The sequence below is a fragment of the Lissotriton helveticus genome, chromosome 4_1 (genome assembly GCF_964261635.1).
Source record: "Lissotriton helveticus chromosome 4_1, aLisHel1.1, whole genome shotgun sequence".
NCBI classification, from domain to species: domain Eukaryota; kingdom Metazoa; phylum Chordata; class Amphibia; order Caudata; family Salamandridae; genus Lissotriton; species Lissotriton helveticus.
The window spans coordinates 1,805,259,393-1,805,547,750 of NC_136063.1; positions in this window are offsets into that span (position 1 = coordinate 1,805,259,393).

The window sequence follows — 288,358 nt, forward strand, 5'->3', positions numbered from 1 at the left end:
TATGAATGCCCTAAATGAAAGCAATAATATACCTCTAAGGTTAGTAGTTAGCTGGAACTTCCTGAGTGGAAAAATCCTTGATTGGATTCTTAAATAGTTTAAAAAGAAACCACCATGTTGATGCAGGGCTCACCCGTATGTCAATTTGTTTTTTCGAGATAACTGTTAAGTAAATACCCAGTTTGGAGTCTGTTGACACAGCACAATACAGCTAGAAAACCAAAGAAAATTGTGCACCGAGCACGTGAATCTATCTCTAGGTAAGACAACTAAATGTATAGAATCCACTCATGTTCTAGATACTTGTGTGCACTCTGAGTGTAGCAAATATTTTTAGGTACTGCACCATTGTCAGGATATCAGCTGAGATTTAACGAACAGGAAAGGCAGAAATGCATGAATTGCTTTGATTCTCTCTTATCTTTTTCTTTCTATCTTTCTATCCTTTTAAAATCTAAGTTTATTGGGGCTCATTCTTGAGCCAAAAAGCCATGCGTAAAGGAAGACAATTAAGTTGATTATATGTAATGTATGAAATGGAGAACAAACACTTAGCTAAATCAGTGAGCTAAAATCATTATATTCAAAAGCAGGGGGAATTTTCCGCTTTTTTACTGACGTTTTAAGAAACAGAAATATATTCAAGAATAATGTCAGCCAATTATGTAATGCATAAAATTCATTTATCATATATTGTATTTCGTTGTTGGCATGTATTGACTATCAACAGACATATGCATAGGTGTATGACATATATATAAGGAGCGGTATATCATATTTTATACCAAACATGTGTAAAACCAATAGAAACTTGTAACAAATCTATAACTACTAGAGTATTATCATCTCACGATAGGATGATAAATTATTAAAAATCTGTTATAATCTTTTTTACAGAAATTGGATGGTAAATGTCCTGATGAAGACATAATTTTATGTTGAAACGCGTTGACCGGATACCATCTAACCTCCTTTGATTTTTATACTTTTATATTAAAACTAATTGTTTTGTGAATCCATATGTATTAGTCTAGGATTTTTTTATTAAATTTAATCATTGCACCGATTGTTATTAACTGTCTTTTTAATTGAATTAAAAATGTATATTTTTTGAAACCCTAGTAGTTTGTTTGTTCACTCTATTGTGTTACCGTTGTAGTTTATGCCTGGGAGTGTTAATTTACATACATTGTTTACCCTGTCCCAGGATACGTATCTGTACCAGGGGGTCCTTGTTGTTAACATACTACATTTGGGCTCTAACATATATATAGCCCAATGTAGCCCAATATATATTTTTTCAAAGTTAATTTTTGTAAAAACCACTGGAGCATATATCTTGAGACATAGCAAAGGCACATCGGGGTACCAGTCCCTACAATTTTGCCAAGTTTGGTGAAAATCCATTCAGCCGTTCGAGCTAAAAGTGCGACAGACCGCCCTATGGAAATTAACATGGGGAAAACACGTTTTGGGACCCCCCCTTTATCTCGCCCCCGCTTGATGAATCCCCCCCACACTTTCAGGGAAGGACCGCAGCGCCGCGAGGCAAAGTTGCTGAAAAATTCAGGCAGATTCCTCAACCGGCGCCAAAGTTATTCCCAATAGAATGTTGCGATTTCCCTATGGAAATCAATCCTAACTATATATACCTACTGGCGACCGCCAGTAGGTAATATGTATATATATATTTAAAAACCTTGCAAATTCACTGAAAAAACCATAGGTTTTAGCCACTTTATAGTTAGGAATTAGCATTTACAAAACCTTAGAAATTCACTGAAAATAACATAGGTTTCACACATGTTAAAGTTAGCTGGGCATTTCACTCATACAAAACCATTGAAATTCCCCTGTTATAGTTAGTTCAGCTAACTGGCGCGCCCGCAATCCACTGCTGATGACGTCACATATTACATTACTCATGACATGTTGAGTGACATCAATTATGACATCACTCATGACATCTCAAATGACAGGCTTGATCACGGAATACACAGCAATAGAAAACAGACTACATTTATACTATTCTGCACACAGTTACTTTCTGTTTTGTTGTGGTGCATTGTGGTTATTGTGGTTTTAAACTTTTACAAAGATTTACATGATTGTAAATTCTCCATTTAAAAAAAAAAGGGTTCTAGTGCTCTGTGCTCATAGTGTTTCAAGTGAACTTGTATTTACAATTTTACGTTTTGTATAGCCATTTAACGCGCAGCAGTCTTTTTTGAAGACTAACAGTCTCTTAATAGCTCACTAGTGAGAAATGTCATTTTCTGTTTTTTCAATCCGTACTGATTTTTTCTTTCTCGATTTGCCTCTCTAAACAATTTTCCGTTGACTTTTGCATTTTCCAATCAGTCTCATTTTCAGCTCTCTAGTGAGCAATTAAACTTCCAATCTTTATTCAATATAATGATTTTAGGGTTGTTGGGTTTCTGAATTTTTCAATTTTTTTCTTTTTCCGCTTTTATGTTTGCTCTCTGGTGAGCAATGATTCTTCTGTTCTTTAGAGATGGACATACAATTCTTCATTTTGGTTCAACCCTCTCGGGTCTAGGGTCCTGAAGGTCACGATGTGTTTAGACTCCCTTTGGCGGAGGATCTTTCTGCGATACCCTCCTCTGTCTGTAGCTGGAATTTGCTCAACTGCACAATATTTCAAAATTTCCCAATTGCTATCATGATAGATCTCCATATGTTTGGCGATGGCGTTTGTTCCATCTTTGTGAGTTGTAGCGCGGATATGTTCCAGAATCCTCTTTTTAACTTCGAAGATGGTGCTTCCGATATATCTTTTATGGCAAGGGCATTCTATCATGTAGACAACATATGAACTCTTGCAGGTTAGGTGTTGTTTTATTTTCCCTTGTGTGCCCTTTTTGATTTGAATTTCTTTTGTGGGAGATGCAATTTTACATACTTTACAATGTCTGCATGGCCAGAAGCCCTCCCTCTGTAGCCAGGTTGAATTCAGGGTAATATATATATTACCTACTGGCGGTCGCCAGTAGGTAGTTATAGTTAGGACCTAGTTTCCATAAGAAATCCACAACATTCTATTTGGAATAACTTTGGCGTTGGCGGACAAATCTTCGTGAATTTTTTTCAAGAAAATGGCCTGCTCTGTTACGCTCCTTCCCTGAAAGTTTGGGGGTGATTCAACAAGTGGGGGCCGAAAAAAAGGGGGGTCCAAAACGTGTTTTCCCCATGCAATTTTCCATAGGGACCTTTAGCCAGGGCTACAGCCCGAACGGCTGAACGGAATTACAACAAATTTGGCAGAGAGGTAGAGTTCGGTTCGCTGATTGTGCTTTTTGTGAAATGGTGTAAATCCGTTCAGTAGTTCCTTAGAAAATTACAAGTAAAAACATAGCGATATCTAGAGACGGAGTGCGGCACGCGTATGGAAATCCATACAATTTCGAGCACGAGCTGCAAGCTGATTGGTTGTCAACTGTTTGTCAACATTCCAAACCAGAAAGTGTTGGCAGCCATCTTGTTCGTCGCTAGAACCGAGTGATAAGAAAACAGTAAAACAAAGTTGAGAAATAAGGAAAGGGGGCAGGGTAGAAACATCCTGACCCTCTAGGCTTGCTCAGGGGGTCGTTGATGAATTTTTAGGCTACATATATTTTTTTTTCAATAGAAAAATCACGGGGTACGCATACAGAAATCCGTAGAATTACGAGCACGAGCTGCATGCTGATTGGCTGTCAACTGTCTGTCAACACTGCAAACCAGGAAGTGTTGGCAGCCATGTTGTTGGTCGCAAGAACAGGGTCATAAGGAAATAGGAAAACAAAGTTGAGAAATAAGGAAAGGGGGCAGGGTAGAAACATCCTGAACCTCTAGGGTTGCTCAGGGGGTCGTTCATGGATTTTTAGTATATTTATTCTAAGTTTTTTTTAAAATAGAAATCACGGCGTACGCCTACGGAAATCCGTACAATTACGAGTTTCATGCTGATTGGCTGTCAACGCTCCAAACTTGGAAGTGTTGGCTGCCATCTTTTAATGAGGTATGCGGGGAGAGGGGTCATGGCCCTCGTACATGCCCCGGGGACTGCCACCTTCCCTGGGCAGTAATATTTAAAAAAGGGGGGTCCGTGACAGCACAGACCTCTCAGCCCCGGGGATTACCACTTTTCGGAGCTTTTTAATGTTGGGAGCGGGTTGTGTGGTCTCCGTCCTGGAGCTCTTGATGGCTCTGGGGACCACCATCTCTCAGGGCCGGCTCCTGCAATGTCCCGGGGTGTCTATCCCCGGGACACTGCTGTTTGGTATGGTTGGGCAGGAGCGTCGCGGCTCCCACTTTAGCACAGGAAACCGGTTTGCTATTTGAAAGAGAGAGCAAGTTAAGCTGCTGTGTCTTTCAAGTAGGAAAGCAGATTGCTTTTCGTTAGAGAGAGCGGCATATAAACTGCTCTCTCTGACAAAGCAATGCCGGCTGCCGAAGAACGCGGGGAACCGCCTGGGTCCGTGGGGGCATTGGTGTTCCCCACACGGTCTCTAATGATATTTTTTGAGTCTCGGGGAATGGGTTCCTTTGCAACTCCTTAAACATTCGTACATTTAATTTCTGTAAAATCTTTTTTTTTATGTTGGGGAACAGAGTATTCCTCTAATGACTTTGTCATCCATGTATGTTTTTTACTTTTTCTTTATTTGAATTCCATTTTCTTTACAGTATGTTTCTACCTTTGTTAAGAATGAGTTCCACAGCGTAGCATCCGTGTTTATGTTTTTGTACAAGGACCTACAACATAAGAAATTCAGTATGGAAAATCAACAAAACAATTTAAAAGACAGTTTCGAAATTAGTAACAGTGTCATAGAAGAGCTGAACATACTTTTTACAAGTAGCGAGAATGAAGAGGAAGATATAATGCTGCAGATATTAGCTGTGATTTCCTAGACTAAACCTTAGATGTTGATTTTCTGGAAGGATTAGATGACATCGAGTATGATCATATGAGTTTTGAAATTGATAATCAAGAATATGAAATACAGGGGGGGAGCCAAGATGGCGATCGGAACGGTCGCATAACCGCCTCGCTCCGTGATCTCTTCCTCCCCGCCACCTATCCTGTATTTTATCCTGCTCGGGGTGTTCCGAATTTGGTCACTGAGGAAGAGCCGTCACTTACCATCCTTTTCCGGGGCTCTGGCGTGCAGTGATTCCGGCGTTCTGCCCTGGTCACATTGTTGGCCTTCCCGGCCCTGACGCCGGGGCCTCGAGTGCTGTGCCTGCCCACAGATGATCGGAGTGCCGGCGGTCCGGAACCGGTGGAGAGACCCGATGGTGGGAGCCTGAGAGCCGCGGGCCGGGACCCCCGGGGCAGACCCGCCACCGCTGGTGGGCCACCCCGCATGTCCGTTCGCCTACCGGCCCGAAGAAGAGAAGCCGCGCTGTCCGGCACCCCTCGAGTGAGAAACCCACTCCTGTTGTTGGTCCCGCCCAGGATCCGGTGCTGGGCTCCCCCCGAGTGCTGTGGGGAGCACGCCCGTTCTTCTGGTGACTCTCCTTTCTCCGCCGAGCGCCATCCGCCGCGGTTTGGCGGTGAGCCCTGGGGCCGCCGGTGCTCCTGATGGACTTGGAAGAACCTGCGGCGATGGCGGAGGGTGCTGTACTTAAGATGGCGGATGGCCCCTCGGGGTGTCTTTCTCCTGGAGACAGGGAGGTTGCCGCATTTGCTTTCTCCAGCCCTCGTTTGGTTTGGGCGGCCCCTACTCGGAGTGCTATCTGGTTTGCCCTGTCTGCTCTGCGGATCGACCTGTCCTTGAAATGTCGAGCCTTGGAGTTGCGGATAGCTGCCATGGTGGCTCCGCCATTTTGTGACGAAGTGTCGTCTCCCCGAATTGTACTGCCTGAAACTTCGCCGGCGGCTGTGCTGGGATCTCCGGCTGGGTGCTCGATTCTATGGGATCTAGCGGATCCGGTGCCGATGCTGCAGTGCTTTCTACATCCTGTTTTCTTTGCTTCGTGCTGGACGGCCCAGATACTGTGCTTGACCACGTGGATCTTTGAGGAACTTTTGCATTCTGACTGTTGCCGAGTTCTCCTGGTTGCTTCTAGTTTGCCGGGACGTTGTTTTGCGGAGATCCCACCGGCTTTTCCTGATTGGTATGGACCCACTGTGTTCTGCTGTTTTTTGGCTGTGGCGGGGTTGGGAAGCTCGACTCTTCATAAAAGTGGACAGGGGTGATCGTGCCCGGATGACTGTGGGACCCTTTTTACATGGCATCTCCGGGCCTCGTTATTCTGGATGGTTCCTGTTTACATCCTGGTGTAGGCTTTTCTTGACTCTCCTTTTCGACCTCGATTAGTGAATTATTGTTGCGGGGGGGTAGTGTTTTATGTCTCGATCGCTGGCTCCTCTCCTCTCTCTTTCTTCCCTTTTCCTCTCCTTCTTTTTCTTATTCCCCTCTCTTTCTTTGTTATAATTCCCTTTCTCTTTTTCTATATTTCGGGTGACTCTGGGCGACAGGCACGCTGTTTAGTGGGGTAGGCCGTAGCCATTACAGTGATGTAGGGGGGGGTGTTTGTTATTTTAGTTTGTTTTATTCTATGGTCCCTTTTTTGCCTTTTCCAGGGGGTGGGCTATGTCCCTTGGTGTTTACTCCTCTGTTTCGCTAGCGTCTGCACTTTCTTCTTTTTCGGGGCGGGTGGGCTGTACGTGTGGCGTCTACTTTATTTGTTTGCTGGTATTCTTCCTCTATTCTGCACCTGGTATGGGCGTGTGAGGTCTTTGGGCTTTGCCCTACTGTGGTCGTCTGCTTGCGTGGGGGGCTATTTCCCTCCCGCCCCCCCCCCCTTCTTTTCTGTATATGTTGCATGATGCGCGGGTAGATATGGTTGCTGCCTCCTTTATATAATGTAAAATGAAACCTCTTTTATCCTGGCGCTGGCGATGTAACGACTTTATTTGCATCCATCCTGTATTTACCCTATCGTATACATTGCTTTGTTATTTTGATTCTCCTGACTTTGCGGCCGGCCCCTGTGGTTGTAGGCCAGCGCTTGTACTTCTACGTGTCTTTCAATAAAGGTTTTAAAAAAAAAAAAAAAAAAAAAGAATATGAAATACATGATGAAATTATTTCAGAAGCTCTATTAAGTTATGAGATGTTATAAGAATACATTTCTTAAAATGGTTTGAGACATTCTTGTTGCAGAATTGTAATCATTCAGCTAGTACTGAAGTACTCATGTTGCAAAGTGGGCCTTAGGGCATGGACTGCTTTAAACCCCTATAGACTATGTATGCAGTTTTTCATGCACCGGCAAATTTGCCTTTTATACCTTTATTTGCCCAGTCTGTTTCCTTACACTTCTAGGAAACACTAATAGACTTCTAGAAAGGCAGTAAGTGTGCAAATTTCTTACTGCCTTCGGCTGGGTTAGTTGTTACAACAAAAAGGCTCACTAAAGGGCCTGCAGTTTGAATACGAATATGTAATAGAATATTTGATAACCATAGGCAAGAAAGGCAGGAAGAAGGTGTGTGTGTGTGTGTACGTGTAGATGGTGTGTTGATTGAGTGGAAGATGAATAATGCAAAAAATAAGAAAATCTGCAAATGTGCAAATTACCCACTGCCATTCACGGGTAGTAGTTACCAAGAACAGAAGATTTGATAACCATAGACTATACTGGCTTTTTTATAATATTGGTAGACTTTTATTAAGCTTTTTATTATACATGAACGGTAAGAAGTGTGCAAATTACCCACTGCCATTCACAAGTAATAGTTACCAAAAAGGCTCAATAAAGGGCCTGTACTTTCAATTTGTATTACAAGAAGAATAATTGATAACCCCAGCCAAGAAACGCATCAAGTGTGCTAATTTCTCAGTGCCTTCGGCCGGGGTAGTAGCTACAACAAAAGGCTTGATAAAGGGTCTGCACTTTGAATAGGCATATGAAATTTAACAATAATTGATAACCCCTGTCAAAAAGGCAGTAAGTAGGTGTGTGTATGTGTGGATGATGAGTTGATTGAGTGGAAGATGAATAAGGTGAAAAATAACAAAGTCAGCAGACCCGCACAATACCTACTGCCGTGTCAGGGAAGTGGATGTTTGGATTTCCAGCCCATTACCTAGAGTGGGAGTTGCATTCTGCAGTGAGAGTCTTGAGAAACTGCTTCCACATGTAAGTAAACAAAGAAGTGCATAAAGTACACACACTCGACACTGGGTGGTAGTGTTGAAAAATAACAATATTGGCCCCTTTCTGGGGTTATAAAAAGGTGAAAAATAAGAAAGGCTGCATATGCGCAAAGTACCCACTGTCTTGTCAGGAAAGTGGATGTTTGGATTTCAAGTCCATTACACAGACGTTGGATTCCGCAGTGGGAGGCTGACAAATGGGTACCATATCTAAGCAAGCAATGGAAGTGCACAAAGTACACACACTGTGTGGTAGAAAGCATGCAAGAAAGGACGCAAGTGTTCAAATTACCCACTGCCATTCATGAGTAATAGTTACCATGGAGGCTCAATAAAGGGCCTGTACTTTGAATTTGTATTACAAGAAAAATAATTGATAACCGCAGCTAACAAAGGCAGCAAGTGTGCAAATTTCCCACTGCCTTCGGTTGGGGTAGTAGCTATAACAAAAAGGCTTGATAAAGGGTCATGAGTTTGAATCAGAATATGAAATTCAAGAATAATTGATAACTCCAGCCAAGAAAGGCAGTAAGTGTGTGTACATGTGGATGATGTGTTCATTGATTGGAAGATGAATAAGGTAAGAGATTAGAAATGTTGAAGAGGCGCAAAGTAAGCATTGTGTTATCATGAAAGTAGATATTTGGATACCAAGCTCATTACACACTGTGCGTCGGAAGAAAGGATGGAAGTGTGGAAATTACGCACTGCAATTTACGGGAAGTAGTTAACAAGAAGGTTGAATAAAGGGTGTGTACTTTGAATTTGTATTAGAAGAATAATAATTTATAACCCCATTCAAGAAAGGCAGCAAGTGTGCATATTTCCAACTGCTTTTGGTGGGAGTAGTTACAACAAAAAAGGTTGATAAATGTCTAATGAGTAATGTTGAGGACAGATATGTTTCTGTTTTTTATTAAGTTGATAGACTGTTTCACATAACAGAAAAGTTCATCGCAATAAATGTATAGAAATGTAAGTTTACTTAAATCAAGATTAATATGTGAGTATGGACTGCTTGCCGAAGATGCTGTTGCAGCAGTTTATGTGCTTGGTGCAGCAGCAGGTGAGTTGCCCTGCAATTTTTGTGTTGCAGCTCAAGCAAAGTTGTTGTGGTGCAAGTTCTTCATGTGTCACACAATATTTACTGTGTGAAAGAAGTCTTTTTTGGATGGATTACCCTTTGAAAGAGTTGTTTGGTAAATTTTCCAGATTACTTTTGGAGCATTAACCTTCGCCTGGACTATTAGCTATGACAAAAAGGTTCAATAAAGGGCTTTGACGTTCAATCAGAATATGAAATTGAAGAATAATTGATAATCCCAGTCAAGAAAGGCAGAAAGTGTGCAAATTAATCACTGCTTTCGGCTGGGGTAGTTGGTACCAATTACAAGATGATGTAAAAAAAATTAATGTTGAGCATAGCGATGCTCCTGCTCCCTGCATTTTATTAGATCGATAGACTGTTCCCTGTAAGACAAAAGTTCATCACAATAAATGCATAGAATGGTAATTTCACCGAAATGAGGATCAATTTGTGGGTGTGGATTGCTTGCTGAATATGCTGCTGCAACAATCGATGTGCTTGGTGCAGCAGAACGTGGGTTTTCCTGTAACGTCCATGTTGGAGGTCAAGCAAAGTTATTGGGGTGCAAGTTCTTGATATGTCGCATCATAGTTGGTGTGCCAAAGGAGTATTTTTTGGATGGATGACTCCTTTAAAGAGTTGTTTGTCAAAATTTAGAGGTTACTATATACTTAAACCTCGTAGAGTCAGGGATATTGTAGAGTGTCCTAAGTGTTTCAAAGCTCAAAAGCCATTGTGCGCCGTACAGATCCCCAAGACTTTTTATTCCATGCGCCAACCAAATATTAGTTAATCCATCACTAAATATTCCCGGTAGGCCAGGATTTCCCCACAGAATCAATTTAGGATGAAAAAAGGTCACCTTGCAGTAGGCCTGAATGTTACGCCAAATTTTGACTAAATCTCTAGCTGTCTTAAAACGCACCCTTTTGTAGTAAGTGGAATCATTGATCCTCCACAAAAACATTTTCACTTCCAAATTAAACATAAATGTAAGAAAAAAAGGTTGATTATCTGCTCCCTCAGAGTTAATTAAATGTCGTAAGCGTCCTACAAATGTTGCCCAAAAGTATAGCTTAAAGTCCGGGATGTTCAGCCCTCCTGCATCAAAAGCCCCTTTTAAAAGAGTCATAGATCTACGAAATTTGCGATACCCCCAAATAAAACTACTGAAGACCCCATCCAATTTTTTAAAAAAAGAATTACATAATGCCAAAGGGATAGAACAAAAAAGATAGAGAAATTTGGGTAAAATTATCATACGAATCAAATTAATTCTACCAATGATATTTAAGGGAAGTTTATTCCATTTTTTTAACAGAATTATAGTGTTTTTACTAAATCATTGTAATTTAATTTGATTAAATCCTTAATATTTGCAGATAACTTAACTCCTAGATATGTTGTCGTCTGACACAATCCAGTAGTTAGGCCCCCTGGTTTATGATTAACAATAATTTGCATTTTATTTAAATTTAATTTGTATCCAGAGACGTCCCCGAATCTACTGTCTTCTACTGTAATGCCCTGCAACGCATTTACGATATCAGTTGAAAAAATGGCGATGTCATCAGCATAAGCTGTGAACTTCAGTGAATGAGGGCCAAACTTAAAAGGAGTAATGACAGATTGTAATTGTAATGCATGAAGAAATGGTTCTATTGATAATGCAAATAAAAGAGGTGACAGGGGACACCCCTGGCGGGTTCCCCGGGCAATAATGAAGGAGGCCGAGGATAAACAAGCGTAACTAATTTTGTCCATGGGGTTATCATATAGTGACTGTATCCAATTCAGGAATTTACACCTGAAGCCAAGGCCAGTCATGACTAGCCACAAGTAATCCCACCCCACTCGGTCAAAAGCCTTTTCTGGATCAAGCATAGTCATACCGAGTGGGGTGGATTCCTTTTCAGCTATGTCAAAGGCTGTCACAGCCATGTTAATGTGTGCTGTGGTATCCCCACCCATTACAAACCCATGTTGATTTGGGCTAACTATTTTCGGTATAATAGGTGCTAAACTGATGGCTATAACTTTTTATGCAAATCATTTAGCATCCGCAATAATTAGCAAAATGGGGCGGTAAGAACCGCACTCATCTGGTGGTTTCCCCTTTTTTAAAAAGAAAACCAATTTTACCTTATTCCAAGACCTCGGGGCTTCCTTGCTTTGCCCAATGAAGTTAATGACTTGATGAAGAAGAGGTATAAGCTCCTCAACACATAACTTGTATATTTCTAATGGAATCGTATCTTCTCCCGATGCTTTCCCAGATGGCAAGAGAGAAATCGCATTTTTTATTTCAAGTACACTAATAGGGTTGGATAGTTGTTCCAGCTCAAGAGAGTCAGGCTTTTCTAAAAAGTGATCCAGATAGTTCTGGATAGCCGCTAGAGTCGGATAACTTTCTGGAGTATATAGTTTTTTATAAAATGTGACAAAATGTTCTAAAATTTGGGTTGGTTGGTCAATTATAGTATAATAGGGCCCCTTAGATTTTTAATCAAAGTATTAGCTCGCTCATCAGCTATCTTGTAAGCTAATAACTTTCCAACTATGTCTCCACGCTCATAATGTGTGACTTGAAATTTGTGTAATTTTATGCTACTCTTGTCCCAGAAGATAGTTTTTAGGGCAGACTTCAGCCGTCCTAGGTGTAATTCCAATTCTGTTATATTTGTGGCATGTCCGTAAAGAACCTCCGCTAGTAGCAATTCAATAGAGAGTATATCATTAACCAAAGCTTTATCCTTTTTACGGGGCTCGAAGTTTTGGTGATAAAGAAACTGCTGGGTAAAACCCCGGATACTTGCTTTGCAGGAGTCCTATACCATAAGGCATGTCGTAGAGTTGAGATTAAGCCTAATAAAGTCTATAATATGTAACTTAAGTTGTGAAATAAATAAGGTATTGATAAATAAATGCCTGGGAAAAGAAAATGTACGAGGTATTGTGTGGTTCTTTTCGGTGTCGAAAGTTAATAATATAGGATTATGATCAGAGTTAATTCTAGGGCAGAGTTCGATAGTACTAATGCTCGTTACTCTGTCCGATGCCCAAACCATATCAATACGAGAACAAAGCCTGTGAGGTGCAGAGTAATATGTATAACCAGGCGTGGTAGGGAAAACGCATCGCCAGACATCTTTAATGTTGTGAATACGCCCTAACTCTAAAATGGCTGTCCGGGTTCTCCGCATTCGATGAATGGCATTGCCCCTGGTAGTGTCAATCTTGTAATCCATTATGCAGTTGAAATCACCAATTATAATTTATTCGCCTACCCACTGCAGCAGTTCTACATTCAACTGATCAAAAATATAGGCTTCATCCAAATTTGACCCATAAACTATACAGAAGACATATTTAACTTTTTCAATCAATAATTGGACAAAGGCCCACCTCCCTTTCTTATCACAAGTGCTCTTTCCAACTTCTACCTTAAAACGTTTATCTTTTAGGATAGCAACCCCCCTTATTGATGCATTAAATGTCGAGCAGGTTATCACCTCATACCCCAGATGTCCCAAAATTTTCCTATCTGCATAAGCAACATGTGTCTTAGATAAAACAACAAAATTAGGTTTATACAGAGCTATTTCTTCCCGAACCAACCGTCTTTTCCTTTTACTATTCAGGCCAGCAACGTTCCAGGCCTGAAATTTTATTCGAAGCATTTTAAAAAAAGAGAAAATTACATGCATCCTGTCAATCCTATCAATCTGTAACATTATAATACATAGTACACTTCTCTCAAGCTACTCTGAATTTTCATTTTCCTGTGATACTTTTTTCCAACAAACCCCCCTCCACCTATCCCCCTCCCCAGTTACCCCCATCCCTCCTGCCCCCTCCCTCCTCCAACGAGAGGGCACCCTCCAAGTACAGCTTTCTGCCGCTGTAGTTGCAGCTACCCCAAGAAGCAGCCTGTGGCTACACCCACTCCCTGCTCAACCGGAAATAAACAAATATTTTACTTCAAATAGTATCTCACTCAATTATGAGAATGAGGCTAATACATCCTCGGCTTCCCTTGCGTCTGTAAAATAATAAGTGTGCCCTCCCTTAATGACTTTTAGCCTGGCCGGTTCCTGAAGGAATGCTTGTCCCCCTCGAGCCTTGAATGGGTCAATTAGCTTGCGTAATTGCCACCGTCTGTCTATTGTGGCCTTACTAAGGTCCGATTTGACAAAAAACGACATTTCACCTACCGTAACTGGTAGATTGGGCCTTGCTTTTAAAGAAACGGCCTGCCGTAACAAGTAATTCCCGAAGTGAATTAGAAATGGGCGAGGGAATTTATTTTGTTTATTTCTCTGGGTTATTGGTTAACCTATGGACTCTCTGTAACTGAGAGTCCCAATCCCAATCTGAGAGCTCTGTAAAAGCCTTCTGTAGTAACCCTATCATAAATGCCCTCGGATCCGCCCCCTCGACCCCCTCCGGGATACCAAAAAGCCTAAGATTAGAGTGCTTTTGGCGGTTTTCAAGGTCCTAGACTTTTAACTGCAATGCTAAAAGCTTATCATCATGTTGGTTAACCACAGTACTCATTCCTGCTGGCCCTTCCTCTATCTTAACCACTCGTTGCTGTAGATCCCCATCCCGCCCATCTTTACATCAATATCCTGTAGTGAGTTCTGCAGTTTAAAGTTATCCTCTCTCAAATGTAAGAAATGTTCTTGGGCCTCCTTCCTGTTATTAGTCAGAGTCTGTAGGATGGTATCAAATGGTGAGTTCGTATTTCCCGTCTCTTCTTCCACTATTCTACCATTGCTAGTATTGTCTGCTCTTTCAAATAGATCATCAGTTAATAGAGCAGGTAAAGTTGGCGGCCTTGAACTAGCAGAAGGAGTAATATCGACCACATCCTCCAACACCGTTGGACTATTAGGGGGAAAATTCTTAGTAGATGAATCCATCTGAATGTCAGCATTTTCAGGGTCTTCAGAAGCTTGCGGGTTATTATCCAGGTGATTGGGCACTGCATGGCTTTGCAGTACTATGGTATTCGTATCAAGTATGGGCGCCTTAAGAGTATCCTTTACAGATGGGGTGTCTTCTATAGGCGTAACAGAAACTTGGGTAATATCTTGTTCAGGCGAGCTTACCCCAGAGAGCCGTAGTGTCATGCTTTTTACTAGGCCCATGGCTTGAATCCACTTCCTAAGGGGACTTTTCTCAACAAGAAGCGGTTTCTTTACTGCTGGCACGAAAATCGGTACAGATGTGCTCGATAAACCCAGTATTTCCCCTTTTTTTTTGTCTACGTTTTATTCTTAGGTTTGGATTTAGTCTAATCTCTTCTACCGGCAAGGTATTCAGTATTATCTGATAAAGAGACAGTTTCAGCCATCTCCTCATATTCCTCATTCGAGACTTCGCCCTCTATATCTCCATTCTCTTCCACAAGTAAGTTTTCCTTGGGGGGGTTGATTTCACATATACCAGAATCTGGAAGATCTACAACAGTCTCAACAGCGGCAGATGGATGCTTCCGTTAGGCAGATAGAAGGAGCCTTCACCGGGCAATTGACTTCTTCCCCGATTCTTTCTCCATCCACATTTCCCACTGGGGCTGCCCCCCCCTGGACATGCGAGGTCATAGCTATAACCCCATTAACCCTGTTAACACAGTTCGTGGGACATATGTTATTAGAGCTCTCGGCTACTTCGTCAGTAAGTACGTTCCCAGACCCAAGAATCGGTATAACCAAAACGGGGGGTCGAAGTACTTGTTTACTCAGAGCTGGTGGAGCTGTTGTAATGTTAACCACTTCTGTACTTGCTGCAGGAGCAGTGGAGGTTGTTTTAAGAGCTTTAGGCATTGGTGTCACTGTACTCAATTTCAAAGTATTCGAGGTTGAAGTCAGAGCCATATCAGTAACTCCTAATGCCTCAGATTCCTCCATGACATTATTTTTATTAGCTCTAGTGTCCCTCCGATAGATCTTAGGGGCCATCTGTGGGCACTTACTTAGTGTCGGGTCCGTGTTCGCCTGGGCGTTGTTAGACCGCGCCTCTGGCCAGCGTCCCAGATCCTGACCGGACCAGCTGTCTGTTATTCCTCCAACAAGCCGCGGGATGAGACGCCGCGTGAGCAGAAGGTATGTCTGGAGCAGCCGCTGCATATATCCGAAAGTGTCTCTGTCTCTACTTCTTTAAAAAATCCCAGAAAAAAATCACCAGACAAGCGGGGTATAGATCCGTGGCAATCGCTGCCTGAGCCCGCGTGAATCTCCGACTTCGGCTCAGCTTTCGTTCCGTGCTTTGTTAAAGTTAACAGTATCTGAGGACACAGTATAATTGTGTCTGCATTAAGGAAAGCAAGTCTGAATACAATGCTGTCCTTAATGTGGAAGGGAAGCTGAATTCAAGTTGTGAACCTCGCTGTCCGCAGTGTAGATTGAAGGCAGTTGTTGACACAAAGATCGATGAATGCTATTTAGTCACAGATAACAGAATTTGAGGACACAGTATAATTGTCTCTGCCTTAAGGAAAGCAAGGCTGAATACAGTGCTGTCCTTAATGTAGAAAAAAGCTGAATTCAAGTTCTGAACGCAGCTGTGCGCAGTGTATATTGAAGGTAGTTGTTGGCACATAAATTGATGAATGCAATTTTGTCACAGTTAACAGAATTTGAGGACACAGTATAATTGTCTTAAAGAAAGCAAGGCTGAATACAATGCTGTCCTTAATATAGAAGGAAAGCTGAATTGAAGTTGTGAACTGAGCTGTCCGCAGTGTAGATTGAAAGCTCTAGTCAGCAGTTATAGATGAATGCTATTTGTGACATTCTTTTACAAAATCGGAAAACATAAAAGCCATTAGTCTCTACCTTAAATAAAGCAAGGCTGAATTCAATGTTTTCTGTAGTAGTGGAGCTCTTGCTATGAAGTTTTGATATTTACTGACCGCAGAATATATTGAAGGCTGTTGTCACAACAGATATTGAAGATAATTTTAGTTCCAAAGCTGAATTCAAGTTGTGAACCCTTCTTTCCGCAGTGTAGATTAAAGGCAGTTGTTGAGACAAAGATCGAAGAATGCTATTTAGTCACAGATAACAGAATCTGAGGACACAGCATAATTGTCTCTGCCTTAAGGAAAGCAAGGCTGAATAAAATGCTGTCCTTAATGTAGAAGGAAAGCTGAATTCGAGTTGTGAACGCAGCTGTCCATGGTGTAAATTGAAGGCAGTTGTTGACACAAAGATCGATGAATGCTATTTAGTCACAGATAACAGAATCTTAGGAGACAGTATAATTGTCTCTACCTTAAGGAAAGCAAGGCTGAATACAATGCTGTCCTTAATGTAGAAGGAAAGCTGAATTCAAGTTGTGAACGCAGCTGTCCACAGTGTAGATTGAAGGCAGTTGTTGACACAAAGATTGATGAATGCTATTTTGTCAAAGTTAATAGTATCTGCTGACACAGTATAATTGTCTCTGCCTTAAGGAAAGCAAGGTTGAATACAATGCTGTCCTTAATGTAGAAAAAAAGCGGAATTCAAGTTGTGAACGCAGCTGTGCGCAGTGTAGATTGAAGGTAGTTGTTGACACAAAGATTGATGAATGCTATTTTGTCACAGTTAACAGAATTTGAGGACACAGTATAATTGTCTCTGCCTTAAGGAAAGCAAGGCTGAATATAATGCTGTCCTTAATATAGAAGGAAAGCTGAATTGAAGTTGTGAACCAAGCTGTCCGCAGTGTGGATTGAAAGCTCTAGTGAGCAGTTATAGATGAATGCTATTTGTGACAATCTTTTACAAAATCGGAAAACATAAAATCCATTAGTCTCTACCTTAAATAAAGCAAGGCTGAATTCAATATTTTCTGCAGTAGTGGAGCTCTTGCTATGAAGTTTTGATTTTTACTGACCGCAAAGTATATTGAAGGGTGTTGTCACGACAGATATTGAAGATCATTTTAGTTCCAAAGCTGAATTCAAATTGTGAACCCTTCTGTCCGCAGTGTAGATTGAAGGCAGTTGTTGACACAAAGATCAATCAATGCTATTTTGTCACAGTTAACAGAATCTGAGGACACAGTACAATTGTCTCTGCCTTAAGGAAAGCAAGGCTGAATACAATGCTGTCCTTAATGTAGAAGGAACGCTGAATTCAAGTTGTGAAGCCAGCTGTCCGCTGTGTAGATTGAAGGCAGTTGTTGACACAAAGATCGAAGAAAGCTATTTAGTCACTGATAACAGAATCTGAGGTCATAGTAGAATTGTGTCTGCCTTAAGGAAAGCAAGGCTGAATACAATGCTGTCCTTAATGTAGAAGGAAAGATGAATTCAAGTTGTGAACGCAGCTGTCCGCAGTGTAGATTGAAGGCAGTTGTTGAAACAAAGATCGATGAATGCTATTTAGTCACAGATAACAGAATCTGAGGACACAGTTGAATTGTCTCTGCCATAAGGAAAGCAAGGCTGAATAGAATGCTGTCCTTAACGTAGAAGGAAAGCTGAATTTAAGTTGTGAAGGCAGCTGTCTGCAGTGTAGATTGCAGGCAGTTTTTGACACAAAGATCGATGAATGATATTTTGTTACAGATAACAGAATCTGAGGAGACAGTATAATTGTCTCTACCTTAAGGAAAGCAAGGCTGAATACAATGCTGTCCTTAATGTAGAAGGAAAGCTGAATTCAAGTTGTGAACGCAGCTGTCCACAGTGTAGATTGAAGGCAGTTGTTGACACAAAGATTGATGAATGCTATTTTGTCAAAGTTAATAGTATCTGCTGACGCAGTATAATTGTCTCTGCTTTAAGGAAAGCAAGGCTGAATACAATGCTGTCCTTAATGTAGAAAAAAAGCGGAATTCAAGTTGTGAACGCAGCTGTACGCAGTGTAGATTGAAGGTAGTTGTTGACACAAAGATTGATGAATTCTTTTTGTCACAGTTAACAGAATTTGAGGACACAGTATAATTGTCTCTGCCATAAGGAAAGCAAGGCTGAATACAATGCTGTCCGTAATGTAGAAGGAAAGCTGAATTGAAGTTGTGAACCGAGCTGTCCACAGTGTAGATTGAAAGCTCTAGTGAGCAGTTTCTAGATGAATGCTATTTGTGACATTCTATTACAAAATCGGAAGATATAAAATCCATTAGTCTCTACCTTAAATAAAGTAAGGCTGAATTCAATGTTTTCTGTAGTAGTGGAGCTCTTGCTATGAAGTTTAGATTTTTACTGACTGCAGAATATATTCAAGGTTGTTGTCAGGACAGATATTGAAGATAATTTTAATTCCAAAGCTGAATTCAAGTTGTGAACCCTTCTGTCTGCAGTGTAGATTGAAGGCAGTTGTTGACACAAAGATCGCTGAATGATATTTTGTCACAGTTAACAGAATCTGAGGACACACTACAATTGTCTCTGCCTTACGCAAAGCAAGGCTGAATACAATGCTGTTCTTAATGTAGGAGGAAAGCTGAATTCAACTTGTGAATGCAGCTGTGCATAGTGTAGATTGAAGGCTCTAGTGAGCACAGTTATAGATGATTGCTATTTGTGACATTCTTTTACAAAATTGATGCTCCTGTTTTTTGTTTTTGATGAGGTTGATAGACTGTTTCCTGTAACACAAAAGTTCAGCGTCATAAATGCATAGAAATGTAAGTTTACCAAAATCAAGATTAATATGTGAGTATGGACTGCTTGCCGAAGATGCTGTTGCAGCAGTTGATGTGCTTGGTGCAGCAGCAAGTGGGCTTCCCTTCAAACTTTGTGTTGCAGCTCAAACAAAGTTGTTCGGGTGCAAATTGTTCATGTGTCGCACTATATTTGCTGTGGTAAAGAAGTATTTTTTTTGTGGATCAGCCTTTGAAAGAGTTGTTTGGCAAATTTTACAGATTACTTTTGGAGTATTAACCTTCGGCTGGGGTAGTAGCTATGACAAAAAGGTTCGATAAAGGGCCTTGACGTTCAATCAGTATATGACATTGAAGAATAATTGATAATCCCAGGCAAAAAAGGCAGGAAGTGTGCATCTAAAGCAACAAAGTTCTGTGGAGTTTGCGATGAGGAGTGGTCCAAGCAGGACGCATTGGTAGCAAAGTCTTTATAATCAAGTTTTCTAATAAATATTGGTTGTCCATTCACAAAAGTAAGTTGAAGTATATCTCCAAAAAGTATGATATATTTTTTTCTAAATAAGTCATCTCATTCATTACGGTCACGTGGTGATGATTTCTGGTACACTGAGTTAGTAATCTTTGGCGCTGAGCTTGAACGTACCCAGTGATGATGTGTAGTCAGGGGGAGTACAGTAATTGAAGTAATGTCTTTTGTCAATTGAATTCTGAATCAATTCCATTTAAAAGGGACAGTATGTCTCACCTTGACATAAAATTGTTCAGTCTTCTTTGTGATGATTTATGGTGCACTGAGTAAGTGGTATCATTGGTGCTGAGCTGTACGTTCCCTTTGCAGTGTAGATTGAAGGCAGTTGTTAAAAGACATAGACAAATGGTTTTTGTCACTTATTTAAACAAAATCTGAAGACATACAGTAGAAACATTTCTAAACTAAAGAAATGAAGGCTGAATTTCCTACTGTTCAAACTGTAAGAAAATCTGAGGACATTGTGAAATTGTCTCTGTTTTAAATAAATCAAGTTTGTATTGAATGTTTTCTGTAGTGTTGGCACTGTTGGTATCTAGTTGTCAACTCGACTGAGCGCCGAATTGGTAACCTCAGCCAGGAAATGCAGCAAGTGTGCACATTTTTCACTGCCTTTGGCCGGGGTAGTGGCTACAACAAAAAGGCTTGTTAAAGGGCCTTAACTTTGAATCAGATTATGAAATTGAAGAACAATTGATAACCCCAGGCAGAAAAAGCAGAAAGTAGGTGTGTGTATATGTGTAGATGATGTGTTGATTGAGTGGAAGATAAAAAAGGTAAAAAATAAGAAAGGCTGCAGACGTGCAAAGTACCCACTGCCTTGTAAGGGAAGTGGGTGTTTGGTTTTCCTGTTCATTATACAGACAGGGCGTCGGATTCCGCTGTGGGAGCCTGAGAAAGGGGTATCCCATCTAAGGAGTTAAGGTAGTGCACAAAGTGCACACAATGTGTGGTAGAAAGGACGCAAGGAAGGACACAGGTGTGGAAATTATCCACTGCCATTTAATGGGTAGTAGTTACCAAGAAGTTTCAAAAAAGGGCTTGGACTTTGAAGTTGAATTGCTTGAAGAATAATTGATAACCGCAGCTAAACAAGGCTGCAAGTGTTCAAATTTCCCACTGCCTTCGTCCGGGGTAGTTGATGGAACAAAAAGGGCTTGATAAAGGGCCTGCATTTTGAATAGGAATATGAAATTGAACAATATTTCATAACCCATGTGAAGAAATGTAGCAAGTGCGCAAATTTCCCACTGCCTTCTGCCAGTGCAGTATCTACATGAAAAAGGCTCCATAAAGGGACATGAGTTTCAATTAGAATATGAAATTCAAGAGTAATTGATAACCACAGCGAAGAAAGGCAGGAAGTGTCGAAATCTCCCATTGCCTTCGGCCGGGGTAATAGCTACAACAAAAAGGTTCGATAAATGGTCTTGAGTTTGAATCAGGATATGAAATAGGTGTTATACTTAGTTTAGTTTCCATTGAGTAAGTGGTACATGAAAGAACAAGGTTTGTGGAGCTTGCGAAGATGTGTGGTCCGACCAGGACGTATTGATAGTCATTTTTCTTGATCTTGTGCATTCTGGCTTAATAAGGGCAATTGGCGATTTTGTGTAGGTTTGATGGAGATTACTTTATTTGGTACTGTACTTTATACGTAATGAATGAAGAATCAGTTAAATTGTGGCTGAATACGGACATGTGGTGATGGTAGGAGGTAGCGGTTACCAAGAGTTCATGACTATGTGGCATTGATTATAGCTGCACAATATTGGTAATTTAGTGTGTGTGAATGCAGTGATGATAAGTGGTGGAATGAGTTAGTGGCACCTGAAGGAACAACGTTCTGTGGAATCTGCGATTATGCGTGGTCCAAGCATGAGGAATTGGTAGCAAAGTCTTTAAAATCAATGTTGGTTGTTCATTCACAGAAATAAGTTGAACTATATCTCCAAAAAGTAGGATTTTTGTTGTTGTAAATAAGTCATGTTATTTAATACGGTCTTGTGTTGATGACTTCTGGTGCACTGAGTTAGTAATACCTTTGGCGCTGAGGTTGAACGTACCATCTGATGATACATGATTGGGGGGGATGAACAGTAATTGAAGTAATGTCTTTTGTCGATTGAATTCTGCATCAATTTCATTTAAAAGAAATAGTATGTTTCACTATAACATAAAAGTGTTCACTCTTGGTGATTATTTATGGTGGAGTGAGTAAGTAGTATCTTTGGCGCTCAGCTTGTACGTTCCTTGCTCAATGTAGATTGAAGCCAGTTGCTGACACAGAGATAGACAAATGCTTTTAGTCAGTTATTTAAAGAAAATGTGAAGACATACAGTAGAAACATCTCTAAATTAAAGAAATGAAGGTTGAATTTCCTACTTTTCAAACTTTAAGAAAATCTGAGGACATAGTGCACTTGTCTCTGTTTGAAATAAATCAAGACTGTATTGAATGTTTTCTGTAGTGCTGGCGGTCTTGGTATCTAGTTGTTAACTGTACTCAGTGCTGAAATGATTGAAAGCCGTTGTCAGCACAGATACTGAATAGATATTTACATCCAAAACTGATTTGAAGTTGTTAACCCTGCTGTCTGCAATGTATATTGAAGGTACTACTCGACACAAACATCGATGAATGCTATTTTGTACCGTTAAAAGAATCTGAGGACATAGTACAATTGTTTCTGCTTTAAATAAATCGAGAATAATATGTCATACTCTGTTTTAGGAACTTGTTGCATTCTTAAATGCATAAAGACAAGCATTAAGTTTGATACAATACTTAGGTCATGAATAATGAGAAGTTTCATTTTCTTCAAGTGTCTTCACAACAAACTTCTCCAGATAGCTTGTGGTATTCAAATTTGTTCCACAGGTAGTAGAAGTTAACGATGTAATGTAGCATTGCAAATGTTAACATTTGGTCATATTTTGAATATATGGAACTTATTACAAATGTGCAACAAGGAAATGATGTTGAATATGGAACTATTCTACAAGAAATACAATTTGGAGAAATGACTGAACATGGCAAAGAAGTTTTACAGAGATGATTACTTTGAAATTTGTTTCCATAAGAAAATATTTTATCTAAGCTGGTAGCTACTTTTAAAATAATTGAGAACAACAGTAAAGAAAAGCAGCAAGTGTGAAAATATCCTTCTGCCTTGGCCATGGTATTAGGTACAACAAAAAGGCTTGATAAAGGGCCTTGACTTTGAATCAGAAAATGAAAGTGAACAATAATTGGTAACCCCATCCAAGAAAGGCAGTTAGTGTGCACATTTCCCACTGCCTTCGGCTGGGGTAGTAGCTACAACAAAAAGGTTCAATAAAGGGCCATGAGTTTGAATCAGAATATGAAATTCAAGAATAATTGATAACCTCAGACAAAAACGGTAGCAAGTTGATGTGTGTTATGTGTAGATGATGTGTTAATTGAGTGGAAGATAAAAAAGGTGAAAGATTAGAAAGGCTGCAGACGTGCAAACTATCCACTGACTTATCAGGGAAGTAGATCTTTGGATTTCCACCTCAATATATGGATAGGGCGTCAAATTTTGCGGTGGGATGCTAAGAAATGGCTACCACATAGAAGGAAGCAATGTGAGTGCATTAAGTTACCACTGTGGGTGGTAGGGCTGAAAAATTACAACACCAGGCCCATTTTAGGGAGTGTAGTTTGAATTAGAATAATACTTGGCAAAGGCTGCAAGAAAGTTAGCAGCTAGGTGTGTTTGAGGTAGTGGATGCTGAATAAGGTGAAAAGGAAGAAAGGTAGCAGATGCGGAAATAACCCACTGTCTTGTAAAGGAAATGGGTGTTTGGTTTTCTAGTGCATTACAGACTGTGAGTCGGATTCCACAGTGGGAGCCTGAGAAGCGGGTATCTCATCTAAGAATTTAAGCAAGTGCACAAAGTGCATATACTGTGCAGTGGAAAAGACGCAATTGTTTAAATTACCCACTGCCATTCACGGGTAGTAGTTACCAAGAAGGTTTAATAAAGGGCCTGAACTTTGAATTACTTGAAGAATAATGAATAATTTCAGCCAAGAAAAGTAGCAAGTGTGAGAATTTGCTACTGCCTTCGGGCGGGGTATTAGCTACAACAAAAAGGCTCGATAAAGGTCCTTGATTTTTAATCAAAATATGAAATTCAAGAGTAATTGATAACCCCAGCCAAGAAAAGCAGCAAGTGTGTAAATTTGTTACTTCCTTTGGACGGGGTAGTTGTTGCAACAAAATAGCTCGATAAAGGGCCTTGATTTTTAATCAGAATATGAAATTCAAGAATAATTGATAACCCCAGCCAAGAAAGGCTGCAAGTGTGCAAATTTTCCATTTGCTTCTGCTGGGGTAGTATCTACATGAAAAAGGATTGATAAAGGGCCTTGACTTTGAATCAGAATATCAAATTGAACAATAATTGACAACTCCAGCCAAGAAAGGCACCAAGTGTGCAAATTTCCCAGTACCTTCGGACAGGGTAGTTCTTACAACAAAAAAGCTTGATAAATGTCTAATGACTAATTTTGAGGACAGTGATGCTCCTGTTTGCTTTTGATGAGGTTGATAGACAGTTTCACGTAACAGAAAAGTTCATTGCAATAAATGCATAGAAATTTAAGTTGAACAAAATCAAGATTTATATGTGAGTATGGACTGCTTGCTGAAGATGCTGTAGCCGCAGTTGATGTGCTTGGTGCAGCAGGAAGTGGGTTGCCCTTCAATCTTTTTGTTGCAGCGGAAGCAACGTTGTTGAGGTGCGAGTTGTTCAGATGTCGCACTATATTTGCTGTGCCAAAGAAGTAATTTTTGGATGGATCACCCTTTGAAAGAGTTGTTTGGCAAATTTTAAAGATTACTTTTGCAGTATTAACATTCGGCTGGGGTAGTAGGTACAACAAAAAGGCTCGATAAAGGGTTATGACTTTGAATCAGAATATCAAATTTAATAATAATTGATAACCCTAGACAAGAAAGGTAGCAAGTGTTCAAATGTCCCACTGCCTTCGGCCGGGGTAGTAGCTACAACAAAAATGTTCGATAAATGACTTGCAATTTTATTAGGAATATGAAATTGAACAATAGTTCATAACCTCTGCGAAGAAAGGCTGCAAATGTACAAATTTCACACTGCCTGCGGTCGGGCTAGTTGATACAACAACAAGGTTTGATAAAGGATCTGCACTTTGAATAGGAATATGAAATTGAACAATAGTTGATAATCCTTGCAAAGAAAGGCAGCAAGTATGTAAATTTCCTACTGCCTTCCGACAGGTTAGTACCTACAACAAAACGGTTGATACAGGACTTGCAGTTTGAATACAGATATGAAATAGAAGAATAGTTGATAACCATAGCCAAGAAAGGCAGTAAGTAGGTGTGTGTACTTGTAGATGATGTGTTGATTGAGTGGTAGACGAAAAATGTCAAAAATAAGAAAGGCTGCAAATGTCAAAATTATCCACTGCCATTCACGGGTAGTAGTAATCAAGAAGGCTCAATAAAGAGCCTGTACTTTGAATTAGAATAACATACAGAAGATTAGATAACTATAGAGTATACTGGCTCTTTTTTATTATTGGTAGAGTTTTGTTAAGCATTTTTTTTACAGATGAACGGCAGGAAGTGCGCCAATTACCCATTGCTATTCACGAGTAATAGTTGCCAAGAAGGCTCAATAAAAGGCCTGCACTTTGAATTTGTATTACAGGAAGGATAATTGATAACCCCAGCCAAGAAAGGCAGCAAGTGTGCAAATTTCCCACTGCCTTCGGCTGGGGTAGTAGCTACAACACTAAGGCTCGATAAAGGGCCTTGACTTTTAATCAGAATATGAAATTGAACAATAATTGATAACCCCAGCCAAGAAAGGCAGTAAATGTCCTAATTTACCACTGCCTTCGACCGGGGTAGTAGCTACTGCAAAAAGGCTCAATAAAGGGCCACAAGTTTGAATCGGAATAATGAAAATAAAAAATTATTGATAACCCCAGCCAAAAACAGTAGCAAGTTGAGGTGTGTTATGTTTAGATGATGTGTTGATTGAGTGGAAGATAAAATAGGTGAAAAATTAGAAAGGCTGCAGATGTGCAAACTATCCACTGATGTGTCAGGGAAGTGGATCTTTGGATTTCCACCTCATTATATGGATAGGGCGTTGAATTTTGCGGTGGGATGCTAAGAAATGGCTACCACATAGAAGGAAGCAATGTGAGTGCATTAAGTTACCACTGTGGGTGGTAGGGCTGAAAAATTGGGAAGATAGTGAAAAGTAAATTGTTATTAAGATTGCATTGTTTAAAGGTCAATAGCTTTTTTGAATGAAAACTTTATATGTATTTACATGGTAAACATAGATTTTTTGTTCTGGGCGTTCTTTGGTCTTGAATATTATCGTTACACTCGTGGGTGGGTACGTAAACACCATCTTTTGAGCACCTCCAACCAATAGGATTATACACTGGATATATAAACTTAGACCATACAGAAAAGCCACAACGTGTGTCATATTATTGTTTAAAGTCAAACGTGATGACTGCATTAGGTTCATTGCAATTGTCAGTCCATAATTCTTAAGAAATATTATATTAGTAAAAATCTGGGCTACTCGATGCTGAGTTGGGTAGTATTCTGCAAACTGAAAAAATAATAACAAATGTATATGTTGAGCAAAAGTCGAACCTGAATGTCATACCAATCATAGGTTTCAGAGTAGAGAATTTCAGTACACACATTGCTGGGAAATTGTTACTTAAAGATAAGTAACTGTAATAGGAATGAAAATATACATATATTTGGTGTTGAGAGACATGTTTGAGAGGAAGGTATCGATTAGTTGTAAAAATATATGAAAGCACACAAGCTTCTAAAGAGGAACTAATATGTACATCATATGCTATTAGGAATAGTATACACAATTTACATGTAGCAGAACGTGGTGTACCTGGTGCAGGTTATGAAGATTGATCACGTTGTGAAGATTCATCACGTTGTGGAGAATGATAATGTGCTGGTGAATTATCACTGGTTATGCTTCCTGCAAATTAATTTTGAAAAAGTAACATATGTTAAAGAAGAAATTAGTTTAACAACCGAACAGAAAAGTTTCTTAAACACAGTTGATCCAAAATAACTTTTGTTATATTAATGTAGTTTGAAAAATATTTTGTGTGTAGAAAGTTTAAGCGAGGGATATAGAGTACAGTCTGTACAAATACAGAGGTAAGGCCTGTCAAATGGATGCACTATCAAAACATGACAGTTTAACAGAGGGCGCTCAGGCCCTGCAGTGATAGGCTTGATTTTAATATTTAGAGTTTCTTGTGTGAGTGGCACAGTTACTGTTGTAGGCCCAGAAGTAGCATGTAGATGAGCAGTCTTGGCATGCGTAACTATCAAGAGTAACATTGTAATCATGGACAAACAATTACCATTACACTTTCAAAAAAGGCAGCAATTGCATTGAAAGACTGATCATGAAGTGGTGAAGTGTCAAAAACATGTATTTTGGCGCAAACATGTTATAAAAAGTTGTAAGAGAGAGGGAAAAATGGTTAGGTAACCTAAGCCAAATAAAGGGCCAGTACAACACTGTAGTGTCAAAGTTATAAATCCACCAATTATTGTGAATTAAATCTATGGTAAGCTGAGGAGACAAAACTTTCTAGGTCAACTAGAGCACAGAAAAAAAACCAAGTATAGGTCACGTGAGAAAGCATGTGAGAAAGCAAGAAATGTTAAGTCAGTGGAGGATTAAAAGGGAGCAAATATGATGATTACGAGAGAGTACGTATGTTGAAACACAAAGCACGTGGCGTAGCACAAAAATGTAAGAAAACAGGCCTGGGAATGCCATGTGAGGCAGTAATAAATATTAAAATTCATCGGAGAAAAAAAGAAGGAAAATAGAGGTCAGAGGGACACGTGACGTAGTAAAAAAATAATACTAATATGAATGAACAAATTGGACCAATACAGGCTAAAGCACGGGGCACAGTTTAAAAACACGACACAGACATTCATGGACGCACAATTTATTTAGAAAAGGCCTAGTATTGCCCCATGACGCAAAAGGTAATATTACGATCAACTATATACGATCAGTAAGAATAGAGGCCTGGGAAGGCCAGGTGAGGTACCAATAAACATTAAAAATCACGGGAGGATTAGGAGGGAGCAAATACGATGAAGCACAGAGCATGTGCCGCAGAAAAGTAAAGCAAAACGGCTGGGAGGGGCACGTGACGCAGTAAAAAAAATAATACTAATATGAATGCACAAATTGGACCAATACAGGCTAAAGCACGGGGCACAGTTAAAAAATAGTACACAGAAATCCTTGGACGCACAATTTATTTAGAAAAGGCCTAATAAGGCCCCGTGACGCAGAAGGAAATATTACGATCAACTATATGGATCAATAACAATAGTGGCCCGGGAAGACCACGTGAGGTGGCAATAAATATTAAAAGTTACAGGACGATTAGGAGGGAAGAAATAGGATGAAGTACAAAGCACATGGAGCAAAAAAATAAAGCAAAACAGAGCTAGGAAGGCCACATGACGCAGTAAAAAAATAATACTATTATGAACGCACAGTTTATAAGAATACAGACTAAAGCATGTGACACTTCAAAAACACGACACAGAAATTCATGCATGTACAATTTATTTAGAAAATGCTAAGGAGGGCTCCTTGACGCAGAAGGAAATATTATGATCAATTATATATGATGAATAATAATTGAGGCCTGAGAAGGCCACGTGAGGTACCAATAAACTTTAAAAGACACAGGAGGATTAGGAGGGAGCAAATACGATGAATCACAGAGCATGTGCCGCAGAAAAGTAAAGCAAAATGGCTGGGAGGGGCATGTGACGCACGAAAAACAATAATATTAATATGAATGCACAAATTGGACCGATACAGGCTAAAGCACGGGGCTCAGTTAAAAAATAGTACACAGAAATTCATGGACGCACAATTTATTTAGAAAAGGCCTAATAAGGCCCCGTGACGCAGAAGGAAATATTACGATCAACTATATACGATCAATAACAATAGAGGCCCGGGAAGGCCACATGAAGTGGCAATAATTATTAAAAGTTACAGGATGATTAGGAGGGAAGAAATACAATGAAGTACAAAGCACATGGGGCAAAGAAATAAGGCAAAACAGAGCTGGGAGGGACATATGACGCAGTCAAAAAATAAGACTATTATGAACGCACAATTCATAAGAATACAGGTTAAAGCACGTGACACTTCAAAAATATGACACAGAAATTCATGCACGTACAATTTATTTAGAAAAGGCTAAGGAGGGCTCCATGACGCAGAAGGAAATATTATGATCAATTATATATGATAAATAGTAATAGAGGCCTGGGAAGGCCACGTGAGGTTGGAATAAATATTAAGGAGGATTAGGAGGGAGCAAATACAATGAAGTACAAAGTATGTGTCACACAAAAATAAAGCAAACCAGAGCTTCGAGGGCCACGTGACAATAAAAAAATAAAAAATAAACAATACTATCATGCAGGTACGATTTACAGCGGCTTCTCCTACCTTTGCTTTTGTCATCTCTTGTCTTGTCTTCAAAGGCTGGGGCTTTGGCTGGGCCTGGGTGGGTGGGCGCGGGCGACACCGGCTCTGTGGCTATGATGGCCTGCCTGGAAGGCAGCAGCAGTGACACCACGTAGAGTGGCACGAGTCCTCCTCTGTTCAAGCAAACAGTTCGTAGTACAATCGAGGACGATGTGAGTCTGTCTGTCACCGCAGCGGAGGCAAAAGAGAGCGTTGTTAGGTCACTATCCGTTTTATGTGGGAACTGCGGGGGACGACCAAAGTAAATCCAGGGTCGTTATTTGTAGCGTTTTCACAATCTAGAAGAATGACGGACCTGGAGAACCTCCCTTTGGCTAATGTATTGGGTTCCAGGCTTAGTAATAGCAAGAAAGGCATGTGGTGATGTGTGGGAAAGTGTGGGCGGGGTGCACTGCGCAAGTGTGAGTGTGTGCACCAATAATTGACAACAGAGAGAGACGGGGGTGGGGTTTTCATGTGCGCAGAGGCAGACCCAGAATCCGATCTCCAATGAGTGACCATTTGTAACTATTTTCGTAGCGCGCCCTGTCCTCTGATTTGACATGCGAGAGTGATTGCACCATAGTTTGTATTGCTAATCATTCTCAGCTCGTACTCGCGCATGCGCTACGAATACGCTTTGACGTTACGCGTCGCATCAAAGCTTCCGTGTAATGTCATGTGCGGCGCCCCGTATGCGAAAGGCGCGAATGTTTTTAATTGTTTAAAAACATTTATTTATGTATTTAATGAACATACTAACAGAATACATTATGTAGAATAGTTATGAAAATAGTTTTTTTAAACTTTAAACAATCGTATATCACGTTTAAAAGCAATTACACAAATCGTGGTGGAACGTTATGTGTACCCAGATCGTAAGATGTAAGATGACAGTGATGTCATGAGTGATGTCACTGACCATGTCATGAGTGATGTAATATGTGATGTCATCAGCAGTGCATTGCGGGCGCGCAAGTTATAGTTAGCTGAACTAACTATAACGGGGGAATTTCAATGGTTTTGTATGAGTGAAATGTCCAGCTAAATATAACATGTGTGAAACCTATGTTTTTTTTAATGAATTTGCAAGGTTTTTTAAATGCTAATTCCTAACCATAACAAGTGTGAAACCTATGGTTTTTTCCGTGAAAAAAAAAAAAAAAATATATATATATATATATATATATATATATATATATATATATATATATATATATATATATATATATACTACCTACTGACGGTCGCCAGTAGGTAGTTATAGTTAGGACCTATTTTCCATGTGAAATCCGCAACATTCTATTTGGAATAACTTTGGCGCCGGTTGACGAATCTTCGTGGATTTTTCAGAACTGGTGGGGCGCTCCCGTCTGCTCCTATCTTGAAAGTCCTGGGGTGATTCGTGAAATGGGGGCTGAGAAAAAAGGGGCTCCCATACATGTTCTCGCCATGCAATTTTCCATAGGAAGCGTTCATCACGGCTACAGCCCGAACTACTCAACGGATTTACACCAAATTTGGCAAAGTGGTAGTCTTTGGTTCAGACTCATGCCTTTTTCTTAAATGGTGTAAATCCGTTCAGTAGTTCCTGAGATAATTACAATTAAAAGTACATATATATCTATGGCCTCGGTGGATCCGCGCATCCTGTGTGCACTCTAAGCGCACCGTCCCGATCACGTGCTGAATGCTAATTGGCTGTCAAGTGGTTGTCAACATTCAAAACCAGAAAGTGTTGGCAGCCATTTTGTGCCTCGGTAGAAGCGAGGTTGAAGAAGTCAGTGGAACAAGTGTGCAAAATGTATAAAGGGGGCAGCGCAAAGTTCGCTGATCTTGCCATAAACAAGCAAATAAAGCAAAGCGCTGGCTTTAATAATTAGCTACCGGGGGCCAAAGCCCGGGGGCAAAAGTTTTACATTTTATGGGGTCCCAGAGGGGCATCCTAGCCCTGGGGATCGCCACCATCTGGGGCTAAAACATTAATGGGTGGCGGGGGTGGCTCCACCGCCACGCCACAAGCAAAATAGATGAGTGGGAGGGGTCAAAGGTCCGCTAACCCCTGGGGCTGTTTCAAAAATGGTTGAGGGGGCCCAAAGGCCCCTCTAGTCCCCGGGAACACCACTGATGTTTGCTATGGCTCCCTGTGCACGCGGTGGGTGCATGACTCTAACGCATCAGGTGTGCGACTCCAAGGGAAAAAAAGTAATATTTTTCAGATATACATTAAGCCTATGTGTTTAGATTTTGGGTGGCTCTAAAAAGAGCCCTTGTGTTTATTGAGAGATTTTGGTACTTACAAGTAAGTACCTATGCAAAGTCTAAAGTTGATGAAGAAGACTCTGTTACCCTCATCTGTAAAATGTACACCATCTGTCCTCATACATGCCATCCATATTGAAATGCAGATTGTTGTGGTAAATTGACCCCATCCTATAATCTCGGAGAAAAGCAGAAGCAAATTTATTGACATGTTTCCTAGCTTTCTCAATCTGTGGACAACATGTATTGGACCACTTCCATTTTTGCCTTTGGCATATGTTAGAATTTACAAAGGCAGTTTTGGGGAAAAGTGACATCTATTCTCCAAAGGTGTCCTTCATAAGCATTTCCAGACCTACCCCAGTCAATGTGCTTAGGTGTTTGCCCCCACAGTGCACAATTATGAGGTCAGGGTGTTGGAGATGTAAAAAAGGATTGAACCAATGGCATCAATTGGGGCCACTTTAACACTCTCTGTCCAATCCATTTATTGTCTACATTTGGCAAATCTAGGTCTTTGTCAATGACTCTATTTTCTGCGTACTTTTGGTTCCTGAAAATATAGCTGTGTCCCACAATCCACACTCTAAGCATCTTGAAAGGAGGTCTGGATGCACTTAGATGATCTCTGTAAATTAAATGGCAGTTTGAAAAGTAAGATTTTTCTAAAATGGTGGATAAGGTGCAGTTTTGAAAAAAGAATATAAATGATTGGCTGGTTTGAAAAGTCAAACACACTTGCTGTTTGGATTAGCAACATTGTGTGCTGAACTTGTGACCTGTTTGGTGAGTTGAGTGTTCCATGAACTGTTACTATGGTAACAGACATTAAGCAGAGTGGGGGTAGGGTTCAAACTTATGTCACTTGGAAAAGGCTGAAATGTGTAACCAATAGAAATGTGTGTTAGATTTTGAATTAATGTGGGAAGCAATATGATTTGATATTTACATGTATATGTGCGCAGAATGAGAGGGAAACTTTGTCATTTTTTTGGGGTTTTGCTGAGTAGTACAGTACAGAGATTCTGTATAAGAAAATCTGGTGTGTTACTGACATTCTTCTTAATCAACAAATCAATTTGAAAGGTAAATTAGTAATTTGTGAAGAGTTTTATGTGGGGTTTTTGTTTTTAATATAATTAATGTGTTTTTCCTGGTAAAATCCAGGTAGTAGTGTTGCTTGTCTAGAATTACATTGTGAGATTTACAAGCCCCTTGCGAAGCCAGTGTATCACTTTTCGTGATGCACCGGTGGTACAGCCTGCTAAGGGATATTTACAAGCACAGGTAAAGTGACCCTTCAAGACTTAACCTGTGCTTGTAAATATCACCCTTGTGCACACAACATTTTGCGTGTCAAGAGCGTGACATGGGTGTTGCTGTGGGTGTTCCCACGCAACACCCATTTTTACTGATGCATTTCCAGATTTATGAGAAATCGTAAAACTGGAACTGCGTCAGTGTAGGGGTGGCGTAGGCAAGAGAAACGAGAAGAAATGTTTTCTTTTGTCCTCGTTTTTTCCTCTTTCAAAGTGTGCTATATTCTACAGCATGCTTTGAAAGTGGAAAATGTGTGCAGTGATTGCTTTTGTGTAGGAAGTGGACCTTTCATTTAGAAAAGCAATCTCCCCATGGCACAGGCATCCTTGCACCATGGTGCAAGGGTGCCTGCGCCGACACATGGCAGCTGTTTCTGCGCTAGCGCAGGGGAGAGCACAGGAATGTGAAATATCATTGTGCATATGTTGCATTGTTGTGCTCTGAAAATGCAGTAGCCTGGCGCAGCTAAAGGGTTTGCAGTGCCGCGCTGCTGCACTTTCTAGTATATCTGCTCCGTGGGATGTGTACAGTCATCTCACTTGTTGCAGACTAGTAAATGGTTTTTGGTAAATTGAAAAGATGCTGTTATTTGTCTAGAATCACACTGTGAGTCAGTGTGTATTTGGGAAAATTGTGAGAGAAGCATTTGAGTACGTCATGTGTTTGCAGGCATATAAGTGCTTAAAAGTTTTTATTGTTGTTAAGTTATCAAGTATCAATCCACTTACCATATTTAACATGCTTAAGTCTACTTCAGAGCACATGTTAGGATACTGCAACAACTGCAATTAGCGAGAGTTTTGGTATCGCTCCTCAAGTGCAGGGTTACCTTGTAAATACACCGCTATTGTCGTACTCCCCTCTTCTATGTTCTAATGTCATAGGAAAACCTAACTTGCCTCTGGGAATGCCTACATTGCAACTCATTGGAGATGCTAGGCTAGTGGTTACCAAACGGCTGCTAACATGTATTAATGCATCTTATCGTCATCTACTAAATAGGGCGATATAATTTTCACCTTTTTTTTTTCTAAATGCGGCGAAATGGCACTTGTTAATATGACGTCAAGTTTGCTATGACAGACCTGGAACTTTGACTCCTACCCTGCTATAGCAAACAGCAGTGTCTCTGGTGTAGGCATCCCGAGAAACAGTAGAAGCCGGTCCTGGGGAGTGGTGTTCCCCAAGGCCCTCGACTGCTCCAGAAAGGGGGCCACGCGGCCTCTCTCCTACAATATAAAAAGCCCAGGAGGGTGGGGATCACCGGGGCTTAGAGGGACCTTTGAGCCATCTGACACATTGTTTTTCAAAGCCTTGAAGAGTAGCCATTCCCGGAGCTGGAAAGGCCCTTTAAGCCCCTCCCAACCAAGTATTTTATTGGAGAGTACCTTTAAGTCCACCCACCCATTTATTTTGAAACACCGAGGAATCGCGGTCCTCCGGCTACAGGGCCCCTCTGAACCCCAATCAAATGTTATATTTCAGACCCCGGAATCTGGCCCTCCCCAGGTAGCTAATTTTTAAACAAGCACAGGAGCCTGTACTTCGTTTTTATTTTTTTTACGGCGGTTCCATGCACCCTGCGCACATTTCTCCATTTGTTTTTATAAAAAAAATATGCTTTAGGATATGGACTGTTTTAAACTCCTATGCACTATGCATGTACTGGTCTAATCATCTTTACAGTTGTGTTTCAGGCCTACAATTCTCTTGTCAGTATACCTACACTGCAGCAAACACCCTGTCACTGCTCTTAGAATGCCATAGTGAATCTTTCAGTACTATGTTTTAATCCATTCAGTAAAGTAAAACTCAACCAGTTACACATTCACCCAGTGTCTTTTCTTGTACTACTCCAATTATTCAGTTAGTATGCATGTACTCATACAGTGAGCCAGGCTTTAGGGCATGGAGTGCTTCAAACTCCTATGCACTATGCATGTTGTGTAGAGTAACCACTTTCACACTTGTATTTAAGGTATACAATTCCTCTGTCAGTATCTATATAGAATGTGTTTGCATAATAATAGAAAAGTATAATTTATAAGATTAGTAATATACATTTATTTATGTTTATTTTTTACAGGTATTGTTTATCATCATTAAAATAAAGTTATCATGCCTGAAAAATGTAGAAAGATAAAAAGAGAGCTAAAGGAGAGTTACTTGAAGAATTGGATGAGCAACATAATGTGGTCAAAAAGAGAACATCTTCTGGTAAAACTACTAAGAAGTGTATTACAAATGTTTCTAGACTGAAAAAGAATGTACAGAATGTTGAAACCAGTGACAACACTTCAACCACAAAAATCGAAATAATAAGAAAGAAAAAAGGAAAAGGAAAAAAAGCAAATGTAGAATCAAAAAATTCGACATATGGTAAAAGAAGAGAAAATCAATATGAAGAGATACACATTTTCTTTTAATAATAGAGTAGTACATAATTTGCTGAAAGATTTCAACAAATATAAAAAGAGATCACTATTTTATAAAAAGAAGAAGCATATTGAATCCATTGTTGAAAAGGCTTTTGAAGTAAAAAGAAAACTATTTATTTTAGTTTTAAACAGAATTTGATCACTAGATAAACCAATCCATTCAATGAAGGCCAATAGTAAGAGGAAAAGAGTAATTCATTGAACTAATTTTTGTGATTTTTTTTGTTTTGGGTGAATGGAAACACAGTTCAAGTTCAGAGCCTTTCTTTAATGAAGATTGTTATTTTCACACCAATGATTTCTTGCATTCAGTTGACACCAGTCGTCAAGCTTATGAGGTTAAAAAATGGTTGTCCAATTGACAAAGAAAAATGGTTCCCAGAAATGCAGAAGAAGTGATAGCTGATGAAGTTCTAGGCAGACATGCTAAAGCCTCAGTGTACATTTGGGATTGCAGTAGTATTTGTAGTGTATGACAAGAATCTATTGATCTTTTATGTAATTTCTTATGAGAATATAGTAAAAAAGTGTTAAACAAAAGATTAAGATGTTGCAAGGACTAGACCCTTGCAGAGTTAAAAAAAAAACTGGTTTGCAAGGTCATTCTCTGGCTTGTCTTTCTAGAAACGTATGTCAAAGTGTTTTTCATCATTTCAGGATGTTAGCAGTACATCATACTCAATTGCGGAAGTTAGTCAGAATATTGTATTATGCAAAAAGTCCAGTACTAAAATTAAATGAGTTAAACAGTGCTCTTTAGCGTGGGTCCCTTTCAGATGTGAAGAAGATTTGTGATGACATTGAGTTTTTTACTTTCGTCCTGAACAAGAGAATGCAGAAACTGAGACATTAATTGAAGAAAATGTTGAAGAGAATGTTAAACATAGTTGTAGACAATTTTTTGAAGGTGAAATTACAAAGTTTAAGGTGATTTCAGGTGAAAGGTCAAATTATTCTTGTATTTGTTGCCGGTGAACTCACTATAAAAATCAGACTAGGAGTGTTGCTTTGTATTTAAAAAGTGAAAGAGAAAATAATGGTATGTGGAAGGAATTTGTAACTTATATGTTGGTAGAGAACTGTTTTGATTTGGGTTCGGATCAGTGTATTTGTAAATATTGTTATTAAGCGTAGGCGTAAAATCCGTTTCGTTTGCGGAATTTGCGAATTTTTGTCAAATTCACGGTCCGCGAATTGTGCGAATTTTCCCCAAAAATCTGCAAATTCGCAAGCTGGTGGATTTTTTTGCTGGTCGCACGTGAAAAATACAATATCTAGCGCGCGGCGTTGACTTACCGTGATTCTGTGTTCGCCGAGTTATTTTTCTCCCGGTTTGCGTGTGCTGCGTCATTTTGGATCTTGCTGCGTGATCGCGCGAGAGTTTTTTGACCCCGATTACGTCATCGCGGCCCGCCATCCTGCACAGCAAGAGTTTGACAACCTGAGTACGTCATAAGGGCCCGCAATCACGCATCGCGGAAGTAAACAATGCCGAACACGTAGATGCGACGTGCAGCTGACTTCCGGAGGGAGATTTGAACAGCTCGCTTTCACGAAATTGCAAAAATTGCAATTCTGCACAAGAAATCCACCGCAGGCAGCATAAACCTTCTGAAAATGATGATTTTTATCAGAATAACTCCTCAGATTGAGATTTTGCTGCACTTTTTTGTGCAAGGAGTCTATTTTTGGGGGGGGAGGAAAGAAGTGCCCCAGAGTTTTCAACTTCCTGTTCCTGTCCAGCAGGCTCCTCCCAATGATTTGTCCATCTCCTGGTCACTTTTCATTTGGGTCTGGAGCTGGAAGGATTACTTTTTGTGGATGCTGCTGGATATTTGTATTTGGGGACTTTTTGGACTTTGGAGTTTTTGGATCACTTTTGGATTTGAGATTTTACAAGTAAGTTGGTGTTGTTTGTTTGGGGCATTGCAGTTGCTGCAACTACAATTTTAAAACTTTTTCACAACGTTTACAAAAATATATTGTGGGTAGCCACAGTATCCATTAGGCCCAGGGTTAGTCATGGGTGCATGATACAACTGTTTCTGTGAGTTTTGTTGAACTTAAATCTCATTTATGTCATTGAATTTTAACTCACTATATGTGATTTTCTTTTAAATTTTGGGGAGTCTGTAAACCCACACTAGCCAGAAGGCCCAGGGGTAGTGAGTGGTGCATGTTCCAAGTCTTTCTGTGGGGTGTCTTGAATTTAAACATCATTAAGGGCATGGATGGCATTGGATTGTGGTGATTCCTGTGTGTTTCTTGACTTTTTGGGGTGTTTTGGGGGCCTGGTCATGTGGGTGGGGGCCATTTTGAGGCCTGGTACAGGCAGGGCCTGGCCATGTGGTGGGGGTCAAGGAGCCATTTTGAAGCCAGGCAGTGTGCTCAGACCTGCACCCAATTTGCCTTGCTTTCAACCATTATGCCCAGGGGTACTCAGTGGTGCATGGACCTAGTCTTTCTGTGGGGTGTCTTGAATTTAAACATCATAGATGACATGGATGGCTTTGGATTGTGGTGATTTTTGTGTGTTTTTTTACTTTTTGGGTGCTGTTGGGGCCTGGCCATGTGGGTCGGCTCCATTTTGAGGCCTTGTCCAGGCAGGGCCTGGCCATGTGGTGGGGGTCAAGGGGCCATTTTGAAGCCAGGCAGTGTGCTCAGGCCTGCACCCAGCCTGCCCTGCTTTCACCCATTATGTCCAGGGGTAGTGAGTGGTGCATGGACCAATGCTTTGTGTGGGGCCTCTTGAATTTAAATATCATGGAGGGCATGGATGGCATTGGATTGTAGTGATTTGTGTGTGTTTTTTCGACATTTTGGATGCTGTTGGGGCCTGGCCATGTGGGTGGGGGCCATTTTGATGCCTGGTACAGGCAGGGCCTGGCCATGTGGTGGGGGTCAAGGGGCCATTTTGAAGCCAGGCAGTGTGCTCAGGCCTGCACCCAGTTTGCCTTGCTTTCAACCGTTATGCCCAGGGGTAGTCAGTGGTGCATGGACCTAGACTTTCTATGGTGTGTCTTGAATTTAAACATCATTAAGGGCATGGATGGCATTGGATTGTGGTGATTTCTGTGTGTTTTTCAACTTTTTGGGGTGTTTAACTGATGTTCCTCTGGCTTCCTTTGCTTTTAGGTGCACAAGAGAACCACCAGTGCCAGGACGAAGTCATGTAGCGGTGTGTGCAGCACAACGTCACGTGTGGCCACAGACAAGACAACTCTGCAACTCGTGCAACTGGGGCCTACTGTTCTGACATCTGAAGAAGATGGGCACAAAGTAAGGTGGCTGTAGCGCCTCAGCGAAAAAAGTTGCCAGTGCCACTGCCAGTAAGAAGGAGCAGAAGAAGCAAGTGGCACCGTCTACCAAGGAGACTGGTCGGCCCACCGACACCTTTTTTGGGAAAAAAAACCTATGCCTGCAGCAGCAGCAGCGGTGTCCGCCGGGGACCAAGCTGGAAGCAGCACCTCCGCTTCATTGGGCTCAGTGCTGCCACCCCAAGTTAGGTCCAAGACCATGAGTGCTGCTGAGGCAGCCACTTTAGTTTCTCAATCACCATCGACCAGTGATGTTGGCTCATCACAAGAAAGTACCATCCAATCAACGCCGGGTGTAACTCAGCTGACAACCACAGCCGCAACGACAACCACAGGTGCAACTAGTACAAGAGTACGTACATGGGCAAGGAGAGGTGCAAGGTGAGGCTCAAGTACATATGCAAGGAGAGGCACAAGGAGAGGCACATGGAGAGGCGCAAGGAGAGGCGCAAGGAGAGGCACATGGAGAGGTGCATGGAGAGGTGCAACTAGAGGTTCATGGAGCGGCACAACTGCCTACAATGCTTGTTCCTCCAGAAGTAGTGGCACATCAGAAAATTGATATTCAAGCGGAGGTATCATCCGAGGAAGCCACTCCTCCTGATGATGATCCATTGTCTTCCAGATCCCCATCAAGAAAAAGGTCAGGGAGGGCTACTACTACTACTACAAGTTCTTCTTCAAGCCCCCTTCATTCTGATGACCTTGATCTTGATTGGAACCCACCAATGCAGTCTGAGAGTGAGGCACGCCATGAGCCGACAAAGGTAGCTAAGCCTAAAAGGAAGGTTCCCTTAAGGCTTCGACTTATGGGTGATGACGACGAACAAGAAGTGGTGTCTTCTGCTGCTGATGAACAGTCTGACGACGACCCAGTCATCACAGTTGTCACTCCAGCCCCAGCGGGCATGCGGCAGACAGACATTTTCACCCTATCCTGAATGTCTGCTGAACGGGATGTGGGCGGCGTGGCACTGGTACCACCACCAACGCAGTTAACTACAGCACCAACACGACCTACAGCTTCCATATATTTTAGTCAGAAGGGCCGACAGGGACCTCCATCCAGCTCGACCTCCATTACCTCACGTAGTGGTGCTGTAAGTGAACAACAGAAACGAATTCAGCCACGCCCATCCTCCACTTCATCTGGCATTGAAACTCAAATTAGCACCTCCACCACCAGCAGACATCTCCAGGCCCCAGTTTGGAGCTTCAAAATGCGGAAAACATGGTCGTTTGTTCGATTTGTAAAATATTAGTTAGTCGGGGTAAGCTTGGTACCAACTATGGTACCGGAGGCCAGAGAGGCCATCTAAAAAAAACACCACACTATCCAGTGGGAGGCGCACCTAAGGAACATCCGGGAAGCCAAAGGTATAACTGATCCAAATGTATCCATTCACATTGCATCTGATGCTGACGAGGGTCTGATTGTGCAGGGGGGAAGTCAAGAACCAACCAACAGTTTTTCTGGTACACCCAGTACCCCCGACAGCAGCACTGAAGTGGTAGCACCCACACCCTCTACCCCTGCAACATGTATGAGGCACACTAAGAGTCTGGGAGAGACACCAATGCAAAAAAGTACATCAGTGAGCCTAACTGGTTTGAAGAAGTCTGCATCATCATCATCACGTAAAACGGTCCAGCCCACCATTAGAAGCATGTTTGGGTTGGATGAGCCATTTGAATGCAACCACCCAACGGCATGTCTGTATAATGCAAAGATGGCTAAAATGCTAGCGCTGGACCTTCTCCCTTTTTCTTTCGTGGAAGGGGTGGGTTTTCTAGAATTTGTGGCAACAGTCTGCCCTAAATGGAAGGTTCCTAGCCGGTCCTATTTTGCCAGGGTTGCTGTTCCAACACTACATCAAGATGTGCTGGAGGTGATTAGCGCAGCTATTCTGAAGAGTGATGTTCACACTATCCACCTGACAACATTTGGACCAGTTGCCAAGCCCTTGATTACATGTGCATCACTGCACACTGGGTCTCTTTTGCAGGGGTTAAAGACCAGTTAAAAGCAGGTGTTGACACGGACACAGTTATTCAAGCTACTCGGAAACATGCAACAGTAGCCATGTTTGCCATGGAGAAAACTCATATTGCACCTACCCTTTTGGACGAGTATGAAAGGAAGGTCTATGAATGGCTGAATCCAAGAAATCGCATAGTTGGTTATGTTTCCACGGATAATGGCAGTAATATAGTTAATGCCATGTAGGATGGTGAGTACTTCAGAGTGCCTTGTTTGCGGCACAGTATTAACATCGTGGTGCAAGATTTCTTGAAAAAAGAAAACACAGTCAGCAAGTTACTGACCACCTGCCGAAGAATGTACACACATTTCAGCCATTCTTTTAAGGCCCGGAAACAGCTGAGGAGAATTCAACATGAACGTAGACTGGCAGTCAAATGACTCACTATCAATAACAATGGGGGGGGAGAGAGAGATTAGGTCGAAAATGGATTTGTTCTCCCTTGGCTAATGTTTTTAAACAAAAAGAATCCACTTGTGCGGTGGCAGGTGTATCCTCCAGTAGTGGGGGACACCCTAGTTGTTTGGATACCCCTCACACACCAACAGGCCCCTTGGTGTCATGCTTCATCATCAGGGTCATCGCACCCCTCTACGGGGAGCGGCGTGCTACAACCTACGACTACGTGGGAGCACTTACAATGACTATGTGTGGTGTGAGTGAGGATTTTTATGTGAGTGTGTGGTGGGGTTAGTTAGTGATGTTAAAAAGTACCTGGCTCGTGGGGCTACAAAAAACTTTATTGGGCCCCCAGGCTGGTGCTATTAAAATTAAGTGTTGGATGTATGGCATGCAGAACAATGTGTATCTCATCCTTTTGTGTGTGTCAACATGTTTCGGTTTGATAAACCTTCTTCAGGACTGGGGTACACAAATCCCCCCTTACTCACGTTTCTCTACTTTTTGACGATTATTAAAAGCTACAAAAAGTGAAATATATAGAGCAGGTAAATCAATGTACCTAACAGTACGCCGTTCAGTAGCTGACCTGTAAAGAGAAGAGGATAAACATTTTTTTGTGGTAGTCCGCTTCTTCAAAAGACTGCAGGTTGTGTGACCAGTGGGTACAGGTAGCAAAGGTGTGGCTACAAAATGTAGAGAAAAATTTGTCATACTATAGGGGAAAATTTGTGCCTATAGTGATTTAAAAGGAAAAAGAACAGACCAGACTCACAAACTTTGAACATAAAACACACACATTAGGTAAGGCAAGTTCATATAGTGTCACTTTATGTGGTCATAGCACTAATCAACGGTTGTTTAAAATAAAGTGAGAGCAGAATATTTAGTAGCCCTCTATTCATGTAACATACTGTTTTTTGGGGATCCAATTATCCCATGAGTCAAAATCCGGTCGTAAGGGTCCCTCGTGCTAGTCTGCTACCTGGAGAAAAAGTAAGATTCAGAGTGTTTCCATTACTTACATTCTAGTCTGGATAGTAGCGCTGCTCAGGACGCCCTTACTTATTAGAACCGACAAAAACCCATATATGGCTGTACAGGATACATCAATTATCCAACTAATCCTGAACCGAAGGGGTATACATAGCCCTACCAACACCATCCTGACACTGCAGCGGAGCCGCGTAAGGGTCGGACAGAAGGAATTAACTTGCAGCACTCGTAAGTAAGGGCGTCCTGAGCAGCGCTACTATCCAGACTAGAATGTAAGTAATGGCAACACTCTGAATCTTACTTTTCCTCCAGGTAGCAGACTAGCACGAGGGACCCTTACGACCCGATTTTGGCTCATGGGGTAATTGGAGCCCCAAGAAACAGTATGTTACATGAATAGTGGGCTACTAAATATTCTGCTCTCACTTTATTTTAAACAACGGTTGATTAGTGCTATGACCACATAAAGTGACACTATATGAACTCGCCTTACCTAGTGTGTGTGTTTTATGTTCAATGTTTGTGAGTCTGGTCTGTTCTATTTCCTTTTAAATCACTATAGGCACACATTTTCACCTATAGTATGACAAATTTTTGTCTAGATTTTGTAGCCACACCTTTGCTACCTGTACACACTGGTCACAAAAGCTGCGGTCTTTTGAAGAAGCGGACTATCACAAAAAATGTTTTATCCTCTTCTCTTTACAGGTCAGCTACTGAACGGCGTACTGTTAGGTACATAGATTTACCTGCACTATATATTTCACTTTTTGTAGCTTTTAATAATCGTCAAAAAGTAGAGAAACGTGAGTAAGGTGGGGATTTGTGTACCCCAGTCCTGAAGAAGGTTTTTTCAAACCGAAACATGTTGACACACACAAAAAGGATGTGATGCACATTGTTCTGCATGCCATACATCCCACACCTAATTTTAACAGCACCAGCCCGGGGGCCAAATAAAGTTTTTGTAGCTCCACGAGCCAGGTACTTTTTAACATCACTAACTAACCCCACCACGCACTCACAAAAAAATCCTCACTCACACCACACATAGTCATTGTAAGTGCTCCCACATAGTCGTAGGTTGTAGCACGCCGCACCCTGTAGAGGGGTGCGATACCCCAATGATGAAGCATGACACCAAGGGGCCTGTTGGTGTGTGAGGGGTATCCGAACAACTAGGGTGTCCCCCACCACAGGAGGATACACCTGCCACCGCACGAGTGGATTCTTTTTGTTTAAAAACAAAGTCAAAGGACTCATCCAGGAGGTGGCAACACGTTGGAACTCAACCTTTTACATGCTTGAGCGTCTGTCTGAGCAGTGGGGGGTAATACATGGTTATGTCTATAAACTGGGTTCTACTATGAAAGACATGAGACTTGAGCTGGAGGAATGGAAGCTATTTGCAAGCCTGACAGACCTGCTTCATCCTTTTGAAGTCTTCACGTGTGAAGTCAGCAGGGAGGACTGTTCTTTGGGCAAAGCTATCCCATTTTTGGTCATGCTAGGCCAGCAAAGCATTCATTCCTTTTGATGAAGCAGATGTTTCAAAGTACAAACTTTGCCTAGCTTTGTTAGCCACTCGGTTCGAAAAAGAGCGGCAGAAAATTCAAGGAGCCGGCAGAAGTACAACTGAATCAGCAGGCCATCCGGCGTCAAGTTCCACTTCTGAATCTGTGGTTCGAAGGGAGTCACTTTCCGTCACAGCCGTTAACGACACCAGCAACCGTATCATCATCCTCACCTGCACCAGGCCCAGCCATAATATTGTCGGAAGCCGATTGGCTAACTCATCAAGGGTTTGCTCCTTCCAGTGCTGCAAAGGCCACAGATGGTACGCAAAGTGGAGCAACCCTGGAGATCCTTGAGTCGATGGTGCAGGCCTATCTGGATGACCCAACAGAGGTCTTTGTTAATCAGAACCCATTGCTGTATTGGTATAGGAAAAGGCCTCTATGGCCACTGATCACCAACCTGGCTCTAAATTATTTGTCTTGCCCACTCGCAAGAGTGTCTTCTGAACGTGTTTTCAGTGCTACTGGTGCCATTGTAACTTCAAAAACGACCCTCCTCTCGCCCAAAAATGTGGGGAGGTTAACACTGATCAAGATGAATCAGCACTTCATACCACCAGATTACAAAATACGTGAATGCACGAAGGAAGAAGAGGACACCGACTTAGGTGACGGAAGTTCTTCTCTGTTAGCTGACCTACTCCTGTCTCAATTTATAGAGTTTGAGGACGAGCTCTACTTCCCTGACACTGAGGCCTGAAAATGACTTCCTTTTTTTTTGTCCTTATTCACTTTTATTCCTGTGTGTCTTTCTCTTTTTTGCAACTTTTACCACAACAAAGCTCTAATCACCTAATCACAACAAGTCCATCAGCAGCACTGTCTTCATCTTATTTTCCTTATTGATTTGAAGGTGCCGCAGTCTGCATTCCTGAGGTTTACAAGTTCACAACTCAATCATGCTCCTCTATCCTCCTCCTCCTCCAGACTCCCCCTATCCATTACCCTCAAGGCAGATGGATGGATTACGAAGAAGAAAGAATCTTTGTCTTCGTAGACGAGTCCCCTCAAGTGGGACTGAAATTACTGACTGACTACATGCTGGCTGATTACTTCTGAAATTAACAGGAGAGGCTGCCCTGTGGGCCCTCACTTTCCGAAGAAGATGCGGACAAAAAGTAGAACAGGTAATGAATAATGAGAATATGGCATGCAGTGGACAGCAATGGCTGTCTGGCTCTGATGAAACCAATTGCTGTTTGTTTTTTGTGCATGAAATGAAATATATGTCTGTCTTAGTTATTATTTAATCTTTTACACAGTAATTGTAACTCATGTCTACTACTCTGTTTTTTTTACCTTGTTTAATTCAAATTGTACTTCAACTTCAGGGGCCACTATGTTGCATTTTCCGATATGCAAAATGTCCTTGGAGTGGACTCACTTGCCAATATAACATGATGATTGATTAAATAATATATATTTTTTCTTTACACTCACTCACTGGGATGGATGGATCCGCAGCGTCGGTTTACGGAAGAACTATGGCCAATTCGTGAGTGGCAAACAGGTAAACCAGTCTACAACAACTACTACAGCAAAACTACATGTCTGTCTATTCGTGGTATGTATTGGTCGAGGGCGAGGCAGTGTACTGTTGTTTTTATGCCAGTCAGAGTCCACTCCACTCCAGACAGCAGTTCATATAAAATTGGGGCTATGTGGCTTGCTGCATACAATTAGATATGCTTTGTCTGTCTGACAAAGAGCCTCGGTATGCTACATCAGGTTGCTTCACTCAGTGGTGCCTGCCTTGACCGTCTGCATGGCCCTGCCTCAAGCTTGGGTCAAACATCCGTTATGTTTGCGAAATTTGCTGTTTTTCGGTTTTTCGCGAATCTTGCGAAATTACTGAAAATTTGCAAATTCTTGAGCGGAACGGATTTTTGGCCCATGCTTGCGGCAGGGCCATGCAGACGGTCAAGGCAGGCACCACTGAGTGAAGCATCCTGATGTAGCATACCTAGGCTCTTTGACACAGACAGACAATGCATATCTAGGGTTAAGGCTTCAGAGCGATTTACTAGGGTTTTTGGGTTTAAGTTGGTAGGGTTCCCGCTGAGTCTAGGGCTCAGGGCCCAATGCAGGCTCATTCATAATGATGTTGGCAAGGTTTTAGGGGGGCTTGGCATTCTGTGCTTCAGAATTGGCAGAATTTTGGCCTTTTTTGGTGTTTTGCGGGAGCGTGTGTTTGGGTGACAAGTGAAAACTAGTCGTAGACCTTCTTCTTCTTCTTCTTCTTCAAAGAGGGCAGTGGTTCGATTTTGTTCTGCCTTGCTGAGATTCTTGTGAATTGCTGGAACAAGTGTCCAGGTAAGTTTCAAGAGGATCGAAATAGTTGAAGTGCTGAAAACATCAATTTTTTGTGAACAGCGCAATTTGCCATGTTTTGGATATACAGTATTGCATGTTTTAGGGGGTTGTTTGGGGGTGATCTAGATTTGTGGGGGTGGGTCGGTGGGTCTTGGAGCACTGCTGGGAAGGTCTAATTTTGATTACAAGTGGTTTCCAGAAAATGTATGGTGGAAAAGGGGGGTTTGGGCCTACTTGCAGACAGCATTTTGGCACTATTTAAGCTGAGGCCTAGCAGTATTGCATGTTTTTGGGGGGCTGTTTGGGGGGGGTTCTAGGTTTTTGGGGGTGTGTCGGGTTGGTCTGGGAGCACTTCTGGGAAAGTCTAATTTTGATTGCAAGTGGTTTGAAGAAAATCCATGGTGGAAAAGGGGAGTTAGGGCGTAGCTGCAGACCGTGTTTGGAGTGATTTTGAGGTAGGCCTCAAATTTTGTAAGTGTGACATTTTCCATTCTGGCTTTTGACCTGTTTGGGGGTGTTCTTCTTTTTTGCGGGTAGGTTGAGGGGTCTGGGGGCATTGCTGGGAAGGTCTAATATCGGATGCAAGTGGTTTGGACAAAATCAATGGTGAAAAAGTTTTTCCTTTTTAGCTCACTCGCGTGTTTTTGGGGGGCTGTTTGGGGGGTTCTAGGTTTTTGGGGGTGGGTTGGAGGGTCTGGGAGCACTGCTGGGAAGGTCTAATTTTGATTGCAAGTGGTTTGAAGAAAATCCATGGTTGAAAAGGGGTGTTAGGGCCTAGCTGCAGAGCGTGTTTGGATTGATTTTGACTAGGTAGGCCTCAAATTTTCTAAGTGTGACATTTTCCATTTTTGCTTTTGGCCTGTTTGGGGGTGTTCTACTTTTTTGCGGGTAGGTTGAGGGGTCTGGGGGCATTGCTGGGAAGGTCTAATATCGGATGCAAGTGGTTTGGACAAAATCACTGGTGAAAAAGTTTTTCCTTTTTAGCTCACTTGCGTGTTTTTGGGGGGCTGTTTGGGGGGGTTCTAGGTTTTTGGGGGGTGGGTTGAGGGGTCTGGGGGCACTGCTGGGAAGGTCTAATTTTGATTGCGATTGCAAGTGGTTTGAAGAAAATCCATGGTGGAAAAGGGGTGTTAGGGCCTAGCTGCAGAGCGCGTTTGGAGTGATTTTGACTAGGTAGGCCTCAAACTTTCCAAGTGTGACATTTTCCATTTTTGCTTTTGGCCTGTTTGGGGGTGTTATACTTTTTTGCGGGTGGGTTGAGGGGCCTGGGGGCAATGCTGGGAAGGTCTAATATCGGATGCAAGTGGTTTGGAGAAAATCCATGATGAAAAAGTTTTTCCTTTTTAGCTCACTTGCGTGTTTTTAGGGGGCTGTTTGGGGGGGTTCTAGGTTTTTGGGGGGTGGGTTGAGGGGTCTGGGGGCACTGCTGGGAAGGTCTAATTTTGATTGCGATTGCAAGAGGTTTGGAGAAAATCCATGGTGAAAAAGTTTTTCCTTTTTAGCTCACTTGCGTGTTTTTGGGGGGCTGCTTGGGGGGGTACTAGGTTTTTGGGGGGTTGGTTGAGGGGTCTGGGGGCACTGCTGGGAAGGTCTAATTTTGATTGTGATTGCAAGTCGTTTGAAGAAAATCCATGGTGGAAAAGGGGGGTTTGGTCCTAGTTGCAGACATCGTTTTGGCACAATTTAAACTGAGGCCTATCAGTATTGCATGTTTTTAGGGGGCTGTTTGGGGGGGTTCTAGGTTTTTGGGGGTGGGTCGTGGGGTCTGAGAGCACTGCTGGGAAGGTCTAATTTGATTGCAAGTGGTTTTAAGAAAATCCATGGGGGGAAAAGCGGGGTTAGGGCCTACCTGCAGAGCGCGTTTGGAGTGATTTTGACTAGGTAGGCCTCAAATTTTCTAAGTGTGACATTTAACATTTTAGCTTTTGGCCTGTTTGGGGGAGTTCTACTTTTTTGCGGGTGGGTTGAGGGGTCTTGGGGTATTGCTGGGAAGGTCTAATATCGGATGCAAGTGTTTTGGAGAAAATCCATGGTGAAAAAGTTTTTCCTTTTTAGCTCACTTGCGTGTTTTTGGGGGGCTGTTTGGGGGGGTTCTAGGTTTTTGGGGGTGGATCGGGGGGTCTGGCAGCACTGCTGGGAAGGTCTAATTTTGATTGCAAGGGGTTTGAAGAAAATCCATGGTGGAAAAGGGGTGTTAGGGCCTCGCTGCAGAGCGCGTTTGGAATGATTTTGACTAGGTAGGCCTCAAATTTTCTGAGTGTGACATTTTCCATTTTTGCTTATGGCCTGTTTGGGGGTGTTTTACTTTTTTGCGGGGGGTTGAGGGGTCTGGGGGCATTGCTGGGAAGGTCTAATATCGGATGCAAGTGGTTTGGAGAAAATCCATGGTGAAAAAGTTTTTCCTTTTTAGCTCACTTGCGTGTTTTTGGGGGGCTGTTTGGGGGGGTTCTAGGTTTTTGGGGGGTGGGTTGAGGGGTCTGGGGGCACTGCTGGGAAGGTCTAATATCGGATGCAAGTGGTTTGGACAAAATCACTGGTGAAAAAGTTTTTCCTTTTTAGCTCACTTGCGTGTTTTTGGGGGGCTGTTTGGGGGGGTTCTAGGTTTTTGGGGGGTGGGTTGAGGGGTCTGGGGGCACTGCTGGGAAGGTCTAATTTTGATTGCGATTGCAAGTGGTTTGAAGAAAATCCATGGTGGAAAAGGGGTGTTAGGGCCTAGCTGCAGAGCGCGTTTGGAGTGATTTTGACTAGGTAGGCCTCAAACTTTCCAAGTGTGACATTTTCCATTTTTGCTTTTGGCCTGTTTGGGGGTGTTATACTTTTTTGCGGGTGGGTTGAGGGGCCTGGGGGCAATGCTGGGAAGGTCTAATATCGGATGCAAGTGGTTTGGAGAAAATCCATGGTGAAAAAGTTTTTCCTTTTTAGCTCACTTGCGTGTTTTTAGGGGGCTGTTTGGGGGGGTTCTAGGTTTTTGGGGGGTGGGTTGAGGGGTCTGGGGGCACTGCTGGGAAGGTCTAATTTTGATTGCGATTGCAAGAGGTTTGGAGAAAATCCATGGTGAAAAAGTTTTTCCTTTTTAGCTCACTTGCGTGTTTTTGGGGGGCTGCTTGGGGGGGTACTAGGTTTTTGGGGGGTTGGTTGAGGGGTCTGGGGGCACTGCTGGGAAGGTCTAATTTTGATTGTGATTGCAAGTCGTTTGAAGAAAATCCATGGTGGAAAAGGGGGGTTTGGTCCTAGTTGCAGACATCGTTTTGGCACAATTTAAACTGAGGCCTATCAGTATTGCATGTTTTTAGGGGGCTGTTTGGGGGGGTTCTAGGTTTTTGGGGGTGGGTCGTGGGGTCTGAGAGCACTGCTGGGAAGGTCTAATTTGATTGCAAGTGGTTTTAAGAAAATCCATGGGGGGAAAAGCGGGGTTAGGGCCTACCTGCAGAGCGCGTTTGGAGTGATTTTGACTAGGTAGGCCTCAAATTTTCTAAGTGTGACATTTAACATTTTAGCTTTTGGCCTGTTTGGGGGAGTTCTACTTTTTTGCGGGTGGGTTGAGGGGTCTTGGGGTATTGCTGGGAAGGTCTAATATCGGATGCAAGTGTTTTGGAGAAAATCCATGGTGAAAAAGTTTTTCCTTTTTAGCTCACTTGCGTGTTTTTGGGGGGCTGTTTGGGGGGGTTCTAGGTTTTTGGGGGTGGATCGGGGGGTCTGGCAGCACTGCTGGGAAGGTCTAATTTTGATTGCAAGGGGTTTGAAGAAAATCCATGGTGGAAAAGGGGTGTTAGGGCCTCGCTGCAGAGCGCGTTTGGAATGATTTTGACTAGGTAGGCCTCAAATTTTCTGAGTGTGACATTTTCCATTTTTGCTTATGGCCTGTTTGGGGGTGTTTTACTTTTTTGCGGGGGGTTGAGGGGTCTGGGGGCATTGCTGGGAAGGTCTAATATCGGATGCAAGTGGTTTGGAGAAAATCCATGGTGAAAAAGTTTTTCCTTTTTAGCTCACTTGCGTGTTTTGGGGGGCTGTTTGGGGGGTTCTAGGTTTTTGGGGGTGGGTTGGGGGGTCTGGGAGCACTGCTGGGAAGGTCTAATTTTGATTGCAAGTGGTTTGAAGAAAATCCATGGTTGAAAAGGGGTGTTAGGGCCTAGCTGCAGAGCGTGTTTGGATTGATTTTGACTAGGTAGGCCTCAAATTTTCTAAGTGTGACATTTTCCATTTTTGCTTTTGGCCTGTTTGGGGGTGTTCTACTTTTTTGCGGGTAGGTTGAGGGGTCTGGGGGCATTGCTGGGAAGGTCTAATATCGGATGCAAGTGGTTTGGACAAAATCACTGGTGAAAAAGTTTTTCCTTTTTAGCTCACTTGCGTGTTTTTGGGGGGCTGTTTGGGGGGGTTCTAGGTTTTTGGGGGGTGGGTTGAGGGGTCTGGGGGCACTGCTGGGAAGGTCTAATTTTGATTGCGATTGCAAGTGGTTTGAAGAAAATCCATGGTGGAAAAGGGGTGTTAGGGCCTAGCTGCAGAGCGCGTTTGGAGTGATTTTGACTAGGTAGGCCTCAAACTTTCCAAGTGTGACATTTTCCATTTTTGCTTTTGGCCTGTTTGGGGGTGTTATACTTTTTTGCGGGTGGGTTGAGGGGCCTGAGGGCAATGCTGGGAAGGTCTAATATCGGATGCAAGTGGTTTGGAGAAAATCCATGGTGAAAAAGTTTTTCCTTTTTAGCTCACTTGCGTGTTTTTAGGGGGCTGTTTGGGGGGGTTCTAGGTTTTTGGGGGGTGGGTTGAGGGGTCTGGGGGCACTGCTGGGAAGGTCTAATATCGGATGCAAGTGTTTTGGAGAAAATCCATGGTGAAAAAGTTTTTCCTTTTTAGCTCACTTGCGTGTACCTGGGTGTGTGGTTTTCATTGAGGTGTGAGTAAATTACAATAATAATTCCACACACTTGCTGGGGAGGATACGGTGCAAGCAACCTCCTCAAATCAATTTTAAGGCAGCTAGATGAATCCTAGGATATTGTAATTCTGGTTAAAAAAACAGCAATGAGTATTTTAAAATAAATTCTGAGTTTCAGGCCCACCATCGATTGGATCCATCGTCAACATCATCCTCCTACATGTCAAGAAGAATTGTTGTGTTATGCTGCTGTTTCACTGTTCTTGTTGTAGCCATAATCATCCATGCAAATCTTTTTTCCCCATACTTATCTTCAGCATACTGTTCCTTCTAATACTCCTCTCAAGCCACTCAATGTCTAATTTTTTTACTTTGTTTTTCATATGCTGCTACTGCTAGTGTGGTACCACTCCTACTAACACCACAACAACGGAATTTTGGTCCGGGATGGCGAAATCGCCATTTGCCATGCAGCCAGCGCTGTGCCTAGCTCTATTCTCAAACACGAATCACAGGTAAGATAAGCATTTTGGGGAGGTAGAATAATGGGCTTGGACTCGGAGGAGAGACTGACAGTAGTGCTAGTAAACTAAGTACTAGTAGGCCAATTGAATTCACTAACTCTGTTAGTGGCACTTTTGAACATTTTTGGACATTTTAGATAATTCATGCTGGTAAGTTTGAGGAAACCAAAAGTTCTGTAACCCCCGCCCACCACCCCACAAAATAAGATCAACGCGTACAGTATGTTGAAGTATGTAAAATGAATAATGATATATTTCCCCTAACAAAAATAAACTAGTCCCACCCCTCCCTAACCCAAACAATTGTCCATGTCAAATAGTCCACTAGTCCCAAATAATCCCCAACTCCCGATTCCCACCCCCAAGAGTCTTTAAAAAAGGGGCAAGGGTCACAGTCACTTCCGGCGGTGTCTGGACAGGCGGTCCTGCCGCTCCTTGCGGAGGTACCGCAGCTGTTTTTCAAGGTCATCCACCTTCCGCTCCAGGTAGTCCACTCTTAGGCTTAGGCGGCGCATGCGTGCCTTCCGGGCTCTGGGGGGGCCCGCTGCTGGTGTTCTTGCAGCTGAGCGGCGACAGAGGGCTGTCCGAGCACGGCGCCGTGCTGGAGGCTGCTGGCTGGTGGACACGAGGGAAGTGCTGGAGGAGGTTGTTGACGCCCCCTCTTCCTGTTCCCGAGCCCACAGCCGGCAATATTCCACCCTAATGGCCTCCAGCTTCCGGGCCCTGGCCCGGAAAGCCATCTGCTTTCTGGTGAGCTTTTTGGGAGCATCGATATGAAGAAAGAAAGAAAAATAATGTAACCAATAATCTTTAACAATAACACAAAATAATTCAACAGAAAGTTGTCTCACAGTAACACTAGCAATTTGCAAGCACAGTATAACATTTTGGCATGTATCTTTCCGCCGTCTTTGTAGGCCTGTACCATTGGGAGTTTCAGGAATTCTACTACCAGGCAGCACTATGGACTCAATACATAGTCAGAGAGTCAGAGAGTACACCAGTATTCTTCTTTTTTTCTCCAGTTTTGCGAAATAAATTACTTGTATGTGAACTTGTGGTAGCCGGCATAATGCCAGCTCAGTCAGCTTGCACCCAAGAAAAAGAGACACAAGCCATGATGACGCAGACTTACCTGCATTACTTTAAACAGTACATGCAGGTGGGGATAGGGAAGCTCTTACTTTTGTATAGGGGTGGCACTGGCCATACTCGGTTACATCAAGGGCTACTGCTCAATGTAATTTATATTTTGCACTGCCCCCCCCTGGGCCTTCAGTACTACAAAAGGAAAATGAAGATTATTCATTTCTGATCATGTATCCAGCCGATCACATGATCTCTTTGCTTATATGATGGATGACTTTAGGTGCTTTGTTGTGATAGATTGTGTGAACAACAGCGATAGTCCACCCATGATTAACACAGCAGAAAGAAAATTATGAACATAGGGAGTGAGTATGGTAACCATAATTGCCGGAGGAAGAGACTTGACTTGATATCATTGTCAACTATACAATACATACCCAATATATGCTGTGCTTGCAAAGTAAACTACTGTACTGTTACTTTAGGCAAGGGAGAGTTTCTGAACAATCACAACTTGTAGTATTTGGATTTCCTCTGCTTTGCTACTCTGGCACGGACATGCTGTTCGAACAAAGTAACACTCTTCAGGCACTGAGCGTCTGCTCTACATACACCTCTGCTATGTATGAAGAAGAAGATACCATCCAGGCTTCCAAAGTAAATGTCTATCATTCTTCTTAATGTCTCAACTGTAACAACTTTACTTTTTCTCAACAACCAAATAACACCCTTTTCATTTTATTTGGTAAACCACCGTCTTGACTTGCATTTGAGTTTCACCAAAATGATATATTGCAATGCACACCACACATGAATTTTCTGATTGACCCACACAGGCAGTCATTTTTTCTTTCTCCTCCAACCATCCTTGCTTCAAGCAGATATGCATCTGATTCCTTCCTATCAGCCACATCTGCCTGCATTCAAAAACACGTATCATTCTTTAGTCATAAATGTTACGACTCGCTCGTCCTTCCATAGACCCTATGGGGTATATCATCAAGGACCAGTGTTAAAATTATTGCCGATAAGACGGCGATAATGGGCTTTATAATACGCCCTTGTTAATTCCTATAGAAGCCCATGTTCTTGTGTTAACATGGGCTTCTATTGGAATTAACAAGGGCATATTACCAAGCCCATTATCGCCGTTTTATCAGCAGTTTCCTGCTGATAAAACGGCGATAATCTTAACACCGGTCCTTGATAATATGCCCCTAAATTCTTTCCCTTTTCGTTCATCACATCCCTCAATTTCATCTGATATGACTTGGCTTCATGATAAAAGTTTCCCAGCTGATTTGAAGTCAAATAGAGGGGGCCATTGCTTACTCCAGAACTACCGCCGCTAATGCTATTGCTAAGTCAAGGGTGACTGTCGTCTCTGTGATTGGCTAAAAAAATGTAGTTCTAAATCAGTAACTGTTCTTAACAGTACTGTGTACTTGTAGTAGTGCACTGTCTACTGTACAGTACATCATACACTCCTTTGCGAACCTACTCTAAAATGTCAATAAGTAAGGAGTATAATAATAACTTACCACCGTCCGCCGCTGCTGAGCCATCCCCCGCAGCTCCTCCTGGTGGCGCCGCCGCATCTGCCGCTTAAGTGGACCCATCCGCGCTGCTGGCCCCGGCACTGGTGGTGGCAAGTGCTGCATCCGATGTTGTGACGCCTAGAAAAAGCATGTCATATTTTTAGATGCAATACACCACCCCCTACTTCGTCTCGTAATGGAAGAGAAAATGTTAAACAATTTTTAATTATTGGGACTGAAAAGAAGTCACGATTTTGGGAGGGTGTTAACTTATATGCTTATCCATAGCATGCAACTCTTTTTGGAACAACTAATGAATGCTTGCTCTTTAACGTGCAATATTTTTATAATTACAGACAGAACCAACTACTCCTCATCACCACCAGGAGGACTTGAAGTTCCAACAAGGTGAGGGCTTCCGAGTCCCGCACAGTTACTTCTGACTGAGGTATGTGGAAAGTCGAACTGCACTTATCATCAACAATGTCCTATTTCTCTTGTCCATACTTCTGTATGTGCAGAATAGTCCCTGAAACACTAGTGGTATGGTATGTGCTATTATCAAATCAAAAAGCCAACTACTAGCTTATTCTTGGTGGACATTGACATTTTGGTGTTGGAAATTGTCAAAGCACTAACATTAAGAAGACTGGAATAGACAGCAAGGGCAACCCAGAGGACTGCACTGAGTGCCTCTAGAGCTATTGCTGGATCAGAGTTTTGTTTTACACCGTTTGCCGAATGGGCAAGCTTAGCTACCTACACAGACCGGCTCATAAATAATAGTAAATAGTAGTAGCACAGAGAGTGATGGTAGAGAGGCAGGATAAGAAAGTAGAAACAGTCCACAAGAAGATCAAAGACTATTTTGTAAAAAATAGAATTAGGAAACAGTTTGGAATGAATAGGAGCTGTAAAAGTTAGGGAAGTATAATTTTATTAACAACAGAACAACTTAATGGGGCCAGCGGAAGAGCCTGCAGAGGACCGTTCCTGCCCGCTTTGTTCCGCCGGAGTCTGGGATGTTGCTGCCTTGCCCCTGGGAGGTGCTGATGATCATGAAATAAACACAAACATGGGTGATTGTTTTTTGGAAATATTTGATTTCTTTGACCACAATCTAAAATTATCTCGGGGAAACAAATTACCAACAATTGCACTACATGTATTGACCTATCTGATCTGGTCAACTAGGAGGATACTAGTACAGTATTGCTGAATTCACAGACCATCTACTTGGAAAGTTATGTAAATCACTAACTAAACCAACAACAAAAAGGTTCTACTATGACTGCCAGCACTCAGCAGCACGCGACGTGACAGACACAGTCCGTCATCATGATTACAGAGCACTAAAAAATGTCCTAATACTAATAACAAGTAATAATATACTCAACCTATCAATTCATCACTATCTCTTCTTCTTAGTGGCAGTAGGAGTACAAAGGAATTACTAGACTTGAGTCTCTAGTCTCTCTAGCATTACGAAGTTCTGTAAAGTACTACACTCATACATATTCAGGCCAAATGAGCACAAAGTTGCAAACAAGTAAGCATAGTAGCAACGCCACTGAGGAGGCGAGCACCTGCAATCACAGAAGCTATTTAAACACTATTTTACCTGCAATGTAATCGAATAGACAGCATTCTTGCTCTTCGGGAAACATATATTAGCAATATAACACAGAGCAGAAGAATAAAAAGTAGTTATTAAATAGCTACTCACCAAGGCCAGGGATCTCCACACCTAGCAGGTGGAGCAGGTCCTGCTCCCGGTCGAGGACATCGGCCCACCGGTGCGCCGCTTGGTCATAGGTGCGCTGGACCCCCGACTCCCTCCGCATGGCCCGGCACACCTTATCCCACTGCTGGTGATGCTCCCGGAGGCCATACCCTTGACCGGGCCTGCCCCCTGCTGCCACGGTCTTAGGGAGGTGGCGCAGAACAAAAAATATCAGAGCGGCCACCTCCACCACGGTAAAAACCTCCCTGGCCACTACATCCTCCCCCCTCAATCGCCCGCATGGGAGCCGGGTACGGGGTGCGGGACCCTTCCCCTTGCTTTTCCCGGATCCCTTTGCCATGGTGCTGGGCGAAAGAAGAAAAGAATAGGGGGGGAAAAGAAATAAAATAAAAGAGAGAGCTAAACAAAAAAAGTAGTTATAAAGTAACAAAAACACAAAATTTAGATCTAGACAAATAGAGAGATAGATAATGAGCAAAAAGAGCAAAAAAAAGTTCAAAGAAACAAAGGATTGCAAAGATTGAAAGAGGATAGAAAAACCATGCCCAGAACCATAGCAATGAATGAAAAACAAGATGGCCGCGCCCATTGAGGACCGCTTGGGTAAGTTTGCGCGATGTTTCCCCCACGAGCACGCAAAAACGCACGCGAACTCGTAATAGCAGGCCGCACACAACGCGAGCTTGCCAATAGTGCCCGGAAACAGAAATACGCAACGCGTACAAGATAGCTGCGCCCATGTACGACTGCATGAGTAACTTCACGTTTGGTGCGCTGCAAGCGGCCCGCGAATACGCAAAAAACCCAGCGAACACGCAAAAAAAAATCTGCAAAGTCGCATGAATTCGCGGATTATGCGTATCGCGAATTCGATTTCGCGCGAATTCGTGGACCGCAAATTCGCATATTTCGCCCATACTTAATTGTTATAACAAATTAGATGAGAATAAAATGCCTGCTAGTGCTGTGCATAATAAGATAGAGTTGGTTGCTATTCCTCCAGAACTGACAGATTTAAATAGCTATGAGTCTATTTTCATTCAATGTGTGCACCCGTTTCAGGCTATTGTTCGTATGGAGCCTAAAACAGGTAAATTGCCTCCTTCAGATTTACAGAGAGGATTAAAAGGAAGAGTTGTATATTTACCATTATATTTAAAGAAAAATGTTGAAACTATTTGTGTAGAGTGTGTAGAAAATGAACCACTAGTCATTCTAGTTAATGGCATTCCTACTAAGAGTAAGAAAATCTGGTTGGAGTTGTGGATGTTAGGAAAGTGTAGAAGGCGACGTATTTAATAAAAAATAATGAGTACTATAAAAATGTGTATATCGGAGAAGAAAAATACTTTTAGCAGAAGTTTTTTTAAATGCTAATTCCTAACTATAACGTGCCTGAAACCTATGGTTTTTTCAGTGAATATATATATATATATATATATATATATATATATATATATATATATATATATATATATATATATATATATATATATATATATATATATATATATATATATATACATATTTTTTTTTTATCCAATAAACGCTGAAGCTTCTCAAGATGCACTTGACAATGCATCTGCCTTTCGGCATCACAGTTCACCACGCCCCAGCCATCCAAGTTTGTTGTACTGCCTGACGCGTTTCTGTGGCCAACGTGCCACTTCTTATTATCCAACATAGGTATTCTACCATGTATTATGTAAATATATATGCACCCATGTGTGTGCTGCTATTTTTAATGTATTGAAGTGTTTAGAGCTCCTTCTCTCAATTTGTGGGAAGGGCAATGTTTCACAAAATTACAAAAAAACCCTCACACACTGAAAACTGGTGCAGTGTTGTGCTTCATCATTGGGGTCTTCCCTCCCCTCTACAGGACGGGGCATGCTACAAATTACGTAGACGCAGGAGCACTATATTCAGTGATTGGAGAGTAAGTATATTGCGTGGGATCATAAAAAGAAAATGTGAAATGGTTAAAAATTCTCTGGCAAGTGGAACAAAATACTTTATTGTCTTCCCTGGCTGAGAATAGTAAAAATGGGGCGGTGTAGATGGTGTTCTGTAATGAGTCACCTCCTACAAGGTCGACATGTTTCAGAAACCATCCCCTTGGCTTTCTACCGCAGGACCAAACAAAACAATCCCTGTATCACCTCAATGGGTGATAGAATACATGTTCATAAACACTGTCCTTTGTTCCCTGTTTTTGGAGTAGAAAACCACTTGTATATCTTAAGAACCTGAAAAGAAAATATTTTGGATAAATCATGGCTTTCATCATTTATCACTTTATCAATTAACATCACCATCATGTGGAAAGTTTTAAGATTTTTTGTGATATATTTCTTTTGAGCAACCCTGTTGTAGGTAATGGTACCATTTGGTAAGTATCCTCTACTCATAAATCATCTTAAAGAACACTCCTTGGGATTTCTAGTGCCCAGTATCACATTTATTCAACACTCTTTCATACATATGTATCTCCTAGCAAGATACATCTTTTGTTACAATACTTTCATCCATTAAGGAAGTATTTGTACACTCCTATTGAACCCCAAGGAGGTTACAGTTTGATGTTCACAGCAACTGAACACTCACATTTATACTCCCATGATGATCCTTTGATAAATTGGGAGATGTTTGGCAAAAGTCTGTGCACTCGTAATTTTTAAACTGTGATCTCATGGTGTGTCTTTTTATTAAAAAAAATGGTATTCATGCTCTCAAAAGGACCTGCCATAATAATATATACTTTTGAATTTAATCGTTATCGCTCCATGAGCTTACACGAGCGGTGTAAGCCTCCTTCAAATAGACACTGTAGGTATTTAAAAAAAGATTTTAATGCCGGAGTCATTTCTAAACAAACAAGCATGGTCTCTTTAGCTTTTTTTAAGGACATGCCATTGTCCTACTTACATGCTGGAAGCAGCAAGATCATCAAAGGAAGTAACTTCTCGTGGCTCGTCGGAATGTAACTGAGGTTTGCCAGAGCCCGGTGTTTTAAAGTGCAAGGAGGCATGCTTGATAGGAAACAGGTGTGGCTGGAAACACTAGACCTTAAAATTTTAAAGATGGCTGCCGGTAAATGGACCCAAAACAGGGTTCATTTTTATCCACTTCCTGTTGGAACGATCAACACTGAATCGGTTATAAAAACGCTAGACCATGACATTTTAAAGATGGCCGCCGGCAAATAGACCCAAAACAGGGTTCATTTTGATCCACTTCCTGTCAGAAAGATTAACACTGATCGGTTAAAAAAGCAAGCATTTATTGGTATGAGGCTTTTTTGGGAGGAGTTTCAAAAGGGGCCAAATTGAGGTTTAATTCAAAGGAATTATTAAACAAAAAAGAAAAACAATTTTTTGCACTACAGATGCACGGATGGAGTCATTGCAGAGGTGCATTTATGTTTGTAGGCTTTTTGAAAAAACACAGGGGCCAAAATATGAAAAATGGAAAACCTAATGGTAAAAAGGGTAAATAATAAATCCCAGCAGTAAAACACTAGAGGCTGGAAAAATATTAACTGGAACAATGTTGACTGGAAAATTTTTCCTGTCAGAGGATGAGGATGGAAAAGCAAAAACCATGTGTATTTAAAAATTGAGTGTGTGTACACTCAGATTTCAAAACATATAGTTTCTCTAACTAGAAGAAGAAAATGGAAGAAAAATAGTTTCCAAGGGTCTAAACCTCCTCTTTGTTCAGTATTAGTTAAGGGGGTGATTCAATCAATCAATCAATCAAGACACTTATAAAGCTCACTACATACCTGTTAGGGTCTCAAGGCGCTGGGGGGGGAGGGGTGCTGCTACTGATCGAAGAGCCAGGTCTTGAGGAGTCTTCTGAAGGCCAGTAGGTCTTGGGTCTGCCGTAGTTTTGTGGGGAGGGTGTTCCAGGTCTTGGCGGTGAGGTGGGAGAAGGATCTGCTGCCGGCGGTCGTTCTTTGGATGCAAGGGACCGTGGCTAGGGTGAGGCCTGCGGAGCAGAACTGGCAGGTGGGGGTATAGAAGCTGAGTCGTCTGCTGAGGTATGCTGGGCCGGTGTTGTGGAGAGCTTTGTGCGCGTGAAAGGAGGAGGAGCTTGAAAATGACCCTCTTGTTGACGGGGAGCCAGTGCAGGTCTCTCAGGTTGGGGGTGATGTGGCTGTGGTGGGGATGTTGAGGATCAGGTGTGCTGAGGTGTTTTGGATGCGTTGCAGCCGTATTAGGAGCTTGGCCGACGTTCCTGCGTAGAGGGTGTTTCCGTAGTCCAGCCTGCTGGTGACGAGGGCCTGGGTGACTGTTTTTCTCATTTCGGTGGGGATCCACTTGAAGATCCTGTGGAGCATTTGGAGGGTGTTCAAGCAGGATGAGGAGACAGCGTTGACCTGCTTAGTCATGGAGAGGGTGGCGTCGAGGATGACCCCTAGGTTGCGTGCGTGGTCGGTGGGTGTTGGTGCAGTTCCCAGTGTTGTCGGCCACCAGGAGTCTTTCCAGGCTGAGGGGGTGGGGCCGAGGATGAGGACCTCCATCTTGTCTGAGTTCAGCTTCAGTCGGCTGTTATTCATCCATTCAGCGACGTCCTTCATTCCTTCGTGGAGGTTGGTTTTGGCGGTGTTAGCGTCTTTAGTGAGGGAGATGATCACCTGGGTGTTGTCGGCGTAGGAGAGGATGTTGAGGTCGTGTTGTCGGGGAACGTGGACGAGGGTTGCCATGTAGGTGTTGAACAGCAACGGGCTGATGAAGAGTCCTGGGGTACGACGCAGATGATCTTGGTGGCTTTGGAGCGGAAGGGGGGGAGGTGGATGCTCTGAGTTCTGCCGGAGAGGAACAATGTGGTCCAGTCCAGGGCCTTTTCTTGGGTTCCGGCATTGTGTAAGCGTGTTCGTAGTGTGTTGTGGCAGACCGTGTGGAAGGCGTCTGACAGGTCCAGGAAGATGAGGGCTGCTGTTTCTCCATTATCTAGCATGGTCCTGATGTCATCGGTGGAGGCGATGAGGGCAGTATCGGTGCTGTGGTTGCTGCGGAAACCGGACTGGGATGAGTCCAAGATGTTGTTCTCCTCAAGGCAGCGGGTCTGTTGTTTGTTGATGATTTTCTCGGTGACCTTCGCCGGGAATGGAAGCAGGGAGATGGGTCGGAAGTTCTTAAGGTCCTTGGGGTCCGCCTTGGGTTTCTTGAGTAAGGCGTTTATCTCGGCGTCCTTCCAGCTCTCCCGGAAGGTTGCTGTCTCAAAGGAGATGTTGATTATTCTCCGGAGATGGGGTGCAATGGCTGTGCTGGCTTTGTTGAATATGTGGTGAGGGCATGGGTCTAATGGTGATCCGGAGTGAATGGTGTTCATGATTTTACTGGTGTCCTCGTCATTGACGCTGGTCCAGGATAGCAGACGGTTGGTGCGGGTGGTGGTCGTGGGGGTGGTGGTTGTCAGGGTGGTCGTGGCACTGAAGCTGTTGTAAATGTCTGCGATCTTGCGGTGGAAGAAGGTGGCCAGTGAGTTGCACAGGTCTTGCGAAGGCGGGATGTCATTGATGTTGGAGCTGGGGTTGGAGAGTTCCTTCATGATGTTGAAGAGCTCTTCGCTGTTGTGTGCATTGTTATCTAGGCGGTCCTTGAAGGAGACCCTCTTGGCGGCTCTGACGAGTTGATGGCGTCTGCGGGTGGCATTCTTATGGGCTGTGTAGCTGTCCGGTGATCGTTCGCGGAGCCAGTTCTTCCCCAATTTTTGGCATGTTTGTTTGGGGACCTGGAGGTCTTCGGTGAACCAAGTGGCTTCGCCGGGTGACCTTTGCCGGGAATGGAAGCAGGGAGATGGGTCGGAAGTTCTTAAGGTCCTTGGGGTCCACCTTCGGTTTCTTGAGTAAGGCGTTTATCTCTGCTTCCTTCCAGCTGTCCAGGAAAGTTGGTGTCTCGAAGGAGATGTTGATTATTCTCCGGAGATGGGTTGCGATGGCTGTGCTGGCTTTGTTGAATATGTGGTGAGTGAATGGTGTTCATGATGGTGTCCTCGTCATTGACGCTGGTCCAGGATAGCAGGCGGTTGGTGTGGGTGGTGGTTGTGGGGGTGGTGATTGTCAGGGTGGTTGTGGCACTGAAGCTGTCATAAATGTCAGTGATCTTGCGGTGGAAGAAGGTGGCCAGTGAGTCGCACAGGTCTTGCGTTGGCGGGATGTCATTGATGTTGGAGCTGGGGTTGGAGAGTTCCTTCATGGTGTTGAAGAGCTCTTTGCTGTTGCGTGCGTTGTTATCTAGGCGGTCCGTGAAGGAGACCCTCTTGGCGGCTCTGACGAGCTGATGGTGTCTGCGGTAACCCTGGGCAAAGCACTACGCTACACTCGCTTAGTTTGCGAAGTTTGCGCAACTTTGCATTACGCGAGCTGCACGTAGCACAGTGCGAACACGTGTAGCGCACCATAGCGAAGTGCAGCAGTCATTTTTTGCTTGTTCGCTGTCCTCAACGTGATGTTCGCGACCGCGAGCAAGCAAAATGACATCCCAGCGAGACTCTCAACGCGGGGAGGTCAGGTTTCCCATTGCGAGTGGTCGTGCATGCTCGCGACCACTCTCGATGAGAAACTACCAGTTCGCGTTGAGAAAGCTTCAGCTCGAGTAAAAATCTACTCGAGCGGCAGAAAACTACAGCTCGCACTGTGCAAGATGCCGTTTTCAATGATTGCACAGTGCCGGATGCTTGTTCGCACTGTGCAATCATTGAAAATGCATCTTGCACAGTGCGAACATGCTACTACGCAGCTCGCGTAGTGCTACGTGAAGTTCGCGTAGTGCGAAGTGCACTTTGCGTAGCTTCGCGTAGCGCTACTTCGCGTCCTACGCCCACCCTTAGTCTGCGGGTGGCGTTCTTGTGGGCTGTGTAGCTGTCCAGTGATCGTTCGCGGAGCCAGTTCTTCTCCAATTTTGGGCATGTTTGTTTGGGGTCAATGATCAAAAGAAGAGTGTCTAAGGAGGTTAAACCATCCTTGGGAGCACAAAAAACAGCCACACTGGGATGTTGAAGAAAGCTTTTCTTATTGAGCGCATTCCTGGCTCTTTTAAGAATTTTATTTTCCTTTCTGTCTCAAGCAAATATCTAGGGTCTACCATGGCAAACTTAGGACTAACATATTCTGAGTCAGAAATAGCTAACATCTTGTCTGACTCTGATCTGTTCGCTGATCCAGCTATTTCACAGGTATTAGCACATACTTCAGAGTGGGACAAACTCACTGAAATCAAACGAGACAGAATACGCACTATCCTCCATGGTACAATGTTAAAACAATATCTTCTTAAAAACATAGCACCACGAGGATTACTCGTTACAAATGCTCCTCGAATCTTTCTAAATGACGCTACGTTCAGAAAGGAATGGGCCATGATTGCGTGGCATTGTACCCGCGACTGGCTTGTCCTGATCATAAAGACAGCCTTAAGACTCTCCGATGCCTTACTAATTGAAATACAGGAAACTGAGTCTAAATTCAAAACTACAATTACTGGTTACAAGAAAAAACTGGACGAGTTAAATAAGGAGGTAAATGAGTATAAGGACAATTTGACACAAGCTAAAGTTAATAAATTTCAGAAGGATCTGAAAAAATTTGAATATGAGAAAGTATATCCATGTTCTAGTGCAACATATACTCCACCCTCTCAGAATCCTAATAATGATGACCAGTCAGATTGTAACACATCCAACAGCAGTGGCTCTAGTACAGGGTCATTCAAACAAGGAAGAAGACGAGGGAATAGGGGCAATTGAAACAACCGTGGCCAACAGAACTTCCACAATCAGCCCCAGAGATGGCCAGTACCACCTCAGATGCCAGCACTGAGCCACCAATTTCCATTTCACCAACCTCCATACCCGATGATGGGCTGGAACCCAGGATTCTTCCCACCTCCCAACTACCAACCTCAATACCGCCAGCCTTTTTTAGACCAGGGCAGGAGAGGAAGGGTAAAGAGAAGAGGCTTGGGTCAGCCTACGAACCATGTGTCTTGGGAGACAGACGATGCAGTGAGCAATCACACCCGCAACAGGGAGCAACAGCCAGGAACGAGCGGAATATGAGCCTTATTAACAATCTGTCTGATAAAGTCCTGTCCCCAACAGAAACTGTAGTCTTAGAGAGAGGTCTCGGCTTCGTACCAACTGCCCGCCCTGACAAATTTAAGCTGCACTGCGAGCTTGCAGCGTTCTTCCGTAAACTGAAACTCAAAGCTTTTTTTGAGGGTAAGGAAGACCCAAATGAAGCACTTCGAAAGGGTGACACAGGTTTAAGACTGAGCGCTACTTTTAACCCTCCGATTCAGACAGTGCCAGCCGCCATTACTGCTTTTGAGCAGGCAGTATTCCTGGATTTAGATACCTACCAGGACACTCCATCCTTCAGCAACTTCAGTACAGAAGAATACCAGGCATTAAGATCACTACAAAGTGACCCAAAGATCACAATAAAACCAGCCGACAAGGGCGGTGGATTAGTAATCCAAAATACAACTGATTATGAGATGGCATGTGAAGTACTCCTACAAGACAAGAAAAATTACACCCCCCTAACACAAGACCCCACCGACGACCTGAGAGCCCGGATCACCAATCTGGTCAAAAGAGCGGAGGAGAATGGTGAACTCTCTAAAAATGAGGCAGATTTTCTGTACACAAGCGAAAGCATAATACCATACTTCTACACTCTGCCTAAGACACACAAAAACCGGCTACCACCACCAGGGAGCCCAATCGTGTCCGGTATTGGCTCTCTGTTGGAGCCACTCTCACGGTTTTGTGATCATTATCTCAAACCCCTGGTGCAAAATACCCCAACTTATTTAAAGGACACTAAAAGTCTACTTCAACTGCTCCAAAACCTTGATTTCAGTGGAGACACAGTCACACTGGTGACATTGGACATTGAGAGTCTATACACCAGCATCCCCCAGGACGATACCATCAAGGTCCTGGGGACGGCCCTCGATTCTATAAACTGGGATTTTCAGGCATCCAAAACCTTCATACTAGACTGCACCACTATAGCACTGAAGGAGAATTTCTTAGCCTATAAAAACAACCTTTACTTGCAAACTACGGGGACATCTATGGGCAGTACTTTTGCCCCCAGTGTGGCAGGCCTGTACGTCGCGGATTTTGAGGCGAAACATATCACACAACCCAATGGCCCCTTTACGTCCTCCATCAAAATATGGAGACGTTACATTGACGATGTCCTACTAATTTGGACAGGCAATGATGAACAATTACAGGACTTTCTACGTTGGATCAATACACTGGACACCAACTTGAAATTCACCTCTGAACTGAGCAAAACAGAGGTCACGTTTTTGGATGTTAGGATCCAGATCTCTGGGACCAAACTTACAACAAAAACCTACCAAAAACCCACTGCTCGTAATAACTTACTTGAATTTACAAGTTTCCATCCAAGACCCCTCAAAGAAAACCTACCATACGGACAATATCTGCGGTTAAGACGTAACTGCTCTGATCTCCAAGACTTTAAGAGCCAGTCTGCTGACCTAACCGAAAAACTCAAATCTCGGGGCTACCCTACCCAGATATTGAATAAAGGCTACAAGAGGGCCCGTAATCAGCCACGAGAATCTCTCCTTGAAGATAGAGTTACCGACAACCAGACCATACCGCTGACCTGTGTAACCACATACAGCACAATGTCGAACTATATGAAAAAATCAATTAACAAAAATTGGCGCATTGTGTCCAGCATAAAAACAGATTGGGAGAAACCTCTTTTTTCCTTTAAGAAAGGACGCAGTCTGAGGGATTCCCTCGTGCATACCCGACCCAGGATTGGGACATCTACCTTGGAAAGATCGATTACAGAAATCTGGGGTCTCCCGAAAATCAGTGGACATTTCCCATGCACTAACTGCAGTGTGTGTCATCTCACGACACACACTAAAACCCTTGAGCTTGAGCCAGGTAAAATATGGACACAAAAAAGTCATACAAACTGTAACACTCAGAATGTTGTTTATTTGATCACCTGTCCCTGCGACCTCCGTTACGTAGGAATGACGACCCGCAAAGTCAAACAGAGGATAGGTGAACACCGCTCCAACATCAGGTGCAAGAAATTGACCACCAAACTTAGCCGCCATTATTTGGAACATAACCACACCCCTAATGACATGCGATGGACTGTCATTGAGCAAGTGATTGGTGGCACCAACATCTCTAACCTTCTATTTGAAAAAGAACAAAGGTGGGTATACAGGTTGTCTACCCACCTCCTAGGACTTAACGATGATATTCCTTGGAATGCTGTGATGAAGTGAACCAGAATAGAGTCCTAACTATAATTCTGAATCTATAGGCGCTATACAATGTAAACCACAAACTGGTGACATCTGGGTGTACAACCATGGCTACCTACTTTTCACCATCACAGCCTGGTGACAACCTCTCTAATTTTTGTCTCATCTGGTTACCATCTACTAATAGATACCTACTACAAGCACCACAGGTTGTGAATCCATTGTCTTCTAGTTTAGAAACCCAGATGTAGATTCAATAACTGAAACGCGGATCTCACTGCCATTAATACTAATGAGTTGCCTATGTTTCCAACAACTGAGATGTATTACTAATATCTACCTAATGGAGTACCTCACATCTTCCGTGATGCTCCAAATCTGTGTCGCGCCTCTACCATACGTAACTTAACATTTCCCCGTGTACAACGCGGTATGTTTACCCTGGTAACCTAGCAACCACCTTCCCACGTGAGAGACCATCAGCGCCTCACGAGCGCGTCGATTGGTAACGCGAGTCAGACCACTAACACTTCCGCGTGCAGCGCGCAGAATGTTTTCCCATGTTACCTAGCAACCAACATCCTACGTGACTCCCCGTCATTGCCTCAGATCACTCCGATTGGTAGCGCGAGTCTGACGGTCACGAGCCCACGCCCACCCGGAAGTGCTCACCGCCTCGCTACTCTGGTTTTAAACAGTGAACCGAGCCCGTTTCATTATCGTCGGGGTCCGGTTCGAGGGTGACGTAGGTAGACTGCGGGTGCTGAGCGTCGAGGGCGTAAGTTGGAACCGGCTTGCAGCACAAAGCTAAGTACCGATCGCACTCATACCTAGTGGTTTTGCATTGTCCTGATGTCTTTCTTCCTTTGATTTGCCATTTAACAGGGTGTGCCGAATACGCTCCCACCCCCCTCCTGTGACCCATGGTGTTTATTCCTAACACCTACAAAGTGAGACATTTTAACTTGACTGCGATCGTTTTCATTATTCTTTGCATTGATCGCTGGTTTGACGATCTTCTGCTGAAGATTTTCACCATTTTAATTCCTTAGTCACTACTAGCCTACACCACGAATAGGACACCGCACCTCTCATAGCTCTTCTGTACCCAGGGCTAATAGGTGGTGTTAACCATAGCGCTATTCTACCACAGATAGTATGTTATTCACTCTTGGAGCACGATATTTACAATAACAACTAAGAACAACCAGGAGTAATTCTGAGTGTTTATGTTTGTCCTACCTGTATGTCTCTGTCCTTTTATTTTTCAGGTGCAGAAACGATAAGTAGAAGCCTCCTAAACCAGGAGTAATTAGGAATAGTCCAATCATTCCTAATTTTTTTGCACTTTTCACTTTTTATTTAATTTTCACACTCACGCCCCTAGGTAAGGGTGGGCCTTAGATTGCCCATACCGCCAGGGTTTATCACACACAGTCCTGATGAATTGCCAGGTAAATTAACACCGTTTCGATGGCAAGAAACATGTCGACCACTCTCTAGGAACCTACCACTCAATTATAGTGGACTGTTTCCTCACATATTTTAACATTTCGTGTCTTTAGTGATCATTTAATAAAATTATTATCTCAGATACACTACAGACCATTTTAATTCACCCATCACTCACTAAGTTTCATTTTGCAATCAACACGCCCTATACTCACCATCCCGCTCCGCAGTAAATCTGGCGTTGCAGCACACCAAAGAGACACTCGGTCTCTTTGGTGGGGCCCGATGATGAAGCATGTCATCACTAGGTGGTGAGTGAGGGCCTTCTTCAACATCCCAGTGTGGCTGTTTTTTGTGCTCCCAAGGATGGTTTAACCTCCTTAGACACTCTTCTTTTGATCATTGACTATTGACCGGGGAACAAGAGTGTCAGTATACTCTCCCTATCTCTCTCCTTGTTACTTATGTTTGTTTGGGGGCCTGGAGGTCTTCGGTGAACCAGGTGGCTTTCTTGCTGGTGTGGCTGTTGGAGGGTGTCTTGAGCGGGCCGAGGGTGTTGGCGCAGTCGTCAATCAATTGTCTGAAGTTGCGGGCGACGGTGTTGGGATTGGTGGAGTCGGCGGGCAGGTTCTGGGTGAGGGTAGCGGTTAGCTGGTCTTCAGTGACTTTACTCCAGCAGCGTCGAGGCCTCTGTTGAGTGCATTGGTGTGTGGTGGGTTTCCTGAAGGTGAAGTGGATGCAGTGGTGGTCTGTCCAGTGGGGTTCGTTGGTGTGGTTGAAGGAGACTTGGGGGCTTGCGGTGAAGATGGGGTCGAGCGTGTGGCCGGCGACGTAGGTGGGTGTTGTCACGAGCTGTCTGAGTCCTAGGTTGGTGAGGTTGTCAATCAGGGTGGGGGAGTTGGCATTGTTGTTGTTCTCGAGGTGGAAGTTCAGGTCTCCTAGGAGGATTTAGTCAGTGGAGGCGAGGGCGTGCGTGCTGATGAAGTCGGCGATGGAGTCGATGAACTGTGGTCGGGGTCCGGGGGGGTCTGTAGACAAGGGTTCCTCTGAGGGTGGTGTTGGGGTCGGTGTGGAACTGGAAGTGCTGAGGGTGACGGTGTTGGTTGAGACGCTGAGGGGCAGATGTATCAAGATACCATTTTGCGTTTCTCAAATAGCGATTCATAAGGAATCACTATTTGAGAAGTGCAAAATGGTATGTATGTAGAAATTCGCTATTTTTTATCGATTTCTTAACATTCCTTAATTGCGATTAGCAAATTGCTAATCGCAATTAAAGAATCATTTCCCATTCATTTCTATGGGCCAAGAGGCCCATAGGAATGAATGTGAAATTATTCTCAATTTGCGATTAGCAATTTGCTAATCGCAAATTGAGAATAATTTCAAGGGTGTCTTAAGGACACCCTGCTGCACCCCTGAATTTGACATGTGTGCGCATATGGCGCACATGAGCGTCATATGGCACCTTTAGAATTTTAAAAAAGTGCATTTTGAAAAGAATTCGCCAATTACCACCAACTACAAGTTGGTGGTAATTTGCGAATTCTTAGTCAAAAATCGCCACACTCAAATGCTTAATACATTTCAAATAAGAAATCGCAATTTGCCATTTCTTAAAAGCCTCGCAATATTCAGGAATCGCAAAATTTGTGATTCCTTAATATTGCGAGGCTTTTTGCATGATACATTTCAAATCCCGTTTTTTTGTCGCAAACGCTGCTATTTTGCGAATTGCAGCGTTTGCGACAAAAAAATTGGATGATACATCTGCCCCTGAGAGTGTTCCTGTGGACAATGGCGGTGATCTTGTAGCCTTCTGGGATGGCTATGGTGATGTAGAGTGCTGAGGTCTCTGTCAGGAACAGCGACGTCGGGGGTGGTGGAGTCGAGAAGGTCCCAAAGTTCTACGGCGTGTTTGCAGTCGATGCGGGTGTTGAGGAGGATGCAATTGAGGTAATTGGGTATCTTGGTTGGCCAGATTCTGGTGAAGCTGCAGCTTTGGCAGGTGAAGGGTCCTTGGGTGCGCTTCGGGGTGGCCCAGTAGCAGGTGTGTACTCGGCCTGTGTTGAGTGCGTGGAGCGTGCTGGCATCGTAGCTTAGTCGGGTGTTGTTGCATCCGTGTGGGCCAGTGGTTCTGGCCCTGGTCGCAGTCCAGGCGCGGACAGGCGCACCGTCAGCGCGGCCGTGCGGTATCTGCCATAGATGGGGGGGTGGGAGGGAGGTGCAGCTGGGAGGCGGGAGCGAGGAGGCCAATGGGGGATGAGGGGGACTGGGCCGCAGGGGATGCTGTTGTGGGAACCGGTAGGGGAGAACAGAGGGCGAGAGAAGGGGGGTACAGCACACACGGGGTATAGAAGGCAAAATGGTCACAGAAATGGGGGCACAGAAGGCAAAAATGGGCATAGAATCAGGGGCACATGAGGGGAGCAGAAGGCACAAAGGTCACAGAGTCATGGTCACACAAGGGGTACAGAAGGCAAAAAAGGGCAAGAAGCAAAGGGAGACGGACAAAGACCGGGGGCAGCGAGGCGGACAGCTGGCAAGGGCACAGAGACAGCAAGCAGAGGTGTGAACTTACCAGCAGCAGCTGCGGGCAGGAGAACACAGGCGGGGGTGTGTGGTGGGGGAGCGACCTACCTGGCGGGGTCAAGGGCCCCTGATTGTAGTACTGTATACTCCTTATGAGTCTGGCAACTTTTTGGTTGATCATTAATTGCTAGAGGATTCCTGTGTTAGATTTTGTATACATCAGAGAGGAATCTCATTGTTCAAGCCTTTTTCATGAGTCTTCAAATGGAACACCCACCATTCTTCTTTTTCGAACAAATACTTTTCATTTTGGATTTGTTTGATTACTGTCCACAAGAGATCTTCTCACTTATGGGCTTTTTCCAAAAAATGGGCTGCCATTTTGGTGGTACTCTTTTTGCATTTAATGTTACTTTTATGTTCCCCTATTTTTACCTTCACAGGGTGTGTGGTCATTCCTACGTATTACAAAAGACACGGGCACGTGTCAGATAAACCACATTTTTTTAATTGCATGTTGTGAAACTTTTTTGGTCCGATTTGGTTCCATCATGGTACAAGATTTCTTTGCTTTCCCTACTTAGTTTGCACACGTTGCACGTTCCGCAGGGATGATGCCGAGAGATTGGGGCATTGAAATGGTTTGCATTGTTTGTTCTTCTCTTCTTTCTTTTGGTCTGGTGTGCACCACCAAATCATGGATACTCTTACCTCTTCTATGAGAGAAGATAGATTTTGGTAGATTGATGCTTCCACTGTTGAGAATTCACCAGTGTTTGTTTACTATTTTTGTGATTCCATTGGAGTTTGTGTTGAAAGTTGTTATACATAATGGGCAGTTCTTGTCCTCCTTATGGATTTTGGGTTCCAAAAGGCCGTCTCTACAATTGTTGCACTTCCTTCAGTATGTATTATCAATCACCTTTTTAGGATATTGGCGTTTTTCCAGTTTCTTTTTCAGATCGTTTGAGTGTTTTTTAAATCTTCGATTTCCGTGCAGTTCCTTCATAGGTGTAGGAATTGCCCATGAGGGAGGTTATCGCGTAGATGTCGAGGGTGGAAGCTGTTGTACAATAGTAGGCAGTTTTTGGAGGTTTCTTTGAAACGAGTAGTAATTGGTAGTTTTCCCTCTTTTGCATATATGTTTAGATCAAGGAAGACAAGTTTTTCATTTGAGATTGTGCTTGTGAATCTCAAAAATTGGTATTGGCTGTTCAACCATCTTAGGAAATGTCTGCCTTTGGTTTCAGCTCCTTCCCGGTAATCAATATGTCATCTATATACCGTTCCCATATATGTATATAGGTGTTCAATGAAAGCTTGATGTGACTACACATCCCAACATGCTGTATGAAGAAATTAAATACGCAGTTGAACCCATGAGGGGTTTTTCAATCAATCAACATGCAGTATATTAAGAGCGCCCCAATGCGTGCAGGAGAAATGCCCCTGATAAAGTTGTACATTGGCCAAAGAAACATGTCAGGCAATACAACAAACTTGGATGGCTATGATGGGCTGAACCGTGATGCCGAGTGGCAGACGCACTGTCGAGTGCATCTTGAGAAGCTTCGGCGTTTGTTGGATAAAATTATGACACAGGTGCCGTCCCGTGCAAGATGAAACATCTCGAAGGAATGAGAGGCTGAGGGAGAGGAACCTTCCTGCTCCGCTTTCCCGCACAGTGTGTCTTGATGAAAAGTGCCTGTTCCCATCACATCCAGATCCTACCAAGGATTCTAACTGACTCTCTGAAATCTGTACGTATTGGAACCTACTATAGGTGTTCAATGAAAGCTCGATGTGACTACACGACCCAGCATGCTGTATGAAGAAATTAAATATGCAGTTGAACCCATGAGGGGTTTTTCAACCAATCAGCATGCAGTATAATAGGAGCTCTCCAACGCGTACAGAAGAAATGCCTCTGATGAAGTGGACGTTGGCCACAGAAACACCTCAGGCAATACAACGAACTTGGGTGGCTGGGGCGGGCTGAACCGTGATGCCAAATGGCAGACGCACTGTTGAGTGCATCTTGAGAAGCTTTGGTGTTTGTTGGATTAAATTATGACACGAGTTCAGTCCCGTGCAAGATGCACCATCTCAAAGGAATGAGAGGCTGAGGGAGAGGAACCTTCCTGCTCCGGATTCCAGCACAGTGTGTCTTGATGAAAAGTGCCTGTTCCCATCACATCCAGATCCTACCAAGGATTCTAACTGACTGTAACCTGGGCTTGGGGTTCTGGGGTTTCCACTATACCAGGCTGCGGGACAGGAACTAGAGGAACACCGGGTCGTGTGGGTAAAGAAGGCTTTATTGGTATTAGACGTCTCTGGGGTAAAATCAAAGTCTTCCTGGTTCTGAGCGTGAGTCTCTCTTTGGCAAACTGGCTGGGATCCGTCGTGGCGTTCGGGTGTTGAACGGGTCAGGTATGATGTTTCCGGTGACGGCGTCCCCTGGTCCGGTCGGGCTGACGAGTCTCTGAGCTCCGGGGACCCATGCAAGGAAAACCAACAGAGAGGGAGCCGTTAGTGTTATCGCCTACTGGGGTATGCCCTTGGGACCATGTGCAGTGGCTGGAGGGGGTCACCGGTGTATCTCTGTACAGATATGCAGGGTGAAGGGTGACGGGTCCGGACAGACAGTGAGGGATATACGCGGGTATAAGGAAACGAGAGGATGGGAAGACGAGGGGGTCAAACACGGGGCTTTATACACTATTCACACTCGCTTGCCCACCCAAGCTGCCATACGCTCCCGTACCTGGGTTAGCCACGCTCCTCCCCCGGGAGAGTGGCACGGCGGCTCACGGGGTCGTTGGCCTCCTGGCTCTCCGTGGTCGCTTCTCCTTCCTCTCGCTGCACTTCTTCGTGGCTCGGTGGTTCCCTCCTCCGCTCTCCGACAACGCTCCTCGCCTTCTCCTCCTGGGTGATGTCACACGCCAGGTACATCACTTCCTCCTGTTTATCCAATCCGGCGTCCCTGACGTACCTCGAAGGCGGGGCTTCCTCCTCCTTGAATTCCCAGTTAAAGGCGCCGTGTTCTTCATCTGTGAGGTCGTCCTGTTCGGTGTCCCAGGTGTCTGTCTGGAATGAAGGAGGTAGGACGGGGTCATTGCCGGGGGTCCACCACCCCTCGCTGTCGCTTCGCCTCGCCCCGTTACATTCCTCCCCCCCTGGATTCTCCCGATCGGGGAGAAGGGGCATGCGAGAAAGGAAATCAGCGTTCCCATTGTCCCTCCCCTTGCGGTGCACCACCGTAAACGAAAAGGGTTGAAGAAACAAAAACCATCGCAGGACGCGGGCATTCTGGGTCCTGTTCCTGTGCATCCACTGTAAAGGGGCGTGATCTGAGTAGAGAGTGAACGCCCTCCCCTCCAGGTAATATCTCAATTTGTCAATTGCCCACCGAATAGCGAGGCATTCCTTCTCCACGGTGGGATACTTCTGCTCCCTCGGATGTAGTTTCCGGCTTATGTACAATATGGGGTGCTCGGCGTTGTCATCCCCCACCTGGGAAAGTACTGCACCGATACCTGACTCGGAAGCGTCTGTCGCAAGGGAAAAGGGTTTTCCGAAGTCAGGGGGCATAAGCACTGGGCTGGTGGTTATGTCTTTCTTCAGTTGAAGGAAGGCCTTCCTGGCGTCATCGGAGGGAGGACGCGGTAGGACGTTTCTCACGTTTTTCTGTAGGAGATTGGTCAGGGGGTTTGCTATCTCGGCGAAGTCTTTAATAAACCGACGATAGTAGCCCATGAGGCCTAGGAATGCTCTGAGCTCCCTTTTATTGGAAGGAAAAGGTGTCTCAGTGATCGCTTTGATTTTCTCCTCCTGGGGTGCAATCACCCCGTCTCCCAACATGAACCCGAGGTATTTCACCTTGGGGTAAGCCGCTCTTGATTTCTTGGCATTGACATGCAACCTGGCCTCACCCAAAGACGCCAGTACGTTCGTTATGTGGTCTAGGTGCTCTTTCCAGGAGTGACTGAAGATGACGATGTTGTCTAGGTATACCGAACTGTACCTCCTATGGGGTGCCAACACTTTATTCATGAGTCTTTGGAACGTGGCAGGTGCCCCGTGGAGGCCGAACGGAAGGACATTGAATTCAAAAAGCCCGTCCTCTGTGGCAAAGGCGGTTTTGTGGCGGTCCTCCTCCCTCAGGGGTACCTGCCAATAACCTTTCGTCAGGTCCAGAGTCGTTATGTATTTGGCCTCCCCTATTCGTTCTATCAATTCGTCCACCCGGGGGATGGGAAATGCATCGAACGTGGAAATGGCGTTCAGTGCCCTGAAGTCCATACAAAACCGGGTGGACCCATCCGGTTTGGGGACCATAACAATGGGGGATGACCAGCTGCTCTTTGATGGTCGGATGACCCCAAGTTCCAACATGCTTGCTACTTCATGACGTACATCCGCCCTTTTTGCGGCAGGAATGCGATATGCTCTTTGTTTTACCATTCGCCCTTTGTCTGTTTGTATCTCATGTTCTGCTAGGTGGGTGCACCCGGGTGTATCTGAAAACAGATGTGAATACCGGCGGAGTATGTCAAGCAACTCTTGTTTTTCCGAGTCGATGAGCTCTGGGTTGATGGGCAAGGAACCCAGGGTTGACTCGGTGCTACTTTCTGGTAGCACCAGATTAGTCGATCTGAGAGCTGGTCCCAACCACTTTTTCAGTAGGTTTATATGGAAGGTCTGCTTACGACTGGGTGACATACGCAACCTATAAGTGGTGTTGCCGAACTTCTCAAGCACTTGGTACGGACCCTTCCACTCACTCCTGAATTTTTGCGTAGAAGACGGGAGCAGCACTAAAGCCCAGTCCCCTCTGTTCAGCGTTCTCCATCGTTTCCCTTTATCGTAGTTGCTCTTTTGGTGGTGTTGGGCCGACTGTAGGTTCGAATAGGCCAGATCACGCAACTTGCCTAAACGAGACCGTAACTGCTGTGTGTACTCCAGCAGAGACCGTTGCTCAGTAGCCTCCTCTCTTTCCCATGTCTCTCGGGTGATCTCTAGAAGGGACCGCGGTTGCCGGCCATACATGAGCTCGAAGGGCGAATAACCGAGGCTGCTCTGGACCTGTGCCCTTACCACATAAAGAGCTATCGGGAGCATTTTGTCCCAATCCTTGTTTTCGGCACTCAACAGTTTTTTTAGGGTGTTCTTGAGGGTCCTGTTATATCTTTCCACCAGCCCGTCTGTCTGGGGGTGATAAGCTGAGGTGCAGATGTGATGGAGATCCAGAGTCTTACATACCTCCCTCATCATCTGCGACACGAAGGGTGTCCCTTGATCTGTTAGGATTTCCCGGGGAAACCCTACTCGTGAAAATAATTCAACCAGCTTCTCAGCTATGTTCTTGGTGGTTGGGGTGCTTAACGGAAACGCCTCGGGAAATCTGGTGGAATAGTCCACCACCACAAGGGCATAGGTATGTCCTCGGGAGGTGCGTGGTAAGGGCCCTATGAGGTCCATACCCACGCGTTCCCATGGATTGCCGATAATGGGCAGGGGCTGTAACGGTACTGATGGGGGTTTAGTCAGGTTTTTCCGCTGACACATCTCACAGTGTTGACAATACGCCTCCGTCTCTTTATATATGCCAGGCCAGAAAAACAACCGTAAGATGTTTTGGGTGGTCTTTTCGGCCCTGCTGTGCCCTGCTGTCAGGTGGGTGTGGGCATAGAACAATATTTGCTCTCTAAAGTCTTTTGGCACCACCAGTTGACTCTGGTCTCCCTCCTTGCCTTCGCGGTATAGCAGATCATTCACTATGCTAAACCTGGGGTACTTTAGCCTGTCGTCTGTTGTTTGTGCCAGATGGGCAGCCTCCCACGCATTCAAGAGGGTAGGGTCGTTCGCTTGTGCAAATCGGAATCCCTTGTCTAGAACCCATGGTTCGGCAGACAAGTATGCCCCGGCTGGATGATTATCTAGCTCTCGTTTAAACAGGGCCAGGAACTGCGGATTGTCAACCCCCAGAATCAGTTCTTCGGGCAGGGACCCTAGTACCCCTACTTTCACGGTGCATGGTTCCCTCCCTATGGGGTGAATAGTGATCCGTGCAACGGGATAGGTCTTGACGTCCCCGTGAACACACCGTATATGTACTTCCCCTTCTTTCCCTATCTGAGAGGGTTCTAGAAGTCTTTCCCTGATGACTGATTGTCTACACCCTGAGTCAAGGAGGGCTTTCACCATGACGTGGTTCACCCGCACCCTTACGTAATAAGATGGTCCCATTTCGGCGGAGTACATCACTGCTTTTGGTATATATCCGACGTCCATGGGCTCCTCACTGGGTTTCTTTCGGGGGCATAACCGTGCTATATGGCCCCACTCCCCGCATTCGAAACACTGGGGTCCTTTCAACGGGGTCACATCCGGGCGGAAAGGCCTTGGCTTCAGGGGTTCATAGACGGTCTTCTTTTTTTCTGTCTTGACGAGAGGGGTTGGGGTTTTTTGTGGGTTTCTCTGTGTCCCACGGGTAGGATCTCGGGGCTGCCCTCGTATAGTTGGACGCCATCTCTATTGCCTGAGAAGCCGTCAGTCCAGGATGTTGTCTCAACCATCGTTGAGTACCATATGGGAGCGCCTCCATGAATTGTTCAAGGACTATGCTTGTCATCACGTCTTCTTTATTCCTAATGTCTGGCCTTAGCCACTTTTCAGCTGCCATTTTGAGACGCAAATACAGGGTTTTCGGGTTTTCCCCCGGGACTCCTTTCTCCTTCCGAAACCTGAGGCGGTATGCCTCGGCATCCATTCCCAGGTGGTCCAGGATCACCCCCTTTATCTCGTTGTACGTGGATGTGCCCGCATGGTTCGCAACCTGGTACGCTGTCTGGGCCTCGCCCATCAACAAGGGCGCTAGGAAGAAAGGCCATTTCTCCTCCGGCCAACCTCAGGCGCGGGCGGCTCTTTCAAAATTGACAAGGAAGGCGTCTGGATCTTCTCCTACGACGTACTTTTGTAGGGCCACACCAGATGGATGGGGTCCTGTGGGCCTTCTGTCTAGCGCCACGGGGGCCCCTGGTGACTGCACCACTTTGTGGAGATTGTCCATTTGCTGCGTCATGGTGCTGCGGAAGAGCGCTCTGTCTGCGTCCGCGGTGCTTATTTGCTGGTTGACGGCCCATTCCAATTTCTGTTGACCTTCTATCAATGTCTGTATGACTTGTTCCATGTTTGGGTCGAGTTCTGAGGGAGTAGATCCCACTTCTGACACCACTGTAACCTGGGCTTGGGGTTCTGGGGTTTCCACTATACCAGGCTGCGGGACAGGAACTAGAGGAACACCGGGTCGTGTGGGTAAAGAAGGCTTTTTTGGTATTAGACGTCTCTGGGGTAACATCAAAGTCTTCCTGGTTCTGAGCGTGAGTCTCTCTTTGGCAAACTGGCTGGGATCCGTCGTGGCGTTCGGGTGTTGAAGGGCTCAGGTATGATGTTTCCGGTGACGGCGTCCCCTGGTCTGGTCGGGCTGACGAGTCTCTGAGCTCCGGGGACCCATGCAAGGAAAACCAACAGAGAGGGAGCCGTTAGTGTTATCGCCTACTGGGGTATGCCCTTGGGACCATGTGCAGTGGCTGGAGGGGGTCACCGGTGTATCTCTGTACAGATATGCAGGGTGAAGGGTGACGGGTCCGGACAGACAGTGAGGGATATACGCGGGTATAAGGAAACGAGAGGATGGGAAGACGAGGGGGTCAAACACGGGGCTTTATACACTATTCACACTCGCTTGCCCACCCAAGCTGCCATACGCTCCCGTACCTGGGTTAGCCACGCTCCTCCCCCGGGAGAGTGGCACGGCGGCTCACGGGGTCGTTGGGTTCCTGGCTCTCCGTGGGTCGCTTCTCCTTCCTCTCGCTGCACTTCTTCGTGGCTCAGTGGTTCCCTCCTCCGCTCTCCGACAACGCTCCTCGCCTTCTCCTCCTGGGTGATGTCACACGCCAGGTACATCACTTCCTCCTGTTTATCCAATCCGGCGTCCCTGACGTACCTCGAAGGCGGGGCTTCCTCCTCCTTGAATTCCCAGTTAAAGGCGCCGTGTTCTTCATCTGTGAGGTCGTCCTGTTCGGTGTCCCAGGTGTCTGTCTGGAATGAAGGAGGTAGGACGGGGTCATTGCCGGGGGTCCACCACCCCTCGCTGTCGCTTCGCCTCGCCCCGTTACACTGACTCTCTGCAATCTGTACGCTTTGGAACCTACTATAGGTATTCAATGAAAGCTCGAAGTGACTACACATCCCAGCATGCTGTATGAAGAAATTAAATACGCAGTTGTACCCATGAGGGGTTTTTCAACCAATCAGCATGCAATAGAATAAGAGCGCTTCATTGCGTTCAGGAGAAATTCCGCTGATGAAGTGTTACATTGGCCACAGAAATGCGTCAGGCAATACAATGAACTTGGATGGCTGGGGCGGGTTGAACCTTGATGCTGAATGGCAGATGCACTGTCAAGTGCATCTTGAGAAGCTTCAGCGTTTGTTGAATAAAAAAAAAAAAAAAAAAAAAAAAAATATATATATATATATATTATATAAAGGTTCACAGTTGCCCACTTGCAGGATGCACTCACTGTAAGCATACTCAAGTTGGGGGAAGACACCCATGCTCCCAGCATCAGCAGAGCCTGACGCGTTTCAGGATCACTCCCTTCCTCAAAGGCTTTTCTGCAGAATGAAAGACTGCCCGCAACAGAACCATCAGCATTTGTCCCTCCTTTATTTCTATATCGTTAATCATACTCAGGTGAGTTTCAACATCACAATGCATTCTGGGGCTGATAGTTCATCAAATAAAACCCAAGTGGGCTGTAGGCAGACCTTTCAAACAAAAAATTGTAAAACATCCCAGGGGCGTAGGCGGAAGTTCTTCCCCGTTCAAATTTTGTGCTCATCAGTCCAAGAGCCGCTGAACAAGGCGCCAGCAGCGGGGACCGCTAGCTTCTGCGGCGGTGCTTCCCTCGACCGGGTCGGCCGATATACATAAAGGTTCACAGTTGCCCACTTGCAGGATGCACTCACTGTAAGCATACTCAAGTTGGGGGAAGACACCCATGCTCCCAGCATCAGCAGTAGGTAGTTATAGTTAGGATTGTTTTCTATAGGAAATCTGCAACATTCTATTGGGAATAACTTTGGCGCCGAATGAAGGATCTGCCTGTAATTTTCCGTAACTTTGCCTCTCTGCGCTACGCTCCTTCCCTGAAAGTTTCGGGGGGATCCGTCAAGCGGGGGCCGAGATAAAAGGGGGGTCCTAAAACGTGTTTTCCCCATGTTAATTTCCATAGGGCGGTTGGACTCACTTTTAGCCCGAACGGCTGAATGGATTTCCACCAAACTTGGCAAAATTGTAGGGACTGGTACCCCGATGTGCCTTTGCTATGTCTCAAGATATATGCTCCAGTGATTTTTACGAAAATTTACTTTGAAAAAATATATATTGGGCTACATTGGGCTATAAATATGTTAGAGCCCAAATGTAGCCCAATGTAGCCCAATGTAGCCCAAAGATTGCCACCAGAGACAAAAAAAAACAAATGTAGCCCAAATATCAGCCAGATGTAGCCCAACTATAGCTCAAAGACAGAATATCCTAGAGTGTTCTAAAGAACAACTAGAGCGCTAACAGTCTTACTTATGACAAAAGTATGGCACACCTGAAGTCATCTTGATTGGAATAAAGTGTTAACACTTAAAACATTTAATTTGCAAAGGAACAAAATGAGGGGTTTCATTTTGCCATAGAAATTTGATATATATATATTCACTGAAAAAACCATAGGTTACACACAAGTTATAGTTAGGAATTAGCATTTAAAAAACCTTTGAAATTCATTGAAAACACCATAGGTTTCATACCAGTTATAGTTAGCTGGAAATTTTACTCGCATAAAACCATTGAAATTCCCACGTTATAGTTAGTTGGACTCACTATAACTTGCACGTCTGCAATGCACTGCTGATGACTTCACATATTACATCACTCATGCATATATTTAAATATTTAAACATTACTCGCTAATACATGTATTCACTAAGATACACTTAATAAGCCAGTTAACCAATCAATTTAAAAAAAAAAAAACACTGTCATGAGTGATGTAATATTTGACGTCATCAGCAGTGCATTGCAGACGTGCAAGTTATAGTGAGTCCAACTAACTATAACGTGGGAATATATATATATATATATATATATATATATATTTCTTTTTTTTTCTTTTTCTTTTTTTTGGTACAAAGGACGTCGCACACAGCAACTTCAGTTGCTGAATGGATTCCCACGAAACTTGGCAAAATTGTAGGAACTGGTAGCCCGATGTGCCTTTGCTATGTCTCAAGATATGTGCTTCAGAGGATTTTGAGTAATTTAGGTTCAAAAAAATATATATATCTATAAGCACACCCCGGTACACGCACCGGGGCGCGTACCAGCGCGCTACGCGAGTTCACGTGCGGAAAGCTGATTGGCTCTCGGGTGTCTGTCAACATTCCAAACTGTCCGGAGCGGCCGCCATCTTGTGTCTCGGTAGGATCAAGACACAAGAGGTGGCAAAAACAAAGGGGGAAATGACCAAAAGGGGGCAGGGTAGACCCCCCCTGACCCCATAGGTTTGATGTGGGGGCCATAAAAGGGCTTCGCGGGGCAAAAAAAAAAATCTTTTTTTTTCGATTTTCGCTGGGGGAAAGCCCGGTACGCGCACCGGGGAGCGTACCATGGGGAAAAAAGAATGACAGATTTAAAAAAAAATTTAGCCTTTTTTTTATAAATTGGAGGTAGTTCTAAAAAGAACTGTTTTTTTTTTCTTTTTGTTGTTTTATATTTTTTGGAACATTTTGTACTTTTTTTGGCTTTCATGAAATATTTTATATTTTTTTGGTTATTTTTATGGTGAGGAACAAAAAACAGGGAATTGTAAACGGCAATTGTGGTTGTCACCAGCACGTTTGATGAGCTTTATGCTCTGCTCACGATAGGTGATGGTCTTACCACAAAAAATACAAGTGATCTTGAATTCACCAAACTGTGGTTGTATGTTTGGGACCATCTCCCTTGTCTCTGGTCCCGATGGAGTGGGTTGCTTTCTTTTGGAGGTGCTGGGTGAAGATTGTGGAGGGTTACTGGCCAGTTCTCTTACCTCTGCCGCAGCATAGTTGTTGTGCTGCTTTGGCCAATATGGGGTATTGTCTTCTGGCAGGAATGTCCTACTCCCCTCCTCCTCCTCCTCCTCCTCTTCTTCTTCTTGACCACCAATGTGATGTTGTGGTGGTCCTCTTGGTGGTGGTGGTGGTGGTGCAGATGCTCCAGCTGCTGCTGCTACTGTAGCCATTTTAAAGTACGAAATATTAGTCACAGATCTCCAAACAGGTCTTCCTCAGTCAAAGGACAAAGTCCGAATAAGGAAAAAAGGTGGGGGCTTTCATCATTTGGAAAAAAAAATGTCCTGGACCAATGAAAAGTGTTATTTTCAGGTCACATGACCCGGGCTTTGATCATTTGGAAACCAAAACTGTTCTGCACCAATAAAAAGTGTTATTTTCAGGTCACATGACCCGACACGCTTACGCTACGCGCCCCCGGGGCGCATTGCGTAAGCGCATCGGATGCTTACGTTGCGCGATCATATGCGCTCGAGTGCTTCCGGGTGCGCTTACGCCGTGCGTATCACGCGGATGCGGCTACGCGATACGTCACGATGATGTTTGGGCGCGCCCCCGTAGCGCGTTCGTATGCGCGTGGGTGCTTCCGGGCGCGCTTACGCCGTACGTATCACGCGGACGTGGCTACGCGATACGTCACGAGGATGTTTTTGTTCGCAGCAATAGCGGTAACGGGACGCTCCCCGGTACGCGCCCCGGGGGGTGCCGCAAAATTGCACTGACCAGGGCGCTCCCCTGTACTCGCCTCGGGAGCGCTCCACGGCAAAAAAAATTTTTTTTTAATTTTTATAAAAAAATAGTATTATATAAATATACAATATAGGATTCATTATAAAAAATATTACATTTCATAGGTTTGAGGCCCTATATATAGTTAGGAATTAGCATTTACAAAACCTTTGAAATTCACTGAAAAAAACATAGGTTTCACACCAGTTATAGTTAGGAATTAGCATTTAAAAAACCTATGAAATTCACTGAAAAAAACATAGGTTTCACACCAGTTATAGTTAGGAATTAGCATTTAAAAAACCTATTAAATTCACTGAAAAAACTATAGGTTTCACACCAGTTATAGTCAGCTGGAAATTTTACTCGCATAAAACCATTGAAATTCCCACGTTATAGTTAGTTGGACTCACTATAACTTGCGCGTGCAATGTACTGCTGATGATGTCACATATTACATCACTCATGACATGGTCAGGGACATCACTCATGATATATATATATATGATATATATATATATATATATATATATATATATATATATATATATATATATATATATATATATATATATATATATATATATGCTTCATTTTCATTGTGCCCAATATTCACTAAGTAATGCACTCATGGGAAGTGAGTTCGTGAATAATTAATTTGAACTCCACAGCAAAAAGACACGTTTCGGTAGTCGCCTTTGTCAGTATCAGGCATGCCAGAAACGGTCACCCTTATATCCTCTTTACAAAAACACAAAAGGGCTAATTAAAATTGATTCACAAGTACCATCTTAATGTGGTAAATCTTGACATGATTCTGGTACATGAAATAACAATCGATATCACACTGTCAAATTCATTGTAAATACATTTTGTAATTGTCGTAATATCAGAGATAAAACAATTATGCTCTGGATGGGCTTGTCATCCTCATAAACATAATACAAAAAAATACTTTCATTCTCCAAAAGCAACGCCGTATTTGCGTAATGTTATTATTCCCTGCAGAAAGTATTAACATAGCAGGAAATTAATTAACGTTCATTATTGAACCCTGAGTGGAATAATCAGCCGCTTTTGTCAGATATGTATCATTATCTCCTTACTTATGTTCCCAGCATGCACAACATTGTCAATTGCCACATGGATTATCCAATATGTAGAGCCCCTTCTGTTTCCGACTACAGGTGTATCCGGTCAACAGTGTCATCTATAGAATTCTGAAAGAAATAATTCAAACGGGAAAGCAAAAGGAAAAATGTAGGGGGAGAGGAAGAAAGAAAGAATGAAGAAAGGTACATTGTACAGTTACTCAATCTAATGATTATCCAGCAAAACCAGATATATCAAGAGATTAATGCCATTACTCTAGCTGCCTTCTCCTAAGTCGACCGACAACTCCTCATTGCTGTTCAACACTAGTGGAGTCTTGGTCTGTATGTCTATGATGTAACATGACTCCAGCCTCCTGAGCCTCAGAATTTGACCCCCTTCTCTGGGAATAATGGCTACATGATCTAGGCAGAAATATGCCAAAAGATCCCTTTTGCTATCATAATGTAAACTTCAATGTCATGTCATAGGTTGCGTCTTTCTTGGCAATAGCCTTCATATGCTCCAATATGCAGATATTTGTTGGATGAATGGTTCACTCAATGTATTTTAACTGACATGGGCAGACCAGACAGTAGACTGTATATGGCGTACTTCACGTTAGGAATTTGCCAATCCTTTTAGGTTTGTCCAACCCTGGTACTGTGTAGGTAGTGCTTTTGTTTACTGTTTTGACAGGCTTTGCACTTTCCGCATGGGCAAAAGCCATGTTGGTCTTTCTGAATTGCACCTGCCTTTCCCTTAATATAGTGGCTACTCACAGGCTGTCTTTTAGAAACTGTGCCTTTCTGAAAGTTATCATGGGTCTTGATGGCATATTCTGTCATATGATTGTATCAGTTTTTAACGTATGGCATTTCTTCTGCATTATCTTTCTTAACTGCTCAGAATTATCTGAGACAGTTGTCATTAGGCTAAATTTGCCTATTTCTTTGATGACTTTTGGTTTGTCTTTTAATATCTCACACCTAGGTACCATATTGACCTTTCTGTGAGCTTTTTCCAACATCTGTCTGCCATAGCCTTGATAGCCAAATCTCGTTATGCTGGCCTGTGCTGCCCTCTGCAAGTCACAGTCTGTTGTGTTGTTTCTTTTAATCCTTCGGAGCAATCCATAAGGAATACTGCTAATGAGACTGCACAGGTGACCACTGGTGGCGTGGAGTATAGAATTTCCCACCGTGGGCTTTCTGTAGAGTATTGTGCACAGAGTTCCATCTGATACATAAACCACCAGGTCTAGGAAGTTCACTGAGGTTGAACTAATTTCTCCCATTAATTTGAGATTGACCTGGTTGGTATTCAGGACCTTAATATATGTCTTTGCTGACTCTACAGAGCCTATCCAAATTAAAAAGTGGTCATCAATATACCTATACCATGTAAATATCCTTGCTGCCTCTGCACTATTGGTTTCCGACCAGGCCACCTGCTTCTCCGACCAGCCCATGAATAAATTTACGTAGCTGGGGGCCAGGCCCCCATCGCTGTACCAGAGGATTGTCTATAGTGCTGATCAAGGTAGAGAAATATATTGGTATTAAGACAGAAGTCTATCATTTCAAGCAACATGGTATTATGTTCAGTATATCTCGGAGGACAACATTTTAAAAACAATTGTATTGCTGCCAGACCTTCATGAAGATAAGATTGGCCACCCTGGCAGATGTTGATGATCTTCATGAATTTTGGGTAGATGGTAAAAGGTTGCACTTATGGGATTCAGACAGCGGAGATACAGACACTCATCCATTTCTTATAGACTTCTCTTGTGCCATTTCTTTATTAGTTGATGGTAGTCAGTGATGCTTTGATGGTATTCCTTTCAAGATTATTTTCTTAAAACTTGGCATCAGAGAGTTGGTGCAATGCTTCCTGATTGTAATCTTTACTGGTTTGTAACACAATGTTACCCCCTTTATCCGAGCGTTTGTACACAACAGATTTATTGCTCTGGAGACTATCAATGCTTGCCATTGGTCTTTGGTAAAATTATTCTTTTCCCTAACTTTGCAGGTAAGGTTCTTATTTTTACATCCCAATAACAGCAGTTCCTTATTGACAGCTTCTACAAACACATCACTGGCATCTAGTGGCATTTGAGGTACGAATGTCGATAATGGGTTGAAGTGAGTGTTGCCAGCACTTTGCTCTATTCCTGCTATCTCCATATGTCCTGATGTCAGGGGAACACATCCCTCTGATTGTTGACCCTCTGCTCTCGAATCCTCTAAGATGCACATGGTATCAAGATCCTCCCCTGTTAGGATATCTGTTGCCAATGGTTGTCTCCCAGATTTCTTGGGTCTACCCATTGTAGGTTTCAGTTTAAAGTATTTGTGAAGTTTCAGATTGTGCGTAAATTTAAATAGATCAATCCATGTCTGTGTGTACTCCAATTTTTGTGGGGATAAAAGGATAGACTTATTTTCAAGACAGATTCCTCACTTTTCGATAAGATTTTGGGAATTGGATTCATGGTAGTCAGATTCTCTTCTGAATCTCTTGCTCCTGGTCACATGCAGTAATCTGTTGTAATCTCTTCTGCCACTCGCCACCTCTTCTTGTCTGTCTGTACTTTTAGACCCAGTGGTTTGCCCTTGTTGCTCCTGTGCCAGGACTGCCAGATCAAACAAGACTTCTCATAAAAAGGGGGCTTTTGTTCCAAAGCGCCAAGTGATTTCCCACTTTTTTTGCCTGACTGTTTGTTGTCTATCACATCAGAATTTGAGGTCTCCACTTGAAGAAGTTTGTTTCTTTTGAAATTCCCTTCTTGGTGCATTGAATTTTCTGGCAAAAGTCAGAAATCGGCCTTGCACGTAACCTCTCTCATCTCTCTCAAACTTCTCTTGTTTTCACTGTTTAATTTTCTGTTCGTAATTCCTCAACAGTTTTTTCATCAATTCCTTCAGTTCTTCCAGTTTGGTTTTATCCTCATCATTCAAGATCTCATCCTCGAGGGCCTGAATATATTTAAGTGCTTTCTCTCTGTCACTCCAGGCAAACTTAACTAAAATACTGAGCATTCCTTGCCATGGATTTGCTGTGTGTTCTGCCCAGTCTTCTAACCGTAATGGGTCAGGGTTTACATAGGCAGGGACTGTATATATCCTAAGTCCCCTTGGGAACCGATTGGCATAGATGTAACTTTGCAAAGAATTAGCCTCCCACCACTTGCATATCTCATGCTCATTTGTCCTTTCAAGAGCTGTACATTTTGAAGAAATGACCTGTGTTGTTTTACTGTTGCTCACTGCACTTGTTGCAGGATGTTTTTTAAATATATCTAGTGCCGCTTCTCGATGCTCTGATTCACTGAACATTATCCTCTATTTCACCAAAGCATTACAATCAGCTTATAAGTACCGCTGCATTCCCCCCTCTTCCTACTGCTTTGCGAGGAATAAATATGCTAGTCACAGTTCTTTGATTGCTTACCGAAGCAACGTAAGCTGATCTCCGTTCAGTTGTCCATATCGGATCCGAGCTCAAAACTCATCATATCCGTCATGACCACACACATGTAGTTTCAATTGCAGGGAAATCCTCTTGCGGCAGTGCATGGAAGCAAAGACCAAAGCTCCTGTGTGTACACCTCCGTCCTTGCACTCGCGGACGGGTGCATTATTGCACAGGGTGTGTCTGTAATATTACGCTTTGTTTTCATCATGCCCAATACGCACAAAGTAATGCGTTGATGAAGAATTTCTTCGAACTCCGCAGCAAATAGACGCGTTTCGGCAGTCGTCTTCTTCAGTATCAGGCGCACCCGAAGCTGTCACCCTTATAACCTCTTTAAAAATCTATGCAAAAGGGCTCATTAAAAATGATTCACAAACACCATCTTAACGTGGTAAATCTTGACATGATGCTGATGCATGAAATAACAATCCAATCGATATTAAAGTGTCAAATTTATTATAAATAAATACATTTTGTAATTATGATAATATCTAATATATAGAACACACATGCATAGATGTGTATATATATATTCACAAAAAAACAAAGGTAAAAGCAATATTACAGTTAGATGTATTTGTCCATGTCAGCATTAACGCTAAAGTTTTGAACAAGAAACAAAACAGAAATTCAACATTTATAGTTATGAGCACTAACTATAACTTGTGCCTCTGTCATGCAGTGCTTATGACTTGTTCTGATTCAGATGAACAGCTAGGGACTTTTGCACCACCTCAGCCCCCCACTGAGAATCCTCAATAAAACAAGTCTTTGAAATAAGGGGCGGTGCCAAGAAGGTATCTGTGAAGTACATGACCTATAAACTTTGCAGCGAAGAGGTAAGCCTGGGCAGCAGAAATAAACAGTGTAGTATGAGTATCACAGTGATGTGGACACAATTAAGTTGTATGCATCCACAAACACTTGCATGGGCAGAGTTCGCTCATGCTTTGGATGTAGGCAACGCTATTGGGTCTTTAACATTTTTTACACCAGGAGAAATAGTGTGACTCCACAGGTTCTTACCACAGAGATAGACAATACCCCACAGATGGATAATACCCCTGCTTCTTTAAATAAAGTGCTATTTTGCTACTGATGCAAGCAGATAATTTTTCATCTGAGACAAGCAGTTCTGGCCAGGACAAACTTACCCAAGAGCACACGTGTCTCCCTAGGCAGTAGTTTTTTGATCATTTTATTTTTACCTTTTTCTCCTTTTTGTTTTTTTAGGAGATGCTATTTAACACCTTCATTTTTATGTTTTTGTCCGATCCTTTAAAAAAAATACAAAAAAATGTTAAAAATGTTTGAAAACTCATTCAATGATTCTAGTTGTTCAAAACAGTTAACAAAATGGCTCTTTTCAGAGCTACCCTTAATTGTTATTTCCCTTTTTTCTCTTCTCCAAAGCTCTTGAGAAACTCTTGTGAGATCCAGGCAGGCAATCCATTGTGAGCAGTCTGAGTGGGCAGTGCATCCTGTTTTGCTTTTCAGGACTCTCACGAGAATGTAGTTTTTATAATTGACATTGTACCAACACTGAATGTGCCCTGATGTAGTATGTATAATTTATATATACCTGAACAGTAACATTGTGTGTGTTTAAAAAATGCAGTCTATTATATAATTGAGAAGAAAAAATAAATCACTTATATTTATGAAAAAACCTGACATGTTTAACTGCATGAGATGAACATTGGTACTTAGTGAACCTTGAGACTCATTTATTTACTATCAATCAATTTATTATTATTAGTAAAAGTTCAATCACTACTTTTTCTTACGATCCTTCAAGAGTCTTGTGAGATTGTAAACTTTCTTTTAGAGGAAGAATGTATACTTTTCTTAATTAAAGTACTTCTGCCTTATAATCCTCATTCCTAAGGTGTGGGAAGAAAGTAGACTCTCAAATGAGACCTTTTCACAGTATAACAGCATTGCACAGTAGGGTGTAAGGAGACACTGCTATACCAATCACATCTCTCCACAGCTTAACAACTGTGTATACTAGCCTCTCCAGTGAGAACGTGCGTGAAGGTCTGTAGTGTGTAGAGTAGGATGTAAAGATACACTTTCTCGCCACTCACACGTTTCCACAACCTCAATAGAATGAAAAGCAGGGCGGGGATGGTACTCACCTCACATGTAAGACCTCACTATTCGATACTGAGGATAACAAGTACTAGCCTCCCCACTGAAACGTCTGCCCAGGGTAATAACTGTATATATGAGGGTGTGGTATTAGATTTGCCTGCCCGCTAACAGCTCTTCCCAACATAACAGATATATAGAGCAGAGTACAGGATAACATTGCCTTCTGCACTAAAACTTATCTTCAGGACAACTTGCACCATCAGATCTCTCCCCATGGGGACAATGAGCATTATAGAATGTGGACGAGGACAGACTTCTCAGCGGAAACTTCTCTCCAGAGTCACAAACATATATAGTCACATGTGAAAAAGAACTGCCCTCTCCACTATCACATCTCCACCAGCTGATAGCACTGCACAATAGAATATGAGAGTGTGCTGGCCTTTGTGCCAAAACCCCTCTGTTGTATGAGATGTCTGTATACTACAGTGAGAACAAGGACTGATCTCTCTAGTGAGATGTCACCATACTTAGGTATTCAAATGATTGATTTCTTCATTAACAATTCTCTGTAGCAGAAACTATATTCATAGTACTACATATATATATATATCCATTCAACAAAGAGGAGCCCTTGTGAGGAAAGCCAACAGGTTCGTAGATTACGTGATTCTTTTATTCAAACAGCTGCGGAGAAACCAGGAACACAAACTCCCATCTGCATACAAAGTCAAAGCCAGACGCGTTTCTGGAACGGATGTTCCCTTCATCAGTGGCGTAACTTGCTGCTATCAGCGGTATCAAAGTTCTGCACTCATTTATGCCGAGCACCTGCCCCAGTGGGCGTGGCTAGCACTCTGGCCTTCTGGTACTCGTAGTGTCAGTAGTGCATATTACTCCAGTGAGTTGATCCGCTGTGCAGCTAATGATTATAACTCTTACCCCAGTGGGTTGACGGACAGCTGATTTCCAAGTTCGCCGCTTTTAACGGTTGTTTGATCACAGCAAACCTCCCGTGACATAGATGGAGCCTTCTGGCCACATCTCGGGCCCGCTGTCATGCGGTGGGTTTCCCTCGCGACCGAGCAGCAGCCGCAAATATCCATTCAACAAAGAGGAGCCCTTGTGAGGAAAGCCAACAGGTTCGTAGATTACGTGATTCTTTTATTCAAACAGCTGCGGAGAAACCAGGAATACAAACTCCCATCTGCATACAAAGTCAAAGCCAGACGCGTTTCTGGAACGGATGTTCCCTTCATCAGTGGCGTAACTTGCTGCTATCAGCGGTATCAAAGTTCTGCACTCATTTATGCCGAGCACCTGCCCCAGTGGGCGTGGCTAGCACTCTGGCCTTCTGGTACTCGTAGTGTCAGTAGTGCATATTACTCCAGTGAGTTGATCCGCTGTGCAGCTAATGATTATAACTCTTACCCCAGTGGGTTGACGGACAGCTGATTCCCAAGTTCGCCGCTTTTAAAGGTTGCGTGGCCACTGATGAAGGGAACATCCGTTCCAGAATCACGTAATCTACGAACCTGTTGGCTTTCCTCACAAGGGCTCCTCTTTGTTGAATGGATATTTGCGGCTGCTGCCCACTGGGGCAGGTGCTCGGCATAAAATGAGTGCAGAACTTTGATACCGCTGTTAGCAGCAAGTTACGCCACTGATGAAGGGAACATCCGTTCCAGAAACGCGTCTGGCTTTGACTTTGTATGCAGATGGGAGTTTGTATTCCTGGTTTCTCCGCAGCTGTTTGAATAAAAGAATCACGTAATCTACGAACCTGTTGGCTTTCCTCACAAGGGCTCCTCTTTGTTGAATGGATATATATATATATATATATATATTCACTGAAAAAACCATATGTTTCAGATAAGTTATAGTTAAGAATTAGTATTTAAAAAACCTTAGAAATTCACTGAAAAACATAGGTTTTAGGAGTGTTATATTTAGCTACACATTTCACTCGTATAAAACCATTGAAATTCCCCTATTATAGTTAGTTGTACTAACTATAACTCGCGAGCCCACAATCCGCTGCTAATGATGTCACATATTACATCATTCATGACATGGTCAGTGACATCACGGATGACATCACTGATGACATCCCAACGTTTCCCACACGGTTGCTATGCGCCTTGTGCGTTACGCCTTGCACATATGCAAGATGTACGTATAATGCGATGTGACGGATGCGTGGTAGTGCGTGACGTCATATACACATCAGACGCGGTGGGTGCGCGACTTCCACGATTTTTTCAATGTTGAAAAACTTATTTATATATATTTAATATAAATATTAAGACAAGATATTATCTGAGGTTATTATTTTAATAATTTTCTTTAACTTTCTTAAAAAGTACATCAATTTTATTCTATGGGTAGAAATTTACTTAGCAGGTAAATAGTGTTATCGTTACCTTTTCTTACTCTGTGGTGGATCCTGGATACAGCACTGCTGCATCTCCTCTAACAGTTGAAAGAATGCAAATTACCAAAGATGCGCGGAAGCCCGCGTCTCTTTTTTTAAATATTGCTAGAGTGCGCAGATCATACGCACACCCCGTGATTTTCCCCCCAAAAAATAAATAAATAGGGGCCCTTGGAGATCTTGTGGGGCCCCCTGAGGATCAGGATGTGTCCACCGTCTCCCTTTTCATGTTTTTCACACACATTTCACACGCTTCTTCTGCCTCCCTTGTACCGAGTCATAAAATGGCTACCAACAGTTTCTAGTTTCGAATGTTGACAACCACTTGACAGCCAATTAGCCTTCAGCGCGTGATCGGAAGGGTGGGCTTATGGTACGATGACAAGAAGCGGAGTATACGTATTCAATTTTTTTATGGGAAGTGGGCCACTTGGCCCCCCTCCCGTGTCCAATTTCGGGCACTGGGGTCCCCAGCCCCCGGGGCATGGCTAATTATATATTATTATTTCATGGAGGAGGGCTGCAAGCCCCCCTCCTGAAGCCACTTCAAGACCATGGGGACATCCGAACTCCATCTATGTATGTACCCCATAGGAGTTGTCTTCACTTTGCGCATGCATGTTTGCAGTAGCGCATCCGTGTTAATGTTACGCATGCGCACAATATGTCCCACCATCTGGCTATGTACCCCTAACATATTTCATTTTATTTGTGCATGCTAAATTACAACATGCCCAATCACAGCTCTCACACTCAGTGCTCAACAAATCATCCTTCTGCAAAGCATTTATAAGCTGCCAACCTTCTTGAACTTTTCCTATTCCGCAGTCACAGCCATTGAGAGTGTTCGTATCCACTTCTTGTAGGTGAGCACTTTTTTAAGAGTAATTAAATTAATTAATCTGAACAATCTTTAAATACCGCGTAAATGCAAATTTATGAAAGATTTGGCAATGCTGTTTTTAAGCACGCTTTCCTGCTTTTTTATACCGTTAAAGTTGACTTTGTAACTTGTGTTTCTGTGCAAATCACTTAATCCCGGTGCATTTGTTTAATTTGCCAAGCGCCACGTTGCCGCTCCTACAGCAGTATGCTACATGCTGTTCAAGGGAATGCAATGTAGTTTTTCCCGTGTAAGTAGTGCGTCACGTGCTCCATGTATTTCAAAAGTAAAGTTTTCGGCAAAGGTGCATTTTAGCACAGTTTCCACCTCTTATAACTTAAATATTTTGCCTTGGTAGGCGATGTTTCTGGGCAAATCACTTAATCCTGCTGAATATAATTTTTTAAGTAGTGCGCCACGTGCTGCTTCCTCCCCATTCACTGCACATGTAATTGATTGGTCAATGTTGCATTTTAGCACACTCTCCATGTTTTTTAATAACCTTAAATTTAATTTGCCCCTTGTTCTATCTCATTATAAAGATATCTCAACCATGAGACGTACTGGTCGCCACAAGCTGTCCTGCCCATACACTATACCACGTGGTGGTGAACAACTCGACACACCAGATTCACTGACTGCTCTCCATATGTTATCAGCCTAAAATTGCAATGGACCTAATGGAGTTATCAGGTTTGTCTTCAACCTTTCATGATCAAAAACTAATTTGAGATAAGTATTTGTGTATTTCATGTGTTTGCAGACGGATAACTGTGTTATTGTCATGTTTTCCTAGCATTCGTAGGCATTCTGGAACCAACCAAACGTAAAAAAAGCATGTCCTCCGGATTTTAATGCCCAAATGCGTGATTTAAAATTGAACAATGTATGAGTTATAATTTTCTTGCTTCTATAAATATTTTTATAAAATATAAATCTGCATTGTGATAGTCTTATAGACGTTTCTTTCTGAAACCCATTTCTCATATAAATGCTCGTTAAACGTTTTCAGCCTGTAGTTCAGATACAAAGTAAAAATGTAGTTTTTAATTTTTTTTTTAATTTCTAGATCATGGAAGTCCAAAAAGAGTTCTATCAGATCAAGGCCAGGAGTTTGTGAATGAAGTGATTGACCAATCTCGGCCTAACATTTGTATAATGCAATACTATTTCCTATTTTCCTGTCCAAATATAACCTCTGATGATTACTTTTCATCCCCAATCCTATTGAGAACAATTGTTTTTATGAACATTAAAATTAAGCTTGGGCATATGTATTACATATACTTTTTTAACTCTATTTCCTATTTTCAGAATTCAACCATACGTAAGAAAAGCATGTCCTCCCGATTTTATTGCCCAACTATGTAATTTAAAAATGAGCAATGTATGAGTTATAATTTTTATTGCTTCTATAAATATTTTTATAAAATATAAATCTGAATTGTGATAGTCTTATAGACGTTTCTTTTTTAAACCAATTTCTCATTTAAATGCTCGTTACACGTTTTCAGCCTGTACTTCGAATACAAAGTAACACTTTTTTCTTTTCTTTTTAAATCTTCTTTTAAATTTCGTTGCTATTTATTTCTGAGTTTCTTGATCCTGGAAGTCCAAAAAGGGTTCTATCAGATCAAGCCCAGGAGTTTGTGAATGAAGTGAGTGACCAATCTCGGCCTAACCTTTGTATAATGCAAAACTATTTCCTATTTTCCTGTCCAGATATAACCTCTGATGATTACTTTTCATCCCCAATCCTATTGAGAAAAATTGTTTTTATGAACATTAAAATTAAGCTTGGGCATATGTATTACATATACATTTTTAACTCTTTTCAGTTACCACAATCTTACATAAGTCAGCAGCAAGTTACCAAACTTGAAGAAAGTATATCCTCCTGTTCAAGTTCATTTCACCCATGTCTCAAATATGGCATGAACTATGAAGCCAGAGAGATTCACACATTTTTAACGGACAATATTAAGGTAAATATTCACAATACGACTACTTGACGAAGTTAAAAAGTAACGGATATAAGTGCTTGAGGGCTTTTCGGTGGCAGATAATCTCAAATTCACACTTGTACGGATAGGTCTGATACAGGGTAGATCTCTGTATTACTATATTACTAAAGGATGATTAGGTATTAGGATGGCATACAGAGCTCCCAACCTTCTTACTTTTTTTCTTAAAGGTTTCTTAATTAGGGACAAATATTAGGCTGTGCAGTAGAGGTGTTTCTCCACTGGTACTTGGGCCTCCTCATGAAGCAGGAGAAGCCTCTCTCGATCTCCTTAACTCTTCCCTTGCAAAGTTGACCGGATTCTTAGTCTGCAAGTGCTTCCGCATATTTTACAGTTCCACACCAGTCCTCTTTTTTGGGGTCTCCTCTTGAAAGCAGTCTTGCATATGCGGTAAGTAACTTTTCTTGCATTCACCTTTTTAAGACTTGTGAAAATTAATTTCAGAACATTCAATACATAAATACGGTGTCACTATGCATTGTGTCAAATGCATTATTAAAAATATGCAGAAAATGTTCCCTTTAATTGTTGTTAAGGTCTCTACAAGAGAATTTGAAAGGAGAAAGTAGGAGATGAATAACAGAGGTAGGACGTTATATCTCAAACTGCAAAAATTTATAAAAAAGGGTGGAGCAAAGTCTGCATGTACAATGCCAGTGGAAGCGTTTCAGGCACCCTGCAAACATTTAAAAAAATATAAAAATCGTCAAGTGTTACTTTGACTTGTAATGTTTGACCTCATTTCGTCACATCAATCTAATTTTAAACCCTAATTTTCTTTTTTGTTTTGCAGATTAACTACATTACTTCTTTTGGAGTCCATATTATAAGTTGTTTATTATATTTTTTTGTTAATTCTAGTTCTAGATATATATTGTATTGTTATCTTTTAGTTATAATTCCAGTTATTGTTTTAATAAAAGTTAATAAAAAAAAGTACTTATGTCTGTTTTTTTGTGGGGGTAGCAGACATCAATAGAAATTATATTTATAATTTGAAGTATAATTCTGAGGCTAACTCATTAGCAACATAGTGTGGTGAACTTTTAACCTCTGTGCTCACGTAAGTGTTCCATGAACTGTTACTATGGTAACAGGCAGAAAGCCGTTTGGGGGTAGGGTTAAAAGTTAATGGCTGTACAAAAACCGTTATATTTACCCAGGATCTTCTACATCACAGAAAGGAAAGCAAAGTAAAACAAAAGACTGTGTACCAGATTTACAGCCTCCTTGCACCACTTTCGCGTCCAACCCCCCACAACATTACAAGTATGTGGGCTTCAATGACCCCCTCAAGCCCTGGGAACCACCACCCCCTGAAATTTGTGTAAATTTGTGTATTACGGGAGGCAAACTGTGTGGCCTATGTTTATATTTACTCACATGCCACCTTGCGTGATGCACCACTAGGATGCAGGAGGCATACAGCCCCAGGAATCGCAGCGTCAACCTAACTGAGACCCGGGATAAAAGCTGAAAGATCAGAATCAGAGCCTAAATATCCCGAACCCGCTTTGAAAATCTCAAAACTGCACCGAGTCCAGAACCGCTCCGATAAAGTGGAGCTTCTGAGAGGGGCATAGGTGCGACTCCGGCACGTTGATGGACAACCCCAGCAGGTGCAAGAGTTCAACCGTAGTCTGGAGGTGGGAGACGACTGTCTGGGGCAAGCCCGCCTTCAACAACCAGTCATCGAGACAGGGGAAGACTGGAACAACTGATCTGCGCAGATAAGTGAATAAACATGTGAATAAATCTTTCTACTTTTCCACGAGACTATAGAATATTGTCCATATACCACAACAATCGGCGTTTCAATACGCATGGCATCTATTAAAGAGATAGTGTACATTTTACAGATGAAGGAAATCGAGTCTTCCTCATGAACTTTAGACTCTGCATCAGTACTTACTGTCAGGTCCGGACAAATTAGGCCCCAGTGTAGCTCTCAGTTTCTCTCTTCAAGGGCTAAGATCATTCCAAGACTTATCATTTGTTACGGATGGCTGAAGGAGACGAATGGAAGACCGCCTTTCAAACCAGGGTGGGTCTTTTTGAATATCAAGTAATGCCATTCTGTCTCTGCAATGCTCCTGCTGCATTTCAGCATTTTGTTAATGATGTACTGCGAGAGTGTCTGGATCATTTTAAGGTTGTCTACATTGATGATATACTCATATTTTCTGAAACGGTAAAGGAGCATATTCAACATGTTCGAACAATTCTGAAGAAGCTTCTGGATCATCAATTATATGTCAAGTTGGAGAAGTGTGTTTTTAATTCGGAACATGTGGAATTCTTGGGATTTGTTCTCTCCCCAGAGGGAGTTTCCATGGATGACTCCAAGGTGAAGACGATAAGGGAATGGCCTTCTCTTAAAAGTGCGAAACAAGTGCAAAGTTGTATTGGTTTTGCCAATTTTTATTGACGCTTCAACTAAAACTTTTCTGAGAACGTGGCTCCTTTTACTCGATTACTAAAGAAGGGAGTAAAATTTGAGTGGTCAGAGAACACAGAAAAAGTCTTTTGTGAATTGAAGGAAGCTTTTTCCACAGCTCCAGTGTTGATGCATCCGGATCCAGAGGAACCCTTCTTTGTTGAAGTTGCTGCTTCCAATCTGGCTATTGGGGGAATCTCATCTCAGAGAGATAAGACAAACGGTCAGCTTCATCCAGTTGCTTATCGTTCCGGAAGTTAACTCCAGCTGAAGTAAATTATTCCATAGCTGATAAGGAGTTATTGGCTGTCAAGGACGCCTTTCGAGAATGGAGACATTACTTGTTGGGTGCTCGACATAAAGTGACAGTGTTTACAGATCATAGAAATCTCCAATTCTTAAAGTCCGCTCGAACACTGACCCCCAGACAGTTGTGTTGGTCCTTATTTTTTGCAGACTAAAACTTTAAGTTGACTTATAAACCTGGTTCTGCCAACGGTAAGGCAGATGCTTTATCACGGTTGGCAACAAATGAAGAATCTCCAGTATTGAAAGAAGAGTTGATAATTCCCAAAGAAAGAATCATTGGTGTAATTTCATTTCCAGATCTGGAAAGATGATTGGATCAGGAATTGGCTTCATTTAATCTCGAAGAATGGGTCACACAAGGTGAAGACTGGAAAGTAAGGAATGGTCGACCGTATTTTCAAGGAAAACTTTTTATTCCCAATAAAGAGATTCAAACCATGATCATACAGCATTCTCATGATGACCTGTTGGCAGGACATAAAGGTGTGAAGAAGACCTTGGAGTTAGTGCAACGAGATTTTTGGTGGCCGTCCATGGAAGCTCAGGTGGGACAATATGTGGCCTCTTATGAGCAGTGTTTCAAAAGAAAGTCAGTTAGAATGGCCCTACAAGGTTTACTTCACCCTTTATCTCCAGCTCCGTATCCCTGGCACACTGTGTCCATGGATTTTATCGTGGAGTTACCTTCCAGCCAGGGGTTTTCTGTCATTTGGGTGGTAGTGGATCATTTTACTAAGATGAGTCACTTTGTCCCGTTAAAGTCCATTCCAAATTCTACTCAATTGGCTTCTTTGTTTACTCAGCATGTGGTAAAAATGCATGGAATTCCAAAAGTTGTAATTTCTGATCGGGGTCCCAAATTTGTCTCTCGTTTTTGGAGGTCATTTTTAAAAAGATTGGATATTGACTCTCGTTTGTCCTCCAGTTTTCAACCCGAGACTGATGGCCAAACTGAAAGAGTGAATCAAGAATTGGAGCAGTTCCTGCGATTATTCTTGATGGATCATGAAGGAGAGTGGCCAGATATAATTTGGGCAGCTGAATTTGCCTATAATAACGCTAAACATTCTAGTACTGGATACACCCCCTTTTATTTGAACTCAGGTAGACATCCAAATACATATGTAGGAAGGCAGGAGAGTGATGTACCAGCAGTTGAGGTAATTGTACAGAATCTAAAGAAGGTTTATAAACAGGCAACTGAGAATGTGATCAAGGCTAAGGCTTCCTATAAGAAACAAGCAGATAAGAAAAGTCGTCCAAGTCCAATTTATGAGTCTGGAGAAAAGGTTTGGCTTTCCACACGAAATTTACGTATTAAGGGAAGCCATACATTTCTGCCTAGGTTCATTGGCCCCTATTTGGTGGAAAAGATGATAAACCCAGTTAGTGTGCAGCTCCAGCTTCCTAGGAAATTTAAGGTGCATTCAGTGTTTCATGTATCTTTAGTCAGGAGGATTCCGCCAAATTTGAGGAAGAAAGAGTCTCCCAAGCCCGTCCTAATTCAGTCTGAAGAGGAGTTTGAAGTTCAGAGAATAATTGATTCCGAATTTACGAAATGGAAGCTTTACTATCTAATTGATTGGAAGGGTTTCGGTCCAGAGTAAAGAACTTGGGAACCTAAGGCCAATGTTACAGCTCGTAGACTAATTAAGGAATTTCACAAGAGACACCCAGACAAGCCAAGTGAGATGCTAGGAGGAGTTTTGGTGGGGGTAACTGTCAGGTCCGGACAAATTAGGCCCCAGTGTGGCTCTCAGTTTCTCTCTTCAAGGGCTAAGATCATTCCAAGACGTTATTTGGGTCCAAAAAGACTTTGTGCAGATGGACGTTCAGCCTGGTTTAGGAAAAGACTGCAGTCAATGTGTAGGCCGAATTCCAAGATGGCCACCGTAATTCTTCATTGAGTTGTGGGTCAAGTTGTTTTGCCGCGGCACTCTCCTCAGCTGAACTCGCGGTTCCAATTCCGTGGAACTGCACACTTCAATGAAGATTTTGCTGAAAACGGTCGCGTCTTTTCGCCCGTTTCAATTCCAGTGCGCAGCGGCTTTCCCAAACTTAAATTTCTGGTCTGTGAGTATATTTGGACTTCCTCCACCGTCATTCTACCGTGGCTGCGGTAAGTGTTTCAGTTTAGTTTGCTATTTCTGGAGAAAGCTCGAGTTCCAGTTTCCTGAGTGAAGGTTAAGAAAAAGCATTAAAATGAAGGCTAAAAAATTATTTCCCTACATGTTCAAGGGAATTGAGTTGGAGCAGTATTGAGTCCATTACTTAAGGACAATTTTGTGCTATATAAGAGACTGTGAGAATTTGATATGAAGTTAATATCGTTCCCAGTACAAGAGTATAGAGTATATCAGTAAGAAGAAAAGAAGAGCATTGCTAATTACAGGAGCAGACAAGATATTAAGACAGATGAAATTCAACATGTATGTGTGATTTTATATATATAATAATACTTACCACTTCTAGGGAAGTCATCTCTTCGTCTCCAGCATCTAAATACCAACTTGCCTAATAAAGAAAAGAAAGAAATTATAAGAGATAAAAGAGGTGTTAGAAGGTAATTAGAATTCTAAGAGTTAAGCAGTAATAGGTATTAGAGCGTAGGGTAATTGTGTTTTGTATTTCATAGATAGTTCTACAAGAGGCTAGCATCCTCTGCTAATGCAACAGAAATAGAGAACAGCTAGCCACTCTGCAAGAACAGGTACCTATATAGGAGTAAGGTTAATGGTACAGTGAGAGCATAAGAAAAGGTGTTTAGTGCAATTGTTTTTTTCAGAAACAAAGACTAAGGAAAGAGGCAGACAAGAGAAGAACGGACCAGAGCAACAGAAGCAGACGTGGTGTGTTTCTCTCTTATTCCCAATCCCCTTTCCCCCCACTTGGATGCCGAAGTCCAGGTGACCTTGGTATCCAGGTTTGCGGTAAGAGGAACAAGCAGCGGTTCCAGCAGAAACTCAGATTCTGGATTTCAGGTACTTGACACTTACTTGTAATTACTAAAATCTCTCAATAACCACAAGGGCTCTTTGTAGAACCACCCAACATCTATACACATAAGCTTGATATATATCTAAAAAATGCATGCTTCATTTTTTCAGCAACCAAATGCGCGAATCCTACACGCATCTCGCGACTTTTTTTGTAAAAAACTGTTCTTACTTTTTTTGCCCTACGGATCCCTATTTCACCCCCTGAGCAGGCCTAGGGGGTCAGGGTATGTCTAACCTGCCCCTGTTCACATTTTGCCAACATAATTCACAGACTTCTTCACCCTCGCTTCTACCGAAGCACAAAATGGCTACCAACAGTTCATGGTTTCGAATGTTTACAACTGCTTGACAGCCAGTTAGAATTCAGCGCGTGATCGGAATGGTGCGCTTATCCTACGAGGCCAATCCTCGCACAATGCGCAGAACCTCCGCGCCCATAGATATATAAATGACTTTAACCATAATTTTTAAAAAACTACTGAACAAATTGACACCATATATGCTAAAGGCACAAGTCAGAACTGAGGACTATCTCTCTGCCAAATTTGGTGTAATTCTGTTCAGCCGTTCGAGCGGTAGCTGTGGCTAAAGGTCCTATGAGAAATTGCATGGGGAAAACAGGATTTTGGACCCCCCTTTTTTCTCGGCCCCCACTTCACCAATCACCCCCAAACCTTCAGGGAAGTAGCGGAACTGAGCTGGCCAAATGTTTGGACAATTTCAAGAAGATTCATCAATCAACGCCAAAGTTATTGGCAATAGAATGTTGAGGTTTTCCTATGGATAATTCGTCCTAACTATAACTACCTACTGGGAACTGCCAGTAGGTAATATATATACGTGCAGCAGCACTTCTGCACTCCCTGAAGACGGATCTGCCAATATAAGTCAACATTACAATATGGTAATAATATTTAAATTTAATACTACTATTATGCAAATCAGCAGTGTAGGAAAGTAAGATCTAGTTTTATGGTTACCCCCACTTTTTGCCTGCTGCTATGCTGTTTCTGACTAGTCTAACTGGGATCCTCCTAGTCAGGACCACCATCTCTATGCTTTCTCCCCTAAATTGGTATGATAAGTACTTAGGTGTACCCCAGATTGGATACTGGGGAACCCTTATACGTCCCTAGTATACGGTACTAAGGTACCCAGGGCATAGGTACCCCAGAGGTCCCCCATAGGCAGAAGCATGTATTATGCCACCTATAGGGAATCATTCAAACTGTCACTACAGGCCTGCCATTGCCGCCTGTGTCAGATGGTGCTAGCACCACTTATGAAAGATATAGGTTTCCATATATCTAGGGTCACTGCACTTAAAAACTATAAGTCACCCCTACAGAAGGCCTTTAAATCCTGAAGGCTGGGTACTAAGTTCTAAGTGTGAGGGTGCCGCTGTATGAGCAGGACACCCTTACAGTATTCGGAGTCCAATCTCCCGGGTTGTAAGTAAGACAGCCATATAACATATAGAGAGGCCCTGCGTCATTAGGCGATGACCATCTCAAAACTGGCTGTAAACCCTATTGTGTGCAAACATGTTGGAATCATACACCAAGCATTATTCCAAGCACTTTAAAGGCCTCCTGTTAGGTCCTCAGTGCTCCAGTACCAGTCTTCTAAACCCAGAAAGTACAACATGGTTGCTGTCAACCAGAGACATGATTCTGCCCTCCTGTTGCTGAGCCATGCTTGAGCAGGAGAAGGCAGAACAACAAGTATCCTGTCACAGGGAGGTGTGACCACCTCTCAGACAAGGTTTAGTGTATTGGGGCTGGGTATTAGCGCTTGCCAGCGCCACTCAGTCTGCTTGAAAGGCACATTTTGTACCCTCCTTGCATAGTCTAGTTCAAACCAGCTCAGGGAGACATTGGTTCCCGCTCTGGTACGAAACTGGACAAAGGAGATGGGAGTATCCTCTCTAGTGTCAAACCCCTCTCCTGGGAGGGAACCATGAATCACCCTAACCCCTTTCTTAGGGTACTTAAGGGTTTATCTGAGGGTGGGTTCTATAGATTCATCATAGGACAAGATTCCATTCAGACACCACTTCAACTTCGACCGTCTGAAATTCACTGGACTTTGCTCTGGGCATCAAGGCTGCAACCGGGTAGACTCCTGCTGCACCTGATCTCTTTGCCCTGCTCATCTGCTGCAACGTCTGTACCTGTGCCCATACAGGAAACATTCCAGGGCCCATGGGCATCCAAGACACCTGACGGAATTACCCTTGAAGTGAAGGAGTCACTTCCCTGCATCTGCTGGCACCGCAACAAAGCTGACTGGTTTACTAATCCTGGGCTCCCGTGGACTACAAAAGTCTCAGCAACACAGGTGGTGCATTCTCCACTTTCAACAAGGCTTACCCTGTCCTCTCACTAAGTTTGAGTCCAGAATCCCTTGTTAGAGCCACAGAAACCGAACCCCTGTGCACCGCGTTGACTTGCCATTGCAAAGGCTTGTTGACCTCATTCCATAAAGATCTTTGGGCTCCAAGCAGCCCCAACCTCAAGCATCTCCCGTGACCAGAATGTTTGACCACTCCATATTGCTTGCACCGTGGGCCTGCTTCTTTGGTAAGCTGCTTGAGGTCCACTTACGACTCCAGTGCCTCCGGTCTGTGGGTCTTGTTTGAATTCTCATGACTCCCCTGATTGCTCAGGACCTGCCCTGAATCCCCTTCTTGCGGTGAGTCTCCTGGGCCTTGCTGGTCTTGACATTGCACCTTTTTCAAGTTTCAGGTTGGTTGCATTTGCCAAGGCTTGTTGGTGTTACTGTCGGCCACCGGCCACTCAACTCTCGACATTTGTTGTGGGACAGCTCAGGTGCAGCTCTTGGTCATACAGAGAATTGCCTAGTCCACACAGCTGCCGTTCCAAGGTCACATCAGCTATCCTGAAAAACACGACATTGGTGGGCATTCCTCTTCTTTGCCTCCAGATGACTCCCAAGTGGAATAGACTCTGTCCCCTCTGCTTGCATGTTCTTTACATCTTGAATCCACCTTTGGGTTTCACCATATACTTTCAGCATCTCCAGCAGCAGCATCTTACTGAAGTCTCCCATTGAGTTTGACAGCGGTTTCCGATGCCAGTTCACACCTATGCACCCGGCTTCCCTGGAGCAGGAAACCGGGTGCCAAGGTATCCACCGGTGGGGTGGCTATCCAACCTCTTGTCTTCCACAGGGTTTCTTCAGGGTCCCCTGAGAAGGGTCCTCTTTCTTTACAATTGCAACCACAACTTACACGTGGATTTGTACAGAGAACGTGGTTGTGTTCCTACACTGCACACTTCCTCCGTGGGACTTCTAGATACTCAAATTAACAAAAAGAGGAGTACCACCTGAAAAAATGCTCACAGAGCGATTTCGGCGGGATGGTTTATTTACAGAAAGAAGAGAGTCCTTCTTTGTCTTTTAATAACCCCTCACTCACCGACCTGGTAGGTGACATGCTTCATCATCGGGGCCACCTCGATGGCCGAATGCCACCAAGGTGTGCTACAACACCTGAAGTACAGCGGAGCTGGTATGTGAGTGATGAATGTAAGAAAAAAGGAAGTAGGTGTGTTAAAAATTGTCCTGGTATGGCTTATTTTAGAAACATTTTTATTCTTAAGACTACTGGACAATATTAAAATATGTGTGTAGATACAATAATAGGTATGATTATGACCAAGTGTATCTGGAAGATATGTGGAGGGTCTACATGTTTCAAACCGTAATTGGAATTACCGGTTTTTCTTCAGGACCAAAGCAAAGAAATGGGTGGTCAGGGTACGCTAACACCCTGCCATACCGTCATTCCTTTGTGCCTAAGTAACAAAATTTGCGTTACCCGGCAAAACAATGAACAAAAAATAACCCGGTGGTGGTTATCCTAGAATAAAAAGACCTGTGGAGACAAAAGATATCAATCACAAGAAAAATCGTTACGTGCCTGCAACGTAGTGAAGTGACGAAATCTCATGTCTTTATGCTTCATGATTCATCCCACACTGAATTAATGCGGACTAGTACAGTGCATTAAATCTAGGGTGCAAAGTGCTGCTCAGATATATAAGAATTGAATATTGGCGTAAATCAGCCGGATTGGCTTCCTAGAACACCTATCAATGGTAGTGTGCTTGGTGAAAAAGATCATTTAATTACTCACACGCATCCCAAGGCTCTCGGTGCGTGACTATGCAGCAGTCATATCATTCTAGGTGAAAGGCATAACAAAGTGTTTTTATTCCCTCATGATTCAACACAGGACAATACACAGACAAACACAAGAGTGAGCACACAGTAGAAAGGCTTACTCCTAATGAGGGGTCATTGGGCAGCACGGGATTTAGAGGGAAGGGAGGCCTGTGTTCGAAGACATATTCTGCAAGGCAAAATGAAAAAAGGGGCAAGGCTGAGTACCTGGGTGGGTGCTCGAAAAGTTCGAGTAAAGAAACGGAGCACTTCGCGTTTCCTCGTAGAGCGGGCAGTATTTACTTGCAGTTTCGCAGGTCAGGTAAAGCATTGTACCTATCGAGCCCCTCCATGCGCCCGTAATGATAGCGAGCGCTATGCCGGCAATAAGACGGCCGCCATCGCAGTTGTGGTGGGCGTGGTGGATTATGCGTGATGACGTCACACAGAGGGTACAATACGGAAGCCTCACGGGGACAGTCCGTGAAGTTGCCATGGTAACGCCGCTGTCAGTAGAACAACAGAAAGGCGGCGTCACTAGTATCTTTAGTATTGAGCAATCAAATAAATCACATTATTGCTGTTGCAGAATCACAAAACACAAAAACACTGGACCTTGAACCAGGAAAAGTATGGAGGCAAATTGCTCACACACACTGCAACAGCAATAATGTGATTTATTTGATTGAATATATTTGCAAAAAACAATACATAGGAATGACTACCCGTAAGATCAAGCAACGTATCTGCGAACACCGCAGGAACCTCCTGAGGCTTGAGCCGGGAGTAGAGCGGAATCGCTATTTTAAACTGTATATTGTTTGTGTGTTTTTTAAAAATAGCTTGCTGCACTCACCATCAGAGCACTCAGCATTGCCACGAACCCCCAGAGGTCAGCTGAATAAAACGCTGCCACCAGTGAGTGTTTGTTTACCCTCCCACCGCCATTACTAGGACACAGGCTATGCCCACCGGATAGGCCATGCCCCCCTCCCTCGCCACTCGGTACAAAGCGCGCTGAATACTAGCGCTGCCCATTGTAATTGAGGAACCTCCTGAGGCTTGAGCCGGGAGTAGAGCGGAATCGCTATTTTAAACTGTATATTGTTTGTGTGTTTTTTAAAATAACTTGCTGCACTCACCATCAGAGCACTCAACATTGCCACGAACCCCCGGAGGTCAGCTGAATAAAACGCTGCCACCGGTGAGTGTTTGTTTACCCTCCTGCCGCCATTACTAGGACACAGGCTACGCCCACCGGATAGGCCACGCCCCCCTCCCTCGCCACTCGGTACAAAGCGCGCTGAATACTAGCGCTGCCCATTGTAATTGAGGAACCTCCTGAGGCTTGAGCCGGGAGTAGAGCGGAATCACTATTTTAAACTGTATATTGTTTGTGTGTTTTTTAAAATAACTTGCTGCACTCACCATCAGAGCACTCAGCATTGCCACGAACCCCGGAGGTCAGCTGAATAAAACGCTGCCACCGGTGAGTGTTTGTTTACCCTCCCGCCGCCATTACTAGGACACAGGCTACGCCCACCGGATAGGCCACGCCCCCCTCCCTCAATCTGCCTCCTATAAGTATGTGTTTTTTCAGGAAGCGCAGCGGACGAGCGCAGCGGGCGTGACGATTGCGCGCCGAAGGAGACGGGCCTAGGGCCACCCCCCCTTCATCACCTCCTCATAGGCCCATTCAAAGCACAGCGCCACTAGCGTACACCTCTGCCCAACTCCTAAGCATCAGACCCAGATCAGAGGCAGCTCACACCCCACCTCACTTTACCTATGCCAATCCTTGTATAGGACCACTCAACTGTCCCACTTGTATTCAGAATATACCTGCTCCTCCCACAACTTCTTCCCCTCAGGTATTAGCGGCACTCATAAATGTACTGTCTCTACCGAAACACAAATTTGAAATCGCTGATTTCATAGACCCACAGAAAATAGACATATTGTTTGTCACTGAGACATGGGGGGACGAATCATCCGGTCCTGATTTCAGAGATGCTACGCCCAGCAACTACTGTGTCTGCAAGTTAGACAGACCAAAAAGGAAAGGGGGTGGAATAGCAATTATATATAAAGACCACTTCAAAATAACTACAACAGAGTTAAATTACATTGAGTGCGAGGCACTCCTCTTTACTATAGGCCTCTCAGGTAGAACATCATTCAAAGGCATATTAATCTACCGCCCACCAGGATCCAGATCCAAATTCCTCTCGTTTCTAGATAACATCATTGAGGCTTCAGCAGGATCACCCCACTTCACCATCTTGGGTGACTTTAATTTCCACCTTGAAGCCTCAGACGATCCTGATACGGTAACTCTAATTAATGACCTTGAGGCAGCTGGTCTTCTACAAATTGTCAAACAGCCCACACATAGAGCGGGACACACACTGGACAGACTTTTTACTAGCAACTCAAAGATTGCCATCCCAAAGGTTGTCCCTCTAGTTTGGACAGATCACGCGGCCTTATGTTTTTCTATTCCAACCAACTCTAACAATCCCCCGTCTACACCTTTACATCTACGAAATTTAGAGATTGGAAAAACATTAATCTGGACCTTCTCACACAGATAATGCGAGACAGCCCATTGCCAAATGAACAAGATCCCATAGTAGCCTCCGCTAATTACCTGAACAAACTAAAAACAGCCTGTAACAAGCTAGCACCTAGCAAAATTTCTCACAGAACTAGAAAACTCCCTTCCGCTCCTTGGTTCACCGAATCTCTCCGACTACAGAGACAATACTGCAGGAATCTAGAAAGGCAGTGGCGTCGCCATTTCAATCCCTGCGAAAAGACTACATACAAAAATGCTCTATCAAACTACAAAAAATGTATAACAGTAGAGAAATCCACTTACTACACCAACCAAATCAATCAGGCCAAAAACAATACAGGTAAACTGTTTCAGGTGGTCAGCTACCTATCCAACCCCCTTGCACCTTGCCCAGAAGGAACACAGGCTCTCTCAGATGCCTTGGCCAATTTCTTCGAAGATAAAGTTAGAGCTATCTTCAACACTTTCTCCCCGGACTCATCACTCACTTCCACTCCGCAATCTACCGCCGAAATTAACCCAGCTTTTTCAATTTTTGAAGCCACCACGCAAGAACTCATCCAACCCTTAATAACCCGAACCAAATCGGGTTCACCTTTTGATCCTTGCCCCCCGGGCATTTGTAATCTTATCTCTGAAGCTATTGCCCCGTCATTATCTACCATCTGTAATGCAATGTTCAAAATGGGCATCTCCCCTTCTGTCGGGAAGGAAGCTACTATTAAACCTCTTTTAAAAAAACCTACCCTAGATCCCCTCCTCCCCGCTAGCTACAGGCCCATCGCATGTCTCCCGTTCCCTGCCAAGATTTTTGAAAAAATCATGAACATCCAGTTGTCAACTTACATACATAACAACAATCTGCTGGACGACACCCAGTTTGGGTTTCGACAGGGCCACGGAACAGAGACTTCGCTCCTAAAAGCAGCGGATGAGATAAGGTCCACTATGGACAACGGAGGCTCAGAGATTCTGATACTCCTAGATCTCTCCGCAGCATTCGACACGGTCGATCATGTCACCTTGATCGACCATCTTCTTGCTTCATTTCTGTCTAACCGCCCACAAACAGTGAAGATAGGCAACTACATCTCTCAGACTTTTTCCTTACCTTGTGGAGTACCGCAGGGATCCTCACTAAGCCCGACACTCTTCAACATATATGTGACGGACTTGGCGAGGGTCATAAAATCCCACGGAATCTCACTCACTACATATGCTGACGACACCCAACTGGTGTTGTCTGTATACAATGACGGCACTTCTGTAGCAGCCAATTTCCAAAACGGAATGAAGGCAATAAGCTCCTGGATGTCATCCAATTGTCTAAAATTGAATTCTGATAAAACAGAAGTGATGACATTCGGGAGGCTGCAACCTACTTGGTCCCCGCAATGGTGGCCATCTCAGATGGGACAACCTCCCGAACCAGTGATCAAGGTACGAAACCTGGGTGTCATCTTCGATAACAAGATGTCCTTCCAGCAACATGCTAATTCGGTGGTCTCCTCTTCTTTCTACACCCTAAAAAAGATTAAAAAACAAATCCCTTATCTCCCTCCATCAGCAGGCAAAACCTTAGTCAGCACACTAGTCTTTTCTAAAACAGACTATTGCAACGCCCTCCTACTAAACGCACAACAAAAAGTCCTCAACAAGCTGCAGACAGTGCAAAACGCGGCAGCCAGGACACTGCTATCCATTCCCAGGTTTGCATCTATCTCCCCTTACATCAAACAGCTTCACTGGTTGCCGGTGAGAAGCCGGATCAAATTCAAGGCTCTATGCATAGCATACAAAGCTATCCACAACCATGGCCCTCTATTCTTAAGACAAGCCTTCCGGCCACTCGAACACCTTAGAACCTTACGCTCATCCACAGCCCACTTACTAAGAGTCCCTCGAACACGAAGAGCTAACTGGGGAGACAAACGTTTCTCTGTCGCTACAGCCAAGTTGTGGAACACGCTCCCCCTCCACATTAAAACTGCGCCGACACTGCTCAATTTCAGGAAAAAATTAAAAACTTGGTTGTTCCCAGCCTGAATACTCCCCGATTCACAGGAAGTTCTGCAACTATAGCGCCGAGACACCCTTGGGTATTTGCGCGCTCTAAAAATTGCTTAAATAAATAAATAAATAAATAAATACCATCCGCTGCAAAAAAAAGTGCGACCAGACTGACGGACCACTTTATAGAGAAGAACCATACACCTAATGACATGATATGGACTATCATTGAACAACTACCTCCTGGGCCAAACCTACAGAAACGTCTTTATGAGAAAGAACAAAGATGGGTCTATAGACTATCTACCCATATCAATGGTCTGAATGATACTATACAGTGGGCAAACGTTATGTGATGTTCCTGCTCTCAATATTACCTCTGCACCTAGGCTTATCATACACCGTGGGTACATAGGTCACAAGTCTGCTGCCCAACTATTTCCCTTTAGGACTGTGTCATAATCTCTGATATGTTTATCAGTCTACTGTCCAATTATTTCCCTCTGGGATTCTGTTATGTTTAATATCACATACCACCAGTCCCCCTTCTAATGTTATTAACCCAGCGCTATGCGCAATGCTTTTTGTACCAGCCCCCAAGTGAAGGGCTCCTCTGTAATACCATTTCCCCTTTTTCGTGGTTATCACCCATACGGAGTACTTGCCCTCTGTCTCTTTTTACCGATAACAGCTACGCACTAGATTGCCCCTTAGTGTTCAATACTAAAGATACTAGTGACGCCGCCTTTCTGTTGTTCTACTGACGGCGGCGTTACCATGGCAACTTCACGGACTGTCCCTGTGAGGCTTCCGTATTGTACCCTCTGTGTGACGTCATCACGCATAATCCACCACGCCCACCACAACTGCGATGGCGGCCGTCTTATTGCCGGCTTAGCACTCGCTCTCATTACGGGCGCATGGAGGGGCTCGATAGGTACAATGCTTTACCTGACCTGCGAAACTGTAAGTAAATACTGCCTGCTCTACGAGGAAACGCGAAGTGCTCCGTTTCTTTACTCGAACTTTTCGAGCACCCACCCAGGTACTCAGCCTTGCCCCTTTTTTCATTTTGCCTTGCAGAATATGTCTTCGAACACAGGCCTCCCTTCCCTCTAAATCTCGTGCTGCCCAATGACCCCTCATTAGGAGTAAGCCTTTCTACTGTGTGTTCACTGTTGTGTTTGTCTGTGTATTGTCCTGTGTTGAATCATGAGGGAATAAAAACACTTTGTTATGCCTTTCACCTAGAATGATGTGACTGCTGCATAGTCACGCACCGAGAGCCTTGGGATGCGTGTGATTAATTAAATTATCTTTTTCACCAAGCACACTACCATTGATAGGTGTGCTAGGAAGCCAATCTGGCTGAATTACGCCAATATTCGATTCTTATATATCCGAGCAGCACTTTGCACCCTAGATTTAATGCACTGTACTAGTCTGCATTAATTCAGTGTGGGATGAATCATGAAGCATAAAGACATGATATTTCGTCACTTCACTACGTTGCAGGCACGTAACGATTTTTCTTGTGATTGATATCTTTTGTCTCCACAGGTCTTTTTATTCTAGGATAACCACCACCGGGTTATTTTTTGTTCATTGTTTTGCCGGGTAACGCAAATTTTGTTACTTAGGCACAAAGGAATGACGGTATGGCAGGGTGTTAGCGTACCCTGACCACCCATTTCTTTGCTTTGGTCCTGAAGAAAAACCGGTAATTCCAATTACGGTTTGAAACATGTAGACCCTCCACATATCTTCCAGATACACTTGGTCATAATCATACCTATTATTGTATCTACACACATATTTTAATATTGTCCAGTAGTCTTAAGAATAATTTTTTTTCTAAAATAAGCCATACCAGGACAATTTTGAACACACCTACTTCCTTTTTTCTTACATTCATCACTCACATACCAGCTCCACTGTACTTCAGGTGTTGTAGCACACCTTGGTGGCATTCGGCCATCGAGGTGGCCCCGATGATGAAGCATGTCACCGACCAGGTCGGTGAGTGAGGGGTTATTAAAAGACAAAGAAGGACTCTCTTCTTTCTGTAAATAAACCATCCCGCCGAAATCGCTCTGTGAGCATTTTTTCAGGTGGTACTCCTCTTTTTGTTAATTTAAGATACCTAACCCAGGGTAACAGGAGTATTTTCCCGTCCACTCCGGTGGATCAAATCCCTTTACTCTCTCATTTTGTTTATACCACTTCTAGATACTCGCCTTGAGTCCCCAGCACTTCTACGTCCTCTGACTATTGTCTTGACTCGATTAGTGGTTTGCATACCACTATTCTAGTATATGGGTTGGCCTCCCCATGAAGACCACTGTGTATTCTGTGCTACTTACCTGTTTCTATTGCAAAGTACTGTGTGCATTGTGTATTTCTCCAGCTGGGAGATATCTGTATGAGTTAGTAAGTGTCTTATAATAATGCATATTTTTATAAATACACTGTGTGGTTCTTTTTCACTTGATCTATACTTATAAGATTATGTTCCGGTAAAACAAGCTGCTTTACACTCCTTCTGGACTAAGCCTGAAGGCTTCTCTCCACAGCTCCCACTTAGAGAGGTTTCTACGGTTGTCTAAGACCACTAAAATCATCATAAGGGTAACTGTTACATCATAATGTGTTGTCCATTATAGAAGAAAGACCATTTTTAATATACATGTCCATATTAGGCATTCCCTCGGGGGGAGCCAATTGATTCCTCTCCACATCGGTACGGTCACAGAAACAACACATTCTACGAAAGGTGCTTAAAACAGGCATGCCCAAGAATATAGTAATATATACAATACTATATAGCAGTGGCACTTAACACAAAATGTGCTGTTACATATAATTTACAAATTAGAGAAACGCCTCCTCATTACCTGCCTATATAATATGCAATTTATATATACATAGTCCCATCACATTCCCATATATTGCCCAATTTCAATTTCCATATCACATTCAACTCTCTCTTCGCAGCCGGTGCACTTCTCTCACTTTCTCACAAACGACCTTACCAAGTATAGGTCTCCAGATACCAACTGCCAAGTTCTGAATTGACCAAACACCTGAAAAGATCTGTCGAGGACCAGCACAGCCTGGAGGGTCAGATCAGAAAGAGAGAAAAAACGCTGTGGTTGCCAAGATGTGGGTCTCCTTGGGTGCAATCGTCCGCAGCGAGATTCCGATCCTCCGTTTTGACACTCCTTTGGGCATCCGAGTCGCCGATGAGCCCCACTGGTTGGAAGCCAATCTGTAGAGGTGGGTCTCAGCCAGGCCTACCAGTGCTAAGGGTTCGCCCTTCTCCGCACGCAAGTCCCCAGACCAGGAAATAGAAGTTGGCACGGAAACTGAAATATAAAAAGAGATATTTATTAAACCTCATGAGTTGGAACTACATTCACACAACACCGTCCAGTAGTACATGAAGTAGCACAAGGAGTAGAAGAACCATTGGTCTTTTATACCCACACAGGAGCTCAAAAAATGCTGGTACAAGCACACATAGGAGAGTTACATACATATATGGTCATACAGAAATGCACAGTCAACAGTAAGGGAGGAGCTAGCAGTTGCTGATTTTGGTAAAAAAAACTGACAGGTACAGACTAAAACAGATGCATGGGCAGCTACAAGCTCAACTAAGCATGTGCAGAGTAACAGAGGCTAAGTATAGCCAGTCCTTTCAGCAGAGCACAAGGGCAAACGACAGTTAAGAAGGAAACAGCACGTGGTGAGCACATGGCAGACAAAATGGCTGCCGGAAACAAGATGGCTTCAGCTAAATGTTAACATTGATCGCTGCCAATTTTCCACATTCTCAGCATTTTTTCAACCATGTAGTAACAATGGTAACTTTTGGAAGAGCCATGGCCCTTTTTTATTTCTCCCCATAAGATCTCACAAGACTCTCATAAGATGCAACATTATACCTGATACAAAATAATATTTATTTTGAGAATATTAGTGTTGATGAAGAAACAAAATACATTCAAGATGGAACAGTAGTTTCAACTGGCCAAAATTAAAAAGTGGACAAATCCAGAGGTAAAGAGATTCATAAACATTATACCAAACATTCTCTTCCTTCAAAAGAAAACATTGGAAACACTAATGAATTATTTTAAATGAAAGAAGCAAAAGGAGCTCCAATGAGTATATGGGAAAAAAGTTTAGAAGCTCAGTTTTTTTCATACATGGTACCTGGTGAAGATTGTGGATGATTTGATGATCGGCCTGTACGGATTCCAGCATCTGAATATCTGTCATGAAGATTATACTGTGAATATCCAAGATTTCGGCAAAGCATTGCCTAACTATTTCATCCTCTCTTTGAGAGTGATTTGTCTGGATTTTCATATGCAGGGGATGCCCTTGCCGAAGTGAAGACTCAATGTCAGGGCCAAGACTATCCTGCTTGGACCCATAGTGGTAATAGCCTCTTGCCAGCAGCCCTTTACAACAGCCGTGAGGGGAACGGCTTCATGGCATTAACTCTGGGCGCGCACTACACTTCCCAGCAGGCTTTGGTGGAGGCGCCTGCTGGGGATGTTACGCCGAGTGCCAGGAGCCGCAAGGCTCAGCGATAAGACGCCCACAGGTACACACCAACACGGGAGGCGCCCGGACCAAGGGCGAGCCCATCTGCACCCGTCAGAGCCAGGAGGAGGCAAGGCTGGGCCACCCCCTTAACAACCTGTCATGGGTAAGCGAAAATATATGGAGAGTCAAGATCAGAGTGGGTTAAAAGCTAAAATGTCAAGGAAGACACCATTCATTATCTCTCATTTGACTTCGGCTGTGGGTGCTTTAAATGTAGAGATAGCAAATGCTGAACAACAGCTGGGACTGGCAACTAGCCAAAATTCAACTCATAGGAGTGCAAATGCGATCAATGCTCAACAGGTTAAATTCCCACTACCATTGGACCCGCTTGTCCTGATTAATACTCCTAAAACAAGTAGTGAAGCTCAGAACTCTGTGAATAAGGTTGCTTCTCCTACAGCCTCTTCTGTGGGTGTGAAGAGCTCTTTGAGGGCAGCTAAGGGGGCGCCTGCAGAGGGAAAAGGTGGTGCTAGAAAATCCAGTATGCGGCAGAAAGCTGTAAAAAGAAATTCTTCCAAGGTGACGGCTAAGGTGGATGAAGCCACACAATTGTTATTGCGGAACTTGATAGAGGATGTTTTCAGTGCAAAGTTCGAATCTATGTTAACTGGTATAGCCAAAGATATTATAGAGACTTTGAACCTATGGGTGGCGGACATGAAGAAAAAATGTGAGAAGCTGAACTCTTTTATAAGTAATTCAATTGTTTTGTCACATGTCTCTCCTAGTTTTAAGCCAGTCACCCTCCCTACCTCGTGCCCAATAAGCTGTCAGGGTATCTGATGAAACACAACTGCTATGTCTTTTAAGGGAACAGGTAAATCCTAATACTGCTGGGAGCAGGGGGATTAGTTCCGGGAGTTGCAGAGGGGGAGAATCGTTCCCATACTACCTCTAGCATAGCTAATGTTCCACTCTTGGATCAGTCCCTGTCGAAAACCAGGAGGGGGGCTTTCCATGACAATAATCTAATTCATAATGCCTGTAGGATAAGTCTTCCACCAGAAGCTACCCCTTTGGTGGCAATCCTTGTAGGGGTCCCACCCCTTAGCAATTCAGATAGCTAATCAACGGCGGCCCTGCTATGTAAGACAAAACATTGGTGTGACATTTATTGTGGTGGCCAATCCGAGTTGTCTTCCCATATTATAATGAACTAAGAAATTACTGTCCATCCCCAAAAGTGTACCTATCAAGTAATTGCTCAGCAAAACGTTCTAGGGGGAAAGTATCTTTGGTTCAGAAAACGTATGTGTCTCGGGCTGTTGTGGAAACCCTACCCCTCTCAAATAGATTCTCATCATTGACACACTTGGATGGCAACTATTGTCTTGAGGAGAAGATTGAGTGTACGTCGGAACTGCCCCCTTATAGTTCTGGGACTGAGGCTACAGGAGTAGAAATTTTGACTACATGCCTTATTTTAAGTTGGAATATTGCTGGTCTTAGGTAAAAAAAATGAACCAATTTGGCTAGATTTTATTAGATATAATAGCGCTTCAGGAGACGTGGGACACTGGGGAAAATTTTTGGATGGACAGCTTTAGCTCCCATTTTCAATCTGCTCGTCCAGCATCTGCTGGTAGAGCAATTGGTGGCCTGGTCCTCTTACTTTTTGTTAAATTAAAGGGCTTCTTAAAAAGGATTGAGGTAGACTTCCCAAACTGTCTGGCAGTTGAAGTTTGTTCCCCTTATCACTCAGAGCTATTTCTCGTAAATTTTTATAATTCTGGGGAATCTGACTTTAGGAATCAACATTTTTGTTTTTTTAATTCTATTTTAGATGATTATAAACTAAATCAATCCACTTCTTATTATGTGGTATTCATGGGTGATTTTAATATACATCTGTGTGGCCTGAATTGTTTTATTGAGGATGAGTTAGGGCATTATCACTCGGTGACCCCTCACTTTGAACACTCCTCTCAGAGGGAGGCTTTGGAAACTCTTTTGGCAGAAGCCAATCTCTTTGAACCAGTTTTTTTTAACTCCCTAGAACGTTGTCCAACATTTAAGTCAAGGAGTAGTGATACCATCATTGAATATATATGTTTGTCCCCTCAGTTATTAGATAAAGTAGAGTTTTATAATGCCAGGGTGTCTTCCTTCAGTGACCATAACCCTGTTGTACTGGTATTGGATAGCAGCTGTGGTTTTATGGATAAGGTAGGGGGAAATCTGGATAGAAATGTATTGTTATCTCGGGATCAAGGGAGGAGGTTAAAATGGGATCAAGCCACTCCAGACTCCTTTTTTAAAGTCTTGTGTTCTAAGGTGCAAAGGGAGCCTGCAATATGTGCTGACTCCTCAAACTCAAATTGTGAGGTTCTTACTGCTTTTGGGACCAAAAGGAACACATATGAAAAGGTGATTTGATGAAAGTGCTCCCGCTCACATCGCTCGCTTATTTTAACCTTGAAAAGTGTACCTCGTGATAAGGCCCGGATAGCGAGCCTACGGAAGCAGTATAAATTAGCTGTCCAAACACGAAAGACTGAGATTAAGACAGAGGCATGGAATGCTCTTTTATCTGTGGAGGTTTTGAAGGACAGTTTCAGATTTTGGGAAATAGTTAATAACCCGTTCTTCTCAGAATTGGAAAACTACAAACAGGATAATAATATTACTGAAGAACAGTGGTTGGCTCATTTCCAAGGAATCCATGGCTCCGTTGAGACATCATATTCCCCCCCAAGGCTTCTTCCTCATTTGGAAGTAGCGCCATTTGTGTTTTCTGTGGTGGATATTGAGAGAGCTATACAGGAGACCTCTAGTAATAAAGTCACGGGCTCTGATGGAGTTCCAGCAGACTTATATAAATATGATCCCAAATTTTGCGTGGAAATACTGGCAAATGTTTTTAAAGCCTCTGGGTCGCAAGGGTTTCCTGTTTCCTGGTGCCATTCAACTAATATTTCTGTTTTTCAAAAAGGCCAGAGAGGGGATCCACGGTGCTATAGACCCATATCACTGATTGATTCACCGGTAAAGATCTTAAGTAAGGTGGTCTTAGCGAAAAGTTCTGACTGGGCTGATAACAACAAGACCCTATCCAACTAACAATATGGATTCAGGAAATGTAGAAGCACCATGGATCAATGTCTTAACTTGTATTTATTAATTAATATATATACAATAGCTAAAGAACGATCTCTCCAGATGGCATTTATTGGCTTATCCTCAGTGTTCGACCTGGTTAACAGGTCGAGGCTGTGGAGTATCTTGTTAGAAATGGGGATTGAGCCGTGTTTAATTTATTTTTTGGCTGATTTCCATCGGGACATTTTAGCGTCTGTTAGGATCTGGCAGGATGGTAAACGCACTAGGCCTTTTAAATCAGAGAGGGGCATCCGACAAGGGTGCATATTGGCGTCCTTGCTTTTCACCCTATACATTAATGCTTTGGACAAATCCCTTGCAGAGGTGAGCCCGGATATTCCACGCGTAGGAGAATGTATGGTTCCGGTTCTCCTATACACGGACTCTTAGCACGAACCGTGATGGGCCTACAGAGGCTATTGGACGCATTTGTTGCTTATATGAGGTCACTGGACTTGATTATTGATACCGGGAAATCCCATATTATGAATACCTGTAAAAACTACAGGAAAACTAAGGCCTTTTATTGTAACGGGGTGGAAGTGACTAGGGTGTCTTCTTTTACATACCTTGGAGTTTTATGTGAGAAATGTTAAAAAAAATGCAGCTTCTCGATCTACATCATCCCTGTTAGGGTTTGCCCAGCCCCTGGGGGCCAGGCCAGTGGAAGCTATCCTTAAGGTATATTCCTCTAAGTGCCTTGCCATTGCTTCCTATGGTTCTTCAATATGAGGTTTTAAACAGCAGGAGGGATTGCAGCAAGTTGAAAATACATTTTTGCGTAGTCTTTTGTCTGTACCCCAGTCAACCACAATTGTCTCCATACATCAAGAATTGGGGCAAGGTTATGTTTCGGACATTATGAGAACCGTCCTGCTATTGTGTTGGCTTAAAACTTCGCTTAATCCAGAATTGACCCTGAATCATCAAATCCTTCGGGATTGTGTCAAACTGGAGAAAGCTAGCAAAAGTAAGTGGTTGTCTTATGTTAAGCACATGCTACTTAAATTGGGGTGACCGGAACTATTTGAAACACCAGTTAGAATTTATAAGGAAGATGTAAAGTGGGTCAAGATGAATTTTATGAAGTTACTGTGGACGGAACGGGAAAAACAGGAAATCAAGAAGCCCTTAGTTAGGGCTCATGTTTTTTTACCAAATCTACCCTGCTTATTGAACCCTATCTGAAATTGGTGAATAGGGCCTTTCATCGCTGGTTATTGACTAGGTTCTGTTTTAATTTGATCCACTTCACTCTGGGTGAGTTCCCTGTGTGGTCTAAACCTGAGGATGCAGCTCCCTGCCAATGTGTATAATACACTATGCATTTTATGATGTTTTGTAACCTTTTTAATGAAATTCGTAGGAAGTTTTTAAACCCTATTTTGATTGGCAAGGTTTTTTTGCAGGTCAGACCTCCTTTGCTTCAACGTCAAATCTTAAGTAACCCCATGGATATGTTTGCCATTGCTAGTTTTCTTGTAGCCGCTGTACGTATCAAACAAAAAAGAGGTGTCAGATTATCAACTGTATAACTATTCGGCCTATCACAGCATGATTTTAATTGTTTTACCTATTTAGGCTATTTTATGGATAGGGAATAATGCACAATTAATTTATGAAAATCTTTTTAAATGTGGACTAGCCTAATTTTGGTTGAATTAATAATGTACTTTTATGATTTTAATTAATCGAATAAAGTGGATTGACTGACTGACTGACTGATATATGCAGTGAACCACAAATTAAAAACAGGAATTAATCTACAAAATATTTCTGCAAGACAACTAATGGATAAAGTTGAACAAAGGGATTAACATTTGATTTGTCACCTACTAAATTTAATGGCGTGCCAAGGTGGAACCAACTAATATTGGTATCTTCGCCATGGTGAACTAAAATGCATGTTGAGAAACCTAGGTCCCCCTACTTGATTTGTAATACTTAGTTATGCTGTATAAGCATGCAAGGATTTACTTGAGTTCTTATGAGAAGCAAATTCAAATACAAAAAACATTGAAGTGAAGACAGCTGGAGATCTTTGTTCTTTGGATCCAGCAAATGTCTGCAGATATTTTAACCATAGGTTAAGCTATTATGTAATTTATCTGCAATAAAAGCATTCCACCTCTTGAAAATGTAAATGATTTCTTTTGGTGAAAAGAGTACCAAGCCTCAGATACTCCTCATGTTCACATACTAATATTGATTAAGGATGCACAAAACATTTTGAAACAGATATTGATGAGGCTGTATTGTCTTTCATTGAACAGTGTGTTACATATGCCAACCCAAGAGGAGGAGGAGAAAACAGATTGAGACACTAAGTGTTATGCTTTCAAAGTAATAAATGTGGTAAAAAAGTGCTTAGAGAAATAAAAATATAAAGGGACATTCCATACAAAATGTAATTTTGGATTCCAACAACCAGTGATTTCTAAAGGCCAAGTAAACAGCCTTTTGACAGTGGTACGACATAAAATAAATCTCCCAAGAATACATACAACTTAAGAAGAATAGAAGCTTCAACTATAACCCAGTCATTTTGAAAATGTGGAATGCAAACATGGATATTCAGTTTTTTGCAGATAACTCAATTGCTATTGCTCATTACGCCACATTGTATATTACAAAATTTGAGAAGTCAGAGATTAAAGAAATGTGGGAAGAAATCTCTAGAGAAAAGAGTCTCAGCAAGAAATTGTACTGCTTTAGCTCGTAGATGCTTTCCAATAGAAAGATAGGATCTTATGAGTGTTTGGATCACCTGAGCTCAGCCAGTTCGTGTTTAAGGTCAAGAGGAATCATTTCAGTAAGCCTAGCCTAAGCTTCCACATGGAACAGAGGATTAGAATCCTTTTCAGAAATGCAATACTTAGCAAAGTATGAGCCAGCAAGCACTGATATTTTCAAAACTAAAACGTTGGATACATACTATCATTAAGGAGTCCGCTTCTTGATAACTTATTTCTGTATGAAATACTTCAAGACTGCAGATTTAAAAGAAATGTTAAAGGAAATAAAGAAGAAGAGTATGCAGCAAATGGATGTGAAGAATGTCTAGTGGAACATGCCAAATGAAATCTTATGAACCACAGAAAACTCAGTTGTAAAACCCCGGAAAAGAGAAAATGTTTCTATTTAGCACTTCTGCAACCGATTAAGCACTGGCATAATGAAACAGAATTCCTTGGAGATTTTGAATGCTATGAGGATTCTTTCAATGCAATAAAATATGCAATTCAGTTTACAGTATTTCCAAATTATTTAAAAAAAAAACGATTAATGATGAGATTGAACAGGAAGGAATTATTGCGGTTGAAATAGCTAAAGAAAGTTCACAAAGCATTCAAAATTTCGGTCCATTGACTCAAGATCCACTTGGACAACCAATTCTTGAAAATGAAGCAGCAATAGCCATGCATGAGGTTCCGCCCACCATCCTAATCGGCCTCTAAGATCAAGGAGCAATATAGCTGCTGAACTCCCTTGATTCAAAGCCATTTTTAGTTCTTCCACTGCAACCAGCAAGGCCGATTCCGTGCTGTGTTGATCATGAAAGCCCATCTGAGTGGGGTGGAAACAGTGATTAGTTTCAAGGAATTCTGTTAAAGCTCCGTTAACTTGTTTCTCTGTTATTTTGCCCATTAGTGGGAGGAGTGAGATTGGTTAGTAGTTTCCTAATTGCGACAGGTCCAGGTTGTCTTCGTTTAAAAGTGTTCCAATTACTGCATGTTTCCAGGCTTTTGGGAATAAACCTTCCTTTAATGAGAGATAGTTAATTTTGACCAAAGAGGGAAGCATGGTCTCCATGACCGTCCACAGCACATGTGGTGGGGATGGATCCAGTGGAGAGCCTGATTTAATGCTCTCCATCAGCTATAACCCCCATCTATGTAGGTAGATGAGAGGCAGGTGAGAACCGACTGGGTGGGGCTCCATCCCGGATTGCCTTCTTGGCAGATAGTATTTTCATTCTCAAACTGACGTGAGCTCGTACTGTTCCCAGTATGAAAGGAACTTTAGATGTCAATAACTTTTTGGGCAAAAAAAGAGGCTAAGTCCTTCCATTTTCCTTCAGAGGCCTGCGGAGAATGAATGTTCCATTATGGAGGTTAGAGATTTGACAAACTTGAAGAGTTCCTTAGATGAGTTCTGTGCTTGACTGATCTATAGCTCAAAAGATTTCGCTTGGGCATCTTTAAGGTTATTTTGGTAGATCCGGATGGCTGTCTTATAGGAAAATTTGAGTAAGGGGTCGTAATTGTGCCTCCATTCTCTATCCAGTTTTTTCCAGTTTTTCTTTAATAATGCCAGTTGTGCATTGAACCAAGGGGTCGCATTAACTGACATTTTAGGTTTGAGGGTTGTTTTTGAGGCCAACCTGTCCAATGAACGATTAACCCATTTTCTTAACCGGAATAAGCTTCTTCGACATTTCCTTGGTTCCCGGGGGCAGAGGCAGTTCAGCATTCCTTCCATGCCTCTCGATTAAGCTTCACCCAGTTCCTCCCCTGAGACACCTTTGCGGGTTGGGCATTTATCTTTCCATCTTCCCTCAAGTTGAGAGAGAAAGTAATGAAGAAGTGCTCTGACCACGGCTTGGGTATAGGCGGGGCTGCCATCCTCAAGATGAAAATGTAGGTCTCCTAGGATCGTTATGTGTGTTTTCTTCACCAGCAGGCTGGACAGGTTGTCTGTTAAATTATCTAAGAACTACTCATAGAGACCTGGTGGACAGTAAATTGAAACCCTTGAGAAATTCTGTGTAGATGAGAGGGTGATTGAGAATAGGATTCTTTCACAATCCAGTATGGACAAGGGGGTGATGGTACATTTATATTCTTTTCTTAGTAGGAAGGCTAGCCTTGTCTGTACTTGTACATGTAGTCTGAGCTGTGTTGTGAAGATGATGATCCTAACTTGTAAGCACTCATGCAATCACAAAGGCACCACTCATGCACTGATGTCATCACAGAAGCACTATCGATGCAATCATCTAATCATCAAGGTAGTTCTCTTCCACTCATTTAATTACCCATGCACTACTCACACACTCATCTATTTACCAAGACACTACTCATGTATTTATACAATCAGCTATTTCCTACTCATGCAATTGCATAGCACTACTTAAACACTAATCCAGTCACTGAGACAGCACTCATTCACTCATCCAACCACACAGTCACTGCTAACATACTCATCTAATCTATCAGACACTACTCACACACTCATCCAGTGGATCAGGCAGGACTCATGCACGCATTCATTCACCTAGGTACTACTCATATAGTCACCTTCATCATTAAAGCTGACCATGACTCAGAAAAGATAGAAACTCGGAAAATTGAATGACAGAGTTGGGATATTGCTAGCCCAAAATGGCAACTGTGGAACAGAAAAGGGAAGATACCTCAAGAGCTACATGCAGATAAAAAGAGATACCTCACTAAAGATCCACCTCACCATAGAAATTTCACACAGCAGCTGGAGTACTCACCACTGACTATGCCATACATAGAGCTTAGAGTAGCACGTCTGTATTCTTCTGCGTGTAACCATGAACTCAACATTCTTAACCTGAATTCACTTCATTATTCTCTAATGCTTACGTCATAGTTCTATGGAGTCCATCCGGAGTCACAAGGGTTCCATCATTGCAAACTCACACAACACTACAACTTCCCCTCTGGAAGTAAAGATTTTTTTTTTACAAATATATACATAATCTCTTCAATGAGTTTTGTAGTGCTTTGATCCCACCTGTGTCTTTGGAAAGTAGGGACAAGCAGTAGTAATCTCCATGACAGGTGTTGGTGATGTAGAAACAGCAGCAGTCAGGGGGTCTTCAAGTGTTCTTTCAGATCCAGTGTCTACATTGGCATCAGTGCCTGAGCAGCGATGAGCCACATGTCAGAAATTAGAGGAATCTTGCGTAATGGATTTCCCAGGAGATAAGGCAGTCAACATGTGTCCTTTGCTGGTTACAAAATGAAATGGTTCAGCATCAAACAGAGCACCAGACTTTCATTTTCTATACTGACAATCAAGCACTTGATCTCCTCTAGTGAACGTAACGTATTTTGCATGTCACCACTTATCTTCATAGGCCTTGATTTTCCTTTCATGTTGGTTTCTTCCTCAGTATTTCTACAGTGGTAACTTGTTCAACATGGCTCTCCCGAACATCATAGTTGCAGGGCTTTCACCTGTGGTACAGTGGAAGATCAAAAGGTAAACTGGAAGAGTCAAATTTAAGACTGATATTAGGTCAAGCTTTTCTAGATCAGCACACGGGACAGCTTTCTTAAGAGTACTTCTGAAAATGTTTGACAATGCCATTGGCCAGGGGCCAAAGAAGTGTGCTCTTCTGATGCTTCACATTAAGATAAATGAGTAAGCCTCTAAATCCTTGACTGTTGAAAGTTGGGCAGTTGTCAGATTTTAAGAGGACAGGAACACCCATATTGCAAAGATGCTGTGTAATCTCTCAATGACTCTCTCTTGAGTCATAAATGAGAGATTTATTTTTTCAATGAAAAATGGGAGTATTCATCAACGATCGCCATCATGTGATGTTCTTTGTCAAGAGGACCAAATAAGTCAATGCAATTCTTTCCCATGCATGCATTGGCAACCCTGACATGTTTAGGGGGGTTGAGTGGTTTTTGATCACAGGAAGTTCCATAGATTACAAGCCTTCAATTCTCTTTCACCTTTTCAGATGTGGCCAATGGCAGGACATTTACCTATGTGTGGATATGAAAATCCACACCTGAAGGACAACTTCTTTTTCTGTGGTGAAATCAATCTGCGTCCCTCTGCTGTGTGCTCTGGCTTATTTTCCACATTCATAACTGACTCACACTGGGCACATCCAGCCTCCATGGCAGCAGATTGTCTATCTGCATGCTCTTCAGCTCTGGTACCCATGAAAACTTGAATCAGAATAAGCGTTTCTATCAGCATTCATCATCTGAACGAGTCTGACAAACATTTGTCAATCACTCTGAGGCATGTAGCTTCCTCATCAATAATTTCTTTGAACATGCATTGTTTTTTGGGCCTAACTAGTCTCTTAACAAATTAGTTGATGATCTCACCAGATTTCTGTCGTCCTTGACAGAAGATGTGCCTTTAATAATCTGTGTTCGGCATTGATATAAAATTGAGATTCAAGGCTGCTTTGATTTGACTGTAAGTAGTTTCATCAGCTCACATCATTTTCTTCATGGCTTCTTTTACACTTTCAAGCTAAATCACAAATGGGGTAACCCAGTATCCCTATGAACCTGGGCAGTCATATAATTATTATAAACAATTGGTTCATTCTGTGACACGCAGTTGGTAATAATGTTAAGAAAAATCACAAGGTATATACATTTACTCTGGGGACCGTACATCATTTTATAGTACGTTTTAACAGTGTACAGCGTGTTACAGATGATTTATAACATCTCATGTCTATTTTGTATGAACGATCAACTTTCCACAGTAATCTGTTATGTATGATTTCATAATCTATGAATGTTTTCTTCAGATGATAATGCCCATTCATTGTACATGTAATAGCGCTACTTTACCAAGCAGGAATTAACTTATTACACTTCCAGTAATGTTAATGCCATGTCACATCTATGCCTACAGGTAGCCACTTTATTATTTATGTGTGGCTTCTCAATTCAGAACTGCCCGTCCGATTTACACACAACCGGGCTTGCGCATGACTGAATTAGTGCATCACCGGTGGGGTGATTGCCATGTTACACCCTGAATATGGCTTGCGATATCCAAACGACATTGCCTCCTCCTTTTTCACTGCTGTTACGTCACATTTGAGGAATGGCATATCAGTCACCTAGCAACTAGTGACGCTACTGTGTACAGTGCGGTGGCACCGACTGCAGCGTCAGATGAAGACTCTTAGCATGGTCGCCTAGCAACTACAGACGCGCCCGCGCCGATAACGTCCTCGCTGACGTTCCTTACTGGATATATCCAGTCTTCACGGAACACTTACAGCACAATTTGGAAAGCGAAACCGGGCAAGAGCTCTTCGCTTCCGGTTCCCGCACTTCTGTCTCGTTGTTGGATTTCATCAGCATAAATAGGAGGTGAGAATTCCTCCCGCTAGAGCCGGCATTCTACTTTATAGCACGATGGTCAACAAATAACGCGCTGGTTCTAATGAATTTACTCGTGATGCTTCGAATTACGCCCCCACATCACGTATTCTGTTTTCCCCTTTAAGAAAGTCATCATTTACTTTAAAACACGATGGTCAACAAATAACGCGCTGGCTCGAATGAATTTACTCGTGATTCTCTGAATTACGCCCCCACATCACGCATTCTGTTTTCCCCTTTAATTTTAGCTGGGAAATCAATTTAAAACCACAGACCTCCAAAAAGTTTGAAGGGCTTTATGAACTCTCGTGGGCAAATTTATACAATACCACTGAGAGGAAAGAACCTTGGATATACTACCAGGTGGAGCTAACATAACCATGATGTATGCACCCAACCCGCAGTAGCACTAATTAGGCCTTTTGCTATCCTGCAATAGAAATCACCATTGCTGCACGATCTCCTCAAGGTTAGCCCGGCTGGGCTTACTAGGAGGTGAGTGATCTAATTTGTTAGGCTCTTTCCAAGGCCTATTTTAATGAGAATCCATACCTGACAAGTTGTTCTTTTAATCTGTATGCTGCTTCCCTCCCCCACCCTACCCCGCACAGTCCTGAAGAAGACCCGCTTAGACGCCCCAAGTGCGCTACACAAGGGTTGAAATGTCGACAATATCACAGTGGCCCATTCTTTCTTAGGATTCTGTACCTAATACTGACGCCTGGAGTGTACAGACCATATTAACCATTCTCAACATTGGTCACATCCCTCCCTTCCCCTCCTTTTCTTCACAATTGTTTGAATATCATTGTATATATTGTAAATTGTATTGGCATCAATTACACTGAGCACCAATTGTCACGAATATCACTTCCTGCCCACTAATGTACAGCACTTTCAGCCTTTGGACTTTATGTACGCTTATAAATGAATGAATTTATAGATGATTATAATTTATAAAATATCGTTATAACTCGATAATTGCTTGGATTCTCATTCTCATTTCTTTCTCTCTAATAATCCTATTCTGAATCTTTCAGTTGATAATGAATGAATAATAGTGTGTGCCAACATGAGATAAGTAAATACCTATTTTACCCGAATGAACCAATTGTTTATAATAATTCTTTTACACTTTCACCATCAAGATTCTTAAGGTACCTGATAATCTTATTATCTGCTTCTTCTATCACATCAAAGAAATCATCAAACATCTCTATCCAGGCATTCCATCTGTTGCCAAGTTTCAGATTTTTGGTGGTATCAAATGGTGGTGTTGGTTTCAAGAAGGCGGCTGCACTGTAAACATTTCCAAGATTGGCTGACACTGAGTGGTCTATTATGATGTTGGGCTGACCCGACCTTCTGATGAGGATGCGACGGAACAGTGTTTGGTAGCATTCCGACATTTCCCTATGGAATCATGTATTACAGCCATAAAGCAGCCATAGTACATGCTCCCTTAGGGAAATGGTAGGTTGTGTCAATTCCTGCACCCCGTGCCAGGCAGCTTGAGCACCACAGGGTGCTGGGATTGACAGGGGGACACCATAGGTGCCCCCTCAGCCACCAACCAGACGTTGAGCTCACAAGGGCGCCCTGCAAAGATCCCAACACATGCTTTCCAACAGGGTTTCAATGTCAGAAAGGCTGGCATGGAAACCCTGCCGGAAACCACGCATCATAATCACAATGGTGGAAAGACCGCCCTTTGGGATTACAGGTCGGCAGGCAACTGGCCGACGGGCTCCTTGAGCCCATCAAAGCCAGCCAGAATGACCGGTCAAAATGCTGGCATTGGGAAAGTAAACCAAGATCCTTCCCGGAAAGGCTCCGACCTTCGGATGGAGCATTTCCGGGTCGAGCTGTAATCATCCCCTGAGGGTGGAGTTCTTTCCACCACCATCTTCTGTTCACTAGGACCTGCTACCTCCAAACCATCTCTAAGGCCCTGTACCGTGCTGGCCTCTGGGTCATCTTGAATACAGAAGACAACATTGATTTAACAGTCACACATCCCTATCCTTTAAAAATTGAAATATAGAAAAATAGCAGTGCTCTAAACACAATTAACACATCTGCTGCCACAATGTGTACGAGCCAGACCAACAAACAAAAATTGTTCCTAGCCCAAACAACAGGTCAACAATGAAATAGCAGAGCACTCCTAATGTATTTACATCCTATACTCTACTTCAGCCCTTTCCAGCATGTGTGCTATACATTCTACAGCTCCCACAAGTTTTAATGAGAAACATCACTACCGGGGGCTGGAGAAAGAAGGTTTCTAAGACAAAGAAGATAAAAATCATAATCACTGCAGCACCACTTGACCTGTCCCATCATAGCTAATCCACAACTATAGGGCAGACTGTGGTCTTATTCAATGCAATGTCATGGCACCCTGGCTAAAGGATAGCATAGAAACACAGAGGGTAAAAATAAGTAAAACAGAAGAATAAAGAAAGAGAAATTAAATGTTCACCTCAGAACACAAAACATAAAAGGGTCTCCTCAGAGTACAGGATCACCATCTTCAGGTGAGGGTTTGTGGTCATTAGTGGATGACCAAAGTTATAGATAGCTGGTTAATATCATAGTTAACATAGTTGATCAATCAATTGACATGTAATTAATTGATATATGGCTAATTCCACTAGATGGAGAAGGATAAACAACCGTCTTTCCATATATAATGTAAAGCGTTATCTGCCTCCGGGTAAGAACGCACCTCACAAAAAAGTAGGGACAAGGAAGACAAACGTAGGAGTAATGTGCAGTTTACCTGAAAAACTTTGAAAAATTATGTGGACTAAGCTTTGCTTTTGTTACTCATTCTACTAAAATTCTATATCTTCCTTTCTTCCACTCCTTCCTTCCTTTTGTTTAGTGTTTCCCCATTTTCATGCTGGTTTTGAATATTTTTCTGCAAATAGTTGCTGTCAATCTAGACCTTCTCATGCCGGATTTGCATCTTTTTTCTACCATAGCAGCCTTATTAACCTAGAATCAAACAACCTGTTTTGGCCTTGAAGATCTTATTCAATGCAATGTCATGGCACCCTGGCTAAAGGATAGCATAGAAACGTAGAGGGAAAAAATAAGTAAAACAGAAGACTAAATAAAGAGAAATTAAATGTTCACCTCAGAACACACAACATAAAAGGGTCTGGTCTCCTCAGAGTACAGGATCACTATCTTCAGGTGACGTTTTGTGGGCATTACCAGATGACCAAAGTTATAGATAACTGGTTAATATCATAGTTAACATAGTTGATCAATCAATTGACATGTAATTAATTGATATATGGCTAATTCCACTAGATGGAGAAGGGTAAACAACCGTCTTTCCATGTATAATGTGAAGAGTTATCTGCCTCAGGGTAAAAACGCACCTTGCAAAAAGTAGGGACAAGGAAGACAAACGTAGGAGTAATGTGCAGTTGACCGGAAAAACTTTGAAAAATTATGTGGACTAAGCTATGCTTTTGTTACTCATTCCACTAAAATTCTATATCTTCCTTTCTTCCACTCCTTCCTTCCTTTTGTGTAGTGTTTCCCCATTTTCATGCTGGTTCTGAATATTTTTCTGCAAATAGTTGCTGTCAATCTAGAACTTCTCATGCCGGATTGGCATCTTTTTCCTACCATAGCAGCCTTATTAACCTAGAATCAGACAACCTGTTTTGGCATTGAAGTTCCTCGGCTAAACTAGACCTCATGATTCAATCTCTAAAGAATCGCACTTAAGATATGTCTTCATAAATGTGACTTATAATGCCTAAGAAGAATTTCAGAATTGCTCTAAAAAATACCGAACATTTTTACCCAACATTTTTTTAATACATTCTTTTGGCCAGCAGAATCAGTACTGTTTTGCATTTCAACAATAAAGTAGTACATCCTTATTTTTTCAGGTTCCACTAGATTTTATGTCTAAAAAACAACGAATCAGTGCAGCAATTTCTTCAGTATAAAACGATGAATGGACAATCATTTAATTTTCAAGATAGGAAATATTTAAAATCCATCAACAAGGGCTTTTGGTTTCCCATCGAATATTATGCCACCTTTCAGAGGTAGGTATCCCCACACCTAGGGGCCTATTATGATTGCGGTGAATCCGCATCCTCGGGGCCAGCGGAAGCCACCGCCGGCCCCGAGGATGCGGATTCACCACAGCGGTGATTCACAGGACCCCCCGCCAGATTAGGATGGCAGGGGGGTCGGGAAGTCCGTACGCAGCTTTTCCGCCGCGGTCCCGCGGCGGAAACGCTCTAATATGGTGGCGGTGTCTCTCAGACACCGTCCACCATATTAGGAAATGCTTAAAAACATGCTTTTCCACGGCGGATTTTCCGCCGTGGAGAAGCATGTGGAACTTCACTGCGGGGGCCCGTTGCGGGCCCCCTAGGTGAAGGGGGGGTGGGGGGTGCACATGGACCCCCATGCATTTGTATGCAGAGATCGGCAGGCACTGCGCGGTGCCTGCCGCTTTCTGCATACAAATGCAAAGTATGCATTTTTAACATTGCGGCGGGTGCAGCTTGAAGCTGCACCCGCAGCAATGTTAAGTATTGAGGATGTGACCGCCACCCTGGCGGTCACATCCTAATCTTCACGGGGGGAACGCCGCTGCCCATGCGGACGTTCCCCCCTACTCTATGGTGGCGGACGGACTCAGGTCCGTCCGCCATCATAATCGGCCCCTTAGTGTCCATGTATGACGACGCATTAAAGCGAAGCCAACTCCCCAGCTCACTCAGGGAATCTACCCTGGTGACCTTACTTAAACTGAATAGGGATTGCAAGATTATAGGGAAAATACTAGCGGATAGATATATTCAGGTTCTCCAACAACTGATCCACCCAAACCAAAATGGCTTCCTCCCCAGGCGAAACGTGTCGCAGAATATAGGTTGGCTATTTCACATACAAAACAGAGCGCGGGACCACTTCCCTTGCACAGCTTGCCTAATTCTAGACCTTGAAAAGGCCTTTGATACCCTCTTATGGTCATATCTATTCGCAACCCTCCATAGGTACACGTTGGGCCGACCCTAATGGCATATACGCAACTTCTTTGCAAAGGCCTCACCACCAGGGTAAGAGTAGGAAAGTACATCTCAAATTCACATCAAGTGGAGTGGGGATAAGACAGAGAAGCCCCTTGACCCCCCTGTTTTTCGCATTGGCAGTGGAACCTCTGGCCATCCAATTAAGACAGGAGGGAGACGACTGGGGTATTCCGACATCGGGCACGGTCCAGTGCGTATCATTGTACGCTGACGATCTTCTGATCTATGTGCGGGACATTACAAGAGATCTCACACCAATATGGATAATACTACAGAACTTTGCAGAGCTCTCCGGACTCAAAGTCAATTGGGTTTCCTCTCAGCCCTCACCTGTACCCCTTGGAGATCCGCATTGGACCTCAGACGCTTGTTTGGAGTGCTGTGGCACCTCTCTATCTGGGAGTGAGACTGTATCACTCCCCTGAAAATCTCTAGGAGGGGAACCATCGCAAAATATTGGCAGGGCTTTGAGCAGCAGTTACCTTCTGGAAGACTCTACCCTTGGCCCCCATAGGGCATGTAGCCCTAGCCAAAATGATAATGGTACCCAGACTACTCTACTCCCGGTGATACCCCCTCGCTCCTTTTTCCAGGAACTTGACACACTACTCACGACATTGATATGGGGACAAGGTAGACACAGAGTAGCCCTACGGACCCTCTACTTACCCACAGCACAGGGGGGATTGGGGGCCCCCTCCTTCGAAGCGTATTTCCTAGCAGCGCAGATCCAGTGGCTGTCCCATTGGACAGCGGAACGCCACATGGAGGAGACATTCACTAATGATGGTCAGGTGCCCCTCCCAGCTATTCAGCGGCTACTGATGCCGGGTGCCAGGCTGAAGAGTACATACCCTCTACAGGTAGTGATCGCCCGCAAATGCATGATGTGCATCCACCGTATGTCAAAGGGCCAGACTTTTTACTCCCCACTACTCCCGCTAGTGGGATTCCCATAGAAGGAGAATCATTTCACATCCGGAACCCTCTGGATATGGACAGAAAGCGAGGTGACAGAGGTGGAGGCACTGTTGGAGGAAGGACAGTTGAAGACATATGACCAAATGCAAAATTAATATGGTCTCCCCCCAGGACAATTCCTAGTGCACAGACGGTTGGTAGACAGTGTACGACAATCCTGGGATCTCACCGACGGAGAACCGCCGACGCACCCAGTGCTCCACACAATCCTACCTACAGGCAGGGGCAGATATCTAGTCACTTGGCATTATAAAGCGATAAGGGAACTGATTTCTACCCCGTTATTAACCCTCGGCCAATGATGGGAAGATGAGATAGGATGCGTGCATAATGATCTGGAATGAGAAAAGGCCTTAGAGTACCCAAGGAAGGTGTCACAGAACGCGCGGTTCAAAAACATCCAATTCAACATATTGCACTGTGCATATTTAACACCTCACAAACTCCACCGCTTCTACCCGACACAGTTTTTATGTGCCCCAGGTGCCAAATGCCCACAGCAAACTTCAAACACATGTTTTGGGACTGTCCCGTAATCCAAATATACTGGGGTGAGGTACATCGGGTTCTGGAGGCGACAGTCCACCTCCAACACATTGCCACTTGGAAGGCGAGCGCCTTGGGGATCTTCCGCAGGTGGAAGACAGAAAAGGTGCAGTGCAGGTTTGCATCCTTAGCCCTACTCCTAGCAAAACGGGGAATAGCCTTGTATTGGAGAGCACCAGCGGGACCCTCAGAGACAGCCTGGACAGGTGCAGTTAAAAAATGGGGGGCAGCGAAGGAGGCAACACCAGGGCCGGACTGGCTACCGGGCAGTTAGGAATGCTGCTGAGCTGGGGGCTGATTTTGTTAATGGGGACCTGCGTGAGCTAAACGAAATTCGTTTTGCTTTCCGTATTTCGAAGCTCACGCAGGTCTCCCATGGACGAAATCAGCCCCCACTGCAGTAAAATCAGGCAGCAGCTCGGCAGCATTCCTAACTGCCCGGTAGCCAGTCCGGCCCTGGGCAACATTGAGGGAGGAGGAGGTGAAGGGGACACAAAAACATCCCATCTTAATGGAATGGGCACAGCTACTGTTCCAATTCACATGGGAGACAACGCATGACCTCTCACCTGGGACCACCCCATCCCAGTCTCAGACTCCACCCATGTCTTCATCAACGCAAGCAAATACTACAATGCAATAACTGTGTCAAATGGAAGACCATGCATATACTAGCCTTCAACCAGACTGGAGCCCCGGCAGCTGGCGAGGGACGCTGACCCCCTCTTAAGCCCCCCTCCCCGACTCAGAAACCACAAATTTCTCACAGATGAACTGGTAATCACCATACTATACTTACTTTTAGCTGACCCCCGGGGCCCCACCCCCCAACAAACCCCCCTCTCTCCCTCCCCTGTAGTTCATAGGTAAACCTTGTCCCAGACCTGAGGCGGAAAGCCGGGTTCTGGAGGTACTCCACTGCTCTTTTAAAAATTGTTCTTAACACTGCACTCGTGCTCTTGTGTGGTGTCACTGTTGTTATTGTTTGTTTTTAATTCACCAAGCACTTTTCAGTGCTCGCTCTCACTCAGCGCACAGCTGATAGTAATAGCTGTTCGCGCTCTCCTGCTTCCTGCTTGCAGCCGCCATCGCCAGCGGCGTGCGCGCTGGCTCCGCCCCCTTTTTAGGCCACGCCCCCTGATCATCCTACTTAAACCCGCTGATTCCTAGCGGTAGTGTAAACCTTGTCCCAGACCTGAGGCGGAAAGCCGGGTTCTGGAGGTACTCCACTGCTCTTTTAAAAATTGTTCTTAACACTGCACTCGTGCTCTTGTGTGGTGTCACTGTTGTTATTGTTTGTTTTTAATTCACCAAGCACTTTTCAGTGCTCGCTCTCACTCAGCGCACAGCTGATAGTAATAGCTGTTCGCGCTCTCCTGCTTCCTGCTTGCAGCCGCCATCGCCAGCGGCGTGCGCGCTGGCTCCGCCCCCTTTTTAGGCCACGCCCCCTGATCATCCTACTTAATCCCGCTGATTCCTAGCGGTAGTGTAAACCTTGTCCCAGACCTGAGGCGGAAAGCCGGGTTCTGGAGGTACTCCACTGCTCTTTTAAAAATTGTTCTTAACACTGCACTCGTGCTCTTGTGTGGTGTCACTGTTGTTATTGTTTGTTTTTAATTCACCAAGCACTTTTCAGTGCTCGCTCTCACTCAGCGCACAGCTGATAGTAATAGCTGTTCGCGCTCTCCTGCTTCCTGCTTGCAGCCGCCATCGCCAGCGGCGTGCGCGCTGGCTCCGCCCCCTTTTTAGGCCACGCCCCCTGATCATCCTACTTAAACCCGCTGATTCCTAGCGGTAGTGTAAACCTTGTCCCAGACCTGAGGCGGAAAGCCGGGTTCTGGAGGTACTCCACTGCTCTTTTAAAAATTGTTCTTAACACTGCACTCGTGCTCTTGTGTGGTGTCACTGTTGTTATTGTTTGTTTTTAATTCACCAAGCACTTTTCAGTGCTCGCTCTCACTCAGCGCACAGCTGATAGTAATAGCTGTTCGCGCTCTCCTGCTTCCTGCTTGCAGCCGCCATCGCCAGCGGCGTGCGCGCTGGCTCCGCCCCCTTTTTAGGCCACGCCCCCTGATCATCCTACTTAATCCCGCTGATTCCTAGCGGTAGTGTAAACCTTGTCCCAGACCTGAGGCGGAAAGCCGGGTTCTGGAGGTACTCCACTGCTCTTTTAAAAATTGTTCTTAACACTGCACTCGTGCTCTTGTGTGGTGTCACTGTTGTTATTGTTTGTTTTTAATTCACCAAGCACTTTTCAGTGCTCGCTCTCACTCAGCGCACAGCTGATAGTAATAGCTGTTCGCGCTCTCCTGCTTCCTGCTTGCAGCCGCCATCGCCAGCGGCGTGCGCGCTGGCTCCGCCCCCTTTTTAGGCCACGCCCCCTGATCATCCTACTTAAACCCGCTGATTCCTAGCGGTAGTGTAAACCTTGTCCCAGACCTGAGGCGGAAAGCCGGGTTCTGGAGGTACTCCACTGCTCTTTTAAAAATTGTTCTTAACACTGCACTCGTGCTCTTGTGTGGTGTCACTGTTGTTATTGTTTGTTTTTAATTCACCAAGCACTTTTCAGTGCTCGCTCTCACTCAGCGCACAGCTGATAGTAATAGCTGTTCGCGCTCTCCTGCTTCCTGCTTGCAGCCGCCATCGCCAGCGGCGTGCGCGCTGGCTCCGCCCCCTTTTTAGGCCACGCCCCCTGATCATCCTACTTAATCCCGCTGATTCCTAGCGGTAGTGTAAACCTTGTCCCAGACCTGAGGCGGAAAGCCGGGTTCTGGAGGTACTCCACTGCTCTTTTAAAAATTGTTCTTAACACTGCACTCGTGCTCTTGTGTGGTGTCACTGTTGTTATTGTTTGTTTTTAATTCACCAAGCACTTTTCAGTGCTCGCTCTCACTCAGCGCACAGCTGATAGTAATAGCTGTTCGCGCTCTCCTGCTTCCTGCTTGCAGCCGCCATCGCCAGCGGCGTGCGCGCTGGCTCCGCCCCCTTTTTAGGACACGCCCCCTTCCTTGCCCCTACAAATGTGCTTTCAGAGGTCGCGCAGCGGACGAGCGCAGCGGGAGCGCCGTTTGCGCGCCGAAGGCGCGCCTAAGGGAAGCCCGTCTGCGCCCGTCCGCGCCAAGACCGCGCCAGGCGCAGGAACCCCTGCCCAACACCCTCTTGGCATCAGGTATGCACCCAATGTCCTTCGCAAACTTCAAGGCAGATCGGACTGCCCCTGCAAACTCGACCTCTCAACTACATTTGGTCCCACTAGTTGTAATAATTGTCGTTGGACTCTCAACTTCGCCACGAATCAGCCAACCCCTCCTACGCAACCCTGTTTCACCGGAGGTCTAATTAACGCCAGGTCCATGTGTAAACACAGTCAGGACATCCACGACCTTATTATTGACCACAACTTGGACTGCCTTATGATCACCGAGACCTGGCTTACTGAAGACAGTAACCCTGACATTGCCATCGCCCTCCCTTCAGGGTACTCTTTCCACAGACAGGATAGACTGAAAGGGAGAGGTGGAGGTGTCGCGGTCATTTTAAGAAATTCCTTCAGTTGCCACACATTCTGCCTCGACCCCCTCACCGATGCCGAGGGACTAGGTTTTTCCATCAAGCTTAGCCACACCCTCTCTTTTTCAGGTGGGCTGATCTATCGCCCGCCGGGAAATGCGACGAAATTCCTCGGTTCCCTCAACGACGCACTCGGTCATTTCCTTCTCCGCTACCCTCACTTCACCCTCCTGGGCGATTTTAATCTTCACCTGGAAATACCGATCGACCCCTCCACCAGTAACCTGCTGCAGACATTGGACATCTTCGACCTTCAACAAAGTGTCAAGCTGCCCACACACTCCCTTGGTCATACCCTGGACGGTGTCTGCTCTAATTTCCCAGCCATCTCCACCTCACCCCCCATTCCCCAAATCTGGTCGGATCACAGCCTGATCCCTTTCCACATTCTCAATGTCCTCCCTTCTAACTGCAAAAAACCAATCCGCCAACACACTCACTCCATTAATTGGAAAACTGTGCAGGCAAGTCTTATCTCTCACCCCCTCTCCCCTTCTAACGCCCCCCCTTCCTCTGGAAACATCGATAAAGATGCTGTTTCTTTCAACAAATGGCTTTCGCAAGAAATCTCCGAACGATGTCCACCTAATAAAAAGGTCAACACCCTAAAAACAACGAAAAACAAAGCACCCTGGTATACTCCTGACCTTACCGCCGCCCACCTCCTCTGCAGGAAAGCAGAACGCAAGTGGCGTAGATCATACGACAACGACGACCGTAGCAACTACATACTCCTGAGAAAAAATTATCTCTCAACTATAAAATCAGCTAAAAAAACCTACTATGTAAACGCCATCAATGCCGCCAATCAGAAACAACAAACCCTCTTCTCCATAGTAAAGTGTTTTACCAAACCAAAAGCCCTCCAACCGGAGATCCCCCCGTCACAAGAGCTGTGCGATAAGTTCTCCGACTACTTCGAGGAAAAAATAAGCTCCATTCACATCAACTTTCCCCCTTCCCCCCCGGTGTTCTCTTTCTCAGAGCTTGACAAATCTCGCCCAACCACAAATTGCCTCACTCATTTCTCTCCGGTAACTCTAACTCAAACCAGAGAAGTGATTCTCTCATGCAAATCAGGCTCTCCCTCTGACCCTTGTCCCCCCAAGATCCTTCATATCATCATTGATGAAATAAACCCCATCATCAACGAAATAATCAACCTCTCCCTCAAATCGGGCTCTGTCCCACTTACCTGGAAAAAAGGTACGGTTAAACCTCTGATGAAAAAGGCGAACAAACCCCCCTCTGATCTAACTAACCTTCGTCCCATCACCCTGCTACCCGCACTGGGCAAAATCACGGAACAATTAGTCCATAAAGAGCTTAAGGCCTTCCTCGATGCCCACAACCTACTTCACCCCCAGCAATCCGGTTTTCGGTCTAGACATTCCACCGAGACCGCCCTGATCGAGCTGACCGACACCATTAAAAACCTTCAAGATCAGAGGAAGAAGGCCATCCTGATCCTTCTTGACCTCACGGCGGCCTTCGACACTATTTCCCACTCCATACTGCTAAACAGACTTATGGGTATCGGCATTACCCACTCAGCCTTAGCCTGGATCAGGTCTTTCCTCAGTGACAGGTCTCAGACCATCTCACTGGGCCCCTTCCAATCCAAAGAAAAAAAAATCTCGTGTGGAGTACCCCAGGGCTCCATTTTAAGTCCCCTTCTATTCAACATATACCTCATCCCCCTGCTTTCACTCATAGAATCGTTCGGCATAATCGTCACGTCTTATGCCGACGATACTCAGCTTGTCATCCCTCTCGAAGACAACTCCAACCTGGCCGAACTCAACCTTAAATGCTGCCTCACAGCGGTCTTTCAATGGATGGATAACAACCACCTTCGCTGTAACTCCAGCAAAACCGAAATCCTGCCCATTGGGAAGAACGCATCCTTTTGTCCCGCTCTGTGGTGGCCTGATAACTCTGCTGCCCCACCCCAGACAGTTTCATCGGCCAGAAACCTCGGAGTCATCTTCGATTCCGATCTGTCCTTTGATTCCCATGCCACTACCGTGGCGGGTAAATGCTTTGGCATTATAAAATCCATGAGAAAGTTCTGCGACTTTCTCCCGCTCGACTCCAGAAAGACCATTGCAGTAGCCCTCATTCTCTCTCGGGTGGACTACTGCAACGGCCTCTTGGCAGGGACCAAGAAATCCACCCAACTAAAACTGCAAAGTGTCCTGCACACTGCCGCGCGTCTGGTCTTAAAACTCCCACGTAAATCCTCTATTTCCACTGCCCTCAGATCCCTCCACTGGCTCCCCCTGCACAAGAGAATCCTATTCAAAATTCTCGTTGTAGCCTTCCGAGCCTTCCACAAATCTGGCCCAGTTTACCTTGCGAAACGTTTCCCTCATTACATTCCGGGTCGCATTCTTAGATCCTCTCAAGAAAATCTCATGACCCTCCCCAAATTCAACCTAAAAACCAAAGGCGGAAAAACTCTCAGCACCCTAGCTATCAGAGCCTGGAATAGTATGCCAAAGCATCTTAGATCCCAGACGCAAGAGAAACCCTTTAGGAAACACCTTAAAACATGGATTTTTAATCTCTCTGACGACTGGACTAAAGCAGCCATCTAAACCCCCCACTGCCCTCCCTCTGATCTGGTCCCAGGTTTTCATAGCGCCAAGATGCTCCCTTCGGAGCGAACGTCTGCGCTTTACAAATACCCCTCCAATATCCAATATCCAATATCCAAAGGTTCATAGTTACCCCCGAATACCAGAGAGTAGGCTCTTGTATCCTAGGAGCACCCACAATGACATTAAACACTGAGGTGCCTCAGAGTAGAGTGGGGGGCATCACGTCCACCAGCACCCCTACGGAAACCCACATATAGGTGCACCTGGCATTGGTCAGTCTCTCACACCTTACGCCAGTTCATTAGAGGGGTAATACCCACACACAAGATGTTGTTCTTACCTGAACTAGAGAATGTATACTGTGTCGGAAGCTCCGCAATGTGTTTAAGTTGTTCGAAACCTTGTGCAAACGTGAAAGTAAGTCTAAAAGGCGAATATGCAATGATGTACCATGTAACGAAAACAAAACGATAAAACTCTCAATAAAGACATTTTAAACAAAAAAGCAAGGGCTTTTGATGTTGATGAATAAATAAAGGGTTTTCATAATACCATCTGGTATGGAGAGAAGAAGATTGGATGGAATCTTTTTTCTTTTCTATTTTTGACTCACATTGCATTAGAGAGGAAATGTTATCTCTGGATGTTTGATTTTTAATATTCCATTCTTTGCTTCCAGAAAATGAGAAGCTTTTCAAACCCCCTTTGACTTCTCATTAAGGAGATGGGCTTAATAGAGAAATTGATTCTAATTACCTCCTTACAGTTGAAGTGACTTAATTTAATGAAAAAGAAAACTTTTGCTGAAGTAATGCAGTTGCATATCTCTTCAGATTCTCAACAAAATAATTATGCATGTATTATTAAATGCTTGCTTTACAACTTAGCTAACAGTTGACATTTCCAGTTTAGCCAGCATTTCATTGCCAGTAAAAGACCTAAGCCTTCTTCCAGTGCTCAATTGCTAAAAGAAATTTCTATTATAATAAGTTCTTGACATAGTTACATTTTCAAAGGAATAACAGCGATTGTCTTGTGCGATTTACATGCAACCTGATGGATGTATAAATATTCTTACTTAGCCTGCATTTTTTTTTCAAATACTTATTCATTACTTAAAAAAATACAACTTTTTAGCAAGTTGAGGCATACTTAAATAAATGTTCGCTGAGATTGAACTTGTGAAACAAGGATTGGCAAAACCAGTAGGGCTGTCTTTAACTTGCTAACGAATGCAAATGAAATCATCCACAAATGCATTTTGGACTTCAGGAAGAAGGGAGAACAGAACGACATTGGATGAAAAAGCTATATAAAAACATCCAAGAACTTAAATGTAGCATTGCCACTGTGAGTCCCTCTCTAGAACCTGGAGAACCGCTGCCCCGCGCCTGCCTGGGTGCTGATTAGAAGCTAAGGGAAGAATTTTCCAAGACCCCACGGGCATATGTAAATTCACCGGCCTGGAGGACCAGAACTGGGTGAATTTAAAATTATGCTGATGTAATTCACTAATTTGGGGAATTTCAAAGTGCACGTACATATGTTAATTGTTATGTTAAAATGCGTATATGGCGCAAACAGCTACCCACTCGGTATTTCCCAGCGCTTTTACAAATGAAAAAAATTCTTGTAGCTCAGGTGATTCACTTATTATGTCGTTATGTTACTTCTTGTAATTACAATACAAAGTAGGGAACTTCAAGTGGACTATATTTAACGGGGTCCAGTGTATATGTCCAGTCAACCACACACTACAGAATACAAAGTTCCCCGGGAAAGAGAATAGCAGACGGTGTGTGGATGGAAGAAGAGCAAAGACAGGGGACGCGTGTTCCCTTATTGGAACTAGGAAACCTCACGCATCCAGTTGGTTTAGATGTCATGCTTCATCATTGGTCTCCTGCTCCTCGTCAGACTGGCGCTGCAATGTCTGATGGGCGCCAAAAAGGCGCTCTTTTGTGGAAATCTTTTGTTCCAGCCAATGGTTGAGTGCATGTGAGGGGTCTGGTGGAGGTGTAGTCGTGAAAGTGAAGTGGTTTTAAAATAGGTGTGACAGTCCACTAAAACTTTTATTCGCGTGGCTGGCTCCCTAAGTTAAAAGGGGTGGGAGGGGAGATAGGGGCTGCGCTAGACACAGTGGGCTACCTCAACCCTCTAAGTTGGTCGACATTTTTCTTGCCTAATTGGCAATTCCTCAGGACCTAAAAGTGCTCAGTACTACACAGTGAAAAGAAAGAATAAGAAATACAACCTCTCTGGGTCGGTGGGGTGGCAGGCCGATTGGTCCTGCTCAATTGGGGTAACCTAGAAAGGGTATATTATAGAAATCAGCTCTATGAAATAGTGGCAGTGTTTCTATAAATCAAGGTCACCACAGCTCTTCAATATCTACACACCACGTTGATTAAAACACAGTAAAGTAAAGGCATCAATGTAATTCATGCACGAAGTCATATCAAACTGGTTTCGTAAAAACTATTCATGGAAAAACTATTCATGGAACAAAAGTAAAATGGTGATGATGGATACATCAAGGCATGCAGGTCTCTCCTTCTCAATATTTACATGCATAAATATGTAGGCAAGTACAAGGTTGTGCTGGGTAATGCTTACCCTAGGAGAATCCCTAATGGGCCCCGAAAACTGTTCCCGTGGGGCTGCCTGGTGAGGAAGAGTGCCTGAAAGAAAGGTAGTTGCACAGGGGTGTGTATAAGTGTCAGAAAGATGGGTCTGACACGACGCACTGGCATGACCATTCAAACAATAATCATCTCCACAACTGCTAGTGGAGTATTATTATTATTATTATTATTATTCTGAGTTTTGTATAGCGCCTGGTTACCAAATAGGCATCCCAGCGCTCGCCAGATAATAACACTACCAAAGAATAATGCAGGGTTTAAGCAGAAAACAGAAACGTCTTTAAAAGTTTGCGGAACCGGAGAAGACTAGCTTCCGAACGAAGTTGTAGGGGCAGTGAATTCCACAAAGTGGCCACATTTATCAAAAACCTTCTGCCACCAGTTCTAGCCCTCTTCACCCTCCCGACCTGAAGAAGATGTTGATGGTCGGAGCGAAGAGAGCGAGGAGCCTTGTAAGGCTGGACCATCTCCCCCAGAATAGGTGGGCCTACCCCATGCAGAACTTTATGGGCTATACAGAGTGATTTGAATTTCACCCTGTCCCTAACAGGGAGCCAATGCAGAGCCCTCAGCGCCGGGCGAGCAGACTGACGCCTGGGGAGACCCGTCAAGAGCCTGGCGGCAGCATTCTGCACTTGCTGCAGTTTGTTCAGGGTAGATTCAGGTGCACCCAGGAATAACGCGTTGCTGAAATCCAGCCGCGAGATGATCAATCCCTGGATGAGAAGCCTCCTAGTGGACGCTGGGAGCAAAGGTAAGATCTTCCGGGCTGAGCGGAGCAGGCCAAAACACACGCCAGCAGTCTTTTTAGCATGCGTTTAAAACGAAAGGCCCCGCTCCAGCCACACCCCCAAGCTCTTGATCTCCTGCTTGGGGGTGGGTACCGGTCCCAGACAGTCAGGCCAGCTGCTGGGGGACAAAGATGGAGAGGAGTTCCCCAGCAGCATGAGTTCCGTCTTGGAGCCGTTCAACTTTAGCGCTGAGCTGCACATCCACGTGTAGATCTTCTCCAGACACGGGTGCAGCCGGTCGGGATGATGCGCCGACTGGGAAAGGCCAACCACCAGCTGAGTATCATCAGCGAATCTGATGATTTTAATACCCAGCGGCAGTACCACACTCTCCAGGGGGGCCATGTAAATGTTGAATAAGGTAGGGCTCAATGAAGAGCCCTGTGGCACCCCACACTGGAGAGGGATTGTAGATGATTTTTCATGGCCTTCCCACACCTCAAATGTCCGACCTTCCAAGAAGGAAGCAAACCATTTGAGAGCCACACCGGTGACCCCCACCCCCGACAGCCGTTGGAGAAGCACCTGATGGTCCACGGTGTCAAAAGCAGCACTGAGGTCCAGGAGGATCACTGCCACTGATCCCCCCGAATGCAAAATGCTCCTTGCATTCTCCACGACCGCCAACAGGGCGGTGTCAGTCCCCTGACCGGGACGAAAACCCGTTTGGGAATCGCCCAGGAGGGAGTTAGCTTCCAGGAAGTCCGACAGGCGACTGTTTACCAACTTCTCAGCCACCTTACTAATACCCGGCAGCAAGGAGATCGGCCTAAAGTTGGCGAGGTCGGCGGGATCCAGGTTAGGCTTTTTCAAAAGAGCCTTAACCACCGCCCCTTTCCAACTGGGGGGGACTATCCCTTGAGTGAGGGACAAGTTTATAAGGTCCGTCACTGGGCCGCCGATGGTAGAAGCCACCTGTTTAAGATATTTAATAGGTGCTGGGTCTTTCGGGGAACCACTCTTCATGGTCCTCAAAACCGAGAGAGCTTCCTCCGTAGTGACCGGACCGAGAGAGGCCAGCTCCACTGATCGCATCCTAAGTTGGGAACTGAAGTTATCATCCAAGGAAGAAGCCTCCCCCTGGCGGGGAAGGGAAGCCAGTATGTTGTCGATTTTGGATTTAAAAAAGGAGGCCAATTCTATGCATTTTTTGCGTGGGTCCTCGTGGATGACCTGAGGTTCGGGGATATTCAGTAGTTCCTTTATGACCCTGAATGACTCTTTGGAAGAGTTGGCCGCAGAGCCTATTCTCTCTTCAAAGAATCCCGATTTTGCCACCCGAATAGCAGATTTATAACTGCTCAGAGCCGCACGATATTGTTTCCGGCTCGTTTCACTCCAGTCTCTTCTCCAGGACCGCTCTAGCCTCTTGCATCCCTTCCTCAGGGTCCTCAATTCAGACGAATACCAAGGCGCCGAACCCACTCTCTTCCCCCTCGTAAGTTGTTTCTTTTTTGGAAGGAGGGTGTCCAACGAGTCCGAGAGCCAGATGTAAAAATTGGCATCAGCACTGATCGGGTTGACTCCCCGAGGGGGTAGCGTAGCCTCCAGGTGTGCCGCCCAGGAATCAACTATGAGCCTCGACCAGGCTCTTTCCAAGATTTGAACCCTTGGGGCCACCGCTACTGGACTATCAAATTGCCACTTTGCGGACACCAAAAAATGGTCTGTCCAAGGCAGGGCAAGAGCCGGAGATGAATTGAGATAGTCCAGATTTGAAAGTATGGGATCTAGCAAGTGGCCCTTCTCATGGGTCGCGCCCGAGTTGGCCAAATTGATTCCAAAAGATTTGAGGTCCTCGAGAAGATCTACACCCACGACATTGGTGGGGTCATCAAGATGGATATTGAGGTCCCCGAGAAGGACAAAATTGGCAGATGAGGAAGCAAGAAGTGCGGTAGTTTCTAGGAGAGAGTTAGGGAAATTTCCCAAGGGTCCAGGAGGAGAAGGCAGCTGAGGAGGCCTGTTGCGCCCCCCAAGGAGACCCAGGTGGTATTGCGAGCCCCGGCGGTCTCCCACAGTCAACCGACCTGCAAAACGTTTTCGGCGGGATTGGTGGGTGGGTCAGCAGGAACAGCATCGAAAGGTCTGAAGCGTGCTTACTCACCAACCATGGTACAAATCTACCAGGAATGCACCATTCTCACATGAACAATGACACTCAAGTGATGATTGTTTGCGGTGCTTTTTTAATTTTTTAATAAAATTTGTACTTTCATAATTCTGTGAATTTTGAATCCTCCTAGGCAGGACACTACAGGACACTACACTACCAAACCTGATCTAGCCACATACATGAATAGTATCTGACCCAGAATGTTACTAGTCACTGTCAATTGTTCTGAATACAGTTGTATTCGATGTAACTGCACCTGCGTTTACTGTCACACAGATTGTACTTTGGTGACGAGGCATGTCCACACTTATCTCTGCAAGGCAGATGACTCTCTTGGTGTGCGGTGCCTCCCCCTTTGTGATGTCATCCACAGAAGATAAGACCATCCTGTAGGCATAATATTATAAACACGTTTTTGCTTGGGAGATTGGTTGTAGGCCATCTATGTGAAAAACTATCCCTGAATGACTGCTGAAGTTGTTGAGGTGACGTTTGTTCACTTGATATGGGTAAGTCACGGGGTCTGGGTCCAAGATGAATGCACGGGCAAAAAATGCGTTGAAACATTTATCAGTCTCATTGGGGGTACAAAGGAAGTTGTTAACTTATACTAACATATTCCACAGTTACATGAAACTCTCTCTTCTGCTTATTGTATTGTATTTGATTGTTGCATTTTGCTGTTTTGTTTTTTCACTACTTCCGCCGTTTGTACCCGCTCCGCGTCCTCCTGCCAGCCCCTCCCACCTCCAAAGGCTACTTATGGATGTCTCAGCAGTGTTCCTGGGAGGCGCTCCTTGACCTTCCAGTCAGCGTGCCGCTCCCCTACTGCTGCTGATCGCTCATTATTAACTTAGACTGCCATAGTCCATATTTGCCTGTAACTTTCTGTTCTGTTTATTGTTATTGTATTTTATTGTTGTATTTTGTTCTGTTTGTTTTTGCCATTCCTGCCATTTTTTTCCAGTTTTGTGCCCTCCCACCACCTGCTAGCTCCTCGCACCCCCCAGGACTACTTGTGGAGGCTGCAGTGTGTCTCCTGGTGAAGCTCCTTGAGCTCTCAGACCCTATCTATCCCAAGAACTACCACCTCATCTCTGCTTCTCTTTCCCACTAAAGTCCTTGAGAATGCAATCAGCCACCAACTTACAGAACACCTGGAGAATAATAATCTTCTAGGCACTTCCCGATTCTGCACCAACCACAGCACAAAAACTGCCCTGATTGCAGCCGCAGATGACATAAAATTCCTCATTGCTCAAGGAAAAAAAGTGGGCCTGACCCTTCTTGACTATCTCCTGCAGCGGCGCTTCCTTGGTTGAGGGGTCCGGCGAGGCCTCATTGTTGAACTGAATGCCCCCTCCTAGGACTGCCACAGGAATTGCCTGACTTTAAAATGGAGGCATAACCGCTCTCCCTGCTTCACATATCCGGCCACCCTCACCACTGGGACATATGGCCAGGACCGGGACCCCTGCTCCGTCAACAGACTATACACTCCCCGGGGGTCTCCCCCCCCCTCAGGACATACTGCTTCGGAGGACCTGGGTGCTGCGGCGAACATACACTCAGGGCATACTGCCTCGGAGGACCTGGGTGCTGCGGCGAACATACACTGAGCAGTGCACTGACGACCCAAGCCGCAAGATAGACTGGTGTGCACCGGTCAACCCCTCACTCCTTTTCCCCTGGGCAGGACACCCGCTGAGCAACACACTCTTCACTGCCTCGGACGCTGCGCAGTGTCCCGGGTTATTGCAGCAACTGTTGTAAAGCCCCAGCTCGCACTACTGAGAAGGGGCCGCCTGACCCCAAAATGGCCACCAATAAAGACTCAAACTTAGAAACAAAGGACTCGCTTATGCCAGCTTTTTCACCCATCGGAGATGAACAGAGTCTCTCTGCCCGCATTCTCCAACAAAACAATACAGCCCCCTGGCAGGAGATACATACCTGTTTCTGTTCAAACCTTATGCACCTTATGCAACCTTCCCCCCTCTCCGCTCCGACTCTTTCCAGCTTCTGTCCTCTGCCCTCACATACCCTTGCCCTTTGTCCCCACCCTGTTTTTCTGTGAACCTTAGACAGACTTCCTTTCGTCTCTATGGTTGTCTCTTCCCTTATCCACACTCCCTCTCCTCCCCTACCCCCACTACTTTCCCTCGCCTTTCACTCCTCCCCTAATTGTATTGCTGATTGTTTGATTTAATGTTTACTTGCTGATCTTCTTCTAGTATATTGTTGAACCACATTGTTGCACTTCCTGTCGTCTCTCCTATCGTCTCCTACCGCATCCTCACTCTATTTATGTCTCTCCCTCCCTCCTCTCTCAATGTTTTGAGACTGAACTATTTTGTCTGATGCCCGATGGAGCTACTTGGTTTAGCTATAGGGGAGATGGGCCTTGGATTGTGTGGATGGAAGAAGAGCAAAGACAGGGGACGGGTGTTCCCTTATTGGAACTAGGAAACCTCACACATCCAGTTGGTTTAGATGTCATGCTTCATCATTGGTCTCCTGCTCCTCGTCAGACTGGCGCTGCAATGTCTGATGGGCGCCAAAAAGGCGCTCTTTTGTGGAAATCTTTTGTTCCAGCCAATGGTTGAGTGCATGTGAGGGGACTGGTGGAGGTGTAGTCGTGAAAGTGAAGTGGTTTTAAAATAGGTGTAACAGTCCACTAAAACTTTTATTCGCGTGGCTGGCTCCCTAAGTTAAAAGGGGTGGGAGGGGAGGTAGGGGCTGCGCTAGACACAGTGGGCTACCTCAACCCTCTAAGTTGGTCGACATGTTTCTTGCCTAATTGGCAATTCCTCAGGACCTAAAAGTGCTCAGTACTACACAGTGAAAAGAAAGAATAAGAAATACAACCTCTCTGGGTCGGTGGGGTGGCAGGCCGATTGGTCCTGCTCAATTGGGGTAACCTAGAAAGGGTATATTATAGAAATCAGCTCTATGAAATAGTGGCAGTATTTCTATAAATCAAGGTCATCACAGCTCTTCAATATCTACACACCACGTTGATTAAAACACAGTAAAGTAAAGGCATCAATGTAATTCATGCACGAAGTCATATCAAACTGGTTTCGTAAAAACTATTCATGGAAAAACTATTCATGGAACAATAGTAAAATGGTGATGATGGATACATCAAGGCATGCAGGTCGCTCCTTCTCAATATTTACATGCATAAATATGTGGCAAGTACAAGGTTGTGCTGAGTAATGCTTACCCTAGGAGAATCCCTAATGGGCCCCGCAGACTGTTCCCGTGGGGCTGCCTGGTGAGGAAGAGTTCCTGAAAGAAAGGTAGTTGCACAGGGGTGTGTATAAGTGTCAGAAAGATGGGTCTGACACAACGCACTGGCATGACCATTCAAACAATAATCATCTCCACAACTGCTAGTGGAGTAGGAAGGAGAAGGCAGCTGAGGAGGCCTGTTGCGCCCCCCAAGGAGACCCAGGTGGTATTGCGAGCCCCGGCGGTCTCCCACAGTCAACCGACCTGCAAAACGTTTTCGGCGGGATTGGTGGGCGGTTCAGCAGGAACAGCATCGAAAGGTCTGAAGCGTGCTTACTCACCAACCATGGTACAAATCTACCAGGAATGCACCATTCTCACATGAACAATGACACTCAAGTGATGATTGTTTGCGGTGCTTTTTTAATTTTTTAATAAAATGTGGTCTTCACCTACCCAGTCGGTCTTTAGGCAGACTTCTTTTCGTCTCTCCTTATTTGTCTCTTCCCTAGCCCCTATCCTCTCTCCCCTGAATCTCTCCCCTTGCCTGCTACTCTGCCTACCCCTTGTCCTTTGTGTCCTTTGACTAAGCACTCCTTCTCCCCTTGTTGGGGAAAGATCCAATATTTATACTCTGGAGTCTCAGCGAAACCGCTGAGTGAGTCCACTGTGTAAAGGGAGCCACTCACACTTGAGGTATGGTATGGCACCCCTTGCCAAAGCACTCCCTCTCCCCTTGTTGGGGAAGGATCCAGTTTGTAGGCCTTGGAGTCTCAGAGACCTCTCTGAGAGAGTCCACTGCGTAAAGGGAGCCTCTCGCAATAGAGATAGGGAAGGGATACCACTTCCCTTGGGATCACAGCTTACTGGACTTTGGACGTTGCCTTGACTCGTCTACCGGTTTGTGTCCCCGTCACCCTTCCCCTCTTCTCCCCAGGCTGTGTCTCTCACCCTCCTCCCCTCCCCTCCTCTTTCCCACCTTCTTTATCTGTCTACTTCCCCTACTCCAACCCCCCTCGAAACTCTCACCTTGCCTTCTTTTCCTCTTACGTATTTTGTGCTTATTGTTTTTCTCGACCTTACAAGTAACTATTTTGCCATGCTCTTAGAACTGTGTAACCTTTGTAACGATGTAACCTGTAACTATGATCTGATGCTCATGTAAAGCGCTCTGATACCTCCGGGTCTAGCCAGCGCCATATAAAACTTTTAAAATAAATAAATAAATTCTCAGCAGCATTCAAAACAGTATCACAAGGCACCCTGCACAAAAGGTTCACAACATTGGAATCTAAGGACACACCCTCAAGTGGTTCAACTCCTTCCTCACAGGTAGAACACATAGTATCTGCCTTCCACCCTTCACTTTGGAACTCAAGAACACCATCTGTGGCATCCCTCAAGGTCCGTTCAACAGTCCTACCTTGCTCAACACCTATGTCACTCCTATTGCCAATATTGTCAGATTTTATGGACTGAGCATCATATCCTTCACCGATGAAACACAGTTTATCCTTTCACTATTAGAAGACCCCTCCACCATGCTGACCAACTTCCACAGGTGCATGATTAACATCATTGAATGGATGAGAGACAACTACCTACAACTCAAAACCAACAAGACAGAAGTGCTGATCTTTGAAAACAACACCTCCCCATGGAATGACACCTCGAGGCCCCCAAACTGGGACATTCACCCACTCTGACAGACCATGCCCAAAAACTTGGTATCATAAGCTGAGCATTGAAAAACAGATCTAAGCAGTCTCATCCGTCTACCTCCTCATCCTTCGCATGCTGCGCATGATTTTCAAGTGGCTCCCCATCAACACCAGATTCACTGTCATGCAAGCCCTGGTCACCAGCCAACAGAACTACAGAAATGCACGCTATGTAGGAATTGCCTCACACCCCCTCAAGAGACTGCAAACAATACTTGACCTTCCAAAATGAACCCACTCATCCCCCCACCTCAGTAAGCTCCAATGGCTCCCCATTTAGAAGAGATGCTAGTTCAAGATGCTGATCCACACCTAAAAAGCTTACATCAACCACCGACTGAACTTCCACCTTCCCTCCAGACACCTGCACTCTCCCTTCCTCTACCTCAGCCACACACCCGGATCTGCTGCAGCAACATTGGGGGGCGCTCATTCTCCTACCTCACTACGAAATCCTGGAACATCCTTCTTCTTTATCCACAGACCTCATGCTCTCTGCTGGGATTCAGAAAAGGACTCAAGACCTGGATGTTCGACTGAGGTCTCAGCAGCAGTATTCTCTTTTTGAATATTTCTTCATTGGCATTTTTAAGTATAGAGCAACATCAAGTAAAACAAAAATACACTTATCATTACAGCACCTCGATAGTTGCATCAAACAAGGCCAGTACAATCTACAACACAATGCCATCTGTAAAGAAAAACAAGATATAGTAAATAACAACTATAACTAAAACTGTGATTCGATAATCTAGAACCTCGGGGCAGCATTGGAGGCATGGTGGTGGTTGCATTGTGGGAGCAGGAGAAAAAGGAGAAATGAGGATGGGAGGAGCAACTGTTTATATGAGGTTGAGGATGAGGAATCTTCTGGCCTGTCGTTCAAGAAGAGACTCCAGGTCATGCGTGGGTGGCTGGGCTGAGCCTGCAGGGTCTACCCGGTAATCACCACAGGAAAGCCACCATGCAGCGGTACTCTCAATGCCTGGATACCCTCACGAGTGATTACCTGTGTTTACAAACCCAAATTGATTGATTGATGGAAGTGTACGCATAACATTGACTTTACACTTCCTTCAGATAACCACTGATACTTAGGAAGGGATGAAAGGGTGTCTGAAATGTTTTCTGCCAGAAAAAACATTATCTATCAGTGTGACATTACACTCAATGGCACAGAAACATTTTACTGTGCTTGGCACCAGAATGAATGCACTTATCAAGAACTGAATTGAAAAAATACAGAACTTTAAAGTCATTGAAGTCACAGATTATCGACAGACAGTTGCAGAATACCAGACAGCATGAATGCATTTTTGGAATGGCATGCAGGGTTCACTTAGTACATGTAATTAATTAATGATGCCCAGTGAACAACTGGACGGGCCACCTTTTCTACATCAAGGACAATTGCATTTTGGCACAAAAAGGGATTATGACTGTGCCTGATGTAGCTACTGTCTTACTCATGTAAGTGGATGGCCAGCTCTTCAAGTGAAATGCAATGCAAGAGGCAGAAGGGAACATTTTCAAGTCTGCCAATGTAGACTTGTTCAATAATCTAGTTCTAGTTAAGCTCTTTTGCCTGGTCAGAAGTTTCTCCACCTTAAGTAGAAGAACATCAAAGAGCTAATGTCAAATGTTGACATTAATAACAGTAAATCTTCCTTTCTGGACGAAACAGGAGTCACCAAGATTATAAATAATGGGCCTCATTTATGAGGCCTTGCGTCAGTTTTGCGCTTCCGATGCGTCACTTTTTTTGATGCATCGGCGGCGTTAAACATGCCTCCTGTTGCGCACTATTTACAAAGTGACGCATCTAAGCAGATGCGTCACTTTGTAAACCCGTGCGCTACATTATACCTGCGTCAGGTATAATGTATGCAGGGGGGGCGTTCCCCCGCAAAAAGCTTAGTATAAGTGATGTAGTGAAATCTATGAGATTTCACTGTGTCACTTCTAGGACGCCTTTGCGTCACAATTTTGCGCCTGCCTCACAGTAGGCGTAAGACTGACGCAGGCCCTTTCACATGGCGCTTGCCCCATGTGAAAGGACGCATTGCTGGAGTTCCGTCACTTTTGTGACACACTCCAGCAATGCGTCACTTTTGCAATTACAGATACGTCAGAAATACGGACGTGTCTGTTACTCCTTGCGACATGATGCGTCATACTTTAAATATGATGCATCAGGTATGTCGCAAGGAGTGTGCACTGAGAAGTGACGCATCGCTGCTTTCACGCAGCAATGCGCCACTTCTCATAAATTAGGCCCAATGAGTTTTAGAAGTTGACCTGATGGTTCTCTCTGCAATCCTGCAATCCTAGGCATTAAGGGCTTGATTCATGAAAGTAAACTTACACTTTTGTGCGTTTACTACTTTTTGGTATTCCAAACTACTTGTGGAATTTTATGACTCCACGTTCCTTATACTTATGTGTGCAGAGTTCTTTACCTGGACTACAGAGTCTTTGTCTTTGTTAGCACAGCAAGAGAAAAGTAGTACAAGTTAAAAATAGGTTAGTATAGTTTTATGTCCTGTATAGAGAAAGCTGTTTAATTTTGACTTACCAAGCTCTAGGGCTGATGAGTAAATGTTTAGCCCTTGCACCAACTTGGAACTGGCTGAGATCTCTTGGCTAGCAATGATGGGCAAAGGCGATTCAGCAGGAGATACAAACACACACATGGAGAACCCAGCAGGACTATAGCTTGGAACTAAGAGAACTAAAAGGAGAGGACAACAACAAAGTGAAGAAATTGTTATTTGGGTGATGAATTAAACAGTGAGTGGGAAAGCTATAAACAATCTTTGCCCGGCAGCTTTCATTCTAAGTTGAGGGGTTTAAATACTAGTGCTGCCAACCCAAAGTGAATAGGCAGCCCAGAAGTGAGCTGGTTAGTGGTCCAACCATTTCACTTTCTTCTCATCTCTGTTGCCCAGTCTTGTTTCAAAAAGCTTTTCTTTGCTAAACATGCGTGTGCGTGCATGCATGCATGTGTGTGTATGTGAGAGACAGAGAGGTGGTAAGGAGAGTGTAAAATAGTCTGCTTATTGTTTTGAACCCTGGTACAATCCCCTTTCCAAATCACCCAAATTTAAGAAGCTGATAGAAATTATTTGCTTATTTTAGTACTGCACTTATAAAACCATGGCTAATCTGGGAACATGAACAAAAGGCGCAGATTCACAAGAATACTCTGACACATCATGCTCCCTCCATGCAATCACTTTCTGTATATGTCCATGATGGATTCTGTGGTCTAGGATAGCTTTTACCGGTAGAGAGACAAAATATCGAAATTAAAATATCGATATACAATAATATCGATGTTTTAATTTCGATGGTCTAGAATATCGATGTGCAAAATATCGACAGACAGAATATCGTTTTTAAGGTATGTATGTTACTAACATACCTGCTTGCTAGCGTGTAATAGACCCCTGAGGCGTGAGCCGGGGGCTGTTTCTTTTATTTTACCTGTGTGCATTTGAATATTGTTCAAAAACCTTCGTTACCTTCATTAATGGTTTTAACTTCACCAGACCGGTGACTTCTCCCGCTCTCGATCCCGCCCCCAGCGCAGCAGAGTCAGCGCTGATGCTGTACGAGGCAGGGCTCTAGGAGGCCATATTGGGGGGAATCAGGGTTGGCGCTCAAGCTGTTGGACGCCTCCCGCCCGCCAGGTATAAAATTGACGCAAGTGCGCATGCGCGCTGATTGCTAGCGTGCAATAGACCCCTGAGGCGTGAGCCGGGGGCTGTTTCTTTTATTTTAACTGTGTGCATTTGAATATTGTTTAAAAACCTTCGTTACCTTCATTAATGGTTTTAACTTCCCCAGACCGGTGACTTCTCCCGCTCTCGATCCCGCCCCCAGCGCAGCTGAGTCAGCGCTGACGCTGTACGAGGCAGGGCTCTAGGAGGCCATCATATTGGGGGAATCAGGGTTGGCGCTCGAGCTGTTGGACGCCTCCTACCCACCTCTAACCTGAATAAAGGGATGTTGTCATCTCGTCCGCGCAGCTGGCGGGCGCAGCGGGCGCGCCAAAGGCAATCCCGTCTGCGCCCGTCCGCAACCGGACGGGGCCAGGGGCCACGACCCCTTCCCATTCTCACGGCCCTTTTAGAAGATATGACTTCAGCGAGCTGCTCAGCCTGAGACCTCCTGTAAAAGAAACATGTGACCATTTGTACTGCCCCTTGAATTTGCCTTTCCATTGTCATTACTGCCATTCTGATCTTAAAGACATTATGACTATCGAACCCCTGCACTCTTTCAGGATGTTTCTTGTAAATTGTAGATCTTTACCCAAGCACCAAACAGAGGTATCTCTATTGCTTGATGAACATAATCCGGATGTAGTATTTTTTACGGAGACGTGGCTAACCTCGTCTTCTGAGCCTGATCTCATTCAAGCATTGCCACAGGGCTATCAAATACCTAGGGCAGACCATACATCTGGGAAAGGTGGCGGTCTAGCAATAGTGTTTAAAGATAGCTATACCTGCCGATGCGCCCCCACCTCTGCCCTGGACTGTAAAAGCATGTCGTTTAGTGTGGAATTGTCACCAAATATAAACTTCTCTGGAGCATTGGTCTACTGCCCTCCTGGCTCGGCCAGACAGTTTATAGACTCTGCGCCCTCAGCAGTTGCAGAACTTGCTGCTTCCTCTGCTAACTTCACGCTGCTGGGTGATTTAAATTTGCATTTTGAGGACACTGGTGACCACACTGCTCAGGAACTAATCGCTGGTCTGTCCGGATTACAGCTAACCCAACGTGTCCTCTCACCTACACATGTGAAAGGGCATTTGCTGGACCCTGTGTTTAGCAACTGCCCGGATCTGGTAATAGAGCCCCCTATTGCGCTTCCGTGGACTGATCATCGATTAGTCCCGTTAATCTGGCACATTTACAAACCTCCTGCCCTTACGACCGGATTACGGGACGCCCGAAATTGGTCTAAACTGTCAGTAGATTTGTGGACTGAGGAACTACAAGCTACAATACCTCCTACCATCACAGATCCTACGCTAGCCAATGATAACTTTAATAATTGGATAATTCGATCGTTAAACACCATTCTCCCAGTAAAGACAACTCGGGCTAAAAGATCTAGGATCTCTGCCCCTTGGTATACTGAGGAGGTTAGGAAAACTAAGCGTAAATGCAAAAGGTTAGAGAGGAAATGGCGTCTGGGCTATATAGATTCAGATAAAACGCTATATAGTAATTCCATCAGGGCCTACAAACTTGAGATTAAGGAAGCTCAATCTCGGTACTACACACAAAAGATCACTGAAGCTAGATCTAATTCTAAGGAAATTTACCGCATTGTTAAGAGTCTCACTGTGTTTAACGCGGCGAAATCATGACGCCCATAGGTGGTTCACCGAGGAACTTAAGGCACTGAAACTTAGTCTTCGTCAGGCCGAAAGACGCTGGCGCCGAGACTACTCTTCGCAGACTAAAGCTGTCTTCTCCTCCCAGCTGAGAGAATACAAGTCTGTCATAGCCAGGGCTAAATCCTGTTATTTCTCCAATAAGATCTTGAATTCCATCAACAAGTCCAAAGACATCTTTTCTATTGTTGAGGAATTATCTAATCCGGCGAGAGTCACTATCGCTCCTCTCCCTTCCCAGTTACTGTGTGATTCTCTGAATCAATTTTTTGTGGACAAAATTGTCAAAATTAAAACCAGCATCTCTGTCCACGTCCCATCTGCTTCCCCTCCTCCCATTCCTTCCCCTCCCCATCACACTTTCACCCTCACCCAGCTCCCGCTCATCTCTAAAGACAAATTCCTTTCCCTCTTGTTTAAAGTTTCCTCCGGATCTCCCAGCGATTGCTGCCCCCCGTCGGCCCTACGAGAAGCCTTCACTTCATGCCCGGACCCCCCTTTAGCTCTTCTAAATAACTCCCTGACTATGGGGGTGGTCCCAGGATCTTTCAAACGGGCAGAAGTGGTCGCTATCTTGAAAAAACCCACGGCTGACCAGTCCAACATGAGCAATTATCGCCCAATTTCCCTCCTCCCCTTCCTCAGCAAGGTCTTGGAGTCTCACGTTACCCAAACCCTTACCTCTTTTGTGGAGGACTCTTGTGTTCTGGACCCCCAGCAGGCTGGATTTAGACCAGCACATTCCACAGAAGCAGTCATCCTCTCTGTGATGGACGAACTACGCAGGGGCGCCGACACCAACATCTGTCAGGCCCTGGTCCTTTTGGATCTGTCAGCCGCCTTTGACACGGTCGACCATGATATTCTGGTCGACCGTGTCAGAGAGGCTGTCATCCAGGGCATTGCCCTGGACTGGGTGCGCTCTTTCCTGACCCACCGCCATCAGGCCGTCAGGCTGTCTCAGTTCACCGCCTCTCAAGTCGAGCTGACCTGTGGTGTCCCTCAGGGCTCTTCCCTTTCCCCTCTTCTTTTTAATTTATATTTGGCCCCTTTAATCCGTTCCCTTCACCGTTTTAATGTCTCCGCATTCAACTATGCGGACGACATTCAATTGGTCTTCACCATTGACTCCGGGACCGAATCCATCTCTACTTTTCAAAATGCCCTCTGTTTCATCAGCGATTGGATGGGTGCAAACCATCTGAAACTTAACCCCGACAAGACCGAGCTGGTGCTTGTCGGGGGACCCTCCAATCCATGGCATTCCTCCTTCTGGCCGGCCAGCCTGGGCACCCCGCCTTGCCCTGTCAACTCAGCAAAAAGTCTGGGTGTTGTCATCAGCAACGATCTATCGATGACACCCCAGATTAGTGCCGTAGTCTCCTCCAGTCATTTCCAGCTCAGGAAGATTCGCAAGATCTCTCGCCTACTTACCACCGATGCCCTCATTTTGGCCTTACTTGCGTTAGTCATGTCTAGGCTTGACTACGCGAATGTATTATATGTAGGCATCCCTGTTTACCAACTTAGGAGACTCCAGCTGATTCAAAATCAGGCTGCCCGTCTGATATATCATCAGCCCAGAGATCAACATGTTCAACCGCTCTTAAAGGATCTCCACTGGCTTCCGGTCTCTGCTCGTTGCAAATTCAAGCTGGGTTGTATCATCTTCATATCCCTCTCTGGTCATGGCCCTGCCTTCATTTCTTCTCTGCTTCATCACTATGTTCCCTCCCGTACCCTCCGGTCCTCCCATATGGCCCTCTTATCTGTCCCCAGATTCAAGCGGAAGAAACACGGTGGCCTTAGGTTCTCCTTCCTGGCCCCGTCCTTTTGGAATTCTTTACCTCTCCCGCTTAGGCTATCCTCCCCCTATTCCAGTTTCAGATCCTCCCTCAAAACTCACCTTTTCATTGAAGCATACAATTAGCTCTTATTTACTGTTATGTTAGTTCTGTCTCTCTCTGCTCTCTCCGAACAGCGCCAAGGAACCTAATGGTGTTAGTGCGCTCAACAAATTAATTTAACATAACATAACATACTGTTCTCCCCCAGCCTCCTATAAACAGTGATAATTTACAAATTCATTGTAATGAGATGGCGGATTTCTTTTACAATAAAATAGACCTTATCTACTCTTCTTTTCCAACAACTCATCTAGCCACTCCTGTGTACTCCAAACACGTCACAATAGATAACGTGTCACCTGTGTTGGAGAATTTTCCTCTGCTCCATCTGGATTTATTGGCTACCTTGATGGTTCAGGTCAAATCCGGCTCTCCCAGCGATCCCGCCCCTCCGAGCTTCTTAAAGACTGTTAGTCACACCATCCTTCCAGTTATACTGAAGGTACTTAATGCCTCAATCTCCACCAACACAGTTCCATCCGTGTGGAAAGAGGCTAGAGTGAGAGCACTTGTTAAGAATCCCAATATGGACATTAACAATTTTAGTAATTATCGCCCAATTTCTCTGCTTCCTTGGGCCAGTAAGTTACTGGAAAAATACATTAATAGCCTCCTGACCAATTTTCTAGAGGAAAACAATTTGCTTGATCCCTCGCAAACCGGCTTCCGCCCCAAGCATGGGACGGAATCCGCCTTATTGGAGGTCCTGGAAGAAACAAGAGGCATCTTGGATCGGGGAGGATCGGTGGCAGTCATCCTCCTCGATCTAAGTGCCGCTTTTGACACTGTGAACCATAAAATCTTATTAAAGCGTCTCCAGGACATTGGGATTCAAGGTGATGCGTTGGAGTGGATCAGCTTATTTTTAACCGATAGAAATTTTCAGGTTTTTGAGGGAACAACTTTCTCTACCAGCAGGCCCCTGGATTGTGGAGTCCCGCAGGGTTCTTCACTCAGCCCGACGCTGTTTAATGTATACATGATGCCGCTAGCTGGGATCGTCCGTCCATATGGTATTAAAATCGTAACCTATGCGGACGATACCCAGCTGGTGGTCTCTTTGACGCGGGCTGAAGACCCTGCGGGTACGTTGGATCTGGTGGGTTGCCTGAGTGAAGTCAGCAGCTGGATGACCCTGTCTTGTCTCAAACTTAATGGGGACAAGACAGAGGTAATGCTGTTGGGCCATTCGGCACCATCGGCGGTCAACCAGATCTGGCCAGCCTGTTTGGGCCCTCCTCCAGTCCCTAAGGATGCTATTAAGAGCTTGGGTATTTGGTTGGATAAGTCCCTTACGCTTGACCATCAAGCTGTTGTACTATCTGCCACCTGTTTTGGCCTCATCAGAATGCTGGGAAAGATCCTCCCTTTGCTACCTTTTGAGGCCAAACAAATCATTGTTCAGGGACTGATTCTCTCCAGATTAGAGTTTGGGAATGCACTCTATCTTGGAGCCCCAGACTTCACATTGAAGAAGCTGCAAGTGATCCAAAACTGTGCGGCCCGGACCCTGCTTCAAATTCCCCGCAGGATCTCTGTTAAACCTGGGTTAAAAAAACTGCACTGGCTCCCTGTAAGGGATAGGATTAGTTTTAAATCCTATGTGTTGCTCATCAGTCTTTTTGGGAAACTGGCCCAGTGATTAGTCACCCTTTAATCACCCCCTACATTCCTAGCAGACAGCTACGGTCCACCAATGCTTTTCTTGCTGTCCTGCCTAAGGTCAAACGAACAAGATCTGGTGGTCGTTCCTTTTCTCTGAACGCGGCTAGGCTATGGAACAGTATGCCCCTGTATTTAAGGTCCAACTCAGATCTTACTTCTTTTAGGAAGCACCTGAAAACATTTTTGTTTAATAAATAAATTTGTCTTTCTGCTCACGTGCTCAGTTGTCCAGACACTACTACCCATAGCGCTTGGACGCCTCTGGGCAACTATTTTGCGCTCTACAAAACACATTTACATTTCATTTCATTTCATTTCATATCAAAATTTACTAATATCGAAATTTTGTTTAGTGTTATGTATTTTATTATGTTGTTTATATGTTTGTTAAATATGTTTTTTAATGTATGTTTGAAAATTTGTAATTTTGTTTACATTTTGCGTTTTAGTATCAGAGCGGGTCGTGGGTTTATAGGGGAATAGGGTGGGAAGTAATTTAATAATAATTAATTAATTAATACATTTTTCAAATATTATTAATTACTAATTAATTGGTAATTAATTAATATTAATTAGTTAATTAAATTAATTAGAGTTAATGTGCTAATATATTTGATTTTTTGTTATTGTTAATTAATAATTAATAAGTAATTAATTAATATAAATTAGTTATTTAAATTAGAGTTAATGTGCTAATATATTTAATTTGTTTTTATTATTAATTAATAATTAATTGGTAATTAATTAATATTAATTAGTTAATTAAATTAATAGAGTTAATGTGCTAATATATTTAATTTTTTGTTATTGTTAATTATTAATTAATTGGTAATTAAATAATATTAATTAGTTAATTAAATTAATTATGGTTAATGTGCTAATTTATTAAATTTTTTGTTATTATTAATTAATAATTAATTGGTAATTAAATAATATTAATTAGTTAATTAAATTAATTTGAGTTAATGTGCTAATATATTAAATTTTTTGGTATTGTTAATTAATTAATTGGTAATTAATAATTATTAAGTGATTAAATGATGTGATTTATTTATGTGTAGTGGGTTGTGTGTTTATAGGGGAATAGGGTGTGATATAATTAAATGTAATTAATTAAAGAAATTGTATTTATTTATTGTATTTATTGTTAATTAATTGGTAATTAATATGTGTTAATTAGTTCATTTATAATTACATCAATTTAATAATATTAATTGTTATTAATTGATTAATTGATATTTATATTAATTGTGTTTTTTTTGTATGTGTAGTGTGTTGTGTGTTACAGGGGGAGTAGTGTGGGAAGTACTTTTTACCCCCATGCTATCCAATGCTTTCCCTACTGTTGCACCCTATGGAGTGGGAATAGTAATTTAAACCCCTACGCTATCCAACGCTTTCCCTACTGTTGCACCCTCTGGAGTGGCAATAGTAATTTTTACTCCTACGCTATCCAACGCTTTCCCTACTGTTGCACCCGCTGGAGTGGGAATAGTAATTTTTACCCCTACGCTATCCAACGCTTTCCCTACTGTTGCACCCTTTTGAGTGGGAATAGTCATTTTTACCCCTACGCTATCCAACGCTTTCCCTACTGTTGCACTCTCTGGAGTGGAAATAGTAATGTTTACCCCTACGCTATCCAACGCTTTCCCTACTGTTGCACCCTCTGGAGTGAGAATAGTAATTTTTACCCCTACGCAATCCAACGCTTTCCCTACTGTTGCACCCTCTGGAGTGGGAATAGTAATTTAAACCCCTGCGCTATTCAACGCTTTCCCTACTGTTGCACTCTCTGGAGTGGGAATAGTAATTTTTACCCCTACGCTATCCAACCCTTTCCCTACTTTTGCACCCTCTGAAGTGGAAATAGTAATTTTTACCCCTACGCTATCCAACGCTTTCCCTACTGTTGCACCCTCTGGAGTGGGAATAGTAATTTTTACCCCTACGCTATCCAACACTTTCCCTACTGTTGCACCCTCTGGAGTGGGAATAGTAATTTTTACCCCTACTCTATCCAACGCTTTCCCTACTGTTGCACCCTCTGGAGTGGGAATAGTAATTTAAACCCCTACGCTATCCAACGCTTTCCCTACTGGTGCACCCTCTGGAGTGGGAATAGTAATTTTTACCCCTACGCTATCCAACGCTTTCCCTACTGTTGCACCCTCTGGAGTGGGAATAGTAATTTTTACCCCTACGCTATCCAACGCTTTCCCTACTGTTGCACCCTCTGGAGTGGGAATAATAATTGTTACCACTACGCTATCTAACGCTTTCCCTACTGTTGCATTCTCTGGAGTGGGAACAGTAATTTTTACCCCTATGCTATCCAACGCTTTCCCTACTGTTGCACTCTCTGGAGTGGGAATATTAATTTTTACCCCTACGCTATCCAACGCTTTCCCTACAGTTGCACCCTCTGGAGTGGAAATAGTAATTTTTACCCCTACGCTATCCAACGCTTTCCCTACTGTTGCACCCTCTGTAGTGGGAATAGTAATTTTTACCCCTACGCTGTCCAACATTTTCCCTACTGTTTCACCCTCTGGAGTGGGAATAGTAATTTTTACCCCTACTCTATCCAACGCTTTCCCTACTGTTGCACCCTCTGGAGTGGGAATAGTAATTTTTACCCCTACGCTATCCAACGCTTTCCCTACTGTTGCACCCTCTGGAGTGGGAATAGTAATTTAAACCCCTACGCTATCCAACACTTTCCCTACTGTTGCACCCTCTGGAGTGGGAATAGTAATTTTTACCCCTACGCTATCCAACGCTTTCCCTACTGTTGCACCCTCTGGAATGGGAATAGTAATTTTTACCCCTACCCTATCCATCGCTTTCCCTACTGTTGCACCCTCTGGAGTGGAAATAGTAATTTTTACCCCTACGCTATCCAACGCTTTCCCTACTGTTGCACCCTCTGGAGTGGGAATAGTAATTTTTACCCCAATGCTATCCAACGCTTTCCCTACTGTTGCACCTTCTGGAGTGGGAATAGTAATTTTTACCCCTACGCTATCCAACGCTTTCCCTACTGTTGCACCCTCTGGAGTGGGAATAGTAATTTTTACCCCTACGCTATCCAACGCTTTTCCTACTGTTGCAATATGTGGAGTAAGTATATATATTAATTTATATGTAGAGTTTTTAATTTATTTTAAATGTATATGTATTAGTTATAATTATTTAAATATGTTTTAATGTTTTTATTTAATATTTGTAAAATTATATGTATTTTGAAATTATTTTTACATTATTATTAATACATTAAAAAAACAATATTTTTTATTTCGATATTTTTGTACTACGATATTATTTTTTCGATATTTTTGTACTTACCTTTATGAAGATATAACTCCGATATTTTTGATGTCGATATTTTTGTGTCAATATTTTTGTATGTAGATATTCTGTCTGTCGATATTATGTCATAGATCCCTTTTACCTGGGGGAACATCAACCAAAGTGGGTGGAGAATGATTTCCGCGCATCACCCCAGTAGGTGTAATATCTGAGCAGTGTACTGCTGGGTAGATTCTCCAATTATTAGGTAACTGTAGCCAAACTGCTGCTTCTACTAAGAATCATAAGATCTAGAATGAACCCACGAATGTGGAAGAAAACATAGAAAGAAACCCCCCCCTGTGGAAAGATGCCACATGGAAAGCAATTTGCTTGTGTTTTGTAATGGAGTGTAGTCTGATGATGACATCAGATGATCTCTTATATTGGGTCTTGGCCTTCAGTATTGAGCATTTGAGCACGTTATAGTTGTGATAAAATGTTAATGTTTGAAGCCTGATGGTAAATCATAAGAGGCAATACTAGAGGACGACATAAAATGGTGGAATACAAAGGTGCAGTAGAGTGTGGAAGTAGCCATGTAACTCATTAGAGGTCAAGAATTGTTATGAGCAAATTCTGACATACATAGCCATTCACTTCACTGTGCAGGGCGAGTCATGAGAAAGCGTCCTTGATATTGTTCTAGAAGCTGATTCAATTGCTCAGTTCATTGATCTTCTGAGTAATTGGACTATGGAAACCATAGAAATCCTAACCATGGCTGTTGTGGAGTGTGAAGTATTTGAATCAATTCTGTTAATCGAGAACAAGATCTTAGCTTGAGCAAAAGTAGCATACGGATTAATATAGTTTTTAACAGATTGAGTGAACATTTGCCATCAGAATAGTAAGTCCTTTATCTTTCTATTGTTGAATCCATTCGAGGCATAGCAAGGGCCAAAAAAGCTAGGATGATTAGGCATCATGTTTACTGAGCTGATAAGCAAAATGGGGAGATAATATTAACTAGTGAGTATGCCTTACATTCATGAACTGGAGATATGCATTTTGTTCTTGATCCATACAAACTATAGTCTTTTGAGTGACCTCCTCCATGTTATGTGTTCAATGTATAAAGGTGTTTTAAGGCTAGAGATTCCCAGCCATAGATACTATAGTTTCATTTGGTTAAGATTATTGAATAGAAGAGGGCGTGGCTTCCGCTCCATTGAGTGACAACGGCTCTCCCGTGAGCTCCGCCGAGCTACAGGCGTCTACTCTGCTTATACACCTCTTCCCCACCGATGGCCACCTGAATTTACGAGTTGTCCATGGCGGAATATGCGCTGCATCGTTTCAACGCGATTTCGGCGATTTTTATGCCGTTTTTCATTCGCAGCGTACTTTGGCAGTTTTCTTCATCCACGGGACGTGGGCGGCCGCCATTTTGAGCCGCCGAGCCCGCGTCCTCTCACCAGCTTGTCAGCCTCACTTGGATGTCGACGCAGCCTGCTTCAAAATGCCAGTAGTGTGCTGACTTTCTCTTTATTCTTCCTCATAAGGTATGGCACAGAAATTATTCTACAGACAGAGATTTCAGTGACTTTTCCCCTCAGTGTATTCCTATTTGGGGTTATGGCCACCATTTTAAGTGCTGAGAGGGAAAGCCACTATTATCAGCGTACTTTGTAAAAATGATTGGCTTACTCACCAGAATGCTTTCCACCTTGTTGTCTTTTCTATTATTTTGACCTATCTCCATGGCAAATCCGCTGATTTAGAGCTTTTGTCCTTCAGGAGATGGTATATTCCAGCCTAATGTGGATTCTGGGCATTTGACCAAGGTGTGTGCTGCAGTTGTCATTTCTCTATTCTTCATATGCTGTGTGACCTTCAACTCTGTGCTTTTGAGAATCTCTCTTCATGTCATTTGAGATTTTCACGTCATTCTCTTCAGTAGTCACTCGATTCTGTCATCCTGCCGCGTCATCCAGTAGCTGCAATGTCTCATGACACAAGTACTGTCAAATCAACCCTCACTGGCACAAAACCAAAGAGACCCAAAATGACCCCCCCTCTCCTATTCACACCTATCCAAACCCCGTTCTGGATTCCATACTAGAGGAGGTGAGGGGTCTACAGCCTTTTATGTCTGCCACTAATGAGAAGCTCATGCAGATTGAGGAGAGATGGGTCATTATGGAAGGTAAAGTCCTAAACCTAGAACAACGAGTCAGTGATATACAGGATGCTTCTTCTGAAATTCCCCAACTGGAAAAAGAGATTCACATGCTCAAGCTCCTTGAAAATCGTACTAGACGCAACAACCTACGCTTATATGGTGTTCCGCAGAATATTGAGGGGTCTTATATGTTGTTATTTGTTCGAAAGTTCCTACATGAGCTTCTGGACCTCCAGCCTGCGTCCCATCCTCTGAATATCCAACAAGCTCACCGCCTAGGGCGCCTCACTCCAAATGCTTCTAAGCCTCGTGGCATTATTGTATTATTTCTTGAATTTACTGAACTAATGACTGTGCTTAAAGCTGCCAAACTTAAGCGTCGTCTTGTATGGTCGGGTCATAATATTTTTGTTTCACAAGATCTCTCCAACGCAACTAATGCCCAACGGAAAGAATTTTTGAATCTTCGTCCTCAAATGCGACAGCTAAATATTAAGTATGGTATTCTGCATCCCTGCTTATGTAAGATCACGCACAATGGACATACCCGTTCCTTCGATGATCCTGAGAAACTCCATGCTTATCTACAAACTGTTTCCTCATCTGAGATGGATACTAATGTTTGATTTTCTCTTGCAGACTTGATTCTATTGTGATTATTGTTTGCTTTAGTTCTGTCGTGATTCAGTTCATGTATCCTCCTCTTTCTTGTTTGATTTATCTTTTGTAGGCCTGATTTTGTTGTGGCTACCTGGTTGCTCTGTCGCCGCCTTGGCTCTTTGCATGTCTCACCCTCTCCCTTGAGGTTTTGTGGTTTCTTCCTTTTTATGTCCGTTCTCGCTCTTCTGTTGCTCATTGGGACCCATGTCCTCTTTGGTGTTCTCCTTGTCCCCGATGTCTTGGCTATTCCTTTCCTCTCAGACCTGGCTTTTCTGCCTTGATCTGTCTTCTTGTCTTTTTCCTGTTGTTCTTTTCTTTCTTCTTTCCTTCCTTTCTTTCTGTCTCATTTCCTATGATCTCCCTTCGTTCTGGGCTCTCCCCTACTTCTTTCTCCTTGGACAGTCTCTGTTTTTTGCCCTATGGCTTCTTTGGTTCTTATTGTCTCGCACAGTGATTTTGGTCATATTGTATTTTCATACATTACATCTATAGGGTATTTTATCCTGGTGTAACCTGTTTTTTTGCTTTGTCCTCTCTTGTAGATGTTTTTCCTGCAGTGTGTCCACCCCACGTGTACTGCCCCTTCCTTACCTTACATCATGTGTAATTTTGTGACGTGGAATGTTCGAGGTCTTGGTCATTCTGTCAAGCGTCAGAAGGTATTGTCTCATTTGTCTAAAATTAATTCTCAAGTAGTTTTTCTCCAAGAGACTCATTGTACAGATGTTGAATCTTCTAAGTTAAAACGTCATTGGGTGGGTCAAGTGGTATTTTCTCCTGCGGTTAACAAGAAAGGGGGTGTCGCAATTTTGTTCCATAAAGGGTTGTCGGTCCAAATTTTATCATCTCAAAATGATGACGAAGGACGCTGGGTAATGGCACAGGTTGTGATCCAAAATAAGACTTTGATTCTATTAAACATTTATGGTCCAGTTCGGCCAGATCCCAAATTTTGGAATGATATCAGAATCCTTATATCTACTATGGACTGTCCAAATATTGTAATTGCTGGTGACTTTAATCAATGGTTAGACCCATTTGCAGACAGGCTTTCATCCCAAAAATTTCAACCTGATAAGACTCATAAATGTTTCCAATCTGCCATTGCCTCGCGTCCCCTTTATGATGTATGGAAAACATGTAATCCTGACACCCTTGAATATACCTTTTTTTTCAATGTTCATCATACCCGTTCTAGGATAGACTATAATATGGTTAGTAAGTCACTCCTTCCCTCACTCCAAAAGTCTGATATTGGATCTATTTTTCTATCTGACCATGCGTCCATTGATATTACCTTAACTTCCTCCAAATTCAGTCGATGGAAATTCAATACATTTCTATTGTCTGATGCTACTTTTGTTAAGGAAGCTACGGTCTATATTAATGAGTTTTTTCTCCTTAATGACCCTTCTGACACCTCTATTCCTAATAATTGGAACGCTTTCAAAGCTGCTTTCCGAGCATTTACTATTTCATATGTTACAAAAAAGAAGAAAATTAATAGACTCAAATATGAAGACCAACTCAAGACTATTAAATCTCTTGAACACTCGTATTTTTCCTCCAAATCCAAGGATGCTCTTCAGAATCTAATCAAAGCTAAGTCTGAGTTAAATAAGATTGCTATGGTCGAAGCTTGTAACACCCTCTTGAAAATGAAATCCAAATACCATGGGGGCCAAACCAAAGCGGGTAAAATGCTGGCAAACTATCTCAAAATCAAATCTGAACGTAAAACGATTGGTCCTATTATTAATGATCAAACTAATAAGTTAGTTTCCTCAGATGAGGATATTGCAGAAGTTTTTCATAATTATTATCACAATCTTTATACTGATGATACTCACCCCTCGGATTCTAACCTAACGTATTTTTTTGAGGGTCTCCCATCTCCACCTTCACTCCCAGATGATTTTGCCCAATTAAAGAAAGAGATTTCTCTCCAAGAAATTCTCCAGGTCATCTCTTACCCTTAAAAAATCTAAAGCCCCGGGTCCTGATGGATTACCTATTGAATTTTATTCTGCATTTCATAACATATTTGTGCCCCAATTACATCAACTTTTTAATTCATTTATTTCATCTGCCAAAGACTCTGGCTCCTTCCTGGAAGCCCTCATTATCATAATTCCCAAACCAGACAAAGATCACTCCCAATGTAAAAATTTTCGCCCAATTTCCCTGATTAATTGTAAAATATTTGCTAAAATTCTTGCTTCTCGCCTAGATGTCCTCATCCCTCTTTTGATTAAAACTGATCAGGTTGGCTTTGTAAAGGGTAGGTTGGCCTCTGATAATGCTTGTATGTTCGCTAATATTATTTCCCACAGTAAATCATTTAAATCTCCCCTTGCAGCTCTTTCCTTGGATGCAGAGAAAGCCTTTGATCGGATCAACTGGCAATTTATGTTTCGGTCTTTGCAATGGTTTGGTTTTGGTCCCTTTTTTATTTCCTTAGTTAAACTCCTTTACTCCTCCCCTCGTGCTAGTATTTTTGTCAACAACCAGTTTTCTAGGTTTTTCTCTTTGAATAGAGGCACGAGACAGGGTTGTCCTCTTTCCCCATTATTGTTTATCCTCTGTCTCAAACCTTTTTTGAAACGTATCCGAACTAACCCCAATATCCATGGTTTCAAATTAGCATCTATTGAAACAAAAATATCTGCATATGCAGATGATATCCTTGTTTATATGGCTGACCCAGTCTCATCTTTACCACATTTCATGGATGAAGTTTGTTTATATTCTTCCATCTCTGGTTACAAACTTAATCTCTCTAAAACAGAAGTCCTACCTCTAAATTCCATTTGTTACCGATACATGTTTTAATCCACAGACTTTGCCTGGCGCCCTTCCAAAATAAAATACCTTGGCATTTGGTTTTCCTCCTCTCTCGCTGACACCCTTAAGTTCACTTTGATTCCCTTGTCAATAAACTCCAGTCCATTCTCCAAAGTTGGTCTCCCTTATTTTTGTCCTGGTGGGGTAGACTGGATACTATTAAAATGATGATTACGCCGCATATTCTTTATACTGTATCTATGCTTCCCATAAAAATCCCTTGCTCATATTTTGCTCGTTTGAATTATATATGTTCCAAATTTTTGTGGAATGATAAACACCCCCGCATTGCTTTGCAAACACTCATCCGTCCTAAAAATGAAGGTGGTGTCCTTTTCCCCAACTTTAAATTATATCACTCTGCTTTTATTATAAAACAATCCTTCACTTTAGCATATGATTTTTTGACTTCACCTGTACCCAGATGGGTGGTGTTTGAATGCTCCTTGTTGAAAGACTTTTCGTTTCAACATGCTGTCTTCATGTCCAATTGTTCCTTTTTGTCCAAACACCCAGTTCTGAAATACTCTAAGTCACTGCTGCTTGACACTTTTTCCAAAGACTTATCTCCCCCTCAATGTTTCTTATCGTCCACTGTGTGGTATAATAAGTTCCTCAAATATAAGGGCAAGTCTACTATTACAAATACTGGAAAGAAAAGGGGATTTCTTATGTACATCAATTCCTTTTCAATAATTCTATTCTCTCTTTCCAAGAGTTGCAAAATCTGTATCAACTACCTAATTCGTGTTTACAGGAGTATACCATCATAACTGATGCTATTCGCTCTCACTTACTGTCTCTTTCGGTAAACAGACATAATATCGATTCCAAAATATCGACTGGACATAATATCGAGATAAAAATATAGACTAGACAAAATATCGACCAGACATAATATAGACTACAAAAATATCGAGTAATATCGATATTAATAGGCAAAATATCGAATCAAAAATATAGACTAGACATAATATCGACTAGATAGAATATAGACAACAAAAAAATCGAAAATAAGGTACGTTTTTAATAATTTGTAATAATTGTGTAATATAAATCTGTAGCGCGTTGTGGGTTTATAGGGGAATAGGTGGGAAGTAATTTAATTATAATTAATTAAATCTGTAATATAATTGTAGTTGTTAATTAAATATTAATTGTTAATTAATTAAAATGTAATTGGTAATTAATAATAATTGAATAATTGATCAAGAAATAATTTTTAGTACATTATTTTCTGTTGCGGGTTGTGGGTTTATAGGGAATAGGGTGGGAAGTAATTTAAATATAATTAAATAATTATGTAAAATAATTATAATTGTTAATTAATTATTAATTGGTAAATAATTAAAAAAATTGGTAAATAATTATAATTGAATAATTGATAAATCATTATTTTCTAGTAAATTATTTTCTGTAGCGGGTTGTGGGTTTATAGGGGGATAGGGTGGGAAGTAATTGAATAATAATTAATTAATTATGTACATTATTAAAATTGTAAATTAATAAATAATTGTCCATTAAATAAAATTTAATTGGTAAATAAAAGTAATTGGTATTGGAAATTAAATTTACTTGGTAATAATATTTCTATTAATTATATTTATTTATTAAGTTTTTACTTTTTCTACTGTTGCACTCACTGGAGTGGGAATAGTAATTTTTACCCCTATGCTATCCAACGCTTTCCCTACTGTTGCACCCACTGGAGTGGGAATAGTAATTTTAACCCCTACGTTATCCAACGCTTTCCCTACTGTTGCACCCACTGGAGTGAGAATAGTAATCTGTACCCCTACGCTATCCAGTGCTTTCCCTACTGTTGCACCCACGGGAGTGGGAATAGTAATTTTAACCCCTACGCTATCCAGCGCTTTCCCTACTGTTGCACCCACTGGAGTGGGGATAGTAATTTTAACCCCTACGCTATCCAACGCTTTCCCTACTGTTGCACTCTAAGGAGTGGGAATAGTAATTTTTACCTCTACGCTATCCAACGCTTTCCCTACTGTTGCACCCACTGGAGTGGGAATAGTAATTTTAACCCCTACAGTATCCAACGGTTTCCCTACTGTTGCACCCACTGGAGTGGGAATAGTAATCTTTACCCCTACGCTATCCAGCGCTTTCCCTACTGTTGCACCCACTGGAGTGGGAATAGTAATTTTTACTAACCCTGGGCGAAGCACTACGCTACGCTCGCGGAGTTTGCGAAGTTTGCGCAACTTCGCACTACGCGAGCTTCACGTAGCACAGTGCGAACAAGCGTAGTGCAGCGTAGCGTAGTGCAGCGCTCATTTTTTTCTTGTTCGCGGTCCTGAACGTCATGTTCACGACCGCGAGCAAGCAAAATGACATCCCGGCGAGATTTTCAACGCGGGGAGGTAAGGTTTCTCATTGTGAGTGGTTGCGCATGCTCGCGACCGCTCTCAATGAGAAACTACCAGTTTGCGTTGAGAAAGCTGCCGCTTGAGTAATAATCTACTCAAGCAGCAGAAAACTACAGCTCGCACTGTGCAAGATGCTGTTTTCAATGATTGCACAGTGGCAGATGCTTGTCCGCACTGTGCAATCATTGAAAACTCATCTTGCACAGTGCGAACATGCTACTACGCAGCTCGCGTAGTGCTACGTGAAGTTCGCGTAGTGCGAAGTGCACTTCGCGTAGCTTCGCGTACCGCTACTTAGCGAACGACGCCCACCCTTAATTTTTACCCCTACGCTATCCAATGCTTTCACTACTGTTGCTCCCACTAGAGTTGGAATAGTAATTGTTACCACTACGCTTTCCAACGCTTTCCCTACTGTTGCACTCTTTGGAGTTGTAATAGTAATTTTGACCCCTACGCTATCCAACGCTTTCCCTACTGTTGCACCCACTGGAGTGGGAATAGTAAATTTTACCCCTACGCTATCCAATGCTTTTGCTACTGTTGAACTCACTAGAGTTGTTACAATACATTTTAAGCATTTTGCTATGCTACGGTAAAAATATTATATACGTTTATTTAATAATATGTTTTTATATATATATATATATGTATTATTTTTGTTATATATATTTTTTTAATTTACATTAATTATTTATTAATATTACATTTATTTAATAATTTTAACTAAGTTTATATTAAATATATGTATTATTATATTAGTTTTTACTTAATTTAAAGAAATTTAAAAAAAACGATATTTTGACAGTCTATATTTTTGTAACTCGATATTTTTGAGTCGATATTTTAGTACTTACCTGTTTGAAGATAGCCAGTCGATATTTTGTCCCTCGATATTTTATCCTCGATATTATTGTATGTCGATATTTTTGTGGTCGATATAATTTCAGTGATCCGTCCCTTTCTCCGCCCGATGTTTTACCCTCCTTTTCCCCCACGTCCCCACTCTACCCTTTGTTCTCCTTAGAACAACCAAAAGCTGCACATGTATATAGATTACTGGTTTCTAATGTTTCAGATCGTCCTAAGCTCTTTGTTGAGACTGCCTGGGAAGCTGATTTGAATATTTTGATACCAGTTGATGATTGGGATCGCTTATGGTCCAAATTATTTAAGGTTTCTATTGCTGCACGCATTACTCAATCCCTTTTTTTCATTTATCATAGAGTTGTTTTTACGCCTGTAAGTATTTCCAAGTCTTCACCTGCTTCACCCTCTGTATGCTGGTCTTGTTCCTCCGAACCAGGTACACTTAAGCATCAACTGTTTGACTGCCCTTCTGTCTTCTCATTTTGGAACTCTATCTTGGATATATGCATGCGTATGTTTAAATGTTCTACACCATTCTCGTTAGCAAATGTATTTTTAGGTTCTTTATCAGATGATATAGATATGATCTCATCTAATGCTCGATTACTTGATTTTTTTTATTGTTATTGCATTTAAAGTGATTCTATCTTGCTGGAAAGATAATTCCAAAATTTCTGTTATAACTTGGTGGCATTTCATATGTGATGAACATAGGATTTCTGTTGCTTCTTCTTCTTCTGTCCCTCTAAAAATCAAATCCGATCTTCTATGGCTCCCCTTTGTTTCTTACCTCTCTTCTACCCATTCCATGTGAGTTCATATCCTGTTCTTCTTCTCGCATATTCCCAACTTTCACCTAGCTTCTTTCTTTCCCCCTCCTCCTTCCTTCTCTGTCTTTTCCCTTTTTCCTCCCCTCTCTCTTCTTCTTTTCTTTACTTTTATTTCTTCTCCTCATTGGTGTTTCTGAAATTTTTTATTAACTCCAGTGCCTCCTGTTTTGTTTTGTTTTGGCTTATTGCATTTTATTCTCATAATTTCATCATTTTCGCATGTAAGATTTATTCTTTTTGTATTGTATTTGTCTATTTCTTCTGTTTACAAAATAATTCAATAAAATCATTTTGAACTAATAATTACTTACATTATTGTATGGCTTTGTTTGTGTTTTTGCTAAAACTCAATAAAAATTTCTTAAACTGAAAAAAAAAAGATTATTGAATAGAAGGTGCCAATCCAAAATACCCTAATTTATAGATTGTTTTGGGCAGAACTGCTTCTAATGCATAGGATAAGGCATCAGTCTCTGCAATAAATTGAGGTTGTAAATAAGGATATAGCAAAATAGATGCAGGGCTACAAGCAGCCTTTAATGTACTGAAGGACAAATCTTGCTCCTATCCCTAAGTGAATAGCTACCCCTTCTTAATGAGTCAAATTATGTGTGCAATACTGTTAATAAATCCTGTGGAAAATGTTTGATAAAATGAGAAAGTATTCCAAACATCCTGATCTCTTTGGTATTACAATGACAAGGTCAGTCATGAACTTGTTTCACTGTAACATAATTTGAATTCTGGAAGCCTTGGATGAGGTTTGAGCAAATCTGAGCACACAATCTTCGGATTTGGCATATAGGGAATATTTCCTGAGTTGTTTCAGTACTTCCTTTACTTGGACTTAGCATTGTTGGAGAGTGTCACAGGAGATCAAAATGTCATGTAGCTGCATCTTGATACAGATGTTCAACTGATCCTTGTATTTCCGCACAATAAGCTGAAAAGAGCAGGTCAACTGCAAAGCACAAATAGCATCATCAAATATTCACAATGTTCCTAATTTAAGTGGAAGGTTGTTTTCCGCTCATTCCCCTCCTGGATCTGGACCACTTTTTCAAAATATGTTTGCTGTTTTGATCTTGCCTAATAAAATAGAAATACAGAGAAAGGGAGACCTAGCTCAGTTAGCATTCTTAGTCAATTGCTGGTAATGAATACATGGTCTAAATTCTTCGGTTGATTTGGGATAAAGAATATTTGAGCTCTTGCTGGGAAGGTAGAACTCCAATTAAAACCTTTTCCTTATTTTCCTGAAGGAACTAACATAATATTTTGTCTTTCTTGAGAGTTAATAGATAACTCTGACTATGGTGGAATTGTTGGACTGGGAACTAAGTCAAAGTGTAATGACAAGCTTGATGGGGGGGTACCTCATTTACCCATTTTTTGCTGTAATCTTCAAGGAAACCCTCTGTGAACAGCTAGAATGTTACTAATTTCAACTGTTCTTTCCTTTTCTGTTGTGGATACTGTAAACTGATACGTGTTCTTTAATGCACTGGATTGTCCCCGGAATGTTTAATCATAGGCAGTGGATCCCAAGCACAATGGGAAAAGTTGGAGCATCCATAATGTTGAATGATACCTTTTCTACACATGGTACTGTTTCCAATTTAGCCAAACTGGAGGTCAAAATGTTCCCAAAAATGCTTTGTTTTCTACAGTGGAATCTGTTTTTTTCATTTGGAATTTAAAATCTATAAACCATTCTGTGGCCCTGGAATCCACCATAAACCTTATGATCAAAGGCCAAAGTGCAATTATATGAAAATTGACCTTGCTTGAGGCTGATGCCCATCCTAGGTCTCTCTCCTAGACTCAAGAGGCTCCATTTCCCTGCTTCTGGGGTCAGCGATGGACAAAATAGCCAACACATCAACAGTACAGACAATATCCTATGTGACAGGGTCTTTCTTTCTGTCAGTGTCTCCCCAATCTCCTCTTTACTCAGTGGTCTAACAGTCTCTGTGGATAATATACCCCCTGGCCCTGCGAATGCCTTTCTTCAATCTTGGGGCGAGGCAGTGACCGCACGTGCTCTGCGCTTTTCCCACTGTATGATATTGTTCGATCTTTATATACATCTTTATCAGTTGAACTCTACTGATTCATTAGAGTTCTTTAATACTCTTCAACTCGCCCACTTTTCTCATTGGGTCACTCGGCTGACCCATCAAGGGGGCCACATTCTGCACCCTATCTGTTCGAATATTTCCATCACTGCTGACGACCCCCCCTCCCCCAGTTTCTTGGTCTGATCATTATTTGACCTTTTTCTCCTGGGAGGTGGACTCAGCTAGTCTGCCTGGCCCTGCTTCCCACAAATCAGCATTTAAAAGAATTGAGCCTTCTAATTTTGCATCAGCTTTGACTGTTTGTAGGCCTGTTTTTCCACAGGATTTGGAAGGAAGTCTTCTGGCATTTACCAACTGGGTTACTATGTCGTCCATCGCTATTCCTACTTCAGCGAGGTGCACCAGGGAAACTCCTTCTAAACCGTGGTACACAGCTGAGTTGACTCTTTTGAACCAAGACTGTCAAAAATTGGAATGCTCGAGGCATCTCAGTGATTATTGCCCGATGGCAAAGGGTATGCTTAGATATAGACAGAAAATCTATTATGCTGCTATCTCTCAAGCTAAACAGGACTATTATGCTGTTCATATTGATCAAGCTCAAAATAATTTAAAGGAAATCTTTGCGATTGTTCAGAGCTTTATGTCACCTATAGCACAATCATGCCCTCTGCCAGCTTGGTGTGATATGTTGGCTAATGTTTTTATGGACAAAATCTGAGTGATTCAAGCAAGCTTTATACCACGTCCACCTAATTCTTTGTCATATTCCTCTGCTCCCATCTCCCCTAGGCACTCTCTGGGTAATTTTTCCCCGGTTTTTCTGCTAGTACACAGAAAATCTTTTAGCGACTAAAATCTGGCTCACCAGCAGACCCCTGTCCTGCCAGATTGATGGCAGCTGTAGCGGAGGTTGTTAATCCTGAGGTTAATAGCATTATAAACTACTCTCTTGTTTAACATCTATTTCACTCCTCTAGTCATATTGGCTGAGGCGCTGGCGCCAAAGGTGATCACCTATGCTGATGATACCCAGTTACTTTTCACCTGGAAAAAGGATGAGGAATCCCTGTTGAATTTTGCTTGTCCTTGGTGTTTAAGTGTCTTGCGGGCACCCAATTAAAATGCAATGAGGACAAGTCAGAGATACTCTTGTACAGCAACTTTCCCCCTGGCTTTAGAGATCTGATCTGGCCATCTGAGTATCTGCCACCATCTTCCAGCAGCAGTATTGCTAAGAACTTGGGAGTTTGGTTTGAGGATAACTTATCTTTTGCCACCCAATTAAAGATACTTTCTGGGTGCATCTTTGGCTTTCTCAAAATCTTGAGAAGATTTCTTCCACTTCCCCCACAGGCTGCGAAAGAGACAGTAGTCCGCACGCTCATTCTCTCCCGCCTTGATTATGCCAATGCGCTTTATGTGGGGATTCCATAATACTCTCTTAACAAACTTCAAGTGGTGCAAAATGTGGTGGCACAGCTTCTGGGAGAGATTTCTCTAAGAAGTAGCGTGCAAGGCTATCTCTGTTCCCTTCATTGGCTCCCTACGGTGGCCCGTGTGAAATTTATATTGATTACTATTGCCCATCGTGCCCTGCATGGCCTTGTGCCAACCTATTTGCAGAAAGGGTTTTCCTTTTATGTTCTCCGCTAGGCAAAGGTTTTCCGCTATCATCGGAATAGGCTGGGTGGCTGTTTTCTTGCTGTCTTGGCGGCCCAGGCCTGGAACGCTTTGCCACTTGCGCTTCATAATATTAAAGATCCTGTGGCTTTCAAAAAATTGCTTAGAACTCATCTCTTTGTTTAGTTTGGTATTGTCTTTTCAGTCCCCTTTGCTCGCTCTGGGACACTCCTTGGAGTAGCTGCGCGCGTTAGAAAATTAATTACCATAACATAACATAGGGTGCAATGCTCTATTAAATTTACCCAATCTTTCTGACCAGTGTGCTTTCTGTTGTGCATACATTTGTACTGTTAAATCTATGAAGGCTGTCATAGTAATGGGTCTTGTCACCACTAATGATAGAACATCCTTTAATTCCTATCACAGTCTCCAATGGAAAGCTAGACATGTCTCCTTTTTGGTCCTGGCAGCTTCTGATAGTAGTTTCTCAAAGTGACTGATATATGTACAAAAACAATTTGGCCTTTTTGTATGGTAAGGAGCCCTACATATGCACCTGCTGGGTTTGTCTTTTTTAAAATGTTGCCTGAGATGGATCAGAAAGAGATTATAATCTGATAGCCAGGGGATTCGATTTATAATTCTGAATGTGTCCCACTTCAGAGTGTCTGCTGAATGTTCCAAAAATTAAAATATCCCATTGGAGAGGGCGTTCCTCCTTGTTTTTGGCACAAAACATTGGAAAGCCCTACCCCTGGATCTGCACTCAACGGAGTGGGAACTTCCTTTCTATAAAACTATGAAGACCTGGCTCTAAGGTGACTGAACCATCCGGTCTTACTATCATTAAATTGTCTGTAACATCACTGGGAGGCCTTCAGGTAGCCATGGATATACAAAAACATTGGACTAGACTTTATGAAAAAAGATAAAACAAAATCCATGGAAAAATGTAGGAGCCATGCAAGAAAGGGTAAATGAATTGAGGGAGAAAGAGTTGAAACATTATAGAATGCCTGCATATTTCTCAAGAGGTGCTAGAGCGACATGTGAGTACATAGGAGGACAACTCATGAAAACAGATGAAGCACCACTGCCTATCGGGCATTATCATGCTAGTAACAGTCATCGCCCAAAATAATCCAGACCATGAAACAAACATCACTGTAGCAGAAAAGGCCACTTTATTCATAAGATCAGGCAATTTCTCTAATATCATAAATACTAACACTTGTTTTTATACTTTCTTCGAAACCGTACAATTTTGAACTTTATACCAAAACCTTATATTTCATTTCAAACTTTATTTCGTTGTAACTGTTTTGACCAAAACCATCCATAATCTTCATTTCATGAATTCACCCCATATTTCAACTTTTTCCTTCTTTTTCCTTTCCTTTTCCTCATCCTGATCCTCCCCCACCCTCTCTCATGAAGGACGATCAAGTCCGCTCTAGACATTGACCTCCCCCCTATTCCACACTGAAGACTATAGATTAGAGAAAGTCGCCTGTCCTATAGTGGCATCCTGTCTTTAACAAACAAAGAGAAATGTATTTATTTATTTATTTATTTTTCGGGTGGGTGGGTGGGCCTCGCACAAAAACCACTCCTAACATCCTCAAAACCGAATCGCCAATATGGCGCTCCCGCCTTCCCCGCTGCTCCCCACCTATTACCCAATTAGCGCCCTTGGCCTGTCCCATTCGGGCGAAAATCCCCGGGGGGAGACAGCTTGCGCTCCGCTCCCCCTGAGGACCCCATCGCCCAAAATAATCCAGACCATGAAACAAACATCACTGTAGCAGAAAAGGTCACTTTATTGATAAGATCAGGCAATTTCTCAAATATCATAAATACTAACACTTGTTTTTATACTTTCTTCGAAACTGTACAATTTTGAACTTTATACCAAAACCTTATATATCATTTCAAACTTAATTTCGTTGTAACTGTTTTGACCAAAACCATCCATAATCTTCATTTCATGAATTCACCACATATTTCCAACATATTTCAACTTTTTCCTTCTTTTTTCCTTTTCTTTTCCCCATCCTGATCCTCCCCCACCCTCTCTTATGAAGGACGATCAAGTCCACTCTAGACATTGACCTCCCCCCTATTCTGTCACTCAGGAAAAAGCCCAAGATTTTTCCTGACCCCACCCAAAAATAGTTGGTGTCATAATCTCATTTTTTTTTAATTCATCCCCCACTCCTGAAGATACCCACAAACCAACATCCAACTCTTTAGACAACATGTCTCTTATCTCAAGAAGATAGTAGGCCATTCCCAATTGAGTTAGATGCACTCCATCTTCTCTAAATAAATGGCCTTCCCTACCACTGATGTTATCATGCGCTATGGTTTGAATGCCCATACCCACACAAATAATTTTCATAGCTCTGTTCCGTTTCTTCCTTGCTTTCTCCATTGCTGTTTGGTTCTGTGCATTCCTCCAATTTTTCCTGAAAACAAATTCTGTCCATACCAACCTGGTACCTAACCAGTTATTTTTTATCACCGCTAAGTCTACCTGCATATTCTTTATTAAACCTAATGCAGACAATGCTACTAAATCATTCTCTCCTAAATGGAGTATCAATATCTCTGGGCCGCCTCTATCGTACCTGATTTTTGCAAGCAATGGAAATAAGCGTTCCCATCTCACCCCCCCTTTACCGCACCAGTAAAGTTCATGTCCATCGCTGGGGATGCCAAGATTTCGTCCATAGATCTGGTGTTCAGCAAAAATCGCAGCCCACTTGACGAAAGAATAACCTATGATCCATATTTGCTTTTTGATAGGACACAAACACCAAATATCACCTAGATGAGAGAAAAAACTTTATTAAACCACCAACGTAACCATTTTAAAAAAAAATTTTATTTTTATTTCCGTACTTATTGCGCGCAGCAAGCTGATCGCCATCTACCTATCCTTTTGATCACTCCCCAACCCAGCCCCAATCTTGCTGCCTCTGATGCAGCCCCGATCCTAAAGGAATGTGTTGTAAATGTTGTTGGATCCTTTCCCAGTAATAATAACGCCCTCCTCAGGACCGCCAGCAGCTGATGGCTCGTGAGTTTTTTCCCAGAATTGTGGACAAAAATCGGCCCATCTGAAAAATCCTTTCCACACCTAAATTCTCTCCACTCACCTACAGGACAACACTCTTTTACTTGACTAGCGCTTAGATGTATCCAAACTCCCTGTCACATCTGATTAGTTTTAGACTTTCTTAACCAGATTTTTAGTCTATCCTCTTCCAAAAATACCTCCGTGCTATCTAAACCCGTTTCATGCCTTAAACCTAATAATTCAGAGACTCTAAGTGCCCCAAAAAACAACCATATCATGCATAACCTAAAAATTCTAACTTCAATAAAATCATAACAGGATCCTGGTAATTTCAACAGCAATTGCTGCAATAACTCGAATGATATAGGGGCTCTTACATTACACAGTTGGGGTTTCTCTCTCTGCAAACCTTTTAACATTTTTTTTGCGAGGACATTGTCAATTGGGTCAAAACCCCAGTACAACTGCGCATAAAAAGAAACCCCCGCTAATTTCCCAGCGATCGTTGTATGAGAAAGCCCTTTGGTGATTAAGGCTAGAACAAAATCTAAAACAAAAAGAACGGACATCTCATCGCTTTGTACATTGCTGTAAGTCTTGCCATAACTTATAAACTCTCACCATGCAAGCATGTAACTCCGTCAAGTAGCCGGCGCTATAGACTGTTCCACAAGTTGCACGATCCTCAATCCCCTAGGGCCCAGATGCTGTGAGGAATAGGTGTTTTGGTGACTGCTGCTCCAGGGGCCAGCAACCGAAATCTTTCCCACTGGGAACGAGAAAGCGCATCAGCGATTGTGTTATTTACACCCGGGATGTGCTTAGCTTTGAAAACTATATTCAGTCTGAGGCTCAATAAACTTAAAACTCTCAGGTCTTTCGCTTTCTGTCTATTTACTAGGTTAACCACTGCTATATTATATACATGGAATAGTATCGTCCTATTGCTGAGTTCATTTCCCCACACCATCAGTGCTACTAATAATGGGAAAAGATCGAGGAACGCAATACTACGTCCTTGTGTCCTCCATAGTTCTTGCCACTCCTCCGCACACCAACGTCCATCCCAGAAAATCCCAAATCCATTTGCACCTGATGCGTATGAATAAAGCTGTACCTGCCAAACCATACCCTCCTCAATGAAATATAACGAAACTCCATTAAAATTTTCGAGGAACAACAGCCATATTCTCAAATCCTCTTTCATGCTTTTTGTGAGTCTAATCCTGTGATGAGGCATGGTTACACCTGACATGGCCATACCTAGTTGTATGCAGAAGGTCCTGCCTACCCTGACTACTCTGCACGCAAAGTTTAAATAACCCAATAAGTGCTGCACCTGCCTTAACTGCAATTTATTAATCGTTAACACATCTGTGACACATGCTCTAATCTCTGCTAACTTGTTCTTGCCATCATCGCTACTGTATCAATTTCTATGCCCAAAAATGTAATCCTTGTATCTGGGCCTTCTGTTTTATCTGGCGCCAAAGGTACCCCAAATTCTCTGGCCATGTTCTGAAAAGTTTCCAAGGCTAGTTCACAATGCCTGGACTGTGCTATCCCCATGAACTACATACTTGTTGTGTAGTGTAGCTCCTATTTTCCCAATAGGCTCTGCGCATTGGAATAATACCTTCAGCAGTAAAGGCCTAGACCAGACGTTAACTAGGTCTACTACTGTCGATACTAGACTTAATTTTTGGGTTTGCCAGCGTAGCTCAGAGTTCGCTAGAAACTTTCTCGAATGTTCAAGGAGGAATTAACTTCCCTGATTAGACAAGAAGGGATTTAGTTTCTGACAACCATAGAACATGACAACTTTGCTCTCCCCTAATCAAGAGTCAATCTCGAGAGTCGTGTGAGCACAAGGCAATTATTTTACTCAGTCAGTACGTGCATTCTTAGTCTCATCAGATTGTAGAGAAAAGGAAGAGACGGGCGTGTTCAATAAAAAGGTGTTATTTATTGATCAGTCTCTTTTCTCGTACATGAGAAATGGATCGATATTATTGCAATACTTATAGTTAAGTAAGGTGCATACATTAAAAGCAATAGTATAAAATAATACTGTAAAAACATTGATATGGTTTCTGAGCCATATGATGTTTAAAATGATTAAAATATATTTACATACACATATACATTTGACTAAACGTACTCAACTGGTGTTTCTAAATACGCCTACCCCGTGTACCTGACCTAAGTCTAATGCGTGGGCGGGAATAGAAAGTTACAGTTTAAGTTAAGTTTGTTTTTGCCAAGTGAATAACTAAAGAATTCTCTGTGAGGGGTTATTCAGTTCTGTACCTGGAAGTTAGGATGAATGAGGAATGGTATCTCTTTCTCTGCTCTCGATATTCCAGGCTGCCTGCGAGGGCTGCCCAGAAACGCCGGTGCTGGGTCTCTCGGCTTGAGATAGCAGCGCGTCTCTCAGCGCGTCAGGAAGGCGGGGGTGCTGCCAGCGGGGTCTGCTTCTGCTCTCGGCTTCGGCAAGTATGGCTGCTCCGTCTTGTCACCACGCGTGTGTTTGCATAGGGCAAGATCGGCAATATTTATACCTTAAAGGTGCCGAGATTGACGTAAGGATGGACATAGATACGTCAATAAAGATGTCATACGACTTGCTCGTTAGCACATTCTTTACTAAAGTTCTCTGTGAAATCAAAACAATGGCCGCACGGATTTTCCAGGTTGTCATAGGTTTGATTTGTTATGAGAACGTCGTATGCCTTATCAGGGGCTGGAGGAATGTCGCTTGTCTAATTAGATCTCAAGCGTTATGACCTAATCAGATAACACGTTCCTGTGCCGTAGTGTGACTGCGTCAGATAACGGTATCTGCATCATGGGGGCTGTTCTTGCCTCATGGGCTGACTGTTAGTTAACTTGATAGTTAGTTTAACCAGAATAGGGTCAGGAATAGGGGGATTGATTCAGAACCTATAGGAATACATGACACCCACTCCACGCTAACTATGGTCATATTTACTAATCTATGCATAGTATAACATAGTACAACATACTATAGAGTATAGTGTATACCTTACCACCCCAAAATACATAAATGCATTTTGAAATTTTCAAATATACTGAAAAATTGCAGTCATATATATTGTATGCACTTAAGCTATGAATTAAATGCAAAAGTAAACACGCATTTGTATGCATTATTGCTAATTTGGTATTTGAGAAATACACATGAAATGGCTCTTAATATAGCTATACAGAAAGGAAGTTCGAGACCATCTCATCACATAATAAAATATTTGTGAACATCCCAGCGGGCAACTAAAGTTTATAAAGTATCTAAAAATAGAAATCTTAGTTCTCTAGGAATAGTTTCTTACTTTAAGCAGAAGATAAGTGTCCCGAAAAATTTGTGAAAAATAATTTGGGGCTGCTAAAAAATTGTTGTCCGTGAACTGGTGGGAAGAATTGTTCATGTGACTTTATTTTTAAAGTTGTAGGCCGAATTCAGGGAACGCCGTGTGCGAGCTTGCTCAAAAGTCTCTATTTCTGTTCTGGAGAGAACATCATATCATTCAGGCTTTCGAAAAAACTGTCAACAGCTTCATGGGAAAGTTCCACTAAGTCGGAAATAGGGGTAACCATGCATTCGTGCGCATGATTGTCTGCATTGACATTCTGATTCGCATTGCTGACAGAAGGTCGTACCTTATTCGATGCTGCTTTCATTTTGAACTTCACTACTCTTCAATCGCAGTGGTGAAGATTCCAGGAATGCCGTCATCAGGATTGGCAGCCTTTGAGGGCAGCACAAAGCGTGAACCTTGGTAGGAACCAACAGTGTATCTGCATCCACTGGCGCATCCGATTGTAGCGTCAGACAGGTGTCTAACACGCATTCTTCTCCGCATAGCAGACACCTTAGTACAGGTAAAACACACCTTTGCCACATTGGTCGAAATGATAGAAACCAAGTCATGTTTAGGTCTCTAAGCCGGGAGAGTCCCAGGATTTTTGATATCCGGTCCCGGTATCCAATGGCTAGGATCGTATCTTCCATTGTCGCGAGAGTTTGATCTGTGACATGGGTTGCCATAACGAAAAATAAGGACTAAGAATAGGATTCCTGCAATTAGTCCCAGGATCAGGGGAAGTCCGCCAAAAAATCGAATGGACGAAATCTGGAAAAATACCCAGTATGGCTTTGAATGGTGTTAATGCCATCGAAAATACTGTCTTAAATACCCCTGAGATCCCATTGTATCAGAAATATTTAAGATTTCGCTCAGGATTTCCGCGAAATGTACGGGGGAATTAGTTGATAATAATGTATGTATCTCTGCAGTCGTCCTTGCGACTTGTAGATCATACGTTTCTTTTGATGACGTGAGCCTTGTAGGCGTCTGAAGAAGCACTGTTTTCATTCTGCTTAAAGTATCTATTCGAATAGAAGTAATTTTCAAACTGGGCCATGCCCTTGCCTCCCTGTCTGGAAAGGAGCTGGGGAATAAAGAACGTCCACAGCACTTGACCTTCGCCGTCGTAGTGACTAGATAAGGAGTCCCGGGCATAAGACTACAACATCTGCGGTCTACAATAAGAATGTAACTCCCATTATAGAGTCTTTGAAAGAATGGTTCTATTTCAGTTGCAGGTGCGCCTTGCTGGTGACATGAAAGGTTGTATGAATTCCCTTCACAGGCTCCGTGCAAACTAATACCGTTACACAGAAGCGTGCCGCTTAGTGACATAGCACAATTGTTGCCACTAAGAAACACTTTCTGTCCTTTATTACTGACACATGCATGTGAATAGGGCAGGTTCCAAGTTGTTTTAAGGTACCCCTTTCCCAATGTCTCGTACATGCCAGCCTGTATATATTTTTGGCAGTATTGAAACCTGAAGGTTGAGATTGGAATATTTATGATTCCGTGGATTATCCATTCACTGACAGGTCGTTCTGACATTGTCATTGGTAATCTTTCTAGTTTTTCAATGCTCAAGATTGTATAATCAGCACCCTTTTGCGCCATACCGATTTGTCTATCAGTAAGGTTAAAGATTTGGAATAGTGACGTTGTGTTGATTAAACGCCAAGGCACATAGCCTGAACGCAGATTTTGTAACGTCCAGCCAAGCTGTACAATGGAACGCAATTGTGACTGACCATGTTGTAATAACAGTAAGTCTTGCGATAATATATCGATTGCTGAAGACACAATGCTGTCCAATGAAAAAATTCTGGAGGACAGAGTCATTAACCCATTGTCCACTACAGATAGTGATTTTTCCAAATTAATACGGTCAATTTCCCGTATTCTTTCTGCTGTCTCAATTTGAGTAACCTTCCAGGCCTCATTGTATGCTGCATATACAGAGGCTGCTATGAAACGCTTTTGACGCTGTTTGCGTGGTCCCATTATGAAATCACGCAAGTCAGCACCATCAGTAAGTAAAGTTAGGTGTTGCTTAATTTCAGGCAGTGTGGAAGTTTGTAGCCATTGAAGGCATAATTTGCCCACACTGTAGGTTGTTATTATCCCTGGGTGATGTCTTTGGGGATATCTAGGGTCTGGCCTGGTCATTTTGAAACCCTGTGTTTTATTCAGGAATCTATCTTGACAGTTATTTGTATCTGTGGGCCAGATCAACCATTGTTTCCAATCAGGATGTGTTCTGTTTTGGTTTAATATATGGTTTACGTCTATTTCTTCATCTGTATCAGAGCTATTGCTAAACATTGTTGGCTTTGGAATAGACGGTTTAATTAAATCTTTGATTTTGGCTAAGCCAAGACAGGTGGTTTGTTGAACAGTGTCATTTAAAAATATCATTTGTTCTGGGATCATGCAGGCTCTAAACAAAGCTTCTATACCCTGTACTTGCCATTCTTTTGTACCCCAAACACTTTTCAAATCAACATTTTTGTCCCAATAATCAAATCCAAATGTATTCATTTTTTCAAAGAATGAATCTGAATATATCAATTTTGTGTTGGTTATCATGGTTTTCATCCCTGTCTTGTTTGACAATTTAAAATAAAATGTTTCAGCATTACTTATGTTAAAACCTGAAAAATATGAATATTTGTCATATACGGTTCTAGAGCTTCCTTTTGGAGGTGTAGCACAATGTTCCCATTGATTATAACTTAAAACATTTCTAGGTTGTGCAGATTTATGTAAAAAATGGTTACCATAATGGTTATAGCAATACATACTATCATAATTTGTAGAACCTTGCAAATAATCATGTTTTGTAAATTTAGCAGACATTACTAAGTCAGACATCATGTTGTTAATACTTTCGAAGTCCCAATCATCAGCAAATGAGTTTGGTTTTGCAAAGTCACTCAAGGAGATCTTGATTTGGTGTGGATATTTCAGGATCTCGACCGGACCATAAATTTCATAGTCAGTGTTGTCCCAGGCTACCCCACCAGGTATAGGATTGGCTGTGAAGTTGGCTGAAGAAAGTTCTCTTTTCTCGACGTGTGAAGATGTGTGTGGTTTGAGGACCAAGTTGATGTTCTGACTTGCTGTGTCCATTTTAGCATATTTTCCCTCAATGAAGCGTCCCAAAGTAAATACCATGATGAGCCAAAGTATGAGGATAAATGCACCAAAACCCACCCAAAATTCAATCCATGGAGAAACCAGATATGTTTCTTTCAGATGTTTCAAAAGTTCCTTAGCTTTGTCTTTAAAGGATTTTGATGATGGCTGTGTCTTTGATTCACTGAAGCCGTCAGAGGAATCATCGAAGTTGATGAAGTAACCGGATGCAGTTCTGTCAATTGTTCCAATTGCTTCAGGATTTTTGTTTTCTGCATTTTCACTTGGTACTTCAGTATAGATTGGTGTGTCTCTGCTAAATGTCTTTATTTGGGTTTTCAGAGGTCTGAGTTCTATTGCATTGTTGCATAGTCCTTCTTGTTCTTCTTTAGGCGTTTCGAATGTGATGAGCCTTTTTGATAGGACCTCTGTGCTGGTAGCAAACCTTGGTGTTCTGCTACTTATTGGGAGTCCACTTGGCCTACTGTTTGTTATCGGCCACATGTTGTGGTTTTACCAGGTCGATGGATACAACTCGGTTCTCCTTTTTACCAGCAAGTGGCGGTAGTACAACTGATCTTGTCCCGTTGACAGACAAGACAGGAACTGCTTTTCTGTAGGAAGGCCCAAATTCCTTCTTTACCGCGATCTTTTCCCTGACTAGATCCCCGACTTTTGGAATCCAGACAGGTCTTGCTGGGACAGGTGGTGATTCTTCAGTGGTTGTTGGCTGTTGTTTCAACTGTATGTTGCTCAGGTCTTTTCTTGTTTTGTTTAAGTCCTGCAAAATAGCCAAACGGTCTTTGACATCAAAGCTTTTTTCTTTAACCACTGAAGTCTGACTATCAAGGTCAGAGATCAACATCCTAGTTCCAAATAATAATTTGTACGGACTGAATCCCTTCAGAGAATTTCTTGGCAAGTTATTTAGACTACGTTGGACACTTATTAGATGTTTGACCCACCCAGCTCCCGAACCTAATACCTTTGCCGTTATAGATTGCTTTATGTCACGGTTTTTTCTTTCAACAATTCTGTTCCCCTCAGGGTGAAATGGACAAGAGTACCGCAATTGCACGCCCATGCTGACCATGGCCTCCTTATAAGCCCGAGAGCTAAAAGCAGGACCATTGTCCGAATGCAGCATGCCAATTGCGTATGTGCCGATAAAGACTCGCAAATCTTTTATAACAGTTCTGGCGTCAGCCGTTCGCTGGGGCCACATCCATATGAATCTCGTGCATGAGTCCACTGCGACCAAGATATATTTATAGTTACCATCCCTTTGTAAGGGACCGCAGTGGTCTAGATAAACACAGGCTAATGGTTTATCCGAGATTAGAAGGGACGTCTGCGCTGGACCTCTCACCGTTGATACTTTCATTTTTTGACATATTTCACATGCTAGAACATAGTTCCTCGTTTGTCTTCTCATTTGTGGCCACCAGTATCTCTGTTTTAATAATGATACTGTGGCTGAGACGCCAGCATGGATAGAAGCAAGCCCTTCGTGTGCCGCTATTATTAGTCCTAACCTATGTTCCATGTTTGGAATTGCCCTATCCCCCACTCCAGGGATTTGAGCAAAAGGACATTGTTTGCATCAGTTATGTATGAGTATTTTACTGGAAAGCCTTTAGGGAGTGGTTCTATCGAATCCTTTTCTGAAGCGCTGACAGCTTGTAATATTTCGCTGTCTATTTTTGTTTTTGACCTGGTGACGGCAGCTACGGAAGCCGTTTGCACAGCTGCCTTCGCGGCCTCATCAGCCAATGAATTCCCTGCAACGTGAACGCCATCACGTTGATGACTCAGTGTATGTATCACGTGAGTCTTTGGTAGTTCTTTTTGTAAAAGAGCTACTTGTTCCCAGAGCATTTTATGCTTGATTGTGCCACCTTTCGCATCCTTGAAACCGTTCTGAAGCCAGATCTGCAAGTATTCATTGTAAGACTGAACGCAATAATACGAATCACACACTATGAGTGTGGGGAATTCTCGATCGGTATTTTCAAGCGCCATCTTGAATGCTAGTAGTTCAGCTCGCTGAGCTGTACAATCTCCTAGGGATTGTGTTTTAGTGAGGGTTGGTTTAAATTTCCCTTCGTGCCAACGACCTTTAACAATCGCGCACGCAGCACTGTAAGCTTGTTTACCCCCTACTGCGGGTTGTGCTGATCCGTCTGTATATATTATACAGCCGTAGTGATCTAGAGGCAGAATTTCGGTTGGCGGAGGACATTCAAATTCATATTGGAGAAATTCTTGTGTTTTTAAATAAGGATCAAATTCGTACACCACGTCTGTTGCAGCAAGAGAGTTAGCCCATTGTATCCATCTTGGATGGAGTGCTTTAGCATTTGGAATGCTTGCCTTTGTTACCGCCTCTAAGGCTGGTATTGGTGTCACGATTATTATTGGTTTACCTTGTGCCAGGGCTCGTTCTTTTGCTATAGCTGTCTGTGCTGCTGTAAGAATTTTTTCCGTTGGGCTAAATTTCATTTCAGCCTTAGTGTACAAGTGTGATTTGAATGCAATTGGTACCTTTTCTCCTTCATTAGAAGTCAGGTATGTGAATCCGCATCTCCCTGGGATGACTCGAATCACAAGATTGCGTGTGTTATCACGTGTTTCTAATTTTGTTTTAATTAGCATGTCTGTTTGTAAGGATCTCAAAATTTCTGTGTGTGTTTGAGTCCAATTGGATCTTTTAAAGTCTGTTTTAATTAGATCATAAAGGGGTTTGACCCTTTCTGTGTAATTTGCAATGTATGTTCTTCCGAAATTTAGGAAACCTAGAATTGACTGTAGGTTTTTTAGTGTTTTAGGAGCTTGGATTACGGCACATTTCTCTAGGAAATTGTCAGCCAAGCTTTTGCCTTCACTTGATAACTCATATCCTAAGAATAGGACCGTCAGATGGGCAATTCTGGACTTTTTAAAGTTGAATTTGTAACCCTCTGCAGCGAACCCAAGTATTATGGTGTTCACCCTTTTCAAGGGAGTCTCCAAGTCATCATCTGTTAAGTAAATGTCATCGACATAAGATAATGCTTCATCATCATATAGTTGTAGTAATTCTGTTACTCTCGCTGAGAATACCCCCGGGCTGTTCTTGTACCCCTGGGCTAACCGACAGAATTGCTTTTGAGTGCCATTTACTGAGAATGCAGTTAAAGATCTGCTCTCTGGTGCTATGTTTTGACAAAAGAATCCATTGGAGATGTCCAAGGTTGTTTTGTATTTTTTGCGCACTATGTTATTCATTAGTGCAGCACTGTGTGAGTTTTGCACTGCAAAGGTTTTGCAACATGTGTTAAGGTGTCGGTAATCCAAAACTAGACGATATGAATTGTCTGGTTTGGAGACCGGAAACAAAGGATTGTTCATTTGTGAGGTGCAAGTTTCAATCACCCCCTGGTATTCTAGCTGATCTAGTATTTCATTTACCTGTTTTTTAGCTTCTTGCTTAATTGGGTACTGCCTTTGTGCAGTAGGTTGTGATTTTAACTGGATTTTGTGAGGAGGGGAGTCCTCATCCCATCCTACATGATTTTTATATAAAGCAGGTGCTAAGGCCACTGCCCACTTTCTAGCAAGTGTGTATTTTTTATGAATCGGGATTTGATTCGAGAAGGCAGGCATAATTACTTCTTCGCCATGAGGGCACTCCCTGACAAACTCTGGTGGCCAGTCTTTTTCAGCTAGAAGGATATCATAACCCTTGGAAAGGTTATCCCAAAATAGTCCCCTTATTTTCCTAGTCTTATCTCCCTCTGTACGTAATGTTATCTCGTATATCTTGTGGGGCTTGCTAACTCTGGTGTCTGCAGTTTCCACTTGAAGGTATTCATTCGTGTCCACTGTCTCCAGATGATTCATAAGGACTTTGCGAGCTATGCTCACCTCTGCTACGCTGTCTAGCATTGTCTGAGCCCATTCTCCGTTTTTCAGTTGTGTCCTCAGTATTCTCGGCATTTTTAACTACCTTGATACTGGCTACCTTCTTTTTTGGAAATTGTAATTTCTTTTTTAGCTGAGCAGGTTCCTTGTCTTTGGACTTGGCGTGCTCTTCTGATCGTCCTCTTCTTTCCGATTTCTGCGAGGAAGTCTGAAAAGATTGAGAGGGACGTGTATCAATGTCTTGATATCTATCAGGTTTTTTAATATTATCCCTATTTCTAAGGTTATATCTATTCCCAGAGGGGTCACTCTGCGGTGACCTCTGTCTTTGGTTTGGAGATTTCTCTCTTCGCCTAGGAGACCTTCCTCGGGACTGGAATTTCTTTTCTTTAGGATTGGATTGTTTGTTTCCATCCCAGTTCTTTTTTGGTGAATTGTTATTAAAACATATTTTTTCTGGACTTGTAGTCAGTTGCGGTTTTACTGGTATTCCACCTAGACTATCTCTGCCTAGTTCTTCATAGGATTTTTCTATGATTCTGGCAATTTCAGCTGGTTGGTCTGCTATATCTGTCTCTTTTAACCTCTGGCGGATCGCCACGTTTGCTGCTTCACCTTTTATGTTGGCTAATAATATAGCCGAGACCTGCTTGAAGTCTTTTAGTAATTTCATACCAAGAGTTAAAGCAGGTTCTGGACCGTATTCATCTTGAATTTGTTTTAGCACATCTGGTATCACCGAAATGGATGGAACACCGTGCGTTTTTGTGTAGATGGAAGCAAAGACTGTACCCCAAGTGTCACAGTCCTCAATGTGTGGTGCGATTCCCATTGGGAGACATATAGTCAGAATCCTGTGTTTTTCTAATGGGGTGGTGTCAGGAAACACCGCCTCTATTTGGGTAATTTTCTGTGCCAACCAGAGTGGTATCTGTTCCCGTTTAGCTGGAACTTTACCTAGGCAGGATTGGATGTTCTGTGGTGTAATTTTATTTGTGTTCCCCTGGTGAGGGGTCAGCTGTGGAAGTTTAATCGCTGGCTGAATTGTTGAAGTCCGCATTACATACTGAACTAATTGTCTATGAATTTTTAGTAGTTGTTTTAGCTGTATTAACAGCTCTGCTGCAGGCATTCTTTCGATGTCTGGATGTGGTGTGTATCCGGCTAAGACCGGCCACGTTGCTCCTGGTCTTCCTAAAGGACCGAGCCTTGTAATGTGATTGTTATGTTTTAGGGCGCCATCAAATAAGAGCAAATGCTCTTGGAATTTGAGTGGTACTTCCACCTCCTCGAAAGGAGTGTACGTTTCAGGAGGTTCCTCTACTTTGTAATAGTGGAAGTACTTTGTTACAGCATTTGCTGCTGGAAAATGTATCCATGAATAGTATACCTCTGTCTGCCGATATTCGTGTGCCTCGATTACGAATATGACTGTGCCACCTCTAGGTGTCAGTCCATTTTCTATAAGTTTTAAGGTTATAGATCTCCTTTTAATGACCGGAATGAGTGTTATATTCGGGTCTGCTGCTTGCATTGTAGCATCAGCATCTGCGAGTTCAGTTGCTAATCTAACTGCCTCTCTTTCATCATCACTCTCTGCCATTTTACAGACAGGATGGTATTATGTTTGTTTGCAGATCAGGTTTCTTTATGGAAACAGAGATTAGATGCACAATATTTTGGGAATGTTTTTATCCTTCAACGTTGACTATACCAAGAACCATATATAGGAGTTCCCTCCTGCGAGGTTTTGGAGGATATTTCCTTTCACCCACTCCAGACGTCTTTGGAGTATAATGGAAAAAGGGGTCTGAGTGAGAAAGCACGACTGAGTTACTCTAAATGTCTTACGTTAGTTTTATCGCCCTTTCCAAACGCGTTGGGCGCCATGTAGTGTAGCTCCTATTTTCCCAATAGGCTCTGCGCATTGGAATAATACCTTCAGCAGTAAAGGCCTAGACCAGACGTTAACTAGGTCTACTACTGTCGATACTAGACTTAATTTTTGGGTTTGCCAGCGTAGCTCAGAGTTCGCTAGAAACTTTCTCGAATGTTCAAGGAGGAATTAACTTCCCTGATTAGACAAGAAGGGATTTAGTTTCTGACAACCATAGAACATGACAACTTTGCTCTCCCCTAATCAAGAGTCAATCTCGAGAGTCGTGTGAGCACAAGGCAATTATTTTACTCAGTCAGTACGTGCATTCTTAGTCTCATCAGATTGTAGAGAAAAGGAAGAGACGGGCGTGTTCAATAAAAAGGTGTTATTTATTGATCAGTCTCTTTTCTCGTACATGAGAAATGGATCGATATTATTGCAATACTTATAGTTAAGTAAAGTGCATACATTAAAAGCAATAGTATAAAATAATACTGTAAAAACATTGATATGGTTTCTGAGCCATATGATGTTTAAAATGATTAAAATATATTTACATACACATATACATTTGACTAAACGTACTCAACTGCTGTTTCTAAATACGCCTACCCCGTGTACCTGACCTAAGTCTAATGCGTGGGCGGGAATAGAAAGTTACAGTTTAAGTTAAGTTTGTTTTTGCCAAGTGAATAACTAAAGAATTCTCTGTGAGGGGTTATTCAGTTCTGTACCTGGAAGTTAGGATGAATGAGGAATGGTATCTCTTTCTCTGCTCTCGATATTCCAGGCTGCCTGCGAGGGCTGCCCAGAAACGCCCGTGCTGGGTCTCTCGGCTTGAGATAGCAGCGCGTCTCTCAGCGCGTCAGGAAGGCGGGGCTGCTGCCAGCGGGGTCTGCTTCTGCTCTCGGCTTCGGCAAGTATGGCTGCTCCGTCTTGTCACCACGCGTGTGTTTGCATAGGGCAAGATCGGCAATATTTATACCTTAAAGGTGCCGAGATTGACGTAAGGATGGACATAGATACGTCAATAAAGATGTCATACGACTTGCTCGTTAGCACATTCTTTACTAAAGTTCTCTGTGAAATCAAAACAATGGCCGCACGGATTTTCCAGGTTGTCATAGGTTTGATTTGTTATGAGAACGTCGTATGCCTTATCAGGGGCTGGAGGAATGTCGCTTGTCTAATTAGATCTCAAGCGTTATGACCTAATCAGATAACACGTTCCTGTGCCGTAGTGTGACTGCGTCAGATAACGGTATCTGCATCATGGGGGCTGTTCTTGCCTCATGGGCTGACTGTTAGTTAACTTGATAGTTAGTTTAACCAGAATAGGGTCAGGAATAGGGGGATTGATTCAGAACCTATAGGAATACATGACAGTTGGAAAACCCACTGCAAGAATGAGCTAAACAATTCAAAGAGAGCACAGGAGACTCATGGGAGCACTTTGTCAAAAAAGAAATATCCATCAAATTGCATTCCCATTAACTCAAAGTCTGCAGGATGTATCGGAATCAGCCAGAATGCCGATTGAACATCACATTTTGCGAGCTCCGCATTCTCTCCCAGCCCTCTGACCATTTTCATTGCCTCATCCACTGTGGTATATGACACTGAAGTATCTTCTTCTGCAATGAAATCATTAATGGACATGCCCTCTGGCCATGATAGATGCTGTATCATTCTGTATTCCCCCGGTCTTTTCTTGGGGATGACCCCTAAAGGTGACACTATCAAATTAGCAAAAGGAGTCTGGCTAAATGGGCCTGCCACCCTGCCCAACCTTACCTCTTCCCCCAATTTTTCTCCCACCACTTCTGGAAGTTCTTTTGCAGACCGCAGATTGTCTGCCCATCGTTTGACTCTAGGGCCTTGGTAGCTTATTCGGAAACCGTCCTTAAACCCACTGTACAATTTAGCCGCCGCCGTCCTGTCTGGGTAATTATCCAGCCAAGGGATAAACAATTCCCACTTAATTGGGGTAAAAGCTTTTTGGTAACGCATGGAGTGATGCCCCTCTCCCCCTTGTTGATTGTCCTTGTTCCTGAAACTTTTGCCCCAGCGCGCCTGGCGCAGCTGGAAAACATTGAGAGAGGGTGTGCCTACCTCCATATTGTGAACATTCATGCATAAAACGGCAGTATGGCCTGTTGCAGTAACCCCTGTTGTAATTCCAGCATGATCCTGTTCCACTTGTTTGCCCTCTAGCCATTGTACCTGCCCCTCCCTGGGTGGCGCACCCCAGAAAGGGCCTGTACGTCACTGGCAATCCACTAGCTGTGTGTGTAGTTGCCGGAGGGTGAGAAGATGACATCCACTGAAGCCACAGCTCAGCGTCTATATCTCCCCATGGTCTATCCTCACACATACCCATCCTTGCCCTGAATTCCTCATCATAGTTCAACCATGAAAAGCCTCCAAAATGCATGTGGGCTTTCCTCCCTACATCCATATACTTAAATATTGATACCGCCCTCTCTGGGTATTTCTCACAATAAATGCTGGCAAATATTAAAAAGGCCGATGTCCAATTATCTATACCGCGGGGTACTCTGGGACGCCTTGCTAGCTCCATTTCCTCTTCTTTATGACCTACCTTTGCTAGCAAATCACGGTGCAGCAATCGAAAAACATCAACGTACTCATGTTGCCATATCTTCTGTTTAGTTTTAATTGACAAATGCGAGCCTAAAGGCATCGCTAAACCCATATACGGCAATCTTTTTGGTAAATTTGTCCCCTCATTAGTTACCTCTTGCCTTTGACTTTGGCCTCCCCCACCTACCTCCTTCCCTGTTGTTTGAAACGCCACCTGCTACTGCACCAGTACTCCCTTTTCCCCCAATTGCTGCTCACCCCCCCCCCTGTTTGCTCCGACGTCCCACGCCCCCCACCAATGCGGCTTACCCTTTGGCAGTTGCTCTTCTCGCTTCTGAAAATCCGTTCGAAATATCCGCTCGTGATTCTCCCGTTGTTCCGCCAAGGGTGCCGCATCTTCCCGTGCAACCTGAAATGATTTAGCAGATTTTGTTGTCCCACTCCCCTGCCCCTTATCCCCCTTCTTACTTGATATGTCCTCCAAGTTTTCCCAAACATCCTCCTCCCATCCCTCATCTTCAAAATCCGCATCAACCTCTTCATCCCTTACCCACGTACTCTGGGGATAAATAACTTGTTGACTTCTTCCTGGACGTTCTCTGTCCCCCACCGCCCCCTTATATGTTTTCCAATTTAAAGCAGACCCTCGCTCTAAAGGCCTGCCCGCCTGTGGTGAATCCGCTGAAGATCCAACATTGAAACCACTTTGCTCAGCGGCTGCCATTTTTTGCTCAGCTGCTCTGCCATATGATCTGTCCATGCCAGTCTTCTTCTTAACCTTGCTGTGTTCAAATGCAGTGATTCTTGTCCACGGCTGGAGCATGCTCAACCCAAACCCATTGCCCGTCTAAACAATCCCCAAGCTCTTCTTCCTCTGTTCGAAAGCCAACAGGCGCCTGTCGCGCCACAGGAAAAATGTATTCCCTGTTAAAACGTGTATGCTCCAAGCCATTATCATACATGAAATCCACATAACCCTTGTGACTCCCCCCCTTGTTGCAAACCCTCCCTCACCTGCTCCCTGTGTCCAGTGCCCTGGTCACCCAACCTCTCCTGCTCATATGCTTGCCTGTCTTGAAAAGCTTCCCTAGTATTCCTTACAATTTGAAATTGCCCCACTCCTTCCTTGCCCCCTTGCCTTTTTGCCTCTCGGCTAATGAAAAATGCCGGCACATTACTACGTGGCCCCCCAAGACTCTTAGTCTGCTGATTCTGCTCTGCATTCTCCTCATCACTGCCGCTTGAATAATCCACTAGTGCCAGGGAATGTATCTCCTTTTGTCTTGAAACCATGTTTGCAGACTCCCGCTTGTTAAAGGGAAGCTCTTGTGGCACACTAATAACAGCTACCGGTGCAGGTCTAGGCTGCCTCGGAGAGCCTGTTCCTGTACCTCGATCCCCACCCTTCTCCTTAAGCTCTCAGCTCCCCTTTGGGACCGCCCACTGGCAAAACCGCCCTCCTTCCAGTGAGCTCACTTGACACACCCAGCAGCCCTGCACACCGGCTGGTCCCCCGCAGCAACGCCAGAGAAAGCGAGTGCGTCTTCCGGCCTCCTGAAGAATACGGCTGGCCGCTCTGTGTCACTGACAGCCTTCGACCTCTCGCTCTTCAATCCTCTCCCCAACACTGGCGGCGGCCGACACGCCTCTACAGCACGCTGGACACCTTTCGCCGCATTTCTCCTCGGCGGCCTGACGGGAGGGACAACGACGTCCTCTGCACCTTCGACCAGTAGGTCGCTCCTTCCTGCTGTAGCGATGACGCGGAGCGCTTCTCTCAGCTCTTCTTGCGACACCATATCGCTGGTAAATACCTTTTTTTTTTTTTTTTTTTTTTTTTTTAGTCAGCCACTCTCCCCTCGCACAAAAAACACTCCTAACCTCCTCAAAACCAAATCGCCAATATGGTGCTCCCGCCTTCCCTAGACTAACGTACCTACCTGGCTCGCGCTGCTCCCCAACTATTACCCAATTAGCGCCCTTGGCTGTCCCATTCGGGCAAAAGTCCCCTGGGGAGACAGTTTGCGCTCCGCTCCCCCCGAGGACCCCATGGTACCCCCAAGATGGTCATGGTTTGTGAGTAGATCATCTTCCATTCTTGGAATAGCCTGTGCCATAGATTATAAAGCATTCTCAGCAAGATCCTTGTATCTTTTTTTTAATTTGTGGAAAAAAACAATTACGAGAGTTGACTAGACACAGCACATTACTTTTGTATAACATCACTGACTTACTGTTCCATTCTCTGATGGGGTCGCTACACGCAAGATTTTGCTAAACTATATTAGTAATATTTACGTATTCAATTTCTGATTACACCTTTTAATGGTGTGTCGTGTTTACTTAAATTATCACTTTAGGTATGAAATAAATACGTGCTTCGAATAAAAAACGTTCTCTAATAGATTAATTACTGATTATCTTTTTTTCTGCTTACCTGGTACATTTGACCTGGTACAAATTGTTGATGTTATTAATATTGGGCAGAGGTGTGATTGTAAAGCTTCACTATATTCAAATAAACACATTGACTGTCACTCAACTTGTCACTAGCTAGACAATTTTCATCCTTCAGGGAAACGAATAACAAAATTATGGCTGAGGAAGCGACTCATTTTGCAAAATGTATCCTTACAAATTGTGAGATTCTTTAACAGATACAGGAATCACATTTCATAGCTTGCATTCTTGGTTCTACTAGCGTGAGAGCATGGTAGCTTAGTCTAATCAATCAATGAATGGGGTGTGATGCTATTCTTGACTTTCAATCACAATGAGTTTAGATAATATATTCAAGTTGCAGCGATATAAAAGAACGTATCAACTGACAGTGAATTCTAAATCAGAAGAGGGGCCTTGGACAGAAGCTGCGTATGTGTCGCACTAGAGCCTGTCGCATAAAACACGTCTGAATCATTTATTTATTTCAATTGATAAATGCAATGTCTTTCATTGCTCAGATGCTTGGTTTTCTATTTCAGCATCCGCGTACAGCTGTTTCTTTTCAATTCCTTGTCTTACATAACACAAAAATCTATCTAAGAACTGTTTTACTGAGTGACAATTGTAATTATATTGACAAGATGAGGTTGTCTTGGCTCTGCAGCAAGCCATGTTGATTTAGTCCGCCGCCTAGAACTAGCCAAGCTTGACGTGATAGAAAAACTTCCTAATCCACTGAAACAGCTTAGATAACAGTCAAGCTAATGTTTATTCACCGTGGCTTTATGGGGCATATTTACAAGGCAATAGCGCTACCAGAACGTCACTCACTTTCAGAGACCTTGTGGTGGCGCTATGTCCTTCTCTATATTTACAAGGCAGTGTTAGGTCACTTTTTGTGGCTTAACGTCGCCTTATTAATATGGCCTATTTACATACATCACTTAGCATGAAATGGGCGGTCAAATGGCTTTTGCTGTTAGCGTTCCACAGGAACACCCATTGCTTTTTGAAGCTGCCCCAAATTAACAAGGAAGGATGTTTACATCCGAGTCAGTGACAAAAAACTACTGCTATGCAAGAACAGGTTAGAATGAGAAAACAATGAGAAATGCTTTTATTTCTCCTTGTTTTTGCCATTAATGATTGTTTATGTGCACTTAAACAATTGACAATTCGCTACTTCTATGTGTGCTGTATTTTGCAGCACACATAGAACTAACAAATCACCATTGTGTATTGTTTATGTGCAGGAAGGAACACCATCCTGCACACATGCAATCATTCCCTGCAACGTAGGCACCCTCGCACTATGGTGCAAGTGCAAGGGTGCCTTCATTGGTGCAAGGCAGCTAATTTTAGTGCCAGAGCTAGGGAAAACACAGGGGTGCACCATATTGTTGTAAATAAGGCAAGTCCCTGCATTTTGAAAATGGAGTGCAGCTGTGCTAAATTTGGCACAGCTTCACGCTCCAATGTTTTGTTTTAAACATGCCCCTACGTCTTTCATTTTTCTACAGAGGAAGAAAACTAAGGGCCTCATTTAAAAGGCAATTGAGCTGCCGGTGGGTCACGTTCTGTCTTGCATCGGCGACGCGGTGTGCCTGCCCATATACTTGGCTACGTAAAGTCACCCTGCATGACTTTTCATTGCCTTTTAAATATTAGCCCCTTTTATGCATTCCTCTGCATGTAAGGGCATTTCATGGGTGTTTCTGTGGGTGTTCTCACACAGCATTCATGGAACCGGACACCTTCCCAGATTTACAAAGATTTGTAAAGCTGGGAATGTGTCATAATCCTACACCTCCCCAGGGGAAACGTAGGTGTGGCCCACTGAGGAGCTTTTATCGCTCCTTGTTTTTCCTCTTCCTATGCATGCATAGAAAGAGGAAAATGCCATCAATCACTGTTTTTTTTGCAGGAAGGTTTTCCTTCCTGATCAAAAACAATCATGCCAGTAAATTAGGCACCCTTGCAACATGACAAAATGGTGCCTGCGCAGGTGCATGGCAGCCAATTGTGTGCCCGTGCAGGATAAAGCACACAGATGCATCATATTTTTAATACAATGCATCCCTGTGCTTTTAAAATGATGCAGCTGGGTGCAGCAAAATGGCTTGCAGTGCTGTGTCATTTTTTTGTGAATGAAGCCCTCCATGTGTGTTTGTTTCAGATACATTCCGAGTAGACCTGTAATGAGTTTAATAATGGAAAGCTCTACTAAAATATTATATTTTAAATGTTTATTAGAGCTTTATGAAAGAAGCATTGCTCAGATCATGTTGAGCTGGTGTAGCAAAATGTATGTCGCCTTGTCTGGTCAATGTTTGGTGTACCTTCTCTTTTTCCTCCTGAAACGTCACAAATGTTCACTGTCATTGCTACATCTTTTGGTACATAACAATTGACACCTGTTCTAGGATTTACTGTTTAGGGGGTTGTAAGACATTTGGTTAATGTTTATAGGAGGGTGAACCCCACCTCAAGCTGGAACCATAATTCTTTGCCCTCAGTATATATTGATAAGGCTTAAGAAATGTTATGTAATAATATAAAAACATAAAAAGTATGCAGGAGAGGACACTATTTGAAAGACCACTACCACCACGCCCACCACCATACCCACAGAAACCCCCACACCACCACAACGTTACCAAAAAGGACACATCCAGCACAACACACATTACATAAATCATCATCCCTACAGAAATAAAAACTAACAGACAAGCACCTAAAATCAACAACACATACACCACAAAAGGACAAATCCACAGGCAAGCAACGAACATTAGGACATTTACACCACCCAAACACACACCCACAGATAAGCACCCAATATCAGCAACACATACACCACAAAATATCAAACCAACAGACAAGCAAACAACATCAGTGTTAGACCAGGCATCTTTTGGCTTGTTTCCCCTGTCTTTTTGCTTTCTGACCTCCCCTTTTTGACTCAGTTTTTGCTGGTTTGGTGTCTCTGCGCACTTTCTTACTGCTGTACAGTGTTAAAGTGCAAGTGCTCCTGCTGTAAATTTGATTATGGATTGGTGTTTCCATGATTGGTATATTTTGATTTACTGGTAAGCACCTAATAAACTGCACTCAGATTGTCAAGGCCTGTGAATAAAATGTTGCTAGTGGGCTTGCAGCACTGTTTGTGCCACCCACACGAGCAGGCATTTAAAAGGTCCTCAGACCTGCCACTGCAGTATCTGAGCATAGTTTTACTGCCATATCCACTTGGCAAGTGCACCCACTTGCCAATCCCAACCCTTCCTTTTTATTACAAGTGAATCACTGATAAGGCAGTCCCAAGGTACCTGTGTGGGCAGGGTGCAGCGTATATGAAAGGCAGGACAAGTACTGGTGTGCAACATGTCCTGCTATTACTGAATGGGCATTTTTCTATGACTCTCCGCCAGCTTGGACACGATCAAACGGTGATACCCACTCATTTCTAGATTATACACTAAGCAGTAATTAAATGCTTCACTTGATAGAAAATTTCTACATTGCATCACTGGGTGTTAGTGATCATCGCCCTCAAATAATAAGTATATCCTTCAACTGCGCCCATCACTCGGCAGTCGGCCACACAGCAACTGGAACACGTACAGAGAATCTTAAAATATTGAAATGGACTGATCATTTATTCCCCACAATAATGGATAAATTCAGAGTTATCCTAGGTGAATGGTGCACAGTGGAAGTCGTCCCAACCAAGACTCTAAATATTATGCTAACTTATTGCTTAAAGAGTGTTCTTCCTGGCCGTTAGAAACTCAGCATTTGCCATTTAACCAGACTGTTTTTGAGGCCAAATCAGGCACCACTAGAAACTTACTGGCCCTATCTGCACTTATGGAGAAAGCAGCATCTTCAAAAATGTCACTACACTGCTGCTTTGTCGATTTTAAAGCGGTCTTTGATCGGGTGCCCAAGGACCTGTTATGGCACCCGATCAAATACCCCTTGACCTGCTACAGTCCATAATCCAACATCACTCAAATTCTTGGATCCACTTGAAGCTGGGTGAGGGGGGTCACACGTTTCAAGAAAAATGCAGACCTCCTGTGGGGTTAAACAAGGATGTGTGTTGGTCCCCCTCCTATTTAATCTTTTTATTTCAGATTTAGCACACCTATTGGATAATGTCAACTCCCACTCCCCCTAACTTGGTGGATCCCAAATTAGCAATCTGCTATAAGCAGATGACCTTGTTCTATTCAGCTGCACGTGGGTTGGTTTACAGAGACTACTTCACCAGCTGTTTTCTCATACAACAAGTAATGCCCTAGAATTGAAATCTCCTAAAAACGAAGGCCATCACCTTTGAGAAACGAAAGCAGCAGAATGACAGGTGGTTTTTTTAATGTTTAAAATTGAAACAGTGACATTGTCCAAATATTTGGGCATCTATGTGGACGCTAAGGGTTTCTTCCTAAAACAAAAAAAAAGGTTAAATTGAAAGCACTGTCTCTTGAAGCAGCATCAATGAAACTCTCAAGACTGCTACTCTGTTATGAAGTCACCCACCTGAGTTCCGGTTTGTTCCTTCTTTGAGCTTGCTGGTCCCAGACTCCTCCTGAAATCAACCAGAACAGCAAGATGGGAATTCACTTGCAATTCAATTTGATCCCTGGGGGAAGGGGTGAATGGGAGTGAGAGAGATAAAACACAGCAAGCCTGGTGTCTGGTTCTGGAACAAGTTCTACCATTTGTCTCTCTGGAATGGGGATGCTTGGGTCACTGGTACTTGCTTGTCAAATATATCTGAAAAATGTCCTACAAGAAATAACTAATAACAATAACTCTTGTGCGCACCTAATTACTGCAAGGACTGCACCAACACCCTTGCCCCGCTCAAGACACCCTCCAACAGCCACACCAGCAAGAAAGCCACCTAGTTCACAAAAGAACATGCCGAAAACTGGAGAAGAACTGGCTCCGCGAATGATCACCGGACAGCTACACAGCCCACAAGAACGCCACCCACAGACCAACTCATCAGAGCCACCATGAGGGTCTCATTCAAGAACCGCCTAGACAACAACGCACACAATAGCAAGGAGCTCTTCAAAATAGTGAAGGAACTCTCCATCCCCAGCTCCAACGCCAACGGCATCCCTCCTTCGCAAGACCTATGCGGCTCACTGGCTACCTTCTTCCACCGCAAGATCACCAACATCCACGACAGCTTCAACACCACAACCTCCCCGACGACCACCGCCCCCACCACCACCACACACACCAACCACCTACTCTCCTGGACAAGCGTCAACGACAAGGACACCAGTGAGATCATGAAGATCATCCACTCCGGCTAACCACTAGACCCAAGCCCCCACCACATCTTCAACAAAGCAAGCGCATTCATTGCACCCCATCTCAGCAAAGCCCTCAACATTTCCTTCGAGACAGCAACCTGCCCAGAAAGCTGGAAACACGCCGAGATCAACGCCTTACTCAAGAAACCAAAGGCAGACCCCAAGGACCTCAAGAACTTCCGGCCCATCTCCTTGCTCCCGTTTCCGGCTAAGGTAACCGAGAAAATCGTCAACAAACAGCTGACCTGCTACCTCGAAGACAACAACATCCAGGACCCATCCCAGTTCGTAGTTACCACAGCACCGAAACTGCCCTCATCGCCGCCACAGATGACATAAGGACCCTGCTGGACAACGGAGAAACAGCAGCCTCATCCTCTCAGACCTGTCAGCCGCCTACGACACGGTCTGCCACCACACCCTGTACAAACGCCTACACAACACCGGAATCCAAGGGAAAGCCCTGAACTGGACCACATCCTTCCTCTCCGGCAGAACTCAGAGCATCCACCTCCCGTCTTCCACTCCAATGCCACCGAAATCATCTGCGGCATACCCCAGGGCTCATCCCTCAGCCTGACACTGTTCAATATCTACATGTCACCCTTGCCCATGTCGCCCGTCAACACGACCTCTACATCATCTCCTACGCAGACGACACCCAGCTGATCATCTCCCTCACCGAAGACCCTCACGCAGCCAAAACCAACCTCCATGAAGGAATGAAGGCCATCGCCGACTGAAGCTGAACTTTGACAGATGTAGGTCCTCATCCTTGGGTCCACCCCTTCGGCCTGGGATGACTCCTGGTGGCCGACCACACTAGGAACTTCTCCGACGCCCACAGACCACACACGCAACCTAGGGGTCATCCTCGACTCCACCCTCTCCATGACTAAGCAGGTCAACACCTTCTCTTCCTCCTGCTTCAACAGTCTCTGATTGCTTCGTAGGTTCTTCAAGTGGATCCCCACTAAAACAAGAACAGTCACCCAAGCCCCTGTCACCAGCAGGCTGGACTACGGCAACGCCCTCTACGCAAGAGCATCGGCCAAGCTCCTGAAACGGCTGCAACGCATCCAGAACGCCTTGGCACGTCTGATCCTCGACATCCCCCACTGCAGCCACATCACCCCCCACCTGAGAGACCTACACTGCCTCCCCGTCAACAAGAGGATAATCTCCAAGTATCCGGTTTACTAAATTTGTCATTAAAACTGCAAAAAAGCTCACAGCTGAAGGACTGCAAGTATCAGCGCCTTAACTTGTTCACCTACGTGCATACTTGGTCCTCTGTGTTGTCTGTTCCATTCTGAGACACTTACCAATGCTGTTCCCGTTCGTTTTTTCTGAAAGTTATGGCTGGGTTGTATATTGAACATTAAGGACATTACGCTTCAATGATTTATTGGCAACCTTTTTGCACATTTTTTAAAACAACTTTTAATCATGTTTACCTTATAATACATTTGGTCTTTTTTTCTTTTGTATTTAAGATGAATTGTGTCTCCTTATCTTTTAATCCAAATTGTCATGATTGTAGGTAATCAAACACTAAATACAAATGCTATCTGTCCTATAAGATTGAATGGGGAATACGCTGTAACATTTTACATGTATATTGGGACAAGATGGAGAAACGGAGTTTGGTATGCCTGAACTCAGAATGTACAAATACATCTTTTAGTAAAGATGATTTTTATGTGCTGTGTTTGAAAATGCTACTTTTGGAAAGTAGGTATTTTCTTGCGTAGCCATCCTGTATGCCTCTGCTGGGTTGTAGATTGACTGGCTTTGGAATGACAGGGGCTGGGGATGTGCATTCTCTTCTGACAGCCAATGGGGGGCAAGGTGTGTCTTGCCTTTGCTGGATGTGTCAGGGGTGGGCTGAATAGACCTGGACCGCATTTAGAGTAGTGGAAGGAGATTTTCTTGCAACTGAATGGGCCTGGTGTACCTTGGACAATGCTGTCTCTGCCTCCTGCCGAGAAGCTGGGCCAGAGAAGACTAGACTGGTTTGGACTGAGCACAGACACTCTCTGCCCAAGACAACATAGAGAAATAGAGTGTAAATATTGGGGCCCAGAACTCAGATTTTTAGAACTTGCTGTAATCAAGGAACCTGTCAAGAAGAGCTGGAAGAACTGCTGGGAGGAGTACTGTTCCGGTGCTGTGTTGTTGGTCAACTGGGTTGACCTGCAGTTTGCTGCTTCTGCCTTGGGTAGTAAAAGGATTGAACTGAACATTCTTATCTTGTGCTGAGTATCTCCAAGAGCTTGCATCTTGTTCACAAAGTCTCAGGGACAGGAAAGACTTTACCTACCTCTGGGTACTTCCTCTGGAACCGCGATTTCAGTTGCCACAGAGGGGGAAAGCAGCCTACTCCATCACTGACACCGCTGCTGGCTCTGTGGGCTGAAGGCACCGCAGAAGATGCCACCGCATTTCGCACCGCAACCCTGGTCTCACCGATGACAATGACCACTGCCGCCACCGAGCAGCTGCCTCCACCACGTCCTGTGGGCACCACACTCTGCACCATCTCACTCCAGTATGCTGCCCTGGTCTCACTGATGACATTGCTGCTTGTTGGCCATGACACCTGTGACTGCACCATGGTTTGGGGGCACCGCTCGTAAGTTACATGATACACCACCTCATCGCACACTGCAGTCTGGGCCGACTGACTCCTGCTCCCATCAACCGACACTGTTGCTTGCAACGTGATCACTCAGCACCAAGACAAGCACCACCTCACTCTGCACTGCAGCCCTGATCTCACCGATGCCGCTGGATGATCGCCACCGAGCTGCTGCCTGCACAATAACATTGCAACAGCGATGGTTGACACAACCAGACCGCACCGATGCGGTCAGCTGTAACCAAAGGTACTGTTTAAAAGTCTGCTGGCATGTCTGTTGTTTTCAGCACCACGATAGGCCAGAACTATTGAATTATGTTGTATTCAGCACTGCAGTAGCACTGGACGGGGCTACCAACTTCAAGAAACTGCATTTTTAAATCATACCTGCAAAGTTCCCCTTTTTGATTATTGTATGTTGTTTTTTATCATCTTGGTCTTTTTTGCACAGATATATATTGGTTATTTTTCTAAAACTGGGGGGGTGTCCTTTTGTTGTGTTTTCACTATATTACTGTTGGGTAGGTGCAATTTCTTTACACACTGCCTCTGAGTTCAGCGTGACTGCATGTGCCTAGCTACAAAGGAGGTGAGCAGGGATTATTTTGGGAGTTTATCCACCTCATCCTGACTGAAAGGAAGGGCCCTTACTTGGAAAAAGGTGCAAACCATTGCCAACTAGAGACCCACATTTCTAACAATCAGCCAAACACACACCAGAAAAGCACACAATCAAGGCAACAATATCCACTACACCAAGAAATTAGACATCACAATCACAAAGGTCACTTACACTGAAAGAAACAACACAACACACATCCAAACACCCAAACAGACCTCCCCATAGCACTCCAGACACACACCTATCTGCACAACATCCACCACCACCACCACCGCAACTACTTGAATAACCTCTAATTTCCACACACCTCCTACAATAACCCCATACAACCTTCCTAGGGCTTCCCCAATGCCTCTACTACTCTCAAACCCTTGAGGAAAAGGCATATCCCCCTCTCCAAATTGGTAATCAAAGGTCCCTGGATTCCTTCCTGTTCATGAAGAAAGATACGCCGCTTTTGCAATAGGTCCTTAGTGTGCCAGTGAGTCTGGAGGCAAGGTTCCTATGTGGAAGCAAGTGGCCAGAGTTTTAGTATGAGACAATCTTTTATTTTTTATCACCTATCATTTGGATTTGTTATTCATTGTGAGAGAAATCTCATTTTGTGATAAATTCTATTTTTTCCTTCATTTGTATTTTCTTATGATGTTTAAACATCTCAATTTTCAAACAAGTAAGTTTTGTATACATGAATAAGTAGGGTTCCATAGTCACATTGTAAGTGTAAGGTGCCCCGGGAGATTTAGGATATTAAACATTGTGCTATATGCTTAGCCCCATTATGTGATGACATATCTATGCTTACTTATTGATACCCTTGAGTTTTACTATCACCTAACCTAGGGGTCATCCTCGACTCCACCCTCTCCATGACTAAGCAGGTCAACACCTTCTCTTCCTCCTGCTTCAACAGTCTCTGATTGCTTCGTAGGTTCTTCAAGTGGATCCCCACTAAAACAAGAACAGTCACCCAAGCCCCTGTCACCAGCAGGCTGGACTACGGCAACGCCCTCTACGCAAGAGCATCGGCCAAGCTCCTGAAACGGCTGCAACGCATCCAGAACGCCTTGGCACGTCTGATCCTCGACATCCCCCACTGCAGCCACATCACCCCCCACCTGAGAGACCTACACTGCCTCCCCGTCAACAAGAGGATAATCTCCAAGTATCCGGTTTACTAAATTTGTCATTAAAACTGCAAAAAAGCTCACAGCTGAAGGACTGCAAGTATCAGCGCCTTAACTTGTTCACCTACGTGCATACTTGGTCCTCTGTGTTGTCTGTTCCATTCTGAGACACTTACCAATGCTGTTCCCGTTCGTTTTTTCTGAAAGTTATGGCTGGGTTGTATATTGAACATTAAGGACATTACGCTTCAATGATTTATTGGCAACCTTTTTGCACATTTTTTAAAACAACTTTTAATCATGTTTACCTTATAATACATTTGGTCTTTTTTTCTTTTGTATTTAAGATGAATTGTGTCTCCTTATCTTTTAATCCAAATTGTCATGATTGTAGGTAATCAAACACTAAATACAAATGCTATCTGTCCTATAAGATTGAATGGGGAATACGCTGTAACATTTTACATGTATATTGGGACAAGATGGAGAAACGGAGTTTGGTATGCCTGAACTCAGAATGTACAAATACATCTTTTAGTAAAGATGATTTTTATGTGCTGTGTTTGAAAATGCTACTTTTGGAAAGTAGGTATTTTCTTGCGTAGCCATCCTGTATGCCTCTGCTGGGTTGTAGATTGACTGGCTTTGGAATGACAGGGGCTGGGGATGTGCATTCTCTTCTGACAGCCAATGGGGGGCAAGGTGTGTCTTGCCTTTGCTGGATGTGTCAGGGGTGGGCTGAATAGACCTGGACCGCATTTAGAGTAGTGGAAGGAGATTTTCTTGCAACTGAATGGGCCTGGTGTACCTTGGACAATGCTGTCTCTGCCTCCTGCCGAGAAGCTGGGCCAGAGAAGACTAGACTGGTTTGGACTGAGCACAGACACTCTCTGCCCAAGACAACATAGAGAAATAGAGTGTAAATATTGGGGCCCAGAACTCAGATTTTTAGAACTTGCTGTAATCAAGGAACCTGTCAAGAAGAGCTGGAAGAACTGCTGGGAGGAGTACTGTTCCGGTGCTGTGTTGTTGGTCAACTGGGTTGACCTGCAGTTTGCTGCTTCTGCCTTGGGTAGTAAAAGGATTGAACTGAACATTCTTATCTTGTGCTGAGTATCTCCAAGAGCTTGCATCTTGTTCACAAAGTCTCAGGGACAGGAAAGACTTTACCTACCTCTGGGTACTTCCTCTGGAACCGCGATTTCAGTTGCCACAGAGGGGGAAAGCAGCCTACTCCATCACTGACACCGCTGCTGGCTCTGTGGGCTGAAGGCACCGCAGAAGATGCCACCGCATTTCGCACCGCAACCCTGGTCTCACCGATGACAATGACCACTGCCGCCACCGAGCAGCTGCCTCCACCACGTCCTGTGGGCACCACACTCTGCACCATCTCACTCCAGTATGCTGCCCTGGTCTCACTGATGACATTGCTGCTTGTTGGCCATGACACCTGTGACTGCACCATGGTTTGGGGGCACCGCTCGTAAGTTACATGATACACCACCTCATCGCACACTGCAGTCTGGGCCGACTGACTCCTGCTCCCATCAACCGACACTGTTGCTTGCAACGTGATCACTCAGCACCAAGACAAGCACCACCTCACTCTGCACTGCAGCCCTGATCTCACCGATGCCGCTGGATGATCGCCACCGAGCTGCTGCCTGCACAATAACATTGCAACAGCGATGGTTGACACAACCAGACCGCACCGATGCGGTCAGCTGTAACCAAAGGTACTGTTTAAAAGTCTGCTGGCATGTCTGTTGTTTTCAGCACCACGATAGGCCAGAACTATTGAATTATGTTGTATTCAGCACTGCAGTAGCACTGGACGGGGCTACCAACTTCAAGAAACTGCATTTTTAAATCATACCTGCAAAGTTCCCCTTTTTGATTATTGTATGTTGTTTTTTATCATCTTGGTCTTTTTTGCACAGATATATATTGGTTATTTTTCTAAAACTGGGGGGGTGTCCTTTTGTTGTGTTTTCACTATATTACTGTTGGGTAGGTGCAATTTCTTTACACACTGCCTCTGAGTTCAGCGTGACTGCATGTGCCTAGCTACAAAGGAGGTGAGCAGGGATTATTTTGGGAGTTTATCCACCTCATCCTGACTGAAAGGAAGGGCCCTTACTTGGAAAAAGGTGCAAACCATTGCCAACTAGAGACCCACATTTCTAACAATCAGCCAAACACACACCAGAAAAGCACACAATCAAGGCAACAATATCCACTACACCAAGAAATTAGACATCACAATCACAAAGGTCACTTACACTGAAAGAAACAACACAACACACATCCAAACACCCAAACAGACCTCCCCATAGCACTCCAGACACACACCTATCTGCACAACATCCACCACCACCACCACCGCAACTACTTGAATAACCTCTAATTTCCACACACCTCCTACAATAACCCCATACAACCTTCCTAGGGCTTCCCCAATGCCTCTACTACTCTCAAACCCTTGAGGAAAAGGCATATCCCCCTCTCCAAATTGGTAATCAAAGGTCCCTGGATTCCTTCCTGTTCATGAAGAAAGATACGCCGCTTTTGCAATAGGTCCTTAGTGTGCCAGTGAGTCTGGAGGCAAGGTTCCTATGTGGAAGCAAGTGGCCAGAGTTTTAGTATGAGACAATCTTTTATTTTTTATCACCTATCATTTGGATTTGTTATTCATTGTGAGAGAAATCTCATTTTGTGATAAATTCTATTTTTTCCTTCATTTGTATTTTCTTATGATGTTTAAACATCTCAATTTTCAAACAAGTAAGTTTTGTATACATGAATAAGTAGGGTTCCATAGTCACATTGTAAGTGTAAGGTGCCCCGGGAGATTTAGGATATTAAACATTGTGCTATATGCTTAGCCCCATTATGTGATGACATATCTATGCTTACTTATTGATACCCTTGAGTTTTACTATCATGGATTGTAGAGGTTGCTTATCCCTTTTTAATGGAGGCACACTGCCAGCTCAAGTATGGTGGTTTGGTCACCATGGTAATACTAGCAGAAAGCAATATCGTGATAGTGAGGGTGGAGTTGTGGCTTTTATCCCATCATCTGTTGCTTTTTGGCTCTTCACTTTGTCGACAGAGAAGTCTGGTCACATTGGTGACAGTGGTGCCCTGACAGACTTTGGTCCCTCAAACTGCCAACATATATATCAGAAGCCGTAAGCTTCCAATGGCGGATGGATGAACCGGCAAAAGTCGACGGTCCATCAGCATCTGCAAAGATATAAATTGGGCACTAAATTTAATGTAAATAAAGTATCTAAAAGTGTTTCCAGTAAGATTGTGTAACAAAGGGGAGATAGGTTTATGACCTTCCAAAAGCACTTCAGGGGTGTAATGAATGTTTTAAGGACATTTCTCTAGGAATTCTAAAAGGGGATACTTCCTGATAATTATTATTATATGTGGGTGTCACTTCTTGGTTTTAATTGTGATACAGATTCACAGAGGTATATCACAAAATCAGTTGCCTAGCCTATGTGTCATGAGCCCTAAGGAAGAAAATGGGGCCCTTACTGCTGTTTGAATTATAAAACCAGTATTCAGTGGAACCCTCAGGAGACTGGACCTGAATGCCACACCAACAGCTGCACTTATGGAAGCTATGCCACTACACAAAAATCACAACATAATAGCACACATAATCACAATAAAACAATTGAAATGCAACTTGCATGCTATATGAAAACCATGTGTCAGCTATGCATTCTGAAATGTTTTTTTTATTAAAAACAAATGGTATATCACCAGTGTTTGAAAACATATATTTATTCATTTGAAAATGTTTTGCCATTTGATAAAACTCAAAATATGGACAGGGATGTCGGAAAAAAAGTGACTTGAGGTCCTCTGTATCTTGTTGTGGCCTGCATAATTGCATCATAGCTTTGAAAGTATCATGAATTTCAGATTGGATGATAGTTGTGTCAGAGGACATTCAAAGCACAGCTTGTTGAAGTGTAGCGGCTCGCACAAACAAACAAAGCAGTTATCATGGTTCAAGGCTTTGGGCCCCAGTGCCACTGCAGCTGCTGCACCAATAGTATTAAAATCTCTAATTGTCACACACTGTTTCGACTCAATTTAGCTATTCACTTAAAATCAAATGTGCTAATTTATGATTGCTGTAATGCATTCACCTGGTCCCAACCACGGAGACGACATTGCGTAACAGGATTTGTCTCTTCTGAGACCTTCTACGTTTGGAAGGCAGATGTTATTGGCACTCCCAGGTGTAAACTCTGAACATAGGTTGTGGTTAGTTGCACTCCTAAGGATACACTCGGAGCAAAGGTTGGAGTTACTTGCACTCCCAAATATACACTTGGAGTAAAGGTTGGAGTTGAATGCACTCCTAATGATACAATCGGAACACAGGGTGGGGTCCACGGTTGCTGCATATCTCCAAGACTCTGAACTGCTTTTTCTTGCCATTGCTGTTCATCAGAGAAACACAGAATGAAAGCCTATTAATCCTTGTGCAGTGACGGTTCTAGCATCAAGACTGTAGGAAGGGTCTGGAATATGAACACACAAGAAGCGCAGGCAGAATTTACAGAGAAGACATGGAGGAAAAGTCTATAGTCTTTAAAGATGGAGGTACTCAGTCCTGTTTACTAAAGGGGTGGGTGATGAATTCAGCTCTGCTGGCAAAGTTTGCAGAGTTTTGCCTACCCCGCGCTCTGCATAGAGCATGAAGTTCTGAAAATCTCCATGAAGTTAGAATAGTGAAGTTCCTTTATAGAACCTACTTGGTTGATATTTTGCTTGCTGCATGTGATTTTATGTTCTATCTTTCTCCTGATCATATACAAATTCAGACTGCATGATCATTTAAATAGGTGTGATCTTAGCATAGTTTTATTTCACTTTTGCTGAGTGATTGAACCTGTAACCTGTACTAAGTTACTTATAAAACTCTTAAGGTTTAGAAATCATTCTCTCTGTTCTTCTTGCAGAGTCAACTTGGTTTCATAATTCTTGAAAAGCAATGCTAAAGCTCTCTTTTTGCAATTCAAGTTGACGATCAAAGGTACATATGGCCACTCTGGGATTCTTGCATTGATGATATTACTAAAAGGTTGAAATATAAAGAAACCAATATAATATTGAGGGCACTCATTTGAAGGTCCGGTCCAGATGACGTATTTGCTAATTTCTTTAGGAGTCTGAGGGAGGATGTCTCAAAATTAAATAATGAAGACACAAGCAAGTGCAAAATATTACTTTGGAAAGCTCATGCAGCATGTTGACATCTGATGTAGCCTCACAAGGTGCCGAACAAAGGCAAGCATGATGGGTGTCTCATATCTCGACCCCACAGCCACTACCTCCTACATCTGGATTGGGACTGAGCTAGCAGGACTGACTTGATAATTTCAAAGACTTTATGAGAGGATCAAATGGTAAATGATCAGGAGCAACTGTTCATTTCATTGCGCAACCTGGTGGGCAAATATATTGGTAGGGATGGCAGCCGTGTACTAGCGTTTACATGTTCTCACCAAGATTTTTAAGAGTCCCTAGGCTTGATTTTATTTTTGGCAAAAAAAAATTCTGTGGTATTTTGAGGAAGCAAATGGGCACATTTGTGTTTAGCCTTTCCGCTCCCGGCACATATGTTTTTTTGCCTGTGAGTGGTACAGCTTCTCGAGAGTTCAGCTGCTGCACAGCAGTGCTGATTGATGGGTGGAGGGGGTGTGACAATTTAAGGAGGCTGGAGCGGACACACAGCCAGTGGGGATAGCAGCCTTGTACTAGCATTTACATGTTCTCACCAAGATTTTAGTGTCCTTAGGCTTTATTTTGTTTTTGGCTAATTCTTTTTTAAGTGGTATTTTGTGCAAAGCAAACTGGCATATTTGTATTTAGCCCTTCCGGTACATGTTGGTTTTCTGCCAGTGAGTGGTACAGCTTTTGAGGATCCAGCTGCTGCACAGCAGGGCTGATTGGTGTGTGGAGGGGGTGTGGCCATTTAAGGAAGCTGAAGCTGTCCATACCTCAATGGGTACAGGCCCAGGACCCATGGTCAAATGCCGGTTTATCTACTGGAAGAGCTGCGGGAGATGAGAGGAACTGGCACTGGGCCAAAGTCGACTTCAGAGGTGAGGGGAGGCTAAGAACCAATGGCCTTTTTATTGGTGAAGGAGGGGCAGAGACATGACAAGATCAGGACTCAGAAGCAGGGGGCGTGGGCCCCGGCAAATTAAACTTGACAAGGATGCAGGTAGACCCAGGGAAGGAGTTAAGTTCTATGGTATGGAACACACACTCCCTTCAGAAACACAACCTTGAAATCTTCTGTCTACTGCAAGAGGAATGACCAGATGAATTAGCTGTAACTGAAACCTGGCTAGAGGCCAGCTCAGGGCCCGAGATATTCTGTTATATTCTGGCACATAACCAAAAGGACGGAAAGAGAGGAGGAGGGGTGTCAGTGATTAGCCGGAAGCACCATGCCTCAGAGTCGGATGAGCAGAAAGTCTGGATGAGGTGGAAGTCCTGGGGGTGAAAGTGTTCTATAGACCACCTGTGTGGTAATGGTGGTAGTCTACTGCTCACCTCAGACCGCTCCTCTGTTCAATGACTTGTGCATTGAATTAGTTCATGACTTGTGCTCAGGGTACCAGCAGATAGTAGTGGTTGGGGAATTCAACTTCTGGTGGGACTAGGTACCAAGGGAGTGCCAGGCAAATGGGTTAAGAGAAAGGGATGGCTATGCTAGGGCTGCAACAACTAGTTGAGGTTCCGGTCCATGATAGAGGCCATACATTAGATTTAATTTGGTCTACTCAGCCGCCTGGTAGGATAACAGAGATTGAACCTTGTGGGTGATCAGACCACTACTTGATTAAGTTGGCAATACACCTGCCTAGTTAGTCTGTGCATCAACCATCAGAGTGGCGGATGATTTGAAATTGGGCAAAAGTAAATTAAACTCATTTTGGGGAGGCATTAAAGGATGCAATACATCCATTGAGCTATACTGAGGACTTTGACAAGGAGAGAAAGAGCTTTATAGGAGGATGCAAGAGCCATAGACAAGGTGGCCCCGGCCAGGAGTGAAAGAGTAAAGAACAAGGGCAAGTGGGCCCCCTGGTATACCCCAGCGCTAAGAGAAAGGAAGCAAAAGCTATGCCTTTGCTGACCTGCCCACGGTTTAAATAAGCTGACTGTGGGAAGTCGGGGTTTCTCAGTCCTGGTACCTCAGTTGTGGAAAGGGTTGCCAAAAGTTTGCGAAGAGAAAATATTCTCCTCCCATTCCGAGAGGGATTGAAATCCTTTGGATAGGATAACGTCTAACTGAAGGTTATGGGCAGATATTATCTGGTGACAGGCTGCTAGCCCTTAGACAAGCGCTAATCGACCAATGGTAATTAGGCGCTATATAAGTAGTAATGACATAACATAACAGATCATCAAAGAGCTACAAACGTAGTCAACTTCATCCTACTAACTGGTGCATGAAGCACTCAACAAAAAGTTCTTACACAAAGAAATATAGATTATGAGTAATAAACCTTCAATCTGGCTCCGCAGTTGATCAATAGCCTAAAGAGACTTGTGCAAAACTGCACTTTTGCCACGTTCATGATAGAAAATGCTCGCAGCCTCTGAGTTATTGAAAGATGCCAGTCTGAGACACTCCTGCGACATCTACTAAAGAAAAGTTACTACTGTTGCAGGGATTCTGCTCAGTCACAGAACTGTGCACAGAGAATCAGGACCTCAGTGAATTAGGGTGTACCAAAAACTCACCTTAGTACCCAAAATCCCCTACCAGACTAGCATCAGTGTCTCATTAGCTCTTCGTCCTATAGCAAAGTCACCAATGATTAGACAACCCAGAACATGCGACTGAGGTTACCTCAGGTAAGGTGGGAAACATGAACACTCTTTCGTTATACTCTCATACCAGTCCAGAACAGGGAGTAAAGGGAGACACAAGCAAGTTTAAAATGTTTATTTTAACGCTGTGATCTCAGGTGCAGCATCTTAGCTAATACAAGCAGACATATGAGAAGAAAAAAGATTGTCAGCATAGTTACTATTCCATAAAATACAAAGGGAGAAAGCATGTTATAATGCTAAATGGAAATAGGTTAAATATATACCTATATTTCACCCTCCCTTGCTAGTAGGTTATTTTATAACTAAAGAAGGTCTCTTAGGCTTGCATAGGCAACCCCATACCTCAGAGATTAGCAGGAGTGAATCACATTGAGTTCTGCACAAGCTCTCAGCACACGAATTTTCTCCAAGTGTGTTCAATCATGTCTACAGAGTGTAATATTAAAGGCGCCAGTATCTGAGCTGTCCACAGCTACATATATGTTATGTCTAGAACGTTTGCTGATCAGTTCGAACAACATCAACAGTGTTGATATAACCTTAAAGGCCTCGGCACTCATTGTTCAGACTAAGCTTACAAAGCAAGTTTAGCAATATAGAAAAACAAGTTATTCTCATGTGAAGCAAAACTCTCAGTCTAACTTGAAACAATATCTAACGTGTATGCCGTGTGCAAAAGAAAGCAAAAGGTAAATTGGCGTTTAAACTTCTAATAAGCTCATCCTAACTTAACACTGTAGAAATGCAAGGCTCCGCCCCACTACACTACTTGATTAAATCAAACAGACAGCCAGAGTTGATGATCATGCCGAGAAACATGCAAAAAAGGTGAAGACAGAGAAGTGTGAATGAGCATTTCAGCTTCAGAATTGACATATGGACAAATGGCGTTCAGATCGCTGGAGCAAATCCAATTCCGGGGACCGCCATCGTGGTCAAAAGCACCCAGAAAAAGGAGAAAGAACAAAAGAGACTGTTACCAATGTGAGCAAGAATATCCCCACATGGAAACCTACATTGCCATGGGACAAGAATGCAGGTGTTGTGGGAAAGAAAATCATTACGAGAGGGTGTGCAAGGCATCACAACAGGACATATCACAAAGGGAACAGGAGCCCAAGTCCAGTCATCATGCAAAGGCGATGAGAGATCAAAGTGAGCACTCCATCAGCTCTTCAAGGTCAAGTGTAATATCCCGAGCCACCTCCAAATCAAACCACTCTGTTTTCCATGAGTCAAGGTCCCTCACATCCATGTCTAGAGACATCGATGAATATGTCCTCCTGGTCACTGATCATGATAGGATAAAGAAATACGTGAGACGGCACCTACACATGGGAGACCATCAGGTGAAATTCGCATTGGACAGTGACAGAAACCTCAATTATTTTGGCATCACAGAATATGAAAAAATGAATCCTAAGCCAAATCTGCAATAGGCTGGTGGGTGAGTATATTCTTGAATGGCTAAGGAGTCAATGGTCTGCCAGGGGCAGTACTGATCAATTCTCATATACACAGATAGGGGCATGGAAACCCACATTCATATAATCCATGGACCAATAGCAGTGGACTGCTTACTAAGCTTGCCCACTGTGGAACAACTGAAACTGGTGGCAATCCTATACACTATGGATGATAAGATGGCAATTTTAAATAAGTACTCTAAGCTATTCGTGGGCTTGGAAAAGATGGCAAATGTTTAAGACTGAATGCATATCAATGAACGAGTGTAGCCTGTAGCTCAACACCACTGGAAAGTGCTATTTCACTTGCAGAAAGCCATGGGGGATGGATTGTGGGATCTACTCAGGGCTGACATCATTGAAAATCATCTGGGCCGACTCCCTGATTTCCCCGGTAGTAGTAGTACCTAAACGCGTCCCCAAAGGATAGGTGCACCTTTGCGCGGGCATGAGAGTTCCCAATACCACTGTTGAGTGGGAGAGACACCCAGGGCACCATTTAAGTAACATGATCATGCTGATGAATGGAGCCAAGATATTCTTGTTAATATTGATGTACGCAATGATTCATGTGTGGATAAAAATGAAATTGAATCACTGTTGTGGAAATCACCCGAGAAGACCTCTCCATTAAGCATGGGCATAAAATCCGTTCCGCTCGCGGATTTTGCGGATTTTCGGTAAATTCGCAATCCGCGAACTCTCGCGAACTTGCCGAAAATTCGTAAAATCCGCGCGAAGCGGATTTTTTGCTTGGTCGCACTTGCCAACTAGAATACTATACAATTTCGCGGGAGTAAACACTTGCGAACATGTAGATGCGGCGGGCAGCGACAATCTCGCAGTTGCGAGATTGCAAAATTTGCAATTTCGCACAAGAAATCCACCAGCAGGCAGCATAAACCTTGAAAATTATGATTTTTATCAGAATAACTCCTCAGGTTGACATTTGCCTGCACTTTTTCTTTGCAAGGAGTCCATTTTGGGGGTTGGGGGTGGGAGGAAGGAAAAGCCCCACAGTCTCCAACTTCCTGTTCCTGTCCACCTGGCTCCTCCCAGTGCTTTCTTCATGTGCTGGTCACTTTGATTTGGATCTTGACCTGGAAGGATTACTTTTTGTGGATGCTGCTGGCTATTTGGATTTTTGCAACACTGAAAGCACTCAGCAGGTGCAAAAGTTCAATCTTATCATTAGTAACCATTCCCTGTAGTGCTTCCTGAGGGGCCCCTTCAGAGTTCATTTGCCTACTTGCAACTATTCTATGACCCTGCTCTGACCCTCACAGCAGGCTCAGAGAATAGCTACAAGTATACAACAAAGGTCCTGTTAAAAAAATTACACTGCAACAGAAAGCAATTACAGACAAAACTGAAAGCACTCAGCAGGTGCAAAAGTTCAGTCTTATCATTGGTAACGATTCCCTGTAGTGCTTCCTGAGGGGCCCCTTCAGAGTTCAGTTGCCTACTTGCAACTATAGGCCACAAAGGTCCTGTGAAAAAAAGTGCACTGCAACAGAAAGCAAATTACAGATAAGGAAGCAGGTGCCAGCCAGACTGGAAGTTTAAATTCAGTGACACATTAATCAACCCCAAATTAATTCATGTCAGTTGAAGCAGGGCAGGTGTGCTTGCTTTTTTTCACCCCCATAATCTACAGTGATAAACCAACCAGAGGGTGGCAGTGATGCACCAGAGGGTGGCATGGGTGTACCAGAGGGTGGCAGTGGTGAAACAGAGGGTGCTGTGAACCTGTGATGATGAACCAGATGTAGAAACAACATAGTCACGGCCGTTGCGAGCCGACAAGTAAGTTCGCAATTGCGAACTGGTACAGAACCCTTGCGAACTGGCAGAAATCCTTGCAAACACAAAAAAAAAATCCGCAAATTCGCGAGAGTTTGCGGATTTTGCGGATTGCGAATCCGTAAATACGCAAGTTCGCGGATTGCCAATACGCAAAATCCGCCCATGCTTACTCTCCATCAACCCAGAGTTTAAAATAAGTGGTCAGGCAGGTCCAGTGCCCTAAGCTTGAGGCAACTGATTGACAAATCACAGGTGGGGTGGCACATAACTAGCAGAACAAATGCGCCAACAGGAAAAACCCAGATTAGTCCCACAGATAGGCAGCAACACCACAATGGTCCAGGGAGATTGGCCTCAAAAAAACGCACAAGGCTAGAAGGGCGTACATTCCCAAAACATAATAAAGCTTGATGCCACTTGTCTCAGACAATCAGGACACAGCACACACATACAGCACACACACTCCACATGCTGTACATCTGATTGATGGGTGGAGGGGGTGTGACAATTTAAGGAGGCTGGAGCGGACACACAGCCAGTGGGGATAGCAGCCTTGTACTAGCATTTACATGTTCTCACCAAGATTTAAGTGTCCTTAGGCTTTATTTTGTTTTTGGCTAATTCTTTTTTAAGTGGTATTTTGTGCAAAGCAAACTGGCATATTTGTATTTAGCCCTTCCGGTACATGTTGGTTTTCTGCCAGTGAGTGGTACAGCTTTTGAGGATCCAGCTGCTGCACAGCAGGGCTGATTGGTGTGTGGAGGGGGTGTGGCCATTTAAGGAAGCTGAAGCTGTCCATACCTCAATGGGTACAGGCCCAGGACCCATGGTCAAATGCCGGTTTATCTACTGGAAGAGCTGCGGGAGATGAGAGGAACTGGCACTGGGCCAAAGTCGACTTCAGAGGTGAGGGGAGGCTAAGAACCAATGGCCTTTTTATTGGTGAAGGAGGGGCAGAGACATGACAAGATCAGGACTCAGAAGCAGGGGCGTGGGCCCCGGCAAATTAAACTTGACAAGGATGCACTCCACATGCTGTACATCTGGACACTTTACTCACTGACCCTCATTGTGCCCACCCAAGGAAAAGACCCACCTGCATTTGTCGTCGGGTGAGAGTAATTTATGGCTCCATGACTAGGCCCACATTCCTCTCCCTAAACAGGATCTTAAATTATTTTATGATTCTCCAACAAATGAATATATAGGCACTCAAAGCTATTGTTCTTTGAGAAAGTCCTCAGACCCGACTCTGTAACAGTGCTCCCAGTGGAAGTGTTTGATTAAGCCAACTGTTCCTGTTTTTCAAACTCCTTTTGTTTGTTTTTTTTCAAAGTAAATTCATATTCAAGCAGCATTCTCCAAGTTGAATCGCAACAAGTGATATCACCAGCATGAACTACATGATAGCCCCCAATACATTCCTACTTTCACAACACACCAAGAAATATTAAGATACAAGCACCTGAGCTTTGCTGTCTCATCGGAAGCAAAGATCTTTCAAGAAGCCATAAGAACAGGCATTCATCCAGTGACAAACGCTCTCAACTATAGCAATGACATTTTCTGTTCAGAGTACCTCCATGGAACATGACAAAGCAGTGGATCACATGTCAGAGGCTTCACAATGGCAATCTAACTCTCAACCAAGGCAAATATGAATTTCACAAATCTATATTGAAGTTTTATGGACATATTATTTCTGGGGATGCAATGAAGGCTAACACCAAGAAGGTCAGAGCCCTGAATGACACACCTCGCCTAAGGGATGCCAGAGATGTCTGGTCTTTAGTAGGGATGGCTAGTTACTGTGCTCCATATATAAAAAACGGTGTCACTCTGAGCTACCTACTCCAAGAGCTGACCAAGAAGGTGTGGCTTTTCAAATGGACATTGGCGTGTGTCTGGGCGTTCAATGAGATCCCTTCAAAAAGCATAATTTATGGACGGAATGTTGAACAATGTCAAATATTCACACCCAGTACAGAGATCTGAGCCAAAATCCATTGTTTTTTTGCTCACCATGCCATTCCAGTTTTGACCCAGCGATATGCAAATCAGTCTTGGCCCTGCTTCCCATGGGAACAGTCCGGCCCATACTACTAAGTCAGGTCTTCCCTAGACCAGAAACAAGCATTCTAAGATCGGTTTTGGGGTATCATCACACATCAGGCAGGCTAGCTTGACTCCAGTGGCATGGTGAGCACAGGCCCCATGTCTGGGCATCCTCGTCCCACTCGAGGTGACAGATGCCAAAAAGAACAATTGATGGATGGAATGCTGAATATTGTTAAACATGCACCCCCAGTACAGAGATCTGGGCCTAAATCCATTGTTTTTTGCTCACCATGCCATTCTAGTTTGGACTCAGCCATAAGCAAATCAGTCTTGACCCTGCTCTCATGGGAAAAGTCCAGCCTGAACTGCCTTCCATCATTTGTGTAACATTTTTTAAGTGGGATGGGTATGCTCAGATGTGGTTCCCTTGCTCGCTGTGCCACTGGATTCAAGTATTCTGGCTTATGAGAGATGATACCCTGAAACAGGTCCTAGGGTGCTTATTTACGGCAGTTCAGGCTGGACCATTCACATGAGGAGCAGGGTCACGACTAATTAGCATATGGATGAGTCCAAACCGGGTTGGCTTGGTGAGCAAAAGAATGGTGGATTTAACCCAGAATTCTTGACTGGAAGAGAGTGTTTGATTTGTTCAGCATTCAGCCGATCATTTGTTTGCATAGCATTCAAAAATATCAAAGCAAGGTTCGGAAGTGCCACCAACATGGCTTAGTTTAACCTCAAATGGCAGACAGAACTAACAGTAGATTCCAGTTCAGTAGAGCTGGCAGCTACACTGGCCCAACACCATAAGGAGAATGACCAACGAAACATTGTGGTCTATACCAGTTGAAACTTAACAGACACAGAGAAGGCCTATTCACAACCTGAGAAAGAGAGCATTGCAGTAGTCTGGGCCTTCACTACAATTAAGGACACCAAAACCCTACTAACACTCTTTGGAATCCTCCAGGCAAAGATATCACCCTGAATCAGGCACTGGGTGTTCGTCTTGAAGAGTACACTACAACCATCATTCACAAGCCTGGAAAGGATGAGAACACGGCTGACTATATGCGGATACATACTTGTGTGTCCACCAAAACACAAGCTTTGCCAGCTGAGGAATATCTCCATTTTGTCACTGACCAGTCAAGCCCTCACGGAGGTACCCTTGATGCCATCACCTTAGCCACTGCAGAAGATGCCACTCTCTGGGACGTCATGTGCAGTCTTCAGATTGGATAGATAGAGGCATTTGGAAAAAGACAAGCAGGGAAAGGGGCTGGAAGTCAAAGAACTAGCCTTATTCCAACACATTAAGAAATAGTTAGCAGTAGCAGACAGTGGATTGCTGGTCATGAACAAGAAGAATGTCATAATAAAAAGACTACAAAAAGAGGTAATGAATATGGCACACAAAGGGTATCAGGGCTTTGTTGCCACCAAATGAGCCATGCAAGAACAAGTCTAGTTTCCTACCATTAGCCAGATGGTTAAAAATACACTGAAGGACCGCCCCAAAATACTGGGTCATCAGTTTAGAGGAACCACCTGCGCAGTTGCAAATGTCAGAGAACTGCTAGAAGATGTAAGGTACCATGTGGTCACTGATATCTGTGGTCCTTTGCAATCAGGGAAATACATACTCATCATAATGGATCACTATTCACAATTTCCAATAGCTCAGGATGTGCCTTCTACCAAAGCGACAAACCCAGTTCTAGATGAAGTGTGCGCTGTGTGTAGCATCCCCAAAGTCATCAAGACTGACAATATGCCCCCATTCAATGGCTACCCTAAATAAAACTTGGCAACAAGCCCTTAATGAAGTACTGTGAGAATATTGCAACACCGCTCATAGCATTACTGGAAAATGTACAGTTACTCTTAAGTTGGGCAGAATAATGTGCACAAGAACTCCCAACTGGGAGGACCAAAAAAGACATCTCCCACAGGGTTCAAGAGAGGTAAAAGATGTTGGATCATGACTAGCGGAACAAGGACAGAATGAAAGAGTATGCTGACCACCATTATAAAACCAGTGAGGCAACTGTCAAGGAGTGTGCCTGGGTCCTCGTTAAACAAGAGCAAAGGGGGAAGAAAGATAGCAGATACCATGACCGAGCTCTACGAGTGACTGGCCGAAAGGGAACCATGATCACTGCCTCCTCTGAAGATAAGAGAATAACTTGAAATATTTCTCACTTCAAGAAGTGCACCACAGGAAACAAAGAGCATGAGGAACCTGTGAACCCCAACAGTTCTGCGGAACACAGAGATCAAGCCTGAGATTCACGGATCCCTCACCAACAGCTGCTGAACATGTTCCACTGAGACCGTCACAAAAAAGTCTCCAGAAACCTGCCTAGCTCATTGAGGGGATATAACTATCAAAGCAGAGAGATGAGAAACTCTTTGTGAATGGATGGTAATGTAGTGGTGTGACCTGAACACATAAGTACTAAGAAACTAGGACCTTGGTCACCTAGAGACACTCTGCAAGGGTGGAGCTTGAAAATGGGGAGGAAGAAGTTCGAGAAGGACAGATAGAGTCCACACCAGGAGAACAGACCAGTTGTCTGGCACGCCAATAAGAAATAAAGTAATACATAGGGTTGTTACATGCTACTTATGTTGTGTCTTTCAGGTCAGACTAGGAACTCAAAGCAGCCCAGGCAATTCTTTTCGGTCCAGCACATAGGAAAGTACTGCCTAGACCCAGGTGGCTGGAAATGGGAAACAACCTTTACAACGCAGTCATTACATTGCACTACCTTTACATAGCAGTCATTACATCACAACATCCTTTACATCGCATGTCATTACAATGCAGCTATTACATTGCATTTCACTACAAGGCATGTCATTACAATGCATGTCACTACAACGCAGGCATTACATCGCAAATCCATACAACGTATACCATTACAATGCAAAGTACCCTTCCACTATCCAACACTTACCCTACTGTTGCACTCACTGGAGTTAGAATAGTAATTTTTACCCCTACACTAACCAACACTTACCCTACTGTTGCACTCACTGGAGTTAGAATAGTAATTATTACCCCTATATTACCCAACACTTACCTTGAATGCAATGTAAATGTATGCATTGTAATGGTATGCATTGTAAAGGTGTAATGCGATGTTTGGAATGCATTGTAAAGGTAGTTTCTGAAAATGCGATGTATGGCATGCTATGTAAAAGAATGCATTGTAAAGGATGTTGCGATTTAAAAACTGCGTTGTAAAGGCATGCATTGTAAATGTATGCGTTGTATGTCATACATTCGCTGGAAACACTTGCTTGCTGCTTTTGTTACTAGGTGTCGATATTGCAGCACAGCTGCAAAGCCAGCCCCCAACCTTCCACTCTCACGGGTTAAACGCACAATGCCCTGTACGGCCAGTAAGGCCCTGTGAGTCTTCATTGTCGCCGTCTGCTTCATTCTCAGAATGTTGTCCGGCGCTTCAGGAAAATTAAAACAGCAGACATGCCCCTGCTCTGTTTGCATTTGCTCCCATGAATCACATGGGCATATTTTATAGGGCCTGCTCATGCTAGCAGTTTCTCAAATCCATACACCTGTCACGTACCTGACCAGAATTTTAATCTGTCCTGCCCCCATTTCCCATTCGCTTGTGTTTGACCTTCATCCTACCATGACTGCTCTAAGGGAACAAAATGTGTGATAACAGGCATTCCAGTATGTTTCTCGGTCATTTTCGGATTTTCTGACTGCAACGTGAGAGCTACGTAATTGTGGTGTGCTCAGCAATTGGTGCACAAAAAGTATATTCATGAATAATGGGACAAGTTGCATCTGGGCAAAGGAATTTCCCCCCATAAATCGCATCTTTAAATATCTGCATGTGCAAAGTGCGCCCTTTTCCCTGATCTGCGCTGGTAAAGATTGTGAAATAATGGTTTATGAAAAAGCCCCTTGTAAGGGTGTGCACAGCAGATTTCACTCGCAAACAATTCAAAAAACAATTTTTGCGCCTTGAAGAATTTATGTTATATGACCCTCTTCGGTCACTGTAGCAAAGTTTCATTTGAACAAAAGATTTTTCTTTATGAGAATTATATGTTTTTTCAGTTCCATCTGCCTCATAATAATTTATTTTCTGATTATCGACAGAGACAGAAAAGCCTCTCTTTTTTTCTGGTAAACATGTTTCCTTATGACATCAAAGGTTTCTTACATACATTAGAATGACTCCCAGCTGTGAGACTGGCGCTGCTGATCACGTACATGGTATGTATCTCCTTATTGTTCACCACCAAGTGTGTTCTGTCATTGTTGTTATATCATTAGCAGCTCCGGAGAAAAAAGCTAGTGCACATTGAACTATAGAATGAGTCGTTAAGGGCAGTCCCCAAGGAAATTCTACACAAACAATATGGTCTGCAATAAAAATATGGCTGTATTCTTTTGATCGGAACATCAGAGCTCTTTTATGTTAGTTTGAACATCAAACTTGTCAGTAAAAACGCTTAAAAAAGCACACTTTTGAACTATCAGCAGACTGTGAATAGAAAAGTTCAGCAAAGTTGAGAGGGAACAGCAGGTCCCGGCTAACTAGCATCAGCTGAAATATTAAAGCAGCTTTTTAAATATTTTATATTTTAGCACCTGTGTCGTGTATCTGAGTATAAATCGCTATACTTCAAACATATCATAAATATTTAATAAAGTGCTTTCATAAATTGGAATTAAAGAATTGGCAGGGCTGGATTGCAGATTATTTTTATGTTTCGGGTAAGATCAATGCAAGAATTGGGATTATTAATTGTGGCCGGTGACTGCCCACCTCAAGGAATAATCACATCCCTCGTCAGAGTGAACCCCTATAATCACTAATTTAATATGAGCTCAACTCCCTGTAGGTAAGGCACAAAGCAGACAGGCTCAATTTAGGAAAATGGGTCATTTATTTATGCAGTACCAAAACAGTGATAAAGTTGAAATGCAACACAACAAAAATGGCAAACTGTTGTACATAGCTTTTCCCTATCTGTCCTCTCCCTGCATGCTCTGGCTCCAACCTTCTAGACTGCTTGCATAGTTCTCTCTGTGTCACTGTCTGCCATTCCATTCTGTGGCAGTTACTACCTGGCCAGATGAGGTTACGGTCCTGTTACTTTTCTGTCTGCTGTATTAAACTGCTTACCTGCAACCTTACCGGATTTGGAGTCTTCTTTCGATATACAACATTTTGGCGACTTCAGGATGGGAGCATCTGGCCAAATGTTTGCTACAGCCTAAGAAAAGATTATCCTACAACAGCGATCCGTTCCTCGACGAATCCACGAGTGTCAGCGCTTTGAGTTCTCGATGTCTTCTCCTTCTGCAACCGTCTGATGTCGAGATTTTATGGATTCAACTTCCTAAAACAGCGTTTTTGTTCTTTGCCTCCGTGGTTGCTACCCACAGCGTCACAAGCCTGAGGTGCGTAGCAACGGAGTTGAACGTCACTTGTGTGTGTCCCGCGTGGCCATAGCAACGGTCTTGCTGGATCTGCTTCCACGAGCGGAGTCTCGAGCTGAGTCTCGCGCATTGACTGCGCACTACTGCACGGACCTCCGGTTGTTGCGTGGTGTCTACGCAAGGTCATTAACGTGACCTTCGTGACAACATACGCTGGCGGCCATCTTTGTTTACTTCCTCAGTCCGCTCTGTGCAGTTCATCAGTCCGATGCGAGCAGTTCGCTCGAGTGGTTCATTTCAAGTTAAAGTCGTTGGCACGCAACGTTTCCACACAAGTAAGCACGTTATTCATTAACATTAACGCTAGGAAGTGCAGCGCCGAACATTTTTACTGGTCAAAGTTCATAAGAATGATACGATATTTATTAACATTTGGTGATTACTCCTAACGCTAGGAAGTGCAGCGCTGAATCTTTTTACTAGTCAAAGTCCAAAAGAATTGTACTTTCGTTGCGACACTGAACTCCCTGTGCTTGGTATTCATATTGTTTTGGCTGCTGGTCTGTAATGGCGCAATCTATAAACATCGCTCTTCCTCCTCAGTTTCTAACTGAACCTGGCAATCCTTCCACTCCTTGGGAAGACTGGGTCATTATGTTTAATGACTACATTGAAGCCTTGGATGGTGAGGGCTTCTCTGCCAAACGTAAGAAGGCCATCCTGATGACCACATTAGGCAAGGAAGGGCAAAGACTTTTTAAATATTTACCTCAAGTTCTTTCCGCCACGTCACAACCTTTGGATGAATTTGAAGAGGCCATTGCCAGACTGGAGAACAGATTTGGAAGGGAAGAAAACCTAATTCTTCAACGTTATAGGTTTTACAAAAATAAACAACTTGAGGGCGAAAGTATTGATGACTTTGTTGCTCGCCTTCGTGAGTTGTCAGTCAAATGCAACTTCGGTCAAATGGCTGACGAGCATATTAGGGATCAGTTGGTGGTACAGGTCAACAATAGAAAAATTCAGGAGCGCTTGTGGGCCGCTAAGAACCCTACTCTGAAGGTAGCAATCGATCTTGCTAAGGTGGTCGAGGAGAGCGAAAAATGTATTAAAGAGTTATCAAAATCTAGTTCGGATACCAAGGTTGCGGAAGTATCTTATAAATTAACTAATAGCGATATCAGTGATGATGAAACTGCTGCTGTTGCGATTGTCAGAAAGAAAGGTTATGTATTACAAAAGAAAAATATGTCTCAACAGCCATTCAGTAGATCACAGTCGCAACCTAGTAACAAGTTTGTGTCTAAAATGTGCTCTAGATGTGGGAGTTATTCTCATTCTTCTGATGCAAAATTTTGTTTCGCTAATAACAAAGAATGTTTAAAATGTGGTAAAATAGGCCACTTTGCAAAAGTGTGTAAGAATAGAGCCAATCAGAGGGTTACTGTGGTGTGTGATTACAATGAACTGAAGCGTGATGTCAACAAAATACTGATTTTGTATGATTCAGTGTGCGCGTGTGATGAGAAGAGGGAGCGTATTATTAAAGCAAAGGTCTTAGTTGATGGAAAAAACGTTGACTTGATGGTTGACACTGGGTCCAAGTGGACTATCATTCCCTCGTCTATGTTGTATGAGGTTTGGGGTAACAAACATTTGGAGGTCTGTGACATCTTTCCATCCGGTTACCAAGGGGAAAAAATTAACCTCCTTGGTTACTTCAATGCAATGATTGTTTTCAAGAACAGGTCAACCCAGGGCAAGATTTATGTGTCTGTGGATGGTCCCGCAATACTGGGTCGTTCTCACCAGTACGATCTACACATTATTGTCAATCCCAGAGCTGATGATCCCGTTCTTGTTGTGGATGATTGTTACGTGGATGACATACTTGCCAGTCACACTCAGGTTTTTCGTGAGGAACTGGGTGAGCTACAGGGGTACACACACAGGATACTGTTAAAAGAGGGCAGTATTCCCGTACAGCACAAAGCGCGGCGTGTTCCTTTTGCCTTGCGGGCTGAGGTCAAGGCTGTTTTAGATGAGATGTTACAGGGGGGTATTATCGAACCGATTGAAGCCTCCCCATGGGTTTCTCCTGTTGTCATCTCGCTCAAACCTGACAACAAGATTCGTTTCTGTGTGGATCTACGCTCCTTGAACAGATGTGTGGTGGCCGATATATTCCCTTTACCTAATATAGGCGAATTAGTTTCCACCCTTAAGGGAGCTAGGTTTTTCAGCAAGCTAGACCTCAAGCATGCCTATCACCAGATTCGTCTGGATGATGCCTCAAAGCATCTTACAGCTTTTATCACGGGTGAGGGAACTTTCCAGTTTACTCGCTTACCGTTTGGTCTAATCTCTGCTGCCAGTGTTTTCCAGCGCATGGTTTCTGAAGTGTTCAAGGGGCTAGATAAAATTATCTTCTTCCAAGATGACATCCTCATCTTTGGCAATACCTTGGAGGAGCACAATGATGTTTTACGCAATGCCTTAGGTAGAATTGTGGATGCGGGTCTCACGTTGCGCCGAGAGAAGTGTGCGTTCTTGGTTGAAGAGGTTGAATATCTGGGTTTCTGTCTCTCTGCTGAGGGTGTAAGGCCTAAGAAAAATCTCTTAGAAGCGATAGAGCTGGCTCCTCCTCCTGTAGATAAAGAACAACTCAGGTCCTTCATGGGGCTAATTGAGTTTTATTCTAAGTTTATCAAAGATTTTTCCTCAAAGACTGCTCCCTTAAGAGTTTTACTAAAGAAAGGGGTCAAGTTCTCTTGGACGAGTGAGCAAGAGTTTTGCTTTAACTGTATCAAAACTGAACTTAAGTCTTCAGGTGTTCTCACACCCTTTGACATTAGACGTCCTTCTATTTTGATGGTTGATGCCAGTGGTGTTGGTCTCGGAGCTGTTCTCCTCCAGAAACATAAGTGTGGTGAGAAAACTGTCGCTTTTGCCTCGAGGCCTCTGTCGACCTCTGAGGTCAACTATTCTGTTATTGAGCGAGAGGCTCTTGCGGCTGCATGGGGCGTTAACTACTTTAGAACATATCTATGGGGTTCTCGGTTTGTTCTTCGCACGGATCACAAACCCCTAGTAAATGTTTTGGCACCTGGTGGTACAGGCAAGGGCTCCCCTAGGCTGGCCAGGTTAGCTTCTCGCCTTCAGGATTACCAGTTTGAAGTTGAATTTGTTCACGGCTGGAGGAATGTACAAGCCGACTGTTTATCGCGTCTCCCGGTTTCTTTTCCCAACCCCGGGGATTCCTTGTGTGAACAGGGCGATGACAAGGCTGTTGCCTCCTTACATGATGTCGTGTCTTTGTGTGAGAGTTCCTTTTCAGCTGAGGAGTGGTCCAAAGGCATGGATGATGATCATGTTTTGAAAGCTGTAGTTGATCTTGTTCTCAAGGGGGCGAGAAGAGAAAGTGCCGTGGAACCAGCTGTCAGACCCTTTCTTAAGGTTGTCAATGAGTTGTCTGTGTGTGGGAAAAATGTTCTCATGAGGGGCGATCGTTATGTTCCTCCAAGCTCTTTGAGGGGCAGGATTCTTGGTTTAGCTCATGAGGGCCATTTGGGTCAAACTTTTACTCAGCGGCGTGTAAAAGAAAATTTCTGGTGGCCCTCAATCAACAGTGATGCTGTGGAGTGTGTTGTCAAATGCTCCTTGTGCATGGAAGGAGAGAAGCGTCTCAAGGTCATTGGTTCTCAATCTGTTGGCAGCATTTCCTTTAAAAGCTTGCCTTGGCACACAATATGTTTAGATTTCATTGGCCCTATGTGCGAATTGCCCGTAAATCAACGTTTTGCGGTGGTTGTTGTTGACTGTTTCTCTAAGTGGTTGACTGTACGTTTCATGAAGGAGATTACAACTGACTCCACCATTCTTTTCCTCAAGTCTGTTTTTGTGAATGAGGGTTATCCTTCAGTTCTCATTACAGATAACGGCACCCAGCTCACCTCTACCAAAATGGCTTGTTTCTTGCGTGAATGTGGTATATCTCATCACCGCACCTGTCTTTATAATCCCGAAAGCAATGGTCTGTGTGAAAGGGTCAACCGACTAGTCAAGGGTGTTATACAGATGTCAGTTGCTAGTGGGTGTTTTTCTGATGAGCGTGTACAAGAGCTGGTTTGGGCTTACCGCTCAACACCCCATGGGCAGGCTGGAAAATCCCCTTTTGAACTGATGCGAGGGCGTTCCCCTGTGTCCAAGCTAACTCCTTCCTGGTTGAGGGATGATAACAAGCTTTCTTCCCCTTCAAATATTTCCCCTCTTCCCATCTCCACTGGCGATTTGGTCAAGGTTAAGCCGGGTCGCTGCTCCAAGGGCCTTTCTAAGTTCACTGGTCCCTTCCGGGTTAAGAAAGCTTTTCCCCATTTTGTTCTTCTTGAGAATGGTGCTAAGTGGAACTACAGAAGGGTTGCCTTATATCAGAAGGAGGTCTCCAATACCCATGATTCCGATCTTATTCCTTCTGAGACAGGCTGCAGTGGCTATATGTTGTCTGCTCGACAAGACTCCGAGTCGCGTGACTCACCTGCTGTACGGGGGGAGGTGGGTGGTGGCGATGCTCCTTCGTCTGCGTGTGATGATATGCATGAGTGTTCTGATACTACCTCTGGTGTTTCTTCTTCCAATGTCTCCTCAAGGTGTCCACGTTCCCGTCATCCTCCAGCTTACTTGAGTGACTATGTTCATTAACAGCTGTTATTGTTATTTTGCTCTTTCTTTCCCTTGTTTTCATTTTGTTCCCAAAGGAGGGAGATGTGTTGTACATAGCTTTTCCCTATCTGTCCTCTCCCTGCATGCTCTGGCTCCAACCTTCTAGACTGCTTGCATAGTTCTCTCTGTGTCACTGTCTGCCATTCCATTCTGTGGCAGTTACTACCTGGCCAGATGAGGTTACGGTCCTGTTACTTTTCTGTCTGCTGTATTAAACTGCTTACCTGCAACCTTACCGGATTTGGAGTCTTCTTTCGATATACAACACAAACCAAATTAGAAAAATAGAATATAACTTAATGAAAAATATGATACACATATGAAGAAAATCCAATACGGAGAACCAGAGATTTTTTTAGGTTTTATGTAGGAGCAGACGCCAAGAAGCACAAAGTACCACTGATAGATGATGGTCGTAGTAGACTGGAACCTAGGCACAATTTGACACTGATCGCAATGGAGTGCAGTTCGGATATACCAGCCATGTTGGCCCAATTAAAAGATTTTACCTTCTGACTTTAGTCCTTTCAGTCCCAATCTATCACAGGAGTGCTCTTCTAAAGCATCCCAGGAACTTTGTGGAGGCACTTAGAGACTGTTAGTGTGTCAGGCAGAGGACATGTAGCAGGGTCCCGTCCAGATCTAGTTGCCACTGGATAATTTCATCCAAAGGCCTCTTGTAGGGTATTATGTCCCTGTAGATTTGACAGACTTACAATCCTTGGCGTCCACTTGTTTTTGCTGGGTACAAGAAAGAGTTGTTTCAGTTCTTTCAGGGTTTTTCTCAACTGGCAGACAGCAAGGTCAGTCTTCTGCTCTTCCTCAGGTCAAGGAATGTTCTGAAATGTGTGCCTGGAGGCACCACATTTTTACCTGGTACTACTAAGTGACTTGGAATAACTCCTTGGCAGGCCCTAACCAATAGGGTAAAATTGGATTGGAGCCTACCTGTCATCAGTGATGTCACTGACCATGTCATGAGTGATGTAATATGTGAGGACATGAGCAGTGCATTGCGGGGGGTGACTTATAGTCAGCTCGGCTAACTATGACCGCTGAATTTCCCTGGTTTTGTACACATGAAACCTGAGCCTAACTATAATGTCTCTGTAACCTTTGTTTTTTTAGTGACTTTCTAAGGTTTTTCCATTCTATTTTCTAACTATAGCATCACTGTAACCTTTGTTTTTTTTCAGTGAACTTCTAAGGTTTTGTAAATGCTATTTCCTAACTATAACAACCCTGTAACCTTTGTTTAATTCAGTGACTTTTTATGTATTTTTAATTAGTAGTCATGTTTGCAGAGTGTTGGATAAAGGAGGCTGGCCCTCAGGCCAGGACTCATGAATACCGCTGTGTAGGAGTTAAAGGAGGTACCATTAAGGCTTTTTGGGCCCTAAGGTCCCTCAGGAGTAAAGTGGACTTCATCTCCCAACCAGTAGTGCACTTTTTCAGAGTGGTGGAGAAAGGGGGGGTGGCCTCTAACCAATCCCACTGGGTGGGACTTATTGGAGATAATAGGAGGGGTAATTTGCCCCACAATTACGTCACTGGGTGCCAACTACCCCTCCTATTACCTCTAGTAAGTCCCACACAGCAGGATTGCTGAGATGTGATAGGAATCATGCCCCCTTATTCCACCACTCTGCAAACTTGCCTCCTGGTGCACTACTACTAGGGGGATGAACAACCCTTCGCTATTGGGGGTCCTTCAGGGCCAACTACTACTCCTGTTACGTCCAGCAAGTCCCACACAGTGGGTCTGCTAAGAGGCTTTGGGGGCCACGCTGCCTTTCTCTACCACTCTGCAAACGCATTTCCTGGTGTTCTACTAGTTGGGGGGGAAAAGTCCCCTTGTCTCTTGAGGGTCCTTGAGGGCCAACTTGCCTGTTCTTTACCCCCAGTAAGACCCACTTAGGTAGACTGCTGAGAGGTTGTCCGAGGCCAAGTTCCCTTTTTCCAACACTCTTCAAATGCACCTCCTGACAGACTACTGTTCGGGGGAAGAAGTCCACTTTAGTTCTGAGGCCCTTAGGTAGAGAAAGGGGGCTCGGCCTCTGACCACCTCTCAGCAATCCCACTGTGTGGGGCTTACTGGAGGTAACAGGGGTTGGCCCCTAAGGACCCTCAGCAGCCAAGGGCACTTCATCCAGTAACAAGCAGTATGCCAGGAGGCGCATGCAGAGTTTTGGAGAAAGAAGGTGTGCCTCCGGCGAGTTGCCAGCTTTTTTTATATATTTTAGAAAGGGGGCCACGAGGCCCATTTCCATAGACCATTTTGGGCCTGGGGCACCCTATCCCTGGGGCTTGCCTTTTTATGTTTTTTATTATTATTATTATTTTTTTTTAAGGGAGGAGGCTGCACGAACCCCGTCTTAGGCCAATTTTGGTCCTTGAGTGCCAGGCCTTTTCTTTTTTTACATGTTTTCTTTCACTATTCCCCCAGGGAAAGGCCACTTTGTTAGAGACTGCTGGGGAGCCTGAAGGCCCCCGCTGTCCCTGCTAGGACTGTGGTCCTTGGTGCCAGGGGTCCGCATTGGACCAACTTAAGTATTGCATTTCTACCCTAGGGATGTAGTGGTCTACTGGACAGTGGGGAGGCCCAGGGGACTCCCTGCATTACTCAAAATGAAAAAAAACAGTGTGGCCAGAGGAGGTGGTAGTTCCTGGGGTAGAGGTGGAGCATGAGCCCCATCCACATAATTGTAATTAGCCCCGGGGAGGTGGCAGTCCCATGGGCAGGGGGTGCCATGAGGCCCCCAAACATACTTCAATTACCCCCGGGGAGTCACCAGTCTCTGCGACTGGTGGCCCACCTGCATTCATGATTATAAATACCCTGAGGAGGTGGGGAGCCGCTGGGCTGCAGGCTGACCCAGTTGACCCACTCACATTCATAATCAGAAATGCCTAGAGGAGGTGGCGGTCCACAGGGCTTTGATTAGCCTGAGGAGGGGGCCTGATACACCCCCTCCTATATGTTTTACATGCCCCAGGTCCTGGCCCACTAGGGGGTTAATGTAAAGTACTTGCTTCTTAAAAACTGTTGCACCGGATTTGGGGATCCACACGTGAGTCCATGGAAAAGTGACAAAAAAGTGTTTTTTACACCTGGTGGGGTCCCTGAAGGACCCCCACCCTCTCTGGCGCATGAGGATATTCTTACCCTGCCCCCTTTTCTTTAGTTTTAACTTTTTTTCTGAGACCCAGCTTCAAGCGGAGTCCCAAGATGTCTGCCAGCACCTCCTGGTTGAAATTTTGGCAGCCAATCACATTTTAAGTGGATCCGCAAGTCCACTGCAAGGACTGGTGTCCCCAGATGTCTATATGTTTTTAAGCTAGATATCTGAATAAAACTACTGAATGGATTTATACCAAATCACAAAGAGCAGGCTTTATGAACTAACATCTAGCTTTTTTCCAAATTTAATGTAATTCCGTTTCGTAGTTTGGGCTGTAGTCATATTAATAAAATGAAAAATCCCCATAGACTTAACATCTTAACTGCGCCGAACGTTCTGCGCTAGTGCGGAACGTTCTATTGCGCGGGCAGGGCCGCGACGGCCAATGAACGATGTTGCTGTTTGTAATTTCTATAAATCTTCTCTACCTTCTGTTTTATTAATATGATGGTTTTAAAACACTTTTTTTGAATTAATGTGGAAATCAGATTGGACATTAGTGAGAAGCTTCATTATACGTTTGATTTTGTTTTAGATGAGGTCCAAAAAGAGACGAACTCGCCACAGATTGGAACCATGAGTCTTGAAATACACCCACTTGGGAATGACAAATGATAGACAAAATATGTAAATATTGTAGAGCTCTGAGAAACTGACTTATTTTTGGGACTACATGATATATACCCACTGGGGATTAGTCCTTAAAGGAAATAATATATTATTATACTCTGAAGAATGTGTTACAAATTGAATGTTATGAGATAATGTAGAAATGGATTTAACATGATGAAAGATTGAGTCACAAATTGGGGCTTACAAAGTTATGGTTTTTTTAATTGATATACCTGTATATTCAATCACTCACTTGGGTTTTACTGTTAATTTCTCTTGAATTTGTTTTGTATCATAGAAGACTGAAAATCGAGAGCAAATTTATAATGCGCAGATTCATGGATTTTATAAATAAGGCTTATATACAATTCACTCAGGGACGCGTGATATAAATGAAATTATATAGTATATGAAGCATTTCAATATATTGAATAGAACTTGATTTCGTAGGATGTTAAAAAAACAATACAGAATTAAGAAGAATTAATTGTGACATCAAGTACAATATTTCCGTGTTGTACCACTCAATGATGGCCGACAAGGTTATAGTCCTCTTTTGAGTTCCACAATCACGCACACTGTTTTTTGAGCACGTATACTTATCTTTATTTAAATGTCTGCTTGACAAGAACTAATCACCCGTGACCAAGGCGATTGTGTCGCTGAAACGCGTTGGGTTTTTTGTTGGGTTGATGTTAAAATAAAATCTTGCAAGCAACTCTGGTTGGCAGGATTATTGTATAAGGTATGATGTGAAAAGTAATATATATATATATTCACTGAAAAAACCATAGGTTATAGACCATACATAGTTAGGAATTAGCATTTAAAAAACCTTATTTTACTCACACAAAACCATTGAAATTCCATATATAGTTAGTTGCACTAACTATATATCGCGCACCCGCAATCCACTGCTGATCATGTCACATATTACATCATTCATGACATGGTCAGTGACATCACTGATGACATCACTGATGACATCTCAAATGACATCACTGATGACATCACTGATGACATCTCAAATGACATCACTGATGACGTCATCCAGTGACTGTGTGTTTCTGTAAAGTTTAAATATGTTTTACATATTGAAGAATGAGTAGATGTATAAGTGTCTGGACGAAGGATTTAGTAGGTGCATGACTGAATGTATGAGTGAGTGATTAAATGTGTCTCACTGAGTGCATGGGTTAGTGACTAAACTGTCTTAATTTGTGCATCATTATGTCTGTTGTTCTGTAAACTGCTGCATGTGTTGATCAGTAGCTATATGATTAACTATATGGGTTATTGATTGATTGTCCAAGTATTTGTATGGGAGACTGAGTGTGTGTGTGGCTGGCTGGGAGGTGTGTGACTCTGTGCAGATCAATGTGTACTTGTATCAATGATTGTATAAGAAAGTAAGTATGTGTTAGTATATGTTTGAAAATGTAAGGTGCTCTATGTTTAACTGTATAGACAAGAAAATGGAAGTGTGATTGATTCTTTACAGGACTGACTAGGTGTGTGAGTAACTCCATGGATGAGTGGCAGAGTGTGAGTGTCTGTATAGGTGTATGAGTGCACATGATAGTGTTGTAAAGATGATTGATTGTATGTATGAATGATTGTATGGGTGAATGAGTGAATGTGTGTGTAGACGTAGGAATCAGTGAGTACGTATGTAGTAACTAGTATTGGTGTGTCAATGGTTTCAAAAATTATACTCTGTATTTAACACTGGGTGAAACAGAGGTTATATTAAAATGTGAGGAGATGCATTGTATTGTCACATGAATGATATCATCAGTGATGTGGTCATTGATGTCAAATGAGATGTCATCAGTGATGTCATCAGTGATGTCATTTAAGATGTCATCAGTGATGTCATCAGTGATGTCACTGACCATGTCATGAATGATGTAATATGTGACATGATCAGCAGTGGATTGCGGGTGCGCGATATATAGTTAGTGCAACTAACTATATATGGAATTTCAATGGTTTTGTGTGAGTAAAATAAGGTTTTTTAAATGCTAATTCCTAACTATATATGGTCTATAACCTATGGTTTTTTCAGTGAATTTTCAAGGTTTTGTAAATGCTAATTCCTAACTATATATGGTCTATAACCTATGGTTTTTTCAGTGAATTTCAATGGTTTTTTAATAGCAAATATCATAAGCTGTCGAATGTCAAGTACGTGGTAAGTGAAAACATTTTCGTGTTTATGCACACTGATCTGCTTTGAATGGTGCCCCCCCCCCCCTCATTTCTATTAGGAGTACTCTCTCTTTGCAGATAGTGAAAGGTAGTTAACGCAGGCCTTTGCCCCCGTTGTAATCCGTCGTGCCTGCTTCTCTCTCCATTTGATTGATTGTTATCCAAGTATTTACTGTTTTAGAATTAGTTCTCTTTGGTTCATTCTCTATTTACAAACAAACACAGAGTCGCAATACTCTGTTTAGTCTTTGCAGATAACGAAAAATCGTGTAAAAAAAAAGAAAAGGAATCGAGCAAAATCAGTAGGCCACTAATGGGATCTCTTTTTGACCTCGCTAAAATAGAAACATTAGGAACAACCCCTCATGACAAATACAAAACTAGTGAGATGAACTGAACTCCACACAATGATGGCTGCAAAACAGCTCGGCTCCGCCACCCACCCCGCCCAAAATAACGATAAAGAGCGGCTGCCATGATTGGTTGCGGAATGGCCACAACGGAGCTACGAAATGGTGCTGCTCTCATGCTAACCCCAGCTTCGGTCTGAAACAACCAGAAACACTGTAGACTACCAATTCGATCAGTTCCGGTAGCGCCCCAATGTAACCCGGTAGAGAAGAACTAGCCCTCCCCTCTTTGACTGATGGTTCTTGTTGCCTGTCCCTTCTGTTGTCATTTAACAGAACTATTTAGCCTGCTGAAAGGGGTTGTGTTTCGACCGCTGGTTGGTGGAGACATTTTGACTATATTCTGGACCTGCGTTGTCGCGTAATGCGTCATATGACGCGCCGCGTTAGCGCATCCGGAAGTCATCCGGGGCGCGCAGCGCGTAACGTAAGCATAACAAGTCATGTGACTTGTTAATAAAACTTTTCATTGGTTCATTTTACTTTTCTTATTCTAATGATGAAAGCCTTGGTCATATCACCTAAAAATGACGCTTTTAATTACTTCCGAACATTATTTTCTCTTAAATATATGTTATAATGTTCCAGGCTAATGTACTTTCCCGGAAATTTTACAACTGTCCTGCAAGTAAAATATATTCTTTTTTCGAGAAAAAGAGCTTTTCTTCGTCCCATGACGGAGCCGTTGAGCAAAAGAGGGTCGACCTGCTGTCTTAGTCGCCGATACGCCTGAATATGAGATTCTTATCGATCACTTTATGTTGCAGGAATAGAAAACACAACAGCCCTTGACCATTTATCTTTACTGCGTTCCTTCGTATTATACCTTTTACCCTTCATGTAATTGGTCTGCTTTATTTCACTTGCCTTTTAATGATTCTAAAACAGTGACTATTATTAAAAACTTTACCAATGTATACACTACTACCATGTTTTCTTTTAAAAACCTTTATTGTGAAAATTTCATTATACAAATACGAGCCTATAACCACGTGGGCCTGCCACGGAGCAAACTGTAATCGTATATGATGAATAGACATTTACACTGTAGAGGAACGTAACGGGCGGGCCATTAGGTTGCAAAAACTAAGGTGTCTAACAGTTACGGAATCGGTGGACGTACATTTTATAATTAAAATACGACAGGGCCAGTTACAATAAAATTATCTAGATATACATTTGCGGGCAAGTACCATGGGTGACGTTAATTCGAATTTTCAACAGTACAGTAATCAATAACACATCAGAACTTAATATCAATAGGGATGTCGAAATATTCAATCAATTCTCGTCCCCGCCCGCCATGTGCTTCAAAACTGCATACGTATCTCATGATTTCAAGGTTCTGCAACCAGTACACAACAAGGAGTTACGAGTCCCATTTATTCCGGCGCCATTTTGGGCGAGGACGGGCAGGTCCAGGATATAGTCAAAATGTCTCTACCAACCATCGACTATGATGATGTTCATATGCTGTATTTATTAGAGTAACACTCATCTGCCCACATGAAATTAATTTACCACAATCTAAACATGTCATTTTAATCTTTCCAAAGTTCTTCTAAATATTTGGGACCGTTTCCCTTGCCTCTGAAGCTCTCAGTGCCACTTCTTTGATGAATGTACTAGCAGGTCAGGGGTTCTCCTCCAAATCTCTCTTTTATGCAGCACTATAATTAATTGGTGCCACCTCTCCATATGACGATGCATGGTATAGTTACCACAACTATATTTTTTTTCGGTTCCTCTGGAGAGTTCATCGTGGCAGATGAAGCGTGTAACATACCGGGCATTTACCTTTTTTTGCATGTACAGGAAAGGAAAAAAAAATCGAGCGTCCGAGTTCTAAGGTGTCCCAGGGCCATTTTAGTGGACCAGGCCCAAATGCAAAGAACAGCCATCTCACAGGCTAATGGGGCGACCCACGCCGACTTTCAGCATTGTAGAATGACCACACCAGTACAGCAACTTGCTAGACATCACCTCGGTGCCATCCGGATCTCGGCGCCCCACTGCAGATGAAGTGCCTCTCAACTATGAAACCACCACGGTGACATCCGGATCTTGGCGCGTTGTGCTGCCTTCGGCCTATTCGCACATCGGTCCGCTACTGACGCCATCTCACAGGCTAATGGGGCGACCCACGCCGAGTTTCAGCATTGTAGGATGACCACACCAGTACAGCAACTTGCTAGACATCACCTCGGTGCCATCCGAATCTTGGCATCTCAACGCCTAGTGGTATCTTCCATACAAAAAATATTGTTACGCTGCCTTTGGCCCCATTCGCACATCAGTCCGCAACTTAGACATCACCTCGGTGCCATCCGGATCTTGGCATCTCAGCGCCTTGTGGTGTCTTCTACTCCGAAAATATAGTAGAAAATATTGTTGCGCTGCCTTTGGCCCCATTCACACATCAGTCCGCTACTGACACCATCTCACAGGCCAACAGGGTGCCCCACGCCGACTTTTACCATTGTACGATGGCCACACCAGTGCCACAACTTGCTAGACACCACCTCGGCGCCATCCGGATCTTGGCATCTCAGCGCCTTGTGGTGTCTTCAAATCAGAAAATATTGCTGCGCTGCCTTTGGCCCCATTCGCACATCGGTCCGCTACTGACGCCATCTCACAGGCCAACGGGGCGCCCCACGCCGACTTTCAGCATTGTAGGATGGCCACACCAGTGCGGCAACTTACTAGACACCACCTCGGTGCCATCCGGATCTTGGCGTGTTGTGCTGCCTTCGGCCTATTCGCACATCGGTCCGCTACTGACGCAAACTCACAGGCCAACGGGGCGCCCCACGCCGACTTTCAGCATTGTAGGATGGCCACACCAGTGCGGCAACTTACTAGACACCACCTCGGTGCCATCCGGATCTTGGCGCGTTGTGCTGCCTTCGGCCTATTCGCACATCGGTCCGCTACTGACGCAAACTCACAGGCCAACGGGGCGCCCCACGCCGACTTTCAGCATTGTTGGATGGCCACACCAGTGCGGCAACTTACTAGACACCACCTCGGTGCCATCCGGATCTTGGCGCGTTGTGCTGCCTTCGGCCTATTCGCACATCGGTCCGCTACTGACGCAAACTCACAGGCCAACGGGGCGCCCCACGCCGACTTTCAGCATTGTTGGATAGCCACACCAGTGCGGCAACTTACTAGACACCACCTCGGTGCCATCCGGATCTTGGCGCGTTGTGCTGCCTTCGGCCTATTCGCACATCGGTCCGCTACTGACGCAAACTCACAGGCCAACGGGGCGCCCCACGCCGACTTTCAGCATTGTAGGATGGCCACACCAGTGCTGCAACTTGCTGGACACCACCTCGGTGCCATCCGGATCTTGGCGCGTTGTGTTGCCTTCGGCCTATTCGCACATCGGTCCGCTACTGACGCCGCCTCACGTGCCAACGTATTTTCTCCGCATTTTACACCCTATGCCGCATAACAGGTCATGTGACTTGTTTATAAAACTTTTCATTGGTTCATTTTACTTTTGGTTTCCTAATGATGGAAGGCTTGATCATGTGACCTAAAAACAACACTTTTCATAGGATGAAAACTTATTTTTTTCCCAAACGATGAAAGCCCCACCTTGTTTCTGGATGTTTCAGACTGAAGCTGGCGTCAGCATGAGAGCACCACCATCTCGTGGCTCCGTCGTGGTCATTCCGCGAGCAATCATGGCAGCCGCTCCCCACCAGAAGCCTGCAGGAGTCGGAGCCCCCAAAACTTTTGATGAATTCTCAAGGCGGAGGGGACGCTTTCGAGAATGGGGTCCAAGACCTAGCAGACAAGCGTCCGATTTCCAAGGTGTCCCAGGGCCATTTCAATGGACCAGGCCCAAAAAGGAAACAGCCTGCCGCCATTTTGAGAGTCCTGTGACAGCCGCCTATCGCTGCACCGCAAGAGTGGGCGCAACTCAGCTGAATTGCGGCTTTTGACACAGTGGACCAAAAACGGACGGAATGGCAAATGAAACGGTAAAGGGGCGCCCCACTACAACAGATGACACTCCACCTGGAGAGGCCCGTTCACGCCGCCTCCCCCGGGGCGCTCCACGCCGTTATTCGGAGCAGCATTGTAGGATACCAAAACCAGTGCGGCAACTTACTGGACATCACCTTGGTGCCATCGTTCTGCTGCCTTGGAACTATTCGCGCAACAGTTTGCTACTGATGACCCACCCCCCGCGACGCCCCATGCCGTTATTTGCTGGGTGGCAACTTACTAGACATCACTTTCGTGTCATTTAGATTTCGACGCGTTCTGCTGCCTTGGAACTATTCGCACAACAGTTTGCTACTGATGACCCACCCCCCGCGACGCCCCACGCCGGAAATCTGGACGTTGTGCTGCGTTGGGACTATTCGCACAGCCGACCGCTACTTCGTTGTTTTTCCCTAAAAATGTTTATATGTTATTACTATTTTTGTTTTCTTGTATATATTTATAAATTATTAAAGTTTTATAATCTTACTACTTTGTCGGAGTGCTATATATTTTTAATGTGACACATAATTATAAAAACTTTGATGTACAAACAGTCATCCCTGGAATCTTCCGCTTCAGGCTCGGTCCCCTCCCCAATCACAATACAGGATGGTTTTCAGATAATAGCAACGCTTCTGCTGTGACGGATCTCATCGAGTGTGGGCCTTGATCTACTATAACTCCTTTGAAGAGGGGTGATTCTTTACAGCTGTGGCCATAAACTACATCTGCAGGGCTAGCTGATACCCTAGGACCAGCCTGGACAATCGGACACAGAGGAAAAGGAGTGTCAGAGGGTGCGGAAGTGAATAGGGCGAAAGGGAGGTGTCGGCGGGCACAGGGTGTGATTCTCAGGGAACAGCAGCGCAGATGGGGGAGGTTTATTACCCATGCATAAGACAGAGAGCGGGGGTGACCACTTCCTGGGGGAGATGCTTGCGAGGGTGGGGAGCCATGCTAAGGATCGACAGCGTGCACAGAGTGGGTCTGGTCAAGGCATCTAAAATGGCTGCCGTGCACGACAAAAGTGTGGCATTTGAAAAAAGACAAGATGGCGCAGACAATGTTTTTCAACACTTCCTGATTTCCTTCGAATCGAACGTTAACAGACGTTGGGGCATATTACCAAAGTTAAGCGATATTTATCCCTAACGATGCTTAGCAACGATTTTTTTACCGTCAGAAATTATCGCAGATAAACCTTGCTATTATCAAGGTTTATCGAAAATACGATAAAAAACGACCGCAATGCATTAATATCGCTGAAAACTCAGCGATATTCATGCATTACCGAGCTAATGCTCTTAGCCATGTTATCCACCTCCCATTGGATAACATGGCTAAGAACTGCTCAGGGCAGGTGGTAGCTTTTGGAGATATTCGCCCTTATCTCGAATATTTCCAAAAGTTGATAATAGGAGATAGCGATGTTAGCGACTGTTTCCAGTCGCTAACATCTTGGCATGCCCACTTTGCATGTCATTAGTGATAAATATCACTCACATGCAAAGTGGGGCCCAAGATGGTCGCTATCTTCTACTAGCCGTCGCTAACTGGTGTTAGCAACAGCTAGGTAATACACATATAATTTTATCTCCGCGAAGCGGAGCGCTGTTACAGATATATATCTTGTTTCTGAACGTTAATTTCTCAAAATGCACTGAAGCACATATATTGAGACCTAGCAAAGGCACATCGGGCTACCAGTCCCCACAATTTTGCCAAGTTTCGTGCAAATCCATTCAGCTGTTCGATCCTACCGAGAGACAAGATGGCGGCCGCTACGGACTGTTTGGAATGTTTACAGACAACGGAGAGCCAATCAGCTTCGCTTCGCAAAGCTCCGTAACGCGAAAAGTACGCGAAGCGGTGCGCTGTTACAGATATATACCTTTTTTTGAACGTTAATTTCTCAAAATCCACTGGAGCACATATATTGAGATCTAGCAAAGGCACATCGGGCTACCAGTCCCTACAATTTTGCCAAGTTTCGTGCAAATCCATTCAGCTGTTCGATTATTATTATTTTTATTTTTTTTTGCCCCGCGGGGCCCTTTTAAAACCTCCACATCAAACCTAGGGGGTGAGCGACAATGTACTATGCCCCCTTATGGTAATTTGCCCCTTCGCTTTGGCCTCCTCTTGTCTCTCGATCCTACCGAGAGACAAGATGGCGGCCGCTACGGACTGTTTGGAATGTTGACAGACGCCGGAGAACCAATCAGCTTCGCTTCACAAAGCTCCGTTGCGCGAAAAGTACGCGTAGCGGAGCGCTGCCCAGTCCGCTGTTACAGATATATATCTTTTTTTGAACATTAATTTCTCAAAATCCACTGAAGCACATATATTGAGACCTACAAAAGGCACATCGGGCTACCAGTCCCTACAATTTTGCCAAGTTTCGTGCAAATCCATTCAGCCGTTCGGGCTAAAAGTGAGGCCAACCGCCCTATGGAAATTAACATGGGAAAAACGCGTTTTGGGACCCCCCTTTTTTCTCGGCCCCCCCTTGACGAACCCCCCCAAAATTTTCAGGGGCTGCTCAGAAACAAAATGTGCCATTTTCCTGAAAATTTCAGCCAATTCCGTCCACAAACGCCAAAGTTATTAGACATAGAATTTTCAAAAAACCCATAGAGAAAAAATCCTAACTATATATACCTACTGGCGACCGCCAGTAGGTAATATATATATACATATATATATATATATATATATATATATATTTTTTTTTTTTCCACAGAAATCTTCATCGATTGAATCAGATTCGGGAGGCACAGCAGGATTCAAATCACCATATTTATTTTAGACATCAGGGCATGACGCGTTTCGGAGGTTTCCTTCATCAGACTCCCACAGTGTCCCAGTTGCCGCTGTTACCCACAAACCCCTTCTTTCACAGTCTTATAGTCTCACCATCACTGAAGTAGTGTGGGGTACCTTTAAAACGTGGCATGGAGTCGTCCTGTTTCCACAATTGTACTACATCTCCCAGCATGCAGTGTACCTTACTTGCTGTTGACGGTTCCGTTCTCGGCATTCTTTTTTTGCATTTCCCCATTGGAAGGCCGGTGTGACACGTTTTCAGGTGAGGATTGGGGTATTGATTCTGGGCGAAGGGATGTTTGTCCCGCGTTTCCCAACCACGCGGTTTCTTTGGCTGCAGAGTCATCGGGGATACCGGTGAAGTAACGATGTCCCTCCATTCAAGTATGGACTGAATTTACAGCTTAACTCTGCTGCCTCGGTACTGCAGGGTGGTCCAGGAGTCTCCTTCGTTGCTAGCGACCCCTTTTAGACCACTTAAGGGAGTGCCTGCCCAGCGCTCCGCGGTGCAAGCCGTTTACACGCTATAGTTTTCCACAGAAATCTTCATCGATTGAATCAGATTCGGGAGGCACAGCAGGATTCAAATCACCATATTTATTTTAGACATCAGGGCATGACGCGTTTCGGAGGTTTCCTTCATCAGACGCCCACAGTGTCCCAGTTGCCGCTGTTACCCACAAACCCCTTCTTTCACAGTCTTATAGTCTCACCATCACTGAAGTAGTGTGGGATACCTTTAAAACGTGGCACGGAGTCGTCCTGTTTCCACAATTGTACTACATCTCCCAGCATGCAGTGTACCTTACTTGCTGTTGACGGTTCCGTTCTCGGCATTCTTTTTTTGCATTTCCCGATTGGAAGGCCGGTGTGACACGTTTTCAGGTGAGGACTGGGGTATTGATTCTGGGCGAAGGGATGTTTGTCCCGCGTTTCCCAACCACGCGGTTTCTTTGGCTGCAGAGTCATCGGGGATACCGGTGAAGTAACGATGTCCCTCCATTCAAGTATGGACTGAATTTACAGCTTAACTCTGCTGCCTCGGTACTGCAGGGTGGTCCAGGAGTCTCCTTCGTTGCTAGCGACTCCTTTTAGACCACTTAAGGGAGTGCCTGCCCAGCGCTCCGCGGTGCAAGCCGTTTACACGCTATAGTTTTCCACAGAAATCTTCATCGATTGAATCAGATTCGGGAGGCACAGCAGGATTCAAATCACCATATTTATTTTAGACATCAGGGCATGACGCGTTTCGGAGGTTTCCTTCATCAGACGCCCACAGTGTCCCAGTTGCAGCTGTTACCCACAAACCCCTTCTTTCACAGTCTTATAGTCTCACCATCACTGAAGTAGTGTGGGGTACCTTTAAAACGTGGCACGGAGTCATCCTGTTTCCACAATTGTACTACATTTCCCAGCATGCAGTGTACCTTACTTGCTGTTGACGGTTCCGTTCTCGGCATTCTTTTTTTGCATTTCCCGATTGGAAGGCCGGTGTGACACGTTTTCAGGTGAGGATTGGGGTATTGATTCTGGGCGAAGGGATGTTTGTCCCGCGTTTCCCAACCACGCGGTTTCTTTGGCTGCAGAGTCATCGGGGATACCGGTGAAGTAACGATGTCCCTCCATTCAAGTATGGACTGAATTTACAGCTTAACTCTGCTGCCTCGGTACTGCAGGGTGGTCCAGGAGTCTCCTTCGTTGCTAGCGACCCCTTTTAGACCACTTAAGGGAGTGCCTGCCCAGCGCTCCGCGGTGCAAGCCGTTTACACGCTATAGTTTTCCACAGAAATCTTCATCGATTGAATCAGATTCGGGAGGCACAGCAGGATTCAAATCACCATATTTATTTTAGACATCAGGGCATGACGCGTTTCGGAGGTTTCCTTCATCAGACGCCCACAGTGTCCCAGTTGCCGCTGTTACCCACAAACCCCTTCTTTCACAGTCTTATAGTCTCACCATCACTGAAGTAGTGTGGGGTACCTTTAAAACGTGGCACGTAGTCGTCCTGTTTCCACAATTGTACTACATCTCCCAGCATGCAGTGTACCTTACTTGCTGTTGACGGTTCCGTTCTCGGCATTCTTTTTTTGCATTTCCCCATTGGAAGGCCGGTGTGACACGTTTTCAGGTGAGGATTGGGGTATTGATTCTGGGTGAAGGGATGTTTGTCCCGCGTTTCCCAACCACGCGGTTTCTTTGGCTGCAGAGTCATCGGGGATACCGGTGAAGTAACGATGTCCCTCCATTCAAGTATGGACTGAATTTACAGCTTAACTCAGCTGCCTCGGTACTGCAGGGTGGTCCAGGAGTCTCCTTCGTTGCTAGCGACCCCTTTTAGACCACTTAAAGGAGTGCCTGCCCAGCGCTCCGCGGTGCAAGCCGTTTACACGCTATAGTTTTCCACAGAAATCTTCATCGATTGAATCAGATTCGGGAGGCACAGCAGGATTCAAATCACCTTATTTATTTTAGACATCAGGGCATGACGCGTTTCGGAGGTTTCCTTCATCAGACGCCCACAGTGTCCCAGTTGCCGCTGTTACCCACAAACCCCTTCTTTCACAGTCGTATAGTCTCACCATCACTGAAGTAGTGTGGGGTACCTTTAAAATGTGGCACGGAGTCGTCCTGTTTCCACAATTGTACTACATCTCCCAGCATGCAGTGTACCTTACTTGCTGTTGACGGTTCCGTTCTCGGCATTCTTTTTTTGCATTTCCCCATTGGAAGGCCGGTGTGACACGTTTTCAGGTGAGGATTGGGGTATTGATTCTGGGCGAAGGGATGTTTGTCCCGCATTTCCCAACCACGCGGTTTCTTTGGCTGCAGAGTCATCGGGGATACCGGTGAAGTAACGATGTCCCTCCATTCAAGTATGGACTGAATTTACAGCTTAACTCTGCTGCCTCGGTACTGCAGGGTGGTCCAGGAGTCTCCTTCGTTGCTAGCGACCCCTTTTAGACCACTTAAGGGAGTGCCTGCCCAGCGCTCCGCGGTGCAAGCCGTTTACACGCTATAGTTTTCCACAGAAATCTTCATCGATTGAATCAGATTCGGGAGGCACAGCAGGATTCAAATCACCATATTTATTTTAGACATCAGGGCATGACGCGTTTCGGAGGTTTCCTTCATCAGACGCCCACAGTGTCCCAGTTGCCGCTGTTACCCACAAACCCCTTCTTTCACAGTCTTATAGTCTCACCATCACTGAAGTAGTGTGGGGTACCTTTAAAACGTGGCACGGAGTCGTCCTGTTTCCACAATTGTACTACATCTCCCAGCATGCAGTGTACCTTACTTGCTGTTGACGGTTCCGTTCTCGGCATTCTTTTTTTGCATTTCCCCATTGGAAGGCCGGTGTGTGTCACGACCCACGGCGGTGGGGAGTCTTGAACACTGCCTCGAGACTTGTATTACAGGGAAGAACTACATTTCCCATGATTCCTGCAAGGAGAGCGACGCATCAGGCCGATGACGTCACATCGCGGAAGCTTCAAGACGGAGTGGTAACAACAACACCTTGCCGTTTATTCTGGTTCCGGAATGAAGACACGGTAGGATACTGATTTCCCTGCGAGTATCCAGTGTATCCTTTCAAGTGAGATTTGGCCTCGCTGCTGTTGTGCTTCCTTGTGTGTCCCGCTGAGAGCCCTGCTCATCCTAGGCGGAACTATCTCCTTGTGTGTGGCGGAGCCTTTTCTTTGGCTTCGTCTTGACGGACCTGAAGGGTTCCTGTTCGGAGACATTTCCATGTTTAGAAATTGGGACTCCCGTATTGGAGCGCACTGAGTTTGGGGATGTTCATTGCCTGAACCTTCATATTAGACTGCTCATCGTTATTGCTACGGGCTGTGGCATCATTTATGTTTTTCCTATTGTTTGACTCTTCGGATCTGCTTAAACTGGACGGGGAAGATCCCAGGTCATGCGACAGGTCTTTAGCAATTGTACTGAAGAAGCATTCGGTACGTTGAGTATTTTTTGCATGCTGGTCTATGCTTAGTCCAGTGTTTCTACAGCGAGATATCCCTGATGCCCCAGATAACTGCATGCTCTTCTGGTGACGTTAACCTAGAAGTCTGGACATTGTGGTTGTTTGGAAATAACGGATATCTTGTATTTGTTTTGACCTTTCTAACAACAGGGGTATAATGAGCTTCGCCTGGCTGGCTAATTACCATTCTGCCCTCTGTTGAAGCCCTGTATTTTGCACAACTGGTACGTGTATGTCACCTTGCAGTGTTCACAGATATCATACAGTGTATCAAAACGATAACATATAGTTTCTTGCATTTTAGGGTTGTGATTTATGTTCTACACTCTGATTGCCAGGCAAAGCCACTCTCTTTCTTCCCTCCAGGTAAAAAGTGCTTGAATACATATATTTCTAGTGGAATTACAAGGTGCTATGTGTACATGGTTTCTACAGCGTGGGCTTGGCTCATAGTGTCTTGTTCTCGTTTCAGCTTCCTCGCCCTGCCGTTCCCTTCCTGCCGTTCCTGTTATCCCTCGCTTAACCGCTTCTGTGCGTCTGTTAGTATTCAGACCCAGGGGTTGTTGAGAGGTGGAACCCATATAGCATCGTACAATCCTGAGGACACCTGGGACCTGACAGAATAAACGGCCCAAGAATTTAGTCCTCCCGATAGTACGATACCATGTCCACCATTGACGATGTCATGGCAGCGTTGGCACTGGTACAGTCTGAGTTGCAGGCTTCCAGAGCTGAGACTGCTGCATTGCAAGCACAGGTAGATAGGATGAGTCGAAATCCCTTTAATGCAGGTACTCAGCCCGCTTCCTCCCTGGTGGTGGAAGTGCCCGCCCCAATACCCCTGGCCCCTCCGGAAAGATTTAATGGGGATAGTAGTAAGGTGCAAGTGTTTCTCACACAAGTATTATTACATTTTTCTTGCAAACCTAAGGTTTTTAACACAAATCATGCGAGGGTGGCCTTTCTCATTTCTTATTTAGCGGGGGATGCAGCTCAATGGGCAGTACCACTAGTGAAAAGAGATGATCCTCTATTACGGGATTGGGAGGCTTTTCGTTTGGACTTCGAGAAAACCTTCAACCGTAGGTCAGCCACCCTGTCGGCAGATAGGGAGTTGTTAGGATTGAAACAAGGAAACCGAGATCTGATAGCATATCTCAATGACTTTAGAAGGCTGATAGCGGAAACTGAATGGCCAGAGGAAAAATGACAAGCCATATTTTACACGGGATTAACTGGAGAGATGAAAGATGTCTTGGCCCAAATTGATCCACAGCCCAGAACTTGTGAAGATATGATTAGCCTGGTCCTGAGATTGGATCATCGCCTCAGTGACAGGAGGGGAGAAAATCGGCGGAAGGACAGGGTAACGCTTAGTTACGAGCACCCTAGAACAACAGATGGAACATCCTCCTCTAAACCAGAGCCCATGGAGATTGGGGCAGTGAGATCCCCCCTGACTGTGGAGGAAAGAGAATACCGAAGAAAGAAGGGATTGTGCTTATACTGTGGTAGGAAGGGGCACTTCATCCGGGAATGCCCCTCGAGAACAAAACCGAAGTACGAAAACGAGAAGGTGTCGGTGGTGACTTCAGAAAAGAGGTCGGGAAACGAGGAGGCTTGAAGGGGGATGAAGGGAACCCTTCAAGTAAGTTGTTCATCCCTTCGTTGGACAGAGATGGTACAAAGGAAGCCATACATTTCTATGTAGACATAGGATTGGATATAAATGATGAGAGGATGTGGATCAGAGCGATGTTGGACTCCGGAGCCACGGGCTGTTTTATGGATCTCACCAAAGCCAGAAGCCTAGGTCTTGAACTACAAGAAAAAGAAACCCCTGAAGCCGTTTTTGCGGTGGATGGTCGAAAGTTGGATTCAGGCCCTATCAGGTTACAGACCAGGGATCTCTGTATGACCATGTGCTTGGAACACCAAGAAAGGTTGTTCTTCAACATTATACAAGCACCACAGTATGGGGTAATCCTAGGACTTCCATGGTTGCGGAAACACAATCCTGCAATAGATTGGGAAAGCCAGAACCTACATTTCTCCTCAGAGTATTGTCAAAAGAGCTGTTACCCTGCAAACCCTAGTCCTGCCTCTGTTTTGGCTGGTATCCATCATATTGCCACAGCGGTCGAACATGATGTGGAAATCCCGTTCGAGTATCAGGAATTGGCAGAGGTGTTTAGTGAAGCTAAGGCGGAAGCATTACCACCACACAGACCTTTTGACTGCCAGATAGACTTGATTCCAGGGGCTAAGATACCGTCCGGGCGGGTTTATGCACTTACTGAACCTGAGACCTTGCATCTCCGATCGTACTTAGACAAGCTATTAGAGCTCGGATTCATCAGAGAATCTAAATCCCCTGCTGCGTCTCCGTTATTCTTCATTCCCAAAGCCAATGGTGATCTTCGAGCTTGTGCTGACTATAGAGCTTTGAACGCCATTACGGTGAAGAATAAATACCCTCTTCCTCTCATCACAGTGTTACTGGAGCAGGTGAAGGATGCGGTGATATTCACACGGCTGGACCTAAAGGGAGCCTATCACTTAGTTAGAATGAGGTCAGGGGATGAGTGGAAGACTGCCATCAAAACCTGTTTTGGGCTGTACGAATACCTTGTAATGCCCTTTGGGCTATGTAACGCGCCTGCCGCCTTCCAGTTCTTTTTGGATGATGTACTCAAGGACTACTTGGACCGCTTCGTCGTAGTCTATATTGACGACATCCTGATTTACTCCTCCACCACAGAACAACATGCAGGTCATGTGAAGACTGTATTACGTACTTTATTAGAACATCGGCTGTATTGCAAACTCAGTAAGTGTGAGTTTAACACTACCACTGTGGAATTTTTAAGGGTGATGCTCACGCCGAATGGTCAAGAAATGTCCGAAAGAAAGATTCTGGCTGTGAAAGAGTGGCCCACACCCAAAACAGTGAGAGACATCCAGTGTTTCATTGGGTTTGCGAATTTCTATCGCAGGTTTATTGAAAACTTTTCTGCTCTGGCCTGCCCAATGACAAGACTGTTAAAGAAGAAGGTGGCCTTTGTTTGGACAGAGGACGCACAAAGAAGCTTCGAGGAGTTGAAGAAGGCTTTTGTTTCGGCACCTGTATTGGTGCATGCAGATCCCAACAAGCCTTTCATAGTGGAAGCTGACGCTTCTGATTCAGCAGTGGGAGCGGTCCTGTCGCAACGCCATTCCGACACAGGCCAATTACATCCTGTGGCCTACCTATCACGTACTCTGAATCAGGCTGAACAGAATTATGTAATAGCAGAGAAGGAGTTGTTGGCGATAAGAACCGCCTTCCTGGAATGGAGGCATCATCTCATGGGGGCTCGACATGCCGTAACTGTTTATACGGATCACCGTAATTTACAATACATGGCTGCGGCACGCCATTTGACACCTAGGCAGATGCGATGGATGATGCACTTTGCGGAGTTCGACTTCATTGTAACATACAGGCCTGGGAAGGATAACAGAAAGGCGGATGCTTTATCACGACAGTACACCAGGACCGAACCTAAAGAAGGAAGGGAAGAGGCCATTATCAATCCAGAGAGGGTTATAGGCGTCACGTGTACACAGATGTTCCTACGTAGTGTTATTAGAAACGTTCAGAGGGACGTGTGGAAGAAATGGTTAAATGAACACAAGGAGTGGACGATGGTTCAGGGTCTCCCCATGAAACAGAAACAGTTATTGTTACCCATCCAGGCCTTAAGGAAGCAGGCATTCCAGTGGTGTCACAATGCACCTTGTGCAGGACATAACGGCACCAGTAAAACTCTTGAAAGAATACGAAGACAGTTCTGGTGGCCTAACATCAAAAAAGGCGTCGCGGCTTGGGTGGCGGAGTGTCCGGTGTGTAGTCAAATGAAGACGGTACACGCTAAACAATCAGGTCTCTTACAGCCTCTTCCAACTCCCGATGTACCCTGGGAATGCATTTCTATGGACTTTGTGGTGGACATGCCAGCTGACCAGGGGTGTACCGCCATCTTGGTAGTAGTGGATTACCTGACAAAAATGGCACATTTCGTCGCATGCAAGAAAGTTCCTTCTGCTAGTTTGTTAGCTCGTTTAATCCTACACAACATAGTGAGGTTACATGGGTTACCCAGGGTGATTGTATCAGATCGGGGCAGTCAATTTACAGCTAGATTTTGGAGAACATGGTGTAAGGCATTGGGAATTACATCCAGTACATCCACGAGTTTCCACCCTCAAACAGATGGGCAGACGGAAAGGGTAAATCAAACCTTGAAACAGTATTTAAGATGCTATGTGGATGTTACTAATGAGGATTGGGTGGACAGGTTATGGTTAGCTGAAATAGCTTATAACAGCGCTGTTCATGGGTCCACTAAACATGCCCCTTTTTTCAGCACATACGGTTTTCACCCTAATTTCACACCATTCCATCATCCGGCTTCAGCCTCCCCCGTTCCCGAAGTTCAGGAAAGAGTACAGAATATATAGGAGACTTGGCGGAAGGTCAAGGGACACTTAACACGAGCCAAAGCGAGGTACAAGACCTATGTAGACAAGCACAGGCAAAATGGTCCGGTGTATAAAAAGGGGGACTATGTATGGTTATCCACAAAGAACATACGCTTTCGTAGGTACAGTGTTTTCAATCCTAAATACATAGGTCCTTACAAAGTGGTTAAATTGGTCAATCCTGTGGTGGTTAAGCTGGCTCTACCATCGTCTTTGCGCATACATCCAGCTTTTCACGTGTCTCTAGTCAAACCCACACGTTCTGTTAAAAGGATCAGTCCCACAGCTGTTGCTGTTGATGGTGAGGATGAACATGAGGTGAGGGGAATCGTGGATTCAAAGATTTTCCGCACCAGATTATGGTATTTGGTGGCTTGGAAGGGGTATGGTAATGAGGAGAATTCGTGGGAACCGGCTTCCGGAGTTCATGCTCCTAAATATGTTAAACAGTTCCACAAACGCTTCCCCCTCAAACCATGTCTCTGTCAGTGTTCTTCGGGGGTGGGATGTACTGTCACGACCCACGGCGGTGGGGAGTCTTGAACACTGCCTCGAGACTTGTATTACAGGGAAGAACTACATTTCCCATGATTCCTGCAAGGAGAGCGACGCATCAGGCCGGAGTGGTAACAACAACGCCTTGCCGTTTATTCTGGTTCCGGAATGAAGACACGGTAGGATACTGATTTCCCTGCGAGTATCCAGTGTATCCTTTCTAGTGAGATTTGGCCTCGCTGCTGTTGTGCTTCCTTGTGTGTCCCGCTGAGAGCCCTGCTCATCCTAGGCGGAACTATCTCCTTGTGTGTGGCGGAGCCTTTTCTTTGGCTTCGTCTTGACGGACCTAAAGGGTTCCTGTTCGGAGACATTTCCATGTTTAGAAATTGGGACTCCCGTATTGGAGCGCACTGAGTTTGGGGATGTTCATTGCCTGAACCTTCATATTAGACTGCTCATCGTTATTGCTACGGGCTGTGGCATCATTTATGTTTTTCCTATTGTTTGACTCTTCGGATCTGCTTAAACTGGACGGGGAAGATCCCAGGTCATGCGACAGGTCTTTAGCAATTGTACTGAAGAAGCATTCGGTACGTTAAGTGTTTTTTGCATGCTGGTCTATGCTTAGTCCAGTGTTTCTACAGCGAGATATCCCTGATGCCCCAGATAACTGCATGCTCTTCTGGTGACGTTAACCTAGAAGTCTGGACATTGTGGTTGTTTGGAAATAACGGATATCTTGTATTTGTTTTGACCTTTCTAACAACAGGGGTATAATGAGCTTCGCCTGGCTGGCTAATTACCATTCTGCCCTCTGTTGAAGCCCTGTATTTTGCACAACTGGTACGTGTATGTCACCTTGCAGTGTTCACAGATATCATACAGTGTATCAAAACGATAACATATAGTTTCTTGCATTTTAGGGTTGTGATTTATGTTCTACACTCTGATTGCCAGGCAAAGCCACTCTCTTTCTTCCCTCCAGGTAAAAAGTGCTTGAATACATATATTTCTAGTGGAATTACAAGGTGCTATGTGTACATGGTTTCTACAGCGTGGGCTTGGCTCATAGTGTCTTGTTCTCGTTTCAGCTTCCTCGCCCTGCCGTTCCCTTCCTGCCGTTCCTGTTATCCCTCGCTTAACCGCTTCTGTGCGTCTGTTAGTATTCAGACCCAGGGGTTGTTGAGAGGTGGAACCCATATAGCATCGTACAATCCTGAGGACACCTGGGACCTGACAGTGTGACACGTTTTCAGGTGAGGATTGGGGTATTGATTCTGGGCGAAGGGATGTTTGTCCCGCGTTTCCCAACCACGCGGTTTCTTTGGCTGCAGAGTCATCGGGGATACCGGTGAAGTAACGATGTCCCTCCATTCAAGTATGGACTGAATTTACAGCTTAACTCTGCTGCCTCGGTACTGCAGGGTGGTCCAGGAGTCTCCTTCGTTGCTAGCGACCCCTTTTAGACCACTTAAGGGAGTGCCTGCCCAGCGCTCCGCGGTGCAAGCCGTTTACACGCTATAGTTTTCCACAGAAATCTTCATCGATTGAATCAGATTCGGGAGGCACAGCAGGATTCAAATCACCATATTTATTTTAGACATCAGGGCATGACGCGTTTCGGAGGTTTCCTTCATCAGACGCCCACAGTGTCCCAGTTGCCGCTGTTACCCACAAACCCCTTCTTTCACAGTCTTATAGTCTCACCATCACTGAAGTAGTGTGGGGTACCTTTAAAACGTGGCACGGAGTCGTCCTGTTTCCACAATTGTACTACATCTCCCAGCATGCAGTGTACCTTACTTGCTGTTGACGGTTCCGTTCTTGGCATTCTTTTTTTTTTTTTATATATATATATGTGTAACAAAAACATCCAGCAGCGCGGAAGAAAGAGGCCACAGGCAGGGATTACGAATGAGGCTTTCTTTATTAGAGACAGCAGGTGTGGCATGATGCATTTCGGCTTTGGATCGCCTTCTTCAGTTGCCGCTGCCAAACTGAGGTGAGAAAAGTCCAACTTTAATAGTCCTGCACCACTCCCCTGATAAGGAATAGGTGCCACCCCCAACCATGTGATCATCCACCGCGCTGTAGTGGGGTAGCAAACTACAACTCCCAGAAACCTGCTTACCTGGGCTGGTGGGATGTGGGGTAACCGCAAGTAAATCCTGGTGTTCGTGCCGCCATGCAGTTTTGGACTCTCTTACTTCAGCTTGTAATGTTTCTCGAAAACCTCTCGAGTCCCCGCATGACGCTCCAGCCTAATGAGAGCAGGTTCGCCGGGTCGTGCAATGATTACAGTGAACCAAAAACCCTCTGTGAAGTCACAGACTGCTGGCTGGCAGTATCCCCGGTTTGTCCTGGAATCACGAGGCGGGCTGCCGCTTGTCAATACCTTGACCAAACGAAAACTGCTTGCGCAGGAACCAGTGATGCAGGCAGCCAACTTGAAAGAGCGGGGCCCCTTGACGTGTCTCTGGCTGACACGAACAAATACAACAAAAACCTCCAGCAGCGCGGAAGGAAGAGGCCACAGGCAGGGATTACGAATGAGGCTTTCTTTATTAGAGACAGCAGGTGTGGCATGTAAGTAATATATATATATATATATATATATACATATATATATATATATATACATATATATATATATATATATATATATATATATATATATATATATATATATATATATATGTATGTATATATATATATATATATATATATATATATATATATATATATATATATATATATATATATATATATATATATATATATATATATATCCTCATCAAAGGACGCCCAAACAAACACACGCACTCCACGGGCTTGGTAGATAATCACGATTTATTTCAGTGCCATTCCCCCTTCACCAACGCGTTTCACCCAGCAGGGCTTGTTCACGGTGCAAATTATCAAGAGTCCATTGTCTCTTTCTACATTAAATACATTTCTTCCACATTAGCACATTATGATGCATTGTGGGATATGTAGTGTTATATGTGTTTTCCCAATTTGTGAAAAAAAGTTGAATTTCTTATTGTTTTCTTATACTTTCAATTCTACATCATACATTTATACTTATAATTCACAATGTCATTTGGGGATGAAATTCTATATTTGTTCATCAGGTGATTTTTATATTCACTATTAATGTTGAGTTTAGTCTTTAGCCTCCTCGTAATGGTCTCAGTGACCTATATATTTATTGGAGGATGAACGATCATTCTGAATTTTCGAGCTCAGTGCTTTCCCATTCTCATTGCATTAGTTCTCTTTGTGAAATTTCCTGATTACTAGTTCATATTTCTTCTTTCATTTTTATCCCCTTGTTGACATTTTTATCCTTCTGATGTTGTTGATTTGATTTTCCTTTCTCTCCTTACAGATGTATATATAGCTCCTCATCCCCGTTAAGACCCAACGGGGTCTTCGTTTTGAATCTTATTATTAGTCTTGATTCCAATCTTCTAAGTTTTAATGTTCTATTTCCTCCTCGTTCGTTTATCGGAATCGTTGCTAGCCCAAAATATTTCATGTTCTCCCAAGTTTTGCCAGGGTGTGTCATCATGTGTTTTGATGTGGCGTAGGTTTGATCCTTGTTTTGTATTGCCCTGGTATGTTCTAGGATTCTTTTCTTGAGAGGGCACGTAGTACTACCTATATACCTTTTTCCACACTCACATTCTAGGCAGTATACTACATGTGTGGTATTGCATGTGATCTTCTCTTCAATTTTGAAAATTTTTCCTTGTGGATCCATGATGTTCTTGATGCTTTTTCCAATCTTACATGCCTTACACGCACTACATTTGCTGAATCCTTTCTGATGCTCTTGGAACCATTCATCCGGGCGTTTGTTGACAAAATGGCTGTTGACTAATTTGTCCGATAACGATGGAGCTTTTCTATAGGAGATTTGTGGCCATTTACCCAGTTGTTTTCCAATATCTGGATCTTTGGTTAAGATGCTCCAGTATTTTTTCAGGGATTTTTGTATCTTTGGACTCTCTTTGCTGAATGTCATGACCATTCTTATTGGTTCCTTTGTAGAGATCTCATTCTTATTGTTCTTTTTCCTTATGAGAATATCAGACCTAGTTATTGCTCTTGCTTTCATTTCTCCTTGTCTGATATCATTATATTTGTATCCTCTTTTTAGGAAGCGTGCTTTCGTGTCTTTGAATTTTAAGTTCATCTCATTTTGTTGGGAGCAGTTTCTTTTCATTCTTATAAATTCACCATAGGGAATGTTTTTCTTTATGCTTTTCGGATGAAAGCTTTTCCCATGTAAGATGCTGTTTGTCGCTGTGCTTTTGCGATGGACAGTTGTTTCAATTTTTTCTGCTTCAACATACACTTTAGTGTCCAAAAAAACAACCTCTTTTGAACTTATACTGTAGGTGAATTTTAACCCAACGTCGTTGTTGTTCAAGATATTAAAATAAGTCAAAAACTCCGCCTCTGTACCATCCCATAGGAGAAAGAGGTCGTTGATAAATCTCAGCCAAAGGGGTATCTTGGCTGTATAGCTGTCGTTTTCTTCTCTCCAAGCTATGGTCTTCTCCCACCATCCCATAACTAGATTCGCATAGCTTGGAGAGAAGGAAACTCCCATGGCAGTCCCACATTTTTGTGAAAAAACCTCCTTATTGAATAGGAAGATATTATTCCTAAGACACATTTCAATCATTTCTGTAATCATGTTATAATAATTCAGTTGAGCGATTGGTTTCTGTTTCAAAAAATATTTTATCGCCTTTAGTCCAATGTCGTGATTGATAGAGGTGTATAATGACACCACATCGATGGTTACTAGCATATAATTATGCTGCCATTGGGTGTTCATCAAGATTCGAAGGAAATCCCCCGTGTCCTTTATGTATGAGGTTAATGATGTAACCATGGGCGCTAATATACTGTCCACAAATATTGAGACATTCTGATACAGTGAGTCACAGCTGGAAATGATCGGTCTCCCAGGCGGGTTGTCTAAAGTCTTATGCACTTTCGGCAGAAAGTACATAGTTGGCATTACCGGAGTTTCATTTTGCAAAAATTTCATCTCCTGTTCTGTTAATAATCCATCTTCTTTCCATTTTTTCAGTTTCAGACTGAGGTCTATAGTTAGATCCTTTAGGGGGTTCTTCTTCAATCTCTGGTAGTTAGTCAAATTATTTAGTTGTTTCATTGCCTCTTCTATATATGCTGTTTTGTCTTGAATGACTATATTTCCCCCCTTGTCGGCAGGTTTGATCTCAATAGTCGTATTTTTCATTAGTTTTTCCAGTGCCTTTCTTTCCTGCTGGCTCAAGTTCTCCTTTGATTGGCCGTGTTTTGTATTGGAAATCTTCTCCAAATCTGAAACTACTAGTTCGTAGAATGTATCCATTCGATTTCCTGGATATAATATCGGGCAGAATTTGGATTTGTCCCTGAATTCACTTTTAGGATGTGCATCTGTCTTGATTCCCATCATTTGCAACATTTGTGTGTCTGTTATTGTGTCTCCTTCTGCCTCATTTGCTAGTTCATAAGCTGTTCGCAAACTCTCAATTTCCTGGATCACCATTTGTGGTTGATTGTCTTCTCCTGTTTGTATCGATTATTTTTGTTGTTTACTGAAGAATTTGGCTAATTTTAATTTTCTGACGTATTTGTATAGATCTATCTTGGTTTCGATAGGGTCAAAATGTTTTTCAGGGCAAAACGTCAATCCTTTATTTAGTAAGCTTTCCTCAGCTCTGGTCAGGACATGCTTGGATAGATTTATTATCAAATACGGTTCCTTTTCAGCTTCTTCTTCTATTTCCTCACTGTCCGATTTCGTAGGGGATAGCTTCTTTTTTCTACCGAGGCTCCGTCTTGTTTTTCGTCTTTTCTTTGAGATGGTTTGTGTTCTCCACCTCTCCCTCTGTTCATCCCCCTTCCTCTTCCTCTCCCTCTCGGATTTTGTTGGTCTAAATAGACCAATTGCATCTCTTCTAAAAAAGAGGGGCGTTGGCCAGTGCTTTGTTGTCCTTCTCCTTCACTGAAGTCGGTATCAGATTCACTGGCTGTTACATTTAAGGTTGATTGGCTTGGTCTTGTATTTCCCTTGATTTGTTGTTTCAATGTTTCGAAGCGTTTGGCAAATGTTAGAATGGTTCCACTCTCATAATCATGTTCATCGCGTCTGAACTTGCGTTCTTTTCGCTCCGCTACTTCATTTTCATGTCTCTCCAAATTTCTTTCCATTTCTTTTCTTAGTTTTTTCGTATTTTCTTCATCATTGATGGCAAGTATTTTTTCCTCCAATTCAGCAATTTCTTTGTGTAATTTTGTAGTGTCTATTTTTGCATGTTTCACTATTATTCGTAGCATATTTTTGGAGCATTGCATATTATTTTCGCCCCACTCTTCCAACATTTCTGGGGTAGTATCTGGGTGATTGGGTAGAGTGAAGATTCTCAGACCTCTCGGTATTCTATCGCATTCAATATACTTTTCCAGGGTGATGATTTCCCAGCTTTTTGTTATTTCTCTCTTTAGTTTTCTTTCTAATTGTACGAACAGTTGTTTGTGGCTTAGGTTTCCTGATTCATTCCCTTTTTCCCTTTCTTTGTTCCTTTGCTCTGGTTGTTTCCCTTTCTGAAACATGCGCTCTGCTCTTTCTGAGCGCTTCATGGCCCTCTCTTCCATGATTAATATTTAAGGAATATCCTCGTTGGTAATATGCTTTCAAGAAGGGTAGAATTAGTTTAAGTTGTAACGTGATGATAAGATAAACAAACAATTTATTTTTGGTTTTCCGATGCAGGGGAATATCTCATGGCTTTTTATTGTGTTATTATTTCGTTTGCAAGTCCTGGAAAAGTATATTGAATGCGATAGAATACCGAGAGGTCTGAGAATCTTCACTCTACCCAATCACCCAGATACTACCCCAGAAATGTTGGAAGAGTGGGGCGAAAATAATATGCAATGCTCCAAAAATATGCTACGAATAATAGTGAAACATGCAAAAATAGACACTACAAAATTACACAAAGAAATTGCTGAATTGGAGGAAAAAATACTTGCCATCAATGATGAAGAAAATACGAAAAAACTAAGAAAAGAAATGGAAAGAAATTTGGAGAGACATGAAAATGAAGTAGCGGAGCGAAAAGAACGCAAGTTCAGACGCGATGAACATGATTATGAGAGTGGAACCATTCTAACATTTGCCAAACGCTTCGAAACATTGAAACAACAAATCAAGGGAAATACAAGACCAAGCCAATCAACCTTAAATGTAACAGCCAGTGAATCTGATACAGACTTCAGTGAAGGAGAAGGACAACAAAGCACTGGCCAACGCCCCTCTTTTTTAGAAGAGATGCAATTGGTCTATTTAGACCAACAAAATCCGAGAGGGAGAGGAAGAGGAAGGGGGATGAACAGAGGGAGAGGTGGAGAACACAAACCATCTCAAAGAAAAGACGAAAAACAAGACGGAGCCTCGGTAGAAAAAAGAAGCTATCCCCTACTAAATCGGACAGTGAGGAAATAGAAGAAGAAGCTGAAAAGGAACCGTATTTGATAATAAATCTATCCAAGCATGTCCTGACCAGAGCTGAGGAAAGCTTACTAAATAAAGGATTGACGTTTTGCCCTGAAAAACATTTTGACCCTATCGAAACCAAGATAGATCTATACAAATACGTCAGAAAATTAAAATTAGCCAAATTCTTCAGTAAACAACAAAAAGAATCGATACAAACAGGAGAAGACAATCAACCACAAATGGTGATCCAGGAAATTGAGAGTTTGCGAACAGCTTATGAACTAGCAAATGAGGCAGAAGGAGACACAATAACAGACACACAAATGTTGCAAATGATGGGAATCAAGACAGATGCACATCCTAAAAGTGAATTCAGGGACAAATCCAAATTCTGCCCGATATTATATCCAGGAAATCGAATGGATACATTCTACGAACTAGTAGTTTCAGATTTGGAGAAGATTTCCAATACAAAACACGGCCAATCAAAGGAGAACTTGAGCCAGCAGGAAAGAAAGGCACTGGAAAAACTAATGAAAAATACGACTATTGAGATCAAACCTGCCGACAAGGGGGGAAATATAGTCATTCAAGACAAAACAGCATATATAGAAGAGGCAATGAAACAACTAAATAATTTGACTAACTACCAGAGATTGAAGAAGAACCCCCTAAAGGATCTAACTATAGACCTCAGTCTGAAACTGAAAAAATGGAAAGAAGATGGATTATTAACCGAACAGGAGATGAAATTTTTGCAAAATGAAACTCCGGTAATGCCAACTATGTACTTTCTGCCGAAAGTGCATAAGACTTTAGACAACCCGCCTGGGAGACCGATCATTTCCAGCTGTGACTCACTGTATCAGAATGTCTCAATATTTGTGGACAGTATATTAGCGCCCATGGTTACATCATTAACCTCATACATAAAGGACACGGGGGATTTCCTTCGAATCTTGATGAACACCCAATGGCAGCATAATTATATGCTAGTAACCATCGATGTGGTGTCATTATACACCTCTATCAATCACGACATTGGACTAAAGGCGATAAAATATTTTTTGAAACAGAAACCAATCGCTCAACTGAATTATTATAACATGATTACAGAAATGATTGAAATGTGTCTTAGGAATAATATCTTCCTATTCAATAAGGAGGTTTTTTCACAAAAATGTGGGACTGCCATGGGAGTTTCCTTCTCTCCAAGCTATGCGAATCTAGTTATGGGATGGTGGGAGAAGACCATAGCTTGGAGAGAAGAAAACGACAGCTATACAGCCAAGATACCCCTTTGGCTGAGATTTATCGACGACCTCTTTCTCCTATGGGATGGTACAGAGGCGGAGTTTTTGACTTATTTTAATATCTTGAACAACAACGACGTTGGGTTAAAATTCACCTACAGTATAAGTTCAAAAGAGGTTGTTTTTTTGGACACTAAAGTGTATGTTGAAGCAGAAAAAATTGAAACAACTGTCCATCGCAAAAGCACAGCGACAAACAGCATCTTACATGGGAAAAGCTTTCATCCGAAAAGCATAAAGAAAAACATTCCCTATGGTGAATTTATAAGAATGAAAAGAAACTGCTCCCAACAAAATGAGATGAACTTAAAATTCAAAGACACGAAAGCACGCTTCCTAAAAAGAGGATACAAATATAATGATATCAGACAAGGAGAAATGAAAGCAAGAGCAATAACTAGGTCTGATATTCTCATAAGGAAAAAGAACAATAAGAATGAGATCTCTACAAAGGAACCAATAAGAATGGTCATGACATTCAGCAAAGAGAGTCCAAAGATACAAAAATCCCTGAAAAAATACTGGAGCATCTTAACCAAAGATCCAGATATTGGAAAACAACTGGGTAAATGGCCACAAATCTCCTATAGAAAAGCTCCATCGTTATCGGACAAATTAGTCAACAGCCATTTTGTCAACAAACGCCCGGATGAATGGTTCCAAGAGCATCAGAAAGGATTCAGCAAATGTAGTGCGTGTAAGGCATGTAAGATTGGAAAAAGCATCAAGAACATCATGGATCCACAAGGAAAAATTTTCAAAATTGAAGAGAAGATCACATGCAATACCACACATGTAGTATACTGCCTAGAATGTGAGTGTGGAAAAAGGTATATAGGTAGTACTACGTGCCCTCTCAAGAAAAGAATCCTAGAACATACCAGGGCAATACAAAACAAGGATCAAACCTACGCCACATCAAAACACATGATGACACACCCTGGCAAAACTTGGGAGAACATGAAATATTTTGGGCTAGCAACGATTCCGATAAACGAACGAGGAGGAAATAGAACATTAAAACTTAGAAGATTGGAATCAAGACTAATAATAAGATTCAAAACGAAGACCCCGTTGGGTCTTAACGGGGATGAGGAGCTATATATACATCTGTAAGGAGAGAAAGGAAAATCAAATCAACAACATCAGAAGGATAAAAATGTCAACAAGGGGATAAAAATGAAAGAAGAAATATGAACTAGTAATCAGGAAATTTCACAAAGAGAACTAATGCAATGAGAATGGGAAAGCACTGAGCTCAAAAATTCAGAATGATCGTTCATCCTCCAATAAATATATAGGTCACTGAGACCATTACGAGGAGGCTAAAGACTAAACTCAACATTAATAGTGAATATAAAAATCACCTGATGAACAAATATAGAATTTTATCCCCAAATGACATTGTGAATTATAAGTATAAATGTATGATGTAGAATTGAAAGTATAAGAAAATAAAAAGAAATTCCATCGCGCACCCGCAATCCACTGCTGATGATGTCACATATTACATCATTCATGACATGGTCAGTGACATCACTGATGACATCACTGATGACATCTCAAATGACATCACTGATGACATCATCTAGTGTCTGTGTGTTTTTGTAAAGTTTAAATACGTTTTACATATTGAAGAATGACTGGATGTATGGAAGACTGAGTGTGTGTGTGGCTGGCTGGGAGGTGTGTGACTCTGTGCATATCAATGTGTACTTGTATCAGTGATTGTATAAGAGAGTGCGCGATATATAGTTAGTGCAACTAACTATATATGGAATTTCAATGGTTTTGTGTGAGTAAAATAAGGTTTTTTAAATGCTAATTCCTAACTATATATGGTCTATAACCTATGGTTTTTTCAGTGAATTTTCAAGGTTTTGTAAATGCTAATTCCTAACTATATATGGTCTATAACCTATGGTTTTTTCAGTGAATTTCAATGGTTTTTTAATAGCAAATATCATAAGCTGTCGAATGTCAAGTACGTGGTAAGTGAAAAAATTTTCGTGTTTATGCACACTGATCTGCTTTGAATGGTGCCCCCCCCCCTCATTTCTATTAGGAGTACTCTCTCTTTGCAGATAGTGAAAGGTAGTTAACGCAGGCCTTTGCCCCCGTTGTAATCCGTCGTGCCTGCTTCTCTCTCCATTTGATTGATTGTTATCCAAGTATTTACTATTTTAGAATTAGTTCTCTTTGGTTCATTCTCTATTTACAAACAAACACAGAGTCGCAATACTCTGTTTAGTCTTTGCAGATAACGAAAAATCGTGTAAAAAAAAAGAAAAGGAATCGAGCAAAATCAGTAGGCCACTAATGGGATCTCTTTTTGACCTCGCTAAAATAGAAACATTAGGAACAACCCCTCATGACAAATACAAAACTAGTGAGATGAACTGAACTCCACACAATGATGGCTGCAAAACAGCTCGGCTCCGCCACCCACCCCGCCCAAAATAACGATAAAGAGCGGCTGCCATGATTGGTTGCGGAATGGCCACGACGGAGCTACGAAATGGTGCTGCTCTCATGCTAACCCCAGCTTCAGTCTGAAACATCCAGAAACACTGTAGACTACCAATTCGATCAGTTCCGGTAGCGCCCCAATTTAACCCGGTAGAGAAGAACTAGCCCTCCCCTCTTTGACTGATGGTTCTTGTTGCCTGTCCCTTCTGTTGTCATTTAACAGAACTATTTAGCCTGCTGAAAGGGGTTGTGTTTCGACCGCTGGTTGGTGGAGACATTTTGACTATATTCTGGACCTGCGTTGTCGCGTAATGCGTCATATGACGCGCCGCGTTAGCGCATCCGGAAGTCATCCGGGGCGCGCAGCGCGTAACGTAAGCATAACAAGTCATGTGACTTGTTAATAAAACTTTTCATTGGTTCATTTTACTTTTCTTATTCTAATGATGAAAGCCTTGGTCATATCACCTAAAAATTACGCTTTTAATTACTTCCGAACATTATTTTTTCTTAAATATATGTTATAATGTTCCAGGCTAATGTACTTTCCCGGAAATTTTACAACTGTCCTGCAAGTAAAATATATTCTTTTTTCGAGAAAAAGAGCGTTTCTTCGTCCCATGACGGAGCCGTTGAGCAAAAGAGGGTCGACCTGCTGTCTTAGTCGCCGATACGCCTGAATATGAGATTCATATCGATCACTTTATGTTGCAGGAATAGAAAACACAACAGCCCTTGACCATTTATCTTTACTGCGTTCCTTCGTATTATACCTTTTACCCTTCATGTAATTGGTCTGCTTTATTTCACTTGCCTTTTAATGATTCTAAAACAGTGACTATTATTAAAAACTTTACCAATGTATATACTGCTACCATGTTTTCTTTTAAAAACCTTTATTGTGAAAATTTCATTATACAAATACGAGCCTATAACCACGTGGGCCTGCCACGGAGCAAACTGTAATCGTATATGATGAATAGACATTTACACTGTAGAGGAACGTAACGGGCGGGCCATTAGGTTGCAAGAACTAAGGTGTCTAACAGTTACGGAATCGGTGGACGTACATTTTATAATTAAAATACGACAGGGCCAGTTACAATAAAATTATCTAGATATACATTTGCGGGCAAGTACCATGGGTGACGTTAATTCGAACTTTCAACAGTACAGTAATCAATAACACATCAGAACTTAATATCAATAGGGATGTCGAAATATTCAATCAATTCTCGTCCCCGCCCGCCATGTGCTTCAAAACTGCATACGTATCTCGTGATTTCAAGGTTCTGCAACCAGTACACAACAAGGAGTTACGAGTCCCATTTATTCTGGCGCCATTTTGGGCGAGGACGGGCAGGTCCAGGATATAGTCAAAATGTCTCTACCAACCATCGACTATGATGATGTTCATATGCTGTATTTATTAGAGTAACACTCATCTGTCCACATGAAATTAATTTACCACAATCTAAACATGTCATTTTAATCTTTCCAAAGTTCTTCTAAATATTTGGGACCGTTTCCCTTGCCTCTGAAGCTCTCAGTGCCACTTCTTTGATGAATGTACTAGCAGGTCAGGGGTTCTCCTCCAAATCTCTCTTTTATGCAGCACTATAATTAATTGGTGCCACCTCTCCATATGACGATGCATGGTATAGTTACCACAACTATATTTTTTTTCGGTTCCTCTGGAGAGTTCATCGTGGCAGATGAAGCGTGTAACGTACCGGGCATTTACCTTTTTTTGCATGTACAGGAAAGGAAAAAAAAATCGAGCGTCCAAGTTCTAAGGTGTCCCAGGGCCATTTTAGTGGACCAGGCCCAAATCCAAAGAACAGGCCGCCATTTTGAGAGTCCTCTTGCAGCCGCCTGTCGCTGTAGCATCAAGAGCAGCCGAAACTCAGCTGAATGGCAACTGAAACGGTAAATGGGCGCCCCACTACATTTCAGCATTGTAGGATGACCACACCAGTACAGCAACTTGCTAGACATCACCTCGGTGCCATCCGGATCTCGGCGCCCCACTGCAGATGAAGAGCCTCTCAACTATGAAACCACCACGGTGACATCCGGATCTTGGCGCGTTGTGCTGCCTTCGGCCTATTCGCACATCGGTCCGCTACTGACGCCATCTCACAGGCTAATGGGGTGACCCACGCCGAGTTTCAGCATTGTAGGATGACCACACCAACTTGCTAGACATCACCTCGGTGCCATCCGAATCTTGGCATCTCAACGCCTAGTGGTATCTTCCATACAGAAAATATTGTTACGCTGCCTTTGGCCCCATTCGCACATCAGTCCGCAACTTAGACATCACCTCGGTGCCATCCGGATCTTGGCATCTCAGCGCCTTGTGGTGTCAGTCAGAAAATATTGTTGCACTGCCTTTGGCCCCATTCGCACATCAGTCCGCTACTGACACCATCTCACAGGCCAATAGGGCGCCCCACGCCGACTTTTACCATTGTACGATGGCCACACCAGTGGCACAACTTGCTAGACATCACCTCGGTGCCATCCGAATCTTGGCATATCAACGCCTAGTGGTATCTTCCATACAGAAAATCTTGTTACGCTACCTTTGGCCCCATTCGCACATCGGTCCGCAACTTAGACATCACCTCGGTGCCATCCGGATCTTGGCATCTCAGCGCCTTGTGGTGTCTTCTACTCCGAAAATATTGTAGAAAATATTGTTGCGCTGCCTTTGGCCCCATTCACACATCAGTCCGCTACTGACACCATCTCACAGGCCAACAGGGCGCCCCACGCCGACTTTTACCATTGTACGATGGCCACACCAGTGCCACAACTTACTAGACACCACCTCGGTGCCATCCGGATCTTGGCATCTCAGCGCCTTGTGGTGTCTTCAAATCAGAAAATATTGTTGCGCTGCCTTTGGCCCCATTCGCACATCGGTCCGCTACTGACGCCATCTCACAGGCCAACGGGGCGCCCCACGCCGACTTTCAACATTGTAGGATGGCCACAGAAGTGCGACAACTTACTAGACACCACCTTGGTGCCATCCGGATCTTGGCATCTCAGCGCCTTGTGGTGTCTTCTATTCAGAAAATATTGTTGCGCTGCCTTTGGCCCCATTCGCACATCGGTCCGCTACTGACGCCATCTCACAGGCCAACGGGGCGCCCCACGCCGACTTTCAACATTGTAGGATGGCCACACCAGTGCGGCAACTTACTAGACACCACCTCGGTGCCATCCGGATCTTGGCGCGTTGTGCTGCCTTCGGCCTATTCGCACATCGGTCCGCTACTGACGCAAACTCACAGGCCAACGGGGCGCCCCACGCCGACTTTCAGCATTGTTGGATGGCCACACCAGTGCGGCAACTTACTAGACACCACCTCGGTGCCATCCGGATCTTGGCGCGTTGTGCTGCCTTTGGCCTATTCGCACATCGGTCCGCTACTGACGCAAACTCACAGGCCAACGGGGCGCCCCACGCCGACTTTCAGCATTGTTGGATGGCCACACCAGTGCGGCAACTTACTAGACACCACCTCGGTGCCATCCGGATCTTGGCGCGTTGTGCTGCCTTCGGCCTATTCGCACATCGGTCCGCTACTGACGCAAACTCACAGGCCAACGGGGCGCCCCACGCCGACTTTCAGCATTGTAGGATGGCCACACCAGTGCTGCAACTTGCTGGACACCACCTCGGTGCCATCCGGATCTTGGCGCATTGTGTTGCCTTCGGCCTATTCGCACATCGGTCCGCTACTGACGCCGCCTCACGTGCCAACGGGGCGCCCCACGCCGACTTTCAGCATTGTAGGATGGCCACACCAGTGCTGCAACTTGCTGGACACCACCTCGGTGCCATCCGGATCTTGGCGCGTTGTGTTGCCTTCGGCCTATTCGCACATCGGTCCGCTACTGACGCCGCCTCACGTGCCAACGGGGCGCCCCACGCCGACTTTCAGCATTGTAGGATGGCCACACCAGTGCTGCAACTTGCTGGACACCACCTCGGTGCCATCCGGATCTTGGCGCGTTGTGTTGCCTTCGGCCTATTCGCACATCGGTCCGCTACTGACGCCGCCTCACGTGCCAACGTATTTTCTCCGCATTTTACACCCTATGCCGCATAACAGGTCATGTGACTTGTTTATAAAACTTTTCATTGGTTCATTTTACTTTTGGTTTCCTAATGATGGAAGGCTTGATCATGTGACCTAAAAACAACACATTTCATTGGATGAAAACTTTTTTTTTTTCCCAAACGATGAAAGCCCCACCTTGTTTCTGGATGTTTCAGACTGAAGCTGGCGTCAGCATGAGAGCACCACCATCTCGTAGCTCAGTCGTGGTCATTCCGCGAGCAATCATGGCAGCCGCTCCCCACCAGAAGCCTGCAGGAGTCGGAGCCCCCAAAACTTTTGATGAATTCTCAAGGCGGAGGGGACGCTTTCGAGAATGGGGTCCAAGACCTAGCAGACAAGCGTCCGATTTCCAAGGTGTCCCAGGGCCATTTCAGTGGACCAGGCCCAAAAAGGAAACAGCCTGCCGCCATTTTGAGAGTCCTGTGACAGCCGCCTATCGCTGCACCGCAAGAGTGGGCGCAACTCAGCTGAATTGCGGCTTTTGACACAGTGGACCAAAAACGGACGGAATGGCAACTGAAACGGTAAAGGGGCGCCCCACTACAACAGATGACACTCCACCTGGACAGGCCCGTTCACCGCCTCCCCCGGGGCGCCCCGCGCCGTTATTCGGAGCAGCATTGTAGGATACCAAAACCAGTGCGGCAACTTACTGGACATCACCTTGGTGCCATCGTTCTGCTGCCTTGGAACTATTCGCGCAACAGTTTGCTACTGATGACCCACCCCCCGCAACGCCCCATGCCGTTATTTGCTGGGTGGCAACTTACTAGACATCACTTTAGTGTCATCTAGATTTCAGCGCGTTCTGCTGCCTTGGAACTATTCGCACAACAGTTTGCTACTGATGACCCACCCCCCGCGACGCCCCACACCGGAAATCTGGACGTTGTGCTGCGTTGGGACTATTCGCACAGCCGACCGCTACTTCGCTGTTTTTCCCTAAAAATGTTTATATGTTATTACTATTTTTGTTTTCTTGTATATATTTATAAATTATTAAAGTTTTATAATCTTACTACTTTGTCGGAGTGCTATATATTTTTTATGTGACACATAATTGTAAAAACTTTGATGTACAAAGAGTCATCCCTGGAATCTTCCGCTTCAGGCTCGGTCCCCTCCCCAATCACAATACAGGATGGTTTTCAGATAATAGCAACGCTTCTGCTGTGACGGATCTCATCGAGTGTGGGCCTTGATCTACTATAACTCCTTTGAAGAGGGGTGATTCTTTACAGCTGTGGGCATAAACTACATCTGCAGGGCTAGCTGATACCCTAGGACCAGCCTGGACAATCGGACACAGAGGAAAAGGAGTATCAGAGGGTGCGGTAGTGAATAGGGCGAAAGGGAGGTGTCGGGCGGGCACAGGGTGTGATTCTCAGGGAAGAGCAGCGCAGATGGGGGGAGGTTTATTACCCATGCATAAGACAGAGAGCGGGGGTGACCACTGCCTGGGGGAGATGCTTGCGAGGGTGGGGAGCCATGCTAAGGATCGACAGCGTGCACAGAGTGGGTCTGGTCAAGGCATCTAAAATGGCTGCCGTGCACGACAAAAGTGTGGCATTTGAAAAAAGACAAGATGGCGCAGACAATGTTTTTCAACACTTCCTGATTTCCTTCGAATCGAACGTTAACAGACGTTGGGGCATATTACCAAAGTTAAGCGATATTTATCCCTAACGATGCTTAGCAACGATTTTTTTACCGTCAGAAATTATCGCAGATAAACCTTGCTATTATCAAGGTTTATCGGAAATACGATAAAAAACGACCGCAATGCATTAATATCGCTGAAAACTCAGCGATATTCATGCATTACCGAGCTAATGCTCTTAGCCATGTTATCCACCTCCCATTGGATAACATGGCTAAGAACTGCTCAGGGCAGGTGCTAGCTTTTGGAGATATTCGCGCTTATCTCGAATATTTCCAAAAGTTGATAATAGGAGATAGCGATGTTAGCGACTGTTTCCAGTCGCTAACATCTTGGCATGCCCACTTTGCATGTCATTAGTGATAAATATCACTCACATGCAAAGTGGGGCCCAAGATGGTCGCTATCTCCTACTAGCCGTCGCTAACTGGTGTTAGCAACAGCTAGGTAATACAGATATAATTTTATCTCCGCGAAGCGGAGCGCTGTTACAGATATATATCTTGTTTTTGAACGTTAATTTCTCAAAATGCACTGAAGCACATATATTGAGACCTAGCAAAGGCACATCGGGCTACCAGTCCCTACAATTTTGCCAAGTTTCGTGCAAATCCATTCAGCTGTTCGATCCTACCGAGAGACAAGATGGCGGCCGCTACGGACTGTTTGGAATGTTTACAGACACCGGAGAGCCAATCAGCTTCGCTTCGCAAAGCTCCGTAACGCGAAAAGTACGCGAAGCGGTGCGCTGTTACAGATATATATCTTTTTTTGAACGTTAATTTCTCAAAATCCACTGGAGCACATATATTGAGATCTAGCAAAGGCACATCGGGCTACCAGTCCCTACAATTTTGCCAAGTTTCGTGCAAATCCATTCAGCTGTTCGATTATTATTATTTTTATTTTTTTTTGCCCCGCGGGGCCCTTTTAAAACCTCCACATCAAACCTAGGGGGTGAGCGACAATGTACTATGCCCCCTTATGGTCATTTGCCCCTTCGCTTTGGCCTCCTCTTGTCTCTCGATCCTACCGAGAGACAAGATGGCGGCCGCTACGGACTGTTTGGAATGTTGACAGACGCCGGAGAACCAATCAGCTTCGCTTCACAAAGCTCCGTTGCGCGTAAAGTACGCGTCCTGGGACGCTGCCAGGTCCGCTGTTACAGATATATATCTTTTTTTAAACGTTAATTTCTCAAAATCCACTGGAGCACATATATTGAGACCTACAAAAGGCACATCGGGCTACCAGTCCCTACAATTTTGCCAAGTTTCGTGCAAATCCATTCAGCCGTTCGGGCTAAAAGTGAGGCCAACCGCCCTATGGAAAACTCAATGTTAAAAACACGTTTTGGGACCCCCCTTTTTTCTCGGCCCCCCCTTGACGAACCCCCCCCAAATTTTCAAGGGATGCTCAGAAACAAAATGTGCCATTTTCCTGAAAATTTCAGCCAATTCCGTCCACAAACGCCAAAGTTATTAGACATAGAATTTTCAAAACACCCATAGAGAAAAAATCCTAACTATATATACCTACTGGCGACCGCCAGTAGGTAATATATATATATATATATATATATATATATATATATATATATATATATATATAAATATTCACTGAAAAAACCATAGGTTTGACACCAGTTATAGTTAGCTGGAAATTTTACTGACATAAACCATTGAAATTTCCATGTTATAGTTAGTTGGACTCACTATAACTTGCGCGCCTGCAATGCACTGCTGATGACGTCACATATTACATCACTCATGACATGGTTAGTGACATCACTCATGACATCACTGATGACACCATCCAGTGAATGTGTGTCTTTCTGAAAAATAAATATGTTTTATATATGTATATGTAAAGGTCGATGGAAGAATAAATGTTTAAATAAGTGTCTTAATGGATGTTTTTCTTTTAAAAATTGATTGGTTAACTGGCTTATTAAGTGTATCTTAGTGAATACATATATTAGCGAGTATTGTTTAAATATTTAAATGTTTGTATCAGTGTTTCACTTTGTGTATAAGTGGCTGCATGGGTTGGTGAGTAGCTACATGTGTGTGTATATGGGTTATTAGATTTTTTTAGTATCAGTATGAGTGTCTGTATGGTTTGGTGGGGGTGTTACTTAGCACATAGATGCATAAATGACTGACTCACTGTTTGTATGTGTTTTGAAGACAGCATATGTGCAGGACTGTATGGGTGGATGAGTGTGTATATGTGTGTGTTAGTGAGTGAATGACTGTCTCACTAGTGTCTTTATCAATAACTACATATGTTTTAATCTAGTATATGTGAGTATTGATGTATATAAGTGAGTATATGTGAGAGTGAGAGATTGAAAGAGTTCTTGTTTAAATAAGTATGTGTTTCTATAAGTGATTGTTTAAGAGAGTAAGTATGTGTAAGTTTCCTTAGAAGTAAGGTGGTAGTGTGTATATAGCTGTATATGCAAATAAATGGATGTTCAATAGTTTATTTGCATGTGTGATTATGTGTGTGAGTAACTTTTGGATGACTGTCAGTGTGTAACAGGATGTATAGGTGTTTCACTACATATGATGAGTGAATATATGTATGAGTGACTATATAGAACTGTTGGTGAATGAGTGGATGTGTATATAGATGGTGGTATTACTGAATTGGTTGTTGTAACTGGTATGGATATCTCTATTTTTTTGAAAATTTTAGTTTCTATTTTTGAATATGTGTTTCAAGGGTTACATTACACTGGAAGGAGGTCTGTCACTCTGTCACTAGGATGGTGTCATCAGTGATGTCATGAGTGATGTCACTGACCATGTCATGAGTGATGTAATATGTGACGTCATCAGCAGTGCATTGCAGGCGCGCAAGTTATAGTGAGTCCAACTAACTATAACGTGGGAATTTCAATGGTTTATGTCAGTAAAATTTCCAGCTAACTATAACTGGTGTCAAACCTATGGTTTTTTCCGTGAATTTAATAGGTTTTTTAAATGCTAATTCCTAACTATAACTGGTGTGAAACCTATGGTTTTTTCAGTGAATTTCATGGGTTTTTTAAATGCTAATTCCTAACTATATAAGGCCTGAAACCTATGTTTTTTTCAGTGAATTTCAAAGTTTTTTTTAATGATAATTCCTAACTATATAAGACCTGAAAGCCCACCAGGAATCTCCAGTATGCACCAGGGGACTGCATTGCAGAGAGGTGTAATGAAGCCACGCCCCTTTTTACACCTCTCTGCAACGCAGCCCCTGTGCATGTTTGAAGAGGGGGAACTAATTCCCCTTGCATACTGGGGGCCCCTGGGGGCCAACTAGCCCACCTGGAACCTCCAGTATGCGCCAGGGGGCTGCATTGCAGAGGTGTAATGAGGCTATGCCCCTTGTTACACCTCTCTGCAACGCAGCCCCCTGCCGCGTTTGCAGAGGGGGAACTAATTCCCCTTGCATAGTGGGGGTCCCTGGGGGCCAACCAGCCCACCAGGAGCCTCCAGTATGTGCCAGGGGGCTGCATTGCAGAGAGGTGTAATGAGGCCACACCCTTTTTTACACCTCTCTGCAATGCAGCCCCGTGCATGTTTGAAGAGGGGGAACTAATTCCCCTTGCATACTAGGGGTCCCTGGGGGCCAACTAGCCCACCTGGAACCTCCAGTATGCGCCAGGGGGCTGCATTGCACAGAGGTGTAATGAGGCTATGCCCCTTTTTACACCTCTCTGCAATGCAGGCCACTGGCGCGTTTGCAGAGGGGGGACTAATCCCCTTGCATACTGGGGGTCCCTGGGTCATATCTACCCAAACAACGATATTCCGAATGATTGAAAATGACTTTTCTTGAGAAACATTTGGATTTGGATTATCATGTCCTATACTGACTTTGAGGATGCTATAAATTACTCAAGTCTGCCCGAATTGTGTGGGTAAAATTGATACCTAGTCACTTTGAATAAGAATGTGCTTACGTCTCGTCTAACATTTGGAAGAAATATCTAGTTATATGACAACAGGATACCGACATAACTTGAAGGAAATAAGAACGCCCTGAAGAAGTTCTGTTGTACAGAACGAAACGTTTCGGCTGGCTGTGGTACATAAACTTAAGGAAAATAAAAGCCTTTGAATATACACCAAGATTCAGCGCTTCAATAAGGACTCTAAGTGATATGATTTGATTGGACTTATTGTGCAAGTGGTGCTGTGCCAAACTTTGGAATATTCTCCACTACTCTCTACTACTTACTCTCTCCTACTCCACTACTCTCAAATACTCAATCTCTACTACTCATTCTCTACTACTCTACTACTCTCTACTACTCTCTCTCTACTACTCACTCCCTACTACTCACTATCTACTACTCTCTACTACTCACTCTCTACTACTCACTCTCTACTACTCACTCTTTACTACTCACTCTCTACTACTCACTCTCTACTACTCACTCTCTACTACTCTCTACTACTCTCTCTATACTACTCTCTCTCTACTACTCACTCTCTACTACTCATTCTACTACTCACTCTCGACTACTCTCTACTACTCACTCTCTACTACTCTCTCTCTATTAGTCTCTACTACTCACTCTACTACTCACTCTCTACTACTCTCTACTATTCTCTCTCTCACTCTCTACTACTCTCTACTACTCACTCTCTACTACTCACTCTCTACTACTCTCTACTACTCACTCTTTACTACTCTCTACTACTCACTCTCTACTGCTCTCTACTACTCACTCTACTACTTACTCTCTACTACTCTCTACTACTCACTCTCTACTACTCACTCTCTACTACTCACTCTTTACTACTCACTCTCTACTTCTCACGCTCTACTACTCTCTACTACTCTCTCTATACTACTCTCTCTCTACTACTCACTCTCTACTACTCATTCTACTACTCACTCTCGACTACTCTCTACTACTCACTCTCTACTACTCTCTCTCTACTAGTCTCTACTACTCACTCTACTACTCACTCTCTACTACTCTCTACTATTCTCTCTCTCACTCTCTACTACTCTCTACTACTCACTCTCTACTACTCACTCTCTACTACTCTCTACTACTCACTCTTTACTACTCTCTACTACTCACTCTCTACTGCTCTCTACTACTCACTCTACTACTTACTCTCTACTACTCTCTACTACTCACTCTCTACTACTCACTCTCTACTACTCTCTACTACTCACTCTACTATTCACTCTACTACTCTCTACTACGCACTCTCTGCTACTCTCTCTACTACTCTCTACTACTCACTCTCTACTCTCTATTACTCACTCTCTACTCTCTACCTCTCTACCTCTCTCTACTTCTCTCTCTACTATTCTCTACCTCTCTACCGCTACCTCTCTACCTCTACCTCTACACCTCTACCTCTCTACCTCTCTCTACACGCACACATATACACATATATATATGCATATATATGCATATGCATTAATATATATGTATGTATGTATATATATTACCTACTGGCGGTCGCCAGTAGGTATATATAGTTAGGATTTTTTCCCTATGGGATTTTTGAAATTCTATGTCTAATAACTTTGGCGTTTGTGGACGGAATTGGCTGAAATTTTCAGGAAAATGGAACATTTTGTTTCTGACCAGCCCCTGGAAATTTGGGGGGGGTTCGTCAAGGGGTGGCCGAGAAAAAAGGGGGGTCCCAAAACATGTTTTTCCCATGTTAATTTCCATAGGGCGGTTGGCCTCACTTTTAGGCCGAACGGCTGAATGGATTTGCACGAAACTTGGCAAAATTGTAGGGACTGTTAGCCCGATGTGCCTTTGCTAGGTCTCAATATATGTGCTCCAGTGGATTTTGAGAAATTAACGTTCAAAAAAAGATATATATCTGTAAGCGCGCTCCAGGCAGCGCTCCGGTTCGCGTACCTGACGCGTAACGGAACTTCGCGTAGCGAAGCTGATTGGCTCTCCGGTGTCTGTCAACATTCTAAACAGTCAGGAGCGGCCGCCATCTTGTCTCTCGGTAGGATCGAGAGACAAGAGGAGGCCAAAATAAAGGGGGAAATGACCATAAGGGGGCATAGTAGATCCTCCCTGACCCCCTAGGTTTGATGTGGAGGCTTTAAAAGGGCCCCGCAGTGCAAAAAAAAAAAAAAAAAATTTTTTTGTTTTTTTGCGTGGGGAGCGCCCGGTCCGCGAACCGGGAAGCGTTCTGGGGAGCGTACTATAAGGAAAAAAGAATGATAGACTTTTCAAATACTGTATGGTAATTGATTGTTGGTTTTGTTGATTATTTTTTAATTTCTTTATTTTTTAAGCAATTATTTATTATTGTGATTGTGTTTCAAAATTTAATAACATTTCTAACATTTCACTGTCTGAAATGTCGTCATTTTCATTGAACATAGCTTGTAATCTCTGAGTGTGTAAAATGTCCTCATTTTGAAGGAGGTCATCTACTGCTTGCACACATTGCAGTAGTTCTTGGTCCCAAGTTTCATCCATAAATTCTATATAATTTGGATCAATTAATTCTTGGCTGCTCTCTTGCAGGACAATTTGAAATGAAACTTTCTGTTCGCCTTCCATGTTGCCTGAAATTTGGATAAAAAAAATATATATTAGTAGAGATAGGGCACTGTTGGGATTAATTTTAGATAGGCAGTTTTATCAGTGAATTTATCTTTGGGCAGTGTATAGTATCAGAGTGGAAGTAGGAATATAAAAAAGTGTATGTGATTTAACGTAAGTAAATTCATAATTATACAAGAGAAACCTAACTCCATCCATAACTATAACAGAGAAGTCTATCTAAATCTATAACTACTACAGAGGGATAGTATATAACTATCAGAAAAAGTTTACCATATTAACTGATAGTGCACAATATACTTCAGTTTTTAAAATAACAACTTACCTTTACAAAGAAGTTGAAGTGATTAGTGAAAATCCAATTGAAATGTACACCAGGAAGTAGAAGTCAAAATGGCTGTGTTTCCTTCTCTTCCTTTATATATATTCAGGTATATAACCAATCAAATGTCAGGTAAAAAAAGTAGAAAATGAAAGTAACATTTTCATTGGTTGTCAATTCCAACACTTCAGATGTGTTTTGTGAAGTAATTTACCTCACGGTATTTAGAGAGGTCTACAGGCTAAATGGCTAAATGGAATTTCACTCAAATTTGTGAAAATGATAGGGATTGGTATGTAGTATGAGCTGATCTATATTTGGTGAAAGTGTCTCCAGTCGTTTTTCTGTAAATTACTTTCCCACCTTTTTTGATGGAGTGCTTCCCGGGGAGCGCCCCGGTACGTGAACTGGCGAGCGCCCCGGTACGCGAACCTGAAGCGTTACGGGAGTCCACCATTTTGTGTTTCGGTCGAATTAAGATACAAGATGGAGGGCAACTAATGTTTTTAAAAGAACTTCTCTTCAACAACTCGAAATTTCATTTGGAACCCTGAGTAGGCCTCACCTCAAACAAACCTCTGGATAGGACACATCTTATTGGCATCCTGAAACAATCATTTAAAATGTTAGTGTCTTGCGACACTTTTGTGAGACAACAGCAGTGCAAAAGATGCACCATGTTTTAAGATAGGCCTCACTTCATCTGCATCAAGATACTGTTAGTTTAAAATGTATATCTTTAGGACTGTGTAGGGGGCCTGGAGAAGCAGAAGCTTCTGTAAGTGTCAATGTTGTTGAAAAACTGTTTGTCCTTCAATCTTTTCCCTTGTCTTTTCTAATTTTTAAATACATGTTTTAATATTTTTCAAATGTTTGTTCTCTCTTTCACAGATTGAAAGTATAAAAATAAAAAGTGAGTAAGTTAACGACAATTATAAGGTAAATGTTTTGTACTCTTTTCGTTACATTTCTATCACATTCACCTACTATTAGTTCCACAGCTTCATTTCTTTAACCCTCAGTTTCCTGCCTTTGCTACTTTCCTCATTCCTTTCTCTATTACCTACTTACTCAACTCCTTCCACTCTTTTTCTCAGTCCCTCTCTTCTCATAGTTCCTCACTCTTGTTCACTCACTCCGTCTCTATTACTCTTAGTGTCTTTGACTGATCACTCTTTCACTACTTACAATGCTTTCTCTGTGTAGTTGAAGCACACTAAGGGGCATATTATGAACACAGCCAATAAAATTATTGCTGTTTTTATTGGCAGAAAACTGCTGCAAAAGTGGTTTTAGCGGCAGTTTTCTGCCGCAAAAGCGGCTTTAGCGACACATTTCTGCCGATAAAAGCTGCAAAACTTTTATTGGCTATGTTGATGATATGGCTCTATGTTATTTACATTTCTTTGCTGTTTCAATTAATCTTTTTCTGTTATTTTTTCTTTTCTGTTTTCTGTTTTTTGTCTCTGTTATTTCACATGTTTTAATCTTATTTTGAACATTCACTCACATTCTCCAAGAAACTCTTCTTTGTTATTGTTCTACTCTCTTTTTATTCTTTCACTTCCTTTTTTATTTTGTTTTTCACAATTATACCCTCTTCCATCTTTTCTTCGGTAAATAGATCTATTAAACAGTATCTCTGGTTTACTCCCTATAGCTGTCTTTCTTTTAACATTACTCTCTGTTTACTTCCCTTATACTAACTCTTCTTTTTTTTTTAAAAAAAATGTTTTGGTTCGCTCCCGGTTCGCAAACCGGGAAGCTAACGGGGAAGCGAACCAAAAGAAATAGAGCTTGCCAGAGTGCTAAACATTCTAGCAATTTTTTTTGAAAGGGGAGGTAGTTCTGAAAAGAACTTTTTTTTTAATGTTTTTGTTGTTTTATATTTTGTTTATTTTTCTGAACATTTTTTGTTTTTTTTGTATTTTTTGAACAGTTTTATGTTTTTTTTTTGTATTTGATGGAGGGGAAACAATAAAAAACAGGCATTGGAAACGGCTCAACAGGAGCAAAAAAAATAATTAGTGTCTGGGGCGTTTAGGGCAATTGTGATTTTCATAAGCTCGGTTGATTAAGGTAATACTCATATTGCCACAAGACAGTAATGCACCACAATACAAGCAGGTAAACTTCATATGGACAAAGTTGTCCTGAATGTTTGGCACGGTTTCCCGTGCCTCTGCTGCTGTCAAAGATATATGTGATGATGACCTGGCCACAGGAGTTGTTGGGTTGTCCTGCTGGTCACGCATCTCTGCCCGGCTGTAGTTTAATGGATGCCACCTGCTCATATGACGATGCATGGTGTAGTTACCGAAGCTGTATTTTTTTAAGGTGCCTCTAGATAACTTCTCTTTACATATGAGGCAGGTGACATATCTAGCATTAACATTCTTCTGCCCTTCAGGGATCGAAAAAAACTGCCAAATAAAACTGGTTTTCCGATGAGAAACCCGGGGCTGCTCTTGTAAAAACTGTGGTCCTTCTGTCTCCTCTTCCTCTTGCTCATCCTCTTCCTCCTCTGTGTTGCTGATGAACTGGGGAGGTGGTCCTCTCTTCCCATGAGGAGGTGGTGGTGGTGGTGGGGGTCCACCAGCTGAAGCTACCAATGAAGCCATTGCTGAAATATCAAAAAAGGTCTTCCTCTTACAAAGATGAAAGTCAGAGTGAGGAAAGAAGGAGGGGTTTTCATCATTTGGGAAAAACAATAGTTCTAAACCAATGAAAAGTGTTATTTTTAGGTCACCTGACCTAGCCTTACATGATTATGAAACCAAAAGTGAAATGAACCAATGAAAAGTTTTATTAACAAGTCACATGACCTGTTACGCTTATGTTACGCACTGCGGAACGCGCCCCGCTTCACGCTCCGGAGCACTTCCGGGTGCGCTAACGCGGCGCATCATAAGACTCATTACGCGGCAACGCGATACGTCGCGCTTTCGCGACGCGCCCCTGATGGCTTCCGGGGAGCTGCGCTTCGCGTCTCAGTTCGCGTACCGGAGCACTTCCGGGTGCGCTAACGCGGCGCGTCATAAGACGCATTACGCGACAACGTGATACGTCGCGCTTCCGCGACGCGTCACGATGTTGATTTCTAACGCGGCAGTTGCGCAAACGGAACGTTTACCGGTTCGCGGACCTGGTCGCGGCATCAAATTGAGCTAACGGGAAGCTTCCCGGTCCGCGAACCGGGAGCGAAGAAAAAAAAATATTAAGAAAAAATTAATAACAAACATATAACATATATTTTTGGATTTAAAGAAGAATACATTTTACAGCCACAGATATTAGCTTTTAAAAAACCAATGAAATTCACTGAAAAAACCATAGGTTATAGACCATATATAGTTAGGAATTAGCATTTACAAAACCTTGAAAATTCACTGAAAAAACTATAGGTTATAGACCATATATAGTTAGGAATTAGCATTTAAAAAACCTTATTTTACTCACACAAAACCATTGAAATTCCATATATAGTTAGTTGTACTAACTATATATCGCGCACCCGCAATCCACTGCTGATCATGTCACATATTACATCATTCATGACATGGTCAGTGACATCACTGATGACATCACTGATGACATCTCAAATGACATCACTGATGACATCACTGATGACATGTCAAATGACATCACTGATGACATCACTGATGACAACATCCAGTGACTGTATTTTTCTGTAAAGTTAAAATATGTCTTACATATTGAAGAATGAGTGGATGTATAAGTGTCTTGATGAAGGATTTAGTAGGGGCATGACTGACTGTATGAGTGACTGATTAAATGTGTCTCACTGAGTGCATGGGTTAGTGACTAAACTGTCTTAATTTGTGCATCATTATGTCTGTTGTTCTGTAAACTGCTGCATGTGTTGATCAGTAGCTATATGATTAACTATATGGGTTATTGATTGGTTGCCCAAGCATTTGTATGGGAGACTGAGTGTGTGTGTGGGTGGCTGGGAGGTGTATGACTCTCTGCATAGATGTGTGAGCAGTTGATTCACTAGATGTATGGGTTCAAAAGTGCATGTGGAAACAGCTGTATGGGCGGTTGACTGTGTGCATGAGTGTATTGGTGAGTGAATGGATATCTCAGTGCTACATGTCAAAGTAAGTACATATGTAAAATACAGTACATGTGAGAGTTGACATATATAAATAACTGTGCATAAGAGCCAGTGAATGTGTGAGTGGCTGTATGGATCATTGTGAACTTGTATCCAGGATTGTATAAGTGAGTAAATATGTTTTAGTATATGTTTGAATAAGTAAGGTGTGTATAACTGTATAGTTGAGGAAATGGAGGTGTGATTGATTCTTTGCATGACTGACTAGGTGTGTGAATAACTCCATGGATGAGTGACAGTCTGTGAGTGTATGTTTATACTGAGTGTATCTAAGATTATATAAGAGTCTGAAGAGGTTCATCATAATATCACATGAATGATGTCATCAGTGATGTGATCAGTAATGTCAAATGAGATGTCATCAGTGATGTCATCAGAGATGTCATTTGAGATGTCATCAGTGATGTCATCAGTGATGTCAAATGAGATGTCATCAGTGATGTCATTTGAGATGTCATTTGAGATGTCATCAGTGATGTCATTAGTGATGTCATTAGTGATGTCATTTGAGATGACATCAGTGATGTCATCAGTGATGTCATCAGTGATGTCATTTGAGATGACATCAGTGATGTCATCAGTGATGTCATTTGAGATGTCATCAGTGATGTCATCAGTGATGTCATTTGAGATGTCATCAGTGATGTCATCAGTGATGTCACTGACCATGTCATGAATGATGTAATATGTGACATGATCAGCAGTGGATTGCGGGTGCGCGATATATAGTTAGTACAACTAACTATATATGGAATTTCAATGGTTTTGTGTGAGTAAAATAAGGTTTTTTAAATGCTAATTCCTAACTATATATGGTCTATAACCTATGGTTTTTTCAGTGAATTTTCAAGGTTTTGTAAATGCTAATTCCTAACTATATATGGTCTATAACCTATGGTTTTTTCAGTGAATATATATATATATATATATATATATATATATATATATACATACATATATAAACATATCTGTATATCTATATAAATACAAATATAAATGCATGCATACATATACATATATGCATACAGATGCATGTTATTTACATAAAAGTTTAAAAAACACAAATAAAAGCAAAGCTAAAAAGCCACCTCATTACAAACAGAATGGCTTTAACTTAAACGAGGGCGAGATCTATTGCATTTTCAATGCTTGTTTACTTTGGTTCCATCAAGAAGGCATTCAGATGTGTCACACATTTGCCATAAATTCTGAATGTTAGCACTCTAGTTGCTCATTAGATCACTGTAGTAAAGCTACTGCTCACCAGGGAAGTCTGCTGCTGGTATTCAAAGTGCATGTTTCAGTGTGCATGTCAGAATTTCTTTAATGAAATAGAAGAGGATTTGAGAAGTCACTCAAAATGATCCCTAATTTTTCTTTCTGAAGCACTAATCATACTTTCTATGGCAAAATGAACCCCCTCATTTTGTTCCTTTTTAAATTAAATGTTTTCAGACTTACCACTTCATTCCAATCAAGATGGCTTCTGGTGTGCCATACTTTTGTCATAAGTAAGACTGTTAGCGCTCTAGATGTTCTTTAGAACACTCTGGGACATTCTGTCATTGGGCTATACTTGGGCTACATCTGGGTGATATTTGGGCTACATTTAGGCTCTTTTGTCTCTGGTGGCCATCTTGGGAGACTGTATGTCAGAATTTTTTAATGAAATTGAAGAGGATTTGAGAAGTCACTCAAAATGTGCCCTAATTTTTCTTTCTGCAGCACTAATCATACTTTCTATGGCAAAATATACCCCCTCATTTTGTTCCTTTTTAAATTAAATGTTTTAAGAGTTACCACTTTATTCCAATCAAGATGGCTTCAGGTGTGCCATACCTTTGTAATAAGTAGAACTGTTAGCGCTCTAGTTGTTCTTTAGAACACTCTGGGACAGTCTGTCATTGGGCTATACTTGGGCTACATCTGGGTGATATTTGGGCTACATTTGGGCTCTTTTGTCTCTGGTGGCTATCTTGGGAGACTGCATGTCAGAATGTTTTAATGAAATAGAAGACAATTTGAGAAGTCACTCAAAATGTGCCCTCATTTTTCTTTCTGCAGCACTAATAATACTTTTTATGGCATAATATACCCCCTCATTTTGTTCCTTTTTAAATTAAATGTTTTAAGAGTTACCACTTTATTCCCATCACGATGGCTTCAGGTGTGCTATACCTTTGTAATAAGTAGGACTGTTAGCGCTCTATTTGTTCTTTAGAACACTCTAGGAGGCTGCAGTAGAACACAAAGGAATCAACTGACAGTTTCTGTCCTTGTTGGATGTACATGTTTTACTGAGAATGTCAGACTTCATTCTCACATGACTGAGAAAGATAATGTGAACAGAAAATATGCTTTCAGTTTAGCTTATAGATCCCCTTCCAAACCACTGTGGGAAAATCATGAGATATAAGTTTTCTTTCAAGCATGATTCATGATATCACAGCAGAAGGCTTTTTTCACATGGTAAAATCACCTTAGAACACACCACAATTCCTAAAATGAGTATTGTACCATCAACAAATTATTTATAATGTAACTAAAGTCCTAAAACCCTCTATTAACCTCAATGCTTTTTAATGAGATGCTATCATGTATATTGGTCCCAAGATGGCTGCCAACACTTCTTGGATGAAGTGCTGACAGCCAATCAGATCAGATGTGTGGTTAGGCTCCGCCCAGATATATATTTTTTTAACCTAAATTACTCAAAATCCACTGAAGCACATATCTTGAGACATAGCAAAGGCACATCGGGCTACCAGTCCCTACAATTTTGCCAAGTTTTGTGGAAATCCATTCAGCCGTTCAGGCTAAAAGTGAGTCCAACCGCCCTATGGAAATTAACATGGGGAAAACAAGTTTTGGGACCCCCCTTTTATCTCGGCCCCCGCTTGACGAATCCCCCTCAACCTTTCAGGGAAGGAGCGGAGCGCAGCGAGGCAAATTTAAGGACAATTACAGGCAGATTCCTCAACCGGTGCCAAAGTTATTCCCAATAGAATGTTGCGGATTTCCTATAGAAAACAATCCTAACTATAACTAGGTAAAATATTACCTACTGGCGGTCGCCAGTAGGTATATATAGTTAGGATTTTTTCCCTATGGGATTTTTGAAAATTCTATGTCTAATAACTTTGGCGTTTGTGGACGGAATTGGCTGAAATTTTCTGGAAAATGGAACATTTTGTTTCTGAGCAGCCCCTGGAAATTTGGGGGGGGTTCGTCAAGGGGGGGGCGAGAAAAAAGGGGGGTCCCAAAACGTGTTTTTAACATTGAGTTTTCCATAGGGAGGTTGGCCTCACTTTTAGCCCGAACGGCTGAATGGATTTCCACGAAACTTGGCAAAATTGTAGGGACTGGTAGCCCGATGTGCCTTTGGTAGGTCTCAATATATGTGCTTCAGTGGATTTTGAGAAATTAATGTTAAAAAAAAGATATATATCTGTAACAGCGGACCGGGCAGCGCTCCGGTTCGCGGACTTTACGCGTACCGGAACTTCGCGTAGCGAAGCTGATTGGCTCTCCGATGTCTGTCAACATTCTAAACAGTCCGGAGCGGCCGCCATCTTGTCTCTCGGTAGGATCGAGAGACAAGAGGAGGCCAAAACAAAGGGGGAAATGACCATAAGGGGGCATAGTATATCCTCCCTGACCCCCTAGGTTTAATGTGGAGGCTTTAAAAGGGCCCCGCGGGGCAAAAAAAAAAGAATTTTTTTTTTTGTTTTTTTGCGTGGGTAGCGCCCGGTCCGCGAACCGGGAAGCGTTCTGGGCAGCGTACTATAATGAAAAATGAATGATAGACTTTTCAAATACTGTATGTTAATTGATTGTTGGTTTTGTTGATTATTTTTTAATTTTTTTTATTTTTTAAGCAATTATTTATTATTGTGATTGTGTTTCAAAATTTAATAACATTTCTAACATTTAACTAGTTTATGAATTACATATAAAAATGATTAAAGACTCAAACAATTTTTTTATTTTACATACAATTTTATTTTTCAGATTGTTTTTCAAAATTTAATAGAACGTCTAGCATTTGACTGTCCGATATGTCCTCTTGTTGAGTGAACATAAGTTCCCACATTTGACCGTCATCATAATGGAGTAAATGATCGACAGATTCTACACATTGAAGTAATTCATAGTCCCGTGACTCATCCATGAATTCTAAGTCATCAATGGGTTCCATAACTTGTTCATTGTTGCTGTCCAGAACAATTTCGAAGGAAACATTCTGCTCACCTTCCATTTTATTGCTGTAATTTGCATAAAAAATAAATATATCAGTAGTGATAGGACACTGTTGGGTTTAAGTTCAGACAGGTACTTGTGAGTTTATAACAGAGAAGTAATCTATTGGCACTGTATGGTTTCAGGCGTGAAGTAGTACTATTAAAAAGTGCCTGTGAAGAAGCCTAAGTAAATTCATAATTATACCACAGAAACCTAAATCAATACATAATTATAATAAAGAAGCCTTTCTCAATGTCTAACTCTTACAGAGGGATAGTATATAACTATCTGAAAATGTTTTCAAATTTATAAAATAATATCTCACCTTCTAAAAACAAGTTTAAGTTGTGAGTGAAAATGATCTTGCAATGTAATTCAGGAATTAGTAGTCAAAATGGCTGTGTTTCTCTCTCTTTCTTTATATATATTCAGGTACATAACCAATCAAATGTCAGGTAAAAAAAGTAGAAGATGAAAGTAACATTTTCATTGGTTGTCAATTCCAACACTTCAGATGTGTTTTGAGAAGTAATTTACCTCAGGGTATTTAGAGAGGTCTACAGGCTAAATGGTTAAATGGAATTCCAATCAAATTTGTGAAAATGGTAGGGATTGGTATGTAGTATGAGCTAATCTATATTTGGTGAAATTGTCTCCAGTGGCTTTTCTGTAAACTACTTTCCCACCTTTTTTGATGGTGCGCTTCCCAGGGAGCGACCCGGTACGCGAACTGTTGAGCGCCCCGGTTCGCGAACCTTAAGCGTTACGGGAGTCCACCATTTTGTGTTTCGGTCGAATTAAGATACAAGATGGAGGGCAAATAATGTTCAGAATGGGTAGAAGGGGGCACGGTAGACTTATCTTGACCCCCTAGGTTTTCTGAGGGTGGCTGAGGAGGCCCATATGTGCGAAAAAAAAACATTTTTTTAAAAATTTAGCGAGGTTAGCTCCCGGTTCGCGTACCGGGTAGCGCCCCAGGGAGCGTACTTTTTTGAAAATTAGTGAAAAATGTTAGAGTAAAATAATAATTGTGAGTGATCAGATGTAGGGTAGCTCTGAGAAGAGCTTTTGGGTTTATGGTACATTTAGGTACTTATAAGTAGGTACCAATGCACAGTCTTAAATTCAGAATGAAAATTCTGTTGCCCTCATCTGAGAAGTGAACTCCATCTCCTCTGTAGATATCTTGCATGTAGTAACGCAAGTTATTGTTGTACATGGAGCCCATTCCATGGTCTCTCATGTAAGCTGAAACAGATTTGTTTACATGCTTCCTCGACTTCTCAATTTGTGGACAAAATTGGTTTGACCACCTCCATTTCTGTCTTTGGCATATATTTGAATATACCAAGGCAGTTTGAGGAAAAAGTGCCATCAATTGCTCAAAGGTGTCCTTTAAAAGCATTTCCAGACCTACCCCAGTCAAAGTGCCCAAATCATTACCTCCACAGTGCACAATTAACAGGTCAGGTTTTGGCAAATGCATAAAGGTTTTCACCAATGGTATCAATTGGTGACATTTTAATCCTCTGTGGCCAAACCACTTAATTTCCACATCTTGTAAATTGAGGTTAGGTAAATGTCTGTTCTTAGCATACCTGTGAGCCCAGTGGATATAACTATGTCCAACAATCCAGACAGAAAACATGGTGAGAGAAGGTTCTGCTGCAGTCAGATGAAGTGTGGCAATGAAATGGCAGTTGAAAAAATGAGAGTTTAAAATGAAAAAAACTGTGGAGTTTCTGTGTTAATGAAGCAGTAACAGTGATTGGTGGATTTTGATTGCTGAAAACAGAAAGTTAGGGTGCATGGATGAGTTCTTTGAAAGATGTATTTTGAATGGTCAATAAAAAATCATTAAATGAAAGATTGCAGTGGATACGCAGGTGCACTGAGAGTTCAGACTTCAATTGCAACATTGTTGTGTGAACTTGCAAACACCAGAGGTCTTCCAAGAGGTGGTTGCCATGCAGAAAAGGCATGAAATGGCAGAGGGGGGAAGGGTTTTCATTTGAAAAAAAGTGAGGGAAGAGTTTTGATTGGGTGACATGAGAGATATGTGTGAAGAATTACAGCATTTCTGTGCTTTTGATAGCTGCAGACTCTGGAGTGCATACCTTTTGCTCTGCTGAAGACAAATTGGTGTGTTTCTGAGACTGTTTTCAAACTCAAAGTATTTGCTAAGGTGAGAAAATATTTCTTTAATTTAGATAGAGAATAGTGTGCTTTAAGGAGAAAATTATGAAGAAAGTTGTGTTTTTCAAATGTTGCTTTGTCTCAAGTGTTTTACAAATAGATTTTGTTTCTTTGAGAAAATGTAATTGGAGAAAATGTGAAGTATTAGTACTGACAAGGTGTTTTTCTGCATAGGAGCTGTGGAGTCTTTTCAAATTATGACTAGAAAATCGTTTTTGAGGAAAATTAATGGTTATAATATTTCTGACAAGGACATAATGGTGTATGCTTCTTTATAATGCAATTGACTGTCTCTGATGTTATTTTTCCCATTTTAATGTAAGACCTTTCTCTGTGGCGCAAATTGCTTGTAAATATGCTCCCACCTGTGCATGGCAAATTTAGATTTTGAATGTTTGTGTTACATAGCCATGTTAAAAGTGATACAAACATGCTGCAAAGGCAATCAAAAAACGCTTTTATGTGTCTTAAGGACATTTTAAGTAATTTTCCCATGTGCAGTGTTTTGAAATTATGATTTGAAAATCGTTTTTGGGGAAAAGGAATTGTTTTTAAATTTATGACAAGGACATAATGGTGTATGCTTCTTTATAAGGCAATTGACTGTCTCTGATGTTATTTTTCCCATTTCAATGTAAGACCTTTCTCTGTGGCGCAAATTGCTTGTAAATATGCTCCCACCTGTGCATGGCAAATTTAGATTTTGAATGTTTGTGTTACATAGCCATGTTAAAAGTGATACAAACATGCTGCAAAGGCAATCAAAAAACGCTTTTATGTGTCTTAAGGACATTTGATGTCATTTTTCCCATATTACATTAAAAGACCTTTCTCCGTGGGGCACATTCCTTGTAAATATGGTTACACTTGTGCATGGTAAATTTAGATTTTGACTGTTTGAGTTACATAACCATGTTAAAAGTGACCCAAAAAAGTTGCAAAGGCTTTCAAAAAACACTTTCATGTGTCTTAAGGACATTTTAAGTCATTTCCCTGTGGGCAGTGTTTTCAAATTATGACTTGAAAATCGTTTTTGAGGTAAAGGAATGTTGTTAATTTTTATGTGCGCCATATGCCCCCAAATTTCTTTTTCAGGGGTGCAGCAGGGTGTTCTTGAGACACCCCTGCACCTTTGGAAAAATTCCTAATTTGCGATGAGCTAATTGCTAATCGCAAATTGCACCTTCATTCCTATGGGCATCCTGGCCCATGGAAATGAATGGGTAATTTGCAATTAGCAATTTGCTCATCGCAAATTAGGAATGGTAAAGAATCGCTATTTATTCTTTAAAATTCGCTATTTTGGAAATGCAAAATAGTTTGATGATACATATGGCGGTTGATCTCTAACAAGATAAGAAGCTTAGGGATACATTTATGATGACTGGCGCAATGAAGTGGACATCACTTACTTCATTGGTAGAGCTTTACATGTATTATCTCCTCTGTATTCTTCATCAAGCGTAACTTTAATCTGCAATCCTGAGTAGGCCTCACCTTAAACAAACCTCTGGATAGGCCACACCTTATCGTCATCATGAATTAATCATTTAAAATGCTAGGGACAGATTTATGATAGGTGTATGCCTCTTTTGCGCCACTTACAAAACACTGCCCATGGGGAAATGACTTAAAATGTCCTTAAGACACATGAAAGTGTTTTTTTAAAGCCTTTGCAATTTTTTTGGGTCACTTTTAACATGGCTATGTGACTCAAACAGTCAAAATCTAAATTCACCATGCACAGGTGGAAGCATATTTACAAGGAATGTGCTCCATGGGGAAAGGTCTTATAATGTAATATGGGAAAAATGACATCAGAGACAGTGAAATGCCTTATAAAGAAGCATACACCATTATGTCCTTGTCATAAATTTACAAACCATTCCTTTTCCCTAAAAACGATTTTCAAATCAAAATTTGAAAACACTGCACATGTGGAAATGACTTAAAATGTCCTTAATTCAAAATTTGCTATTTCTTATTTTGCGATTGCACTGAAGGATTTGCAAATTTTGCGATTCCTTAAATGCAATGTATCAAACAAAAAATATGTAAAAAATGACATTAAGGATTTGGAAACTACCACCAACTTCTAGTTTGTGGTAATTTGCGAATTCTTTTCAAAAAGCTTTTTTTCCAAAAAACAAAAGGTGCCATATGACGCCAATACATGCCCTTAGGGCATGTATGTGCGCCATATGCCCCCAAATTTCTTTTTCAGGGGTGCAGCAGGGTGTTCTTGAGACACCCCTGCACCCTTGAAAAAATTCCTAATTTGCGATGAGCTAATTGCTAATCACAAATTGCACCTTCATTCCTATGAGCCTCCTAGCCCATGGAAATGAATGGGTAATTTGCAATTAGCAATTTGCTCATTGCAAATTAGGAATGGTAAAGAATTGCTATTTATTCCTTAAAATTCGCTATTTAGGAAATGCAAAATAGTTTGATGATACATATGGCGGTTCATCTGTAACAAGATAAGAAGCTTAGGGATACATTTATGATGACTGGCGCAATAAAGTGGACATTACTTACTTCATTGGTAGGCCTTTACATGTATTATCTCCTCTGTATTCTTCATCAAGCGTAACTTTAATCTGCAATCCTGAGTAGGCCTCACCTTAAACAAACCTCTGGATAGGCCACACCTTATCGTCATCCTGGATTAATCATTTAAAATGCTAGGGACAGATTTATGATAGGTGTATGCCTCTTTTGCGCCACTGTGCGTCACTTTTATGATGCAGCGGCGGTGCAAAAGATTTGCTATGAGGCGACAAAATTACAAATTGATGCATTTAGGCAGATGTTTCATGGTGCAAAAAAAACGTGCCACATGAAACTGATGCAGCAGTGATGCAAAAGATGCACCATGTTGCAAGACAGGCCTCACTTGGGACATATGTATCAAGCTAATAACAATTCGCAAAGATCAAAATTCTGCAAATTTCGGCCTTTGCGAATGCTAATTAGACAAATGGTATGTATCAAACAAGTTTGATGCTAAATAAGGAATAGCAATATTTGCTATTCCTTATTTTGAGATTGCACTGAAGGATTTGCAAATTTTGCGATTCCTTAAATGCAATGTATCAAACAAAAAATATGCAAAAAATGCCATTAAGGATTTGCAAATTACCACCAACTTCTAGTTGGTGGTAATTTGCGAATTCTTTTCAAAAAGCTTTTTTTCCAAAAAACAAAAGGTGCCATATGACGCCCATACATGCCCTTAGGGCATGTATGTGCGCCATATGCCCCCAAATTTCTTTTTCAGGGGGTGCAGCAGGGTGTTCTTGAGACACCCCTGCACCCTTGAAAAAATTCCTAATTTGCGATGAGCTAATTGCTAATCGCAAATTGCACCTTCATTCCTATTGGCCTCCTGGCCCATGGAAATGAATGGGTAATTTGCAATTAGCAATTTGCTCATTGCAAATTAGGAATGGTAAAGAATTGCTATTTATTCCTTAAAATTCGCTATTTAGGAAATGCAAAATAGTTGGATGATACATATGGCGGTTCATCTGTAACAAGATAAGAAGCTTAGGGATAGATTTATGATGACTGGCGCATCACCAGGGATGTGCCAGTCATCCTGCGCCGCTGTTCCGCCACCCATGGTGTGCTGCATTTACAATGCGGCGCAGCATGGGGCAAAAATGGCACAGATGCGTGACGTATCTGTGCTGTAAAGGTGGCGCATTGCTGGAGTTGTATTGCAAGTGTGATGCAGCTCCAGCAAGGCTCAGAGGTGCCCCATCTCCACAATGTTGCGTCAAGACCTATGCCTGCTTAAAGCAGGCGCAGGGTTTTGACGCAGCTTTCTCCTATCTGATTGTAAATGCGGCACACCATGGGTGGCAGAGCAGCGGTGCACGTTAACTGGTGCATGCCTGGGGATGTGCCATTTAACATAAATCTGCCCCTTTACATTTAAGTATGTGCAGGGGACACAGAGTCGGTGAGGCTTATCCAAGGTTAAGAGGAGATGAGTCCTGTTCACTGAAAAATTAGACATAGGCTTCACCTGCTCAGCATCGCTGGACATGGCTAAATAATATCTGCAAAATGTTACTCTTGTTAAACAATTTTACTATTATAATCTCTGAGATTTGTCTCTTACTCTGCAACATCTCATTGTTGTTATCTTTCTTTAAAGATAAAGACAACATCAACATGAGCGATAATCTGCAATCAGTTGATTTTGACCTCATCATTGAACTTGTAATTGAAACATCAGTGGATGTTGATCCCTTGGATAATTTAAATCCTGAGGATGAAGAAGAACGTGATGAGGATGCAGATTTGTCCGAATTATATGACATAGGGTGGGAAGCTGACCTGCTTGAGCCTATGGAACTATAAACATTTATTTTAAAAATGTATAATAAAAAAAAAGTAAAAATGTAAACCGTTTAATTTAAAAATAAAGACACCTTCAAAAACAGGTTATGTGTAGTGTCTTCAATAAAATATTAAAATATGCTCATAAAATTAGATCAGATTCACATATAAGATAGCACATGTAACATGATTATAAATTCCATTTCTTTTCTGCTATTTCTGTGTTCTAAAATTGCCATGCACTAAAAAATCTTATATGTAAAAATGTAAAGTAGTGTTTTAAGTTTTTGATTACTGTTATTGATGTACTGTTGGGTAATAGTGGTTAATAACATTTTTTAATATATTTTACCACAGATTCAACTGCAGATCATTTCAACATTTCACCATGCCAACGAAAGAAAGACTGAGAAAGGCTGCAAAACGTCAAAGACAGCAGGTGATTGAAAAAAAGCAGCAGTCCTCTAACAAAAAGATTTGTCAAGTCAACAAGAAAGCACCGGGTAAGAGTACAAAAACATTCATAAGAAATATTTGCAGTAAAAAAAATATTACTACAGAAAATGTTTCAGTCCAGAAAAA